Here is a 288,358-nt window from a genome sequence, read left to right as displayed (position 1 = left end):
CGGTCCTCAAGGCACACTAACAGTTCTGGTTTTAGTGATATCCAGGCTTGAACACAGGTGACTTAATTAGTACCTCAATTATTTTGATTTAACCATCTGTGCTGCAGCCTGGATATCACTAAAACCTGCACTGTTGGTGTGCCTTGAGGACCGCGGTTGGGAATGCCTGCACTTGGGGACACATAAGGCTAATGACAGTTGGGTATAGACAGTTGGACAAGTGGAGTCAGCACTTTAAAGTTATAAGTGTGACTTGCTCCTCCCCCGTTTTGCCCCCCCCCCCTTTTCAGACCAGTTTTAGAAATGTGCCCTAGGTAGCCAGTCACTCTCTGGGGTGTCTCCAGTAATTGTTTTATTTAATACATTTTACTTGCCAAGAAGGGCTTTGAGGGCAGGCAGACACCACTGCCCCTGTCAGCCTATGATGTTGGAGCTGCTGGGGAAACTAGTCACTGCCTCTTGAGGCTGATGCCTGAGTCACTGAGTACAGAGACATCAGTCTCTGAGGTATGCCTACTGCAGCTGCTTACAGAATTTCTGGTCCCCATCAGCCCACTGCCACTGATCAGCACAGCAGCCTGTGAGTATTACTCAGCTCCCTGACTTGCAGGGAGTCCGGGAGAAGATATGTGTTATGATTCCAATACTCCGGTCTGGGGAGATCTTATAGCAAGGACCCGAGTACTGGAACGTAATGCTGGGAAATGGGAGTGGGAACGGGAATAGCCCCTGGCGCCTTATCTCCGTTGTCTCGCCCGTGTTGTCAGAAATCTCTTGCGAGACTATGGTTGCTTGAGCCCATGGCAGCCGCATTTGAAGGGCGGATTACGTCTGCCCAACTCCGATGCCCCCTCAGGTCTTAATGGGAGACAAAGAGAAATCCGAGACAGGGTGATAACAAGGGGCCCTCTAGCTAACAACAAAGCCAGGAGCTATACACTAACTTTAAACTAGAGTATGTGCGGAAAAACCGCCAGGGAAAAGGACAACCAAAATACCCACTTGTCCACTCTCCTACTCGGCACCGCCGAGTTCCGGAGAGGACTGTGGGAGCGGAAGCCTCCGCAAATGCTCCAAAACAGAATACGAGATGAAGCGACCTAGGCCGCAGCACGCGGCAGAGCCGCCACTCACGAAAACCACTTGAGATCCTCTAGCGACTGTTGCGGGTAATTGAGGACCGGAAGGCTCCTTGGGATGGGATGACAACTCCAAGATTCAGGAACTTTGAGGACAGGAATGACCGGACACAGCATAACTGGAACAGATGTTCAGCAAACCAAAGCAGCATGTAGGAAGCTATAACCGGCGTCTGTGTGAAGCACTGAGAAGGCTTTAAGCACTGCATCCTCAAATCAGGGTTCAGAGGCCGATTAACATGAATGTCGTGCAGCTGCCTTGCTGCAGGACCAGAAGACCAGTGTGTTTAATTACTTGATTGACCCTGCAACGGGGAACGCGGTCCGCCCGTGGCGTCCCCGTTGCTAGGGTCCTGGCGGCTGAGCGCGCCTGGCGTCCTAGCATTGCTAGTGACCCGGCGGCTCAGCGCGCACGGTGTCCCAGCGTTGCTAGGGACCCGGCGGCTCAGCCCGCTCGGCGTCCCTAGTTGCTAGGCGCCGGGCCGCAACGAGATCTCGGACCGCAGTGCCTAACAGTACCCCCCCCTGAGGAGGGGTCAAAGAACCCCTAAAGCAAGGTTTCTGAGGAAATTCCCGAAAAAATTATTTCTTGAGTTTAGGGGCATGAAGATCCTTATCCAGGACCCAAGACCTTTCCTCCGGACCATAGCCTTTCCAATGAACAAAAAAATAAAGCCGACCCCGGGACATATTAGAATCAAGAATCTTCTCTACCAAGAACTCCTGTTGTCCCTGCACATCCACTGGAGATCTACCCTGAGAGGTCCTCCGAGTAAATCTACTGGAAGAAACATATTGTTTCAACAGGGAACAGTGAAAAGTATTTCCAATTCTGAGAGATCTTGGTAAACGTAGCTGAAAGGCAACTGGGTTGACCTTCTTAATGATAAGAAATGGTCCAATAAATTTGGGTCCAAGTCTAGCCGAGGATTGTCGAAGCTTGATGTTGCGAGTTGACAACCACACCTTATCTCCCACCTTAAAAGTGCAAGGACGTCGGAGCCTATCGGAAAATGTCTTTTCTCGAAAGGCCGCCTTTCTGAGAGCAAGGTGCACTTTTTTCCAAATTGCTCTGAGATGGGAGGTTAAGGTCAGCGAGGAGACTGGAGAATGATGAAAAAAAGAATTGGCTCTGGGGTGAAAACCAAAAACTGAAAAGAATGGAGACTCTTTGGTGGAGGAATGACAAGAGTTATTATAAGCAAATTCAGCCAAAGGGAGAAACTCGGACCAATCATTCTGGAGTTTGGCTGAATACAAACGTAAATACTGTTTTAATGACTGGTTGACTCGTTCGGTTTGCCCGTTAGATTGTGGGTGGTAACCAGACGTTAAAGACAGTTTCATCTTCAATGAGGCACAAAAACGTTTCCAGAATTGTGCGATGAATTGTGGACCCCGATCAGAAACAATATCAGTGGGCAAACCATGAAGCCTGAACACATGGCGGAGAAACGAAACTGCCAACCCTTGAGCAGAAGGCAAACGAGGAAGAGCAATAAAATGAGCCATTTTACTAAAACGGTCCACTACCACCCAAATGACTCGGAATCCGGCTGAAAGGGGAAGGTCAACCACGAAATCCATGGAAATATGAGACCATGGCCTAAGAGGAACAGTTAAAGGCATGAGTTGCCCGATAGGCAAGGAACGAGGAACCTTATGCTGTGCACAAACCTGATAGGAATGGACGAATTCCTTAACGTCTTTAGAAAGACTAGATCACCACACTGAGCGAGAGACTAACTCCAAGGTCTTAGTGATACCCGGATGCCCTGAGACTTTGTTGTCATGAAACTCAGTTAAAACAGTGCCTCTTAAAAATTCAGGAACAAAAAGACGACCAGCAGGAGTAAGTCTAGGAGCTTGGTGTTGAAGCTGGTTTAACTGGGTAAATAAATCCTGTGTGAGGCCTGCCCGGATGACCGAAGATGGAACTATGGGGGTAACAACAGGATTGTTATTGTGAACCGGAAGAAAGCTACGAGACAGGGCATCAGCTTTAGTATTCTTGGAACCAGGCCTGAAGGTGATTATAAACCTGAAACGAGTAAAAAATAATGCCCAACGTGCCTGCCGAGCATTAAGCCGTTTAGCAGATTCAATATATTGCAGGTTCTTATGGTCAGTAAAAACCGAAATAGTATGTCTAGCTCCCTCCAGCCAATGCCTCCATTCCTCGAAAGCCCATTTTACTGCCAGTAACTCCCGATTACCAACGTCATAGTTGGATTCAGCGGAGGAGAATTTCCTGGACATGAAGGCACAAGGATGTAACTCCAGAGACTCCGGATCTTCCTGAGAAAGGATAGCCCCCACTCCAACCTCTGAGGCATCAACTTCCACAATAAAGGGCAGTTCCGGATTAGGATGTCTGAGGACAGGAGCTGAGACAAAGGCTTGTTTCAAGGCCCGGAAGGACAACTCAGCTTCATGCGACCAATTGGAGGGATCCGCTCCTTTTTTAGTCAGAGCTACTATGGGAGCGACCAGGTCAGAAAAAGAATGAATGAACCGCCTATAATAATTTGCAAACCCTAAAAAGCGCTGAATTGCTTTTAAATTAGTGGGTTGCGCCCAATTAAGGATGGCCTGGAGCTTCTTCGGTTCCATGGAAAACCCCTGGGGAGAAATTATGTACCCTACAAAAGATACCTCTGTGATATGAAAATCACACTTCTCCAGTTTGGCATATAAATGATTCTCACGTAACTTTTGAAGAACCAGACGCACCTGTTGTTCCATCGACTCAGAATAAATCAAGATGTCGTCTAAATAAACGACCACGAATTTCCCTAGGAAGTCACGGAGGACATCGTTAACGAGGTCTTGAAAAACCGCCGGAGCATTTGACAGGCCGAACGGCATCACCAGGTATTCATAGTGACCCGACTGAGTGCTGAAAGCCGTCTTCCACTCATCCCCAGATTTAATTCGGATGAGGTTGTAAGCTCCCCTAAGGTCAATTTTAGAGAAAATCACGGCGGAACGTAACTGATCAAAAAGCACAGAAATTAACGGCAAAGGATAGGTGTTTTTAACAGAGATCTTATTCAGAGCCCTAAAATCAATGCATGGTCTAAGCGAACCATCTTTTATCTCCACAAAGAAAAAAACAGCACTCAAGGGAGATTTTGATGGTCTAATAAATCCCTTGTTTAGGCTTTCCCGAATATAATTATTCATGGCCGTGGTTTCTGGCCCGGACAAGGCATATAATCTCCCCTTAGGCAAAGTGGCACCTGGAACTAGTTCAATTGTACAATCATAGGACCGATGGGGAGGCAGAATGTCCGCATTGCCTTTAGAGAACACATCGGCAAAATCCTGGTATTCCACAGGAATGAGCTCTGGGACAACTGCTGCAACCCTGACTGGATAAGAAATACATTCTATAGCACAAAAAGAACCCCATTGGGAAATCTCCCCGGACCGCCAATCAATGGTGGGATTATGAAAGGCAAGCCAAGGGTGACCCAAAACTACAGGAACTGCCGGGCAATGTGTAAGGTAGAACTCAATATCTTCAGAATGTAAGGCTCCTACTGTAAGTACTACTGGAGGTGTACAGTGAGTAATTACCCCATTGGAAAGCGGACCCCCATCTAAGCCGTGCATGGTGATACATCTATCTAACGGTAAATGTGGAATGCCTAAGGCCTTAGCCCAAGTTAAGTCCATAAAGTTTCCTGCAGCTCCACTATCGACAAAGGCAGACACTAATGAACTGAGGCTGCCAAAGGAAACCTTAACAGGGACTAATAGAGAATTGTTTGAGGAGATAAGCTGCAGACCTAAGTGAACCCCCTCGCAATTCACCTGGTCAGAGCGTTTCCCAACTTGTTCGGGCAGTTACGAGCAAAGGGTCCCTTACCACCACAGTACAGACAAAGACCGGAATTTTGTCTTCTGGTTCCTTCCTCAGGAGACAGCCGTGAGAGACCCATCTGCATGGGCTCCTCGACGTCCTCTGGGAAGGTATAAACACAAGGACTAGGCCTTACAGTTGTTCCTCTTTCAGCCCTCCGCTCTCGGAGACGACGATCAATCTTTATAGCAAGCTCCATGAGTTTATCGAGAGTCTCAGGAGCGGGGTACTGGAGGAGACTGTCTTTAATAAATTCAGATAAACCGATGCGAAACTGACTACGCAGGGCCGGGTCATTCCAGCCACAGTCGTTCGACCAACGGCGAAACTCGGTACAATAAACTTCCGCTGGATTTCTACCTTGTTTGAGAGCGCGCAGATGACTCTCAGCTGATGCCTCTCTATCAGGGTCATCATATAGGAGCCCTAATGACTTAAAAAAGGCATCTACAGATAACAACGCAGGATCCTCAGCTTTTAAACCAAACGCCCAGGTCTGAGGATCCCCCTGAAGTAATGAAATAATAATCCCAACCCGCTGAGATTCAGTAACAGAGGATGTAGGTCTTATTCGAAAATATAGCTTACAAGCTTCTTTAAAATTAAAAAAATATTTTCTGTCACCGGAAAAACGGTCGGGTAAATGCATCTTTGGTTCAGGAACAACCCTCGGGGAGGCTCGCAAAAGATCTTCCTGCGATCTCACCCGAAGAGAAAGATCCTGGACCATCTGAGTAAATTCCTGAATCTGGTTGACTAAAAGCTGACCGGGATTTGGTCCTAAACCTGTCGGATTAATGAGGACGATAAACTCTCACAAAAACAGAATGAGAAAAAATTAAACCCCCTTTAATTTTAAGTTTTGGTGTGGCCGGTTATAATGTTATGATTCCAATACTCCGGTCTGGGGAGATCTTATAGCAAGGACCCGAGTACTGGAACGTAATGCTGGGAAATGGGAGTGGGAACGGGAATAGCCCCTGGCGCCCTATCTCCGTTGTCTCGCCCGTGTTGTCAGAAATCTCTTGCGAGACTATGGTTGCTTGAGCCCATGGCAGCCGCGTTTGAAGGGCGGATTACGTCTGCCCAACTCCGATGCCCCCTCAGGTCTTAATGGGAGACAAAGAGAAATCCGAGACAGGGTGATAACAAGGGGCCCTCTAACTAACAACAAAGCCAGGGGCTATACACTAACTTTAAACTAGAGTATGTGCGGAAAAACCGCCAGGGAAAAGGACAACCAAAATACCCACTTGTCCACTCTCCTACTCGGCACCGCCGAGTTCCGGAGAGGACTGTGGGAGCGGAAACCTCCGCAAATGCTCCAAAACAGAATACGAGATGAAGCGACCTAGGCCGCAGCACGCGGCAGAGCCGCCACTCACGAAAACCACTTGAGATCCTCTAGCGACTGTTGTGGGTAATTGAGGACCGGAAGGCTCCTTGGGATGAGATGACAACTCCAAGATTCAGGAACTCTGAGGACAGGAATGACCGGACACAGCAGAACTGGAACAGACATTCAGCAAACCAAAGCAGCATGTAGGAAGCTATAACCGGCGTCTGTGTGAAGCACTGAAAAGGCTTTAAGCACTGCATCCTCCAATCAGGGTTCAGAGGCCGATTAACATAAATGTTGTGCAGCTGCCTTGCTGCACGACCAGAAGACCAGTGTGTTTAATTACTTGAATGACCCTGCAACGGGGAACGCGGTCCGCCCGTGGCATCCCCGTTGCTAGGGTCCAGGCGGCTGAGCGCGCCCGGCGTCCCAGCGTTGCTAGGGACCCGGCGGCTCAGCCCGCTCGGCGTCCCTAGTTGCTAGGCGCCGGGCCGCAATGAGATCTTGGACCGCGGCGCCTAACAGTATGACAGTGATTAGGGTCTGCATGCAGCTCACTGTGAGCACTTAATTAGCTTTGGGGGATAATGCATTGAAACTCCCCTACATGCAGGCTAATTGCAGTGCTAGCTTAATGCAGCACTAAAAGGTTTTTAAGAATAAGGCACCACAAATAGACAAAGGAGGGGGCAGAACTTAGTTCCATGTGGGCTTCAGTCCATGACTGCCAAGCCCTTCCTCCTCAGCCTCCTGCACATGTTTCAGCCATTTTGGAAGTACACATCACTGTTCCCTGCTGCTGCTGTCCATGTTGTACTCTGCACACATCACTGAAGCTCCCTGCATCCAGCACTCCCAGTGGTTGTGAGTCTTATAGGCCCTACACACTGGCCGATAATCATCAAAGATATGAACAATCTAATTCATTAATGAATGAGATACCGTTCATATATTTGAGTGTGGAGGCACCAACGATGAACGATGCGCGGCCCCGCGCTCGTTCATCGCTGGTGCCCCGTCGGCTGTGAATGCAGGCCAATATGGACGATCTCGTCCATATTTGCCTGCACTTCTATGGAGCCGTGTGACGGGGGAGTGAAGAAACTTCACTCCCCCCGTCACTGCTGGGTCACCCATCGGCCGTATCTGCCGTCGGGAAGTTTGGCGGCGGATCTTTAAATGTGTAGGGCCCTTTACTGTGGGGGCTATTATTGGTGGGGGAGCCTATGCACATAGATATTTCTCTATGGCTGATATATATACATATATATAAGTGCCCTGATCTATAGATATAGACACATATCACATATAGGGTGGATGTGGCTGCTCATCCCTTCTCTATCACTGTCTCTACTATGCTTATTATCAGTTGGCTGTATACTTCTCTGTGTGGCAGTATTATGATAATGGCAGGCAAGGGGGGCTGCATCAAAAGCTTTATTGAAGTTATTTGCATGCAGAAAAAGGTAATACAACCTTTACACAAAATCAGAGTCCATGTCTAGACTATATACCTTCATGTATATAGCAAAAATAGGGTATGTGTGACTACTCCTCCTTTCCCTATTGTTGTCTCTCTTACATCAGCATACTTACTACAAAAACCATACTCTGGACCCTTGTTTCATTCCTTTTGTGTACCCACCAAGTGTAGAGGTAAAGCCAGAGGTTTCTCTTCCAACTCTAGAGGTACCAGAGGCAGGTTTATAGCCACAGAATATTTGGTTGATCAGGAGCCTAGAACTGTCAAATAACCTACTGCATGATGGGCTACCCTCCCACCTTGGGGACCCTACATTAAAAGCCCGCCTGTTGAAATTCAAGGACATTTGGGGGCCAACCTCATTATTTCTTTACCTCAGGTGTGCCAGTTATAGAGGAAGAGAGTGGTATTATAGGAAGCAATTACAAAGCCCTGACTTGAGAGGTGTTGCTACCAGTCCCCCCTCAACAACAGAAACAGGGAATTTACTCAAATTGGTTTGTTCTACCAAAGATAGATGACTCCATCTGATCAATTCTGAATTTGAAATCCGTCAATCCATTCCTAAAGATTTTCAAATTCAAAATGGAATCCCCCCACTCAGTGGTTGTGGGCCTGGAAGAACAGGAGTTTCTAGTATCACTGGATATCAAGGATGCCTGTCTCCACATTCCAATCTGGGAACCTCACCAGGTGTACCTCAGCTTTGCACTAAGGGTCTGTCACTACCAGTTCCAGGCACTACCATTCAGCTTATCATCCACAACATGAGTTTCCACGATAGTGATGGTGGTGATGATGCCACTTCTCCGTGCGAAAGTTGTGACTATAATACCTTACCCGGATGATCTCCTCATAAAGGCTTAGTCAAAGGGAAGGTTATTACAGGATATTGCCTTAACCCCTCAGGTTCTCATAGATGGATCATCAATTTCCTTAAGTCACACCTGGAACAAACTCAGAGACTACAGTACCTAGGGATAGATCTTCAATATGGTGCTTCAGTACGTTTTCCTTCTGCTGGGCAAGGCTCTGGCAATAGAGGAACTGGATCGGTTAGTCCTCCAGCCTCAGTGAGAGTCTCTGTTCACTACTGCAGCTGCCTATTTGGCAAGATGGTGGCTGCATTCGAAGCTATCCAGTACGGTCATTTTCACTCATGACCCTTTTAATTAGGTCTTATCTTCCAGTGGTTGGGATCACACTTACATCTGAATCATCTAGTTTGCTTAACACCCAGGATGAAGTTCTCACTCTTCTGGTGGTTGCAGACCTCTCATCTTCTAGAGGGACATTGGTTTGGCCTATGGAACTGGGTTCTCCTCATGACAGATGCCAGTCTCTGGGGTTGGTGTGCTGTGACAATGGACAGTCACTTCCAAGGGCATTGGTCTCCTCAGGAGTCATCCTTGCCAGTCAACATTCTGGAGCTCCAGGAGGTGTACACTGCCCTTTGTTAGTCTTTTACTCTACTCAGAGATTGGGCAATTCGAGTCCAGTCAGACAATGCCATGGCAGTGGCATTCATAAACAGACAAGGCGGAACTTGAAGCACGGGAGCCATGCGGGATATAAGTCGCGTTCTCCTCTGGCCCAAACAAAGTATGACACAGCGATTTCAGCAATCTTCCTCCCTAGGATAGACAATTGGGAAACATACTACCTAAATTGTCAGGATTTTCAACCAGGAGAATAGGCATTATATCCACAGGTCTTCTCACAGTTGAAACCGCACTGCTGCAAAAGAGAGGTATTCCCAGGTCTGTGTTTCAGACTATGCTCCAGACTCTGACACAGATGACTTTAGTAAACTACTACCATATTTGGAAGTATTATGTGGCTAGTGCGAAAGGAAACTGTTTCCAATCACATTGTTCAGATTGTTCTGATTTCTGCTGTTCCTTCAAGCAAGATTCTCGGCTGGGGTCTTTGAAGGTACGTTTCTCAGCTCTCTCCAATTTCATTTTTTCCAGAGATGCCAGTCGCACAGGTTTGTATGTATCAATCAGAAATCCTCATTAATTTATTTAAGAAATATTCCTTTTGGGACTCGGGGGTGCTACCATAGGCAAAGATATATACAGCAAATTAAGAAAGAAAGAGAAAGATGAACTTGCCCTTAAGTGGAGCATGGTTGTTGACACTATTAAAACATAATTTTTTAATTCTTTATTTGTATAAACACTAGTGAAATATAAAAACAATGAAAGATAGTGAGAAAGTTAGAAATTGTGATTAAAATATAAGTTCTGCACACTGGATGTCTCTGGGCTGTATCATCAATAAATTGATTTTAATTGACCAGGAATGTGTCCATGTGTTTCATTTATGCCTATTTCTGTAGGCTGTTGCAATACATCCTTGACTATGATTTATCTCTGTTCAACGAGCACAGTTTTATGAGCAGATATTTTGTATGTAAAACATTCATGTGACTCAATTTGTATCTGCTGTATTCACAGGATATTTTCCTGTGTTTGTATTTAGTTGTATCAAACCAGAAGTTACTAGATTGTATCAATTATAGGTGTACAGTCATTCCGACCCTTTCAGGGTTATAAATATTATTGCTGTGATTATAACTGGTGTTATTGGTGCTATTGTCATTAAACCCTCACGTAGTTAATGATACTGTAGATATTTATATTCCAATCCGTTTCATAGTATCACCAATGACATATACACATTATGGAATCACTATAATATTATATAGAAAATCAATTCAGAAGGTGTGATCAGTGAAAATGGATAATACTGATATTGAAACTAATGTATCATATACTGAATGGTCCTCTCATTCACTTGTTTCAAAATATAGTCAGTATTAAATTCAGTGAGTATGACCGGTCATTTAATGCAGTTACACATATACATACAGCATGATTATATTATGAATATAATTCTCATTTATACTCAGTGTAGCTATCACACAATATCACCCTGTTAAACACACTATTAGTAGGCTATTGCTGATATTTATGTATGTTTCATATACTGTATTTCATTCGCTCCAATCAGCTGGCAGTCGCAGTTCACAAATAGTGTGAGCGTTCAAATGATACAAAGTTCTATCAGTATAGTTTATGTGATACCCTTGGTGGGATTAATGACTAGTGCATGCCACACAGTCGATATGATCCATGTGCAGATATTGGTGGTCATTACGATTTTTTCGCTAGCTGCAATCGTTCGCTGTGCAGCGATGAGGCAAAAAAATGTCACAATGCACACACGTGATGTACTAATACCACGACAGATGTAGTTTCACACAGAGTCTAGCAAAACTTTTCAGTCGCACTGGTGGCCATGAAGTGGACGTTTCTGGGTGTGAACTGACCGTTTTCAGGGAGTGTTCAGAAAAATGCAGGCGTGCCAGGAAAAACGCAGGCGTGGCTGGGAGAACGCAGGGCGTGTTTGTGACGTCAAAACAGGAACTAAACAGTCTGACGTGATCGCAAGCGCTGAGTAGGTTTAGAGCTACTCAGAAACTGCACAAAAAACTTTGTAGCCGCTCTGCATTCCTTTTGTTCGCACTTCTGCTAAGCTAAAATACACTCCCAGTGGGAGGCGGCATAGCGTTTGCACGGCTGCTAAAACTGCTAGCGAGCGATCAACTCGGAATGACCACTTTTGTTACATAACAGGTCAAATAGATATATGCAACATTATTTAGCCCCTTCGGTATTAAGACACATATCTATTCTTTTTACAAACAGTGTTTCTTTCTATTAAGCATTCATTGTACAGTGATCATCTTCAGTGCGCAGGAAGTGCAGACTTTTCTCCAGGGCGTGCATAGAATTCAGCACCCCTTTGTTCCTCCCATTGCACCTTGGGTCTGAGACCTGGTACCCTCTTTCCTCCAGTCAACCTTTTTTGAGCCATTGGCAACGGCTGACTTAAAGTTTTTATCCTGGATAACGTGGACCTTCTGACTTTGGCTTCGGCCTTAAGGGTTTCTGAACTGAGAACATTGTCATGTCCTTCGTCTTATTTAGTCTTCCATGAAGACAGAGCGGAACTCTGTAGGATTTTCTGCCTAAAGTGGTTTCTTCATTCCGCATCAACCAGTCTACTGTGGTACTGTTAATTTCAGAGGACTCTTCAGCCTCTCAATCTTTGGATGTGGTTAGGGTTCTGTGCATCTATTTGAGTAGAATGTCTCAGCTGTGGAAAATGGATTACCTCTTTGTCCTCTATGATCCAGCTACACCAGAGTGGCCTGGATTTGACTGACTAGTAAGCAAGTCAATCTGGCTTCCTCTTGAACTCCACCAGCATCCATTTCTGCACACTCCACACGTTTGATTGGACCATTATGCAATAAGTAGCATCTATCCTTGTGTATCAATGCCTATTTCCCTATAGATAGTAAACCTGGCAACTGTATCACACATAATATAACAGCAAATATGCCTACTTGGTTTAATGTGCACCTGCCACATACCTTATGGCTTTTAAAGGTACACTAGTCACCTGACACTGACTGATAAATTACTAAGGAACAGCTGACACAGGTTTAGGACAATTGAGTTTACATAGGGGTGCATGAAAAAGCTAGTGGCCACAGTTAATAGTTGCCAGGTTTTAATTTAAGACTCTGTGATAGTGTAGGAACTGCATGAAGGTGGGGTACCTTGATGATCGGTTTGCAGGCTTCTGTGCATTGGCCAATTCACTAACTAAACCCCCATCATTTATTTATTGATGTTGTGAGGATAAGTGAGCTAGCTATGGTGTGTGTATATGTTTAAGTAGGTGGCCATGGGCTATATGCACCCCACCCTATGAGTGGTGAGTGCAGACATTGCACCCCGCTTCTGGGATAGCGAGTGCTGTGGTTTAATATACAGTATCAGCCAATCAGCTCCTAACTGTCAATTTTCAAACAGTCTGTGGCATGGCAGTTAGAAGCCTATTGGCTGGTACTTATCTCTGTCAACTTTATCTCCATTCAAGGATTAGTAAATAGACCCCTAATTCTCCTACTTCCCGATATGTTAGGAAGCTCAACTTTAACATATTGTAGGTATTCTGCAGGTGGGAAATAGGAAAACTACGTAATTAGAATTTTAATAAACCTCCCCTAATGGGATAAAAAGGTGGTTGACATAATGACATCATTACTGATGCGTGCCTTGCGTTATGTGAATGATAACGCCCAAACGAACAATCAGATCAAAATTTGGATTGCCCATCCAGTGTGTAGAATTTAATAAACTACAAAAAAGTGCTCCTGTCAATTTTTACCATATCTGCTACGGTGCTCCTTGGGTAAGGCCAAAAAGCATGGATTAATATTTACTTACATTAAGACATTTCAAATTTACATCTCCATAGATTTACCAAATTTTTTACACTTTTTCAATCATAAAAATCAGAAACTCCCGGGGAGTTATATATTAGCTGTAGCACTAGTTAATCACAGGATAATACTATCTCACTAAACAAAGTAATACAAGTCATTACCAGGCACAGTGCACTGTTTTTTAAAAGCAGGTTTGTCTCCTACTAAAACCATAGTTTCCCAGGCAGTATGAGTCAGATAATCAGCCTTTTAACACACATCTACAGCTGAAAGCGCTAATTAGACTTCTGTGGCGCTAATAGCCCAAAGACCCGTCTGGGCCTAAAGGGATGGAGAACCCCCCCCCCTTTTCTTGCATCTAACCCCAGCACCCTGATTCAGTTGTTACCAAAAGCTTCCTGCGTTTTTTTTTTAAACACAGAGGTAAGAAAAAAATATATACACTGATTAAACTATATGTATATATATATATATATATATATATATATATATACACACACACACACACACACACACACACACACACACACACACACACACACACACACACACACACACACACCACGGGTCTGGCATTTCAGATAAATAGCAATGTTTGTGCCTGGTGTCTTCACAAATAAATTTTTAAAATCTTCTTTTTTATGGTATTACATTTAATTATGTAATATTACATTTTATACTGAGTATTATAAGTATCTAACTGCAGGTAGTACTATGGGCCTTATTCAGATGTGGAAAAAGGTCCTGCACATAGTGCAAAGTACCATTGTTTGGTAATTTGCACATGCACCAGACTGATCTGTGACGTAGGACAGAGTACGGCATCAGGCTGTAAGTCTGAGGCATACTTTCCTACCTGACCCTCTCTATGAGGGAGAAAATGTATGATTGCCATCACCTGTGGTGAAACACCTTTCTTATCAATTGACTAGCTCACCACAGGTGATGGCAATCATACATTACCAGGAAAGTCCAGGAACAGAGCATTTTCTCCCTCATGGAGAGGGTCACGTAGGCAAGTATGGTCTGATACCATTTGGGGGTGATGCAGCTATGGCCTCCATTTTCCAAAACAGTTGTCAACATTGTGGGTAAGGGACAAGGCCAGGATCTCCGTTGGAATATAAAGATTGCCTGGCATCTTTGTAGTATCTACAACGGCTATCTTTTGTGACAACTTGGTGTTTCAGAGTATCAAATGCTGCATTTAAGGATGCAGCTCTCCTCTGCTCTCCTCACTCATATCTCCAACTGTCTCTCTGTTCTTTTTAGATGTCCCAGTGCTTTCTTGAACTTAACATGTCTAATAGGCCCTGCACACTGGGCGATATCACTCAAAGATATGAACGATCTCGTTCATTAATGAACGAGATACCGTTCATATCTTTGAGTGTGGAGGCACCAGCGATGAAAGATGGGCGGCCCCGCGTTCGTTCATCGCTGGTGCCCCGTCGGCTGTGCATGCAGGCCAATATGGACGATCTCATCCATATTTGCCTGCACTTCTATGGAGCCGTGTGACGGGGGAGTGAAGTAACTTCACTCCCCCCGTCACTGCCCCCGCTGCCGGGTCGCCCGTCGGCCGTATCCGCCGTTGGGCAGCTCGGCGGTGGATCTTTAAATGTGTAGGGCCCTTTATACCTATCTGATCATCTTCCCACCCTCCTGCACAACCTCACCTCCCACAATTTCATTATCTATTGATGGCACTACTATCTCCTCTAGCCCCAAGTGTGCTATCTTGGAGTAATCCATTACTATTTTCTCTCCTTCAAACCACATGTCCATCATTTCTCACAAACCTGCCATTTTCATCTCAAAAATAGTTCCAGGATCAGACCCTTTCTCATCCAGGATGCTACTAAGACCCTTATCCACTCACTAGTCATCTACAGAATGGACTACTGTAATCTCCTCCTATGTGGCATCCCTGACAAATGCCTCTCTCCACTCCAATGTATCCTCAATGCTGCAGCCTGGCTTAACTTTCTCACCAAATGTACTACATCCACCTGCCCTTCACTGGCTTCCCTTCCCATTAAGAATCCAATTCAAGCTTCTCACAATCACTTACAAAGCCCTCATCCACTCCTCTCCCATTTACATCTATGACCTTATCTCCCTTTACACTCCCACCTGTCCTCTTTGCTCTGCTAATGCACGCTGCCTCTCCTGCCCACTGATTACATCCTCACACCCCTAGCTCCAAGATTTTGCACATGCTGCACCATATCTTTGGAATTCTTTACCTCTCCTTACCAGATTCTCCACCTCTACAAAACTTTAAATGGGCTCTCAAGACACACTTTTTCACCAAACCCAGCCAACTCCCATCTTAACCCTCTGTTCTACACTCACTGCCTATACCATCTGTGTCACCTGTCCGTCTGCGCCTGCCCTTTATAATGTAAGCTCTTATGAGCAGGGTCCTCTTCCCTCATGTGCCTTTCTTTCTCTTACTAATAACATCTTCTACTCCATAGATTCTCAAACTCGGTCCTCAGGACCCCACACAGTGCATGTTTTGCAGGTCTCCTCACAGGATCGCAAGTGAAATAATTAGGTCCACCTGTGGACCTTTTAAAATGTGTCAGTGAGTAATTAATACACCTGTGCACCTGCTGGGTTACCTGCAAAACATGCACTGTGTGGGGTAATGAGGACCGAGTTTGAGAACCTGTGTTCTACTCCATGCTCCTTTTGATGGCAGCAAATCCCTGCTACCCTAATACTTATTTCAGTGTCATCCGCTGATGCACTATGTTAATATACCCTGCACTTGTCATATATTGTCTTGAACTGTAAGTCACTTTTGTTTTGCTTTTATGTTTATGTACTCTGTAACTGGGCACTGCAGATTCCTTGTGGTGCCATATAAATAAAGGATAATAATAATAATGATCATTTATAATAATAATAATGCAAGAGAAGGTGTGATGCCTTCTGCTGCATTACTATATTAGAGCTGTCATTGCTGCTTCCATGTAAGCAGCAGCGATAGCTACTCTGTCCACATCTGAATAATGCCCTATGTGTCATGTTATTTGTTTGCACCCTGACAAAAATGTTAAATTAACATTGAAACACTGGTTTAAGCAATAGCCTTTTTTTTTTGCACTCATGGGCTGAGTGCCTACACCAGCTTTTGCATGTATAGTCATCTTTCTATATATTTCCATAGTATCTCAATGATTTCCACAGGTTCTCTGGCTGATTAAACCAGGTGAAATACTGGCTTGAAATTAGCCAGCCACAGAACCTGTTTAAATAATGATATAGTATAGTGGTAAAGGAAGCTCTTCTCTCTCTCTGAGTTTCTAGTGTTAATTGGCAGACTGTCAACTGTGAATTAGAAGAGCACAGGCATAGACACAGGTGAGGGGAAACAGCTGTGTTTTAAGTAATTGATTGGGTGGAGATATTTAAGTGTGCTGCAGTTTGCGGTTGGTGTGATTCATGCCAGTTGCTGGATGGTGTCTAGCTAGCTGGTTTTATGTCTAGTAAGGGTCACAGGAATTTTGGATGTTAGTTGTTAGTAACTGACCAAGCACGCTGTCTGTTTTGCCATCCTAATAAATAGAAAACTTGATTCACCACATCAGTACAAGGTGTCATCTTAGATAATCTTTATCACTATATATAGCTAGGTCATACTTGCCATCCCCTGTGGTGTATGATTGCCATCCCCTGTGGTGAAACACCTTTCTTATCAATTAACTAGCTCACCACAGGGGATGGCAATCATACATTACCAGGAAAGTCCAGGAACAGAGTATTTTCTCCCTCATGGAGAGGGTCACGTAGACAAGTATGAGCTAGGTGTAATGCCTGGCACTCCCGGTCCTTGTTGTTTAGATGCCTAGGTGCCCTCCACAGCAATGTAGATAATAGGAAGAAATAAGACTTCCTAATATATATATATATATATATATATATATATATATACTTTTCCTAGACATTCAGATGCATATAGGGAAGGGGCCCTAGACTGCACACCCCATTTGCTAGTAATGAGAGGTGCTACCTTGCTGAGACCTGTAGTGCCCCACACAAAGAGAACAAGTGCAGGTGCACTATTGAAGCATTTCTATTTCGAATAATAATACATTTTGCAATAAATTTAGCAATATGAGGCTTTTCACATAATCTTGGCCAAACTTATGGGCTTGCCCACCACTTGACGGTAACCTCATTGTCTGGCAAGTCCCTACCATCCTAAGGGTTCAAGTCTAGGGTGTGGGACAAGCCAGAACTACCCCAAGGCACCACACTAGTGAGGAAAGTGAACTGTGTGAGAAAGTTGGATAGATAAGAGCAGATACTGCATGTGTAATACAGTTTTTACATAGCCAAAATAATTATTCCCAGGTTGTCCCGGGTCGAGGTGCAGAGTGAAAGCGTAAAAGTGAATAACGCAGGTCGTGCAACCCTGCATTTCAACCCGGGTTAACTTAAAAGAAGGGTTGAACATGGGTCAAACCCAGGTCATTGTGCAGTGTGAAAGCCTCTGACCCAGGATATTCAACCCGGGTCTCAGAAAAAGGTGCTGATTGGCTGTTTATGCATCTGCTCAGAACAGTCCCCAGTCCCTCCTTTTATTTCCTTTGAAACCTCATCAATGCGAGCCAGAAAAGTCAATTTTAAATCACGTCACAGTGTTTAACATGGGTGACCCGTGTTCAGTGTGAAAGGTACCAACCCAGGAATAATCTGGGTTGAAACTGCATTGGGAAAGGGTCTGCTTCTCGGACCTGGGTCGGACCTAGGTTCAAAAGCCAGGTCCAACCTGGGTTTGCAATGTGAAAGTGGTATTAGTTAAAAATGAATGTGTGAAAAAATGTTACATATATATAGAAAAAAAACAATAAAAGTGCTAGAGAGTGCTAAAGTAAGTATTATATTGTGATGCCCTGGCGCAGCCCAGCCAAAGCAATTCACAATTTCACGCCTCAAAACTCACCCCACAACTGACATATTATATAAACTTTTAGGTCTTACCTTCATTGTGCCTTATTTTAAATGTGCAGTCAGATAATGCTAGATTCCCTATTTACGATCAATCAGTGATGGGTGTGGTATGTTAGATAGAATAGCCTTAGGTCGACAGTGTCTAGGTCGACCACTATTAGTCGTCAGTAAGTAGGTCAACATGGTTTCTTGGTCGACTGGAACTCCAGGTCGACATGAAAAAAGGTTGACATGAGTTTTTTACTATTTTTTGGTGTTGTTTTTTTGACCAGGAACCCCAATTAGTGCACCGTGTCCCCCTGCATGGCTTGCTTCGCTCGCCATGCTTTGGGCAAGATGCCTCTCTTCGCTACCGCTGTGCTTGGCAAAGGTTACTGTTTCCAATTGTAGTCCACGTGGATAGTAAAGTATGAAAAAGTAAAAAAAATGAAAAAAAATGTGAAAAACTCATGTTGACCTTTTGTCATGTCGACCAAGAGTCCCTGTTGACCTACAAACCATGTTGACCTACTTACTGTCGACCAATAGTGGTCAACCTAGACACTGTCGACCTAAGTCGTGTTGCCCTAGAGACCGGATCCCATCAGTGACAGGTGGGGGAAGGGTGCTAACCTAGGGTCTCAAACCTTCAAGTGTACATATAAATACACAATATAAGTATGTAGGGAAGGAGCCCTAGACTGCACACTCTGATTGCTAGTAATTATAACTGTAATGCCACACATAAAGAGAACTAGTGCAGATGCACTATTCAAACATTACTCATTTGAATAATAATACATTTTGCAATAAATTTTGCAATATGAGGTTTTTCGTATTAACTTGCCCAAAATTACGGATACAGGTGTAGCCAGGCTCATCCTGGCTATGGATAATTGCACAAGCGACTTGTTTCTCTTTGATAGCTTGTGCAGGCATATATTTGCACCCACAATCCAAGGACATTACATTGTGTAATCCAAACAGTCACAGCCTGGGGCACTAAGTTGTACCCATGATGTGTAAGTACGCATTGCGGGTTGAATGAGCCTGGCTACTGTACATCTGTACATTAGGTAAGTAGAAGCAAGAGACTGTTGGAAATATGTGGGTACAGGCTTGAGGATGTAGCAGAGTGTCTGTACACAACAATAGATGCCTTACAGCAGGCATGTCCAAACTGCGGCCCTGCAGCTGTTGTGAAACCACATATCCCAGTATGCCCTGACACAGTTTTGCTGTCAGAGAATGCTAAAGCTGTGTCAGGGCATGCTGGGATGTGTAGTTTCTCAACAGCTAGAGGGTCGCAGTTTGGACATGCCTGCTTAACTAGCAAAGTGGTTTTATTAATGATAGCTGTATTCACTCTTTTGCATACTGGTAGATGGAGCAAAGCTGAGTATCATGCAGCTCACCAGCCGGTGTGTGTATGTAGGTAGCAGGTACAGTAGCGGTGCAGGAACACTAGTAATCACAGGTCTCTCTGGAGCTAAGTAGATATGACAGGGGTTAGATGCATAAGAAAACATCAACATATGATGTGATTTGATCCATTCTTCTTGATAGATACATCAGCAGAGTCCCCTTACTGACATTATGGACCACTACAACAGTCTCTTGACTTACAAAAACATGACTGCTTTCACTCTCACGATTCTGGATGTTTCTACACCTGTGACCTTTAAATCTTGCAAAGTCCCTTTGCCTATCTTGGACTTCCACTTACACCAATCAGATTTTGACTTTGGCTTCTGCATGTCTTGCGGCTCACTGAATGCAGTATTTGTGATTCCGCCTTATAACTCTTAATGTAGGTGGCTTACCAATGTTTTATCTTGAAGAAGACCTTTTCTGTGGCTCACGTCCACAATAGTAGCCTTTGGTTCAGATTCATCTCCAGCTTCTGGCATGTAAAGTTACACATATTTGTTCTGCATATGAAATTCCAGCTTCTTTTTGACTTGTTCTGTTTCTTTGACTATAACATCTTTAGACTTGACAAGATTTTTGGTACTTGGATTCCATAAACTATAATCTTTGCATTTGCTGCAGTAGCCAAGCATGATGCATTTCATTGATTATGAATCCAGCTGGCACATGTTTTCTTATGGAATGTCATACTTGCCTACCCGACCCTCTCCATGAGGGAGAAAAATGCTCTGTTCCTGGACTTTCCTGGTAATGTATGATTTCCATCACCTGTGGTGAAACACCTTTCTTATCAATTAACTAGCTCACCACAGGTGATGGCAATCATACATTACCAGGAAAGTCCAGGAACAGAGAATTTTCTCCCTCATGGAGAGGGTCAGGTAGGCAAGTATGTTGAATGTGCATGAAGGTAATACTTCCAAAAGGTTCTGAGATGATTTTTAACTGGTTTTCTCTTCATGCTTCAATAGGTGTTATGTCCTTTAGGTAGGAGAACCGTTTTTTTTTTAGATTAACTGCTGTGGACACGGCTTCTGTCTAGGCCTAGTGTATGGTTCACTCATTTACTTACACCATTTTACTCAGGAGTATAGGCAATGGCCAACTGATGCGCTAGTCCATATTTCTCAAGAATTGTTCCACCTTGCTGTATAAGCATTCTCCATCATTATCAGATCTCAGGGTCTTACGTCTGCAACATTTTTGATAATCTACAAGTCTGTTGTAGTCTGCAATCTTCTTTCCAGTCATGACTGGGGGTTGTGCAGCATCAGTCATGGCTGGGGGTTGTGCAGCCATAATCCCTAAAATGTTACTAAAATATTAATATTTGTGTCAGAGCAGTGAACAGTAAACATAATGTAGACCCATCATAGTCACTGAGATTTGGAACTTATACAGGAAAAATGAAGAAACATTTACTGTTTACAGTCTCAAACTCAGTCCTCAAGACACACTAACAGGGAAGGTTTTTTGTGATATCCAGGCTTCAGCACAATATTTAAATCAAAATAATGGAGGTACTAATTAAATCTCCTGTGCTCAAGAATGGATATCACTAAAACCTGGACTGTTAGTGTAACCTGAGGACTGAGGTTGAGAATGCCTGAACTAGACAATCAGATGTCATTTACATCTTGCAAGTAACAAATTACTTTTTGTTAAAATTGTGGAAGAAGAGACTGAAAAACTTCTATCAGGTATACTTGTAAATGATTGTAATAGGCTCTTTGGGTCAGATTCTGAGACACATGTAAATTGGTGGGAATTCTGTATACTCATTCCACTTTCTGAGATTGGATGTCCCAAGCGAACATCTGCTGGAATTCTATGTTGAATGCACTGGCGTAATTATAATTGGGGCAGTGTGTGCAGTGCTTACAGGCCCCTGAGGTCCAGGGGGGCCCAAACTGCAAACCCTGCACCCATTATTTTTAATTAGAGATGTGCGGTGGGCACTTTTCGGGTTTTGTGTTTTAGTTTTGGATCTGGATCCCTGCTCGTGTTTTGGATCTGGATTGGTTTTGCCAAAACCACCCATTTCATGTTTCGGTTTTTAATCTGGATGATTTTTGAAAAAACATAAAAACAGCTAAAATCACAGAATTTGGGGGTAATTCTGATCCTATTAACCTCAATAACATTCATTTTCACTCATTTCCAGTCTATTCTGAACACCTCACAATATTGTTTTTAGGCCAAAAGGTTGCACCGAGATGACTAAGCTAAGCGACACAAGTGGGCTGCACAAACACCTAGCCCATCTAGGAGTGGCACTGCAATGTCAGACAGTATGGTAGTTTTAAAAACTAGGCCCCAAAGAGCACATAATGCAAAGAAGAAAAACAGGTGCAATGAGTTAGCTGGATGACTAAGCTAAGTGACCCAAGTGGGCGGCACAAACACCTGGCCCATCTAGGAGTGGCACTGCAGTGTCAGACAGGATGGCACTTTTAAAACTAGGCCCCAAAGAGCACATATTGCAAAGAAAAAAAGAGGTGCAATGAGGTAGCTTGATGACTAAGCTAAGCAACACAAGTGGGCGGCACAAACACCTGGCCCATCTAGGAGTGGCACTACAGTGTCGGACAGGATGGCACTTTTAAAACTAGGCCCCAAAGAGCACATAATGCAAAGAAGAAAAAGAGGTGCAAGATGGAATTGTCCTTGGGCCCTCCCACCCACCCTTATGTTGTATAAACAGGACATGCACACTTTAACCAACCCATCATTTCAGTGACAGGGTCTGCCACACGACTGTGACTGAAATGACGGGTTGGTTTGGACCCCCACCGAAAAAGAAGCAATTAATCTCTCCTTGCACAAACTGGCTCTACAGAGGCAAGATGTCCACCTCATCATCATCCTCCGTATATCACCGTGTACATCCCGCTCCTCACAGATTATCAATTCGTCCCCACTGGAATCCACCATCTCAGCTCCCTGTGTACTTTGTGGAGGCAATTGCTGCTGGTCAATGTCTCCACGGAGGAATTGATTATAATTCATTTTAATGAACATCATCTTCTCCACATTTTCTGGAAGTAACCTCGTACGCAGATTGCTGACAAGGTGAGCGGCGGCACTAAACACTCTTTCGGAGTACACACTTGTGGGAGGGCAACTTAGGCAGAATAAAGCCAGTTTGTGCAAGGGCCTCCAAATTGCCTCTTTTTCCTGCCAGTATAAGTACGGACTGTCTGACGTGCCTACTTGGATGCGGTCACTCATATAATCCTCCACCATTCTTTCAATGGTGAGAGAATCATATGCAGTGACAGTAGACGACATGTCCGTAATCGTTGTCAGGTCCTTCAGTCCGGACCAGATGTCAGCATCAGCAGTCGCTCCAGACTGCCCTGCATCACCGCCAGCGGGTGGGCTCGGAATTCTGAGCCTTTTCCTCGCACTCCCAGTTGCGGGAGAATGTGAAGGAGGAGATGTTGACAGGTCGCGTTCCGCTTGACTTGACAATTTTCTCACCAGCAGGTCTTTGAACCCCAGCAGACTTGTGTCTGCCGGAAAGAGAGATCCAAGGTAGGTTTTAAATCTAGGATCGAGCACGGTGGCCAAAATGTAGTGCTCTGATTTCAACAGATTGACCACCCGTGAATCCTTGTTAAGCGAATTAAGGGCTCCATCCACAAGTCCCACATGCCTAGCGGAATCGCTCCCTTTTAGCTCCTCCTTCAATGCCTCCAGCTTCTTCTGCAAAAGCCTGATGAGGGGAATGACCTGACTCAGGCTGGCAGTGTCTGAACTGACTTCACGTGTGGCAAGTTCAAAAGGTTGCAGAACCTTGCACAACGTTGAAATCATTCTCCACTGCGCTTGAGACAGGTACATTCCACCTCCTATATCGTGCTCAATTGTATAGGCTTGAATGGCCTTTTGCTGCTCCTCCAACCTCTGAAGCATATAGAGGGTTGAATTCCACCTCGTTACCACTTCTTGCTTCAGATGATGGCAGGGCAGGTTCAGGCGTTTTTGGTGGTGCTCCAGTCTTCTGTACGTGGTGCCTGTACGCCGAAAGTGTCCCGCAATTCTTCTGGCCACCGACAGCATCTCTTGCACGCCCCTGTCGTTTTTTTAAAAATTCTGCACCACCAAATTCAAGGTATGTGCAAAACATGGGACGTGCTGGAATTTGCCCATATTTAATGCACACACAATATTGCTGGCGTTGTCCGATGCCACAAATCCACAGGAGAGTCCAATTGGGGTAAGCCATTCCGCGATGATCTTCCTCAGTTGCCGTAAGAGGTTTTCAGCTGTGTGCGTATTCTGGAAACCGGTGATACAAAGCGTAGCCTGCCTAAGAAAGAGTTGGCGTTTGCGAGATGCTGCTACTGGTGCCGCCGCTGCTGTTCTTGCGGCGGGAGTCCATACATCTACCCAGTGGGCTGTCACAGTCATATAGTCCTGACCCTGCCCTGCTCCACTTGTCCACATGTCCGTGGTTAAGTGGACATTGGGTACAACTGCATTTTTTAGGACACTGGTGAGTCTTTTTCTGACGTCCGTGTACATTCTCGGTATCACCTGCCTAGAGAAGTGGAACCTAGATGGTATTTGGTAACGGGGGCACACTGCCTCAATAAATTGTCTAGTTCCCTGTGAACTAACGGCGGATACCGGACGCACGTCTAACACCAACATAGTTGTCAAGGCCTCAGTTATCCGCTTTGCAACAGGATGACTGCTGTGATATTTCATCTTCCTCGCAAAGGACTATTGGACAGTCAATTGCTTGGTGGAAGTAGTAAAAGTGGGCTTACGACTTCCCCTCTGGGATGACCATCGACTCCCAGCAGCAGCAACAGCAGCGCCAGCAGCAGTAGGCGTTACACGCAAGGATGCATCGGAGGAATCCCAGGCAGGAGAGGACTCGTCAGAATTGCCAGTGACATGGCATGCAGGACTATTGGCATTCCTGTGGAAGGAGGCAATTGACACTGAGGGAGTTGGTGGGGTGGTTTGCGTGAGCTTGGTTACAAGAGGAAGGGATTTACTGGTCAGTGGACTGCTTCCGCTGTCGCCCAAAGTTTTTGAACTTGTCACTGACTTATTATGAATGCGCTGCAGGTGACGTATAAGGGAGGATGTTCCGAGGTGGTTAACGTCCTTACCCCTACTTATTACAGCTTGACAAAGGCAACACACGGCTTGACAAATGTTGTCCGCATTTCTGGTGAAATACTTCCACACCGAAGAGCTGATTTTTTTGGTATTTTCACCAGGCATGTCAACGGCCCTATTCCTCCCACGGACAACAGGTGTCTCCCCGGGTGCCTGACTTAAACAAACCACCTCACCATCAGAATCCTCCTTGTCAATTTCCTCCCCAGCGCCAGCAACACCCATATCCTCCTCATCCTGGTGTACTTCAACACTGACATCTTCAATCTGACTATCAGGAACTGGACTGCGGGTGCTCCTTCCAGCACTTGCAGGGGGCGTGCAAATGGTGGAAGGCGCATGCTCTTCACGTCCAGTGTTGGGAAGGTCAGGCATCGCAACCGACACAATTGGACTCTCCTTGTGGATTTGGGATTTCGAAGAACGCACAGTTCTTTGCGGTGCTTTTGCCAGCTTGAGTCTTTTCAGTTTTCTAGCGAGAGGCTGAGTGCTTCCATCCTCATGTGAAGCTGAACCACTAGCCATGAACATAGGCCAGGGCCTCAGCCGTTCCTTGCCACTCCGTGTGGTAAATGGCATATTGGCAAGTTTACGCTTCTCCTCCGACAATTTTATTTTAGATTTTGGAGTCCTTTTTTTACTGATATTTGGTGTTTTGGATTTTACATGCTCTGTACTATGACATTGGGCATCGGCCTTGGCAGACGACGTTGCTGGCATTTCATCGTCTCGGCCATGACTAGTGGCAGCAGCTTCAGCACGAGGTGGAAGTGGATCTTGATCTTTCCCTAATTTTGGAACCTCAACATTTTTGTTCTCCATATTTTAATAGGCACAACTAAAAGGCACCTCAGGTAAACAATGGAGATGGATGGATACTAGTATACTTATGGATGGACGAGCGACTGTCGACACAGAGGTAGCTACAGCCGTGGATTACCGTACTGTGTCTGCTGCTAATATAGACTGGATGATAATGAGATGAAATCAATATATATATATATATAATATCACTAGTACCGCAGCCCAGCCGGACAGGTATATATATTTATTATGTAATGACTGATGACGGACCTGCTGGACACTGTCAGCTCAGCAGCACCGCAGACTGCTACAGTAAGCTACTATAGTAGTATGTATAAAGAAGAAAGAAAAAAAAAAAAAAACATGGGTAGGTGGTATACAATTATGGATGGACGAGCGACTGCCGACACAGAGGTAGCTACAGTCGTGGACTACCGTACTGTGTCTGCTGCTAATATAGACTGGATGATAATGAGATGAAATCAATATATATATATATATTATATCACACTAGTACTGCAGCCGGACAGGTAGAAATATTTATTATGTATTGACTGATGACGGACCTGCTGGACACTGTCAGCTCAGCAGCACCGCAGACTGCTACAGTAAGCTACTATAGTAGTATGTATAAAGAAGAAAGAAAAAAAAAAACCACGGGTAGGTGGTATACAATTATGGATGGACGAGCGACTGCCGACACAGAGGTAGCTACAGCCGTGGACTACCGTACTGTGTCTGCTGCTAATATAGACTGGATGATAATGAGATGAAATCAATATATATATATATATATATATATATAATATCACTAGTACTGCAGCCGGACAGGTATATATATTTATTATGTAATGACTGATGATGGACCTGCTGGACACTGTCAGCTCAGCAGCACCGCAGACTGCTACAGTAAGCTACTATAGTAGTATGTATAAAGAAGAAAGAAAAAAAAAACCACGGGTAGGTGGTATACAATTATGGATGGACGAGCGACTGCCGACACAGAGGTAGCTACAGCCGTGGACTACCGTACTGTGTCTGCTGCTAATATAGACTGGATGATAATGAGATGAAATCAATATATATATATATATATATATATAATATCACTAGTACTGCAGCCGGACAGGTATATATATTTATTATGTAATGACTGATGACGGACCTGCTGGACACTGTCAGCTCAGCAGCACCGCAGACTGCTACAGTAAGCTACTATAGTAGTATGTATAAAGAAGAAAGAAAAAAAAAAACCACGGGTAGGTGGTATACAATTATGGATGGACGAGCGACTGCCGACACAGAGGTAGCTACAGCCGTGGACTACCGTACTGTGTCTGCTGCTAATATAGACTGGATGATAATGAGATGAAATCAATATATATATATATATATATAATATCACTAGTACTGCAGCCGGACAGGTATATATATTTATTATGTAATGACTGATGACGGACCTGCTGGACACTGTCAGCTCAGCAGCACCGCAGACTGCTACAGTAAGCTACTATAGTAGTATGTATAAAGAAGAAAGAAAAAAAAAAAAAACCATGGGTAGGTGGTATACAATTATGGATGGACGAGCGACTGCCGACACAGAGGTAGCTACAGTCGTGGACTACCATACTGTGTCTGCTGCTAATATAGACTGGATGATAATGAGATGAAATCAATATATATATATATATTATATCACACTAGTACTGCAGCCGGACAGGTAGAAATATTTATTATGTAATGACTGATGACGGACCTGCTGGACACTGTCAGCTCAGCAGCACCGCAGACTGCTACAGTAAGCTACTATAGTAGTATGTATAAAGAAGAAAGAAAAAAAAAAACCACGGGTAGGTGGTATACAATTATGGATGGACGAGCGACTGCCGACACAGAGGTAGCTACAGCCGTGGACTACCGTACTGTGTCTGCTGCTAATATAGACTGGATGATAATGAGATGAAATCAATATATATATATATATATAATATCACTAGTACTGCAGCCGGACAGGTATATATATTTATTATGTAATGACTGATGATGGACCTGCTGGACACTGTCAGCTCAGCAGCACCGCAGACTGCTACAGTAAGTTACTATAGTAGTATGTATAAAGAAGAAAGAAAAAAAAAACCACGGGTAGGTGGTATACAATTATGGATGGACGAGCGACTGCCGACACAGAGGTAGCTACAGCCGTGGACTACCGTACTGTGTCTGCTGCTAATATAGACTGGATGATAATGAGATGAAATCAATATATATATATATATATAATATCACTAGTACTGCAGCCGGACAGGTATATATATTTATTATGTAATGACTGATGACGGACCTGCTGGACACAGTCAGCTCAGCAGCACCGCAGACTGCTACAGTAAGCTACTATAGTAGTATGTATAAAGAAGAAAGAAAAAAAAAAACACGGGTAGGTGGTATACAATATTATATATATATTATATACAATTATATATATATATATATATATATATATATTAAACTGGTGGTGACTGGTGGTCAGGTCACTGGTCACACTATCAGCAACTTGCAAGTAGTACTCCTAAGCAGACAATCACAATATATATTATACTGGTGGTCAGTGTGGTCACAATGGCAGTGTGGCACTCTGGCAGCAAAAGTGTGCACTGTACGTTATATGTACTCCTGAGTCCTGCTCTCAGACTCTAACTGCTCCCCACTGTCAGTGTCTCCCCCACAAGTCAGATAATATACAGTCACATTATCTATCACTTCAGCAAGTAACTACTAACTAGTACTCCTCCTAATGCTCCCCAAAATTACTACTGTGTCTCTCTCTACTGTCTCACTCTCTTCTCTATAAACGGAGAGGACGCCAGCCACGTCCTCTCCCTATGAATCTCAATGCACGTGTGAAAATGGCGGCGACGCGCGGCTCCTTATATAGAATCCGAGTCTCGCGATAGAATCCGAGCCTCGCGAGAATCCGACAGCGGGATGATGACGTTCGGGCGCGCTCGGGTTAACCGAGCAAGGCGGGAAGATCCGAGTCGCTCGGCCCCGTGTAAAAAAACATGAAGTTCGGGCCGGTTCGGATTCCGAGGAACCGAACCCGCTCATCCCTAGTGTCAACTGACCATTTCTAGGGAGTGTCTGGAAAATTGCAGGTGTGGCCAGCCGTTTGGAGGGAGGATTCCTGACGTCAGCTCCTGGACAGATCATCGCAGCGGCTGAGTAAGTCCTGAGCTGTGCAGAGACTGCACAAACTTTTGTTTGTGCAGCTCTCTGCACACGCATTCGTACCACTGCACAGCGATTACCCCCTCCCCTGTAGGCGGCGACTACCTGATTGCAGCACTTCAAAAAAAGCATGCGTGCGATCATGTCTGAATCACCCCTTATGTTAGTAATAAATGCAAAAGTCACATTTCCATTTAAAATACTAATAAATTCAGACACAAATACAAAATAAAAATGCAACTTCAATTGCAATGCAATTTGCTGCGCTTTATAATAAACTGTTAATTAAGTAATAAAAAAATAATAGATAAATAGAAAATATCCACTGTCTTCCTGTTTACAAGTCAACTGAGATTATTGTTAAATGCTGCAGTGCATATGCAAATATTAATTAAGTTATGTGAATAGATGTCTGCAACTTCAAATAATATCCAGTCACACTACTAATTTCTATACTATCAATGGCAAAGTTCCTGTCATTCCAATTGTCAACATCAACCATAAGTATTTTGCATTAGGGGTTGAGCACACTGACAGGTTCATATTTGCCTATGTCCAGGTCTTCCTCGGGTGCCTCTGCCTGAACAAAGCATTACTATAATCTGCATCCTTTCCCCATACTTCCCAGAGTCATTTACACCCCTTGTACACCACCAGCTAGTAACACGGGTTATTGCAAATGAGCGTGCATAGGGGGTCATTCTGAGTTGATTGCTAGCTGCCATTGTTCGCAGCGCAGTGATCAGGCTAAAAGCGGCATTTCTGCACATGCATATGGGCCGCAATGCGCATGCGCATTGTACGGGTACAAAGCCCGTTGTGGTTGTGCACAGGTTCTAGCAAAGTTTTCAGTCGCACTGACAGCCGCAAGAAGATTGATAGGAAGGGGGCATTACTGGGTGTCAACTGGCCGTTTTCAGAGAGTGTTTGCAAAAATGTAGGCAAACGCAGGTGTGAAAAAACGCAGGTGTGGCTGGGCGTTCGCTGGGCGGGTGTATGACGTCAAATCTGGACACGAATAGGCTGAAGTGATCGCAAGCGCTGAGTAGGTTCAGAGCTACTCAGAAACTGCACAAACTGTTTTTGCAGAGCTCGGCTGCACAAGCGTTCGCACTTCTGCTAAGCTAAAATACACTCCCCAGTGGGCGGCGGCATAGCGTTTACATGGCTACTAAAACTAGCTAGCGAGCGATCAACTCGGAATGACCCCCATAACCTGTGTTGCTGGCTGGTGTAAAAGGGTCGAGTTGGAATAGTCCGGATCGAGTGACCCGGTATTCCAACTCGGGAAGTTTGCGGGGCTGAACACATGTTCAACCCGGCAAACTGAGCAGTGTAAACTGTAGCCGGGTCGATGCGACCCGGCTTCCCGTTGACACTCTGTGTGCGGGCAGTGCTTGGAGATCATGTGTCACCGGCAACGTCATCAACCCGGCAATATGCCGGGATGGTGACACCGGTGTAAAAGGGGGCTAACGCGGTCTTTCTTTGGTCTAAAAGCGGTATTATTGACTCTAAGGGGAAGATTCAAATGTTTGAAAAGTCAGTTGGGAGTCTGTTTTTTCCTATCTAATAGGAAAAAACAGACACCCAAACCGACTTTTCAAACTTTTGAATTCCATCCTAAGAGTTTGAAGATTTTTAAGTATAAACTGTGGTGAAATCTGCATGTGGAGTATAATGTTACCCATACACTAGCAATCTACAGCCCCAATTTATCTGTGAAATTAAACATGTTGGAAAACATGATTTAATAATCCCAATCGATTTGTGGCCAAAATCTGCGATCTGTGAAACCCATACATTGCAGATTTATTGACACAATCATCTGCAAAACATCAAATTGTCCCAATTTATCACAAGTGTATGGGCCCCTAAAGTCACTCTTGTGCTGATGCAAAAACATGTGCACATATATGTAACTGTTATTGCTGTTTGCAGGTTATTGTTTTCTTTATGTATTTCAATGTGTTAAAACCAGTGAGCCAGGGTGGCACTATAACCAGTGAGCCAGGCAGGATGGAACTAAAACCAGTGAGCCAAGTAGGGTGGCACCAACCTGGCTTTTCATAACAGGCATACTGCAACTTAGAAGTCACTACGCAGAGGCAAAGTACATCGACTTTTACTATGCTAATTACCTAAAAGGCATGTGTTTAGAGGGTATACTGTAGTTTTCAGTCTCCAAACTCCAAACTCCATCACAGTAAATCTAATGGTTTAGCTATGATAAACTGAAAGCTATTTGGAGTAATTAGATAACTGCAAATCTCCCCTTTACAGTTTTACTTTTCATATGACATTACAGAGTATGTTGTGTTGATCAGTGGTAACAAAACACGAATAAACCAATTTGATTCTATGCTGTAACAAATTTAAATGTAAAAAATACCACAGTGGTGAACACTTTTATAACCACTTCATATATTTCAGTTTACCACCTATAATCACTGGACAGATAATAAATGCAAAAAGGTCATAACTGTGTCTATTTTAAAATGAAATGTTTCCATTCACAAAACCACAACCTGATTGAGTAAGCGTGTTAGGCAGTTCGCCACCATTGCTAACAATCAAACATAATAGCAGGATGATGCTGTCATCTGTTACAATAACAGCAAATTTCCACCTTCCATCTAATATAATAATAAACTGTCTGTTAGTAAATGTAACACAAATAAATGTTATACCAGGTTTCAAATTAACAACTAATGAGCGTCATTCTGCAAGGTTTTTTTTCTTTCTACTACAGTAATTGTTAAGGCAGATATGGAATATCTAATCACAATGTTTTATTGTTGTTTAGAAATATATGAGGCACCTGCATTTTGATTTGTTGTTGCCCACAAGAGTCCTATGTCAGCCTAGACCAGTCTGTCTCCATGACCTTTTAAATTCCTGTCATGGACTAAAGTGAACATCCAAAGGACAGTCATGATTTATTATAGTAGTCTCAAGTATTTTTATCTGGTGTCACACTATTTCAAGTGATGCATTGCTTACCTGCTTATCCTTGTGACATAAAAATTCCCATTTGTCCATCTATGATCAAATATTCTCAGACGCTTTCCTTAGACTTGCTGAAAAGCGGGTGATATATGGGAGCTATATAATGAATTGGAATGCAACATAATGTTTTTTCCTTGCACACTGTCTATACTTTTCCCACGCTTCTACTATGAGCAAAATTTGTAGGTAAAGCACTAGGTAATGTGAGTCAAGGTTAAATCATACTGTAAGAAAGAGCCCTAGGCTCTATAGACTTTTCTTAGGATTCAATGAAAGTCATTGTTGATTAGCTTCTATTTGAGTTAATATATCAGTAGAGGATAGAAAATCCCCAATGAATTAAGTAAGGAATCTGTAACAATCAATTCAGGAAGTAGACGAAGAGTGTACTTTAGATCACAAAACTGTGTTTGCACAATGTTCTCTGTGCTATACTCTTTAAAACACAGTATAGCATAAGAAATAAGATATTGTAACAGTCATTTGTATACAGCTTACAGTATGCTGATTTCATTTAAAATACAATGAAATCCAAATGTTTATTTACATATATATTTGTAATAAAAAGAAGGTTGTAGCAATGGTCAAATACACTTAAATACTTAATTTATGGTTAGCTACAATAGTGCCCCCACCTAAGGTCTAAAATTAAGAGCATAGTGTCATCATACGCGAGAGAGTGAGACCTTTCAAAGTAGGTGGTAAATATTAACAAATAGAATCATGTTGGTGAATAGTCTCTCTCCATGGCTACAAGTATATATGCTATCTGCAGTAGTATACTGTAGCTTGACAAATGGTAGCATATTTTTCCTTTACAATAAGCCCAGCAATATATATATATATATATATATATATATATATATATATTCGCGAGTATTTTTGTAAAGAATCAGCCATTTACTGATTTGTCACTCATTAGAGCTGGGCTGCTGACTGTCAAATTTGTTTTAAAAACTACTCACACTCATTAGTGTGTGGTGCAATTTGTCAGAAGTACTTGTGGACTTTTGGAACCAGAAAATGTTTACCACTCTTTGGTGGTGAGAATAAGACGTAGAGATTACCCCTTAGGAGAGACTACATAAGGCAGGGTGGCCAGTGTGAGAAGAATAAGGGGTTTAAAAAAAAAAAATACAAAGGAGGCACAATAAATAGTTAACTTGTCATCTAGGACCCTGACAAACCGTGTGATCAGGGAACGTAGCAAAGGACTATCCTTCATTCGAACAACATCTTTTGATCCATTCCAACACAAAGTAGAAACATACAAAGTAAACAGATGTTTGAAATTTAAAGAATACTTTGGTCATAACCTCCACACTGAAATGATACAGGATGACATTCCTGCAAAATTTAAAAATCTACAGTATCGGCTCAACTGTACACTACCAACAATTAATCAATTAAAACCTTCACCCGGCTATTGGATCAATAGATTCCTATAGCTACATAGTCAAATAATCTTAGTTACCCCAATTTAAACAAGGAAGAGAGCATAATGGTCCTACGCAGTCTGAGTGGATACAATGATTCAATCATACATCCAGTTGTTAAAGGCGAAGAAATCGTGATACACGACTTACAAGCAGATGTGTCTGAGATCAACAGAATAGTAACACTATAACATATTACCTTATTGGATGAGTATCCAATAGTAAGTTTAAAAAAACAAATAGATACTCTAATCAGACAAGTGGTTGAAACTAACATAATCAAACCCCAATTATGCAAAGCTCTGGTTAAAGATTTTTCAATTAAACCTTTACTGTGCACGGTGCCTAAAATTAATAAAAGCCTAAAGTATCTGCCAGGTTGACCTGTCATCTCAGCTAGAGGGACCATATGTCAAACTACAATATTTCCGTAATACTTGATTCTGTACTACAACAATGTGTGCATGAAAAATACTCCTATTTGCAAGACACTACAATTTTATTATTGCGGCAGATACCTGGGCATTGACACCTTAGTTTCCTCATCCTTCTTTTGGCTCAGGTGATGTTCGAGTAACAGGCCACACCCCTACATGTTTCATCATAGTACTTTATAGATAGATTGATTGATACAGATAGGGTCATATATGTTTGTATACTGACACATTTTCATCATTTAGACTCTGTTATACCACCACAATGGATTTCAAATTTAACAATGGAAATGCAATTGAAATGCAGACTTTCAGCTTTAGAGGGTAATTCTGAGTTGATTGCAGCAGGAACTTTGTTAGCAGTTGGGCAAAACCATGTGCACTGTAGGGGAGGCAGATATAATGTTTCAAATAACACATAAATAACAATAAAATAACCTAATAAAAAAACACATACGGTTTATTTGATAAAAAACATGAAAGACAATGTTAGATGCGGCTGCAATATATCACCTGAAATAAATAATAAGAGTCTTTATGGACTGAAATAAATAATGAAGTAACACTTCATATAAAACGGTATTTGGGCCGTGCGTCCACGGACTAAAATGTATTATAGGTGGGAGACTAATGAGAGGTACCTCTTACTGTAATCGTTGCTGTTATAATGAATCCAGTCTCTCCTCTCCTTATGCGCATATGAGCCCCGCTGTGATGTTAGAGACGGCTCAACTTAGCCGAGCGGGCAGCGTCTCAATGCTGGAATCGTGGATGTTGACACTGAGCTGATCATATAGTGCTGGTTGAAAAGGGGGCCGATCTCTCCTGTAATGCGGTGTCCGATGGAAAGAAATATTTCAATTGTAAATGCTGTACTGAGCCGGGTATGCAGCGGCTCGATGCAGTAGGTGTACGGACGGTTACACCGCTGGTAAATTATCCGTGAGTAGTGGTAAGAATCCAATCGGTGCACCCGGATAGGAGGATATCGGGTGAATATGCAGTCAAACCAAGTCCTTCAGTGGAGTGCCTTAACATGTTTCTCGGCCTATAACACTGGCCGTTTCATCAGAAGGAAGTGGATGAACAAGTGGTGGCTAAACGTAGTATATATACCATATTAATAAAAAAAATCAAATTCAGCTGTGATACTTAATTAATTCCAAACACAAGTCTCTGCTAAACTCAGCTAAACAGGTAAAGTATATAAGTAAAATACATACAAATAAAATACATATAAAAAGAAAGAAGATTCTAATCAGAATATAGATGTGAAAGCTAGCACCACATATATCATATTATTTATTTAATTAAGTTGTAATTTCAAATATATTTTACTAAAAGCATATGGATAGTTAATTATCTATTGGTTCAAAAAAGGTGAACATTTTCAGTGGCCTCAAAAGAAACACAAGAATATTAACATCTAAAGAGGACATTCTGAATATAGGTTCATTATATAAATTCGATATAATAATCAAAGGATATTTAGTTTTTTATGTATACATATCAATAAAAATATGATTAAAATTTAAAGAAAAAAAGAAATATAAAAATATAAAAAGTATCTGTATCTGAAGAGAGAGAGATAGATTGAATTTGCATCTGATGTAATTTTAATACTATCAATAAGAATTATCAATATAATTAATCTGAACATAAAACTATGCTATATGAGTAAGTTATAATAATACATAAATAATAATAAAAAACAAACAAATAAACACTATATATAACCAATACACTCAATAAATAAATAAAAATTGTAATAAATAAAATATTACAAAATGGGAAGTTAGATAAAATGAGACACCGAAACATATGCCTAATAATAGTTTATTATTCTCAGTGTTGAAAGACAATGAATATGTTCAGAGGTAGATGTGTGTCGTATGCCAGTGTGTCATCCAACACCTCCAGGGTGTTTTGCCCAACTGCTAACAAAATTCCTGCTGCGATCAACTCAGAATTACCCCCTTAATTCAAGGGATTAAACAATAATATTGTATAATAAATGTAGGAATTGCAACCATTTTTATACACAGTCCTCTATTTTAAGGGGCTCTTTGTTGAGAATCCTTTGTAGGCAATGACTGCCCGATGTCTGGAACCCGTGTATATCACAAATGCTGGGTTTCCTTCTTTGTTATTCTTTGCCAGGCCGTTACTGCAGTTGTCTTCAATTGTTGTTTGTTCTTGGCTATTTCTGCCTTTACATTTGTCTTCAGCAAGTGAAATTCATGCTTGATCAGGTTAAGATCAGTTGATTCACTTGCCCATTGCAGATTATTCAACTTCTTTGTCTTTGGGGGTTGCTTTTCTAGTATGTTTTGTCCATCTGTATTGTGAAGCACCATCTAATCAATTTTGCTGAATGACCCAGTTGGATTTTCCGTTGGTGTACCAGGAAGCCTATTCTGGGCCTTCTACTATCAATTTGGTAGACAAATTTGCAGCTCAACTCACACTGCAGGGATTCAAAGGGCTTTTATATGTACATGAATAAACACACTGGGGTAAAAGTGCACACAGATTGTGTAAACTCAACCCCAGAATAAGAAAAATTCTGTTCATTTTTTTAAAACTTTTTATTAACTTTTTAAAAAGCTTTTCCTGCAACTGATACTATGTGGAGTCGTACCACTTATATGGATCCTTATATAGAATTTAAGTCTTGCGAGAATCAGATGCTGGGATAAAGATGTTTTACCTCGATTTGTAATCCAAATTTGGTGGGAAAACCCAAGCCAGGCCTTGGATTTACTCGGTTACTGGAAGTTTGGTGGGCTCAGAATTCCTAAAATCTGAACTGATCATCTCTAATTATAATTACTGTAAATGTACAGTATGATGTCATACTGTGTCTTAGGAGCAACACACTGCAACTTGAAATACAGTTGTCTGTAATGTGTAGGTAGTAGAATGCAATTCAGCACTCTTTGAGCCTGTACCCAATAAAGTATACAGTATCAGTGCTGCTGAAGGGGACTTGAATAGACAAGAAGAGGAGGTCAAGGGATATGGGAACAGTGGAGTTTTTTGAAGGAGTTAGAATAAAAAGCTTTTGTTTGCAGATTTAAGATTGCTAAAAAGTATGACTTTGCAATGATGTGAAGCTCCAGAGCAGGACGGTGGAGCAGGAGATATGTTTATGCAGTTGTAAGAGGTGTAAATGAGGTGGCGATCAATGAAAGGGCGAACAGGGAACAAAATAAACAAAAAACTAAAGTAGTGTAAAATAGACAGCAAAGAATGAGGGTAAATATGCATTATATTACCTGTAGATTAATATTTAATGGCTCTTTCAGATAACTCTCTAGTTGTAAGTTGTCTTTACTACGTTGTGTACAGCGACTGTATTCAATTGTACATATATTTTTTTAACCCACTGTGTGACTCAAATGTTCTACGTCATGTATGGAGGGGTATTCATTCAATTGTATAAACAATTTTATTTGCAGCAAAAAGAATTTAGGGTCCTGTAAATGTAAAATGCTAGGTTACTTCTACATATATTGATTTTTAACCATTATAAAGGGAACATATGGTACAAATTAGCCCTTAAGTCACATCAGATTTCTGTCTGTGTTTAAGTGACTTTTAAAAAGGGCTGCCATCAAAAGCATTCATAAGCTCATTATCTGGTGTGGTGGCCATTACGCCTAGAGACTACAGCATTACTATATCTACTTAATGCCAAAAACATTTAACGTTATGATAATCACATGAAAGTCAGACAAAATTATACATATGTAGTAATGCAACAAACTTGCAAAATAACTTTAATTTGCTAGCAAAAAAAAAAGAAGAAAAGAATATGTAAACTTATCTAGAAAGCATTTTGTTTCACAAAAAGTGAACCTTTTACAGAAAAAATACTCTCCTGTAAGGGCTGGAAACTTACTGATTTACCAAACTGTCAATGTGGCTAGCTATCAATTATTTTAACTAAAACACTATTGTGCAGGCAGTTTATCAGAACACTAACTGTGTTTAAGGAGAAAATTAGAATAATTCTTATCTTATAAAAGTGTTGGAGTTTTTCTGGAGCTTTAAATAGAAAACATTTTCATTTACTGTAAAGATATTTTGCTCTCTCATTTGTCCTGTCCATCATCTTGTATTACTTAAAATTCTAGCTCAATATATGAAGCAAAGCTAAACAATACACAACTCAGGAGCATAAACACAGAAAAGATTGGAATGCGGTCGCTTCCAGATGCCTGCCCTGAAGGGGGCACCCTACTTCCTCCATTGCTCTAGGTTCTGCTTTATGCATCCTCCCTCTCAGAGGGCCCCCACCCTAGAGTCCAGGCCCAGACAAGAGACGTACAGTATTCGCAGGACCGGTTCTAGACCTTGTGGCGCCCAGGGCAAAAGTTTCCTATGGTGCCCCCCAAGGGAAAATGCAGTTGGTGCGCGCCGAGGGCACGTGCCCAAAAACAGGGGCGTGGCTTCTTCATAGGGAAGGGACATGGCTTCTTCATGGGGGAGGGGCATGCCCACAGTTATCCCCCTGTATTTTTGCCTCCCTGTAGCTGTGCCCCCAGTAGATGTGCCCCCAGTAGCTGTACCCCTAGCAGCTGTGCCCCCAGTTAATTTTCTCCCAGTAGCTGTTCTCCCTGTAGCAGTGCCCCCTTTAGTAGTGCCCCTGTAGTTGTGCTCCTTGTAGCTATGCCCCTTGTAGCTGTGCCCCCAGTTGATTTGCACCCTGTAGCATTGCCCCCTGTAGTAGTGCCCCCAGTATGTGCCCCCTGTAGATTTGCCCCCCCCGTAGCTGTGCCCCCAGTAGTTGTGACCCTAGTAGATGTGCCCCCAGCAGCTGTGCCCCCAGTTAATTTTCCCCAGTAGCTGTTCCCCCTGTACAGTGCCCCCTTTAGTAGTGCCTCCTGTAGTTGTGCCCCCTGTAGCTGTGCCCCTTGTAGTAGTGCCCTCTGTAGCAGTGCCCCTTGCAGCTGTGCCCCCAGTTGATTTGCCCCAGTAGCTGTTCCCCCTGTAGCAGTGCCCCCTGTATCTGTGCCCCCAGTTAATTTCCCCCAGTAGCTGTTCCCCGTGTAGCAGTGCCCCTGTAGTTGTGCCCCTAGTAGTTGTGCCCCATGTAGCAGTGCCCCCAGTAGATGTGCCCCTTGTAGCTGTGTCCCCTGTTGATTTGCCCCCCAGTAGCTGTTCCCCCTGTAGCAGTGCCCCCTGTAGTAGTGCCCTCAGTATGTGCCCCCTGTAGATTTGCCCCAGTAGCTGTGCCACTTGTAGCTGTGCCCCCTGTAGCTGTGCCCCCTGTAGTAGTGCCCCTAGTATGTGCCCCCTGTAGTAGCGCCGCTTTGAAACCCTAAAAAAAAAATACTTACCAGCCGCGCTCCTGCTTCCGGACCACTGCTGCTGCTGTCTCCAGGTGCCGGCTCCTCTCTATGGAAGAGACATCATGACGTCTCTCACATAGCAGCGTCACACTGACACTAGGGGTAAATTTTGACCTCTAGTGTCAGTCAGCAACAGCAGATGCAGGTGGCGCCCGCTGCAGCCGGGGGCCAGGGAGCGGGGAGGGAGAGAGTGTGGATTAGTAGCAGCTCTAGCCATGGCGGCGGCGGCGCCCTCAGGGTAGCGGCGCCCCGGGCAAAAAGCCTGCTTGCCCGTGTCAAGAGCTGCTACTGAGTAGTCCTAGAAAGCAAACTGCACCAATGTACATAAAAGGGTCAAGGCACAGGCTGTATGGCCGTTACCTCCTTTGCATGGCCCCAATCTCCTTTGTTGTATTTACACATGTGAGACCTGCTGCATTTGTGTCAGGAATTGGCGTTCAGTGGCATCTCACATACCAGCGTGCTGATGTGCAGGCCTCCGGAGGTCACGGCCCCAGTCTGCAGCTGCATGAATGCTCTGTCTGCAGGCATGGTGCCCATTGTCATTGTGTACCCCTGAAGTCCATCTAGTGTGTACCCACCATCTGTGCAGCATGGGCGCCAACATGACACTTGCGGTCAGCTGACCTGCAAACACCCAATCCTATGCTGTGTCTGCACACATGATTCAAGCATCCAATGCCTGCTGACCAGGGGGTATAAATCCAGTACATCGGCTCAGTCTCATCGCCTTGAACAACGCGTCACATCCAGTGTACATCGTCTCCTGGCTCCAGTCTCCTGTCTCCAGTGATTTCCTTGCTCCAGTATCTCCGTGGAACTACAGGCTCCAGCCATCCTGCTCTGCTACAACTCCTTCCATAGTCAGCTTCCACCTCTGCATGCATTAAGAGACTCTCTCTAGGTGCTACTTACCATTCTCACCTGTGTGTTGTTTATCTGTGTTCAGCACTGTGCTATTCCATCTGGCACTTAAAGCAACCAGCTTGCAATTTACAAACTGTCTCCTGCTTTGGCCTTGCCTGGCTTTGTGGACTTGTGAATATATACAGACTGTGTGAATCTATTGCTGTTGGTTTCCAGACCAATCTCTGGAGTTACTATTGCCTGTGTTCACTGTTATCAGTTGCATTACTATCGTCTGCATATTGGATCCTGTTACCATCGACCTCCAAGTCGACCATCGATGTTTGCCATTAGCTTCCAGGCTGGTCATCACTGTTATTAATTTCAGTGGTTTACAGATCATCACCTGTGACTGTTGTTATACCTCTGTCAGCTTCTTTACTGAAACCATCAGTATTGTTATTGTGCTTCAGTGACTTCATACCTCTGTGTGCTAAATAAATATCATTCTGCACATGCGCAGGAATCTTCTACAGCCTCCTCGTTTCCTCCACCGCACCACCACTGACCCACTAGTGACCCCTCCGGGTACAGACACAGTTACAGACCTGACATTTTGCTTTTGCTGTGGGAGCAGCAAATAGCACAAACAGAAGACCCCAATAAGCAACAAATAGTGTTTGTGTGCTGAGGTGTTGTTAATTAATAGGAGGAGAAGTAGTGGTGCAAGTATGTGGGTATACTTGGGTGCGGCATACCCTTAAGAATTTGGCAGTGGGTATGTAGTACCACCCGCCACACAATTTGCACCTGTGAATGCCATTACCACAATTATAGTGTGCAACCGAGCAACAAGACCATGGTGCTTGGCAGCATGACGGCGCCTCCAGACTTTGTCAGGGTTACTGGGAGCGCAACAGTGATGTCATAACATCACATAACACTTTTACCTCTGGCGGTCGTGGCTGGCGCGACGAAAGGAGCTTTGGTGCACTTTCCCATGGTGTCTATTGCTGGATGCAACAGTGCAGCTGTTTCCCTTCACCCAGCTCATGTGATGCATCAGAACTGAGCAGCTTTTGTTCTTCACAGGCTGGGCTGCTGGGCATATCTCTGGCATCACTGTGTAGTGTGATTAATTTCTAATATAATGTGGACACTAATATATATTTCTATTATTATGGGGGTATTGCTATATATTTCTATTGTAATGTGGACACTACATTATATTTTTTATTATTATGGGGGTATTGCTATTTATTTCTATTGTAATGTGGACACTACTTTATATTTCTATTATTATGGGGGTATTACTATATATTTCTATTGTAATGTGGACACTACATTATATTTCTATTATTATGAGGGCATTACTATATATTTTTATTATACCAGGGGCACTACTACAGTATATATTTCTGTTATAATGGAGACATTCCATATATTGTTATTAAATTGGGAGCATTACTATATATATTTATTATACTGGGGGTATTACGATATATTTCTATTATACTGGAAGCATTACTATATATTTCTAGCCATGCCTCCAGAGTGCAAAGAAAAGAGGCTGTGTCATGTAGCCACTCCCCCTAGTGTCATGTGGCCATGCCCCCTCACAACACTCAGTACCACTAATAAAGTATTTCTACTTGCACCACTGAGGAGTCTGTGTCTGGGTGCTGCTAGAGTGTTGGAAGTCCCTTGGCTGGGGCCGGACTCCAGGGTGAAGGTCATGTAAGAGGGAGGACCGTGGAGTGTTGGAAGTGAATGCAAGGGGAGAAGGGTGTGTTTCTGGATGATGCTGGGGTGTGACAGTGAAAGCAGAGTGGGAAAGGGATGTATGCCTAGGTGCTGTTGGGGTGTTAGTAATAAATGTGGGTATGGGTGTATTTGGGTGTTGCTGAGATGTTGGTAGTGAATGTGGGTTAAGGGGGAATATCTGCTTGCCCATGACTGTGTGCAGGTTGATCAAAAGAGAAGATACCTTGCAACACAACCTGTGGGTAATTTAATCTGATCCTAAATATTTCTGCCATTGACTGATCCATCTTCTCAAGTCACCCTACAACTGTTCATCCTCCGTCCTTAATTTGTAAACTCATACAGGCAGTGCTCCCTTTTCTCTTGTCCTCTCCTTATCCTCTACTCTTTTTTTTTTAATCTCAACTCCATTCTAGGACTCTGACACTGAATGTTTTCTCTTATTTGTGTATAGGCTCACTAAGTGTCAAACTACCTACACTCCCTGCAACTTAATATCTCTTGTCCTACAAGATAGTGAGTTGCACTACTCTTCCCCATGCCCTCTTCCTATTCAGACTGTCATTTAATTGGTAATCAATTCATGGTATTTTGGCTAACTATATATATATATATATATATATATACCCACACACAAAAATGTAGTCAAATTTAACTTCTAAAAACAGTTGAAAAGATGGTAAATATATTAGCTCGTGATACACCTTGAAGTGAATGCTTCTGTGACAGCTCCGATTGACGTGAATATTCTATTCCAGGAATAAGTCTATAATTTCCTTAGGAAGCAGCATGGGATCGGTGGTCTTCAGTATTTTCACAATGCTGACCCTCGTGCTGAGAAAGTGATTAATGTGATTTATAGCATCATTTTACTGTTTTTTCCCCCCACAGAATTCATTGCATTATTTACGTTGTTTAAGAAAATGTTTTTAATTTAAATTCCAAGACAATGTTTGCACAGTTTTCCATTTTAATGGGTATTTGTATCGTTATTTGAAATATTGCTCTGTATGTCTATACTGTTTTCACAGTAGATGTGGACTTGGACATCAATTTTTCACCACTGTTTGACTAAATATTCTGATATTTAATGTTTCTTTTTTTCTTTACATATGGTTAAGGCATTAGTAGTAGGATTTGCCTTTCAATTAATTGCTACTGTAAATCTAAAGACTACCTTGTTGGGACCGCAAAAGTTCCCGTAATTTGGGGGCTATGTAATTTGGGTTAAACTGTGATTAGTAGGCAAACAACAGTACACAATATTATAATGCCTTATAAAAACAAGCTATACCTTAGACTACTAAAAGGTACTTTCTTGTCCAGGCCATCCTGCCCATGCTACTGTACCATGTAGGATAATGATTATCTCTCAATTTCCTAACTACTATACCTTCCACCGCTGATATTTCTGTCATTCAAAGCCACCACTGTAGCTTCACTACTGACTTTGACCTTTGATACCAGAGGTACCAATATCTTATCAAAAGACACCTCTGATCCCTGGATGACCCCCTCACAAGTAGGTTTCCTTATCATTCACATAAACACGAGGGTGTCACACAAACATGAGGTCCATTTAGAACCCCTTGGTGGAGTTTTACATGGTTAGAGACCAATCAGAACCCAACCTTTTCCTATTTGAATATTTAACAAAGTACCTCACTTTCATGATCCCACTGAGAGGTGGTATTTCCCATATTTTCATCACATGTTGTAAGCCCTTTTATTCTTCTGGGATCATAGGTTGTATATTGCCCCTATGTGGAAATCATGTAAAGACACTACACTCTATAAAGATCATTCCCTACACAGAGCTGATGTTACTTCTGCATCTGCTAAAGGATTGCCTTTACAATCAATAATGCGAGTTACTCATTAGTCTTCCACATGTACTTTTGTAAAGCACTATTAGAGACCTTCTAAACCCCTTAGGATTGAAGGGTAATTCAGACCTGATCACTGCTGTGCGTTTTGCCACAGCTAGCGATCAGGTCCAAACTGCGCATGCACAGGTACAAAGAGGATCGCCACTCAGTGATGGGTTTGTGCAACGGATCCATTCGCACGGGTGTTCGCGAGGAGATTGACATGAAGAATCCATTTGTGGGTGTCAACTGACCGCTTTCTGGGAGTGGTTGAAAAAATGCAAGCGTGTCCATGCATTTGTAGGGGGGGTTCCTGATGTCAATTCCGGCCCCGGACAGGCTGATGAGATCGAAGAGGCTGAGTAAGTCGTGGGTTGTGCAGAGACTGCACAAAATCTGTACAACTCTGCTACACATGCGTTCACACACTTGCACAGATAATATACACTCCCCCAGTAGGCGGTGATTATCTGATCGCAGCAGTGCAAAAAGAGATTGCTAACGAGGTCTGAATTAGGCCATGAGTTCTGAAGAGAAAGCAGAAGGTATATGAGAGTTTGCCCATCAGCTGTTGCAGGTAGTAAGACTCCTGATGAACACACATTAGTTGGCAGAAATCTATAACCTGCAAACTCTCTTTGTTCTAGGGACTAGAATGCCACCTAGCTATAGCACTTTCCCTATACCTTCAGTCAGGAGACCCCCGTTCAGCATATCTCCATTGGGATCCCAGCAGCGTAATGCCGTTTGGGGGGCGAGTGCAACAATCCCCTTGCATGCCCAATGATGACCGCAGGTCCCCACAGGTTCTATTCCCACTCTATGGGTGTCTTGGGCACCCACTAGTGGGAATAGTTCCTGCTAGTAGCATGCCAACTGTTGGGTTTGTCATGGGGTGGGGTGTAGGGGGAGGTATTGTGACTGGCGGTCTCCTGACTGCCGGTTACATAACTACATCCTCTTGCTAAGTATGTTGGTCTTACTTTCTTGGCTTCAGTTATTACTAATTGCTGATCTCTCGTTTGGTCCCAGCTGCTCCTAAAATTCAAAAGAAACAGCAGGTGCAACCACCTGAACAGAAATTACTCCAGTCCTTTCTTCTTCCTGTAACTGTAAGTTTGCCTGAGTTAAGCTTCCAGTTCCTGGTTTAGGTATAATCCTTTATCTGGTTATGCTAGGGGAATCTTAATTATTACACCCTTTTACTTTTGTTCTACTTACTATTGTCATCTGCAGGCTTCTGTAAAGAAATTAGGAGGGGGCAGGCTTCCACATATCTGACTGCTTGTACAAGTGACTAGCATGAGTAAGTGACTCTGTCCGAGATGCACATGCACATTTGTAATGTACATGCATGAGCCATGGCTGCAGCACTGACTGGTGTTCCTGGCTGTAAGAGATGGTAAGTTAATGTTTATTTCACTTTACTTTCTCCTGCATAGTTGAGAGGCTTGCACACTTGCCCACCAACTGTTGCTAGTTATGTTATGATTTAAATATAAGAAAATAACAATACACCAAAATGTGAATGTTCCTGTACCTTGTATAAATAGAGCTTTGTGTTCCACTGCTGAATCTTAGGATGAAGCATCAAATCCCTCTGTATGAACATCAGACATCTGAGGGTTTACATAAATCTCTAAATTAGACCCAGAGTACAGGGAATACTATTGAGGTATTGTTGAATAAATACAATAAACCTTTGTACAGGGCTGGTTCTAGGCCAAATAGAGCCAAGTGCAAAAAATCCCTTTGGCACCTCCATTAAAAAAAGACTATACTTTTTTGTGTGTACTAAATAAAAGTACACCTTTCCAATCTTGTGGTTTCTCTGCAATGGAAAACCTCTGAGAAATTGATCCTCCCTGGGTAGACAATGTCTGCAGTATATATTTACTATTCATGTAGGAGATCACATGGTCCACGAGATGACTGTTGGTGAAGGAATATAACCAATGCCATCAGACAAAAGAGGTTCAGCCATACTCCTGCCCCATATCCCTTACAGCATACTGCCCCCTGTGCCCCTCAAGCCTCCATCCCCATCATTCCAGCCTGCTGACTTTACAGCCTCTTGCCACATCACTCCAGCCTCCTGTCTTTCCAACTGCCTGCACTGTGTCACTTCAGCCTTCTGACTTTACAGCTTCCTGCCCCCTGTCACTCCAGCCTCCTGGCCTATCACTCCAGTCCTATGCCACTCCAGCCTCATCTCTCCAGCATCCTTCCATCCTCTCTTCATTACTCTGTCTTTTCAGACTCCTGACCCTGTCATTCCAGCCCTCTGTCTCCTGTCTCTATGGCCTCATGACCCATTTTTCAGCTTCCTGACCCCTGTCATTCCAGCCTCTTTTCTTTTGAGCCTACTCCAGCCTCCTGTCCATTATTTCTCCAGCTTCTTGCCCATTTACTCTAGATTCCTGTCACTCCATCCTCTTGTGTCACTGCAACAGCCACCTCCTTAATATAATGTATTTTGTTTAATGTGATTGTGACTCTATTATACTTTCAAATACAGTTGACTAATTGCCATACAGTAGCTAGTAAAATATCTGTTTGATTTGGACCTTTCTTAGTATATGAAAAATGTCCCATTTATATAATTTGGTCTTGGTTATAATTGTAATTGAACACTTTTTAATATCATTACTTTTTTGGTTAATCAGCCTCTCCAATTATCACGTGGAAATTAGTACTTTGTCTAACCCACCCTAATGCTTGCATGAAAGCTTTAAACCTAACACACCTGCAGTTCTCTCAAGGAAGCCGGCCTTGGAGAAAAGTATTACATCGACTACCCAACAAAAAGATAACTTTAAACTTCAAAGGTTTTAAATGCTGAATATGTATAGATACCATTGGAGCACATACAACTGGGGACAACAGAAAATAAAGATACTGTAAGACTTAATGTACAGTATTCACCACAGTCTGGTGAGTAGAACTCACACTTCACGTGTTTTTTTTTTTTTTATTAACAGTTTCTTATGTAGTGCAGCATTTTTCAAACAACAGTAATAGAATGAACCTGGGTAAAAACAAACAGACATAGAGGTAGCTAGACACTACTTGTAAGCTTAGAATATATAGGGAAATAGGCATTGATACACAAGAATAGATGCTACCTTTTGCATAATGGTCCACCATATTGCAAAGGTTCTCAATGGCCTGTATGATCTGGTCACCCAGCAATATTGACCAAGGATCAGAAAGTGAAGAAAGATAAAATATGTGAGGTTATGTTTGGACTGTACAGAGAGTATGTAATTAGATAGGGAGGCATTGAAGGTTATGTGGGTGTGTCCAGAATTTGATAAGCTTGTCTGAAGAGGTGAGTTTTCATGGAACGTTTGAAGGTTTGGAGACTAGAGGTGAGTCTTATTGTGCATGGAAAGGCATTCAATAGAGTAGGTGCAGCCCAGATTAAGTCCTGTAATTTTGAGTGGTACCAAGTAATGTGTGTGGATGAGAAATGCAGATCTTGTGCAGAATGGAGAGGTCAGGTAGGGAAATATTTTGAGATGAAGGGAAAGATGTATGTTGGTGCAGTTTGGTTAATAGCCTCGTATGGAAGTAAAAGTTTTTACGTTGAAAACGGTAGAATACAGGTAACTAATGGAGGGACTGACAGAGTGGATCTGCAGATGATAAACTTCTAAAAAGACAAATCAGCCTTGCATCTGCATTCAAAATGGATTGTAATGGCGAGAGCCTATTTTTGGGATGAACCTTCAGAAAACTATTGCAATAATGAATGAGGGAGATAATGACTGCACGGATGAGAGTTTTTGCTGTGCCTTGTGTAAGATACTGTATGGTTATAATTTGGATATGTTTCTTAGATGTATGCAACTTGATTTTGAGACAAATTGAATGTGGGGAACAAATGACAGTTCAGTGTCAAGGATGTTACCTAGGCAGCGAGCTTGTGGCATAGGGTTGATTGTTGAGTTATGAACAGTGATAGAGCTATCAGGTTGGTAAATACTATCAGAAAGTGTAAATATAATTCATTTGGTTTTGGAAATATTAAGTTTGAGGTGGCAAGATTTCATCCAAGATAAAATGGCAGAAAAGCATTCAGTGACACGGCCCAATACAGATGGTGACAAATCTGGAGACAATAGTTAGATTTGCGTATTATCCACATACTGATGATACTGAAATCCGAAAGAGGTGATTAGTTTGCCCAGAGATGTGGTATAGATTTAGAAAAGAAGAGGACCTAAGACTGAGCCTTGCGGTACTCCAACTGATAGAGGTAGCAAAGAGGAGAGGGATTCCGAGAAATTAACACTAAAAGAGCAATTAGATAGGAAGGTGAAATCCAAGAAAGGGCTGTGCCCTGGAGAACTAGGGAATGTATAATTTGTTTGAGAAGAGAGTGATCAACAGTGTCAAAAGCAGCAGAGAGATCAAGGAGTGTAAGAAGTGAGTAATTGTCTTTAGATTTAGCAGTGACCAGATCATTCACTACCTTAGTCAGTGCTGTCTCTGTGGAGTGCTGGGCACAAAAGCCTGCCTGAACTGGGTCCAATAAGTTGTGTGAGTTAAGAAAGTTTGTGAGGTGAGTGTAGGCAAGTATCTCAAGTAGCTTGGAGCAGCATGGGAGCTGAGAAATGGGAAAGTAATTTGAGAATTTTGAGATACTAGGGTCAGAATTTTGTATTTTCAGAATGGGAGTAATTACTGCATGTTTAAAAAGGAATGGAAAGATAGCAGAAGACAGAGAGAGACTGCAGATTTTAGTAAAAGTTGGGATCTAATCAGGACACAGAGCTTTACCTATTTGTGAGGGTATAGGATTAAGGGGAGAGGCAGTACAGTAGCCAGGTGAGAAGAGTGCAGATATTTCATCTTCATTTGTGGGAACAAATGAAAAGAAGGTTCAGGAAGAGAATTAAGCAACTCCCTGACTGTGGAAGAGCATACCATTTCATTTTGGATTTAATCAATCTTGTCCTTGAAATAGCAAGCAAGATCTTGTGCACTGAAAGTAGCTGGTGGGATTGGTAAGGAAGGGATAAGAAGTGATTTAAATGTATTAAAAAGTTACTTGGGGTTAGAGGCTGGAGCAGATATGAGAGATTGGAAATATACGTTATGGTAAGAACTTACCTTTGATAACGTAATTTCTCTTATGTCAACAGGTATCCACAGGATAACATTGGGATATGGTTGAGCGACAGCGGAAATGGCACCAACACGGTCACAAGCTTTCTGGCCTCCCAGGATGCATTGGGGGCCTTCACCATATAGTCCCGCCCACTGACTCAGTCAAATCAGTTCTTTCCACAGCGATTTTAGGCAGGAATATCAGGTAGAGACCTGTTTAGGCGATAAGAACACACATGCACACCCTTCCATACAAGAAGGAAGAGGTTTTAGTGATTGTCTAGATCCTCAAATCAGATGCATCAGGGTGGGATCCCTGTGGATACCTGTGGACATAACAGAAATCATGTTATCAACGGTAAGTTCTTACCATAACGTATATTTCTCTGGCTGGGTCCACAGGATTATCCACAGGATAACATTGAGATTTCCAAAGACATTTTAGAGGTGGGGATGCTCCTGATTGCTCAGGAGGACCTTTCACCCAAAGTCTGCGTCATGAGAGGCAAAAGTATCCAAGGCATAATGTCTAATGAATGTGTTTATGGAAGACCATGTGGCTGCCTTACATATCTGTTCTGCTGAAGCACCTTGTTGTGCTGCCCAAGAAGGACCTACCTTACGTGTAGAGTGTGCAGAGACATTAGCCGGAGTAGGGAGATCTGCATGAGAATAAGCTTCTGATATTACCATTTGGAGCCATCTCGCCAGCGTCTGTTTACTAGCAGGCCATCCTTTTCTTAGGAATCCGTAGAGGATGAAGAGAGAATCTGTTTTCCTGATGGCACTAGTATGATCTATGTAGATTTTTAAAGCTCGGACCATGTCCAGCGACGCTTCTCCCGCAGATAGTCCCGATACCTGAAAAGCAGGGACTACAATCTCTTCATTCAGGTGAAACTTTGATACCACCTTTGGAACATAACTAGATCTCGTTCTGAGAACTGCTCTGTCTGGAAAAAAACTTAGGAAAGGAGACTTTCACGATAATGCTCCTAAATCTGACACTCTTCTGGCTGACGCCATTGCCAGTAAAAAAAAGCACTTTAGCCGTTAACCATTTAAGATCTGCTCTCTTAAGTGGTTCAAACAGAGGACCCTGGAGAAATTTAAGAACTAAATTCAAATCCCAGGGAGCTGCAGGAGGAACAAATGGAGGTTGAATATGTACTACTCCCTGAAAAATAGTACGTACATCCTGTAAATCAGCAATCTTTCGCTGAAACCATACAGTTAACGCTGATACTTGAACTCTCAAGGAAGCAACTTTCAAACCTTTATCCAATCCTGCCTGAAGGAAATCCAAAATCCTGGACACTTTAAAGGATCTTGGATTCAAATTTTTTCCAGTACACCAATGAATATAGGCTTGCCATATTCTATGATAGACACGGGCCGAAGAAGGCTTTCTTGCTCTAAGCATAGTTTGGATTACTTGATTCGAAAACCCTTTAGCCTCTAAGATAGAGGTTTCAACAGCCACGCCGTCAAAGACAGGCGATCCAGATGACTGTGACAACAAGGACCCTGCATTAGCAGGTCTGGACGTTGAGGAAGCAGTATAGGTGCTTCCACGGACATTCTCAACAGATCTGTGTACCAATGCCTTCTTGGCCAAGCTGGAGCTATTAGAATTATTGCTCCTTTTGTTTGCTTTATTTTTCTAACTACTCTGGGTAACAGAGATATTGGGGGGGAACAGATATGCCAGATCAAATCTCCATTCTACTGACAGTGCGTCTACAAAGACCGCTCCGGGATCCTTCGTTCTCGAACCGTACCTCGGAACTTTGTTGTTTAGATGAGACGTCATGAGGTCTATCTCTGGTAGACCCCATCTGTTCCCTAGTGTCTGAAACACTTCTGGGTGTAATGCCCATTCGGTCTCCTGAATGGTGTGTCGGCTGAGAAAATCCGCTTCCCAGTTCAGTACACCTGGGACAAACACTGCTGACAATGCTGGAAGATGGAATTCTGCCCATCTTAGAATGGGAGTTACTTCCTCCATCAGTCTCTTGCTGTGAGTTCCTCCTTGATGATTGAGGTACATTGTCGCATTGTCTGAGCGAATCTGGACTGGTCTTCCTTGCAGACTGTCCTTTGCCTGAACTAGAGCCAAGTAAATGACCCTTATTTCCAACAGATTTATTGGCAGGCGACTTTCCCTTGCGGTCCATTTTCCCTGGAACCACAGGCTTCCGAGTACCGCACCCCAGCCTTGCATGCTGGCATCTGTTGTCAGGACTTGCCACTCTTTTATCCAAAAGGGTCTCCCCTTGTTTAAATGGTCTGTCTGTAGCCACCATGCTAAAGATCTTTTTACGTTTACTGGAAACTTTATCATCTGCTTTTTTTATCGTCTGATGATTTCCATTCCATTTGGTCAGAATAAGGTGCTTCAATGGTCAGGAGTGGAATTGCGCATATTCCACCATGTCGAAGGTTGATACCATCAGACCAAACAGTCGCATTGCTGCATGGACTGACATTGTCTGGGCGTGCAATGCTTCCTGAGCCATGACCTGCACCTTGACTATCTTTTTCTCTGGTAAGAGAACTTTCTGTAGGTCTGAATCCAATATGGCCCCCAAATGAACCATCTGCTGTGACGGATTCAGAGACGACTTTTCCCAATTTATGAGCCACCCGTGTCTCTGTAAACAAACTATTGGCTGTTGAAGATGGCTTAAAAGTACATCCTGCGAATGTGCTAGGATTAACAGGTCGTCGAGGTATGGGAATATTCTTATCCCCTGTTTGCGCAGGCAAGCTGCCATAACCACCATGATCTTGGTAAACACCCTGGGTGCTGTAGCTAGCCCGAAGGGCAGAGCTTGGAACTGAAAATGTTCCTGGAGGATGGCAAACCTGAGGTAACACTGATGTGACAGTGCTATAGGCACATGTAGGTAAGCATCCCGTACATCCAGAGATACCCTGTAATCTCCCGGTTCCATAGCCAATATTATGGAGCGTAACGTCTCCATGTGGAACTTCGGGATCCATATGTATTTGTTCAACATTTTTAGATTGAGAATTGGTCAATATGACCCATTTGGCTTCTGGATTAGAAATAGATTGGAGTAAAACTCCTGTCCCCTTTGTGATGGAGGTACTGGGACAATCACACCTGACTGCAGTAATTTTTGGACTGCTTCTTGCAGGGCATTGGCCTTCGACTCTATACGAGACGGGCTGGTGCAAAAAAAATCTTTGAGGAGGCTGCCTCCTGAATGGGAACCCATACCCCTGAGATACTACCTTCTGCACCCAAGCATCTGCTGTTGACTGTTGCCATATGTGTGCAAAAAGAAGGAGTCGGCCACCAACCCTGGAATCCTCCAGGCGGAGGCCCGTCTCTTCAGGCTGACAGTTTCTGTTCAGGTTTGGAAGCTGGCTTTTTGCTAGCCCACTGCTTCCTACCCCTGGTTTTAAACTGGGGTTGCTTAGGCTCCTCTTTAGCTTTCACTTTGCTTTGCCAATGAAATGAGCGAAATTTTAAACCCTTGGACTTAGGGTTTTAAGCAGCCGGAAATCTGACCTTTTTCGATTCAGCCTCTGATTCTAGGATATCCGATAAAGGTTTTCCAAATAATATATTACCGACAAAAGGCAATGCTTCCAATTCTTTCTTGGATTCCGCATCTGCCTTCCAGGTACGTAGCCAAACTGCTCTGCGAGCGACTACTGTCAAGGCTGAAGCTTTAGAAGCAACTGTACCTACATCAATTGCTGCTTCTTCCAAATACTGGGCAGATTGTCTTAAACCGCTTAAATGATACTCTTGCTCCCTAGTAGGAGAAGAGATGTCACTCTCTAGTTCCTCTATCCATTTGCCCATTGCCTTTGCTACCCAGGCCGAAGCCATAGCAGGTCTTACCACTGCTCCTACTAGAGAAAATATATTTTTCAAAAGGCTATCTACCCTTCTGTCTGTGACAACATTTAGTGAGGTAGATGACAGTGGTAAAGCAGATTTATGCACGAGTCGCAGAACATGTGCATCTACTTTTGGAGGAACTTCTCTTTTCGAACAATCCACAGCTGGAAATGGATAATAAGAATCCCATCTTTTAGGAATCTTATACTTTTTACTGGGCTCCGCCCGAGACTCATCCATCATTTCCGTCAGCTCATCTGACGCTGGGAATTCAGCTTTCACTGATTTTGTTCATTTAAATACAGGTGCTTTAGCTTTCAACACTGTCTTGGCTGGCTCTTCCAACGAGAGAACAGCCTTCACAGCATTAATAAGTTCAGCTACATTTTCTGAACTAAAACTATGCGACAGATCATCATACGGAGTATTCGTCATCCATTGTATCATCTTGTGTAGTCTGCCACATAGACATATCTGTCTTAGTCTTACCTGTCCCTTGGTTGCTTGTAGAGGCTACTGGAACCAAGCCATAGGAAGGGAGCTGCATGTATGGGTTCATAGTGTAACCTAACCCTTGAGGTGGTGCTACCGGAGTTAACCTGTCCGCTATTGAAGATAGAGTCTTTGCGAACATATTCCATGGTTGCTCTGTTGGTAGTTGAACCAACTCCTGTTTTTTTCTTCTTTGAAAAGCGAAACAGTTTGCACACAAACCCTCATAAGTGACCAATTGATTTATATCAATTATCCCTGACTTACAAGATAAGCATGTTAGGGCTGTAGGAGTGCTTGATAAATTCTCCTTGTCACTTTTGCCGCTCACAGACATGGTAATAATCTGTTATTGACTACACAATTTGTGACTGAAAATCACCTATATGTAAGTATATAGAGGTGAGATCAATCTGACCACAGTGCACCTAATTTGAGGGTCATAACAGGACTGACATTACACAAAAAAGTCAGCACACATACTAGCAGTCAGTCACATGTTAAAGCATTAGACATTGTCATATGAGAATACAACCGCCATAACAACTTATACATAAGAAGGAAAATTGTACTTCTGTTTTTAACTGGTTATACAGGTCTCATATGCAATAGGTACTAAAAATTAACAATTCATACTAAGAAGTAAAGAGAATTTTTAGTACTGTATACCCTGCCTCTGGAGAGCGGGATACAGGGAGACTCACTACACTTCCATATCCAAGCAAATATGCTCGTAAGACGCTGAGTGAATTCAGATGCTACTGATGTACACTACCGCTCCTTGATAACTGATAACGGACACGGTCGCTCACTGATGGTCATGGACGCTGAGCAACTTCCGCGTGTATGCAGACGCTAAGGCCTGCGACTCGGTCTGGGCGGGATCTCTATTGTACACAACCGCAGCGTCTAAGCTGCGACCGAGTACCCTTGTGGTAGCGTCTGAGCCGGAAGTGAGGTCATTCAGTTCATGAAACGAGAGACGCGCGGAAACTGGCCATGAACTCGGAGGAGGGGCGGCCAGGAGAGCGTCTGAATCCCCCTGTTGACTTAAACTCTAAAGATCGCGGCCTCTACCTAGTCCTGGCGCCTATGATCCCCGAAGCATAGCCCTGTCGCACTCGAGATGTTTGGTGCATCAACACACTGTTTGTAGTCTCCACCAAATCAGTGTAGCTGTGTCCTGACCCCTCTAGTAAGAGGAAGTCCATAGACTCACCGTCTCCCCATGCTCCGGCCACAGCCTGGTTACGTCTGCTGGACCTGCTAGAACATCCAACACAGACGCCCGTCGAGACAGCACTAATACCCGAAGGTAAGCGTTGTTGCAACCTGGTGAGGAGTTGTTGGAGCGACTCTTTCTAGTATGCGTTTAAGACGCTGTTAAGAGAAGTCACTCAAAAAAAACAATATAGTAAATCTATAAAAATAAAATAATAAAAGCTTGAGGCTGCTACTTTCAGCAGCCCTGCGACCATACGGCTTCCTGCCGCACCAAGCAAAAAACTGATTTGGCTGAGTCAGTGGGTGGGACTATATGGTGAAGGCCCCCGATGCATCCTGGGAGGCCAGAAAGCTTGTGACCGTGTTGGTGCCATTTCCGCTGTCGCTCAACCATATCCCAATGTTATCCTGTCTATAATCCTGTGGACCCAGCCAGAGAAATATGTTTGTTTGGCAGTGTCCAGAGCATTACAATAAGAGTGGTAAATGGTCTTATACTGTATTTTAGAAATTCACTTGAATTATGAGATTTACGCCACTGATGTTCTACTTTCTGTGAATGTTTTTGTAGGTGTCTTGTAAATGTGAATGAAGTCTATGTGGAGTGAGATGGGTAGCTGGAGCCACTTCATTGAGTTTCTAGAGTCTGGTTCAGGTGAGATACAGCAGTCTCAGGAGAGGTGAATATAGAAATTGGTGAGAAAACGTTTTGCAGAGAGATGGATAGTTATTGAAAATTGATAGCTTTAATATTTCTGCAGGTTTGAGGAGGATTGGTAGACTTCAGTGAAATTGAGATTGAAGTAATGGAGTAAAGCATGCAGGTGATAAGGTTGTGATCTAAGGAAGGGAAAGGAGTGTTAGTGAATTCAGAAACAGAGCATAGTCTGGTGAATACAACAAGATCAAGACAGTGGCCCTTCTTATGAGTAAATGAGTCAGTCCATTAGGAGGTGCCTAGAGAGAGTAATTTGGAGGCATGAGGAGATTGTGGACGGTCAATAGTGATATTGAAATTGCCCTTCAAGATGGAGAGTAGTTTGCAGCTAGCCAAGTGCACCTGGAGACAATGGGGGTAATTCCAAGTTGATCGCAGCAGGACATTTTTTAGCAACTGGGCAAAACCATGTGCACTGCAGTTGGAGGAAGATATAACATTTGCAGAGAGAGTTATATTTGGGTGTGGTGTGTTCAATCTGCAATCTAATTTGCAGTGTAAAAATAAAGCAGCCAGTATTTACCCTGAACAGAAACAAAATAACCCACCCAAATCTAACTCTTTCTGCACATGTTATATCTGCCTCCCCTGCAGTGCACATGGTTTTGCCCAACTGCTAAAAAATTTCCTGCTGCGATCAACTTGGAATTACCCCCAATAAATGTATTGTTTCCAAGTATTGTTCACAACAGATTGGCATATAGAATATGAATGATTGCACTAGAGAGAATAGTATGTATATGGGCAGATAACCATGTTAAAGTTAGAAAGCTGAGAAATGGTCTAAATACTGTAGGACACATTTTTTTTAAATGGATCACAAGTGTTAGTTTGTAGGACACATTTTTTTAAATGGATCGGTGTTAATTGTAAAATATACAACAAACATCAGACTCAGTAAAGTCATTAACACATGTTGTAAGTGGCTGGTATTTTGCAAAAAAATGTAAAGATATCTGAAATGGCAAACATTAGTTTAATGTATTCATTTAAGAGTAAGCATCAAGGTTTTTATAAAACTTGTAGCAAAAAGCTGTAGTCTTTCTTTCACTCTATTGATATCTGTTCATACGGTTTATATATACAGTGCTTACCCCTAATCAGAATTTTTTTTATTATGACCCAAATGTTCTTTCAATTTACCTTTCTCTCTGCTCCATTGCCTCTCCAAGTTTATTGAGAGTCTTCCTTACCATTGTATTACTGTAAATGTTTTCCTTCCTAATTCAAGAAGACCTTTATTCTTTATTTTGAATCTCTCAGCTAAATTTGACACTTTTGACCACTCTATTCTCATGAAAATGTTACATTCCTTGAATCTTCAGGACAGGTCTTGGCCTAAAACCTACTTACTGTATAAAATGTGTTTTCAATGTTTGAGTCTCTTGATTCAGCTCATCTCAGCTTACTTTACAAGTTTGGGCCCCACACAGCTTAGTCTTGGCTCCACTTCTCTTTTTTTACTGTACTACTTCTCATGGAAAACTAATAAGTTCCTTTAGATTTTATTATCATCTCTGTGTGGATAATACCCAAACTGAATTAACCTATTTTCTTCAGAGCTCTTACAATCTGTAATAGACCATTTTTTTAATGCCTTTCTTCCATTTTGTCTCCTCTCACCACCACAAACTCCATCTTTCAAATATGGAGCACAATAATATTCCCAATAGCCAACAGAAGTTACCTATAAGACACCTCTGTCTATGTTGACAAAACAACTATCCTACTGACTAGGTGTTATAGTTGACTTGGAATTTTTTTCCAATCTCCAATCCCATTACATACATCTAAGAAATATTTACAAAATACAAACTTATCTCATAGAAGAATATGCAAAAACTTTAATTCATGTACTCATCTCCCACAATTACGGGTACAATAGCCTTCTTACTGATCTTCTACTAAACAAACTTTCACCACAGCATTTTTTTCAATGCAGTGGCTAGGCAGGTTTTATTTGCAAAACATTCTTCTCCAATCTGTAAATCTCTACATTGCTTTCCTGTATTTCACTGAATCCAATTTAAAATGCTTCTACTCACATACAAGGTCGTATACAAAACTAAACTAACATAAATATCTTCACTTATCTCAAAATATCTCTTCTGTAAAAGATTTATTTTTCTCATCCACACTCATTACCTGTTCCATTACTGGTTACAAATCTTTTTTGGGCTGCACTCTCTCTCTCTCACACAACATTATCCTCTATGGTCCAAGTGTTTCCTGAAAACGTACATCTACAGACAAGCTTATTAATTTTCAGAATCATCCACTTTATCTCTCAACACTATTCTACCAGTTTAATACCTGTCTGCACAGTACACGCAAAATATACAAGCCTTCTTTTCAAAGATCAAAGCAGCCATTTCTGTATGGCTGCATCATATAGGGCCTGATTCAGAAATGGATGCAGTTTCTTTTGCAACTGAATTTTTGCATGTTATGGCATCTCAGACCTGATGCCTGCATATAAAGCTGCACTATCTGACCTCTGAACAACCATATGGTTGCTTAAAATGTCCATCCCAAGTAAACTGCTAAAGCCTTTAAAACTGCATACATATGTGCATTCGCAGGCTCTGGCACGCTCCTGAGAAGGTTGCCAGCATATTCATTTTTTTCTAGTAAATCCTCACTGTGTTCACCATCACTAATCAATCATTGCAAATGTGCAGTGTGACTTGATACATCTGCAGTTCAAAAAAAATGCTCAACTGATAAACATTGCCATTACTTCTACCTCTGAACCAGGCCAATATTCCATAAAGGACTAATTAACCATGCAATTTGTCTGTCCCAATATGCAATATGTAGCAATTAACTTCATGCATCAAACTCCTATTTTCTAGATTGTATGCAGGTCCATTTTTAGGGGCACCTGACAGCCCCTTACCCGTGTTGACTGCTGTGCTATCACCCTACTGGTGTCTGCTTACGTCACGCTGCCCACCGCCACTGGAGACTTGTTGGCCCACCCACCCTCCTGTGGCACTGGGAGCAATATTGGCAAGAAACAGCCCTAATTGCATGCTTGTGAGAAAGGTCCTCTTACCTTTCTGTCTGTTAAAACTTATTTTATTACCGTACTGTCAGTATATAAAGAAAGAGCCCTATTTCATAAAAATATTTATTACTTTAAATTTAATTCAATATTTTTAATTCCGATTAGCAGTATAAATTGTTAGAGTGTATACCATCAGTCTATTTTTGATGAATACATTCTTAATAAAATGATAGCTATAATAATAATAAACCAAAACAGAAATAGGCCGGAAGCGTCAAATAGATTTAAACATTTATTTAATTTTCATGTTACACTCCGCTTGTCAGCAAAGGAAGTTGATGTCACTGAAATCAATGATTTGTTAATTAAATTACAGGAAATTGCACCTCACACTTAATTGGGCCATGTCATAATCACGTACATTCAATATGATGTGTGGTTTTGTTTATTAACCAGATGTTGACAGTATTTAGCAAAGTAGAAGTGACCTCCCCAGTCCAATCATAACAAACAATCATTAAAAGATTAGATTCTCACTGAATAAAGTTACATCCTGGTTTGAAACACAGGTGCTGTCGACCAGTTGCCAATATGAACACTATTCACCAAACCACAGAATTGAGCATTGATTGTTTAATTTAATTTTATAGAAGTTCTGTAATGTTCTCAACTAAACCCCAGAATTCCTATTAATATATTTTCTCTTTCATTTCACTACATTAAAATCTCATGGTTTGTCCCAATTTGGAAGAAGCAAACAGAATTGAAAAGACATGAGCCAAGATAATACTTATTTACATTCTTCATTTATATTTATTTATGTTGCTACTCTGTTCTTTTTCAGATAACACAATATCACTTGTATATGTTTATTACAGCCCAGATGTTTCCTATCCCATTCTTATGGAATGACATATATTAGCTTGAATTACATGAATGTGCAATATTGTCGAAATATAGTAGAATTTCTTGATGTTCTTTTTGAGATGTATGCAGATCTAAAGTAATATAGGGTAATCTATGTTTTGTACTTGACAAAAATGTAAAACAATGCTGTAAAATTAGAGCAATTATACATAGTAAACAAGTACTTTCTGCATTAATAGTATGTCTTGTATATAATAAATAAAGTTATTTCATTTCGTACATGTATAGCAAAATGTATATAACATTACACAAAAATACAGTAATGCAACAAAGGTTAATTTAATATTTATAGTTTGTGCTGTTGTTTACAAATAGCATTTACTCATTATAATCTTATACCCCCCATACACACTCACTCACATGTAAACCACGACAGCATTTGATTAAATAACAAAATATATAACCATACTGGGTACCATAGTAGGATGGGGCTGCATACATGCACCAAAGTAATATGTTCTATATATTTTTTCCCAAACTCAGTCATCAAGGCACCCTAATATCCATGTTGTAGAGATATCTATGCTTGAGCACTTAATTAGTATGTCAGTTATATTTATTTAACCAGCTGTTGTCAAACATTGCTATTCTTAAAATCTGGAAAGCAAGGGTGAATTGAAGACTGAGTTTGGCAAACACTGCAGAAGTACGTACAGTATTGTCATTTAAAGTTATCACTGCCTTAACCCCTGATTTTTTCCTAATAATGTATGTACCATTTAGAACTTTTTAAAACATTATATTGCCTCTTTAAGTGTGTGTCATATGAGTGTGAGCATATTGATAGTGATTTAATCTGACTGATTTACTAAATATGCCTAATGAACTCTATTATGTTTCAACTCTGTGTGCCATTCATTATGTTTTAGCTTTCTTCTATATTTTTGTATGTGATTTTGAGAAAATTATTACAGTTTCTAAAACATCCAAAGCACTATATCCACATGAATGTACCAGGAAATATTTATTTGTCATAGTTGAAAAGTCAGTGACAACTTTAGTAACAACTTTAACAACTTTAAAAAAACCATTATAAGATATTGGGACACCGAGATCCATTCATCAGACAAGTGGATTTAATTTGTAGACTTTTCTGTCCCACGGTTCACAGTGTCCTGATAGCTTGCAATTATATCATTTTCTCTTTAGCCATTAAAGAAGTCTCTTTTATATAACAATTTATGTTTTATCTTACAAAGCTAGCCAGTTAGGCAATATCTGTCTGACTAATTTAGATACACATGAAAAGTTTTAAAAAAAAGTAAATACATAAACAATATGATTCATAAACAATTATAAGTCAAGTAAAATACATTTAATTCAACATGAAAACAAACAGCTAACATTTGCCTTCTATTTCTTCATGATTTCAGTTTCATTACTCACAATATGTCAACACTGGTGAGTCACAAAAAGGTATTATGAGGTAAGTTTATCAATGGGTGTTTTGCAATGTGAACATAAATAGAAGCCACTGAAAAAAAAATATTGCTGGTCATAATTATTAAAGTCATAGGAGTGGCAAAGTTCTGCCTATGGAAATACTTCCATCTGTAATTGCCAACAGCAATTGGCTTATTAACTAGAGATAAAAAATGATCTTCCAGGTAGGCTAAGTCTACTCATTTACTGTAATTCCATTGACAGTCTCTTTAAGTATATTTGTCAAAGCAATTGACCACCTTCGCAATCTCTCTCTATATAAATTTAAGTACTATAATTTACTGTAACTACATTCAGAGAAGTTTCAAAACTATGAAATAAAAACTGTTAAATTACTTTTAAAAGCATTTCATTATTTAAGTGTATGCATTTTATTGAAAGCTTTATGCCAATTGCACATTTAAAAATTGTTTTGAATAGAGTACACAGATTGCTAGCTCAGGATAGCCTTAATACTAATGTATGTGGACTTTATTATGATCTGTGCCTTTCTTTTCTGTATTTTTATTATAACTCAACATTTGAACATCTTCTAAACAAAAAGGTTACTATTGGTTTTATAAAGACACATATTAACCAATTGTAAATTGTTTGCCTTTGTTATTACTGTTTTTATTATTTACATATAATTATATAAATCTAATTATTTAAATATAAGTAATTGTGTTATTTAAAGGGCATCCTCATTGTTTGAGTCTATTAATAACTCACAGAGGACATATGTATTTTTTAATTTAATTTTATCTAAATTGTAACTTAAAGGGAGTGATTTTTTTAAGGAGATAGATAACACGTTGTAACAAACTGCTCCCCACAATCAGGTTAACCAAGTTCAAAGAGTGTTCAGTTACATGTTTCAAACATGTTATCTACCTCATAAGGTACCAGATCAAAATTGCTTAATGGAGAACTCGGTAAATATAGAATAAAATGCTCACAAAATGAACTTTCCTGAAGAGATAGTAAAGCATTTCATATTTGCTGTACCAGCTATTAAAAATTATTATGCATAATTGGCAATATTTTAAGGGAATAGGGAGCCAGTATAGGACTTGTAGGAGAGGTTGAGGAAAATGTAGATTAGCAACATTCAGGACTGATTGGAGTGAATAGAGGTGGGAGACAGGAAGTCCATATAAGAAAAGGTTATAGTAGTGCAGTCTGGAAATGACCAGTGAGTCCATGAAGGTGTTACTTGTCTCCAAGGTGAGAAATGATTGGATCCTGGGGATATTTTATAGATGGAAATGGCAGTGGTTTGAAGTAGAGGGAAAAGTCAATAATAACTCCAAGACCACACACTTGCATGCTAAAGGAGATAGTGAGGGCATCAATAGATGGAGGTGAGGTTATTTGGAAGGGTTGGAAATATAACAGCTTAGTCATGAACATGTTATGTTTAAGGTAGCACTAGGGCATCAAGGAGTAAATAGTTGAGGTATCAATGGAGATATGAATGAGGAGAGAGGGAGAAAGGTTAGTGGAGAAGTAGATCCATGTGTCATCAGCATAAGGAGGTCAAAGAGCTGAGGATCTCAACTAAAGAGCATATATAAAGGAAGAATAGGAGAGGTTCAAAAACAAAACATTGAGGGACACCTACTGTAGGATAAATGGGGGAGAAATGAAGTCATGATAGGAGATCCAAAAGAATGGTCAGAGAGATTGGAGAAGATCTAGAAGTGGGCAGTATCATGCAAACCAAGGGGGTGAAGGATTTTCAGGAAGAAAAGGTGGCAGCAGACAATTCAAGGAGAATGAGCAGAGAATGGGCAAAAAATATACTGCACATCACAGTGAAAAACACCATCCACACAGTGTGTTTGTGACAGCATCATGTTATGGATATTCTTCTATGTGGCAGGGAATTGAAAGCTCATAAAAATAAAGGAGAAACTGAACTGAGCAAATTACAGGAGGAAAGCCTGCTGCAGTTTAGAAATGCACTTGGAGTTGAAGAACATACTATATATCTTCCAACATGTCACTTAAATAAAGCCTACATGAAAAGCTACAGTGGAGTGGCCCAATAGAAAACTGGCTAATGTTTTTAAATGTCCTAGGCAAAGCCCAGATCTCAATTCAGTTGAGCATATGTGATAACAATTACAAAAATGATCACCAATGATCACCATTCAACTTTATGGGAGTTCAGCAATTGTGCTAAGTAGAATGTGCTCAAATTTGTGTCTAGAGGTACTGTGCACAACTGATAGACACTTTAACAAACTCAGAGCTATGTATATTTGGTTGTTCTATCATGTTTAACCTATTGGAAGGATGGGGGTAAATTATGATGCAATCAATATTTTCTAGTGTTATTTTATTTTATTTTGAGAAATTGTCAGACTCATGTTTTTCTTTTTTTTGTACTTTTTCATCACTGTGGGAATACATTTCAATCAAATCCATCATGGTCTTATGTTGTAACACAGGAAAATGAGAAAAATCCTTAGTACTGTAGGTAAATAAATTCATGTCCACTGTAGATAAAAGTTGTGAGGTAAAGTGAATACTTAATTCTTTTTGGCATGACACAACACACCCTTCAGATGTTTCTAATATAAAACATATACCATATTGAATAATCAAAAGTAACTGAAATTGTGCCTGAATAACTTTCAAAAGAATAGACAGGCTAGAGGGCCTAGAGTTAGTTGCTAATACAGCAATCTCACTATGCTCCACCTGTGTAATTGTTGTTACATTTTTTTTAGGTCAATTGGCACAAGTGTTGCTTTCCCAGGGGTAATGGGGTCCATAAAAATAATATGCAGGTCCAACTATCCGTATTGCCAAAAGCACTAGGGCTCTTCTCCATAACCCTGGGGCTGTGAGAATGGAGGTAATTGTTAATAGATATAATATTGTTTTTTATATAGCTGTACTAGGGTCCCCAGCAATGCTGCCAGGGAATGATGGCACTTTGAGAACCAGCATGGAGAACCAGCCTACCTGGGTTTCAGTGGCCCACTGGCACCTGCATTTCACCTGTACACATTTTTTTAAACATACAGGACACACACACATTGTAGAAAAATATGTTGATAAATAAACACACTCATCCCTTATTAACCCATTTTTACTCACTTAATCCAAAGGGATAGGTCCTCTTTATTCCATGTAGACATTTATGCCATGTAGAAATTTGGAAAAAGATAAGCCCCTCAAAGTCAATGAAACTAGTCCCTATAGGGATCTCGCCTCTACTAAAAGGTAATTTGCAGACACTCTCCAAAAGAATAAATATGGGTACACTGATTATTCAGAGTGCAGCAGTTCCCACTTTCTGACCATTCACATATGTTCCTAATATGTCAATCTAACATATTCATGTTTTCTATGCAAAAGTGAAGAGAATCATAACTTGAGTGGCACATGTAATATTATATCTCCATTATGTTTCTTAAGACAATAGTATTATCTATAGAATTGCATTATACAATAGAATTGTATTTTAACAAAAGACCATGAAACCAGTACTAACAAAGATTATCATATCCACACACTTTTGTTCTGTGACCTCACAGAAGGCTTATTCTGTAGTTCCTGGCAGCCATTGACACCAGAGTTACTACCTTATTTAATGCGAGCATCCATGAATGCATATGTGCAAGTGGAAACCTGTATTTGAACCTGCGCCAGCACCATGCTAGATGCAAGAGGTACTGTACATCAGTAATAAACTTCCTTTCCCAGAAAACATTGGCAACATGCCCCAATATCTGAAATGCTAGCCAGAACCACCCCTTCCCTGCCCCGAAATGGCACTTTTGGGCACTGAAGCATGATTGCAGGACTCATTCTACACATGCACAGATCACCCACAATCGGATTAGTACATAAACCATTAGGTTTACATACTAATCTGAATCAGGCTCATATGCAGATAGCCATAGTATTTATAAGTGATCAATAAAAAATTGCAGGGACTGTTTGGTCTATCAAATTCACACATCCCATGCTTACTGCATATACCAGCTACAAAAAATAATCACTATGCTAACAAATGTGTAAAATCTCAGAGTTGTTTTAGTTCAAAACAAAATGTAATATTTAGTATGTCATTTTTATTTCTAATATACAATTAAACAATAAACATATACAGTAATGCACAGATAAATAAAATTAATTCATTAAGAGCAAGTCTGTGCCCATGGTTTAAAAGCAATATTGCACCATAAATATAATCATCTAAAATAAAAAAAAATATTTTTGCTTTGATCTCATATCCTGCTGCTTTTATAACTGCATTTATAAATTGCACAATATTTAAATGTAGAGGGTTTTTTTTGTAAAGAAGGACTTGGTCTAGTTATAGATTACCCAGATTTGGTTAATTTCTGGGAATTTGTATTTGGAAGCAATCTCTATAAAGGGTGGTTGTGATCACCCCTCCTTTGCTCCCATACTTACTACAGAGGACAACTCTTCTCTACCAGGTATGTCTTGTCTCCCTCACTCACAGTGTGAGCCATTGGCCCATACACTCAAGCTTCGACTGTATGTGCACTGTGGACACAGGACAGCCTTACACAATTATTTGCATAGATTTTATTTCCCTATGCAAATATAAATCCATTTTTCATTCTTTATTATTTTATTGCTCCAGTAGATATTAAAGTACATCAAATTAAAAGCTAACATTCAGTCTACTTCAATAGTTAAATAATTTTTATGCTGCATTTTGACCAGTCAGTATGAACTAATTTGGTATCAAGTGTTTAGATTGTGATAAGATGACTCATGAATATTGACCACTCAGTGGTTTCCCATTAAAATTGTATTTGTATTTATTACCTTAATAATGCATTTATGTGATATTTAAGATATCGCCTATCTCTTACGAACCCACACCAGGGATAAAGCACAATTTTACTTTCTTATTCTTTTAGGTTGTGGTGATGCTCACAACGTACTGTAATGTATAGAGTGCTACCACTATAGGGAGAGCGATATGTCAGGACCTTGATGTTTCTGTCTTTTAGTAGACTGTGGCCTTATCCTAAAATAAGATATCTTTGTTTTTGCATCATCATCTACAAAAAGGGGAGTAATGCAATGTATACTATGGTTGAGGAATGCCAGACAGCAATGCATTGCTTCTTTTATTAGGAATCATTATCTGGAAAAGGTGTCAAATGTGACAGAGGGGCTAAGTCAAGAGGTCAGACTACATTAGGCCAATGATGGTGTAGTGATGACAAATAGAGAGATACAACTCACAACTAACAGTTTCTCATGGAGATGGAAATAATGAAACAAAAAAGACCCAGATTTTTTTGATGGTTGCATTATAATATAGAAACTGTGATCTCACTTTTTAATTAACAAATAGATACATTATATATTAATTAAATGTAACATGTTCAGTTAGACCACAAATGTCACAAAAAATGTGCCTATAAAATATATCTGCCTAAATGAAGCCAAATTGTTATCTGCTCCACTGTGATTACTCAGGGCTAATTCAAAAACTTGTATCTACTGTAAAATACATGCAGTTAGCCAACATAAAATGTTACTTTAAACTCGCTACTGCTTCTGTCATTATACAATGCAATAGCTTCTTGATTCCCAGTGAAAGATTTCATGATTTACAATTATCAGTTATTTTATTTGCACATATTTAAAAAATATATATTTTTTTGCAATATAAAAATGATCATCTATCAATGTTTTGAGCAGTAAGTCATTTGCTTTTTACATTTAAACATGTTTTTATTGTTTTGTTGTTACTGAAACTTAATCACTGCATGAGTAAAATATTGAAGTATTGGGAAGACACATGCAGGGTGCAGCTGTGTTTACTATAAAACAAATTGTCCCCATGTACCAAAGATTCGCAGCAAAATTATCACATGCTGCCAACTTGTACTCTTAAAATTGAATGTTCTGAATGAGCACATCAGACTTCTTAATTTCTGAACAATTTGTTTTATTTGATATCGCACAACTGCTAGTTTAATTCTTGTTCTAGTAAATATTTAATTTTTCTCCCATAAAGTGCATTTATGGTAAAGTTATGGTTTTATTGCATATGCCTATTTTTAAATGTTGTACCGTGCTTACACTATTTACATTGCTAATTGTGGGCCTGCTTTTGAGACTGACACAAGTGAAAAAACAGATGTGTCAGGGTCCATCCTGTTTGGATCTGTTGACTTTTGTCTATGAACACAGGAACTGGGACCGCTTAGGCAATGGATGAAACTGAAGTGAGGTTAGTTAGGTGCTCTAGTGATGCTGCTTGCTGAAGTAGCCTCTGTGGTAATGACTACATGAATAACCAGGCTGGGAGTGGTGAAGCTGTAATCAGACTTTGGCTAACCGGGACTTGAACCAGATTTTGACTGAACCAGACTGGTACTGGACTTGAACAGGACTTGGACCAAACCGGCCTGGATTCAGACTTGGACTAAACTGGGCTGGAGACATGCTTGAACTAATACCAATGGTTCTGTACACTAGCTGAGACCAGCAGTTTTGTGATTGGACACCGGGCTGGTGCTGGTGGTTCTGGACAATGGCTGAGACCAGTGGTATCATGGCTTGCTGGGACCTGCAGTTATGTTACTGGACACTGGGCTGGTACTGGACACTGTGCTGGATACAGTGGTACTGTGGCTGGATATTGCAGAGCTTGGATATAAAACTAAGTAGTCTCAGGACACTGGAAGATTAAGTCTGTGGTGCTGGGTGCTGGTACTATGGCTGGACGCAAAAGATATCTACACACAAAATCATATAATTCAGGGGTTAAAAGCATACCAGAACTCAGGATATCTGCAGCAGAATGAGAAGTGCACTGAACCAGCAACTGACTAATATGTCTGAGATTAACACTGTGCAATTAGGAAACAGCATCAGACTTCTCAATTTCTGAACAATTTGTTATTATTTGATACCATACAGAAGTGATAGTTAAGTTCTTGTTCTATTAAATATTTAATTTTGCTCTCATGTAGTGCATTTATGGTAATGTTATGGTTTAAATGAATATGCATATTTTACAATGTTGTACAGTATTTGCAGTGGGATCAGTACTAAATGCCGCTGGCCGGAATCCCAGCGGTCGAAATACCGACGCCGGAATCCCGACAGGGGTGGCGAGCGGAACGCAGCCCCTTGCGGGCACACTATTATATTCTCCCTCTATGGGTGTCGTCGACACCCACGGAGGGAGAATATGTAGGGATTGTGGCGGTCGGGATTCCGGCGTCGGGATTTCGACCGCCGGGATTCCGGCCGGCGGCATCTTGACCGCATCCCTTTGCAGTATTTATATTGCTAATTGTGGGCATGATTTTGAGACAGACACAAATGAAAAATCTGATCCGTCCTGTTTAGATCTGTTGAATTTTTTCTGTGGACACAGGAAATGCAGCTGCTTGGGCAATAGATGAAACTGAAGTGAGGTTAGTTAGGTGCACTAATGGTGCTGCTTGCTGAAATAGTCTCTGTGGTAATGGCTAGATAAATAACCAGGCTGTAAGTGGTAAAGCTGGAACTGAACCAGACTGGTACCAGACTTGAACTAAACCAATCTGGAACTCGATTTGAAATGAACCAGGCTGGAACTGGAGTTGAACTGAACTGGCCTGGATCCAGACATGGACAGATCGGGCCAGGAACCAGACTTACAGATGGAGCTGCACTCATCTACGTGCACTCCCAGCATGACTAGGCGATCCGTCCGCCTAGCCCCACCGGGAGTGCAGAGATGTTCCCATTCTAGTGAATGGGGTATGTGCATGTCACGGATGTGTGAGCGCCCCAGACGCAGAGATAGGTGAGCACAGGTGGGTGTGCCCAGGCACAGACGGAGCCACGATTAATGTGGCTCCATCTGTATACTGAATCTGAAGCAGAGCTTGGACTTATACCAATGGTTTTGGACACTACCTGGGACCAGCATTTCTGTGACAGAATGCAGAAGCATGGATGTTCAGCATACATGTGCTGACATGAACATTTGGTGATAAGCAGGCTGTCACGGTTGTACGGGCAGTCATGTATGCTTCTAATTGTGAATCAGCCCTGATGTGCTGATGTCACTGAAAAATGAATACTGATGTCACTGAAAAATGAATAATAATAAAACACATAACAAAATAGAGTATAAAGATATCTTTAACTGGAAATTAATGTAACTTTGGAGTAAGTGCATTAAACCTTATGATGTCTTTTAAACATATTTCTTCATTAAATACAGTATGAAGCTTCACATTATCCATTATAATTCCAGAATGCCATATGGAAATTGAAAAAAACATTCTAAAACTATGGGGCTTATTTGACAACTTAGTGCAATAAGCACAAAAGTGTTGCTATAACAGTAAGTAATTAAAGTCAATGGGGTGATTTATGATTCAGTGGTTTTGTATATTGTTTGCAAACTGCTATACTGTACATTGTATGTAGTTTTCAGAGCCACACTGACAAATTTAGTGTACAGTACAGACAGTACGTTGATCAAGAGGCTGAACTGAAACTGCATCCAACGTGGAAGGCGGTATGCAAAATATCATGTGGTTTACAGAAAATTGCAAGATTTTCAAAACACGTTTGTGTTAGAAACTTGCATTTACAATGTGCATATATGAATTGGATCTCAAACACCACACAATTGTGACTTCAGAACTGCTATAAAACCTTGTCACTTCCTAATTACCTTTCATAGGGAAAAGGTCATAGGACAGAAGAGAATAGCTGAGTAGGATTTTCTGAGGTTGTTTCATGATTCCTGAGTGATGTTTTGTGATTTGCCTTTTTACTGCCCTGTCTTTCTTAGTTGTGTGTGAGTCAAGTTTGACTGTTACCCAGGAACGTGCAGTGAGCTAAACGGCTCAGGAGGCACTGGCTAGCACCGTGGCCAGATTTAAACCCAATATATGAGCCATAGGGTACATCTGGGCATTATACACAGGTGCAGCAGTATAAACTTCTGGAAATTTGGTAAGTTTTGATATGAGAAGTGCGGAAAAGGTCAGCAGGTGAGGCACTGCCTCACCTGCCATATACTTTTTACTCCAGAGTTTTGGGTATAAAAATGATTAGAATAATAGAAAAAAGATATTTGAAACATTCTTTGTATTTTTCATATACTTTATACAATCAAAACTCTGGTACAAATGTTAGTATGACAGGAAAGGCTTGCCTCACCTGCCTCACCCCGTTAACATAGTTAGGATTGTGGAGTGTTGTTCCTGTGTGTTTTGTGATGTGTGGTGTCTATGGAAAGATCAAGGAGCACTGCTTCTACAAGGAGATAGTGGAGGAAGAAGAAACATAAATAGTCCAGTAATTGACAGAGTAAGATCCAGTGGGTAGAGCGAAGGCATACAGTGAGGACAGTGGCCAGGAGCCAGTATTAAGACTTACCACAATATCAGACTCTCACTTAAGAATTGTGTTCTCATTGGTAAAATTGTATGATGTTATGATCATATTTTGGAAAGTTGAGCAGCACAGACACCACTGAACTATAAACTCCATTTATGGAATGGAATTTTTGATGTAGTAGGTCTACTAAAATATGCTGACCATATTATCCCTTTAATCTGGGACACTCATGAATTACACAGGTTCTGTGACTGGCTGACTACAAGCCTGCATTTCACCTGGTTTTAAGCAGCCACAGAACATGTGCAATTCATGAGTGTCCAAGGTTAAAGGGATAATATGGTCAACCTAACTAAAACACATATTAGCACGCTGTAAAAAGAGATTTTCTGACAAAAACAGGTGTCTGAAGAAGTTAATTGTGGATTCAGCAGCAAAGCTATAGTGTGGAACTATGGTGCCTGGAGCAAGCACATGTGACAGCACCCCTAGCCCTTCCTCACCTTCACCCCCCAACAGTACTGAAATTTGTCTGAGGAAGACATATGGCCAATATGAAGGGTCAAGCTGAAATGAAAAAAATAAAATAAAACACTATTTATTTATTATTTAATTATTAACAGTTTCTTATATAGCGCAGCATATTCCATTGTTCTTGGAGTCTACTGCACTGTTGTCTAGAAATGAGGGAACCCCAATGGAGACTACACATGGGCCCCTCCTCTCTAAATGCTGTATGTACCCAGCAGGCACAATGGTTCACTGGAGCATGATGCTAAAATACTGTTTCCTGTGGTGGTGTAGCACTGAATTGGCATAACCAGCCATGCAAAGATGTGTGTCAGGCCCAAGTAGCCCATGGTAGTGTGCATAAAGGGAAATACGCTGAAGAGACAATAGCGTACTTGCGTGGGTTTCCTCTGGGTACTCCGGTTTCCTCCGGGTACTCCGGTTTCCTCCCACAATCCCAAAAATATACTGGCAGGTTAGTTGGCACCCAACAAAATTAACCCTAGCGTGAATATGTCTGTGTGTACGTGTGATAGGGAATATAGATTGTAAGCTCCACTGGGGCAGTGACTGATGTGAATGGGCAAATATTCTCTGTAAAGCGCTGCAGAATATGTATGCGCTATATAAATAACTTGTAATAATAATAATAATAATAATAATAGTTAATTATTATCTCAAATGCAAAGTCACATCTGGATTGGTAGTTGAAATTTGTAAATCAGTCACTTCTATTTTTGTATATGAATACAGTATTCTTTACCTTACGTAAAAGAAATTTAGAGATGTGCAGTTGACACTTTTTGGGTTTTGTGTTTTGGTTTTGGATCTGGATCTCCGCTTGTGTTTTGGATCTGGATTGGCTTTGAAAATTTGTAAATCAGTCACTTCTATTTTTGTATATGAATACAGTATTCTTTACCTTACGTAAAAGAAATTTAGAGATGTGCAGTTGACACTTTTTGGGTTTTGTGTTTTGGTTTTGGATCTGGATCTCCGCTTGTGTTTTGGTTCTGGATTGGCTTTGTCAAAACCAACCTTTCGAGTTTTGGTTTTGGATCTGGATGATTTTTGGAAAAAAAATAAAAGCTAAAATCACAGAATTTGGGGGTAATTTTGAACCTACAGTATTATTAACCTCAATAACATTAATTTCCAGTCTATTCTGAACACCTCACAATATTGTTTTCAGGCCTAAAGGTTGCACCAAGGTCACTGGATGACTAAGCTAAGCGACCCAAGTGGGCGGCACAATCACCTGGCCCATCTAGGAGTGGCACTGCAGTGGCAGACAGGATGGCAGTTTTAAAAACAAGGCCCCAAAGAGCACATAATGCAAAGAAAAAAAAGAGGTTCAAGATGGAATTGTTCTTGGGCCCGACCACCCACCCTTATGTTATATAAACAGGACATGCACACTTTAACAAACCAATCATTTCAGTGACAAGGTCTGCCACACGACGGTGGCTTAACTGATTGGTTTGTTTGGGCCTCCACAAAAAAGAAACAATTAATCCCCCCACCAAAAAATAAGCAATTAATCTCTCCTTGCACAAACTGGCTCTACAGAGTTAAGATGTCGTCCTCATCCTCATCCCCCGATTCCTCACCCCTTTCACTGTGTACATCCTCATCCTCACAGAGTATTAATACGTCCCCACTGGAATCCACCATCACAGGTTTCTGTGTATTTTCTGGAGACAATTGCTGGTAAAGGTCTTCCTGGAGAAATGTATAATTCATTTTGATGAACATCATATTCTGCACATTTTGTGGACGTAACCTCCTACGCCGATCGCTGACAAGGTTACCGGCTGAACTAAACACTCTTTTGGAGTACACACTGGAGGGGGGGGGGGGAGTAACTTAGGTAAAATAAAGCCAGTTTGTGCAAGGGTCTCCAAATTGCCTCTTTATCCTGCCAGTATACATATGGACTGTCTGACATGCCTACATGGATGATGTCACCGATAAAGTCCTCCACCATTCTTGCAATGGTGACAGCATCATATGCAGTGACAGTAGACATGTCAGTAATTGTTGACAGGTCCTTCAGTCCGGACCAAATGTCAGCACTTGCTCCTGACTGCCCTGCATCACCGCCAGCGTGTGGGCTAGGAGATTTTATCCTTTTCCTTGCAGCCCCAGTTGCAGGAGATAATGAAGGAGGAGCTAATGACAGGTCACGTTCTGCTTGAGTTGACAATTTTCTTACCAGCAGGTCTTTGAACCTTTGCAGACTTGTGTCTTCCGGAAAGAGAGAGGCTTTAAACCTAAGATCGAGCACAGTGGCCAAAATGTAGTGCTCTCATTTCAACAGATTGACCACCAGTGAATCTTGGCAAAGCGAATGAAGGCCTCCATCCACAAGTCCCACATACTTAGTGGAATTGCTCCATCTTAGCTCCTCCTTTCTCCAGCTGCTTCTGCAAAAGCCTGATGAAGGGAATGACCTGACTCAAGCTGGCAGTGTCTCAACTGACTTCACGTGTGGCAAGTTCGAAGGGTTGGAACTTGGAGAACCCTACACAACATGGAAATCACTCTCCACTGTGCTTGAGTCAAGTGCATTCCCCCTCCTTTGCCAGTATCGTAGGTGGATGTATAGGTTTGAATGGCCTTTTGCTGATCCTCCATCCTCTGAAGAATATAGAGTTTTGAATTCCACCTCGTTACCACCTCCTGCTTCAGGTGATGGCAGGGCAGGTTCAAGAGTGTTTGCTGGTGCTCCAGTTTTCGGCACGCAGTTGCTGAATGTCTAAAGTGGACCACAATTTTTCGGGCCACCAACAGCATCTACTGCACGCCCCTGTAATTTAAAAAAAAAAAATCTGCACCACCAAATTAATTGTATGTGCAAAACATGGGACTTTCTAGAATTTGCCCAGATGTAATGCACGCACAATATTGGTTGCATTTAGATATCACAAATCGCCAGGAGAGTCTAAGTGGGGTAAGTCATTGTGCGATGATGTCCCTCAGTTTCCATAAGAGGTTGTCAGCCGTGTGCCTCTTACGGAAACCGGTGATACACAGAGTAGCCTGCCTAGGAATGAGTTGGCGTTTGTGAGATGCTGCTACTGGTGCCGCTGCTGTTGTTGCTGCGGGAGGCAATACATCTACTCAGTGGGCTGTCACACTCATGTAGTCCTTAGTTTGCTCTGCTCCACTTGTCCACATGTTCATGGTTAAGTGGACAATGGGAACAACTGCATTTTTCAGGACACTGAGGAGACTTTTATTAATGTCCCTGTACAGTCCGGGAACTGCTTGCTTAGTGAAGTGGAATCTACACGGGATTTGGAACCGGGGAAACAGTACATCCATCGACTGTCTAAATCCCACTGCACTAATGACGGATACCGGACGCACGTCTAACACCAGCATAGTTGTTATGGCCTCAGTAATCCGCTTTGCAACAGGGTGACTTCTGATGAATGCACTGCAGGTGACGTATAAGGGAAGATGTTCCTAGGTGGTTAATGTCCTTACCCCTACTTATTATGGATTGACAAAGGCAACACACGGCTTGACACCTGTTGTTCGTATTTGTGGAGAAATAAATCCACACAAAAGAGGTGGCTTTTTTGGTATTTTGCCCAGGCATGACAAAGGGCTTTCTCATCCCATGGACAACAACTGTTTCCACTCGTGCCTTATTAAAACAAACCACATCACCATCAGAATCCTCATCATCAACTTCCTCCTCAGCACCAGCTACACCAATATCCTCTTCATCCTTGTGTATGTCTACAGTGACATCCTCAATCTCAATATCAGCAACTGGACTGGCATTGCACCTCCCAGCACTTGCAGGGGGCATGCAAATGGCAGTAGGAGCCTCCTCTTTCCATACATTCTTGGGAAGGTCAGGCCTAGATATTGCAACCGTGGACACACTTGGACTCTCCTTTGTGATTTGTGATATCTCTGAATGCACAGTTGTTTTTTCCTGTGCTTTAACAAGCTTTTTTCTTTAAATTTTTAGAGAGGGAGGAGGGCTTTTATCCTCATGAGAAGCTGAGACACCAGTCATGAACTTTCCTTGCTACTTTGTGTTGTGAATGGCATATTGCCAATTTTACATTTCTCATCAGATCATTTCTTTTTTCCCCTGAATATTAATCTTTGCTTCTTGGATTTTACACGCCCTCTATGACATAGGGAATCGGCCTTAGCAGACGTTAATGGAATTGCATCATCAATGCCATGACTGGTGGCTTCAGCAGCTTCAGTTCTAGGAACTGGAAGTGGTTCCTGATCTTTCACTATTTTTTCCTCCAAATTGTTGTTCACAGGACAGCACCCCTTTATTTTTACAGCACACAGAATAGTGCCCCTTTATTTTTACAGCACCCTTGTATTTTTACAGCATACAGGACCAGTGTGCTTTTATTTTAACAACAGCACCCCTGAACTTTTATAGCATACAGGACCAGTGTGCTTTTATTTTAACAACAGCACCCCTGTATTTTTACAACATGCAGGACCAGTGTGCTTTTATTTTAACAACAGCCCCCTAAATGTTTACAGCATACAGGACCAGTGTGCTTATATTTTAACAGCAGCACCCCTGAATGTTTACAGCATACAGGATCAGTGTGCTTTTATTTAAACAGCACTCCTGAAGTTTTACAGCATACAGGGCCAGTGTAATATTATTTTAACAGCAGCACCCCTGTATTTCTACAACATACAGGGTCAGTGTGCTTTTATTTTAACAACAGCACCCCTGAATTTTTACAGCATAAAGGATCAGTTTGCTTTTATTTTAACAACAGCACCCCTGAATTTTTATAGCATACAGGGCCAGTGTAATATTATTTTAACAGCATCACCCCTGAATTTTTACAGCATGCAGGGCTAGTGTAATATTATTGTAACAGCAAAACCCCCTGTATTTTTACAGCATACAGGATCAGTGTTCTTTTATTTTAACAACTGCACCCCTGAATTTTTACAGCATACAAGACAGGGCCAGCACCACTGTATTTTCACAGCATACAGGAGGACAGTACCCCTGCCCCCTGTACAACACAGTAACAGCCAGGACAGCACCCCCAGCAGCACAGGTACACCACAGTGACAGGAACAGCACCCCTACAGAGCACACACTGACCCCAACCGACGCCACCACGCACATAGAGACAGAGGTCTGTCTCCCTCTCTATCCAAGTCTGGAGTGAAAATGGCAGTGATGAGCAGCTGTTTATATGGAATCCAAAACCCATGAGAATCCAACATCAGGATGATGATGTTTTGCCTCGTTCTGGTTTCCAAGTCTGGTGGGAAGTCCTGAGCCGGACTCAGATTTTGGCTCAGAACGAGATGTCAGAGAACTGAACCTGCTCATCTCTAAAAATAATGAAAAAGAAAATATTTAAGGGATAAAGTATTGTACATGATTTCAGTCTACAGTATTAACAGAATACAGTATGTATTGCAGTATTACAAGTACAGCCATAATACTAGTGCAGTTCACATGGGAATCTTACTACCATCAGAGTTCCCATTTGCTGTAAGATTTGCAGACTCTATAGAGCAAGTATCTATCAGAAGACTGCAATACCTGCCATCCCCATGTCTATTGATTGCCATCTGGCAGGACTCCGTCTACTGTATCAGCAAAGGAAGGTAAGGTAACTTTCCTGCACACCTTCCAAGCTCCTCCAATCTGTCAATGAATCACTAACACATCTCTGCAAAGTCAGCCTTCCTAAAGTCTAACACCTATGGTTTTGTATGGCATGGGTTGGGCCTTGTCTTTATACTGAACCATATTACTTAATGATCACTGGATCTTAAATTCTCACCCACATTTACGTCTGATATTCTGTCACAATTTGTGAGTATCAAGTCTAAAATAGCATATTTGTGAGATGGCACTCTCAACAATTTTTTCAGTGATGCTCCCTGCAAAGAATTTAGAAAGTCACCACTTCTAATGGAACTTGCGACAGACACCTCACAGTTTGCTGTACATCAGATAAATTAAGGTCTCCCATTAGTATGGTCTATCCTTTCAAAGCCATTCTAGTGAAGTCCTGCAGTAGGTACCTACGCAGTTCCTGACTCTGTCCTGGTGGTCTACAAATCACCCCAGTGCAAAGTTGGTCCTTGTCCATCATTTCTATGGTCACCCAAAGGACCTATGTTTTTTTTCTTCAATATTTTGTATTAAAGTAGTATTTATGCTGTTTTTCACATACATTGATATCCCTCCTCTGATTGTTCTCATTCTGTATTTTCTAAATAGAATAAAGCCTAATACAGCTCTGCACAGTGACTCTGTAATTGCTACAATATCTGGATCATCCTTATCACTATTGCAATTAGTACAGGAATTTCATTTCCTAAGCTCCTGGCATTAGCACTAGAGATGTGTGCAGCATCAATTTTTGCAGGTTTTTGTTCTAATTCATTATTTTGGTTTTGAAAAAATGCTAATACTGGTTTTGGTGTTTGTATTTTTTTAAACATTGACAAAAAAAGCTAAAATCAAAAAATTTGGTTATAACTGTTATTCTTTGTGACATACCTGTTTGCATGCTGTCATTAAAATAACCCTCCACCATTCTTTGTATGTAACCATATTAGATGAAGTACAGTGTACCAGAACAGTACAAACAATAGAACAATATATTTGTTTTTCACTACACAGCTAATCTCACACTTCGGCAATTCAAAATGCTTTTAAATGTACATGATTAACAAAGGCACAGGGGTACAGTGAGCCAGAACAGTACAAACAATAGAAAAATATATTTATTTTTCACTTCACAGCTCAACTTACAATGTGGCTATTCAAAGGGCTTTTATACTGTATGTTTGTGAATAATAAATGCACAGGGGTACAGTGCACCAATACAGGACAAACAATACAACAAAATATTTGGAATCTGAGTCTGGTGGAGAAAAACCAGAGTCACGGATCAGATTGGCTTGGATAAATGAAGTTCACCCATGTTCAGATTTAAGTTAATCCAAACCACTCATCTCTAATTAGCAAATGTAGCTCTAAGGGCCTAATTCAGACTGAATTGCTGCAGCAACAGCGATCACAGTCTGAATCCCTATGTGGAGTGCGCCCGTCACCCCGGGAGCCCAGTGAGATGCTAACAGCATCTCTGGGCTGTGATCGACAGAGGTGGTTGCGGGGCGGGAGGGGTGTGCCAACAGTGTTAGAACGCCTAAAAGTTTTACTTGTGTATCTCTTATTCCTATACATGGTCAGGCAGCACATATAGATTGGTCCCCACTCATCCTACATATAATTGCTTGCCACGGTGCATATACATTCAGCAGTGATTATATGCACCTTGTTGTGACTACTCACTGCATCTGCATGCTCCATTAATTTCAGTGGGAGTGGGTGCATATGCATGTTACCACACACACTCGTGTGCACACTATTTACAGCAATCCAGTCATGTTTGTCACAAATAGACTTTAAGGTAAGCAGGGACACATCTGTAAGAAAATATCAATGTTTAAGTTGAAATTACCTGGTCTCAGATGTTGTTCAGTGTTTGTTCAATTGTTTGAATAACTGTTATTTAAAAATTTTCACACTTTGTAATTTCAACACTTAGGGGTCTATTTACTAAGCCTTGGGTGGAGGTAATGTGAACGGAGATAAAGTACCAGCTAATCAGCTGATAACTGACATTTTTTAACCCCAGGCTGTGAAATGGCAGTTGGGAGCTGATTGGCTGGTACTTTATCTCTATCTACTTTATCTCCAGCCAAGGTTTAGTAAATAAACCCATTAGTATATTTTGTTGTTGTTGGGAGCCAATTAACCTACCTGTATATTTTTGGATTGTAGAAGGAAACCAGAGTAACTTTTTGCAACATTACGATCAGATAGTCGCCGACTATGGGGGAGTGTATTTTCGCTTTGCAGGTGTGCGAACGCTGTTGCAGCTGACAGCACGAAAACGTTTTTTGCAGTTTCTGAGTAGCTCTGGACTTACTCAGCTGCTGTGATCACTTTAGTCTTTTTGGTCCTGGAATTGACATCAGACACCCGCCCTGCAAACGCTTGGATATGCCTGCGTTTTTGCAAACACTCCCAGAAAATTGTCAGTTGACACCCACAAACACCCTCTTTCTGTCAATCACCTTGTGATTGGCTGTGCGAATGGATTCTTCATTAAATCCATCACCCAGCACCGATCCTCTTTGTACCCATACGACGCGCCTGCGCATTGCGGATATTTAACCTGTTTGCAACCTGTTTGCAGCTCTGCAAAAAGTTGCTAGTGAGCGATCAACTCGGAATGACCCCCACAAGTGCTAACAAACCCTATGAACAAAGCCTGCTGGCACCTGGAGGGCACCTCACCCTAAAAACAATATTGCACAAATGACATGAAACATGCACCATAGACAAAATATTTTATTTTAAAATAAAAATTCTCCACACATACATCATATACCACTTTATCACTCGTTAAGAGCCTTTGCCATGTCGGCATCTTGGTACTTAAAAATAAAAAAACATGGGGTGACACATGACTGCCTTTTACATGGCCCAACTCTACTGGCAGGCCATTCTTGAACACTGCCATACTGTAGAAATGAATGAGCACTTTTATTGGTCAGTACACGGCAGACCCCATGCTTTTGTCATTGGGTTTGTAGCAGGTTCAAAACCCATCACTTATATCTCTTTCACATCGTCCTTCCCAGGTGCGACCCCTTTCAGACTGTCATCCCCAACACGGCATATTGCCATGTCAATGACATCACCACCTTGTGCAGAGGCAGTGCTTGGAGATCAGAGGTTCCCATACAGTGAGCAGCTAGCGGGTCGCATTAATCTGGCAACCAGTTTTTACACTGCACAGCAACCCGGATCCAACTATACTTTTAATGGAAGAATATTAAGGTGGCAAATTCTGTTCTAAAGTATGGTATCTCTGTGGGATTGTGGCAGCTTTGAGCTTAGTAAATCAGTAATATGCAAATGTGTATTATGGCTCAGGTGACTGACTATCTGCCTGTCTGTCTGTCTATCATCTACTGTGCTTTAATTCTTTCAAATAAAATTGTAACCAATAAAAAATTTAATTACTGCATATCAAATGTTTCTGAGAAGACCACAAAGAACATGTTTCAACCAGTATACCACAATCATACTAATTTATGAGATTTTTATATTCAGATATTTTCAATTCACTATTTCTTTTAACAAATAAAACCTAGCAAAGGCAGAATAGAATAACAATGCAACTGCTCATTTTACTTTGTCATGGGAATAGCATAACTCTGGTTAAATCTATAGCTATCTTAACTATATGGGGAAGAAAAGGCTCAAATGAAGTCTGAGGTTTTATAGCAGACAGGAAAGGAAGCAGACAAGTGAGTAGGACAAGTGGTTCCTATTTATCATAAATTTGTGTTTATTTATTCTTCAAAGACTCTTATCCAAAAAAACATCTAGTTGGCAGTGACCATATACACAGACAAGTGCAAACTTAAGACAAAGTTAAAGCAAACGGGCAAGTTCTTTTAAATATGTTAATTAGTATTTATGACCTGAACTATACAATACCTAGCCTATATTAAATTCTCTGGAAATGCATTGTGTCCTCTTAGCATTCGGAATGAATTTACATATAACTTACAATGCTCATTTTACAATTAAATATATAAAATGCATAACTTGCATTTAGAATACATCCTGACGAAGTCGATAACATTTTAAATAGAATACACTACAGTATTTAGAATTTATAAAGCATATAATCACATTACATCTGCTGCAGATGCTGAGCTTGTTACATGTTCACCAAACATGCATGAAATGACATCAACACAGTTTTAATTGGCTTTTGTTTTGTCAATCCAGTTGTGTAACTGCTTAGATCTTAAATTGAAAACAAAACCAAAACAAAACATAGAACAACACTAAACAAAACATTTTTTTTTCCTTTCAGGATGGAGGCTATTTATATTGTTAAAAGTCAATCTATGAGAATAATCTCAGATAGTTCTCAGGCAGCACTTATTCCTGACAGCAACTATGGGGCAGATTTATTAAGCTCATGAAGTGATAAAGTGGAAGGTGATAAAGGACCAGCCAGTCAGCTCCTGTCATTTTTCAAACCAAGCCTGTGACATAGTAGTTAGGATCTGATTGGCTGGTCCTTTATTACCTTCCACTTTATCACTTCACCAAGCTTAATAAATCTGCCCCTATGTTCTTTTCCTGATCAGGATGCTGCTCTATTTGTGTAGAGTTTGTATGTTACCACATTTCGAAGACAAACTGATAAAATAATTGGCCTATAGTTAAATTATTGTGTATTAAGTGTGTATGCATGTGTGTTCAGTGACGCGAGAGAGTGGGGAGCGATAACTATTTCCCATGGACCCATGGCCGCTACTCCCCCCCCACACACACAGGCAGCCTAATGCTGTATCAACCTCTCTCCCCAGCTCAGCACACACTGCAGTGTGCTGGGCTGTGGAGAGAGAATGCTACAGAAGTCAGTCCTCCCTATTCCTTTTCTCCAGGCAGTGATGTTCTTTCTTGTGCTAGTGTTCCTCCCACCACAGTGGTGAGCATATGTGCCAAAACATTTGAGAGGTGCCAGTCTTTGATCGGAGGATTGGCAGCCAGAGGTGTCAGTCTTAAGTTGGAGGAGCAGTAATAAGTTGGAGGAGCAGTAGCCGCGGACGGTCAGGAGCTGTGCAATCTGCAAGCCTTTTAACTTAATAGACTGCACATTACACCACTTTCTCCATGCAATGCAGGGGCCATGCAGCCTATCCCTGTAATGCACACAACAGCCCATGCCTCCTACTCAATTGTGGTGCTACTTGGTGGACTTGCTCACCTCTTCTTTAGTGGTTGCATCTTTCTCCTTCCCCATGGTATTGCCTCTACCTTCCCAGTGGTCCCATCCTCATACTTATCCATGGAGCTGCCCCCCCTTTCCCCCATGGTATCACCTCTGTGAAAGAGAAGACCCAGGGCCAGGAGCGTTACCTAGACAAAAGGCCAGTTGGAAAGAGGGGAGCACAACAATCAAATGCTATCTTGCTCCCCCAACATAAAATCGCTCTGACACCACTGGTGATGAGAAAAAAAGGCATTTTGTTTTCCCCAGCACCCTGAATGATAACAGTAACCAGATGTAAATCCCACACAATATTAGAATTCAGAGATCTCGGTTACATATATTTGTGCAAATGTATGAATAAGCCCCAAAGCCACATCAAGGCATCTCTGTATATTTGGGGTTCCTAGCACTATATCTAGCTGCAGGGTATGGCACCCCAAAACCCCAGCATAAGCCAGAAAGCCCAGGGCAGCATACTAGTGGAACAACTATAGTGTTAATAAATTAGTGTTAGGAAGCTGAAGCTATAAAGAAGGTGATATAAAAATGAGATGTCATTAAAATGGAGAAATAGTGTTAAAGAAATTAGTGTGTGAAAAGTGTTAATAGAATGTAAAGGTATGCCACACTTAAGCCATCTAGCTCAGCCAGTCCAGAGGCACCACACCTCACACCTCCATTACCCCAATCTGTGTCTATTATTAACCAGCAAGGAGCCACATGATAATGGCTCCTTACTTAAATATATCTAAGCTAAGAGCTACCTACCTTGGTGCAACCCCATAATGCTCCATATGGCATGTCAGGGCCTGCACCTACTCCTAATGCAGGAACCTCTCTGCCTCTCACAACAGACATATATAGTGTGGCAGATGCTCAATTAGCTTAGTGATATCATTCAGGTGCTTGAAAGAAGGGGTATTTCTAAGCAAGAAAAAAAGGCATTTTGTTTCTCCCAGCACCCTGAATGATAACAGTAACCAGATGTAAATCCCACACAATATTAGAATTCAAAGATCTCGGTTACATATATTTGCGCAAATGTATGAATAAGCCCCAAAGCCACATCAGGGCGTCTCTGTATATTTGGGGTCTCTAGCGCTATACCTAGGTGCAGGGTGTGGCACCCCAAAACACCAACATAAGCCAGAAAGCCCAGGGCAGCATACCAGTGGAAAAACTATAGTATTAATAAATTAGTGATAGGAAGCTGAAGCTATAAAAAAGGTGATACAAAAATTAGATGTGATTAAAATGGAGAAATAGTGTTAAAGAAATTAGTGTGTGAAAAGTGTTAATAGAATGTAAAGGTATGCCATACTTAGGCCATCCAGCTCAGCCAGTCCAGAGGCACCACACCTCACACCTCCATTACCCCAATCTGGGTCTATGAATAACCAGCAAGGAGCCATATGATAATGGCTCCTTACTTAAATATATCTAAGCTAAGAGCTACCTACCTTGGTGCAACCCCATAATGCTCCATATGGCATGTCAGGGCCTGCACCTACTCCTAATGCAGGAACCTCTCTGCCTCTCACAACAGACATATATAGTGTGGCAGATGCTCAATTAGCTTAGTGATATCATTCAGGTGCTTGAAAGAAGGGGTATTTCTAAGCAAGAAAAAAAGGCATTTTGTTTCTCCCAGCACCCTGAATGATAACAGTAACCAGATGTAAATCCCACACAATATTAGAATTCAAAGATCTCGGTTACATATATTTGCGCAAATGTATGAATAAGCCCCAAAGCCACATCAGGGCGTCTCTGTATATTTGGGGTCTCTAGCGCTATACCTAGGTGCAGGGTGTGGCACCCCAAAACACCAACATAAGCCAGAAAGCCCAGGGCAGCATACCAGTGGAAAAACTATAGTATTAATAAATTAGTGATAGGAAGCTGAAGCTATAAAAAAGGTGATACAAAAATTAGATGTGATTAAAATGGAGAAATAGTGTTAAAGAAATTAGTGTGTGAAAAGTGTTAATAGAATGTAAAGGTATGCCATACTTAGGCCATCCAGCTCAGCCAGTCCAGAGGCACCACACCTCACACCTCCATTACCCCAATCTGGGTCTATGAATAACCAGCAAGGAGCCATATGATAATGGCTCCTTACTTAAATATATCTAAGCTAAGAGCTACCTACCTTGGAGCAACCCCATAATGCTCCATATGGCATGTATTGGCCTGCACCTCCTCCTAATGCAGGAACCTATCTGCCTCTCACAACAGACATATATAGTGTGGCAGATGCTCAATTAGCTTAGTGATATCATTCAGGTGCTAAAGGGAGGGGTATTTCTAGTGATGAGGCCAGCACAGGAGCAAAATCACTCTACTTTGACACTGAAGAAGAGCTCAGTTATTTAAAAGTATAACTTGTACTTTATTAGAAGAGTATTCACTAATCAATCTACAGTAGGTGCAACCTGAAGAGTCACCATAATATTGATAAAATGTAATACGGTATAGCATAAGTAAAGGGTAGTCAAAAATTTGGGATCTTAGGGCTGCATGCTTACAAAAAATAAATAAATGTTGGATCTCTACCACCATCATCCATCTGGTCCACCTCAGATGGCACTTACAGCTAGTGGACACAGAAAATTGATCACAGACTTCAACATATTCCTCGAGATCTGAAGTGGCTGGACCCCCCTTCCACACACTGTGGCAGGATTCATAATTGGACATCACATCATTATCAAGGGAGGCACTGCAAGTGCACCATGGCTCACCTCCCTGCATCTGCTATGAATCTATTTGTGTGTGGACTGTGGCTCCACTATGGGGCAGCAAATCTGTGGCTAATGTGATTGCAGCATACAGCCACACTTAGGACTTGATTCACTAAGGATTGAAAATTTTGCTAAGCAGCAGAATTTGCAATCCTTTGGATCGTATGCTGGGGATCACCCATCGTAGGGCAAGGCCACCCTGCATGCTATCAGCCCCCCTCCCGAGATGACACTGATGAAGTAGCATCCTGTCGGCGCAGCATCCTCTTAGCAATTTTTGCAGTTGGATCGTGTATTGTGATCCAACCTGAATTAGTCCCCTAGCGGTCTATTTACTAAGCCTCAGATGGAGATAAAGTGGGTGGAGATAAAGTACCAGCCAATCAGTTCCTAACTGCCATGTCACTGGCTGGGTTTGAAAAATGACAGTTCAGAGCTGATTGGCTGGTTCTTTATCTCCGTACACTGTAACTCCATCCAAATCTTAGTAAATAGACCCTTAAGTCTAAGTGTTGATAGAATTGTGAATAATTGTGTTGTGTTTATTTGTGTTGCTGTTCCAATTAGCAATATTGTGATTACTCATGTGTTTATGGTGCTCTCTTTTTATTGTAGAAAGTGAGTAAAGTGTTGGTAAACATGATAAAATTATTGATACATTTTGGGGAAAAAAAGACATGTTATGTGATTGAGGGTTCTGGTGATCACTAGGTGATCATTAAACAGCTGGTTGCTTATTCATTGTTTACTACTACAGTAGCTGTCATTCACTATCCACATCACAAGGAAAGTTGCTGCTCTTGGTTAGAAGAGTTCTGATACATTTCAGGCCTCTGCTAGCTTACATCTCCATCCTGTCATTAATAATATCCATAATATTCATATAACACAGTTGGTGACATGGTGAATAAATAAAAGGCAACAGCATTTATTTGAAATAAGTATCTACTATATAATCAATGTCTCATTCTGGGTGTTCTTACTGGGGCTGTAATGCGTGCATTCTTTACACATGAACTGTGATGAAAAATTTATATCACTGCTTCCCACGGTATTGCTTCTAATAATACCCACCACTCTCCAGCATTAGACTAAACTATGGTTCAAGGATGTCTGCATAATTAATATGTACATTTTACATAGTACAGTAGTGCCTGCTGTAATATCCATAATTACACTTATATGATATAATGCATATCCTCTTAGAAATAAATAAAATACTGTACATGCTGATATTTTTTACCTTGCATGGAGGAGGAGCAGATGGTTTAGAACCGAAACTGTAAATTAACTTTTGCAGAATAAAAATAAAGTCAGACTCTCCTTTAACATCTACAGTACAATATGCCAAATTAATGATCTCTACTGAAAAACGGGGTGAATATTAATGGGTCTATACCTGAACAGAAAAAGACTTTGAACAATCCCAAAAACCATGTAAAAATCTAAACTTATTATATTACTCGTCACAACAAAGTTTGACAGTAGTTGTAATGATATACAATGTATCTGAGAAAATAAAGCGATAACATGTTTTTGGTAAAGTTTGAAAGATTTGTAGAAACACCTTATAAACATAAGTGAAATACATGTCAAAAATAACTAAATATTACTAAAGCTCTTTTGGATCTAAGGTAAAATACACAACAAAGTAAATTAGCAAGCTGTCAAAACTGTGGACATTTTTATCTTTGTGATGTCATTCATCACATTTATTTGATTTTATATGGCTTTTTTCAATGGCATATTGTGAACTGTTTGATGTCTGAGTTAAAGTATAGTGCTTGATCTTCCCCTTATACATACCCTCCAACATTTTACAGCTACTGTGAAAAAAGGTATGGACCCTTGTCTTTGACAACCAGGGGAGTGTCAACTAGAGGAGGTGTGTCTTGTAACTTTTCCCACTGTCATTTAGTCCATAGTTTCCTGGCCATGTACTGCACACCATTTTAATAAGTACAGTCCATCCTACATTCCAGGATTTGAAATCTGTGGCATTCACAGTGTAAATAATTGTGATTTGATTTGTGAATGCTGGCAGCAGCACTTTTTTTTTATCTTACCTGCTGCTTCGCTGCCGGCCTCTACCTAGTACAGTACAGTATTCTACTCTCATCAGTCCCCCGTCCGCTTCACTGGCACTGACATCACCGGTGAGAGAACAACTGAGGAGGAGTGACAGAGCCATCTGTCAATTCACCAGTGCTGTGGGAGATTGTCCCTGTAGCACTGCTATATAACCACACAGAGGATGGATCCACCTGCCAGTTCAGCAACACTGCGGGAGTCTGTCCCTGCAGCGCTGCTATGGAGAACACATGGGAGAAAATTTTGCCAGCATCCGGTACAAATTGGTGCAGCCCTGTTTGCTGGTACAGACTGTTAAAAACTTTACTGTACGAGCCAAACTGGTAGAGTTGGAGGGTATGCTTATACTTGACGTTTGAATATTACTGGAAGAACTTAGTTAACAAGGGCAGAATGGGGAAGGCATTTGTAAAATACCATAGGCCTTGCTCATTCTCTCCAATATCCAATTACTCAGCGATAAATGAAAACTCCACAAAAGCATGTAGTTTGGATTGTAATAGATGAGGCACTTAAATGTCTCACCTGCTCTCTACTAACCTCTGATCTTACAGTGTCTTAATGGCCTGAGAAGAGTCAGATTGCAGACATGGCCCCTGGGGAACAAGCCCTGGAGTCTGCACACAACAATGGCCTTCTCAAATTATCTGACCCTCCCATCACAGATGACATCATAAGCAAGTAGCAAAATTGGAGAAGTTGGTTGAATCAATAATTATAGGAAGCTGCAAGCAGAGTATATCTCCCTCCCTATTAGGAATTATTGTACTGAAGTGCAACAAAATGCCAAGGAAAGATTGCCCCTAAAGTATTAAAGTCACGAATTAAGCATAGTGATGCATGGTAGGGGCCACTCATATCAGACCTGTCTTTTGCCTATTTAACCTGGATTACATACCTGTTCCTCAGATGTGCTACTCTTTCCTGCATTGTGCTTGTTTTCTTGTGTTTTAGATCACAAATATTGTACTAGTACTCAGAATGAATGTCTTGATATGGCTAAGTAGCAATGCCTGTGGTGTGATAAATGGAGCGGTTTGGAATGATTACAGGACAGGTGTATGTGGACACATCTGTATATTCCCCAGTTGTATGAAAAAATTAATTCATATTTTTTTTTTCCAATATATATTTTATTGAGGTTCACAAAATACAATAGGTATTAGCAGGAGAAAACATAATTCCCCACCATTATACAAAACAGATTGAGTCATATAGCAACTAATCATAAGGGTGGTGGGGCCTAAAGGAGGACCTCACATTTTCCATTTTCTAACATAAAACATCATAATTATTATAAACAATGGATTTGCATAAAGCAAGCAAAAACTCTTCTTACGATAATATCAAACGTAAATCCGGTATACAAAGAGAACAAAAACCTAAACAGTGTAACGTACTAATGTGTTTGTCCCGTCGGGGAACACAGAAACCAAAAACAATAAACTAATATATAAAAAGAAAGAAAAATCTAATAGTACCTGCCTAGACTAGGGGACCACCGACCCATCCATGGAGACATCATCAGAGCTGAAGGAATTACATAGTAGACGGAGAGCCATAGAAAAGAGATAGAAGAGATAGAAGAGGGAGGCACGGAAAGCTAAGGCGAGCTTCAGAGATTAGTGCAATAAGGAGGAGAGGGAGGGAGAAGAAACAGAAGAAATGAGGGGAGAAGGATCAGGCGGTAGTAGGAGAGAGAGGAATTGGAGGATTGTCAGCTAGGAGCTGTTGGACATACCATGTGGTGCAATAAAAACTCTGTTGGATGGCAAGTTTTGTTATTTTGGGCAATCTGTGGATAAATCGTCCCCAGCATTGAAACAACGCAGGGGTAAGTATTTCCTTATTGAGAGATGTTTCCAGCCAGTCCATTGTGAATAGAAAGAGTAATCTGGAGGTCACCAGTGGCAATGTGGGAGGGGGGTATCAGAGATTCACTGCTGGAGTATGGCTTTCCAGCCTACCGCTGATAGAATCATCACTATTTTCGTGTCTTGTGAGGGAATATCGGGTTGATCAAGGATATGGCCGAAGAGAGCCCAAGAGGCAGTGCATTGAAAGTGCAACCCCAACTCGGAGATACCATAGTCCCTCACCTCGGCCCAGAAAGCTTGAATGGAGGGGCAATGCCATAAGCAATGCATAAGATCAGCTAAAGGTGCAGAGCATTTTTAACAATCAGCCGAGTCAGATAAGTCCATCAAGGAGCTCCTCTTTGGAGAGATATAGGCTCTATGTATCATTTTATAAGACATTTCCTGATATAGGCTAGCCAGAATAAGTTTCAATGAAGCATGGAAACTGTCCGTTATGGCCTCAGGGGACATTGAGGGAATTTGAGAGGACCATGTCTGAACTTGAGCGAGATCAGTAGTGGGTATATGTTCTGTGCATATGCGGGCATAAATGGTCGAAATGGAATACGTCCCAGAATGCAGGAGCGTATCTAGAGAGTTAATAAAATCTGATGGATGAAGATGAGAGAGGACCGATTGCATATAGTGTGAGGCTTGAAAGAATTGAAATGTGTGGTGGGGATTAATGTTATATTTGGTTAGCACTTCAGCAAAGGAGAGTATTTTTTTCCTAGAATCAATGAGATCACCAACTTGTCTAATCCCTGCCGTATGCCAATCAGTGAAAGGAAAGAAGGCCTGACCTCTCTCGAATTGCAGGTTACCGACCAGAGGGAGAAATAAAGAGTATGTGTGTTGTAGCTTTTGAGACTTTCTAGATAGTCGCCATGCCACAATGGTAGAGGTTAAGAGTAAATTGTCAAGATGAGGGGGCAACAATTCGGATCTATTTGCATGGAGGAGAAAGCTGAGGGATAGGGGGAACAAAGTTGGGAATCAATCAACGAGTTGTTAAAGACTGATGTGCCTCTAAGCCAGTCCATGGCAAAGCGGAGAAGACATGCTCTATTGTATTGCTCTATGTCTGGCAGATTCATTCCCCCATTCTGTATCGTCTGGGATAACTTGAAGAAGCTTATTCTGGGTCGTTTATCAGCCCAGATAAATTTAGAAATAGATGGGTTAAGGGAGGATAAATCAGATTTTGAGAGCAGGACTGGAACCATCTGAAGGACATAGAGCAATTTGGGGAAACTAGCCATTTTAACAAGGTTGCAAAGTCCCATTAAATTAAGGGGCAATTTTTGCCAGAGTGCTAATTCAGTCTGAATTTTAGCGAGGATAGGGCGTATATTACCTGAATAAATACGAGTAGGGTCGGAGGGGAGAAGGATTCCAAGATAAGTGATATGAGTGGGGCCCAGCGAAACGGGAAAGGAGTATCCCAACCCGTGGTGACCTGAGCAGATAAGGCCAAAGCCTCCGATTTGTCATAATTACTGGAAAAAACGGCAAAAGAGGAGAAATTTTCAATAATGTTTTGTAGTGCAGGAATAGATTGTCTCGGATTAGAGGTAAAAAGGAGAACATCGTCAGCAAATGCCATCAGTTTCACCTCCCTATTGCCTATCCCAATACCCCGGAAGGTGGAGATATTAAGGTTATATCGTAAGAAGGGTTCCAGAGCCAAATTGAAAAGAATGGGGGAGAGAGGGCAGCCCTGCCTAGTGCCTCTTTCAAGAATAAAAGGGGACGAGGGAATATTATTGACTACTACCTGTGCAGAGGGATTGTTATAAAGGGAATTGACAAGGCCGCGGAAGTTCTCACCAAATTGCTGATGAATCAAAACCCTTGTTAAGTGAGGCCAAGTGATCTTGTCAAAGGCCTTTTCCGCATCAAGGTTTATCAGGACGTTATCCGTGACGTTGTGAGAGCGTGAGTAGATGATGGCCGCTAAGGCGGTTATAATACCCTGTACAGATTGACGGTTTTTAATAAAGCCCATCTGTGCAGGTGATATAATGCGGGAAAGGCAGGGTTGTAATCTGTTGGCCATCAATTTCGTGAGAATTTTGAAATCCTGATTAAGCAAGGAAATCGGTCTGTAAGAGCTGGGTAGAGAAGGGTCTTTGCCAGGTTTCGCCAGAACTATTATAGTTGCTTCGTTGAATCTAAGTGATGTGGTCTTAGAGGTGAGAATGTGGTTATAAAGAGATGTAAGAGCGGGAGCTAGTTTGTCGCGGAGCATCTTATAAAATTCCGCGCCAAAGCCATCAGGACCCGGGCTTTTATTATTAAGTAAAGTCTTGATGATTTCAACAACCTCCTCAACTGTGACCGGACACTCCAGAGAGTCTCTCTCCTCCTGGGTCAGAGCTGGGAGGGCAACCGCTTCCAGAAAGGAGCGATTAGCTTCCGGGTCATCAGGGCCCCTGGCGCATAGAGATTGATAAAAGCTCCTGAATTCGGTACATATAGTTTTGGGGTCAGTAGTCAATGTCCCCGAGCTATTAATGGCATTAACCCATGTGCGGGATTTAGGGCCCTTGATGAGATTAGCTAGCAGTTTGCCTGACTTATTACCCCACCTGTGAAATCTGTTACACTGATAGTCATAGGACAATTGGGCTTGTTCCGTGAGGAATGTGTCATATATAAGTTTAGCGGAAAGATAAGCTTCTTTATGTGCGGGGGTGTCATGTTGGGTGTATCATCTGTATGCGGAGGTGAGAGTAGTGCTTAAAATGTGTAATTGGGAAGAAAACTTCCGTTTAGAATGAGTGTAGGACATAATGTGGCCTCCAAGAATGTTCTTTGCCGCGCCCCAAAAAATTGGCGAATCTAGGGTCTGATCGCCATTATCCAGAACGTAATTGAGCCAGGACTGTTTAAGGTGGAGAAGAAAGTCCGCAGATTGGCGTAGATATGCAGGGAAACGCCACCTGGGCACACTACGGGGGGTAGAGTCAGACAGATGTGGAGAGAAACCGGGGCATGATCGGATATAATAATATTCTCAATGGAGGTGTGAGAAACCTTGGGGAGGAGGTCAGTGACCGTAAAAATATAGTCTATTCGAGAGTGAGAGGAGTGAGGGTGGGAAAAGAAAGAGACATCTTTCTGGGTAGGGTGAAGGATACGCCAGGGATCCAAAAGGTCCAATTGAGTGCAGAAGGAGGAAAGCAGCTGAGCAGAGGATGTATGAGTAGTGGAACTTACCCCGGATCTGTCCATGGATGGGTCGATTACCAAATTGAAATCCCCACCAACAACCAGGTTTTGGCTATCCCAATTAAGAAGAGTCGTTAAAAGATCTGCAAAAAAGGAGTCAGGTGAAACATTAGGTGCATAAACATTGAGAAGGGTATAGACACTGTTGTTAATATTTACATCCAGTAGCAGAAATCTACCCTCGGGGTCACAAAGTTTCCTGATTACAGAATATTGGAGATTGGCGTGAAATAGTACCGCTACCCCCCTAGATTTAGAGTGATATGTGGATGAGATACATTCTCCAATCCAAGGGGCACGCAAGGTGTGTTTGGGGTCATCTAGCCAATGCGTCTCTTGAAGAAAGACAATATGTGGAGACATACGTTTCAGGTGGGATATCACCTTTTTCCTTTTGACCGGGTGATTAAGACCCTCCACATTCCAAGAGATAATGTGGAGTGACGTAATATTTGGGTTACCGTCTACATGAGATGGAGGGTGGGCGTCAGAAGATATATCAACCCACCCCTACTGGGAAAAATATAAACGACAAAATGTAGAGAATAAGATAGGGTCCCATCCCGTCCCAGCGAGAGGGGGGGGGACTCCCCCAATGGAGGGAAGGGGTCTCAGCCCAAGCAGACACAACAAACAAAATACAAAGACTGTAACAAGAACATCAAGAAAACACAAAAAAAAAGAAAAAAAAGAAAAGGGAGAAACAAATCGAGAGTGTGCGATAGCCACACTCAGGGCAATTTGTGTGTGAGACCCAAGCCTAGGCTTGGATGGCAAAGAGTCACCAGCTGGTAAAGTCAAATCTCGCTCAAGTGTTGGCTAGAGTGAAATGCCGTCGGGCCTCCTCGGGATCATCAAAAAACCGCGTCCTGCCATCTTCAAAGACTCTGAGACGAGCTGGGTAGAGTAAGGAGAATCTGATCTTTGCCTCAAAGAGATGTTTGCAGACGGGGGCAAACTCCCTGCGCCTCGCGGCTACCAGAGCAGAGAAGTCCTGGAAAATTAGGAGATGGTCACCATTGACTGACAGACTAGCAGACTTGCGGTAATGATCAAGGAGTCTTGACTTATCAGCATAGTTCAGGATTCTCATTATGACTGGGTGAGGGCGCCCAGAGGAAGTTTTGCGTTCAGGCCTTGCCTATGGGCTCTTTCAATTACAAGAGGGACTCCTTTCAGATCCATGGATAGTTGTTCCGGAATGCCTGTCGAAAGGAGATCTAGGACTCTGGTATGCCTATGACCCTCAGATTATTACGCTTACTGCGATTTTCGAAGTCATCTAGCTACTCCGAGAGGTCAGAGACCTCTAGTTGCTTGGCTTGTAAGGAACGTTGTGCTTCCTCTAAGTTGTCTTCCAGAGTCGATATCCTTTGCTCCGCTTCATCAAGGCGGGTGGAGTGTTGGTTGAGCAGGGTCAAGGAGGACACTATGGCTTCTTTGATGCCCGCCAACTTCTCATCGAGGAGTGGTCCCAAGACCGCTAGCAAGTCCTTATGTTTCATTTTTGGTTGCTTCACAAGTGGTCGTGATTTGCGGGAATGCTGAGATAGTGAGCGTGTAGTTGAGCGATCAGAATCAGAGGAGTCACCACAGGGAGTGTACTCTCGAGATTGCTGAGTAGTGCCTGCGGGCATTATGGGCAGGGGTATCAGGAACTTTTCCATGCAGGGGTATCTTACAGAAAGGGGCGCCCCCAAAGCGCAGAGAGCCCGAGTAGTAAAGGGTGTAGCGGGTCTCACATTCTAGATACGGAGATTAAGAACAGCCACATTTTGGTCACAGCACTCAGAGAGTGGAGGAAGTGCAGAAGTCCCTCAGCCAGGGCCAGAGACGATATCTGAAGCAGGGACGTGGTCCAGGGTAGGGATGCGTGCCAAGCCTCCGTATTATCCCTCCAGGATCACCAAGGCAGACAGCCGTTTAGAGGAAGGCAGTAATTAAAACGTGTAGCGGGGGGCCAGCGGGAGCCGGGGCCCACCCCCAGGCCAAACTGGTGTGGAGTAGATGGAGCACAATCTGGGGGGCCAGTAATACAGATGTATTGGTATCCCACTGTATAACAGTTGTATAAAACAGCGGTTTCTCTTCTTTCCCCTGTACTACAGTGCAGATCAGTAATAAAATGGCTGCCAGGCTGGGCAGCATATGAGGTGAAAGGACTGTGAGAGGCAGCAGCAGCAGGGCTCCAACTCCAAACAGGGCTTAAAATAGGCTGGATGGAGCAGTCTCTCGAAGAGGGTGAAAGGAGCACTGATCCCTGTGCCCCAATCCGCCCAGCGGCTTAGCATCCCGGCACCCGCGATCCGGCTCCGGCGGCAGTGCACGTGATCCGGCCGTCTCCGCGCCGCTCCCCGGCCAGACCGCCGCATGGTTCCAAGCAGTGAGAGGGAGCTAGGTAAGAGGAGGCGGTGTGAAGTCACTCACGGGGGTGTCCAGAGATGGAGAGACAGCCCGCTATGTGTATTCGTGGCACATCCGGAAGTCCGGCGGGGCCACGTCCAAATCGAGGTCCCGGCTTCAGTAGGAGGACCAGGCCGCAATCCGCGGGAGCCTCCACGGTGCTCCCCGATTTTGTGGACCCGGTCAGGCTGCAGCGGGGGGATGCAGAGGGGACTTGGGGGGAGTATATGTGGTGGAGGAGCGGGCCCAAGCAGGCCAGGAGGGCAGGAATGGCGATGTTAAAGCAGGAGCTCAGGATAGCTGCATCTGCTCTCCTCCCGTGCCAGGCCACGCCCCCCATGAATTCATATTCTAACGTCATCATCTCCTACAGTCAGGGTCAGACTTGCAATTTGGTAAATTACAAATGGACCGTCCCCACCAGCAATCAGCTTACCACAGACAGCATCTATCTATAGTTTACCCATAATAACTTTCATTTAAATTCCCTTGTATTTAAAAAACAACATAATTAGCAAGTCTAGCTTTGCAGTTGAATTCATAACCTCATGTACTGTAGTCATCAGCTTAGCACATGAACTATTTGTAAACCTATTAATTCTACAGTGACTATATGTAAAATGGTTGTAATTATTTTGTATAGACCACTGCTAAGCGGGTGTGGTTCGTTTTATCGACAGTGTCTAGGTCGACAATGTTTAGGTCGACCACTATAGGTCGACAGTCACTAGGTCGACATGGATGGAAGGTCGACAGGGTTTCTAGGTCGACATGTGCTAGGTCAACAGGTCTAAAGGTCGACATGAGTTTTTCACATTTTTTTTTCTTCCTTACTTAACGATCCACGTGGACTACGATTGGAACGGTAAAGTGTGCCGAGCGAAGCGATAGCGGAGCGAAGGCACCATACCCAAAGCATGGTGAGCGAAGCGAGCCATGCGAGGGGACGCGGTGCACTAATTTGGGATCCCGGTCACTCTACGAAGAAAACGACAAAAATTTTTTTTCTCATGTCGACCTTTAGACCTGTCGACCTAGCACATGTCGACCTAGAAACCATGTCGACCTTCATCCATGTCGTCCCCACCAGCAATCAGCTTACCACAGACAGCATCTATCTATAGTTTACCCATAATAACTTTCATTTAAATTCCCTTGTATTTAAAAAACAACATAATTAGCAAGTCTAGCTTTGCAGTTGAATTCATAACCTCATGTACTGTAGTCATCAGCTTAGCACATGAACTATTTGTAAACCTATTAATTCTACAGTGACTATATGTAAAATGGTTGTAATTATTTTGTATAGACCACTGCTAAGCGGGTGTGGTTCGTTTTATCGACAGTGTCTAGGTCGACAATGTTTAGGTCGACCACTATAGGTCGACAGTCACTAGGTCGACATGGATGAAGGTCGACATGGTTTCTAGGTCGACATGTGCTAGGTCGACAGGTCTAAAGGTCGACATGAGGAAAAAAAATTTTTTTTCGTTTTCTTCGTAGAGTGACCGGGATCCCAAATTAGTGCACCGCGTCCCCTCGCATGGCTCGCTTCGCTCGCCATGCTTTGGGTATGGTGCCTTCGCTCCGCTATCGCTTCGCTCGGCACACTTTACCGTTCCAATCGTAGTCCACGTGGATCGTTAAGTAAGGAAGAAAAAAAAATGTGAAAAACTCATGTCGACCTTTAGACCTGTCGACCTAGCACATGTCGACCTAGAAACCCTGTCGACCTTCCATCCATGTCGACCTAGTGACTGTCGACCTATAGTGGTCGACCTAAACATTGTCGACCTAGACACTGTCGATCTTCAGACCGGATCCCCTGCTAAGCTAATCTTTATAGTGTGCAGCTGCAGGCTGACACAGTACTTCCTATTAGCCTGCAGCTGCACACTACATACAGATGTGTACTCTTGTAGCCTTGCTGCTGGTGATTCCTTCCAGGCATAGCAGGGTTTATGCCATCTTTTGAATGGAAACCGGCAATTGCATGTGTATGCACACTCTGGCCACTCATTGATTCTGATGGAAGTTGGGGCTAGTAATGCGTACACAGTAGAATGCTGTGATCCATATGCATAGCAATCCCACCACAAAATGCTGCTCTACACATCAAAGATCTAGTGGGACACATCTGTATATTTGCATAGCTGCAGTGGTCTGAGTTAACATATAGCTAACAATTACAAATAGCTTAAATATATTTAGAATTAGTGATCTTTATACACAGGAGCATGTACAGTAGCTCGAGTATTAAGTGTTTGACTGCAGAACATGAAGTTTTAAGTTTAAGTGAAGCTGGAACAGGTTTGCTGGATTAAACTGGATTGGCTGTAAAGCAATTGAGAAGCAGGTTTGTTTGAACACACTGAGGTAGAATGCTGTGAAGAAATTCTGCAACAGGTTTGTGGGAACATGCTAAGGCAGAATGCTGTAAAGCAAAACTGGAGCAGGTACTGAAGCAGGAGCCAGGGTACTGATCCTCTGAGAGAGCTGTTGTACTGGCAATGTTCTGTCCGCAGTTCCTACTTTATATAGGGCACTCCAGATGCTGATAGACTGGGTGAATCATGTGACTGAATTTAATTTAATTTTTTCATCATCATCATCATCATCATCATCATCGTAATAATTATTTCAAGTGATTCTCTGAATACTGATAGCCAATGTTACAAAGTGTAATAGAAGAAGTAATCTTTTAGCCTGCATTGTAGTGAACTTCAATTCTTGAATTGGGATATTTGAGCTAGCTATCTCTCTAACTTTGTTACAGTCTATGAATAGTATTTGTCTACTAATCACCATTCAAAATGCTAAGTTATTCAAATTGGTCTTAAGTTTTTAATGTATCCAAGAGCAATGTGAAGGCCCTTAATAGGCAAGTACAGCAGAAAACTTATTCGTCTTAATAAATTCAGCTATTTCTGTTCATCATCCTGACAGGTTTTCTTCTGAGTTCCGGCCATTCCCACAAGTGTGGGCTAGTGCTGTTGTTTGATCCCATTGACTCATTGTCCTTGTGTCTTGTATTGCAATACTAAATGCATAACATCTACAAAGGCTATTGTGAGCCACTGGAGCAAAATGAAAAAAGAAGGAAAAATAAATCACCAGATTATAAACCTACACCAATTAAGAAAATAAGCTTAGCCCTTTCTTATTCTTTTGATTGTCATTATTTCTGTTCATTACCAATTTTCTTCCTTAACTTAGTCTCAAGTCTCTAGTCCATCTCCTGATGAATAAAAATGTTAATTTCATGGATGTGGCACATTTTCAAAGCAGAAAAATGCAGATTTCTTACACATTGGAGAAAGTGTCCTATGTTCTGTTTCATGATTTTTTCCATGTCCAGTTAGAACTAAGTATGCTTTTTGTTATGCAGTATCAGGTTGTATATCAGGTGTTACTTGAATTATATTGTGTTATTTTCAAGCACTGTTCAGACACGGTTCTTATTGCTAGAACATTAGGGTTCTACATATCTTGCTCTCCATTTCTGTGATTTAGTTTGACCATGTAGCTTTTATCTACCATGATGCTAACATTAACCTAAAGCATCAATGGATTCATGTCCATTGTTCTTGAAACATTGTGCACAGAATAAACATCATTAGAACACATTTTGTGACACCCTGCTGTTTTGATAGATAGCAAGACTGGCAGCACCAAAGAAAGGAGGTAAATATCATGGTGATTGTTGACTATGTCCTTAGGACTATGATGAATATGCAAAGGCTTAAACTCATTCACATATTAACAGATTCAAGAAAAGGCAAGGCTCATAACATCATGAGGTTAGATTTTCCTGAAAGACCATTTTTATTGAGGGGTTAAAAGCACTAATGGAACATTTTATTTTTATATTTACTCAATATGTTTGAAAGCTTGTTAACTAATGTTACTAGTGTATACACACTTTTAAACATAGTGGTAAGTGTAAAAAAAACATTTTTTAAATGCAGAACTACTGTATTATATTTATTTTTTCAATGTTAAAAGCTACACGTCGGTAGCCTTTGCACTAAATAGGGTATGCATAAGGGTTTCCCCTTATCCTCTGCGCTATTTGTGCTTGCTATAGAACCCTTGGCATGTCTTATTAGGGCAGATCCTGGCATTTCTGGCCATCCTATGGGTAGGTTAGTTGATACGTTTGCGCTCTATGCAGATGATATTCTGCTGTTTTTGGCCAATGCTGGTGACTCCATAATCTTGCTCTTGAGGTGAATACTTTTGCATCCTATTACAATAGGATCTCATATACAGTATTACAATTCACATATATTATCGCATAGAGGACACTCCTCACTGTTGGTTGCTCTGGCTTACTTTCTGAATTGGACTGATTGCTTTACGTATCTGGGGTATGAGAGGTGTCTTTTAAAACTAATAAAGCATAACGAAGAATATCAATCGACAATCACTCGTAAGAAATCACAGTTCCTGTCAAATGAGATCACAGCAGCAAACAATAGGCCAGCTCAACTTTTCCGCACAGTGGAGATGCTTTGCAAGCCAGCATGCCTGCAGACTGATGAGACCCTTTCCCAGGCAAGATGCAACGAGTTTGCAAACTTCTTTGCAGATAAAATATCCACCATCCGGGCTGGAATCTCCACAGTGCCATCAAAGGAGTGCCAAACTACAAAGCCTGCCAATATAAGCTACCTGCCTTCATGGACCAGCTTTGACCCAGTGGATGTAAAGGACACTGCTGAAATTGCTCGGATTTTGCGTCCCACCACCTGTGGTCTGGACCCAGCCTCAACAAAGCTTCTAATAGGTTGTATGGATATAATTGGTCCTGTCTTTGCAAAAATTGTTCAATGCTCTTTGCAGACAGGCATTTTTCCTGGACCCCTAAAGGAAGCAATTGTTAGACCGCTTCTTAAAAAACCTAATTTAGATCCCGACTGCATGACCAACTACAGACCGGTATCAAACCTTCCTTTCCTAGGAAAGGTTATTGAGAAAGTGGTGGCAAATCAACTGGAAACCCGCCTGACAACCCATGATATTTATGATCCATTTCAATCAGGATTCAGGAGAAGACATAGCACTGAAACAGCCCTGGTGTGTGTGTTAAATGATCTTCTGATGGCAAAAGACAGAGGTGACTGTTCAATATTAATCCTTCTGGATCTCTCGGCAGCATTTGATACCGTGGACCATGGGCTTCTGATTGAGCGACTGATACATTTCTGTGGTCTGGATGGCACAGTCCTAAGCTGGTTCAAATCATTTCTCACAGGCAGGTCACAGAGAGTATCATCTGGATTATACTCATCACCACCAGTGCCATTGCCATGTGGTGTCCCACAAGGTTCTATACTATCCCCCATGCTTTTTGAGTGTATACATGCTCCCACTGGGCGAAATAATCAGGCGCCATGGCCTGGTCTACCACTGCTATGCAGATGATACACAATTGTACTTGTCCTTTGCTCCGGGCACTGATAACCCAATAGCAACCCTAAATGGCTGTCTAGCTGAACTACAGGAGTGGATGAGCGCCAGCTGGCTACGACTGAACCCGGATAAAACAGAGGTCCTTATAATACGACCACAACATCAAAGGACAGGACTGCAGCATAGCCAACCAACTGGACTTACACTCGGGGATTCAGAATTACAGACCAGTGATCGTGTGCGGAATCTTGGCGTTGTCCTGGATGGTGGCTTGACACTTAAACATCAGATATCAGCCACAATCAAATCCTCATTCTTTCACCTGAGGAACATAGCCAGAATCAAGCACTTAATTCCCTCAGATGATCTGCCAAAAGTCATTCATGCATTTGTATCATCTCGATTAGACTACTGTAATGCCCTCTACCTTGGTCTACCAGCAAAAGAATTGCAACGCTTACAGCTGGTGCAAAACACAGCTGCCAGGCTGTTAACCAACCAGCCCCGTTCTAGCCACATAACACCCATCCTCTACTCCCTTCACTGGCTGCCTGTAAGATGGCGAATCATCTTCAAGATTGGCTTACTGAGTTTCAAAGCATTACATGACCAAGGCCCAAGGTACCTGAAACAGCTTCTGACCCCATACTGCCCCACTCGATTACTGCGATCTGTAGATGAAGGACTTTTAGCTGTACCTAGAATCTACCGTAATTCATCTGGGGGTCGAGCTTTTAGTCATGCGGCTCCGACTCTATGGAACTCACTTCCCCGCACAGTGCGAGAGGCCCCAACTATAGAATCCTTCAAAAGTAGACTCAAGACTTTCCTGTTTACTCAAGCATTTCCATAATGTCCCTTTTAGCATCTTCATGCTTCTGTATTTTATGAAAATGTACTTCATTATTTTCTGTATTATATTATGCTATATATCTGTTAAGCGCCTTGAGTCCTATTGGAGAAAGAGCGCTATAAAAATAAAATTATTATTATTATTATTATTACTCCTAAAGACTACATACGGCTAAATATTGACCCCATTACAGAGGTTTTTAAATTGGAATCCCATGTACAGATGTGTTTGTCTACCATGTTGCTGCAGTAGGCAGCGTATCCCAGCGCTGTTGCGATATGTATGCATTGCAGCATAGTGCAGCCTCCAGCTGCCATTTACTGCTATGAGTAGTGGGAGCATACATACACATGTTCCCCACTACCGCCGCTGACTACAACACACAAAGTTATGGGTAGTGGGAGCATAGCTCCCGCTACCTTCAGTAATGGACCTCCGCCAGCTCCCCTCTGTACTTCTGGGAAGTAGGAGCTTCGATCCATGATACCCCTGCCAGGTCCGCTTGGATATACTGTATGCGCTACCATACACAATTCCGTGGCATTCAACCTGCAATGTGAATTCATCTCGGACAAAGATGTAAGGGAACACATCTGTAGGGAAAAAACTACGTATTTCCTGGACTAGCAGGATAAACTTGTTTAAAATTATTATGCGGCCCAAATATATGTGCATGTTTATATTCCCTGCCGGATGTTTCAGTTTATTACTAACCTTGTCTACTCCTCTGTGTGGGGCAACAAAAAGGCCAGAATTAAATTTCTCACTTTGTGTAGACCTGGTCCTTTCCAATCTCTGGGTGTTTTATTTGGATGCACAGTAATCCAATTTAGCTGCTTGTATTACTTGTCCAAAGTGCACTATGGGACTTTCTGGGTGAGCAAATTGGTTTCTTATTGTTTCCATATACATTTCTCCTGGTTGTTAGCTTGGCTCTGACCTTTGCACTTACTGTATTGTTAAACAGGCCATGGAGTTTGGCAGATGGTTAATGGTATTTTGGGTACTATGAGTTTTGATCCTGATACCCCTCTTTGGGATAATGCTAGATTTCCTGAACTGGGCAGTTTTGAGAGTAGTGTCCCTTGGGCCTCACGAAGGGATAAGTGCATTGGGCAATGGATACCAAGTTTTGACTTGATTTCCAGGTTCCAAACTCATTATTTTTTTATTAATTTCAAATGCGTCACGCTATCGGTGCCCAGGTTGGGGACTCTGCTCTCTATATTTCTATTTATCCTGTTAAAAAAACTGTTACCCGACTTAGGGGGGTGTCAGGCTATCTATGTCCTTGTACCTGTGGAAGAAAAACGGGGAGTAGGCAGACGCACTGGTATAGTCACCCAGTTAGTAGGTGAGAGGTTAATAGAAACTGGAATACAACAGAATAAATTGATTATTTTGAAATTATATCCAGATGTAAATATCAGGAAAGTCTCAAAATAAGAAAAGAGTCCTCATATAGATGCAGGTGGTGCTCCCTAAGAGTTAGAACAATGGGGGTAATTCCAAGTTGATCGCAGCAGGACATTTTTTAGCAGTTGGGCAAAACCATGTGCACTGCAAGGGAGGCAGATTTAACATTTACAGAGAGAGTTAGATTTGGGTGTGGTGTGTTCAATCTGCAATCTAAATTGCAGTGTAAAAATAAAGCAGCCAGTATTTACCCTGCACAGAAACAAAATAACCCACCCAAATCTAACTCTCTCTACACATGTTATAACTGCCTCCCCTGCAGTGCACATGGTTTTGCCCATCTGCTAAAAAATTTTCCTGCTGCGATCAACTTGGAATTACCCCCAATCTGTACAAAAAATAAGAACAAAATAAAACTCTCTTTTATGGAGCACTCTTCAATAATATTGCTAAAACTTAACTTTTATGTATGGACTCACTTGCAGACAAACACACATTTAACATATAAACTATGACTGGTTAGGTCATATTTGTGGACAAATTGGGTATTATTATCCATAGAACCCAAAATTAATCTAATCATATAATTTTAGTAATGCGGGTTGTTATATATTGTGTGAAGCACATTTGTTCTACTAGGTGTTACCTGTATTGGCAAAGTATGATTTTTGTGTTGCCCATGAGTTGAATTGTATAGCCGTATGTAGGATCAAAATCCTCTGTAGTATAACATATTACAATTCAGACATTATTCCTGCAACATCAAAATGGTACAAATTATATATAGAAGACTTTTTTTGTGCAGGAATCAATTATCTAAGCATTGTGCATTAAGACAGTACTGTCACTGGAAATGTGTCTGCTATACAGTGCAACAATGTAGAATCTTTATCCATATACATGGAAAAATGGCAACAAAATAATCCAATTCAAATCTCCTTCAAATGTTGCCACTATACTGATACTTTATCACATTTGTGTCCAAATCAATAATCATGGTCGCATTACAACCTGTTACCCTTGGTAAAAACATTTTTGTACAACATTTTTTCATGCTGTGTGTTGACATTAAATTGCCTCATGTTTATTCTATATGAAAGATGTATATAGAATAGGGAAGGACACTGAAAGCCAGTAGGAATTGGTAAGTAATCAAGCCTCATAAAGAAATATCATACACCACTGCTTATCACTATCGGATTACCAACAATTGCAATATCGAATGGCCAGTGAGCGAGTGCAATATAATTGATGCACTAAAAATGGTAAAGTGACTACTCCCACTTTGGCGCTAATCCAATGCTGCAAGGTATTTCCCGGGAACAATACCCTGCTGTAACAGCCTTGAAAAAGGGACTTTGATGTACCGAAACGCGTCGGAACCTGCTTTCCAGTACTTTCCTGTGCTTCTGGACATCCTTGACTGTGAAAGGGACCACTGGGGAACACGCCTGACGGAGCCACATGCAGGGTATTGTTCCCGGGAAATACCTTGCATTCATAACACCTGCGGCTCCGATTATCATCTTGGTAGGACTCTGTTTCCCATGTTGGGTTCTGTTTTTGTCTCACTTTTAATCATTGTGTAGTATTAAATTTATATTTTATTAACATCAAGCCGGTACATCACATTTTATTGAGGAAATAGAAGTTCCTGCAAAAAGTGTAGCATTGGATTAGCGCCAAAGTGGGAGTAGTCACTTTACCATTTTTAGTGCATTTTTACTGTTTGGAGTTTGCAGGGAACTCCCAGACTACCCCTAGGCTTGCACAAATCCTTACAGCGCAACCATCCACCTCTATTATTTCTTTTTTGTTCTGCAATATAATTGATATCCTTCCACGAGTTGTTATGCACTGCTGCTACTCACCATCATATAATAAATCATTGGAACATCGGGTGGTAAGTGAACAAGTGTAATTGATATTTGGAAGTAAGTAAGTGAAGTGCATCTACTGTCGGTTGCTAGCAGTAACCGTCTGCATGCAATTTATGCAACCGATGAGAGTGCACTATAAGAACAAAAATACAGAGGAGAGCTGTGGAGAGCTACAATTTTTGCTGTTACCTTTTCTTAAAGAACTGATTCATGAGACATTGCAAATGTGTTTTTTTCTTTTTATACATTTCTTGTGTCTATAAGTTTAGCCTTTTCTTACTGTGTTATTAGAATTGTTGCCTTCAGATCAGGCAAACAAGCCAGCATTAATTTTTATTTATTTGAGTGCTAGAGTACAAATAATTAATTGGCCTTCTTTGAGACCATAAGTATCCAACATCTTAAACAAAATGTTATCTGTTTAGACAACAGACAATACTCTTCTTCCACGCTAGCAGAACTTCAATATGTAATAAGTATCAGACTGCTATTTACACTAAGTTCCCTGTTATCAAGAACTAAAGACAAATGCACAATAGTGAATAAGCGCCTTGGTATAAATGAGAAACGAAACCAAAATAAATTGGTCCTCTAGTACCTGCAAGTTATCATTAACTAAAGCTTAATTATACAAAAAGTTGACATTTCCTTCAATATATTTATTTAAAAAGTCCTTTTCACATAAAATTGTATAAACAATGGACATTGTATATTGTTTATGCAATTATATGCGATAAGGACTTTTTAAATAAATATATTGAAGGAAATGTAAACTGTTTTTCTAATTGGGCTTTAGTGAATGATAACTTGCAGGTACTAGAGGACCAATTTATTTTGGTCTCATGTCTCATTCATACCAAGGCACTTATTCACTATTGTTGTGCAAAATGCTATCTGTGCCTGTTTTGCTCACACGGACACAATACTACTGACAAGGCTATATTGACTGTATTATCTTAGCATTATGGACAAAATATGATGATGCATCCTTATTCTTTTCCATAAAACCTCTTACATACTGTATGAACAAATGTATTCCACTGGGAATCAGAAATTGCTAGCTATCTGTTAAGTACTGAAAGGGCAGTACCTACACAGGGAGCCCAAGGGTTATTTTCAGTCTTCACAGGTCACCGCAGTCTGGTGTATTTAGAAAATGTTCAATGAAAATCTACAGGCAATCCTCATGGGCATTATTCATTATGCGATTGGATTTTGTGGTCACCTACTGACCAAGTTCCTAGAATGTCAAAGTAGATGCTTTATCCAGTCAATTTGAAAATTGAGAATGCCATCCCTCAAAACCAGAACTGATTTTACCGACAGGCTGATTGATTGTAGCCATTACTTCTCCTCTGATCCAGAATAGTTATTGCTATCTCCAATACAGGGCAAATTGTGTAGAGTTTTCATTTGCATAGCTGTGCTAAAGACTGAAAAAATCTCTGGCAGAAATTCTTCTTTCACCTGAAGGTAGTTGAAGCTTAATAAGCTTAAACTCCACTTTTTAAAGTCACCCAGAACCTGAGTGAGTTAACCAATTTCTTAAACCACATAAAGATCAGTAACAACCAGTGGCAGATTTTCCCTTGGGCTGCAGCTGCCCCAGTGAAATTCACTACTGCAGTGAGCCAGTTGCAGTTCGTCACTGCACTGGCTATACCGCAACTGGCAGTGGCTTCCCATTGGAAGTGCTACCTGTGAATCACACACATGACAGTCCAGGGGAAGGTGTTTTCTCCCTTTGGATCTGCCAGTATGGGCTGTGATTAACAGAGACTGTTCTTCTACTGCCTTTTGGGCAGCCTTACCCAGCTTCTATAGACTGCAGCTGATGCAGTCCATAGAAGCCAGTGTTTTACACATGCACTTCCCAATGCTGCTTGTGTTCATGTGCCAGTTACAGCACCCTCCAGATCCATTGCTCAGGTGCAGGGACCCAGCTGTCTCATTTACTCCTCCTCTCTAGTGCAGCATGGGCAGCAGCAGTCCTATCATCCAAGCAGGTAGGAGCCACTGCTGCCAAGAACTTTATGCAAGATGATCACCAACTGCAAGTTAATGAGTATGTTTATAAGAATGCCAGCAACCACTCAACTCAGCAAAGCCTGTTCTTCATATGTGTGACTGGATGGTCCCGTATGAAAGCCCTCACCACTTTGCGTCCCATCCCCAGTCACAGAATGGAATTTTAGGTCACACAGGAACTGGCTACATAGTGGATTCCCACTTACCATCAGTAACTGACTGTTACTGACTCCACCCACTGTGCAGTGGGTGGGTACTATGCTGACACCACCAGACTCCTTGTAGCCGTGGCATCTGGAACCACGCTTCTGCTCTGTATGCATCGACATGCTGTCTTACCACCCCATGTGGTGCTGACGAATCCCCAAATGTTGCTTGCCTAAGCACAGAATGGTAGAAGGTGGAAGGCGGAGCTTGGAGATGCTGGGTGCACCCTGGACAGCCAGAAAATGGAGCTAGGTTTCGCCTAACTCTGAAGGTCACAAGATGAAGCGGTCATCCTGAGGCAGAAGATGTTTTATTTGCCCAAAAATAGTTCTGAAAAGAACTTCAGCAATTCAGCAGATGTTTACAGCAGAAAGTAGTTGGTATAATACACTTGGAGGCTCACAGGCCTCCTCTTTTTATCTCAATTCTACACACAGTACCAAAGGGGGGTAAGCCCTCCCTGTCTTCTCCAACCAATCAGGTTATCGCACAAAATATAAATAAATACAAGTTACGTTCCAAAAATGTTAAGAATCAGATAAAGCAACGTTCTGCTCCTTTTCATACATGAACCAAACCAGTGGCTTTCCCAAACACAGGCTGATTATCATGTTCCTGTCTCTTTCACAAATGTAAATATAACTTGAATTTCAATAGAATTCATCATATCACCGATAGACAATGTTCCTATCATTTTAAACATAAGTTTGCATCCTACATAATGCAGCCTAGGAAATCTTAATTATTGTTACACGAAACCCACTAGTTTGTATTCGTAAAACACAATCTGATTTAGTAGCCACTTTTGTCTCACATCTCCATGTAAAACCAGTTTTGGCTTATCACATAGCAGGAGATGCTGAAAGCACAAACAGTCTTCTTTACAAACCTTTGTTTGTATCCGAATGAAAATGTTTGCCACCAAAAGGACTGCTAATCGACACCTATCCCCTGCTGGAGCATGGAAGGATAAGCCCTTAAGTGTCATGGCTGCCATTGTCCATGTGGCTGCGAGGTCTCCGGCAATAATATGCTATGTTTGTATCCCTCATTTTTGGTCTTTCACCATATTGGTGTATCTGCTTCATGCTGTCTACAATTTCCATTAAACCCTTCAAACTAAAACAGCCCATAACCTTCAGTAGAGACAAGATGCTTATAAACACTAGGCTGATATAAAAAAAAACTGCAATCCCAGTTATGCAATTAATCTGGCTATATAATGAAAATCTGTTTTTGGAATGACAATCACATAAATTAGCTGAACAATGTATTTGGCCAGTTGAAATCCCAGCACAGACTTCATCACTCATAATCCATACCAAATTATCACATTTAAAATTCTGGGTCCATCACAATTTTCAGGTTTCCTTGTTTAAATCTGCCTAGGTCACCTAAAATACTTTGTGGAAAAGATCCTTAACTCCATTATACATAAAGGCAATCTGCAATACCTGTTTAAATGGATATCTCTGACTCTTCCTGCCACCTTGTTTGGAACCTAAATCTGAAATCTGATGTTATCCTTGATCTCCAACCATTGGAATATCTTTGTTCATAATGTTTCATCCATAAGACAGTAATCCTTGACAGAGGGCCACTTTACCTTCTCAAGAAGTAGCTAAAATTGACAGAAAAAAGAAATGCTTTTAGTTAGAAAAATGTTAAAATATTTTTTATAGGAGGTTGATTTTCGAACACAGAGCAGACCATTTCCCTCCTAGTATATTTTGCTTGGATAAATAATATAAATAGTTCAGCTTTCAGATATAAGTTATATTTTATCTTTCTGCAAAGCTTTACCATGGTCTGCGAATACTAACCAGTGCTGTTAGTATTTTTATAAACTAGAAATTCCTATATGAATAAAAGGTAACACATTGAACATATTTACATTACAATCAATCACATCCATACAACATACTTTTTTAAACAATAAAAAATCTTAGATTCACTTTTCTTAAAATAAAACAAATACATAATTTTTTTAACGTAGTTATATATACAGTGCATATGTTTGTTATTTTTCCTTATTTTATTATTATCCCTGCTAGTGTACTGTATTTGAGTTTATAGTTATGGAAATGGACATTTGGGGAGAATTAGGGACACCAACCAATGCAATTACATCAAATGTGATCTTTCATAGTAGTTAATGAATAATCCTACACTGTATATTAATTTAACATGAAAAAAATGATATTTGAAATGGTGAAATATATTTTTAATCTGTGGCTCTATATAAAATACAAAAAGATGAATTCACATTTTCGAGTAAGAATGATGTTGTTTTGAATGAGTGAGATGAAAAGTAGCTTAGGTTCCATTCCCACCCACACTATAGTACTTACATTATCAAACATTTCTTTGCTCATTTAGAGACAAACAATATGCTTTTTGGAATGGATGCAATAAGAACTCACTGCAATTCCGTGCTTAATGGCTTCTGCAACAGCCCCACAGTGTGAAACTTATTCACACCCTGCAGGGGGAGGACACACTTTAACCATCTGAGTTGACATTGCACAGCATTTACAGTCTGTTCACATTACCCTATTCTACCTTAGAACAAAAAAGTACTCTAGAGACATTAGGTTCTGCTTATTTCCTGACAGGCACGATGAGCTCATTCTGCCAGTAAAAGAGCTCAAAGTTTGTGTTTGAATTAAACTCGATGACACTAATACAACATTTTCCTTAAATTTTGTTTAACATAGCACAAATGTTAAGCAATTTTATTTGAACAGACTTAAATTTGGAGAAAGAATAGCGAAAGATACAAATGCAAATATTTTTATTGAATCTTTTCACAATAGTGTTTGTCACAAAGCTTTAATTATATACACATCCTTAAAATATTTTAATAAACATCTTCATTTTATTTATTGCTGTACTGCAGTGCAAATCTAGACATCGACAACAATTACTATACTGAGGTAAACATTGTTGCTGTATGTATGTATATATACAATGTTGCTGTATGTATATATACATACATACAGCAACAATGTATGTATATAAGGTTTATGAGGATTTTAGTCTGGTATGAAATTGAGACATGTAGACTATGTTCATAGTTCCAATAATGTTGGTTTAGAAATGAATACTGTGTTTTCACATTTCCCAGCCTACTGAACAATGGAGGGGTGCTATGTAGTGAGTCCACGAAGAATTAGAACTAGAGCAAGTTTCATACTTTTCGTTTGTCTGTGGTTTGAGTTGGCAGCCACGAATGTACCAGGGATGCTCTATTGCCTGATCATAACACTAACTACACATCCAGTTATGCAGCTCTCTGGCATGCCTGCTAGAAGATAATAACAACTGGGATTAAGTGCTGTGTGCCCTGTCACATTTAATCATACACTTGGAATATAGTAATATGGAAAGATGTATACAAGATATTAAGGTCTGGTACGGATTCAGTATTTTTAGATCTCTTGAAAGGGTATGAAAATATGTTTTATAACCATGGGGTAATGGAAAATGCACCATAGAAATACTGAATTATGCCAAGTCCCTACATATAGTATATAGTACTGATGGATGTATTGTTTTATGTACAATAAAAGTGCTGCACAAAGTGGGGATGGGAGGATATCCCTAGATATCTCATTATGGTATGTGTTGCCTTATAGGTAATTGTCTGCACTTAGTATAATATTAGGGCAATGGATATTGTCTGAATTAAAATAATTCATTATAAATAAGTGATGTAACCATAGTGTATAGTGGATATATATAGTAAGGAATAGATATGAAATAAGTTTGAATGTATGAGGTAATGTTTAGCTGATTTAAGAGATTAGGTTTGTGTATGTGTTTATATAGATATACTGTATATTTGTGTTTTACTGCAAGATGGTAAAACAGTGTAGGGAACAGGTTTATTCTGCTCTAGTCATAAATAAGGCTAGAGAGGTCACAGTAAGATCAAGAGTCATTGTAGAGAAAAGGTATTAGGCCATAAATGATAATAGAATCAAGAGTGCAATACCTATCGCAATTATAAAACTGGTTTGTCTATTGTCCAGTAAAGTTTAAAGCTAGGGAGCATAAATTAACTACTATGAAAAGAGATCACATCCATTGATAAAACATGGTGTAACCCACCCCAGGAAAACTTGTCAATACAACAGAACTTTGGATGAAAAGACATTCCAGATTTTACAATACTATACTTGCTTAAGGCAGTGTGGACACCACACTTTTATGACACCATGCCTCTGTGAACAGGACACGACAGCCCAGTTCAATGTTTGTTTTATTACACCTTGGAATCTGACAAACCTATAATTACCTATTCCATTGGAAACTATGAGAATATGATAGTTTGAATTGGTAAAATATGGGATAAAAAGCAGCAGACTTTTTAGTTAGGAGAGAGGAAGAAGGAAGGAGGAGAAGGCGAAGGAAGGAAGTCAGTATGGAGGAGAAGTCATGGAGAACATGCAGAAGGAATGATTCTTGGGATGGCAATCTTTAACTTGCAAGTATAAATATGATAGTAATTGAAACTGTTTGTGAAACTTATGTCATGTTGTTTTATGTTATGTAACGAAGGAAGCATAGCATAGCTTAATATAATAATTAGTATATATATCACTACTGTGTATATCTTATTCTGTACGATTTGATCTGCCTGTAAATAAAGAATCATATAAAAAGAGCGGTAATATTCAAGCTTGAACTCTCTTTAAGGAATCTTAACTTCATAATTTCATAAGTCATATATATATATATAAGGACTGCATATATTTATCAGCCACTTAGTAAGCCTGACATAATATACTTGCAGATATATATGATAAATGCATATTAATTGAAATATATCAATATATTAAATACCATATATGATATATTAAATATTAATATTCATAAATATGATTCCATAAATCAATATTGGCGACCACGAATTGGACTTGTTATTACTGAATCTGATTATCTGATTTATAATATTTATGAGGAGTAGCAAATGCTATAAGCTGGCTACCAAATCTGCAGAATCACGGTGGGGATGTATCTATGAAAATTTATTACCATTGTGTAATGTCAATTTTGTATTCTGTATAACCTAGGATAAATGTGTTAGTGCAATATACGTTATTTTAACTAACATAATATCTATTAGGAAGCAGCACCAATGGCTGTAAGCCTGCTGGCAAAGTACAAGATCACAGTGGAATAGGTTACAAATGAGAATAAAGAATTTAAAGGCCTAGAATAGAAAATGTGCACAGTGGAAATGAGTATTTCCAAATAAATGAATATATGTACCAGGTATTAGAGTTTAACCTTAAGACACCGGTCAATCTTAAGGAGAGGATACCTTCAGTACTAAAAACAAAGAATATATAAATTTAGCATTGTAATGTTAAATATGCAAAAAGTTGCAGCAGCATTAGGAAAAATGCGCAGAACTGCGGCTTTAGAAGCCAAACAGAAATGTAAAGAAGGATCAGGTTCACGTCTTCGTAAGGCGTGCCTGACCATTAATGCAAAAATGCATTCATTATTTAAGTCCCTTAAACAGAAAAATAAACAGAAAACGTTTGGGGCAGAAGCAAAAAGCCTGGCAGATTGTAAGCAAACTGTCATGACCTCTCAGGAGGAGATAAAAGGAAGTACAAGGGAGAATATTGTAGATGTAGGTGAGACTCAGGACAGCATTGTCCATGTGCAGCACACAGAGTCTGCTATGGTCACACAGACCACCAGCAGAACAGCCTCTTTGGTAAATGAAGAAAGTAGCAATGTGCAGGATGTGTCTATCATCAGACAGCACATTAATGTAAAGGAGGTAGCAGCAATAGGAGATGTCCCCTATACTGTTTCTACTAAAGGGGAAGATTATTGTAACTCAGATTATGAGTATTCTGCCGAATACACTCTCAGAGTTCCCAATGTAAATGAAGAATTTGTTATGCCCTTAGGCAAAGGTGAATTGTCAGCAGATTTAAACACTGATAGCTGCAGTACAGTGCACACAGGGGTGGAGAAGTTCCCCATGGTGAAAACTCCCATGGCAACCAGAGTTGCAAACCTGGAAATGTATTCACCTGGAAACATGTTTAAAGGGAAAATCCATGAAATTAATTCAGGAATGCATGTTTACAAACAAAGTTCCCAAACTTTTGTAACCCCCACACAACACTCAGAGAAATCTAGTGATGGTGCAAATGTTTGCAAGCTCTCAGAGAGACCACATGCAGAGTGTCATTCTGCAAACCACACACCAATTAACAATGACACAAAGTATCACCAGGATGAGAATCTTTTTATGCCCTGGTGCCATAACCACTTTATTACAGGTGTGGAAAGACAGAAAGCCCTGGGACCTGCAATACATATTTGGCAAAGTCTAACAAGTTTCTCTCCCCACAAGAATATTTTTCAGGAAATACAAGATGCTTCAAGACCAAGAAGCCATGCCAAGCAGCAAACGCTATGGTTGGAGACAGTCTGGGCCCAGGCTGCGTCACAAGGGAGTATGGTCACAAGTGAATACGGTAGTATCATTCCTTTACTTGTTAGATCCAATGTAGCCATTGTTTGCTTTGATGTTCAAACAGCCACAGTTTCCAAATTAAACCTGCATCATATCTGCAGCGACAATTGTGCTGTCATTGACACACAATGTGACAGGAAAGATTGGCACAGGCCAGAAACAATTGTTTGTTTGTTATTCAATCTTTAAAGACACATTTGTAAATTCTGTACCTGATAACATGCAGCAGATAGGACAGAATGCATAGCACGGTATGTTAAATCACTGTATAAATATCTGTGATATTCATTGTATATCTTTTTGTTTGATTCATAGTAATCCTGGCAACCTGTATACAGAATGGTGCAAGACTCCAAAAGACTCCAATTTACAAGGGAAAAGGTCTTCATTAACCCTTTCATCGCTGCTATCCAGCAAAATCTACATAGCATCCCTAAAGACTGATATATGGATAAATCCTCAAGGAGTTTTCCAGTTTCACAAGAAAGGGGAAGGTTTTCATTAACCCTTTCATCACAAGTAATTATTACTTGTCTTTCAAACTACATGTACACCCCCACAACAGTGTACAGCACATTTCATCACTGTGATTATACAGAACTGTCTCATCCCTTCATATACCTTAATCAAATATATATGTAAACATTTGTCTGATATATATATATATATATTTTATATCATTGTATTATATACCTTGTAAATATTTTATGTTTTTTTTTTATATTACACAGTAGATACTACCTATGCTTCCTTCGTAAAAGCTTCAAAAGTAATTAAATATCTAATACTGGATGGAATTAGATTTAGTCAAAGCCATTCCTAAATGATATTTAATATCTGTTTGAAGCAAAATTGTATTCATTTATTGTATTGATAGGATGTTACTATATACACATCAAAAGCATTTTAAATAATTATTAGTCAAAATATAGGTAGGATAGAAAACGCCTTTATATGGGTTAAACTGGTATAGGGTTATTTAAGATTGAGATGTATAAATAGGTTCAAGGTAGAATAAGGAGACTTAAGACTGCATGGTAATTTATTCAGTGAGGAAATACAGAACAGAGTAGGTGTACTACTCACAGCCATTTGTGGTACTATTGCCCGAAGACAATTAAGACCTACTATTAACAAGCAAGGAAAGAAAGAAAGAAAGAAAGAAAGAAAGAAAGAAAGAAAGAAAGAAAGAAAGAAAGAAAGAAAGAAAGAAAGAAAGAAAGAAAGAAAGAAAGAAAGAGAAAAAAAAAAAAGACTGTTTCATATATGCCTGTTCTATTCAAAATCACAACCTGTTTGTGCAAAAGCAATATGGACACTTGTCTCAACTGCGGCATTGGAAAAACATTTAAAGGACGCACAAGGCTAAAGACCATTACTGAGGGTCGTTACAAGTACTGAATGTTCAAGACACAGCACTCGACGTACACAGCCCTCTGCCTCAAACAGCGAAATGGCAAGCAAAGGAGCAGCTGCTATGAAGAATTCTACTTCAACTGCCTCCATGATGCAAACGTAATACGTCTCCAATGGCAAGCAAACCACGCAGATGACATTACTCTCCCAGTAAATTGCTACAGCCAAGAACAGCAAAAATGTCCAAACGTACTGATCCAGATACAGAAAAAAGGTCTACAATTGGGCTATGGTATTCCAAATGTCTGTAGAAATTAGTTTTCCTCATGAATACTGAATAAAAACCTCAGTCTTGTCTGCTTTAGTTAAAAAGTAAAATAAGGTTAGGTAAGCTAAATTTTTTTAGAGATTTTTAAAATCACAATGGTTATTATTATTACACTTATGGTATATATTATGGTTACAACGAAAGTTATGTTTGAAGTAATATTTTGAAATGTATTTGGAAGCAATTACGCTAGTTTAATGTGTGGCCAATCAAAATAATTTCTCATGGCCACAAGGGGGCGACTGTTGCCTTATAGGTAATTGTCTGCACTTAGTATAATATTAGGGCAATGGATATTGTCTGAATTAAAATAATTCATTATAAATAAGTGATGTAACCATAGTGTATAGTGGATATATATAGTAAGGAATAGATATGAAATAAGTTTGAATGTATGAGGTAATGTTTAGCTGATTTAAGAGATTAGGTTTGTGTATGTGTTTATATAGATATACTGTATATTTGTGTTTTACTGCAAGATGGTAAAACAGTGTAGGGAACAGGTTTATTCTGCTCTAGTCATAAATAAGGCTAGAGAGGTCACAGTAAGATCAAGAGTCATTGTAGAGAAAAGGTATTAGGCCATAAATGATAATAGGTGTGTGACAGAGCTCTGTTGGTCATTGGAATTCACAGGTGTGCTTACAGTAGATCAGAATCAAGAGTGCAATACCTATCGCAATTATAAAACTGGTTTGTCTATTGTCCAGTAAAGTTTAAAGCTAGGGAGCATAAATTAACTACTATGAAAAGAGATCACATCCATTGATAAAACATGGTGTAACCCACCCCAGGAAAACTTGTCAATACAACAGAACTTTGGATGAAAAGACATTCCAGATTTTGCAATACTATACTTGCTTAAGGCAGTGTGGACACCACACTTTTATGACACCATGCCTCTGTGAACAGGACACGACAGCCCAGTTCAATGTTTGTTTTATTACACCTTGGAATCTGACAAACCTATAATTACCTATTCCATTGGAAACTATGAGAATATGATAGTTTGAATTGGTAAAATATGGGATAAAAAGCAGCAGACTTTTTAGTTAGGAGAGAGGAAGAAGGAAGGAGGAGAAGGCGAAGGAAGGAAGTCAGTATGGAGGAGAAGTCATGGAGAACATGCAGAAGGAATGATTCTTGGGATGGCAATCTTTAACTTGCAAGTATAAATATGATAGTAATTGAAACTGTTTGTGAAACTTATGTCATGTTGTTTTATGTTATGTAACGAAGGAAGCATAGCATAGCTTAATATAATAATTAGTATATATATCACTACTGTGTATATCTTATTCTGTACGATTTGATCTGCCTGTAAATAAAGAATCATATAAAAAGAGCGGTAATATTCAAGCTTGAACTCTCTTTAAGGAATCTTAACTTCATAATTTCATAAGTCATATATATATATATATATATATATATATATAAGGACTGCATATATTTATCAGCCACTTAGTAAGCCTGACATAATATATTTGCAGATATATATGATAAACGCATATTAATTAAAATATATCCATATATTAAATACCATATATGATATAATAAATATTAATATTCATAAATATGATTCCATAAATCAAAGTATGCTAATATTCCAAAATATGGAAAAATACGAAATCCAAACTACTTCTGGTCACATGCATTTGGGAAATTGGAGACTCAACCTGTATATATACAGTATAATATGCAACCAATAAAGTATTTAGGAGCACCTAATAGTGCATAATATTTTAATATTTTAAGTAACATCCAGTGTATAGTGTAACAAATGATGAATAGATCTACAACTTATGTTATTTTTGTGGCTTCGGTCATATGAACACCATTTGAGTCCAAATATATGAAATAAAAAAAAAGTAGAACATATTGTGTATTGTTAACCACTGCAAGCAGGACATAAAGCAACAAATACTGTAAACCAAATTTAAGAACAGATCAGACCAAGAAAAGTATTCCTCCACTTTGGTTAGTTATGGTATAAAAACATAGTTTTATTCAGCAGTAAAAGACTAGTAGTAAGCAGACACATGTACAAGTTAAAGAAAGACAAGAGCTTATCTGTCCATGGGAGAAGTCCAGGTTCAGTATCAGTCCGACAGTGTTTCATCTTATCAGGAAGTCTTTGTCATGGATATATACATATATATATATATATATATATATATATATATAAATATAGTGTGTGTATATATATATATATATATATATATATATATATATATATACACAATACAAACAATTACCGGCACTCCACCTTAGAAAATGATGCCTCCGGTGCCCTCCAGCTAATGTAGCAGTATATGTAAAGGGTGAAATGGCGGCACTCGGCGAGGACTTCGTCAGCAAAAGAATGAGACAGTAAGACTGTCTGAGCTTGTTAACGTTTCAGTATTTAAACTTTCGTCAGAACAATACATCTACAAATAAATCATACCTTTATATCCCCACCGCATCACCCGGTGTTCCTATGGCGCGGACGCCCGGCGGGTCCGGATAACGTCACTACGCATCACGCGGCGGGTCCCGATGACGTCACCACGTATCACGTGTGTTACGCTCCTCTCCCCGTCCGAGCGCCGGTTACCTAGGAGACAAATACACAAATAGAAAAAAGCATTACAAAAACATGGAGAATAAAACAAAATAAAGAAAAACGTGTTAAACGACATAATATCGTACAGTGCCCCGTGGTTCAGGCATAAATAGTAGCACAACACTGTAAAATATGCATCATATAGTACCTGGCTTACCCTATACAAAACAATGGAGCCCCAATTGTTCATTTAAGCCTGATGGTACTAAGGTATTGAGGCGATGTATCCACCTAGCCTCCCTGCACAGGAGCGCCCGGTTACGGTCACCTCCCCTAATGCTTGCTGGTTGCTGGTCTATTATCTTGTATCTTAATGACGCCAAATTATGCTTATAATTCTTAAAATGTCTGGCAACCGGTTGTGCTTGCTGGTCACCCTCCAAGGCAGCCCTGATGGATGACCTGTGCATTGCCATCCTTTCTCGGAACTGCCTTGAGGTCTTGCCAATATAATACAGCCCGCAAGGGCATCGAATAAAATAGATTACATGTGTACTAGTGCAAGTGAGTACTTTATCAATTTTAATAAATTTACCAGTCAAAGGATGGGCAAAGCCTGGGCCAGTTTCCATGTAGCTACAGGTTGTGCAACCCACACACTTGTAGCACCCTGGTTTTCTTGTTAAAAACGTCATCACCGGAGTCGGTTTAAGCCCCGAGATGTCGTTTTGGACTAATAGATCTTTTAGATTTTTATTACGTGTGTATGAGGGTAATAAGGAACTATTTTTAAACATTGGTAGGTCCTTGTCAGAGCTAATAATAGACCAACTTTGATGGGTAACTTTTTTTATTTCTTTGCTTAAATGGCAGTATTTCTGAACAAAGGGGATCCTATTCGTCAAAGGATCTGATGAAGACCTAAAATTGTGAAGGATATCATCCCTATTTTTGTTGAGCACCCTTTCCTTAGTTTTCATCAATGATGCCCAATCATAGCCTCTGGATTTAAAATCCAGGGCCATTTTGTCAATTTCCCTTTCTGTCTGTGTTGGATTATCTGAAATTCGATGTATTCGCAGAAATTGGGAATACGGTAAACTGTATTTAGTGTCTGGTGGATGAAAACTTGAGGCGTGAAGAATAGTATTTTTATCAGTGGGTTTCCTATACAGGTTAGTGTGTATCTTACCCTCCTCGATTGAAATCTGCACATCCAAGTAATTGACACTAGTACCACTCACCGTAGCAGTAAACTTGATGTTGGCATCTACTGTATTAATATGTTGTAAAAACAAATTAAAGGACTCCTCTGTGTCTCGCCAAACTAACAGTAAGTCATCTATATATCTGACGAAAAAAATAATCCTATCTGCAATCCTACTGTCTGAAAAAAACATGTCCTTTTCAACCTCAAACATAAAACAGTTGGCAAAAGCTGGAGAAACACAACTACCCATGGCACAACCTTGGCACTGTTCGAACCACCTCCCATCAAATAGGAAGTAGTTCCTGAACAGTGTCAGTTTTAACAATTCAATGAAAAAATCTAAATCTGGCCCCTTGTAGTGGGGAGAAATAGATAGAAGTCTCCTGGCAGCCTCCACACCCCTCCCATGAGGGATGTTGGTGTACAGGCTCACCACATCAAGTGTACATAACAAACTACCCTTCGGTACTGATGATAACTGATTTAATTTTTTAATCAGACTAGTTGTGTCCTTGAGGTATGTTCCCTGAGCTTGAATGACAGGCTGGAAGTAACAATCCAGAAATTGGGAAACCTTGTAGAAGACAGAGTCCCGTGCCGATATTATGGGCCTTCCTGGCGGATTGTGGGGATCCTTGTGGACCTTCGGAATCGTGTAAAACACGGGTGCCACCGGACAGTCCTGAATTAGGGCATCTCTCACCTCTTTAGTAATGATGTTGTCTAGGACAGCCTTTTCTAGGCATTTCCTGAGTTCTTGATTGTATTTATCTGTAGGGTCCCCAGTCAATCGCCTATAGACCTCCTCATCCAGTAGCTGCCTATAAGCCTCCTTCTTGTAGACATCGACATTCTGCACCACGATCCCTCCCCCCTTGTCTGCCTCACGGATGACAATATTGGGGTCCTTCCTTAGTGCTGTTAAAGCTTTTCTTTCCCCTTGTGTGAGGTTGCCATTAGGTTGTGGGATATGTTTAGCTAACCCCATCACTTCTGTATCCACCACCCTTGCAAAGCATTTTAGGGAGGTGTTGTTGGAATTTGGATCGAAATTAGATTTTTTCTTTAACTTTATCGGAAGGTCAGACTTGGGGATCGTGGAGGCTTGATTTGCAAAAAACTCTTTGAGGCGTAGACGTCTATTGACCTTATGTGTGTCAACCTTCCACTGGAATTCATCAAATCTTTGTGTTGGGATGAACGAAAGTCCTTTGTTGAGGAGGGATAACTCATCTCTGGTCAAGGTTTTATCAGACAGGTTAAACACTATGTTGCTTTCTTGGCCTTTGTGCCTTTTTTCGATTCTTTGGCACTGGCCCCCGCGTCTCGTGCGTTGTCTTTTTTTACGCCACGCATGGCTCGTGTATTGACCCCTAAAGGGGGTTTACCGCTGCTGGTACTGGCAGGTGCATCACTATCACTCCTGGAGGTATAGTCGCCACTGGATGACTCTTGGTCAGGTGCCCATCGAGACCTTTGTCGATTTTTCCGTCTGAATTGCTGTTTCCCATCTTGATTATTCGCCCAGGTGTATACTCTCCCTTCCAGGTAATCTTTCTGAACCGTGGTCAATTTTTGTCTCTTAAATTTGACCAGGTCTTGTCTGTAGGCTTCCACCTGCTCAGACAGTTTCTGTTTATGCCTAATCTACTATTTATGCCTGAACCACGGGGCACTGTACGATATTATGTCGTTTAACACGTTTTTCTTTATTTTGTTTTATTCTCCATGTTTTTGTAATGCTTTTTTCTATTTGTGTATTTGTCTCCTAGGTAACCGGCGCTCGGACGGGGAGAGGAGCGTAACACACGTGATACGTGGTGACGTCATCGGGACCCGCCGCGTGATGCGTAGTGACGTTATCCGGACCCGCCGGGCGTCCGCGCCATAGGAACACCGGGTGATGCGGTGGGGATATAAAGGTATGATTTATTTGTAGATGTATTGTTCTGACGAAAGTTTAAATACTGAAACGTTAACAAGCTCAGACGGTCTTACTGTCTCATTCTTTTGCTGACGAAGTCCTCGCCGAGTGCCGCCATTTCACCCTTTACATATATATATATATATATATATATATATATATATATAGATACATATTACCGGCACTCCTCTTGATGGCTATTTCATAACTGTGCTGGTTGCCCTCACGAGTGGTGATAGATAGCGTCAGATGGTGCGGCACTCCAGACGGAAAAGATTACTCATAACGGCAGTATAAATTGCAACGTTTCAATGCCTTTATTGCGGCATTTTCATCAGGCTTATAACACAGACATACAAAAAACTCTTACCTTATATCCCCACCCGTCAGTGATTAGTGCCGTTCGGGTAGCGGGACCACGCACCCGGCCCGGCGGCTCACAATGATGACGTCATCACGTCTCACGCTCTGCGGCGCAGCCGGTGACTCATCGCTCTGTTTCCTTAGTAACTATAACAACATATACAAACAGATACAGTGCTATAGTTGCGTGTTGAATAAAACAAACTCATGTATCTGGACATTAAAAACTGACCTATTTCGTTATTAAAGGTATATTACCAAATCTGAGCAATTAATACCAATGCAATATACATCATAGATAGACAGCACTCAAATACAATGGTTTTTTACCATATATATGTATACCTTCATAAAAATTGATCGATATAAATAATATGGATGAAGGTATACTAAGGACATCTGTATCTGTTGTAGAACTAGACACCTAGGTCCTTAGTTTTTACCGATGAGGTCCGCCCCTTATGAGTTTATATGAGCTGATTATATTACTTAACCCAGATCGCTAATGTTCCTGGCTGTGATTTAGATATGTGTAACTACATGTCACTCATTACAAGAAATTATTGAGGCCCAAATGCTCATTAAGGCCTCTGGGTGCTAGGGTTCCCATTCGATGGATCCATCGGGATTCCATCTGTAACAGTTTAAGACCTCTGTTACCTCCCCGTATGTTAAGGGGTACATGGTCAATCATCCTATATCGGATGGATGTTAAATTGTGCCTAGCTTCCGAGAAGTGCCTTGCCACGGGCTGATCACTACCTCCCGTAGCCAGTGCTTTCCTAATAGCGGATCTATGTGCTGTCATCCTCTCCTTAAAACTGCGTTCTGTTTTGCCGATGTAGGATTTCCCACATGGGCAAATGATCTGGTAGACAATGTATTTAGTATTACATGTAAGCTGGTGACGTATGTAGTATTTTTTGCCAGATAATGGGTGATTGAATGTGTCACCTGCCAACATAAACTGGCAGGTGGTGCACGTACAACGTATGCATCCAAGTTTTGATCGGGCCCCACTAGACACTCCAGTCCCCGTTGTGGATGATATGTCCGCTTTAACTAATATATCACGGAGGTTTCTACCCCTAGTGTGACAAGGCATAATTCTAGTATTAGTCAATGGTAAGTCAGGGTCTGACTGTATAATCGGCCATAATTTTTTCACTTTTTTAGTGATGATGGAACTGGCCTGATTATACCGATTTACCCAAGGGAGTATCTTGTCGGATTCACGATTTTTTACATTATTCTGTTCTGAATATTGTAACACTTTCTGTTTTGCTTCCAATAGTACATCAATGTGGTATCCCCTTGCTAGGAATTTGTCGATCAATGCATTGATCTGTTGTTCTGCTAATTTACTGTCTGTTGTAATACGTTTAATTCTCAACATCTGTGAGTAGGGTAAACCTCTCACCAATGCTCTGGGGTGGGCACTATTGAAATGCAATAAGTTGTTTCTATCGGTTTCCTTAGCATATAAACTGGTATAGATATTGCCCTCATCAATTCTAATGGCTACATCCAGGAAGTTTACACACTCTTCTGAGATGTTATACGTGAGTTTGACCGGACCATTAGCTAAATTATAGTTATCTAACAAGTTGATCAATTCCTGCTTTTTACCACTCCAAATTAACAACAAATCATCTATAAATCGCGTATAGAAAACAATCTGATTAGCAATCTGTGTACATGAAAAGAATATATCCTGCTCAATGCTGAACATGAACATATTAGCGTACGATGGGGCCACGTTCGACCCCATCGCACAGCCAATACGCTGCAGGTAAAATCTGTTATCATAAAGAAAAAAATTTGATGTGAGTATGAGTTGGAGTAAATCCATCACAAGTCCCAAGTCCGGTCCCGTGTAATTCACATTATCTTTCAAGAATCTATGTGTGAATTGCAGTCCCATATCGTGTGGTATTACAGTATATAAGCTCTTGACATCAATGCTGCACAGCCATATTTCTCCTTGCAGCACAGGTAGTTCTTTTAATTTAAGTAGAAGAGATGGGGTATCCAATAGATATCGCGGGTGGGCTCGTATTGCCGGTTGGAACAAGGCATCCAGATATATCGATGTATTCTGCAGTAATGATCCTCTTGCAGATATAATAGGGCGCCCAGGGGGCTTTGTCATGGATTTATGTATTTTCGGTATTGTATATAAGAGAGGCACCACAGGGAATTCAGGAACAAGTGCCTTAGCTATATCTTGTGTAATCAGTTCCTTATCCACAGCAGTTTTCAGAATCATTTGTAATTCTCTTTTAACTTTCATTGTAGGATCACCAGGTAATAGTTGATATGTGTGGTGGTCTTCAAGCTGTGCTTGGATGTCTGCCTTGTAGTTATGTAAATCCTGTATTACCAGGGCGCCGCCCTTATCCGCAGGGCGAAAGACCAATTGTTGATTTTGTGATAACTTTTTCAATGCTGTATGTTCTTGTTTACTCAAATTTTTTCTCATGGGTTGCAAGGTATTGACCGTTGTCTGTACTTCTGCTTCCATGAGTCGCATAAATGTCTTAATGCTGGCATTAAATGATTGCGGTTCAAACGTAGAACGTGGTAGCACCTTACGTAGCTGTGGCGGGATGTCAGTAGGGTTTTTTTCAGCCGTAGTGGTGTTTTTTGAAAAGAATTCTTTGAGCTTTAGTTGCCGATGAAGGGCTTGTTGTTCAATCAGCCATTGGAAATGGTCAAATGGGACCGATGGTACAAATGATAGGCCTCGTGCTAATACATCATTCTCAATTTTATTGAGAGTATAGGATGATAGATTAACTATTAGGTTCGTTTGGCCACTGGTGGTTTTCTTCCACGTCCCCTTCCTTTTTGTTTGGCCTCCCCTCCTCGTGCACTTCCTCTGCCTTTTACTTCCGCCCTTGTAGTCACCCCTAAAGGGTGTGTGGCTCCCACATTGCCATTGGTATTTTCATTCTCGCTCAGAGATGAGACCCTCTCAGTTGATGAGTCGGTGTCTTGTGTAAATCTAGATCTGTACCTCCGGAAGAATGGTCTCCTTTGTTCATTTCTTTCCTTGTTGCTAGTCCATTGGTACACTGAATTAAATTCATAGTCAGCATCCACTTTATCTCTCTTCTCCTTTTTAAACTTCACAAGGTCTCGTTTATAAGTTTGAAGTTGTCCATTTAGTTTCTCATACCAGTTTGTATTGGTATCCTTTTCAAGGCTCTCTTTGTGTATAGCCTCAAATGCTTTAATTTTATCTTTTAATAGATTGACTTCCTTTGTTGAGTGTTCGATAATTAGCAGCATGAGGTCAAATGAGCATTTGTTGAGCGTGGCCACCCATTTTTTACAAAATGCTCCATCATGTCGCCCTATGGTAGACCATTCTTCCGGAGGTACAGATCTAGATTTACACAAGACACCGACTCATCAACTGAGAGGGTCTCATCTCTGAGCGAGAATGAAAATACCAATGGCAATGTGGGAGCCACACACCCTTTAGGGGTGACTACAAGGGCGGAAGTAAAAGGCAGAGGACGTGCACGAGGAGGGGAGGCCAAACAAAAAGGAAGGGGACGTGGAAGAAAACCACCAGTGGCCAAATGAACCTAATAGTTAATCTATCATCCTATACTCTCAATAAAATTGAGAATGATGTATTAGCACGAGGCCTATCATTTGTACCATCGGTCCCATTTGACCATTTCCAATGGCTGATTGAACAACAAGCCCTTCATCGGCAACTAAAGCTCAAAGAATTCTTTTCAAAAAACACCACTACGGCTGAAAAAAACCCTACTGACATCCCGCCACAGCTACGTAAGGTGCTACCACGTTCTACGTTTGAACCGCAATCATTTAATGCCAGCATTAAGACATTTATGCGACTCATGGAAGCAGAAGTACAGACAACGGTCAATACCTTGCAACCCATGAGAAAAAATTTGAGTAAACAAGAACATACAGCATTGAAAAAGTTATCACAAAATCAACAATTGGTCTTTCGCCCTGCGGATAAGGGCGGCGCCCTGGTAATACAGGATTTACATAACTACAAGGCAGACATCCAAGCACAGCTTGAAGACCACCACACATATCAACTATTACCTGGTGATCCTACAATGAAAGTTAAAAGAGAATTACAAATGATTCTGAAAACTGCTGTGGATAAGGAACTGATTACACAAGATATAGCTAAGGCACTTGTTCCTGAATTCCCTGTGGTGCCTCTCTTATATACAATACCGAAAATACATAAATCCATGACAAAGCCCCCTGGGCGCCCTATTATATCTGCAAGAGGATCATTACTGCAGAATACATCGATATATCTGGATGCCTTGTTCCAACCGGCAATACGAGCCCACCCGCGATATCTATTGGATACCCCATCTCTTCTACTTAAATTAAAAGAACTACCTGTGCTGCAAGGAGAAATATGGCTGTGCAGCATTGATGTCAAGAGCTTATATACTGTAATACCACACGATATGGGACTGCAATTCACACATAGATTCTTGAAAGATAATGTGAATTACACGGGACCGGACTTGGGACTTGTGATGGATTTACTCCAACTCATACTCACATCAAATTTTTTTCTTTATGATAACAGATTTTACCTGCAGCGTATTGGCTGTGCGATGGGGTCGAACGTGGCCCCATCGTACGCTAATATGTTCATGTTCAGCATTGAGCAGGATATATTCTTTTCATGTACACAGATTGCTAATCAGATTGTTTTCTATACGCGATTTATAGATGATTTGTTATTAATTTGGAGTGGTAAAAAGCAGGAATTGATCAACTTGTTAGATAACTATAATTTAGCTAATGGTCCGGTCAAACTCACGTATAACATCTCAGAAGAGTGTGTAAACTTCCTGGATGTAGCCATTAGAATTGATGAGGGCAATATCTATACCAGTTTATATGCTAAGGAAACCGATAGAAACAACTTATTGCATTTCAATAGTGCCCACCCCAGAGCATTGGTGAGAGGTTTACCCTACTCACAGATGTTGAGAATTAAACGTATTACAACAGACAGTAAATTAGCAGAACAACAGATCAATGCATTGATCGACAAATTCCTAGCAAGGGGATACCACATTGATGTACTATTGGAAGCAAAACAGAAAGTGTTACAATATTCAGAACAGAATAATGTAAAAAATCGTGAATCCGACAAGATACTCCCTTGGGTAAATCGGTATAATCAGGCCAGTTCCATCATCACTAAAAAAGTGAAAAAATTATGGCCGATTATACAGTCAGACCCTGACTTACCATTGACTAATACTAGAATTATGCCTTGTCACACTAGGGGTAGAAACCTCCGTGATATATTAGTTAAAGCGGACATATCATCCACAACGGGGACTGGAGTGTCTAGTGGGGCCCGATCAAAACTTGGATGCATACGTTGTACGTGCACCACCTGCCAGTTTATGTTGGCAGGTGACACATTCAATCACCCATTATCTGGCAAAAAATACTACATACGTCACCAGCTTACATGTAATACTAAATACATTGTCTACCAGATCATTTGCCCATGTGGGAAATCCTACATCGGCAAAACAGAACGCAGTTTTAAGGAGAGGATGACAGCACATAGATCCGCTATTAGGAAAGCACTGGCTACGGGAGGTAGTGATCAGCCCGTGGCAAGGCACTTCTCGGAAGCTAGGCACAATTTAACATCCATCCGATATAGGATGATTGACCATGTACCCCTTAACATACGGGGAGGTAACAGAGGTCTTAAACTGTTACAGATGGAATCCCGATGGATCCATCGAATGGGAACCCTAGCACCCAGAGGCCTTAATGAGCATTTGGGCCTCAATAATTTCTTGTAATGAGTGACATGTATATCTAAATCACAGCCAGGAACATTAGCGATCTGGGTTATCTATCTAAATCACAGCCAGGAACATTAGCGATCTGGGTTAAGTAATATAATCAGCTCATATAAACTCATAAGGGGCGGACCTCATCGGTAAAAACTAAGGACCTAGGTGTCTAGTTCTACAACAGATACAGATGTCCTTAGTATACCTTCATCCATATTATTTATATCGATCAATTTTTATGAAGGTATACATATATATGGTAAAAAACCATTGTATTTGAGTGCTGTCTATCTATGATGTATATTGCATTGGTATTAATTGCTCAGATTTGGTAATATACCTTTAATAACGAAATAGGTCAGTTTTTAATGTCCAGATACATGAGTTTGTTTTATTCAACACGCAACTATAGCACTGTATCTGTTTGTATATGTTGTTATAGTTACTAAGGAAACAGAGCGATGAGTCACCGGCTGCGCCGCAGAGCGTGAGACGTGATGACGTCATCATTGTGAGCCGCCGGGCCGGGTGCGTGGTCCCGCTACCCGAACGGCACTAATCACTGACGGGTGGGGATATAAGGTAAGAGTTTTTTGTATGTCTGTGTTATAAGCCTGATGAAAATGCCGCAATAAAGGCATTGAAACGTTGCAATTTATACTGCCGTTATGAGTAATCTTTTCCGTCTGGAGTGCCGCACCATCTGACGCTATATATATATATATATATATATATATATATATATATATATATAGAGAGAGAGAGAGATGTGCACTTGAAATTTTTCGGGTTTTGTGTTTTGGTTTTGGGTTCGGTTCCGCGGCCGTGTTTTGGGTTCGACCGCGTTTTGGCAAAACCTCACCGAATTTTTTTTGTCGGATTCGGGTGTGTTTTGGATTCGGGTGTTTTTTTAAAAAAACACTAAAAAACTGCTTAAATCATAGAATTTGGGGGTCATTTTGATCCCAAAGTATTATTAACCTCAAAAACCATAATTTCCACTCATTTTCAGTCTATTCTGAACACCTCACACCTCACAATATTATTTTTAGTCCTAAAATTTGCACCGAGGTCGCTGGATGACTAAGCTAAGCGACCCTAGTGGCCGACACAAACACCTGGCCCATCTAGGAGTGGCACTGCAGTGTCACGCAGGATGGCCCTTCCAAAAAACACTCCCCAAACAGCACATGACGCAAAGAAAAAAAGAGGCGCAATGAGGTAGCTGTGTGAGTAAGCTAAGCGACCCTAGTGGCCGACACAAACACCTGGCCCATCTAGGAGTGGCACTGCAGTGTCACGCAGGATGGCCCTTCCAAAAAACACTCCCCAAACAGCACATGACGCAAAGAAAAAAAGAGGCGCAATGAGGTAGCTGTGTGAGTAAGATAAGCGACCCTAGTGGCCGACACAAACACCTGGCCCATCTAGGAGTGGCACTGCAGTGTCACGCAGGATGGCCCTTCCAAAAAACACTCCCCAAACAGCACATGACGCAAAGAAAAAAAGAGGCGCAATGAGGTAGCTGTGTGAGTAAGCTAAGCGACCCTAGTGGCCGACACAAACACCTGGCCCATCTAGGAGTGGCACTGCAGTGTCACGCAGGATGGCCCTTCCAAAAAACACTCCCCAAACAGCACATGACGCAAAGAAAAAAAGAGGCGCAATGAGGTAGCTGTGTGAGTAAGATAAGCGACCCTAGTGGCCGACACAAACACCTGGCCCATCTAGGAGTGGCACTGCAGTGTCACGCAGGATGGCCCTTCAAAAAAATACTCCCCAAACAGCACATGATGCAAAGAAAAATGAAAGAAAAAAGAGGTGCAAGATGGAATTGTCCTTGGGCCCTCCCACCCACCCTTATGTTGTATAAACAGGACATGCACACTTTAACCAACGCATCATTTCAGTGACAGGGTCTGCCACACGACTGTGACTGAAATGACGGGTTGGTTTGGACCCCCACCAAAAAAGAAGCAATTAATCTCTCCTTGCACAAACTGGCTCTACAGAGGCAAGATGTCCACCTCATCATCATCCTCCGATATATCACCGTGTACATCCCCCTCCTCACAGATTATCAATTCGTCCCCACTGGAATCCACCATCTCAGCTCCCTGTGTACTTTGTGGAGGCAATTGCTGCTGGTCAATGTCTCCACGGAGGAATTGATTATAATTCATTTGAATGAACATCATCTTCTCCACATTTTCTGGAAGTAACCTCGTACGCCGATTGCTGACAAGGTGAGCGGCGGCACTAAACACTCTTTCGGAGTACACACTTGTGGGAGGGCAACTTAGGTAGAATAAAGCCAGTTTGTGCAAGGGCCTCCAAATTGCCTCTTTTTCCTGCCAGTATAAGTACGGACTGTCTGACGTGCCTACTTGGATGCGGTCACTCATATAATCCTCCACCATTCTTTCAATGGGGAGAGAATCATATGCAGTGCCAGTAGACGACATGTCCGTATCCGTAATCGTTGGCAGGTCCTTCAGTCCGGACCAGATGTCAGCATCAGCAGTCGCTCCAGACTGCCCTGCATCACCGCCAGCGGGTGGGCTCGGAATTCTGAGCCTTTTCCTCGCACCCCCAGTTGCGGGAGAATGTGAAGGAGGAGATGTTGACAGGTCGCGTTCCGCTTGACTTGACTTGTGTCTGCTGGAAAGAGAGATCCAAGGTAGGTTTTAAATCTAGGATCGAGCACGGTGGCCAAAATGTAATGCTCTGATTTCAACAGATTGACCACCCGTGAATCCTTGTTAAGCGAATTAAGGGCTCCATCCACAAGTCCCACATGCCTAGCGGAATCGCTCTGTGTTAGCTCCTCCTTCAATGTCTCCAGCTTCTTCTGCAAAAGCCTGATGAGGGGAATGACCTGACTCAGGCTGGCAGTGTCTGAACTGACTTCACGTGTGGCAAGTTCAAAGGGCAGCAGAACCTTGCACAACGTTGAAATCATTCTCCACTGCGCTTGAGACAGGTGCATTCCACCTCCTATATCGTGCTCAATTGTATAGGCTTGAATGGCCTTTTGCTGCTCCTCCAACCTCTGTAGCATATAGAGGGTTGAATTCCACCTCGTTACCACTTCTTGCTTCAGATGATGGCAGGGCAGGTTCAGGCGTTTTTGGTGGTGCTCCAGTCTTCTGTACGTGGTGCCTGTACGCCGAAAGTGTCCCGCAATTCTTCTGGCCACCGACAGCATCTCTTGCACGCCCCTCTCGTTTTTTAAATAATTCTGCACCACCAAATTCAAGGTATGTGCAAAACATGGGACGTGCTGGAATTTGCCCATATTTAATGCACACACAATATTGCTGGCGTTGTCCGATGCCACAAATCCACAGGAGAGTCCAATTGGGGTAAGCCATTCCGCGATGATCTTCCTCAGTTGCCGTAAGAGGTTTTCAGCTGTGTGCGTATTCTGGAAACCGGTGATACAAAGCGTAGCCTGCCTAGGAAAGAGTTGGCGTTTGCGAGATGCTGCTACTGGTGCCGCCGCTGCTGTTCTTGCGGCGGGAGTCCATACATCTACCCAGTGGGCTGTCACAGTCATATAGTCCTGACCCTGCCCTGCTCCACTTGTCCACATGTCCGTGGTTAAGTGGACATTGGGTACAACTGCATTTTTTAGGACACTGGTGAGTCTTTTTCTGACGTCCGTGTACATTCTCGGTATCGCCTGCCTAGAGAAGTGGAACCTAGATGGTATTTGGTAACGGGGGCACACTACCTCAAGAAATTGTCTAGTTCCCTGTGAACTAACGGTGGATACCGGACGCACGTCTAACACCAACATAGTTGTCAAGGCCTCAGTTATCCGCTTTGCAACAGGATGACTGCTGTGATATTTCATCTTCCTCGCAAAGGACTGTTGGACAGTCAATTGCTTACTGGAAGTAGTACAAGTGGTCTTCCGACTTCCCCTCTGGGATGACCATCGACTCCCAGCAGCAACAACAGCAGCGCCAGCAGCAGTAGGTGTTACACGCAAGGATGCATCGGAGGAATCCCAGGCAGGAGAGGACTCGTCAGAATTGCCAGTGACATGGCCTGCAGGACTATTGGCATTCCTGGGGAAGGAGGAAATTGACACTGAGGGAGTTGGTGGGGTGGTTTGCGTGAGCTTGGTTACAAGAGGAAGGGATTTACTGGTCAGTGGACTGCTTCCGCTGTCGCCCAAAGTTTTTGAACTTGTCACTGACTTATTATGAATGCGCTGCAGGTGACGTATAAGGGAGGATGTTCCGAGGTGGTTAACGTCCTTACCCCTACTTATTACAGCTTGACAAAGGCAACACACGGCTTGACAAATGTTGTCTGCATTTCTGTTGAAATACTTCCACACCGAAGAGCTGATTTTTTTGGTATTTTCACCAGGCATGTCAATGGCCATATTCCTCCCACGGAGAACAGGTGTCTCCCCGGGTGCCTGACTTAAACAAACCACCTCACCATCAGATTCCTCCTTGTCAATTTCCTCCCCAGCGCCAGCAACACCCATATCCTCCTCATCCTGGTGTACTTCAACACTGACATCTTCAATCTGACTATCAGGAACTGGACTGCGGGTGCTCCTTCCAGCACTTGCAGGGGGCGTGCAAATGGTGGAAGGCGCATGCTCTTCACGTCCAGTGTTGGGAAGGTCAGGCATCGCAACCGACACAATTGGACTCTCCTTGTGGATTTGTGATTTCGAAGAACGCACAGTTCTTTGCTGTGCTTTTGCCAGCTTGAGTCTTTTCATTTTTCTAGCGAGAGGCTGAGTGCTTCCATCCTCATGTGAAGCTGAACCACTAGCCATGAACATAGGCCAGGGCCTCAGCCGTTCCTTGCCACTCCGTGTGGTAAATGGCATATTGGCAAGTTTACGCTTCTCCTCCGACAATTTTATTTTAGATTTTTGAGTCCTTTTTTTACTGATATTTGGTGTTTTGGATTTTACATGCTCTGTACTATGACATTGGGCATCGGCCTTGGAAGACGACGTTGCTGGCATTTCATCGTCTCGGCCATGACTAGTGGCAGCAGCTTCAGCACGAGGTGGAAGTCGATCTTGATCTTTCCCTATTTTTGGAACCTCAACATTTTTGTTCTCCATATTTTAATAGGCACAACTAAAAGGCACCTCAGGTAAACAATGGAGATGGATGGATACTAGTATACTTATGGATGACGAGCGACTGCCGACACAGAGGTAGCTACAGCCGTGGACTACCGTACTGTGTCTGCTGCTAATATAGACTGGATGATAATGAGATAAAATTAAAATATATATATATATCACACTAGTACTGCAGCCGGACAGGTATATATTATGTAATGACGGACCTGCTGGACACTGTCTGTCAGCACTGCAGACTCCTAAAGTAAGCTACTAGTATCAAGAAGATAGAAAAAAAAAAACCACGGGTAGGTGGAATACAATTATGGATGGACGAGCGACTGTCGACACAGAGGTAGCTACAGCCGTGGACTACCGTACTGTGTCTGCTGCTAATATAGACTGGATGATAATGAGATAAAATTAAAATATATATATATATCACACTAGTACTGCAGCCGGACAGGTATATATTATGTAATGACGGACCTGCTGGACACTGTCTGTCAGCACTGCAGACTCCTAAAGTAAGCTACTAGTATCAAGAAGATAGAAAAAAAAAAACCACGGGTAGGTGGTATACAATTATGGATGGACGAGCGACTGCCGACACAGAGGTAGCTACAGACGTGGACTACCGTACTGTGTCTGCTGCTAATATAGACTGGATGATAATGAGATAAAATTAAAATATATATATATATCACACTAGTACTGCAGCCGGACAGGTATATATTATGTAATGACGGACCTGCTGGACACTGTCTGTCAGCACTGCAGACTCCTAAAGTAAGCTACTAGTATCAAGAAGATAGAAAAAAAAAAAACCACGGGTAGGTGGTATACAATTATGGATGGACGAGCGACTGCCGACACAGAGGTAGCTACAGCCGTGGACTACCGTACTGTGTCTGCTGCTAATATAGACTGGATGATAATGAGATAAAATTAATATATATATATATATATATATATATATATCACACTAGTACTGCAGCCGGACAGGTATATATTATGTAATGACGGACCTGCTGGACACTGTCTGCAGAATGCGTTTATAAAAACACCACACGACGAGTGTTTAACTTTTTCAGGCAGACAATCACAATTATACTGGTGGTCAGCAGACAATCACAATACTGGTGGTCAGTGGTCACTGGTCAATCACACTGGCAGTGGCACTCTGGCAGCAAAAGTGTGCACTGTACTTAAAATATGTACTCCTGCTATAACTACTCCCCAGTCTCCCCCACAATTAAGCTGTGTGAGCAGTGAGCACTCAGCACAGTCAGATAATGATATACAGTATTACATATGATGCAGCACACTGGGCTGAGCACAGATATGGTATGTGACTGTGTCACACTGTGTATCGTTTTTATCAGGCAGAGAACGGATTAATTAAACTGGTGGTCACTGGTCACAATATCAGCAGCAAGTAGTACTCCTCCTAATAATATGCTCCCCAAAATTTGTGTCTCTCTCTAGTACTCTAGTCTAAACGGAGAGGACGCCAGCCACGTCCTCTCCCTATCAATCTCAATGCACGTGTGAAAATGGCGGCGACGCGCGGCTCCTTATATAGAATCCGAGTCTCGCGATATAATCCGAGCCTCGCGAGAATCCGACAGCGGGACGATGACGTTCGGGCGCGCTCGGGTTAACCGAGCAAGGCGGGAAGATCCGAGTCGCTCGGCCCCGTGTAAAAAAACCTGAAGTTCGGGCGGGTTCGGATTCCGAGGAACCGAACCCGCTCATCTCTATATATATATATATATATATATATATATATATATATATATTTATATTAGCCTTTGGGTTATAGACATTTGCAATAGTTTGTCAATTTAGCCACATTATTTAAAGTGGGAATTCTTTGAAAGGCAAACCAGGTTTTGCCTTTTACAATGCATGTTATCATTGATTTGGCATATTGGGGGTCATTCCGAGTTGATCGTAGCTGTGCAAAATTTTTCACAGCTACGATCAACTTTCCTGACATGCGGGGGGATGCCCAGCACGGGGCTAGTCTGCCCCGCATGTCAGTACGGCCCCCCTTGCAGAACTTCAAAGGCATCGCACAGCGGGATGCCTTTGCACTACTCCTCACTCCCTGGCCTGCAGCGGCTGCGTATGATGTCACGCAGCCGCTGCGGCCCGCCCCCCGTTTGGTCCGGCCATGCCTGCATTGGCCGGACCGCGCCTACGAAGCGGCGGCCAAACGCCACTGTTTTACCCCCTCCTGCCCATCGATCGCCTCTGCCTGTCAATCAGGCAGAGGCGATCGCTGTCCTGCCATGCCCGTCGGCCGTGCCGCATGCGCAGACGCACAAAGGCACCGGCGAATGTGCAGCAGGGACCCGTTCGCTCTGCTGCGTGAAATCACAGCGAGCGAATGGGTCGGAATGTCCACCATTGTTCCTGCTGCGCTTTATCTGCCACTAAAATTACTATTTTTGTTATTAATAAAGAAGATTTCATATTGTATTGTCTGTTTAGTTCTTTTTAGAGTTCAGAGTTAAGTTATTGAAGGTTACATGGTATTTGATGACAGAAGCCTGAAGCGATCATCAGCCATCAGTGTCGCTGTTATTTCCTATTAATACTATATGTGCTTATGTCTGTCAGAATGTGATGAAAAGGCAGACAATTGCTTTGATAACTACAGTAGTAGTAATAATAGCAGGAGCAAAATAAATGTTTCTTTAAAGTTTAATAGTGATACATGATTACTTTAAATGAGAAGAAAATATATTTTTTTAGTTATTTCTCTATTTTTTTCATCTTTTTATATCTATGTAAATATACCATATTTCCCAAGTATAAGCTTGTGCTGGGAACAGATCTGGTTACCATGACCACTTAAATCCACCATGAGATGAGTTCAGACAGTATGACAAGAATTTTTCTTACAGGTTATAAAAAAAAAGTGTATCTTATTTTCAACTGCTGTGATAAAAAGGAAATCTATCTATCTACAGTATCTATCTATCTATCTATCTATCTACCAAACAAATTAGTATTATAGCATGTCACTTGTACTGTATCTACTATTTTAATCAGCACAATGTAATTTGGGAGTTTATTTTGATTGGACCTATGCATGTTTTTTTTAAATATAATACACATTACCATATGTGCACCACCAGGCTCCTACCACATGGCACCTGGAACCACATTTCTACTCAGGCTCCTACCACCGGCACCTGTTACTGCTTGCTGCTGTGTATGCATGGATATGCTGCTAATCACCTCCAGCTGATCACCTCCTGACTGGCATCAGTTGACCTCCAGTAGTCACTAACCATTGACCAAGTTCTGCATCGGTAGCTGGCAGAGGGTGGAGCTTGGAGATGCTGGCTCACCCCAGTACAGGCAGAGAACAGGAGTACGTTTGTCACATTCCTGATTGTCACAAGATGAAGGCAGTTTTTCTGAAGGCAGGTATTAAAAATTACCCTTCCTGTTTGCAAGCATTGCTCAGAGGGTACAGCATATAAGATGTTTACAGCAGGTATATTCTTCAAGATGTACACACTCTGAGGCATGCAGGCATCCTTTTTATCTCAATCCAACACATAATACCACAGGGTGTAGTTTTGCCCTGTTGTGTTTACCTGATTAATGGCCTAATTAAGACCTGATCACTCCTCAGTGAATTTGCAGAAGTTTGCAATCAGATAGGCACCACCCAGACAGAGTGAATACCCGCCCCGTGCAAGCCTGCGATTCATTTAAAATATACTGACTGCACATATGTTGAGCACCTGGTATTTGCACAGTGCACACTTTTACATGTTAAAATATTCGTAGCACTGCAGCTCAATACTGCTCTCCTGGCTCAATGCTGCATATTAAATTAAAGCCACATTTGCATCTTTCACAGATGTATCTTCCTATATCCTTGCTGCAGTCACTAGCCACGCCATGCTGTTGCCTGACTAGGTAGTGCAGAGTGTCTTTTTTTCAACTTTTTCTGTTTAAATGTGTCTAAGTCACATTGCTATGTGTATAGGATGCACAAGCAGCTTATGCTGTTTAAAATTATATGCGAAATGCCTATATTCTGTGTGTCTGACTGCGGCTGTATCTGCATATGAAATGCTATGAAATGGTGTTTTTATGAAAATCACTTTAACGTAGCATTTCGTATGCAGATACAGCCTGCACACAGAATATAGTGTCAGTGGTCAGCCCTGGGTGTCATTGCAGTGCCGGGGAGCTGGGTGCTGTGTTCTCCAGTGGTCGACACATACACAGGGGCTGAAGCCCCATTACCTAGATTCAGCCTACAGAGGTGATCCTGGGCTGCAGCACATTATCAGCATTGCCACACTCAGCATGGAGGAGGGGGAAGCTAGATCTCCCAGTCCCACAGTGTGCGGTCACTCCTCCCTGCCTTGCAACCTTCCACGGTCCCTCGGTGGGTGGCTCTGCTCCTGCTTATAGCCAGTAGCTCGGGACTACATCCCAACTGCAGCGGCTCCCTTGCACCTTCCCTGCATGGGGGTGTTAATCAGCAGCATTTCCACGATCACCGTAGGGGTGAGGGACCGTGACACATCAAACACAGTTAAAAATACATATTTACACTCCCAGCAGCAGTAATACATTTAAAAATGGCACTAGCACTGACATGTCTCTTTAAAGATGGTGCCACATCATGAGGGTTCCCCTTTGCATTGCCACAGCCACCATTACCATGTGGGTCAGGGCTCTCCAGCCACAGTCATGTTGCAAAGTAAATTATTTGAAAAGAAAAGCAAATGTCCAGATTATCCCCAAGGCATATCCAATGAAGCAGCTAGGGCACAGTTTGCAATAAAAAAAGCTTTGATGTTAGTAAGCTGTCAGAACCATAAGCAACCCTTCGAGCAATCCTTAGTCAATGGTCTAATAAGTTGTTAGCAGCATTAGCAGCACACTGATTAAAGCTCTTAGATAAATTAGTAGAAGACAAAGTCACTTAATGTGTGCTAGTCTTGTAAACATTGGAGAGAGAAATGCAATATATATATATATATATATATATATATATATATCAAACACATATGCCCCGGCTCTCCAATGACCTGTCTAGGTTGTGCTGTGCTCCGGTGCCCTCCTTAAGGGGATTGCACCCCTAAATAAACAACAGTGTTTATTCTGTCAACGTTTCGTGGCTTCATGTCCTGAGGAAGGGGCAGGAGCCCCGAAATGTTGACAGAATAAACACTGTTGTTTGGTGAGATATGCCTGTTTACAGTCTCCAGAGTGCCGCCTCCCTCCAAACAATGAATGTATGTATGTATGTATGTATGTATGTATGTATATATATATACACACACATACATACATACATACATACATATATATACAGATAGATAGAGATTATATATATATACTCCCACTCTCACATCTTGACAAAGGGGTTAGACAAAGGGGTTAGACACCCCGAAACGTTGATGTCTCATGCTGTGAATTTATAATACACGCTATTCAGCTACAAGACCCTGAGTGCCGCAGTCTTTTCTTCAAGATATATATATATATATATATATATATATTTGTTTGTATTACTGCATACAGCCTTGAGAAAAGCGCCCTGCGTGGTGCTGAAACGTTGGCAGAGTTATGCCACCTTTTTGATTGATTTGCTTATTACACTTCGTTATTCACAAGTCCTCTGGAGTGCCGCCTGGTTTTTCATGGATTGAGAGTGGAGATGCATACCTCTCTCTAGAAGACCACCAGTTTGTATATGCTTTGCAAGGAAGGCACCGGAGCACAGCTGACTAATGTGAAGGGAGTGCCGACCATACCAGTTCTTTTTATATATATATATATATATATATATATATATATTAGAGATGAGCGGGTTCGGTTCTCTGAGAACCGAACCTTACCAAACATCACATCCCGAGCCCGGATCCGAGTCTGGCTCGGGTTTTCCTGTTTGACTCGGAAACCAGAATGAGGCAAAACGTCATCATCCCGCTGTTGTTTTCTCACAGATTTTGGATTCCATATAAGTAGCCGCATTCGCCGCCATTTTCTCTCCAGTCTTGGAGAGTGTAGTGAGAGAATGCATATCTCTCCTCAGTGTCTGTCTGTGCGGGAAAGTAGTGTGGCGACCTGCTCTGTCTTATGTGTGTCATTCCAGTGCTGTGTTGTGCAGCATCAGTCCAGTGGTGGTGTCTTGTGCTGTATCAATCCAGTCACAGTGGTGGTGTCCTTTGCTGGAATATGTCCAGTGCTGCTGTGTAAATCCAGTCCAGTGGTGCTGTGTTGTGCTGTATCAGTCCAGTGGTGGTGATATGTGCTGCATCAGTCCAGTCACAGTGGTGGTGTCCTCTTCTGCCATATGTCCAGTGCTGCTGTATAAGTCCAGTCCATTGCAGTGGTGCTGTGTTGTCCTGCATCAGCCCAGTGGTGGTGTCCCTGTGCTTCTGTATAAGTCCAGTGGTACTGCCGTATAAGTCCAGTGATACTGCTGTATATGTCCAGTGATACTGCTGTATAAATCCAGTCCAGTGGTACTGCCGTATATGTCCAGTGATACTGCCGTGTATGTCCAGTGGTACTGCCATATATGTCCAGTGGTACTGCCATATAAATCCAGTGATACTGCCGTATATTTCCAATGGTACTGCCGTATAAGTCCAGTGATACTGCCGTATATGTCCAGTGGTACTGCCATATATGTCCAGTGGTACTGCCATATAAGTCCAGTGATACTGCCGTATATGTCCAATGGTACTGCCGTATAAATCCAGTGGTACTGCTGTATAAATCCAGTCCAGCGGTACTGCTGTATAAGTCCAGTGGTACTGCCGTATAAATCCAGTGATACTGGCATATATGTCCAGTGATACTGCCGTATAAATCCAGTCCAGTGGTACTGCCGTATATGTCCAGTGATACTGCCATATATGTCCAGTGGTACTGCTGTATAAGTCCAGTGATACTGCCGAATAAATCCAGTACAGTGGTACTGCTGTATAAGTTCAGTGGTGCTGTCCTGTGCTGGATAAGGGCCCACTGTTTTTTTGCTTCCTACTCCCTTCATCAGATGACCCACAATTGCTTGTTTCTGCAAGGCATAGTGAATTGCTACAACCTACCCTCTAGACGGGATTTTATTATTATTTATTTCTTATTTATTTATTTATTTATTTATTTATTTAATGTTAGTTATATAGTGCAGCAAATTCTGTTGAGCACTACAATTGAAAACAGTGATAAAACAAAAATGTGTAGTAACAAACAGTCATAGAGGTAGGAAGACCCTGCAAAACAAGCTTACAATCTATGAAATACTGTAGGCACTGATATCCAAGGATAGGTGTTATCTATTGCATAATAGTTCACCAGATAGCAATATTACATGGAGGGCTGTATGATGTGGTCAAACAGCAATGTTGGGCTGGGGTCAGAAGGTTGTCAAAGTGAAGAGAGAGAAAATATGTGAAATTATGTGTGGACCATACAGCGGGGATGTAATTGGATAAGAAAGTTTATGAAAATTATGTGAGCAGTTCCACAATTTGGTAAGCTTGCCTGAAGAGGTGAGTTTTCAGAGAACGCTTGAAGGTTTGGAGGCTAGAGAAGAGTGTTATTGTGCATGGGAGGGCATTCTACAAAGTGGGTGCAGCTCGAAGAAAGTCCTGCAATCATAAACGGGAGCACATTATGAGTGTGGATGAGATATGTAGATCTTGTAAAAAGTGAAGAGGTTGTGTTGGGAGATATTTTGAGATAAGCAAAGAAATGTACAATGGTGTAGTTTGGTTAATGGTTTTGTGTGTGAATAAAAGTGTTTTACATTACATTGAATATGGTAGATTACTGGCAACCAATGGAGGGAATGACAGAGCGGTTCTTGCAGCTGCATTCAGAATGGATTGTAGTGGTGAGAGCCTATGTTTGGGAAGACCAGTCAGGAGACTATTATAATCAATTCGGGAGATAATGAGGGCATGGATTAGAGTTTTTGCTGTGTCTTGTGTAAGATATGGTCATATTTTGTATATGTCTCTTAGATGTATGTAACATGATTTTGAGACAGATTGAATGTGGGAAACAAAGGACAGTTCAGAGTCAAGAATGTACCTAGGCAGCGAGCTTGTGGGGTAGGGATGATTGCTGAGTTATCAACAGTGATAGAGATATCAGCTTGGTAAACCTATCTATATATATTGGCAACAATATATGTGTGGCAGCACCCCCAGTTGATACACAAGACAAGGAATTGTTATGAATTGTAAATTGGGGTTTCTTCATTGTTCAATTTAGAATACGGTATTAGTGCAGTAGTTGTCCCATCCCCCCATTTCCTTTGTAAAATTGGTAACTGCCATTGGCTGGTGGAAATATAATTCATTCTGTTTTGGAAATATTAAGTTTGAGGTGGCGAGATGTCATCCAAGATGAAATGGCAGAAAGGCATTCAGTGACACGGTCCAATACAGATGGGGACAAATCTGGGGAGGATAAGTAGATTTGAGTATCATCCACATACAGATGATACTGAAATCCGAAAGAGCTAATTAGTTTACCAAGAGATGAGGTATAGATTGAGAAAAGCAGATGACCTAAGACTGAGCCTTGTGGTACTCCAACTGAGAGAGGTAGCAAAGAGTAGGTGGAATCAGAGAAATGAACACTGAAGGAGCGATTAGATAGGTAGGATAGGATCCAAGAAAGGGCCGTGTCCCAAAGACCTAGGGCTTGTAGTGTTTGTATAAGAAGAGAGTAGTCAACAGTATCAAAAGCAGCAGAGAGATCAAGGAAAATAAGTTGTGAGAAATGGCCTTTAGATTTAGAAGTGACAAGATCATTCACTACCTTAGTCAGTGCTGCCTCTGTGGAGTGTTGGGCACAAAATCCTAACTTAAGTGGGTCCAGTAAGTCATGTGAGTTAAGAAAATGTGTGAGGCGAATGTAGGAAAGTCTCTCAAGTAGCTTGGAGGGGCATGGGAGCTGAGAAATGGGATGGTAATTTGAGAGAGAGTTAGTGTCAGAATGGGAGTAATCACTGCATGCTTGTACAGAGAAGGAAAGATACCAGTAGACCAGGGGTGGGGAAACTCAGGTCCGCGGGCCATATAAGGCCTGCAAAGCCACTTGATCTGGCCCTCCCAGTCTCACTCAACCAAGGTAGATGCCGGGCGCCCACTGAGATTTTGTTACTAGGGGTCACCCGGCTTCTTCCCATCAGCAGCAGCCGGAGGCAGGAGCTCACTCCTGAGCTCTGGCTTTCAACTCTGGCAGTGTGCGTGTGTGCCTGTGCGGTGCTATGGGAAAGATGTCATGACGTCTCTCCCATAGTTCTGAGGAGCGGGCAGCCAGGCAGAGGGCAAGGGTCTGGAAGCAGGAGTGTGGCTGGTGAGTATTCTGTTTTTTCTTTCTTTTAATGTGTGTGTGTGTAAGAGGCACTTCTAGGAGTCATATCTAATGGGGGCATATCTACTGGGGGCAGGCTAATTTTTAAGTTGATAATTTTTGTATGGCCCCCGGAGGATTTTATAAAATTCCAAATGGCCCTTGGTAGAATAAAGGTTCCCCACCCCTGCAGTAGACAGAGAGAGATTACAGATTTAAGTTAATGCTGGAATGAGCACAGGAGACAGAGCTTTACTAATTTGTGAGGGTATAGAATCAAGAGGAGAGGTAGTAGAATAGGCAGATGAGGAGAGTGCAGATATTAATCTTCATTTGTGGGATCAAATGAAGAGAAGGTGGCAGAGGGTTCAGGCAGGGAATTGAGCAGGTCACTGGCTGTGGAAGAGCATACCATTTCATTTAGGATCTTATCAATCTTGTCCTTGAAATAGGAAGCAAGATCTTGTGCACTGATAGTGGCTGGTGGGATTGGTGAGGAAGGGATAAGAAGTGATTTAAACGTATTAAAAAGTCGCTTGTGGTTAGAGGCTTGAGCAGAGATGTGAGATTGGAAATATGTTTGTTTGGCAGTGTCAACAAACAGTAGCTTGCATGGAGCACCAAAATGTCTAAGTTCCGTCTCAGTTGCTATGGGTGAGAGGTGATCGGGTGCTGCTGGCTGCTGCTGTGATCTGTTCTGCTGGGTGATGGGTGCTGTGCTGGGAGAGGGATGCTGGGTCAGAGGTGGAACTAGTGGCAGTGCTAGGGGGCACTAGCCAAAATCTTGCCTAAGGCGTCAACTGTAATATACTGTACACCTATTTGAAGTAATTACAACTTTTCCTTCAGAAGTGTCTGGATATCTAATGTAATCGAAAATGTAAATAGTGCCTAATAGCGGTACACATAAATCATACAAATAAAACAAACATAAAACAATGACATACTGTAGATATTGTCCTTTTTTCACTCAATTAAAAACAAGTGCTTGGGTTGCATATCGGATTCTACCAAAATGCAACCCAAGCATTTGTTTTTAATTGAGTAATAAAGAGAGACTTTTTGTGTGTCTGCCCATATTTTTAAAATGACAATTATTTGACCACTTCAGCATGTGCTGTCCCTATATAAAATATTGGGGGGGGGGGGGGGGAGGTGCCTAAGCTCTTGCAAGAAGCACCAAAATGTCTTAGTTCTAGCTCAAGTGCTATGGGTGAGGGGTGATCAGGTGCTGCTGTGATCTGTTCTGCTTGGTGATGGGTGTTGTGCTGGGAGAGGGATGCTGGGTCAGAGGTGGAACTAGTAATGGTGCTAGGGGGCACAAGCCAAAATCTTGCTCAGGGTATCAAATTGGTTAGGGCCATCTCTGCCAGCCAGCATATGTGCATGCCACGGGAGGCAACAAGAGAGGGATCTATTGTATCCCTCTTCTGGAAGTCTGCAGTAGGAATCCCATGGGCTTCTCTTAGGCAATGCTTATTGGAAATAAGCTCCAGAAAGTTTTGCAATCCAGGGCTTGATGAATATGGGAAATGCTGTCAAACTTCTGAGTTTCTGAGGATAGTGCATCCCTCCCTGTTTTCTGAAAAAAATAATTATGAGATATTGCTCTATTAGACATTTGGCTTTTATCACTTTCACAAATCATTTTCACCTGATACACTGTCTGGTTAATTAATGGAGAATAACCACCTAAATGAAACAAGAAGTGTGTTTTTTATATTTTATTTTAATAAGTGTTTCTGATCACTTTTTCTTATTATTACCTATGTACTTTATATTTTGAGACTTGTAAATGTTTTTTATAAAATAGAAATCAGGGGATAAATGTCCCAGTGGGCTGCTGTTACGTAGTATGCTACAGTGATGTTTCACTCTTTAGAGTAGTCCTCGCTTGGGCATCCATCATTTTGGGCATGGTGCCCCAAACAATCAGGTTCCCAGGTTCTGCAATGGTTTTTAGTGCTCATGGCGAATGGGAGAGAGCGCATAGTGGGAACTGTAGTCCTAAGTCTCAAATCAATGCAGAAGATCACAACCTACAGCTGTGGCTGAAAGCAAGCGATAGAACACCAGGCTTATCATGGGTCATGGTTAGAAAAACGCACCTTTTTGACGGTATGCTTCTAAATTCTATTCTCATTATAAAGAAAAGCTAGTTGGATGTTTTTAATGCTATTAGTTTCTTCCTTGCAGAATTGCAAGCTGCAGATTGGCACAGACAGGAAGATGTACATTGTTTCTAATTGTGCATTTATTACTGACCATAGGTAACATAACCAATTAATCTTTTCTGTATTAGGAGACAGTCAAGTCTTCCTGTGTGACTAACAATTAATTATAAGCATGCTTGTGTTGCAAATACAAAATCCATCATCAAACCCCCAATGTTCTTCACTCAGCTAATTCTGAGATACTGGGTTCCCCACACCATTGTCCACCATCAAATATCCAAGACACAATGTACTTCCCTTCCACTGTGTTCCTCTGCCATTGCCCAATTTCACCATTCATCCTGAAATGTATCTTCCCCCATCAAGGCACATACAAAGTCAACCCACACATACAGCAAGTCTCCATAGAATAAATAAACAATTGAGTTTAACAATATTGAATCTAAAATTTTGACTCATCAAAGTAGCCACCGTTTGCAGACAGACTTGTGGCATTTTTTCTATGATGGAAATTAAGTATTGTTCAGGGAGTACTACTCAACACTGTTGCAGAAGCTCCCACAAATGTGTTGCACTTTTACCCTTCTGTGCAGATAATTCCAAACCAGCTCGATGGAGTTTAAGTCTGGAAACTGTGATGGTCATTTCATGATTTGAAATCTAACATCTTGTTCTTCTCCTCATAGTTCTAATGTCACCTGGAGCTTTGGCTCATTATCGTATTGTAGGGTGTACCCTTGACCAACTAGACATAGAACAAAGTGAATTTCATAGAAATGCAAAATTATGTCGTAGCCCTTTTGGTTCAGGGTGTCAGTCAGTCTGTGCAAGTTGCCAAATGGGTATCAAATGCAAAGAGCCCCAGAACATCAGTTTACTCTTTAATGTTCGACAGTGTCACATAGGCATATGTAATAAGCAATGGCTTGTAAAAGAAGTAATTATCTGTGTGTTTAACCCTGAAATATAATTAAACAATGTTTTTAATAGCAAGACATGCATGGGTTTGCTACTAAAATAATAGTATTATACTATATTATATTATTTTTATATTTTTAGTGAAAGCAAACCAGGGAACAATGGCTTTTACAATGCACTGCTTACCAAATAAACCCCATACACTGAGGAATTATACTCTTGCCAACTCGGAGGTGTAGAAAAACTTTACATAATGAACCAAAGATTTCAAGGGTTGGAGCACTACTTGTGCAAAAAATGCATCTGAATAAATCTGCTGTGATCTACAGTATTCTCATTATTACATTGATATTTACAGTCTGTCCACAGTTATAAAGTAGATTCCAATTTGATATTTTATTGGGGAAAACAGTGGATGTGTGTAATGATTTAAACTTAATAAGTGCTTTTTTTGTATTTGTATCTTGTTCTTATTTCCATATAAATGCATTTGCAACTTAATTTATTTACTGTATAATACTCTCCAGACAGTATCCGGATGATAGGTCGACAGTCAAAAGGTCGAAAGTCAATAGGGGAAGTGGTGGACATGCACATGGTCAACATGGTGAAAAGGTTGACAGGTTCAAATTGTCAACATGACAATGGTCGACATAAGTTTTTGGATTTTTTTTCATTCTTTCAACTCTGTCCCCTCCAGTCACCGCACACAGAGCCAGCCAGACATAGAGTGAGCAGACAGGGCTGCACACAGACTGCCTGGGTCCGTGCAAAGTTGGGGATGTGGCCTAATCATGGATCCCCATGGCCTTGCCTCTTAAAATAACCCTACCATGCAGCAGGCACCTTGAGCCAGTCTGGGAGAGGAGCCACGGGACCTACCCAGCAGCAGATCAGTCAGGTGCCCCGCAAAAATTCTGCTGCCCCAGTAAAGCTGAGCCGGCCCTAGGCTTGTCATGCTTGCCCCTAGGCAAGCCAATGACCTAGGCATTTGCCTATGGCTAGGGCCAGCTCTGCTACTGTAGCACTACTGCTGTGGCTGTGTCAGACTGTGAAGGGGTGTGGGGTGCTGCATTGTGAGGCACTGTGTTAAAAAAAATTCAGTCAAAAAATAAAGTTCATTAGGTGCCAAAGTGCAACCATTACTATAAGTGCAGTGTGTAAAAGACAGAAAAAGAAAAACAACTTGTATTTGTTGTTCAGGTTTGGGCATTGTGTTGCAAAATAATAATAATAATAATAATAATAATAATGTTCATTAGGTGCCAGTGTGTCACTATTGCTATAAGCGCAGTGAGTCACAGCAGTGTGTAAAATAATAATAATAAATACTTGTCTGTGTGGTCCAGGTTCAGGCACTGTGGGGTAAAATAATAACATTCATTATGTACCAGTGTGCCACTATTACTATAAGTGCAGTGAGTGGCAGCAGTATGCAAAAAAAGAAAAGTAAAATAATAACGTTCATTAGGTGTCACTATTACTAAGCGCTGTTATGATCAGTTGATCGAAGAGCAAAAGCAGCAATCCAGTACTAGTGATGCTGCCAGGAAAAAAAATAACAACCTTTTTCTACTGGTGATGAGGATGAGTCTATTTTTATTTATTTATTAACAGTTTCCATTGCGCTTTACAATTGTAAATAACAATGATATAACAAAACTCGGTAATAACAAATAGTGGTAGAGGTAGGAAGGACCTGCTCGCAAGCTTACAATCTAGAGGGAAATAGGCATGGATACACAAGAATAGGTGCTATCTGTTGCAGAGTCGTCCACCTGATTCCAAAGGTTCCTGGTGGGCTGTATGATATGGTCACACAGCAATGATTAACCGGGGTCGAGAGGATGGGAAAGTGAAGAATGAGAAGACATGTGAGGGTGTGTGTGGACTGTGCAGAGTGGATGCAATTTGATAGGAAGGTTTATGAAAGTTATGTGGGCGGTTCTGGAATTTGATACGCTTACCTGAAGAGGTGAGTTTTCAGGGAACGCTTGAAGGTTTGGAGACTAGAGGAGAGTCTTATTGTGTGCGGTAGGGCATTCCATAGAGTGGGTACAGCCCGAAGAAAGTCCTGCAATCGTGAGTGGGAGCGAGTAATGAGTGTGGATGAGAGGTGCAGATTTTGTGAAGAGCGAAGAGGTTGGGTTGGGAGATATTTTGGGATAAGTGAAGTGATGTACGTTGGTGTAGTTTGGTTAATGACCTTGTGTGTGAGTAAAATTGTTTTATATTGAATACGGTAGAATACAGGTAATCAATGGAGGGACTGACAGAGTGGATCTGCAGACGATGAACATCTAGCAAGGGAGATTAGCCTTGCAGCTGCATTCAGAATGGATTGTAGTTGTGGGAGTCTCGTTTTGGGAAGACCAGTTACGAGACTATTGCAGTAATCAATGCGGAGGATAATGAGAGCATGGATTAGAGTTTGAGCAGTGTCTTGTGTGAGGTATGCTCATATTTTGGATATGTTTTTTAGATGCATGTAACATGATTTTGGGACAGATTGAATGTGGGGAACAAAGGACAGTTCAGAGTCAAGGATGACACCAAGGCAGCGAGCTTGTGGGGTAGGGTTGATTGTCAAGTTTTCAACAGTGATAGAGATATCAGGTTGGTACCAACTATTGGCTGGTGGAAATATAATTAACTCTGTTTTTGAAATATTAAGTTTGAGGTGGCAAGATGTCATCCAAGATGAAATGGCAGAAAGGCATTCAGTGACACGGTCCAGTACAGATAGGGACAAGTCAGGGGAGGATAGGTAGATTTGAGTATCATCTGCATACAGATGATACTGAAACCAAAAGAGCTGATTAGTTTACCAAGAGATAAGGTATAGATTGAGAAAAGCAGAGGAGCCAAGACTGAGCCTTGCAGTACTCAAACTGAAAGAGGTAACGAAGTGGAGGTAAATTCAGAGAAGCGAAAACTGAAGGAGAAATTAGATCGGTAGGATAGGAACCAAGAAAGGGCTGTGTCTTTAAGACCTAGTGATTGTATTGTTTGTATGAGAAGAGAGTGGTCAACAGTGTCAAAGGCAGCAGATATAGCTAAAAGAAGTAGTGAGTAATTGCCTTTAGACTTCGTAGTGACCAAATCTTTAACCACTTTAGTCAGTGCTGTCTCTGTGAAGTGTTGGGAATGAAAGCATGACTGAAGTGGGTCCAATAAGTTATGTGAGTTAAGAAAGTGTGTGAGTCAAGTGTAGGCAAGTCTCTCAAGTAGCTTAGAGAGACAAGGGAGCTGGGAGATAGGTCAGTAGTTTGAGAGTTAGAGTCAGAATTTAGTTTTTTCAAAATGGGAGTAATTACTGCATGCTTGAACAGTGAAGGAAAAATACCATTAGAGAGAAAGAGATTACAGATGTTAGTTTAGGTTGGGATGAGCACCGGAGACAAAGCTTTACTTATTTGTGAGGGTAAAGGATCAAGAGGAGAGGTAGTAGAGAAGCAGGATGAGAAGAGTGATGATACTTCATCTTCATTTGTGGGATCAAATGAAGAGAGAGTGCCAGAGGATTCAGGTAAAGAACTGAGCAGGTAACTGCCTGACAAAGAGCATACCATTTCATATCGGATCTTATCAATGTTCTCCTTGAAGTAGAAAGCAAGAGCTTGTGCCTTGTTAGTGGCTGGTGGGGTAGGTGAGGGAAGATTCAGAAATGATTTAAATGTATTAAAGAGTCGTTTGGGTTTAGAGGCTTGTGCAGAAATGAGAGTTTGGAAATATGTTTGTTTGGCAGTGTACAGGGCATTTCTATAAGAGTGGTAGACAGTCTTATATGTGATGAAGTCACTTGAAATGCGAGATTTACGCCACTGATGTTCAAGTTTTCATATGAGTTTTTGTAGATGTCTTGATAATTTAGAGTGCCATGGTTGACATCTAGGCCTATGTGGAGTGTGTTGGGTAGGTGGAGCCACTTCATCAAGGGCTAGTTCTAGAGTCTGGTTTAGGTGTGATACAGCCATCTCAGGAGAGATGAATGCAGAAATAGGTGAAAGCAGTTGTTGGAGTGAAGTGGAAAGTTCTTGAAGATTAATTGTGTTAATATTTCTGCAGGTATGAGGAGGATTGGAGAACTTCAGCAACACAGGGTTTGAATTAATGGAGGAGAGCATGCAGGTGATAAGGTTGTGATCTGAGAGGGGGAAAGGAGTGTTAGTGAGTTCAGAAACAAAGCATAGTCTGATGAATACTAGATCAGGGCAATGGCCCTCCTGATGAGTAAAGGAGTCAGTCCATTGGGAGAGGCCGAGAGAGGAGGTTAGATAGAGTAGTTTGGAGGTGTGAGCAGCAGATTTTGGACAATCAATAGCAATATTGAAGTCACCCATGATGATTGTGGAGATGTTAGAGGATAAGAAGAGAGGGAGCCAGGCAGAAAAATCTTCCAAAAATTGTTTGGGGTGCCCAGGTGGGCGATAGATAGCTGCAACACACATAGAGAAAGGAGAGTAAACCCTGATGGAATGTACTTCAAATTATGTAAATGTGAGTGATGGAACCTGTGGTAGAACAGTGTATGCAAAAAATTGGGATAGTAATAGTCCAACTTCACCTCCTTTATGGTTACCAGGCCTGGAGGTGTGTGTGAAGTTGAGACTACTATGTGCCAGTGCTGCATGGGAGGCTGTGTCTGATTGTGTGAGCCAGTTTTCTGTTATAGCCAGAAGATTGAATTTTGTAGATATAAAGAGGTCATGGATGGATGTTAATTTGTTACAAACAGAGCGTGCATTCCATAAGGCACATTTTAGTGATCTGAAGGGTGATGGAATACATGTGATGTTTATGAGGTTAGCTGGATTTCTATGTTGCTGTGAATCAGGTGAATGTGAGCGATGCAAGCGGTTGGGTCCTGTATTTGGTGAAATGTCACCAGCTATCAGAAGCAGAAGAGAGAGATAAATGTGGGTGTCAGAGGTTTGTGAAAGTTTTTTTATGGTGAGAGGTTGTAGATGTTATTGTCAATGAATATAGGGAAGTAAAAAGCTCATGAGTGTTAATAAGAATGGAGTGAATAATTGAGGGGGCAATATGTATAGAGGGGTGAGTTCCTGGGAGACTGAATGATGTAATGGCCTTTATGAATACTCCATGAAGAGCAATGCAGAAAATCAATTTGTGGTACATAGTTTGAGATTAAACCAAAGTTATAAAGGCTTAGAGTGTAAGGTTTCACTTGTTAAAGTTAAAAGTTCAGGTTCCTGTTTACTGGTGTTGTTCCGCTGTATGTTAACTGAGCATGACAGAGCAAAATGACAAACAGGTATGTACAGTCACATGCAACTCACAATATAACTGGTTTTATACAAAATTGGTTGCATTTTCTTCAAAGAGGTCATGAGGATTATAGTTTGAAAGATATGTACATATGCTTAAATGCACAGACGATTTTGATTGAGGATGATAGGAATGGTGGTTGTTTTGTTGCAGTATTGGTTGGATGTTTCCCTCTGTTTTCATCCTGTTTAAGTCCTGGGTAAGTCTATATCGTAATATTTTCTTAACCCTTTTAAAACAACCCTTCTAAGACAACCCTGTTCAGCCAGGCTGTTCTGCCTAGCATCTTTCCTTAAGAATGGTAAGTCTCCATGAGTGTCTGATAATTGCAATCAAGGCCTAACATCCCTCCTCCAATTACAGAGCATGCAATAAAACTCAATTAAAACAAACACTAAGATAGGAGTTTACCAACTATTTTAAAGTTGAAATAAAGTATCATCCTGGAGTACATATAATATAATAAAAATATCACTGCAGCATGTATACTCTAAGCAGACCCAAACTCCAAATGATGAGTGTAGATTACCTAGTATAATAAAAATATCACTGCAGCATGTATATTCTAAGCAGACCCAAACTCCAAATGATGAGTGTAGATTACCTGCAAAGAAAGGAGAGTGAAACAGTATTATGACATCTGGTCAGGCCTAAAATAATTATCTAAAAGCTTTGACCACTCTACCATGACTAAATCTGATACAGTAACCATCAACAGAATGGTGGAGGATTATTTTAATGACAATGTAATAATTAGCATGTCAGAAAGTCCCTTTGACTACTGGGAGGAAAATAAAACAATCTGGAGCCCTTGCACAAAGTAGCTTTGAGTTTAATTAAGCTGATCATCAAATGTGTACTCAGAAAGAGTGTTTAGCTCAACTATGAGCTTTGTGAGCAATTGCATACTACTTCCTAGTAAAGTGAAAATGCTGATGTTCATGAAAATTAACTACAAATTCCAAAAATTAGACCTTTCTGACAAATTACATCACAGTACTGGGACTTAAATGGTGGATTCCAGTGGGAATGATCTGCTATTGTGTGATGATGACATTAACACTGATGAGGGTGAGTAATTGAGGAGGATTGACATGTTCCAACTGTAGAGATGATTAACAACAATGTTAGCTGCCTTAAGGCCATTGGTAGTTTGTATTCTGGAGGCCTAAACAAACCAAGTACTTCAGACACAATCGTGGCAGTCCCTGTTGCTTGGTTTGTTAAACTGTGCATGTCCTTTTTAATATACAACATATGGATGGCCGGGAATGGCCCAAGGACAATTCCATCTTGCACCACTTTTATGTTTTTATGGGCTGTATTTTTGGGAAACCTTGGGGAAGGTCTTTTTTGCATAGACAAACACTAATTTGAACCACATTGTTAACCAGATATACATGATTGTTAAACAGATATACATGCCGTGTGTTTGTGCCACTGCTCTTTTGCTTAGTTTAGCCAGCCAGCTTTTGGCTAATATTGGTGAACAAAATTGTGAGCTGTGAGGTGGTCAAAATTGTCTGGAAATGAATGTTATTGAGGTTAGTAATACTGTATAAATAAAAACAGACTCAAATTACATGGTTTAGAAGTTTTTAGCAATCTTTATAAAAAAAATAAATCCAGATCTAAAACCAAAACACGTGAGGGTGATTGTGGCAAAAAAACAAAAAAAAAACATTGAGAATGATTTTTGGCAAAACCAAAACAAGGGGTCCGTGCACATCTCTATACCTTAGATTACTTGATGGTCGTTATACTATACTAACTAATCCTTTAAAACACACATATTATGATATATGCCTTACAAATATTCCCAGTGGGAAGAATTAAAATGACACACAATCAAGTTAACAGTGACATAAATGTCATTTGTTTTTATATATCCGTCAGCAATTCAATATTGTGAATAAAAAGCTTCCTATGTTTTCCTGTGCTTACATAGTAAACTATTTAACGTAATTTCCTTCTCATAAACACTAATAAACGTGACACAGATAGATGATAGTCACTTCCTCTGTTCCTAGGTTGGCTAAACAAACTGCTATGTTATGTCTGTCACAGACCACATTAATCAGCCTGGAAGTTTTGTCTATTTAAACCACTTGTTTACAGTACTGATGATGCTGTATGAAGAACACCTACATGTCTAGATGTGCCTAATTGTGAGAAAAGCATCTCGGAAACACTGCTTCCAAATTAGTTACACAACATTGCTGACTAAGAAGCATTAATAACAAATGCCCTCTCTATATCCTATCTCCTTGTTTAACACAAAACCATGTCTGCATTTCCCCATAGTACAACAATGGAGAAAAAAATATCTCCAGAGAGGTCATAACAGTTATTTTGAAGGTTTGATTCTTCCATGCTGGGAAGTGACGTGATGTTTAACTGGAATATTTGTTAAACTTTCTTGAGAGTTTAGCGAAAAATATTTTCATTTATTTTCACATTTATGTCTTAATTTATTAGATTATTTTCTTGTTCTTGAGCAAATCCAGCATTTACTGTCCAATTATATTGTGCTCTAAACCCCAAAGACAGATGTGCTGTTTAGTCATGCCTCAAGGTTCATTAAATGCACTTCAGCACATGGTGGAGTCTAATTCTTAATTTGTATGGTTTTAGACCAAAGAAAATGCTATAATCCATGGATTGATTGTATTTTATATGTGTGCACAAGCTGTACAGCAGGGCTTCTTCAACAACATAGAGGTAATAGCAAATATGTACAGTATCATCTCCCATAGCTGAAAATCATATACTACTTTTGTAACTGCTAAAGAATTTTTATGATCAAATAACTAGTAAGCGGTAATTTGATAATGTAGTTTTGTGATATGCAAGCTTTTCAATCAGTGCAAACAGCATTACCTAGCGCATTTGTGCTATTTGTTATCACCTTAGAAACCGTTAAACACACACATAGCAACAAGAGAATTGTAAGCAGTCCAGCCAGCGCCCAGGAATAAACCTCATTATCTTCTATTTGTATGTTTGTGGATGACTCCTACGCTTTTTGAATTTCAAGTTGAGTCTATTTTATATATTATACAAATACATTTTATTTGTCTTTTCATTTAAGAAAATCAAACATATAGTACATTGAAATAAATATACAGTATGTAAAAAGAAAAAACAACAAAAAAGCAGCACGTTTGTAATTTTTATATGTTATTTCCTAGTGCAATACATTATGTCCCTGTTCAAGGAATAATTGAGACTGTGAAAGTCCCAAGAACATACAATCTTCCGTGGAATCAGAAGAAGGCTGATGGAGATTAATCAACAGACACTGACGTTTGGTATGTGGAATTTAGAAGAAAAGGACTAGTATGGTATTATGACCGGTATTAAAACATGTTTTAAGGGGTCACTTAATATTCCTTTTAACACAAGGTTCAGTTATGGCATTAGATATGGTTGGGATATACTAATATGTAATTTTAGTATAGACGTCTGCCAGACATTTTTTTCCACAATAACATATGGTATAACATATGTGATTGCAGCACCTAAAACTTTGTTAGTGCTCAAGTGTTTAATTTTGCACTGCGTAATTATGCTTACAATATATGGTAAACAAGTCAAAGTTTTGCATTTAGGGTCAGATTTAATTACCCATGTTAATTACAGCATGAAGAAAAGTGCTCTTAACTTAGGACTTTTAAGCATGGAGCTATTCTATGAGTCCTTTACCTAACTGTAAATCTGTGGCTAACATGCGTTAATCCATAGATACGTGCTCACAGCTATGGGGTAACGCTTTTGTGTCATCCGTGATGAGAGCAGAAAGTCCTACTTACCGCAAATTTGTGTTCTATCCCCCCTGAGGCTGGAACAGAAATCCCCGTTAAGTGCATCCTGCGGGCAGCCATAGAATGCAACTGAACAGCCACGGCCATTGCTATAAGCCTGTGGTAATTAGTGCAGCTACTTAATTGAATATGGCCCTTGGCTGGCTATCTCAATTGGATTCCCTAGTAAAATCCACAAGTTAATTTTTTTCTAGGAAATTAAAGCTAATATCTGTACTCACATCATCTCTGAATATTAATAAGTCTAAAGAAATGCCTGTTTCATGAAACTTACTAACATGTCACTTTTAATCATTGGAGAAATCGTAAACCTTGTGTGAAAATTTGCCAGAAATGCATGTGTTTTCTTTCATGCTATTTGATCTTGTTTATTTGCAAACATTTTTCTTAGCTGTAAGTTCTAAAGACAGTTCAGGTCTTTTTTGATGATCTCTTAATGCAGCGGTGTAAAATAATCAGCCCTCAGGCCAAGGATCTAAGGAATAAGAAGACATGTACCAGTCTGATGGTGAGCCTGATTGCATCAGCGTATGGGTTATGCAAATAACCAGGTACCATAATGTGTACATGATCATGGGACCTTTACTAACAGAGTATGGATGTCATTGCCAGGAGCATTTAGTGGTGAAGCAAGCAAAGAAAAGGTATGGTTCCCAAAGACTGGCGTATAGTGGAAGTAGTGCCTATATTCAAAAAGGGAAGTAAGCTGAAACAGGTAATTATAGACCAGTTAATCTTACATCTATAGTGGGGAAAGTGTTGGAAGGTATTCTAAGAGATAGTATTCAGAAGTTCCTTGAAGTCAATAAGGTCATTAAAAGGAATCAACATGGGTTTATGAAGAACAGATCCTGTCAAACCAACTTACCTGGCTTTTATGAAACAGTAAGCGCAAACCTAGATCAGGGTAAAGAGGTGGATGTAATCTTTTTAGATTTTGCCAAAGCATTCAACACTGTACCACACATGAGACTTATCTACAAGCTACAAGAATCAGGGCTAGGAAGCACAATATGCACTTGGGTCAAAAACTGGTTAGATAATAGGGAGCAGCGCATTGTGGTTAATGGATCTTTTTCAACTTGGACTGAAGTACTAAGTGGTGTGCCGCAATAGTTTCATTAACGACCTAACAGAAGGTCTAGAGAGGATGGTGTCAATTTTTGCAGATGATACCAAATTGTGTAAAGTTATAAATGCGGAGGGGGATGCTGAGTCGCTTCAGAATGACTTAGTTAAATTAGAAGCTTGGGCAGCAAAATGGAGAATGTGCTTCAATACAGACAAGTGTAAGGTAATGCACTGTGGTAACAAGAACAAAAATAACACCTACCTACTAAATGGGGTAAAATTAGGGGATTCTGTACTGGAAAAGGACTTAGGTGTCCTCATAGATAGCAAACTAAGCAGTAGTACCCAAAGTAGGACTACAGCAAAGAAGGTTAATAAGATATTAGCATGCATAAAACAGGGAATTGATGCTAGGGACGAGAGTATTATACTCCCGTTATATAAATCACTTGTGAGGCCACACCTTGAATACTGTGTACAATTCTGGGCACCTTACTACAAAAATGATATCCTGAAGCTAGAAAAGGTTCAAAGGCGGGCGACCAAACTAATTAAGGGTATGGAGACGCTGTAATACGAGGAAAGGCTTGCAAAACTAGGCATGTTTACACTGGAAAAGAGGAGATTAAGAGGGGACATGATCAACATTTACAAATATATAAGGAGACAATATACAGATCTTGCGCAGGACCTGTTTTTGGTTAGATCAACACAGAGAACTCGTGGACACTCGCTCAGGTTAGAGGAGAGGAGATTCCGCACATAACGGCGTAAAGGCTTTTTTATGGTAAGGACGATACGTGTTTGGAATTCCCTGCCTGAGGGAGTTGTAATGGCCGACTCAGTCAACACCTTTAAGAATGGGTTAGATAAATTCCTAATGGATAAGGATATCCAGGGTTACGGGGCATAGTCACGCACTATGGTTATTATAAAAAAGAGGGGTAAAACGTAACGGCAGTCATCAACTTCAGTCAAAATTTTATACAAAATAATCGTGCATAGGAGACCACAAATAGGTTGAACAATTTTCTTTTTTCAACCTTAGATACTATGTTACTATGATCATTTTGGTGCTTGTAATAAACTTGAGCGTTTCCATAAGGGTAAATGATGGTGAAATAAGGGAGCACCCAAAGCATCATAACTCTAAAGAAGCATGGCACCCTTATATGTCTCTCTAGACCATTTTTTGCCCTCAATATTGTATCTGTATATAGAGGAGGTATTCTGCCAGTAATTAATGATATTCCAATTTTTTTTATAGTGACATACTGTCCATAAGACATAAAAATTAGGTAAACAATGAATGAAAAACAGCATGCAGATATGGGCATCTTCCTATATTTTATTTCCACATATCTGTCATTACATTGGACAATAAATAATCACTTTCTAAAGAGTATGGAATGTATACATTACACATCACAGGCAACTGTCACAATGAAGGTCAGTTAAAAATAGCAAAATATATTGCATATTGGGCCTTATTCATGTTTGTTTGCAAACAAAAAAAATATCAATTGGGCAAATCCATATTACACTGCAGGTGGGACAGATGTAACATGTGCAGAGAGATTTAGATTTGGGTGGAGTGTGTTCACACTGAAATCTAAATTCCACTGTAAAAAATTGAGCAGCCAGTATTTACCCTTCACAGAAACAATATAACCCACCCAAATCTAAATCTCTCTGTACATGTTACATCTGCCCCACCTGCAGTGCAACATGGTTTTGCCCAATTGCTAACTTTTTTGGTTTGCTAACAAACCTGAATAACCCCCATAAGTTGTTATCCTATTGCTGAAATGCTCCACTTCACACATACCGGAGTGCCGAGTGAGAATCACCGCGTACCACAGAATCACTGTGTACCACAGAATCACTTCTCCACAGCAGGGCCTCTAATGCTTTTTTTTTGTTTTGGGCCATCTAATGCCTTTTTGACACCGGCACACCTAACAAAGCACGATTGTCTATATTCTGGATTTTGGAACTACCCCGCAAAACATTCTACTCATTTACTATGGTTGTGAAATATGTTTATCTGCCCCTCCACTTTAGAATGTAAGCTCTCATGAGTAGCGCCCTCTTCCCTCATGTGCTTATCCTTTTCTTACTTTAATAGTCCTCAACTGCCCAAATCCTGCAGTTTTTTGGCCACCTTGAAACTTATCTCTATGTCGTCTACTGGTGTAGTTATGCTTAGTTACCCTGTTCTTGTCCTATATTGTCTTCAACTGTAAGTTACTGTTTTCCTGTTTTGATTATGTGCATATGTACTCTGTAATTGGGCTCTAAAGAACCCTTGTGGCACCATATAAATAAAGGATAATAATAATTATAATTATAATAATAATAATAATAATAATAATAAAAGCAGTCTAATTTTCAGCAAAATAACAAGTTCATTTGCATTGAGAAAATGCTCTGCAGTACTCCATTAAACAAAGAAAGATTTCTTTATTATTATTCTTTGCAGAAATGTATCCTTCCTGAGCAGATAGCATCTTCAGTTGGTATTCATGATTCATGTAGGATATCACATGGTTCGGAAGAAACCAGTTTGTGTAGGAATATAACAAATGTCATCATCATGCAACAGAGATTCAACCAGACTTGTGCCACCCCCTGCCCTCTGCATCTCTCAGCCACAACATCATCTCCCACCTGCATCTCTCAGCCACACCATCATCTCCTCACTGGATCTCTCAGTCACACCATCATCTCCTGCCTACGTCTCTCAGCTGCACCATCATTTCTTCCCCGCATCTATCAGCAAAACCCTCATCTCTTCCCTGCATCTCTCAGCCACACCATCACCTCCCTGAGTCACCTTTAAGCACACCATCATCTCCTCTGAGTCGTCTCTAGAGCCACACCCTTATCTCCTCCCAATGTTGTATCAGCCACACCATATCCCCCTGCATCTCTCAGTCACACCATCATCTCCTCCCTATGTTGTCTCTCAGCCACACCATCATCTCTCACCTGCATCGTCTCTAATCTCCACCATCATCTTCCACCTGCATCTCTCTGCCATGCCATCATCTGCCGTCTGCATTTCTCCCCATTCCCCTCACTTTGTGGATCTCAGCCTTCCCCCTTCACTGTGTGTCTCTCAGCCTTCACAATGTCTCCCAGCCTCCCACCCTTCACTCTCTGACTCTCAGCCCCCCACCCTTCACTCTGAATCTCTCAGCCTGCCCCTTCACTCTGTGCCTCTCAACCTGCCCTCCCCTTCACCCTGTGCCTCTCAGTCTCCTAAACTTCACTCAGTGTTTCTCAGCCTGCCCTCCTTTACTCTTTTCCTCTGGGCCTACCACCCTTCACTTTGTGCCTCTCAGCTACCCCATTCACTCTGTGCCTCTCAGACTTCCCTTCAGTCTGTGCCTCTCAGCCTCCCCCTTGTCTCTCAACCTGCCTACCATTCTCTCTCTGTCTTTCAGCCTTCATCTCTATTGTCTCCCTGCATCTCCCTTTAACTCTGAGTCTTTCAGCCTGCATCTCCCATCATTCTATGTCTACCAGTATCATCCCCAACCTCTCTCTCCCCTCTCCTACTTCCGTTCACTGGTAGCCGCACTCTCCTTTATGACAGTGAGTCAATGGACACTATTAACATCAGGCAGACACCACTCTTTTGCAGCAGGAGTCAGACAGGGCAGGGAGCATGGGTGTGATGTAATGCCAGCATCATGCTCCCACCTCCTGCCAGCCTTGGCAAGGAGATAGGTGGTGGTAAGCAGTTCACAGGGTGCAAAGTGTGTGGTGGGCATTACCTGCATACTTGCACCACTGGTGGTAATGGATATCTACATTAGGGTGTGCCTGTGCACACCAGGCACACTCCATGTGCACACCTATGCTTGCAGACAGTGTCATATTGCCAGAAAATGCATGCATTTCAGTGTAATTATAAGACTACCTTCTTATTTATTGCTCTAAATCCTACCTAACCTCACTTTTCTATGTCTTGCTTTTTTTCCTTCATGTTCAATACCCCTATACACAATTGTTGGCTACCACTTCTGACACACATCTCTTTGTTGCTTCCGCTTTAATGAACCTCCATGTTGGAATACAATTGTCATGGTGTGTGGTTCGTGATCCAAGGGAGGTTCTTTAGGCTGGACTGATGAGTAGAAATGAAAACTGGGGGGCCTGATAGGATTTTTACATATAGACCAGCATGGATCATCAAGTGGGGACAAATCTGGACAACAATGGTTATTGAAACAGTGATCTGAAACCCACCAGCCAGCCCCTGGAATCATTGATGAAAACTCAGGTTCTGGCCTGAACCCCAGAAACCTGAAGCAGGAAACCTCAGCCAGGAACTCATGGAATGAACTAAAGAAAACTTAGCAAACTGTAACTAGACTGGAATGCCATAATTTGCACATTTCCCAGAAGTTTACGCTGGGCAGCTGAGTTATATTCCCTATGTTCCCACAAACCAGGACCCATACCTCAGTACCCAGGGCTGGGCCAGCCACAAGAAACCCATCAAAGGCCTCAGTAACCAATCAGGGCCGTAAGTAGTGGTGTGCTAGCAGTGACTTTTCCAGAGTGCAAATGCACTGTGGGCGCAGTACCACCAGCAGCATCCACACGACAACGCTCCTGCCGCACTGTCACTGCTGCCATATTTTCCCAGCTACTGCTGCTCACACTGGCAGCCAGTAGGCTCTTGTTCCTCCTATGCTCCACCCCTCCCGAGTCCCAATGTCCTTTGTTGTGAAAGGCCGGCAGGTGGAAGTAGCAGCTCCAGATAGCAGCAGCTCCAGATGCTTACGTAAGTATAACAGACACACACACACACACACACACACACACACACACACACACACACACACACACACACACCCTGTTGTAAAAGGTGGCTATACCTTTGGCATGCACTGTCCCTGTTTTAATTATGGGGGTGGCACCAATTTTATTTCTGGCACAGGGCACCAAAATGTCTAGTTACAGCTCTGCAACCAACCAATGAAACCAGGAGTAAAAAAACAACACCATCAATGATACCGCTGATCGGCCAATAATTAGCATCTGTCTCAGAAGCTGGTAATGTTTTGATAAATTCTTGCTGAGAGACAAGCAAATGTTAAGTACTGGTAGTGTAGATAGTGAGTCAACTTGTGGGAACCTGCAATGATCAGGTGACAAAACACTAGAAGTGCTGTAAAACAGACTGGAACAGTGAATACTGGAAGTAACAGGAGCACTGCATACTGCTAATAGCAGAGGTGCTGAATTCTAGCCACAGGAGAGAACTGGATACAGGTTCATAATAGGATTAGTGGCACCAGCAGGTGACAGAGGTACTGGAAGCAGGTTGTTAACAGAAGCAATGTTATGAGCCACGGCTGTGGCTCATTCCTGTTTTGCCTTTTTGGTTATGTATTTTATGTTATACTTCTGTTTCTGTTCCCCGTGGGTGTCATGGGGTGTTCGGAGCCCACCCTTAAAGAGAGGGTACTGTTATGAACCACAGGTAGTGGTTCATTCCAATTTTATGTTTATAAGTAGTCTTGCAGGCCAGGATTTCCCGTTGCTCTGGTTTAAGAAGATTCTTGTTTGCTGCCAGTGGTGATTCTGTGTGATTGCAGCTTGTTCCCATGTGTTCAGCCTCACCTGTCTGTTGATTGCACCTCTCAGTTGTGCAGCAGGGCAGCTGCACGACATAATTAATTAAGACTCTCTGTTATATGCTGGCTCAGTGCAATTCACAGACGCTGGTGATATTTCCAGATTTCCAGGTTTCCTGGGTTCCAGAGTTCTTGAGTTCTGAGGTAGTCCCTGCCAGTTCCTGAGCTCCTGTCTAGCAGTGTCTGTCTAGCTGCTTTGAGTGTCGGTTCCTGTGTCGATTCCAGTGTCGATTCCAGTGTCTGATCCTGTGTCCTGCTGTGAAGCCTGTGGCTTTGTCTGTGCCTGGTCGAATATCTGGCTTCTGTTAGGCGCCGAGGGTCCGCCCGTCAGTGCGGCCCGGCGCCTAGCAACTAGGGACGCCGCAGGCAGACAGCCGCCGGCTCCCTAGCAACGCTAGACGCCGGGCGCACGGAGCCGCTCAGACCCTAGCAACGGGGACGCCACGGTCAGACCGCGTTCCCCGTTGCTGGGTCTTAATTAATCAGTGCTTGTGTATTCTGGCCGTGCAGCATGCAGCTGCACGGCATCATTATGTGATTACCCTGTCTGGATCATGATTGGAGGGCTCCCAAATTTAAGCACTCTCAGGACTTCTCACAGACGCCGGTGATAGCTTCCTGTTTGCTGTGTCAGTTACAGAGAGTTTCCAGTCCTGCTCAACCCGGTTGTTCCTGTCCTCAGTTATCCAGTACTCGGAATTTGTCATCTATTCCTGGAGTCCGACCGAGCACCTTTAACATCCTGTGGTGTTCGTGAGTCGCGGCGTAGCCGTGTGTTGCGGCTTGACCGCTACTATTTATTATTTAGTTTATTGTGTTCCGGAGCTTTTGCGGAGGATTCCGCTCCCACAAATCCACTCTGGTATCCAGCGGTGCTGGATAGGAGTAACGGATCAGTGGATCTTTGGTTGTCCTTTTCCCTGGCGGTTTGTCCGCACATACTTTTGGTTTAAGTTAGATAGCTTGTAACCCCTGGCCTGGTTGCTTAGTCAGAGGGCCCCTTGTTATCACCCTGTCTCGGATTTCCCTTTGTCTCCCATTAAGACCTGAGGGGGCATCGGGGTTGGGCAGACATAATCCGCCCTTCGAACGCGGCTGCCATGGGCTCAAGCAACCATAGTCTCGCAGGGGATTTCTGATAACACGGGCGAGACAACGGAGTTAGGGCGCCAGGGGTTACTAGGCTTTCCTGCTCCCGTACCAGCATATCCTTCCAGTACTCAGACCTCTGCCATAAAGATCTCCTCTGGTCTGGAGTACGGGAATCATAACATTATCACCGGCCTAACTAAAATTTAAAATTAAACAGGAGTTAATTTTTTCCCTTATTCTGTTGGGAGATTTGTCAGCCTCATGAATCCCTCCGGTGTTGGGCCAAATCCTGGCCAGCTTTTAGTTAGCCAGATTCAAGAGCTTACTCAGATGGTTCAAGATCTGTCCCTTCGGGTGAGGTCACAGGAAGATCTGTTACGGACTTCCCCGAGGGTCATTCCTGAACCAAAAATGCATCTGCCTGACCGTTTTTCTGGGGATAGAAAGCAGTTTTTTAATTTTAAAGAGTCTTGTAAACTGTATTTTCATTTAAGACCAGTCTCCTCAGGTACGGAATCTCAGCGGGTAGGAATTATTATTTCTTTGCTACAGGGGGATCCTCAGACCTGGGCTTTTGGCTTAAAGACAGACGATCCGGCTTTATTGTCTGTAGACGCCTTTCTGGGGTCTTTAGGGCTATTGTATGACGACCCTGATAGAGAGGCATCCGCCGAGAGTCAGTTGCGTGCTCTCAGACAGGGTAGGAATCCCGCAGAGATTTATTGTACGGAGTTTCGCCGTTGGTCGAACGACTGTGGATGGAATGACCCAGCCCTGCGCAGTCAGTTTCGCCTCGGCTTATCCGAGTCTATAAAAGACAGTCTCCTTCAGTATCCCGCTCCTGAGACGCTCGATAAACTCATGGAGCTCTCTATTAAGATTGATCGTCGTCTCAGAGAGCGGAGGGCTGAAAAAGGAGCATCTGTCGGGTCTTCTCCTTGTGTTTTTTCCATTCCTGTGGACATAGAGGAGCCCATGCAGATAGGCCTCTCCAAACTGTCTCCTGAAGAAAGAACCAGAAGGCAAAATTCTGGTCTTTGTTTATACTGTGGGGGTAAGGGACATTTTGCCCGTAGTTGTCCGAACAAGTCGGGAAACGCCTCGACCAAGTGAGTTGTGAGGGGGTTCACTTTGGTCTGCAGCTTATCTCCTCAAATAATTCACTGTTGGTTCCAGCTAAAGTTTCCTTTGGCAGCCTCTGTTCCTCGGTCTCGGCTTTTGTGGACAGTGGAGCTGCAGGGAACTTTATGGATTTAACATGGGCTAAGGCCTTAGGTATTCCTCAGTTAGCCTTGGGTAGGTGTATCACCATGCATGGTTTAGATGGGAGTCCCTTGTCCAATGGGGTTATTTCTCTCTGTACACCTCCTGTTCTACTTTCGGTAGGAGCTCTGCATTCTGAAAAGATTGAGTTTTTCCTTACCCATTGCCCAGCAGTTCCTGTGGTTCTGGGTCACCCTTGGCTGGCCTTTCATAATCCCATCATTGATTGGCAGTCGGGGGAGATCTTACAATGGGGTACCATCTGTAATAAGGAATGTATTACGCTTCCCATCAGAATAGCTGCTGTCATTCCCGCACCCATTCCTGTGGAATACCAGGATTTTGTTGATGTATTTTCCAAGGGCAATGCGGATATTCTGCCTCCCCATAGGCCTTATGATTGTGCTATCGAGTTAATTCCTGGTGCCACTTTGCCTAAGGGAAGGTTATATGCATTGTCCGGACCTGAAACTGTGGCCATGAATGAGTATGTTAAAGAAAGCCTAGGGAAAGGATTTATCAGGCCATCTAAATCCCCTTTAAGTGCAGGCTTCTTCTTCGTGGAGAAGAAGGATGGATCACTCAGACCTTGCATTGACTTTAGAGCCTTGAATAAAATCTCAGTAAAGAATACTTACCCTTTGCCGCTGATTTCTGTCCTCTTTGATCAGCTACGTTCGGCTGTGATTTTTTCTAAGATTGACCTGAGAGGAGCATATAACCTCATCAGAATCAAGTCAGGGGATGAGTGGAAAACGGCATTCAGTACTCAATCAGGCCACTATGAGTATCTGGTTCTGCCATTCGGCCTGTCCAACGCTCCGGCAGTTTTCCAGGATCTCATAAACGATGTGCTCCGTGAATTTCTTGGAAGATTCGTTGTAGTCTACTTAGACGATATTTTGATATATTCTGACTCTATTGAACAACATGTTACCCAGGTGCGTCAGGTTCTAAAAAAATTACGTGAAAATCACCTATATGCCAAGCTGGAGAAGTGTGAATTTCATGTCACGGAGGTATCCTTTTTAGGGTACATTATTTCCCCTCGGGGATTCTGTATGGAACCAAAGAAGCTCCAAGCCATCCTTAGTTGGGCGCAACCCACCAATTTAAAAGCAATTCAGCGCTTTTTAGGGTTTGCGAATTACTATAGAAGATTTATTCACTCTTTCTCTGACCTAGTTGCTCCCATTGTGGCACTGACTAAAAAGGGAGCAGATCCTACCAACTGGTCACGTGAAGCGGAGTTATCTTTTCAGGCCTTGAAACAAGCCTTTGTCTCAGCCCCGGTCCTCAGACATCCCAACCCAGAATTGCCTTTCATTGTTGAGGTTGATGCCTCGGAGGTTGGAGTAGGGGCTATCCTATCTCAGAAGGATCCGGATTCCCTGGAATTACATCCTTGTGCCTTTATGTCCAAGAAATTCTCATCTGCTGAATCCAACTACGATGTTGGTAACCGGGAATTACTGGCTATTAAATGGGCTTTTGAGGAGTGGAGGCATTGGCTTGAAGGAGCCACTCATACCATTTCAGTTTTGACTGATCACAAAAATCTTCAATACATTGAATCAGCTAAACGGCTGAATGCCCGGCAAGCTCGTTGGGCTTTATTTTTTACTCGTTTCAAGTTCATTATCACCTTCAGGCCAGGTTCCAAGAATACCAAGGCAGATGCCCTGTCACGCAGTTTTCTTCCAGTTCAAGACAACAGTCCTGTTACTCCCATACTTCCGTCTTCAGTCATTCGGGCAGGTCTCACACAAGATTTATTTACCCAGTTAAAGCAGCTTCAACATCAAGCTCCTGGAAATACTCCTGCTGGTCGTCTTTTTGTCCCCGAGTTTTTGAGAGCAATGGTTTTGACGGAGTTTCATGATAGCAAGGTTGCCGGGCATCCGGGGATCGCTAAAACTTTTGAATTAGTTTCCCGCTCGGTATGGTGGCCTGGTCTTTCCAAAGACATTAAGGGGTTTGTTTTTTCTTGTCAGGTCTGTGCACAGCATAAGGTTCCCCGTTCCTTGCCTATCGGTCAACTTATGCCCTTGAATGTTCCTCTTAGGCCATGGTCTCATATTTCCATGGATTTTGTGGTGGACCTCCCTCTGTCAGCCGGATGCCGAGTCATATGGGTGGTAGTGGACCGTTTTAGCAAAATGGCCCATTTCATTGCTCTTCCCCGATTGCCATCTGCCCAGGGATTGGCAGTCTTGTTCCTCCGCCATGTTTTCAGACTCCATGGGTTACCCACTGATATTGTTTCTGATCGGGGTCCACAATTCATTGCACAATTTTGGAAGTCTTTTTGTGCCTCATTAAAGATGAAATTATCTTTAACGTCTGGCTACCATCCCCAATCCAACGGGCAGACTGAACGTGTTAATCAATCATTAAAACAATATTTGCGTTTGTACTCGGCCAAACTCCAAAATGACTGGTCTGAGTTTCTTCCGTTGGCAGAGTTTGCTTACAACAATGCCTGTCATTCCTCCACCAATGTATCTCCATTTTTTACAGTTTTTGGTTTTCACCCCAGAGCTAATTCCTTTTTTCAACATTCCTCTGTCTCCTCACTGACCTTGACCTCTCATCTCAAACTCATTTGGAGAAAAGTGCACCTGGCTCTCAGAAAAGCGGCATTTCGGGAGAAAAATTTTTCTGACAGGCTCCGGCGGCCGTGCACTTTTAAAGTTGGAGATAGGGTATGGTTGTCGACTCGCAACATTAAACTTCGACAAACCTCAGCCAGATTGGGTCCTAAATTTATTGGACCATTTCATATTATCAAAAAAGTCAATCCAGTGGCTTTCCGGTTACGTTTACCAAAAACTTTACGGATCGGAAATACCTTCCATTGCTCCTTGTTAAAACCATATGTTTCGTCCAGTAGATTTCCTCGCAAGATCTCTCAGGGGAAATCACCAATAGATGTACAGGGTCAGCAGGAGTTCTTAGTGGAGAAGGTTCTCGATTCCAAGTTGTCCCGGGGTCGGCTTTATTTATTGGTACATTGGAGAGGTTATGGTCCAGAAGAAAGGTCTTGGGTCCTGGATGAGGATCTCCATGCCCCGAGGCTCAAAAGGGCATTTTTTCGAGAATTTCCTCAGAAACCTGGCCTTAGGGGTTCCTTGACCCCTCCTCAAGGGGGGGGTACTGTTAGGCGCCGAGGGTCCGCCCGTCAGTGCGGCCCGGCGCCTAGCAACTAGGGACGCCGCAGGCAGACAGCCGCCGGCTCCCTAGCAACGCTAGACGCCGGGCGCACGGAGCCGCTCAGACCCTAGCAACGGGGACGCCACGGTCAGACCGCGTTCCCCGTTGCTGGGTCTTAATTAATCAGTGCTTGTGTATTCTGGCCGTGCAGCATGCAGCTGCACGGCATCATTATGTGATTACCCTGTCTGGATCATGATTGGAGGGCTCCCAAATTTAAGCACTCTCAGGACTTCTCACAGACGCCGGTGATAGCTTCCTGTTTGCTGTGTCAGTTACAGAGAGTTTCCAGTCCTGCTCAACCCGGTTGTTCCTGTCCTCAGTTATCCAGTACTCGGAATTTGTCATCTATTCCTGGAGTCCGACCGAGCACCTTTAACATCCTGTGGTGTTCGTGAGTCGCGGCGTAGCCGTGTGTTGCGGCTTGACCGCTACTATTTATTATTTAGTTTATTGTGTTCCAGAGCTTTTGCGGAGGATTCCGCTCCCACAAATCCACTCTGGTATCCAGCGGTGCTGGATAGGAGTAACGGATCAGTGGATCTTTGGTTGTCCTTTTCCCTGGCGGTTTGTCCGCACATACTTTTGGTTTAAGTTAGATAGCTTGTAACCCCTGGCCTGGTTGCTTAGTCAGAGGGCCCCTTGTTATCACCCTGTCTCGGATTTCCCTTTGTCTCCCATTAAGACCTGAGGGGGCATCGGGGTTGGGCAGACATAATCCGCCCTTCGAACGCGGCTGCCATGGGCTCAAGCAACCATAGTCTCGCAGGGGATTTCTGATAACACGGGCGAGACAACGGAGTTAGGGCGCCAGGGGTTACTAGGCTTTCCTGCTCCCGTACCAGCATATCCTTCCAGTACTCAGACCTCTGCCATAAAGATCTCCTCTGGTCTGGAGTACGGGAATCATAACAGCTTCTTGGTGTCCACCGGTCTGTCATTTGGGATTCTGCCTGTCCTCCAGTTCTGAGAGTCTGTGTCGGCTACATTGGGGGTTCCTGTCCGTTTGCCAGTATTTGTACCGGTTCCGTGACTAGCGGCTTTGCCACGTCCGTCGGCTCAGGCCGCAGTATTCTTTTGTTATAATTTGTTTCTGGTGTTTTGCAGAGGGTTCTGCTTGTGCTGTCACCGCCGGTACACAACGGTATTGTGTCGGCGAGTGGACAGCATTTCCTTTGTTGTTCTTTTCCTTTGGCAGGGTGCCGCACATATATTTAGGTTTAGGGTTGTTAGTAGCCCCTAGCCTTCTGTTTGTTTTAGCTAGAGGTCCCCTTGTTATTATCCTGTCTCGGTTCACGTCTTGTCTCAATCTAAGACCTGGGGGCATCGGAGTTGGGCAGACCTAATCCGCCCTTCAAACGCGGCTGCCGTGGGCCCAAGAAACCATAGTCACTCAGGCGTGAACGGACCACACGGGTGAAACAACGGAGGTAGGGTGCTAGGGGCTATTTCCACACCACACCTCGTTTCAGCGTCACGTTCTGGTGCTCAGGACTCACTACGCAACATCTCCCTTGTTCTGAGCACCAGGAACCTAACATTATCACCAGCCATACAACAAAAAAGAAATAAAACTTTTTCTTTTTTGGCCCAGTCCAGTGTCTTGTCTAGAATCCAGTCTTGTCTAGAATTCAGTGTGCAGAATCCAGTCTGGTGTTTAGAATCCAGTCCTGTCTAGAACTCAGTGTGCAGAATCCAGTCCGGTGTTTAGAATCCAGTCCTGTCTAGAATTCAGTGTGCAGAATCCAGTCCGGTGTTTAAAAATCCAGTCCAGTCTTATCTTGTCTAGAATCTTGTCTAAGAATCTTGTCTAGAATCTTGTCTTAGAATCGTGTCTAGAATCGTGTCTAGAATCTTGTCTAAGAATCTTGTCTTAGAATCGTGTCTAGAATCGTGTCTAGTCTTGTCTAGTTTGAAATCCTCCTATGCCTACTATGCAAGCCCTGCAGGCGTCTCTCTCAGCCCTGAACTCTGCTTTTAGTGCTTTGAAACCTGAGCGGCTGGAAGTTTTGCAGCAATCCTTAAAGCAACTGCAAAATCTTCTGACCAAAATTTTGCTTACTTTGCCAGAAGTTGTTGAGAGTTCCTCCTATAAAGAGACTCTTGCTCACAATATGGTGACAAGTGAATCCTCAGGTTTAATTAGAGAGAAAAAGTTTGAAAGTTTTCTGCGGCCCAGGCTCTCAGAAGAGGAGCGTCTGCGTCGCAGAAACTTAGATTTATGCCTATATTGTGGGGGTTTAGGCCACTATCTGCAGACCTGTGAGTTGCGCAAGCCAAAGTGTGGCGACAAGTCCTGCCCTCTGGCCAAGTTGAGTCAGGATACAAGACCTACTCCTGTCTCTATTGTGGCAGAGGTACTTGTCACACAACCCACACTAAAAAGCACTCTGTCCTATAATTGGGGTCCTTGGGCTAGGGAGCCCCATTATATATTCAGGAACCAAAGGAGAATGTTTCTCTCCTCTCTTGATTTTCCTGTTGAAGCAGAGTTTCAAACCCCTGGAGCGGTACCCGATGCCCAGAGTCCTGGAGCGGTACCCGATGCCCAGAGTCCTGGAGCGGTACCCGATGCCCAGAGTCCTGGAGCAGTACCCGATGCCCAGAGTCCTGGAGCGGTACCCGATGCCCAGAGTCCTGGAGCTGTACCCGATGCCCATAGTCCTGGAGCGGTACCCGATGCCCAGAGTCCTGGAGCGGTACCCGATGCCCAGAGTCCTGGAGCGGTACCCGATGCCCAGAGTCTTTGAGTGGTACCCGATGCTCTAGGTTATAGAGGGACATCGAATATTATAGCTCAGATGTCAATACCAGAATGGGTCTCAGAAGCTGTTACCCCAGGTAGAGACTTGAAAAGCGCAACTCCAGAGAAGGTGTCTAAAACCATAGTTCTAGAAGCAAACCCGAGAAGCAAAACCCCAGAAGGGATCTTTGAAGTAATATCCCCAAGTGGGGTCTCGAGAGACAAAGCCCCAAAGAAGGGTCTAGAGGTCGCTTCCCCAGGAAAGAACTTAAGAGGCATAGCGTTAGTGGAGGTTCTGAAGGTTAAAGCTTCAGCATAAGTCCCGGAAGTCATAGTCCCGGGAGAAGTTTCGATAATTATCGACTCAGAGAGGGAGGCCGACGGCCCGGCCCCAGAAAGGGAGGCCGACGGCCCGGTACCAGTAAAAGAATCCGAGGTGCTGACCCAAGCGCGGGGTTCCCGAAGGCCACTGCCCCAGCGGGGTTCCCGAAGGTCACTGCCCCAGCGGGGTTCCTGAAGGCCACTGCCCCAGCGGGGTTCCCGAAGGCCACTGCCCCGGGTGGGGTTCAGAAAGTCACTGCCCCGGGTGGGGTTCAGAAAGTCATTGCCCCAGGTGGGGTTCAGAAAGTCACTGCCCCGGGTGGGGTTCAGAAAGTCACTGCCCCAGGTGGGGTTCAGAAAGTCTCAGCCTCGAGTAAGGTCAATAGTGACCAGGTCCTAGCAAAGCACTCTAGTCAGTCAGATGGGAAGGAAGCAGATCCTGACTCTGTTGATATCTCAACATCTATAATCTTTGATGGGGACTTAGTCCAATTTCTGGCGCTTTACAAACACTATTACACCATTTTGTTGTTTAGACCATTTCTGGGCATCACTTCAGAGAACCTTGTGCTCTATCTGATATATTCCTTTAGAGGAGAGCCTTTTGAGTGGGCAACCAGCCTAATGAAAGCTGAAGATCCCATTCTTCAGGATCCCCCGGCATTCAGTGATGCAGTTATTAAGAGATATGGTTCCAAAGAAATTGGTTCAGGTTCCTCTAGGTCACCCGTCTTATCTGCTGAGAGTTCACCGTATTCTGTAGATTCGGCACAAGAGTCTCAGCCCGTTGTTTTGACTGCAGGATGTGCTTTTCTCTCTTCTTCTAATAGTAGTACTTTGCCTGAAAGTTCAGCTCCCAAGGCTAAGAAACCAATCTCTGATTTGAACCCAGCCTTGCTGGGATGTACCATCAGTTCAGACAATGTTTGGGGAATTACCTTGGTCAGACCTCAAGAACTTTGTAAAAATAAGAAGAAGAAGAAAAAGAAATGATTATTGACTCTTGCCTTGTTAAAAAAAAAAAGATTTTTTTTTTCTTTCCTTGTCTTGTGTCCAGTGGCCACCGTCTAGGGGGGGGGGGGGGGGGGGGGGGGCACCGTTACAAGCTGTTGTCACAGCTTGTTTCTGTTAGACCAGTGTGTCAGTTTTTTTTTGTATCCCTTGTTTTGGAAAGTCTGAATTTTGGGGTCCTTTGACCCCTCCTCAAGTGGGGGTAATGTTATGAGCCAAGGCTGTGGCTCATTCCTGTTTTGCATTTTTGGTTCTGTTTTTTATGTTATACTTCTGTTTCTGTTCCCCATGGGTGTCATGGGGTGTTTGGAGCCCACCCTTAAAGAGAGGGTACTGTTATGAACCACAGGTAGTGGTTCATTCCTATTTTATGTTTTATAAGTAGTCTTGCAGGCCAGGATTTCACGTTGCTCTGGTTTAAGAAGATTCTTGTTTGCTGCCAGTGGTGAGTCTGTGTGATTGCAGCTTGTTCCCATGTGTTCAGCCTCACTTGTCTGTTGATTGCACCTCTCAGTTGTGCAGCAGGGCAGCTGCACGACATAATTAATTAAGACTCTCTGTTATATGCTGGCTCAGTGCAATTCACAGACGCTGGTGATATTTCCAGATTTCCAGGTTTCCTGGGTTCCAGAGTTCTTGAGTTCTGAGGTAGTCCCTGCCAGTTCCTGAGCTCCTATCTAGCAGTGTCTGTCTAGCTGCTTTGAGTGTCGGTTCCTGTGTCGATTCCAGTGTCGATTCCAGTGTCTGATCCTGTGTCCTGCCGTGAAGCGTTCCTGTCCAGGAATCCTGTGGCTTTGTCTGTGCCTGGTCGAATATCTGGCTTCTTGGTGTCCACCGGTCTGTCGTTTGGGATTCTGCCTGTCCTCCAGTTCTGAGAGTCTGTGTCGGCTACATTGGGGGTTCCTGTCCGTTTGCCAGTATTTGTACCGGTTCCGTGAGTAGCGGCTTTGCCGCGTCCGTCGGCTCAGGCCGCAGTATTCTTTGGTTATAATTTGTTTCTGGTGTTTTGCAGAGGGTTCTGCTTGTGCTGTCACCGCCGGTACACAACGGTATTGTGTCGGCGAGTGGACAGCATTTCCTTTGTTGTTCTTTTCCTTTGGCGGCGTGCCGCACATATATTTAGGTTTAGGCACCAGGAACCTAACAAGCAACAGTTCAAATGAAAACTAAATGAATGTTATTGAGGTTATTAATACTGTAGTAACAAAACAGGCTCAAATTACATGATTTTAACTGTTTTTAGGATTTTTTTTTTATCCCAAGCCAAAACCAAAACCAAACACATGAGGGTGGTTTTGCCAAAACCAGAAAACAAAACTAAAACACCAAGGGAGATTTTGGCAATACCAAAATACGTGGGATTGCACGCATCTACTTTACAGATTTATTGAGGTGTGGCTTTACAAACCACCACCAAAACTGATAAAATAAATAACCAAAATAAAGTAGGGTATCTAGCCTGCATGCAATCTGTCCGGTCAGAATCTAATATACAGTATTAAAGTGGCAATAATTAATATTTAATCAAAGGACCAAAACAAATACATCAATTTGGCATAATTATTTAATGAATTTCTTATGAGGGCAATTTAACATTAAATAGTTAAAAAAAACAATATTTTTTAATCAATGGACAAAATAACATATTAAAAATATTTAAATACCCCAATTATTAGTAAATTAATTAACAGGGGCATTACAATTCTTTACTTAGAACAGATTTAATGATGTAGGAACCAATTATATTAACCTACTGTACAAGTGCCAACATAAAATTACAATATAAACATAATTTTCTATGTCAAAGTTTCTTAAAACGAGGTTCTCAAGGCACCCCAATGGTCCAGGTTTTAGTTATATCCATGGCTCAGCATACATGGTTAAATTGTTAAATTGACTGAGGTACTGTGCTAATTAAGTCACCTGTGGCCAAGCATCAATATACTTAAAACCTGGACCGTTGGGATGCTTTGAGAACCACAGTTGAGAACCTCTTTTTCATCTAAGTAATATTAACTGTCCTTATCAGAGATGTTATCTAATAAAGGAAACTGTAAATCTTAAGAAAAGTAATTCTCACACATATCTAGCTATCTGTGTATATATAAATACTTTGTATTTTGTGATGCCAATACACAATTTTGTTTGACTAAACCCTGGAGTGCCGCCTATCTTTTCCACGATTACCTATACCACGGAGGGCACCCAGGTTCTTTGTATGCTGCATCTAACGAGTGCCGGGCTACCCCACAAACGCTATATATATATATATATATATATATATATATATATACAGGATACATACATATATATATGGCAAATACAACTGACTCATCCTGAACCATAAAGACTAGGAACTTGGCATATGGACAGTAGCTTGCTTTTGTGTTGTAGGCACCCACTATGAAGGGATTTTTCACAATTCCACCCAAAAAGGGGCTAAAATGAGTGAGATGATTATTGGGAATTCCCTCCTCACAGAGGAAAGTTAAGACAGCCCACCCAGCAGGGGCTATAAAGAATGAATGGTGCTGGTGATAACAAGTTGCAGAGTGGGGAGGACACAATGCTCTATTTCTAGACTTCCTTGCCAGTGGCAGTTGCAGAACAGTCCATTATTCAAATAGGGGAGCCACATTAACTGCCACCCCTAAACACTGTCAAACATTGCTGGGTGTGGCTCCCCTAATTAAATAATGGACTGCTCTAAAATTGGCAAGGAAGTCCAGCCTTATGTTTCAGGAGATTTTGTGATGAGTCAGTGGTATTTGTTTTTTTATATATAGATTTCAGATATAATACTTAACAAACCTATTTCCAGTCATAAGAGGATAGTGTCTCAATTATAGGAGGTTAACCTGTCACTTGAACTAAACATTGCCGAACCTCTCAGAGAGCAATAGAAGGAAAGGAGAGATAGATATTTTGACTCTTAAATGCATTAAAGGAAACCTTGATAGTCAGCAACTGCTTATCTGCTGTGTAAAGGCTACCGACAGCTCTACCAGTGACCTTAAGTGTTGTGCAAAAATATTTACCTTTTTACATCAAAGGAGGAGCTCTAAGGAGAGCGAGAAGCTAAGCAAGGAGACCCAGGACCCTTTGTAATAGAGTCAGCCTATCCCTTCAAACCTTACATATTAAACAAACAGTGAGTGGAGCTCGGTCTGTCATCCCTGCATTTACAGCACTGAGCAAGGCAGCATCAGAGGCAGAACGAGGCAGAGAAGGAGGCGGATTATTCTCCTCAGTGGCAGGCTTTTGACAGCATCAATCTGGGGAAGGCCCAACTGTAGGTGCAGCCTGACAAAGATTGCTAGCGACGGGCAGAGCATGTCCTGTTGTAAGTCTATTTGCTGACCTACTGTGCTAAACTAACCAGTTAACTTTAGGTATATCCGGTTGTCCAGACAATAAGACACAGGGACTACAAATTCCCGTACAATAAAATCTGTTTATTGTTTTGGGCGTTTTCATAGAGGGGCACTTTGATGCTACCAGTTCTCAACAACATCATACCACAAGTGAGCCTATTTTAAAAGCAGTATTAAATTTGATTAAACACCATAGCTTGTCATGTCTTTGTGATTATACTTGAAATTCCATAGCAAATCATGGGTATTCAGCTAGTACACTATAATATTTTGTTCCACCCATTGTACTCCATTTTACTCTAAGTAATTGTTATTGGCTAGCCTCCAATGAAAATGTTACTGGATGACAGTCATGGCAACACCATATTGCTAAGACACATCAAAATATAATTCAGTAGGTTTTACTAAGCTAAGAGTGTATTTACAGTATGTTCTAACCAATGCACCTAACTCTGAATGAACAATTAGCTTCAACTTTCTAGAGCAGTGGTTCTCAGCCTCAACCCTCATGCTTTCCAAACAGGTCATGTTTTGAGGACTTCTCTGTGGAATTAGGTGGGATAATAACTGACTCAGCAAAGTAGATTAGCTCAACTGAGCATGATTGAAGAAATCCATAAAACATGACCTGCTGATGGTACTTGAAGGCTGCAGTTGAAAACCACTGGTCTACTACAAAGGTAAAGATTAAAGGCAATTATCTGATTGGTTGTTATGGTTTAGATCCTATGTTAGTGATTGAGCCCTAGAAGTGATAACAATAGAGTGTCAACAAGCTGTCAATTTTCCATTTCCATTTTAGAAAGCTTGAAGAAAGGCTCTTGGAAGTACATGGAAACATGAAAGTACATGAAAGATATTCCCACATCTAAAAAATGTTTTGTTGTACAGTATGTGTTTTCTTGCTGAAAAATAGACAGAACACTTAGCAGGGTAGGCTAAGCATCTTATACCGTACATTGGTGTGCGCCCCTGTAATCAGGCTGTTGACAGAATCCCTCCTGCCATTTAAGTTCAACAACAAATACGTTTAATATACTGTAGACCAAGAATTACATGATTTAAGTTAAAATTGGAATTTCTATAATACTAAATCCCTATTTTGCATACAGTAGTTGCAGATGTTAAAACAGCTGATTATGTAAATGAGACAGAGAAAAACTATTTATTTTAAAATGAGCACATATTCAGCTAGCTTTTTAATTAGAGATTGAGTATAGGCAGTGTGCTTTCTCATAGCCCTTCAACCTTTATTTTAACACGCACTGCTGAGAGAACTAAATTAAGCCTAGCGGGAATCAGGCATTTAAAAGCACAGTACACTTTAAACAAACGTATTATTACCATTTTAAACTATGAAGCCTAATTGTGAATCACTTGAGTTGCACTGCTTCAGTAGTTCTTTAATCATCTCATTAGAGCCCACATGCTAGGATCTCAATGTGAAGGGACTAATGATCTTCATTAGAATGGAAGGGAAAAAAGTGGATGTGTTGTTTCCTAAACTATTTCTGCCACCTATCATAAGTCACATTACTTAGATGGCATGTTTCTGTTAGAAAGAAAGAAATGTGATAAATTGCTAATATGTAATATGCTATAAATACTCATAATAAAGTGAAAATTCTAATGATAATTACCATTTGTAAATTCACTGTGGATTTTCATGTAAAATACTGTAAATTAGGAAATTGCCATTACACTCTAGTATAGTGTTAGGCTATTATTCTTTTCTGCATCTCTGAAATGCATTACACACACACATATATATATATATATATATATGTGTGTGCGCGTGTGTGTATTGTGTGTGTGTGTGTATATATATATATATTTAATTCACAATTAGTAACATTCAATATGTATGGAATGCTGTAACTCCTGAAGACTCAAAACCAAAAACCACTCACAATCTTACAAATAAACTTCTCTTTGACCAAACTGTAGATTAACATGGGTATATCTACAATGTGTGCAGGGTATGCGGTGCCCACACCACATGCCCTGCGCCTATTCAAATTACTTAGCTCTACATCTGTGCCACAGGTATCACTGGGAACATAGTGCCTGTGCCATGTTTCCAGAGATTATTATGATTGTTATTATTATTATTATTACATTTTATTTATAAGGCGCCACAAGTGTTTTGCAACGCCGTACAAAGGACAGTGCAGGGAGACAAAACTTAGCATTACAGTAAATAAATAACAAAATTAGAGTACAGGTAACAAAGAGCACCACAAATCTCAAAACATAATACAGCTAAGATGTAAGTAGCGAGGGAGTAGCCATCGTACTACTTGGGGCTGGTGGCCATAGATGGAGATGAGCCTTGACCAGCAGGAGAAAAAGTGGGTAAAGATGGTCACTGAGTAGTAGAGAGCTGTGAGTGAAATGTGTTGAGAAGAGGTCTTTGACAACAAGAGGAAATAGGGCCCTGCTCTGAAGAGCTAACAATCTAGTGGGAAGGGGCAACAGACAGATGATATGAGGTGCAATCAAGCGGGAGGTAGCCTGATGGCAGTATGTAAGCAAATCCGAGATGTTCAAGGCATGAGGCAGGGGGACTAGGTTATGCATTGGGAGGGTATGCTTTGATGAATAGGTGGGTTTTTAGTGCCCATTTGAAGCTTTGCAAGGTCGTGGAGAGTCTAATGGAGCAGGGTAGAGAATTCCACTGAAGGGGTGCAGCACGGCCATAGTCTTGAACTCGAGCATGGGAAGCAGTGACCAGGGCAGTGGAGAGGCGACAGTCATTGCCTGACTGTAGGGGGCGGGAGAGAGAATGAAGGGAGAGGAGGTTGGAGATGTAGGGAGCAGTGGAATTAGAGATGGCCTTATATGTGAGGGTGAGGAATTTGAAGAGGATTCTGTAGGGGAATGGGAGCCAGTGTAGATTTTGTCGAAGGGGAGTGGCAGATGTGGAGTGGTGGGAGCGGAAGATAAGCCTAGCTGCAGAGTTCAGGACAGACTGGAGTGGAGCAAGATGGGAGCAAGCAAGGCCAGTCAGGAGAAAATTGCAGTAGTCGAGTCGTGAGATGACCAGTGAGTGGATGATAAGTTTAGTTGCACTCTGGGAGAGAAATGGCCTGATGTGAGCAATGTTGAGAGATCTGCTTATGCACACTATAGGAAACACAGGGAAATTGCACATTCACTGAAGACTGCAGAAAGAAAATTTAGTGTGTGTGTGGGGGGGAGGGGGGTGCGCAAATGAAGTCTGCACATGGGCATTTCAACTTCTTGATGCACCCCTGTACAGTGACTTATGTATCTGAAAAATAGTAAAGTTTAAGAATATAAAGTATTATACATTATATAATTACATTTGTCAGACTTGGATTTATTTGTTGGTCCGGGCAAGGTATTACCATGGGAGTGGGGTGTGGAAGGCTTGGGTGGAAATTAGAAGGTTTAATGTAAGACTTCTTCATACAGTTCAGGATGATTTGCTTTGACTCCTTATTGACTTCTGACTGATCAACTGGTTCAGCACTATTCCTAACCGATACAATGTCCTGTTATGCTCCATTGGTGCTCCACAGTCACATGACAGGGAGGAAGATGGTGGCGCCTGGCACCGGCTCCAATTGGAACGCTGATCACCATGGCCACTGGTTTAGAGGTTAAAATAAAATACCTGCTGCAAAAAAAAAAGCTCATGTGCGTGTTTATTTAGAGTTGCACATATCCTACTGTACTGTGCAGTCCAACATAAATAAATAATCCCTCTTTCACAAAAGTATTTAATAGCTGAACCTATACTTTTTCTTGAAGATTTAAATCCATAAAGATTGAAAGAAACAAAAAAAAAAGATGGATGATACAGATGGGTTTGGTATGTGTGACTGGAGGAGATGATACTAGGGGTCACAATACCGATGCCAGCATCCCAATGTTTAAAATCCCAATAGTTGCGAGGTAAGTATGCTATCATGTATCCCCTAACTCTAATCCCCACTCTCCAAAGACTAACCCTAACCCTCCCACTCTTAGGGCCTAAACCTAACCTCCCCCAGAGATGCCTAACCCTAGCCCCCCCTCCCCACAGCATAACCCTAACTTCCCGCTAGTGCAAGCCTAAACCTACCCCCAGGGTGCCACTTACCAAATCCCTGTCAACCCCAGTCCTAACCTGCCAGCTATATCTATGGTCAGGTTTCAGGCTGTCAGGATTCCAGCTGTCAGGATTACGACATCAGTCTCCTGACCCTGACATGGATTCCAGCTTCGGCATTCTGATTTGTGTTGGTATTCCAGCAGCCAGTATCTTAACCGCATCCCATACAGATATGCTTCTTGAAGAGCCACACTGTAAGTGGCAGACCATGTGGCCTATCATAAGCTAGGTAATGCAGAGCAGCTAGTGTTAGGGTTGATAAAATTATATTTATTAAAAAAAAGTATCAATGAACATACTTTTATCAATGAAATTCATTGCAGATAGACCCCACATGACATATAGCCACAGCTATCCAATGAGAATGATTTTCCCATACTCCAGAGTGTGGGAGAGTATGTGGTGGAGCTATTTCAAGGAAAAATAGGAAGTAAGCTGTAAAGTTGGAATATGAAAGGGAGGGTCATGTATACAATCTAAAACACACAAGAGCCAACATTTCTGGAATTATGAGTTTTGCCTCATTATGAGAACCAAATTTGTCAGGGGAAACCAAGTCATGCCTCAGTTTGACTTGTATGCTCACATTTATTTTCTGTCGGATTTCTCAGAATCCAAACAGCTCATCTCTAATTTTCACTTCTGTATTCTAGGGCACTCTGGTGCTTTCAATTTTTGATCCTTTCTGGATAGCATTTAATAGAATGCTCACTTATATATACTGGAGTCCTTCTCCGGAGCATAAGAAGGGCTAATAGCGCCCCATTTCAACTGTTGAAAAGAACAAAAACACTTGCCCCAATAGAGAAAAAGAAACACAAAACACATTGGTTCCAACAGGTTTAAACACTTTGGCCCCCACAGATAAAATAAAACATATTGGGGGTAATACAGAGTTGATCGCAGCAGCAAATTTGTTAGCAGTTGGGCAAAACCATGTGCACTGAAGGTGTGGCAGATATAACCTTTACATTGAGAGTTAGATTTGGGTGGGTTATTTTGTTTCTGTGCAGGGTAAATACTGGCTGCTTTATTTTTACACTGCAATTTAGATTTCAGTTTGAACACACCCCATCCAAATCTAACTCTCTCTGCACATGTTATATCTGCTCCCTTCTGCAGTGCAACATGGTTTTGCCCAACTGCTAACAAATTTGCTGCTGCGATCAACTCTGAATTACCCACATTGTCCTCCACAGGAACAATAAAACACATTTGCCCCCACATATTAAAATATAAGGCATGCTGGCGCCTACAGAAGTAAACTAAAACACACATTCATTTTTGGATTGGGTATGAAATTCCCACTGTTGGGATGCCGGAGGTCAGGCAACCATTAGTGGCATACTGACAGTCGGAATCCCAACAGGGCTTGGTAAATGCTCCAACCCCCCCTGTACCCTACCTTAACACTCCCTTTTAGGTGCCTAAACTTAACCCCCACCCTGCAGCCTAACCTTTACCCTCCCATTGGTGCCTAACCCTAATCCCCCCCCTGCATTCTAAACCTAACCCTCCCTTACCAGCACACTATATCCCCTGGAGGTTGCCTACACTTAATCCTCCATCCCGACATAGTACTTAACTGGTCCACTGTAGGTTCGATAAGGATCCCGCTGGTCTGAATTCTGGCTTCAGTGGTTTGTGCCCTTCTTCTGGCATCGGGCTTGCATTGTGTGTTGGGTTTCCAGTCATCATGATATTAACCATATTACTCCCCAGCACCCCACATAAAACTGACTTGCAGGTATCAGAAGAGAAAAGATAGAGGAGCTCCCAGTCCCTCCTTTGCCCTCAGCAGTAAGTGGCACCAGCAGGGCAGCTTCAATGTCTATGCAGAAAGATCTGGTATTTGGTAGGGTAAGAGTCTGCAGAGACAGATCTAGAGGGTGATATGTTTTGAGACAGTCTCTGGTGTGTGACAGGGTGACAGAAACTACTGGGACAGGTCTAATGGGTTAGAGCAGGGGTGGGGAACCTCCGGCCCGCGGGCCGTATAAGGCCCGCGAAGCCGTTTGGTCCGGCCCACCTGCTCCTCTCAGTGAGACACGCCGCCGCACAGTCCGGCGGCAGCGTGTCTCAGCTGTCACCACACAGAGGAGAGCGCGGCTATTGTCGGGCGGCGGCATGTAGGACTTGAAACCAGCCGCCGGTTCGTGAGCCAATCAGAGCTCGCGGACCAGCAGCCAATCAGGAGCCGCGGCTGCCAGTCCGCGAGCTCTGATTGGCTCTCGCCGCCGCCAACATAGCCGCGCTCTCCTCTGTGTCCCCGCCGAAAGGAGCGGTAAGCGGGATGGGGGGGGCAGGGGGGGGCATCTGTATACCTGGCACTGTGGGGGTTATCTGTATACCTGGCACTGTGGGGGGGCATCTGTATACCTGGCACTGTGAGGGGCATTGTATACCTGGCACTGTGGGGGCATTTGTATACCTGGCACTGTGGGGGCATCTGTATACCTGGCACCGTGAGGGGCATTTGTATACCTGGCACTGTGGGGGCATCTGTATACCTGGCACTGTGAGGGGCATTTGCATACCTGGCACTGTGGGGGCAATTGTGGATCTGGCACTGCACTATTGGGGGCATATGTGTATCACGTCCCATTTTAACTGGCCACACCCATTTTTTAGCGCGCGCGGGGGCAGACTTGTATGGCCCCAGAAGGATTTTATAAATATCCAAATGGCCCTCGGTAGAAAAAAGGTTTCCCACCCCTGGGTTAGAGGGTGAGAGAATTTACAGGGACAAGTGAGGTGGGTTACAGGTGTGAGAGAGTCTGCGGGGACAGGTGTGGTTGAGAGACTGCAAGGACATATGACAGGGTGAGAGAATTTTCATCAACAGGTGTTGTGACAGAGTGAGGACCTGAGCGGACTGGTGTGGATGGTGGCAGGGTGAGTCTGCGAGCAAAGATGTGTTGGATGACAGGGTGAGAGTCTGTAAGGACAGGTCTAAGAGACAGGGTGAGAGTCTGACGTGAAAGGTGTGGTGGGTGGCTGGTGAGAGAGACTGCAGGGACAGGTGTGACTGGCAGGCTGGCAGTCTGTTGGGATAGGTTTAGTGAGTGACAGGGAGAGAGTCCTTGGGGACAGGTGTGGTGTGTGGCAGGATGAGAGAGTCTGCACAGACAGATGTGGTGGATAACAGGTAGAGAGTCTGTGGGGACTAGTGTGGGTGGCAGGATGAGAGAGTCTGCAGGGATAGATTTGGTGGATGAGTCTGTGAGAACAAGATTTGGTGGATGAGTCTGTGAGGACAGGTGTGGGTGACAGGGTGATAGTCTGAGGACACAGGTTTATTTATATTTGTTATTGTGCACCACCTATTCCCATGTATTGTTTTGACTCCATTGTCAGGATCGTCTCTGTTTTTGTTCTGGATTCTTGTCAGTACCCATTGTTTAATTACAGCTGGTAGGTTTATGAAAAAAACTTGGAGGTCTTAACCAGCTCCATCTCATTAAAAAAATAATAGATACTGTAGAGCAATTGTACAGAACAACAGTCACTTATTACCAGCAAGCTGGCGAATACAATTCTTGGTGATTGTGGTGCAATAGTAACACAATAGAGCTACTCCTAGGACTAAGTAGCAGTCTGTGTGTAGCTGTGAGTCTGGATGCAGTCTAGCAGACAGATGGTAACAGAAGCAGCACCACAGTAACAGGTTGACTACATGACTACATCCTCAGGAGGAATACTGATACATGCACTTGATCAAGGGTGTGAGATGAATGTGGGAGCAGGATATCTGTGGAATTTGCATAGAGCTATGTCAGAGGCAGGAGGTACTGGACAATGGTGGTCATTCCGAGTTCTTCGCTAGCTAGCAGTTTTTTGCAGCCGTGCAAACGCTATGCCACCTCCCACTGGGAGTGTATTTCAGCTTAGCAGAAGTGCGAACGAAAGGATCACAGAGCGGCTACAAAATAATTTTGTGCAGTTTCAGAGTAGCTTCAAACCTACTCAGCGCTTGCAATCACTTCAGATTATTAAGTTCCTGTTTTGACGTCACGAACATGCCCTGCGTTCGGCCAGCCACGTCTCCTCACAGGATTGCAAGTGAAATAATTTGCTCCACCTGTGGGTCTTTTAAAATGTGTCTGTGAGTAATGAATACACCTGTGCACCAGCTAGGTGACCTGGAAAACATGAACTGTTGGGGGTACTTGAGGACCGAGGTTGAGAACCACTGGTCTACTTGAAGTTCTATTTGTGTGTTAAGTCAAATTTCTGGTGATTTTAAGGGGATTTTGAGTCGGTTTTGCCTTTAGTACAGTAAATACCTGATTGTCAAATGCACCACCAAATCACCTCAAAATCACCTCAAAATGGACTGAAACTGCAAACTGACTTTTAGTAAATATACCCCACGGTGTCTAGCAGGAAACTGTGGAGCCAGTATTCTGAGCAAAAGCTTGAGCAAGCATACATGCAGGATACACCGATATCTATACAAATGAGGAATAGCTTTCAGCCACACAGGGAGCAACTGTAGCTTGAGGAGGTGAAGCATACCCCCCAACATGACCCTTTCCAGGAGGGACAGAATGCTATGCTCCTGGACTTCCTTCTTAATTTATGATTGCCATCACCTGCGCTGAAACTCCTTTCTTATCTATTAACCTGTTCAACACAGATGCAGACAATCATATATTAAGATAAAAGTCCAGAAGCAGAGCATTGTGTCCCTCCTGGAGAGGGTCATTTTGGGAGGTATGGTTAAAGGTTAGCAGAGTAGATGCACAGGAATCACAGATTCAACTGAGACCTAGGAAGCTAGAAATCAGGAATGTGACTAGTTAATCTAGTAGTGTGCTGGTGAAAAGGATGGGTTTAAAGTTAGCTGAGCATTCTGATTGAAGGAGTTGCAGTCAGCTGACATAAAACAAAATGGTGGCATCCATGCACCAGCTCACAATACAAGGTACAACTAGAAAACCTGATCTGCCGGAGAGTTGATTGATAAATCGCTTAGTGCATGGAACAGTTGTTGAAAGTCAGATTCAGAAAGATACTGAAAGTCCAGCCTGTACAGTAGAGATTATTCAATTTCTCTTATTAGTACTCACCCAAGAAAGGTCTTCTTCTTTCTGTACCTGTTCTTTCCTTAGTCCGATTCCCATGTGTGCGACAATGCAACACTGCATGTAGCTGGATGCACTAGCTACTCTCAGCTGATGCCGGAGAAGATCGACAGGTTCAATCAGTTATTTAGAAAGAAGTGCCACCAGTATTTGGTGATCCACCTGAGTCTGTACAGGAGGCAGTATGTGGGTCACATTGAGACTACCACTCCCACTGCACTTGCTTTCAGTACACATGCCCCATTTTACCCATCGATGGTCATCCCTGCATTACTGTACAAATGGGGGCGAACCAGGGGACGTGGCATAATGGGTGTCAGGGGGAGGAGCTATGCTCCGTGCCCTGACACTTTGAGAGAAAAAAAACAATAATTCAGTAGCACTAAACCATCGATGGCGGGAAACCATCTGGTTATCCCCCATCGTTAGTAAAAGTAGTCAACATTGGTCATAGACTATCAGCTACCCCTAGGCAAAGAGCATTCCCTGTGGCAACGAGCATGGATCCCAGAGCATAAAACCCCTGGCAGAAAGCATGACACAACGCGTGAAACCCCTGGCAACATGCATGAAACCCCTGGCAATGCGCAGGTAAAAAAAACTATAAAAACCTGCCCTGGAAGTTGTGACCAAATTCCAAAAAGTCACCACTGAAGGGGTTAAGATCATATTTATAGATGTACACTAATAATATGTAGAATCAGGAAAAAGTATAATTTGTATTCCTTAGTTTTAATATCCCAAAAAATAAAATACAATTTAATTAAACCTCTATTATGAAAAAGCAATATATAAGGCTGATACCATAGCAAATAGAAAAGTAACTGTTGTTTAACCAGCACATAATACATAAACATGCAAATTCTCTGGTCACATAACTAAAAAGTATCCCAATTATTAGGGCAGTAGATTAGAAAACAGTTTTTGTAATATATACAGTAGTAATTGTGCTTTCAAGTTGTTTGCCCTAAGGCTTATTTGATATTCTTCTCCTACACGGGATGTAGTTGTGTCTGTCACAACTGAAGGTTTAGGCTGACGGGAGGAAGCCTCAGTTGTAGGGGCTGGAATGAAGTTAAACTTAGATGGTTTAATCAGACCCCTGGACATGTAAGTGTGGAAGGAAACCTGAAGGTGTGACCATGACAAGCAGGTTAAAAGCCAAATGAAAGTTTATTAAACAGACTCCGTATAATCACAACAGCGTTCACAGTCAGAATTAGCAGTGGCAGATAATACAGTTCCTGGATCACTAAACCATAAAAGGTATAACAGGGCACTGGTAGGTTGCAGAACGGATGTTATAGTCCTTGGGTAGAATAACCTTACCAGGCCAGGCTGTAGTAGTGGAGACAACCGAGGAACACGCCAGTAGGTGTATGAGATGATGCTTGTAACTGGAATGCACTGTAGGAGTCACTGGACGGAACCAGCCAGATGGTGGGGACACGGAGTTAAAACTGAAAGATGCTAGGGTGCGTGGAAACAGATGAAATGAAGAGTGGTTACCGGTGGTAGTGGATACTGCTGGTAAGTAGAAATCCGCTGGGAGAACACCGGCTCTTTAAGGAGGTTGAATTCTGTTGGAAGCAGGTTGCTGGAAACAGATGGGTTAATAGCTGAAAGCTTGGAAGCTGGAAGCAAACGAAGTAATAGCTGAAAGCTGGATCAGTCACAGAGGATTGCAGAGTCAGGCTGCACCGCAGGATGGAAAGCAGGTGCGGGTCTCTTTGTGGAGGCTGGAGACAGGAGCTGGAACCTGGAGAAACAAGCCACAGGAGAGAGAGACTGGAACAAGGTATGACATTCAAAGCACTGACATCTATCTGGCCTAGACACAGGATACTTATACCTGCTGCTATGCAGGCATTGGCTAGGCAATTATGCAGATTCCAGAGATGGTGGATTGGAGGAATTGGAGCATGTGATCAAATCCAACATGGCTGCGCCCATGCTGGAACCTGGAGGGAAAACCTGGTTTGGAATGAAATGTGCAAACATAATGATAATGGCGGCGCCGGCCGCGGAGGATAGGAGACGCCAGATGATAGTTATATGCTGAGACACTTGGAGGGCAGCAGAGGCCGCGGCAGGCATGATACATGATTCTGAGAACCTGCAGCAATAACACAGTAACGGCGGCGGAGGCCGCGGAGGACGGGAGACGCCATGCTGGATTCAAACATGGCGCCGCTGTGGTAGTGTCTCAGAATGACAGGAGGGATGTGCAGAGTGTTGACACAGATGAGATCCGGATTTGGAACGCTGGGCCAGTCTCAGAAGACACCTAAACGGCAGGTAATGGCGTCCAGATACCCGGATCGTGACAGCACCCCCCCCTTTAGGAGTGGCCCCAGGACACTTCTTAGGCTTTAACGGAAACTTTGAGTGGAAATTTCGGACCAAGGCAGGAGCATGGACGTCTGAGGCATTGGTCCAAGAGCGTTCTTCAGGACCATAGCCCTTCCAGTCAATGAGATACTGTAGCTGACCGTAACGGAAACGTGAGTCCAAAATCTTGGCCCCCTCGTACTCGACTCCCCGTTGAGTCTGAACTTTGGGAGCTGGAGGAAGTGCGGAATGAAACCGATTTAGGATCAGCGGTTTCAACAAGGAAACATGAAATGTCCTGGGTATTTTCAAGAAGGGTGGTAACTGTAATCTGTAGGCAACAGGATTGATGACTTGTTCAATCTTGAAGGGACCGATGTAGCGAGGTGCAAATTTCATGCTGGGAACTCTCAACCTCAAATTCTTCGTGGACAACCACACACGATCACCCACCTTGAGAGCAGGAACCGCTCTACGCTTCCTATCGGCAAACTTCTTATACCTGGATGAGGCTTTAAGCAGGGCTGCGCGGACGTTCTTCCAGTTATTTGAAAACTGACGCAAGGTGACATCCACTGCTGGAACAGAAGTTGCGGGAAGCGGTTGAAATTCTGGGACTTTAGGGTGGAATCCATAATTAATGAAGAAGGGTGTAGAATGACAGGAGGGATGTGCAGAGTGTTGACACAGATGATATCCGGATTTGGAACGCTGGGCCAGTCTCAGAAGACACCTAAACGGCAGGTAATGGCGTCCAGATACCCGGATCGTGACAGTGTCCCTCCTACACACATACTGTATCTGGTCTCCTAATGTCAACCGTGGCACTCTAAAGTAACAAGACACCTACAAAAACTGTCACGTAAAGTGGCGTAAATCTCGTATTCCAAGTGACTTCCTCACATATAAGACTGTCTACCATTCTTATCATAATGCTCTGGACACTGCCAAACAAACATATTTCAAGAACTCTCATCTCTGCTCAAGCATCTAACTGCAAACGACTTTTTAATACATTTAAATCACTTCTCAACCCTCCTTCAACCCAACTCACCAGCCACTATCAAGGCACAAGATCTTGCTTCCTACTTCAAGGACAAGATTGACAAGATCCAAGATGAAATGGTATACTCTTCCTCAACCAGTGATCTACTCAATTCCTTACCTGAACCCTCTGGCACTTTATATTCATTTCGTTCCACTAATGAAGATGAAGTATCAACACTCTTCTCATCCTGCTACTCTACTATCTCTCATCTTAATCCCATAACCTCACAAATAAGTAAATGTCTGTCTCCTGTGCTCATCCCAACCTTAACTAACATCTGTAATCTCACTTTATTTACTGGTATCTTTCCTTCACTGTTTCAAGCATACAGCGATTACTCCCATTCTGAAAAAACAAAATTATGACCCTAACTCTCTCTCAAACTACCATCCCATCTCTCAGCTCCCATGTCTCTCCAAACTATTTGAGAAACTTGCCTACACTCACCTCACACACTTTCTTTACTCATACAACTTATTTGACCCACATCAGTCAGGCTCCCAACACTCCACAGGGACAGCACAGACTAAAGTAGTGAATGATCTAGTCACTGCGAAGTCTAAAGGCCATTACTCACTACTCATTCTTGTAGATCTCTCTGCTGCTTTTGACACTGTTGGCCACTCTCTTCTCATACAAACACTGCAGTCCCTGGGTCTTCAGGACACGGCCCTCTCTTGGTTCCTATCCTACCATATAAATGAGGAATAGCTTTCAGCCACACTAAGACACAGGCAGGCTAATGAATACTGTAAGTCTGTAAAATTGGAGAACAGCTAATAGCTAAACTGAGTACTTTGAAGCACAGGAGAGTCTGTAATCAGTGAAGTGAAGTTGACAGCAGCTCTGTGCTTGAATCAAAGGAAAATCTGTAAGTAAGAGGAGAATGGAATCCAAGCAATGCTGTGATACAGCAATCACAGGGAGCAACTGTAGCTTTAGGAGGTGAAGCATACCCCCCAACATGACCCTTTCCAGGAGGGACAGAATGCTCTGCTCCTGGACTTCCTTCTTAATTTATGATTGCCATCACCTGCGCTGAAACGCCTTTCTTATCTATTAACCTGTTCAACACAGATGCAGACAATCATATATTAAGAGAAAAGTCCAGAAGCAGAGCATTGTGTCCCTCCTGGAGAGGGTCATTTTGGGAGGTATGGTTAAAGGTTAGCAGAGTAGATGCACAGGAATCACAGATTCAATTGAGACCCAGGAAGCTAGAAATCAGGAATGTGACTAGTTAATCTAGTAGTGTGCTGGTGAAAAGGATGGGTTTAAAGTTAGCTGAGCATTCTGATTGAAGAAGTTGCAGTCAGCTGACAAAAAACAAAATGGTGGCATCCATGCACCAGCTCACAATACAAGGTACAACTAGAAAACCTGATCTGCTGGAGAGTTGATTGATAAATCGCTTAGTGCATGGAACAGTTGTTGAAAGTCAGATTCATGACACCCAGCCTGTACAGTAGAGAATATTCAATTTCTCTTATTAGTACTCACCCAAGAAAGGCCTGTTCTTTCACCGCTTCAACCTGTTCTTTCCTTAGGCCATAATTCTGAGTTGTTCGCTCTGTAATTTTCTTCGCATCGCAGCGATTTTCCGCTATTTGCGCATGCGCAATGTTCGCACTGCGCCAAGCAAATTTGCTAAGAAGTTTGGTATTTTACTCACGGCATTACGAGGTTTTTTCTTCGTTCTGGTGAACGTTGTGTGAATGACAGGAAGTGGGTGTTTCTGGGCGGAAACTGGCCGTTTTATGGGAGTGTGTGAAAAAACGCTGCCGTTTCTGGGAAAAACGCGGGAGTGGCTGGAGAAACGGGGGAGTGTCTGGGCGAACGCTGGGTGTGTTTGTGACGTCAAACCAGGAACGAAACTGACTGAACCTATCGCAGTGGCAGAGTAAGTCTCGAGCTACTCAGAAACTGCTTAGAAATTTCTATTCGCAATTTTGAGAATCTTTCGTTCGCAATTTTGCTAAGCTAAGATTCACTCCCAGTAGGCGGCGGCTTAGCGTGTGCAATGCTGCTAAAAGCAGCTTGCGAGCGAAATACTCGGAATGAGGGCCTTAGTCCGATTCCCATGTGTGTGACAATGCAACACTGCATGTAGCTGGATGCACTAGCTACTCTCAGCTGATGCCGGAGAAGATCGACAGGTTCAATCAGTTATTTAGAAAGAAGTGCCACCAGTATTTGGTGATCCACCTGAGTCTGTACAGGAGGCAGTATGTGGGTCACATTGAGACTACCACTCCCACTGCACTTGCTTTCAGTACACATGCCCCATTTTACCCATCGATGGTCATCCCTGCATTACTGTACAAATGGGGGCGAACCAGGGGACGTGGCATAATGGGTGTCAGGGGGAGGAGCTATGCTCCGTGCCCTGACACTTTGAGAGAAAAAAACAATAATTCAGTAGCACTAAACCATCGATGGTGGGAAACCATCTGGTTATCCCCCATCGTTGGTAAAAGTATTCAACATTGGTCATAGACTATCAGCTACCCCTAGGCAAAGAGCATTCCCTGTGGCAACGAGCATGGATCCCAGAGCATAAAACCCCTGGCAGAAAGCATGACACAACGTGTGAAACCCCTGGCAACATGCATGAAACCCCTGGCAATGCGCAGGTAAAAAAAAACTATAAAAACCTGCCCTGGAAGTTGTGACCAAATTCCAAAAAGTCACCACTGAAGGGGTTAAGATCATATTTATAGATGTACACTAATAATATGTAGAATCAGGAAAAAGTATAATTTGTATTCCTTAGTTTTAATTAGAGATGAGCGGGTTCGGTTCTCTGAGATCCGAACCCCCCCTGAACTTCACCCATTTTACACGGTTCCGAGGCAGCCTCGGATCTTCCCGCCTTGCTCGGTTAACCCGAACGCGCCCGAACGTCATCATCCCGCTGTCGGATTCTCGCGAGATTCGTATTCTATATAAAGAGCCGCGCGTTGCCACCATTTTCACTCGTGCATTGGAGATTGAATGGAGAGGACGTGGCTGCGTTCTTTCCCTGAAAAGCTCCGTAATCTGTGCTCAGTGTGCTGCAAATATCTGTGCTCAGTGTGTAGCAAATATCTGTGCTCAGTGTGCTGAAAATATCTACGTTCTCTGCCTGAAAACACTCCATATCTGTGCTCAGTGTGCTGCAAATATCTGTGCTCAGTGTGCTTTATTGTGGGGACTGGGGACCACCAGTATATAATTATACTTATAGTAGTACAGTACAGTAGGCCATTGCTGTATCTCGCAGCTCTGTGTCACTGCAAGTATCCATTCCATATCTGTGCTGCATTTTTGTGAGCAGTATATATTGTATTACAGTGCAGCATTTTGGTGACCCAACAGTTTATAGTTGTGTACAGTAGGCCAATGCTGTATCTTACAGCTCTGTGTCACTGCAAGTATCCATTCCATATCTGTGCTGCATTTTTGTGAGCAGTATATATAGTATTACAGTGCAGCATTTTGGTGACCCAACAGTATATAGGCCCTCATTCCGAGTTGTTCGCTCGCAAGCTGCTTTTAGCAGATTTACTCACGCTAAGCCGCCGCCTACTGGGAGTGAATCTTAGCTTCTTAAAATTGCGAATGACGTATTCGCAATATTGCGATTACACCTCTCTTAGCAGTTTCTGAGTAGCTCCAGACTTACTCGGCATCTGCAATCAGTTCAGTGCTTGTCGTTCCTGGTTTGACGTCACAAACACACCCAGCGTTCGCCCAGAAACTCCTCCGTTTCTTCAGCCACTCCCGCGTTTTTCCCAGAAACGGTAGCGTTTTTCCGCACACACCCATAAAACGGCCAGTTTCCGCCCAGTAACACCCACTTCCTGTCAATCACACTACGATCACCAGAACGATGAAAAAGCCGTGAGTAAAATTCCTAACTGCATAGCAAATTTACTTGGCGCAGTCGCACTGCGGACATTGCGCATGCGCACTAAGCGGAAAATCGCTGCGATGCGAAAAAAAATACCAAGCGAACAACTCGAAATGACCCCCATAGTTGTGTACAGTAGGCCATTGCTGTATATTGCAGCTCTGTGTCACTGCACGTATCCATTCCATATCTGTGCTGCATTATTGTGAGCAGTATATAGTAGGACAGTGCAGCATTTTGGTGGCCAGCAGTATACATATATAGTACAGTACAGTAGGCCATTGCTCTATCTTGCAGCTCTGTGTCACTTCTAGTATCCTGATCAGTGCTCAATATCTGCTGCATTGTTGTGACCAATATGTATACTGTACTGTGGGACTTGTGTTATTCACCTGGTGATTGTACATCCTGTAATCTGTACTGAGCGATGTGTGAGATACACATGGGGATTATTCACCCTATATACTGTACTGTGTGATGTGTTAGATACACCTGGGGATTATACGCCCTATATTATTATTATTATCCTTTATTTATATGGTGTAACAAGTAGAGATGAGCGGGTTCGGTTTCTTTGAATCCGAACCCGCACGAACTTCACTTTTTTTTTCACGGGTCCGAGCGACTCGGATCTTCCCGCCTTGCTCGGTTAACCCGAGCGCGCCCGAACGTCATCATGACGCTGACGGATTCTCGCGAGGCTCGGATTCTATCGCGAGACTCGGATTCTATATAAGGAGCCGCGCGTCGCCGCCATTTTCACACGTGCATTGAGATTGATAGGGAGAGGACGTGGCTGGCGTCCTCTCCATTTAGATTAGATTTAGAAGAGAGAGAGAGAGAGAGATTGCTGTGATACTGTAGATTAGAAGAGAGTGCAGAGTGCAGACAGAGTTTAGTGACTGACGACCACAGTGGCCAGTGACCACCAGAGACAGTGCAGTTGTTTGTTTTATTTAATATATCCGTTCTCTGCCTGAAAAAAACGATACACAGTCACACAGTGACTCAGTCTGTGTGCACTGCTCAGCCCAGTGTGCTGCACATCAATGTATTGTATATAAAGCTTATAATTGTGGGGGAGACTGGGGAGCACTGCAGGTTGTTATAGCAGGAGCCAGGAGTACATGATAAATAATATTATATTAAAATTAAACAGTGCACACTTTTGCTGCAGGAGTGCCACTGCCAGTGTGACTAGTGGTGACCAGTGCCTGACCACCAGTATATTAGTAGTATTGTATACTATCTCTTTATCAACCAGTCTATATTAGCAGCAGACACAGTACAGTGCGGTAGTTCACGGCTGTGGCTACCTCTGTGTCGGCACTCGGCAGGCAGTCCGTCCATCCATAATTGTATTATATACCACCTAACCGTGGTTTTTTTTTTCTTTCTTTATACCGTCGTCATAGTCATACTAGTTGTTACGAGTATACTACTATCTCTTTATCAACCAGTGTACAGTGCGGTAGTTCACGGCTGTGGCTACCTCTGTGTCGGAACTCGGCAGGCAGTCCGTCCATCCATAATTGTATTATAATATATACCACCTAACCGTGGTTTTTTTTCCGTTCTTTATACCGTCGTCATACTAGTTGTTACGAGTATACTACTATCTCTTTATCAACCAGTGTACAGTGCGGTAGTTCACGGCTGTGGCTACCTCTGTGTCGGAACTCGGCAGGCAGTCCGTCCATCCATAATTGTATTATAATATATACCACCTAACCGTGGTTTTTTTTTCGTTCTTTATACCGTCGTCATACTAGTTGTTACGAGTATACTACTATCTCTTTATCAACCAGTGTACAGTGCGGTAGTTCATGGCTGTGGCTACCTCTGTGTCGGCACTCGGCAGGCAGTCCGTCCAACCATAATTGTATTATATACCACCTAACCGTGGTTTTTTTTTCATTCTTTATACCGTCGTCATACTAGTTGTTACGAGTATACTACTATCTCTTTATCAACCAGTGTACAGTGCGGTAGTTCACGGCTGTGGCTACCTCTGTGTCGGCACTCGGCAGCCCGTCCATAATTGTATATACCAGTGACCTAACCGTGGTTTTTTTTTCTTTCTTTATACATACATACTAGTTACGAGTATACTATCTCTTTATCAACCAGTCTATATATTAGCAGCAGACACAGTACAGTGCGGTAGTTCACGGCTGTGGCTACCTCTGTGTCGGCACTCGGCAGCCCGTCCATAATTGTATATACCACCTAACCGTGGTTTTTTTTTCTTTCTTTATACATACATACTAGTTACGAGTATACTATCTCTTTATCAACCAGTCTATATATTAGCAGCAGACACAGTACAGTGCGGTAGTTCACGGCTGTGGCTACCTCTGTGTCGGCACTCGGCAGCCCGTCCATAATTGTATATACCAGTGACCTAACCGTGGTTTTTTTTTCTTTCTTTATACATACATACTAGTTACGAGTATACTATCTCTTTATCAACCAGTCTATATATTAGCAGCAGACACAGTACAGTGCGGTAGTTCACGGCTGTGGCTACCTCTGTGTCGGCACTCGGCAGCCCGTCCATAATTGTATATACCAGTGACCTAACCGTGGTTTTTTTTTCTTTCTTTATACAAACATACTAGTTACGAGTATACTATCTCTTTATCAACCAGTCTATATATTAGCAGCAGACACAGTACAGTGCGGTAGTTCACGGCTGTGGCTACCTCTGTGTCGGCACTCGGCAGCCCGTCCATAATTGTATATACCAGTGACCTAACCGTGGTTTTTTTTTCTTTCTTTATACATACATACTAGTTACGAGTATACTATCTCTTTATCAACCAGTCTATATATTAGCAGCAGACACAGTACAGTGCGGTAGTTCACGGCTGTGGCTACCTCTGTGTTGGCACTCGGCAGCCCGTCCATAATTGTATATACCAGTGACCTAACCGTGGTTTTTTTTTCTTTCTTTATACATACATACTAGTTACGAGTATACTATCTCTTTATCAACCAGTCTATATATTAGCAGCAGACACAGTACAGTGCGGTAGTTCACGGCTGTGGCTACCTCTGTGTCGGCACTCGGCAGCCCGTCCATAATTGTATATACCAGTGACCTAACCGTGGTTTTTTTTTCTTTCTTTATACATACATACTAGTTACGAGTATACTTTCTCTTTATCAACCAGTCTATATATTAGCAGCAGACACAGTACAGTGCGGTAGTTCACGGCTGTGGCTACCTCTGTGTCGGCACTCGGCAGCCCGTCCATAATTGTATACTAGTATCCAATCCATCCATCTGCATTGTTTACCTGAGGTGCCTTTTAGTTGTGCCTATTAAAATATGGAGAACAAAAATGTTGAGGTTCCAAAATTAGGGAAAGATCAAGATCCACTTCCACCTCGTGCTGAAGCTGCTGCCACTAGTCATGGCCGAGACGATGAAATGCCAGCAACGTCGTCTGCCAAGGCCGATGCCCAATGGCATAGTACAGAGCATGTCAAAACCAAAACACCAAATATCAGTAAAAAAAGGACTCCAAAACCTAAAATAAAATTGTCGGAGGAGAAGCGTAAACTTGCCAATATGCCATTTACCACACGGAGTGGCAAGGAACGGCTGAGGCCCTGGCCTATGTTCATGGCTAGTGGTTCAGCTTCACATGAGGATGGAAGCACTCAGCCTCTCGCTAGAAAACTGAAAAGACTCAAGCTGGCAAAAGCACCGCAAAGAACTGTGCGTTCTTTGAAATCCCAAATCCACAAGGAGAGTCCAATTGTGTCGGTTGCGATGCCTGACCTTCCCAACACTGGACGTGAAGAGCATGCGCCTTCCACCATTTGCACGCCCCCTGCAAGTGCTGGAAGGAGCACCCGCAGTCCAGTTCCTGATAGTCAGATTGAAGATGTCAGTGTTGAAGTACACCAGGATGAGGAGGATATGGGTGTTGCTGGCGCTGGGGAGGAAATTGACCAGGAGGATTCTGATGGTGAGGTGGTTTGTTTAAGTCAGGCACCCGGGGAGACACCTGTTGTCCGTGGGAGGAATATGGCCGTTGACATGCCAGGTGAAAATACCAAAAAAATCAGCTCTTCGGTGTGGAGGTATTTCACCAGAAATGCGGACAACAGGTGTCAAGCCGTGTGTTCCCTTTGTCAAGCTGTAATAAGTAGGGGTAAGGACGTTAACCACCTCGGAACATCCTCCCTTATACGTCACCTGCAGCGCATTCATAATAAGTCAGTGACAAGTTCAAAAACTTTGGGTGACAGCGGAAGCAGTCCACTGACCAGTAAATCCCTTCCTCTTGTAACCAAGCTCACGCAAACCACCCCACCAACTCCCTCAGTGTCAATTTCCTCCTTCCCCAGGAATGCCAATAGTCCTGAAGGCCATGTCACTGGCAAGTCTGACGAGTCCTCTCCTGCCTGGGATTCCTCCGATGCATCCTTGCGTGTAACGCCTACTGCTGCTGGCGCTGCTGTTGTTGCCGCTGGGAGTCGATGGTCATCCCAGAGGGGAAGTCGTAAGCCCACTTGTACTACTTCCAGTAAGCAATTGACTGTTCAACAGTCCTTTGCGAGGAAGATGAAATATCACAGCAGTCATCCTACTGCAAAGCGGATAACTGAGTCCTTGACAACTATGTTGGTGTTAGACGTGCGTCCGGTATCCGCCGTTAGTTCACAGGGAACTAGACAATTTATTGAGGCAGTGTGCCCCCGTTACCAAATACCATCTAGGTTCCACTTCTCTAGGCAGGCGATACCGAGAATGTACACGGACGTCAGAAAAAGACTCACCAGTCTCCTAAAAAATGCAGTTGTACCCAATGTCCACTTAACCACGGACATGTGGACAAGTGGAGCAGGGCAGGGTCAGGACTATATGACTGTGACAGCCCACTGGGTAGATGTATGGACTCCCGCCGCAAGAACAGCAGCGGCGGCACCAGTAGCAGCATCTCGCAAACGCCAACTCTTTCCTAGGCAGGCTACGCTTTGTATCACCGCTTTCCAGAATACGCACACAGCTGAAAACCTCTTACGGCAACTGAGGAAGATCATCGCGGAATGGCTTACCCCAATTGGACTCTCCTGTGGATTTGTGGCATCGGACAACGCCAGCAATATTGTGTGTGCATTAAATATGGGCAAATTCCAGCACGTCCCATGTTTTGCACATACCTTGAATTTGGTGGTGCAGAATTTTTTAAAAAACGACAGGGGCGTGCAAGAGATGCTGTCGGTGGCCAGAAAAATTGCGGGACACTTTCGGCGTACAGGCACCACGTACAGAAGACTGGAGCACCACCAAAAACTACTGAACCTGCCCTGCCATCATCTGAAGCAAGAAGTGGTAACGAGGTGGAATTCAACCCTCTATATGCTTCAGAGGTTGGAGGAGCAGCAAAAGGCCATTCAAGCCTATACAATTGAGCACGATATAGGAGATGGAATGCACCTGTCTCAAGTGCAGTGGAGAATGATTTCAACGTTGTGCAAGGTTCTGATGCCCTTTGAACTTGCCACACGTGAAGTCAGTTCAGACACTGCCAGCCTGAGTCAGGTCATTCCCCTCATCAGGCTTTTGCAGAAGAAGCTGGAGGCATTGAAGAAGGAGCTAAAAGGGAGCGATTCCGCTAGGCATGTGGGACTTGTGGATGCAGCCCTTAATTCGCTTAACAAGGATTCACGGGTGGTCAATCTGTTGAAATCAGAGCACTACATTTTGGCCACCGTGCTCGATCCTAGATTTAAAGCCTACCTTGGATCTCTCTTTCCGGCAGACACAGGTCTGCTGGGGTTGAAAGACCTGCTGGTGACAAAATTGTCAAGTCAAGCGGAACGCGACCTGTCAACATCTCCTCCTTCACATTCTCCCGCAACTGGGGGTGCGAGGAAAAGGCTCAGAATTCCGAGCCCACCCGCTGGCGGTGATGCAGGGCAGTCTGGAGCGACTGCTGATGCTGACATCTGGTCCGGACTGAAGGACCTGACAACGATTACGGACATGTCGTCTACTGTCACTGCATATGATTCTCTCAACATTGATAGAATGGTGGAGGATTATATGAGTGACCGCATCCAAGTAGGCACGTCACACAGTCCGTACTTATACTGGCAGGAAAAAGAGGCAATTTGGAGGCCCTTGCACAAACTGGCTTTATTCTACCTAAGTTGCCCTCCCACAAGTGTGTACTCCGAAAGAGTGTTTAGTGCCGCCGCTCACCTTGTCAGCAATCGGCGTACGAGGTTACATCCAGAAAATGTGGAGAAGATGATGTTCATTAAAATGAATTATAATCAATTCCTCCGCGGAGACATTGACCAGCAGCAATTGCCTCCACAAAGTACACAGGGAGCTGAGATGGTGGATTCCAGTGGGGACGAATTGATAATCTGTGAGGAGGGGGATGTACACGGTGATATATCGGAGGGTGAAGATGAGGTGGACATCTTGCCTCTGTAGAGCCAGTTTGTGCAAGGAGAGATTAATTGCTTCTTTTTTGGGGGGGTCCAAACCAACCCGTCATATCAGTCACAGTCGTGTGGCAGACCCTGTCACTGAAATGATGGGTTGGTTAAAGTGTGCATGTCCTGTTTTGTTTATACAACATAAGGGTGGGTGGGAGGGCCCAAGGATAATTCCATCTTGCACCTCTTTTTTCTTTTCTTTTTCTTTGCATCATGTGCTGATTGGGGAGGGTTTTTTGGAAGGGACATCCTGCGTGACACTGCAGTGCCACTCCTAGATGGGCCCGGTGTTTGTGTCGGCCACTAGGGTCGCTAATCTTACTCACACAGTCAGCTACCTCATTGCGCCTCTTTTTTTCTTTGCGTCATGTGCTGTTTGGGGAGGGTTTTTTGGAAGGGACATCCTGCGTGACACTGCAGTGCCACTCCTAGATGGTCCTGGTGTTTGTGTCGGCCACTAGGGTCGCTAATCTTACTCACACAGCTACCTCATTGCGCCTCTTTTTTTCTTTGCGTCATGTGCTGTTTGGGGAGGGTTTTTTGGAAGGGACATCCTGCGTGACACTGCAGTGCCACTCCTAGATGGGCCCGGTGTTTGTGTCGGCCACTAGGGTCGCTAATTTTACTCACACAGTCAGCTACCTCATTGCGCCTCTTTTTTTCTTTGCGTCATGTGCTGTTTGGGGAGGGTTTTTTGGAAGGGCCATCCTGCGTGACACTGCAGTGCCACTCCTAGATGGGCCCGGTGTTTGTGTCGGCCACTAGGGTCGCTAATCTTACTCACACAGCTACCTCATTGCGCCTCTTTTTTTCTTTGCGTCATGTGCTGTTTGGGGAGGGTTTTTTGGAAGGGACATCCTGCGTGACACTGCAGTGCCACTCCTAGATGGGCCCGGTGTTTGTGTCGGCCACTAGGGTCGCTTATCTTACTCACACAGCGACCTCGGTGCAAATTTTAGGACTAAAAATAATATTGTGAGGTGTGAGGTATTCAGAATAGACTGAAAATGAGTGTAAATTATGGTTTTTGAGGTTAATAATACTTTGGGATCAAAATGACCCCCAAATTCTATGATTTAAGCTGTTTTTTAGTGTTTTTGGAAAAAAACACCCGAATCCAAAACACACCCGAATCCGACAAAAAAATTCGGTGAGGTTTTGCCAAAACGCGTTCGAACCCAAAACACGGCCGCGGAACCGAACCCAAAACCAAAACACAAAACCCGAAAAATGTCAGGCGCTCATCTCTAGTAACAAGGGCTCTGCAGCGCCCAATTACAGAGTACATAAATAATCAAACCGGAAAACAGCAATTTACAGTTGATAACAGTATAGGACAAGTACAGGGTAAATAAACATAGTTACATCAGCAGATGACACTGGAATAAGTATCAGGTGGCAGAAGACTGCTGGATGTGGTACAGTTAAAGATTATTAAAGTAAGACAAAGGATAAGCACATGGGGAAGAGGGCCCTGCTCGTGAGAGTTTACAATCTAAAGGGAGGGGTAGACAGACATGGGTGACACAGATGGGGTACATAGAGAACGTGGAACAGAGGGTTAGGATGAGATTTGGCTGGGTTTGGTGAAGAAGTGGACCCCCAGTAGGCACAAGTCAAAACTTAACATTGCAACATTTTACTGGGCTATGCAGGAGAAAATTAAAAATAGGGGAAAAAAAGAATCGATAACTTCTACCGCTTTCAAAAAGGTCAATGGAAGCTGAAATAATGGACAACTACCTCATGGAAGCCAGATACAGTATACCAAACAGTACTTAGCATAGTTAGGAATGAGTGCTTATGAAATACAGTAACATTTTGTCACAATATTTCAAAAACTGCATGGCTGGTCTCTTGCACTCTTTTGCTCTAATACACCACCTGCTTTAGGATTTATATTCAAAAACATTATGTCTCCATAATCCCCAAAATGTTAGTCTTCTTGGAAAGTGGTTTGTTCCTTTGTAAGGGAAAGAGAACAAACGTTCTCAAACAACGGTTTCTCAATTTATTTTCCCTCTGGGAAGGGATTGTGGATTCGCAGGAATATCTGAGCATTTCTGTAATCAGAAAGCAGCGACTTTCTACAAATGTTTACGAATAATTCCAGTGATTGTGTCATTTTCTTCCAGTAATTTGGACCAATAATACCATTGATTAGAACGAATAATTCCAGTAATTTTGTCATTTTCTTCCAGTGATTTGGACCAATAATTCCATTGATTAGAACAAATAATTCCAGTGATTTTGTCATTTTCTTCCAGTGATTTGAACCAATAATACCATTGATTAGAACAAATAATTCCTGTGATATTGAGGTGTTTGTGTCGCTTAGCTTAGCCATCCAGCGACCACAGTGCACCTCTTTTTCTCTTTTCTTTGCATCATGTGCTGTTTGGGGCCAATTTTTTTAGAAGTGCCATCCTGTCTGACACTGCAGTGCCACTCCTAGATGGGCCAGGTGTTTGTGCCGCCCTCTTGTGTCGCTTTGCTTAGTCATCCAGCGACCTTGGTGCAAATTTTAGAACTAAAAATAGTATTGTGAGGTGTGAGGTGTTCAGAAAAGACTGGAAATGAGTGGAAATTATGGTTATTGAGGTTAATAATACTATAGAATCAAAATTACTCCCAAATTCTATGATTTAAGCTGTTTTTGAGGGGGTTTTGAAAAAAAACACCCGAATCCAAAACACACCCGAATCCGACAAAAAATTTTCAGGAAGGTTTTGCCAAAACGTGTCCGAATCCAAAACACGGCTGTGGAACCGAATCCAAAACCAAAACACAAAACACAAAAAATTTCCAGTGCACATCTCTAGTTTTAATATCCTATAAAATAAAATACAATTTAATTAAACCTCTATCTATTATGAAAAAGCAATATATAAGGTGATACCATAGCAAATAGAAAAGTAACTGTTGTTTAACCAGCACATAATACATAAACATGCAAATTCTCTGGTCACATAACTAAAAAGTATCCCAATTATTAAAACAGTTTTTGTAAGATATACAGTAGTAATTGTGCTTTCAAGTTGTTTGCCCTAAGGCTTATTTGATATTCTCCTCCTACACAGGATGACGTTGTGTCCCTCCTACACACATACTGTATCTGGTCTCCTAATGTCAACCGTGGCACTCTAAAGTAACAAGACACCTACAAAAACTGTCACGTAAAGTGGCGTAAATCTCGTATTCCAAGTGACTTCCTCACATATAAGACTGTCTACATTTCTTATTGTAATGCTCTGGACACTGCTAAACAAACATATTTCCAAACTCTCATCTCTGCTCAAGCATCTAACTGCAAACGACTTTTTTAATAAATTTAAATCACTTCTCAACCCTCCTTCAACCCAATTCACCAGCCACTATCAAGGCACAAGATCTTGCTTCCTACTTCAAGGACAAGATTGACAAGATCCAAGATGAAATGGAATGCTCTTCCTCAACCAGTGATCTACTCAATTCCTTACCTGAACCCTCTGGCACTTTATATTCATTTCGTCCCACTAATGAAGATGAAGTATCAACACTCTTCTCATCCTGCTACTCTACTATCTCTCATCTTGATCCCATAACCTACAAATAAGTAAATGTCTGTCTCCTGTGCTCATCCCAACCTTAACTAACATCTGTAATCTCACTTTATTTACTGGTATCTTTCCTTCACTGTTCAAGCATGCAGTGATTACTCCCATTCTGAAATACCAATATTATGACCCTAACTCTCTACCATCCCGTCTCTGAGCTCCCATGTCTCTCCAAGCTATTTGAGAAACGTGTCTACACTCACCTCACACACTTTCTTAACTCATACAACTTATTGGACCCACATCAATCAGGCTCCCAACACTCCACAGGGACAGCACAGACTAAAGTAGTGAATGATCTAGTCACTGTGAAGTCTAAAGGCCATTACTCACTACTCATTCTTGTAGATCTCTCTGCTGCTTTTGACACTGTTGGCCACTCTCATCTCATACAAACACTGCAGTCCCTGGGTCTTCAGGACACAGCCCTCTCTTGGTTCCTGTCCTACCTACCTAATCGCTATTTTAGTGTCCATTTCTCTGAATCCACCTCCTCTTCGTTACCTCTTTCAGTTGGAGTATCACAAGGCTCGGTCTTAGGTCCTTTGCTTTTCTCAATCTATACCTCATCTCTTGGGAAACAAATTAGTTCTTTTGGATTTCAGAATCATCTGTACGCAGATGATACTCAAATCTACCTATCCTCCCCTGATTTGTCTCTATATATATATATTTTGGGTCGGGTCACTGAATGCCTCTCTGCCATTTCATCTTGGATGTCATCTCGCCTCCTCAAACTTAATATTTCCAAAACAGAGTTTTAATTATATTTCCACCAGTTATTATGATTTACCAACCTGATATTTCTATCACTGTTTAGAACTTTACAATCAACCCTACACCACAAGCTCGCTGCCTAGGTGTCATACTTGACTCAGAACTGTCCTCTGCTCCCCACATTCAATCTGTTTCAAAATCATGTTACATGCATCTAAGCAACATATCCAAAATACGATTATATCTTACACAAGCCACTGCTAAGACCCTAACCCATGCTCTCATTATCTCCACCATTGATTATTGCAATAGTCTTCTTACTGGTCTTACTAAGAAGAGACTCTCATCATTACAATAAATTCTGAATGCAGCTGTGAGGCTAATATTTCTCACTAGACATTCATTGTCTGCAGATTCACTTTGTCAGTTCCACCATTGGCTACTGGTATTCTACTGTATTCAATATAAAATACTGTTACTTACATACAAGGCTATTAACCATACTACACCTTGTCATAAAAAGTGAAAAGTAGATGACCGTGGCAATATGTAGATATAATTGTAGGTTCATGGGTGTAGGGTCACAATGGTCATCTCTGCAACCAAATTGTGGCTACAACCCTACTTGCACAACCTAATGACTCTGGTGAATAGTTTAAAAAAAATAATCCTGTGGAATTACTACTGACAAATTCAGGTAAAAAGAGAGTATGGATTGCAAAATCTACTAAAAAGATAAGCTGTCAGTGTCCACAAAAAAGGAAAGTCCCAGCTTTTGGAGTATACACTCAGAAAAACTATAAGGCAAACAGAACCTGAGATATATGGCTGGAAAGAGTCATTAACAGGCTTGGATGGGGACCACTGCTTTAAAGCTGGATATTTCCAGTTCCCAAGGCTGATTGTCAAAAATCTGGAACCCCTGGATAAAGGGGACCCACAGCTATCAGGCTAGGACCATTATGCTCCTGGGGCCATTGGGCAATTGCCCATTGAGCCCTCACGAAAATACGGCCCTGCAAGGGAGCAAGTTGGGAAATTAAAGATCAACGTTGCACATGCAGCTGGTTGGTGATCCAGGAAGTCCTTTTATAGGGATTGCTATCCTCTGATTGGAGGCTGTAGTCAACTGAGTAGAGGTGGCACTCTAGCTGAAAGTGAACAGGTGATGATCCAATGTGACGGTGCCCATATGCCGGTTTTGGAGGGAACTCCAACATGAAGACAAACTGAGCGAAACAGTGCTGGGAGTAGAGATGTGCGGCGGACACTTTTCGGGTTTTGTGTTTTTGGTTTTGGATCTGGATCCCCACTCGTGTTTTGGATCTGAATTGGTTTTGCCAAAATCACCCTTTCGGGTTTTGGTTTTGGATCTGGATCATTTTTGGAAAAAAAAAACATAAAAGCAGCTAAAAGCACAGAATTTGGGGGTAATTTTGACCTCAATAACATTCATTTGCACTCATTTGCAGTCTATTCTGAACACCTCACGTCACACAATATTATTTTTCGGCCAAAAGGTTGCACAGAGGTAGCTGGATGACTAAGCTAAGCGACACGAGTGGGCGGCACACATCTGGCCCATCTGGGATTAGCAGTGTCAGACAGTATGGCACCTTTAAAAACTAGGCCCCAAAGAGCCCATAATGCAAAGAAAAAAAACAGGTGCAACAAGGTCGCTGGATGATGAAGCTAAGCGACCCAAGTGGGCAGCACAAACACCTGGCCCATCTAGGAGTGGCACTGCAGTGTCAGACAGGATGGAAGTTTTAAAAACTAGGCCCCAAAGGGCACATAATGCAAAGGAAATAAAAGAGGTGCAACGAGGTCACTGGATGACTAAGCTAAGTGACACAAGTGTGCAGCACAAACACCTGGCCCATCTAGGAGTGGCACTGCAGTGGACGACAGGATGGCACTTTTAAAAACTAGGCCTCAAAGAGCACATAATGCAAAGACAAAAAACAGGTGCATGATGGAAATGTCCTTGGGCCCTCCCACCCACCCTTATGTTGCATAAACAGGACATGCACACTTTAAGAAACCAATCATTTCAGCGACACGACTGTGGGTAAAATGATTGTTTTGTCTGGACCCCCACCAAAAAAGAAGCAATTAATCTCTCCTTGCACAAACTGGCTCTACAGGGGCAAGATGTTGTCCTCATCCTCAGAACACCCCCCCCCCCCCCCCCCCTTCAGTGTTTACATCCTCATCCTGACAGTGGAATAATATTCAAACAAAACCACATAATTTACGTGTCAGTGGACTGCTTATACTATTACCCAAAGTTTCTGAACTTTACAATGATTTATGATGAATGCCCTGCAGGTAACGTATAAGGGAGGATGTTCCTAGGTGGTTAACATCCTTACCCCTATTTATTATGGATTGACAAAGGCAACAGATGGCTTGACACCTGCTGTCCAGATTTGTGGAGAAATAATTCCACACTGAAGAGATGGCTTTTTTGGTATTTTCCCAGGCATGACAATGGGCTTTTTCATCCCATGGCCAACAACTGTCTCCACTGGTGCCTTATTCAAACAAATCACATCACCATCAGAATCCTTATCATCAACTTCCTCTGCAGCACCAGCTACACCCATAGCCTCCTCATCCTGGTGTACTTCTACAGTGACATCCTCAATATCAATATCAGCAACTGGACTAGCGGTGCTCCTACCAGCACTTGCAGGGGGTGTGAAATTGGTGGTCGGAGCCTCTTCTTCCCATACAGTGTTGTGAAGGTCAGGCCTAGACAATGCAACTGCAGACAGTGCCAGGACCCTTGTATTTTCACAACACCACTGTAATTTTACAGCACATAAGACAGGGCCAGTGTTCATTGATTTTCACTGCACCCTAGAATAATTACAGCATACAAGACAGGGCCAGTGTACATTGATTTTCACTGTACCCTAGATTAATTACAGCATACAAGACAGGACCAGTGTACATTGATTTCACTGCATACAAGACAGGATCCAGTGTACATTGACTTTCACTGCACCCTAGAATTATTAAAGCATACCATACAGGGCCAGTGTACATTCATTTTCACTGCACCCCTGAATTTTTACAATATACATGGCCAGTGTAATGTTATTTGAACAGCAACACCCCTATATTTTACATCATACAAGAGCAGTGTGCTTTTAATTTTTAACAACTGCACCTCTGAATTTTTACAACATACAGGGCCAGTGTAATGTTATGTGAACAGCAACAACCCTAAATTGTACAGCATACAGCAGTGTGATTTTTATTTTTAACAACTGCACCTCTGCCTTTTTACAACATACAGGGCCGGCAGCACCCCTATATTTTACAGCATACAGCAGTGTGCTTTTAATTTTTAACTGCACCCCTGATTTTTTACAACATACTGTACAGGGACAGTGTAATGTTATTTGAACAGCAATAGCCCTATATTTTACATATTTGACAGCATACAAGAGTAGTGTGCTTTTAATTTTTAACAACTGCACCTCTGAATTTTTACAACATACAGGGCCAGCAGCACCCCTATATTTTAAAGCATACAGGAGCAGTGTGCTTTTAATTTTTAACAACTGCACCCCTGTAATTTTACAACAAACAGGGCCAGTGTAATTTATTTGAACAGCAAGACCCCTATATTTGACAGCATACAGGAACTGTGTAATTGTAATTTTTAACAACTGCACCTCTGAATTTTTACAACATACAGGGCCAGCAACACCCCTATATTTTCCAGCATATAGGAGGACAGTGTCCCTGAACCCTGTCCAACACAGTGACAGCCAGGATAGCAACACCCATGTACAGCTGCAGCACATGAAACACCAGTGACAGCCAGGACAGCACACCTATCATAGCACAGGTACACCACAGTGACTGAAGCAGCATCCCTACAGAGCACACACTAACCCCACCCGACGCCATCACCCACAGAGAGAGACAGAGGTCTGTCTCCTTCACTCTCCAAGTCCAGAGTAAAAATGTCGGCAAAGCGTAACTGTTTATATGGAGTCCAAAACCCACAAGATTCCTACAGTGGGATGATGATGACGTTTTGCCTCATTCTGGTTTCCGAGTCTGGCGGGAAGTCCCGGGTTAGACTCAGATCCAGGCTTGGAGCATGAAGTTCGGTGGGGTTCAGTTCTCTGGGAACCAAACCCGCTCATCTCTAGCTGGGAGGCCTGACACTGGCAGAGCCTGCAGACCTCTGGGACAATTAGGAGAGACAGCAGAGAGGCATCTAACAGAACATTAGAAAATGTGAAAACCTCACTCTAGAAATCCTGTTTTTGCTATAGGTATTCATAGTTATAAGGCAGGTAACATCAAGTTGTAATATGTTCAGTTCAATTATAAATGTCATCAGCAGTTAGTAGAAATAGTTATGAAGTAAACAATGTACAATACTCCGAGACATAACAGGGTCTTTGAGCACCCTCTTCTGGCCCTGCTCCTTTGAGCATGACATCATGCAATGGGGGAGGGGGGGGCTCCAGCACCTGGAACTGTAGCAGTGATGGGAGAATTTTGATGATGCTTTAGACAGCTTTAAATACAGCAAGGAGCCTGCCTGTTGCATCCCAAGAATGCTATGGGTGGCACAATCGCAGCTTTACTAGGTAATTCTACTAGCCAGAATCAAGGGCCATGGAGCATCGATGTTGCCACAAACAGAGCACTCTGCTCTGTTCTGCACCACCGGCTGCACTCCCCTTGTTATGGCCCTGACTATACTGATGACATGCTTGACCATGGGGGAACTGAAGAAGTAATCAGCTCAGATTGTGATATCATTCAGTGTGTATGTACTATACTGCTGAACAATATAGCATTCCGCAATATAGTGCTAGTCCCTCATTAGGGAAATGCTGCCCAATGTGTATGGGGCTTAAGATGCCAGTCAGGATAACTGGTGACAATGTGTTGTAATTTAACACTTTAATACAATGAATAGTATATGAAAATGCAATTTTTCGTTTTTGTGTTATTTGTAATAATAACTGACACACATCCTGCTAGCACCTCATACAGTAAATTTGGTATTCGCAGTTCTTAGCATCTGTGTACTGATGTCATTTGGTATTTAGCAAACCTTACATTGTCATTATAATTATATTACATTACAAATGAAATGGTCACATACCTACAAAGCACAGTATATCAATTTCCAGTCAGCTACATGTTTTCAGTTATAGCTGAGTCACATGAGAAACTTAATTCAGTTTAGTGTCATTTTGATTCTGGCATGGTATTCCTGAAAGAGTACCAAATTATACTAGGCTGGAAGTGTCATCAGTAAATAACTTATTGGTCTAAAGTAAAACGATCAGATTCAATATCTGATTGCATGTTCATTAAAAGAGTACGTTTTTCAATCAAATCATCTATTAACACAAGCATTTATTGATTTCATGGAGGAATCCTGTTATGACATTTAATATAAATATTTTAGTATATCAAATGCTAGAAGTTCATCCACTACATTGCTTCTGTATGTTTTGACATGATCCCATCTCTAATTAAAAGTTATTGAAACAAAGCATCTATTTTTAAGAAGTGATTTTATCACATAAATATGTCATTGAGTATAGTAGAGAATGCAGTTAAAAGCAAATATGCAACATCTAGTACAAATGAGCCTTTAATTTGTTATCAGAAATATATGCCATGTTCAGTTTTAACACAAAAAGAAATTGTAAAATATTTTTTTGTCTTCTGATCAAAGTGTTAAACTGAAAAAATGCCAATTTGTAAACACAAATGAAAGTACTGTCTTCTCATTCCAATTTGTATTCAGTCTCTTGTGGTTTTCTCCAATTAAAAAAAAAAATATCAATTAAATGAAGAGAAAAATGAAGGGAGTTTAAAGAACAGTTTTCATTCTAGTTGAAAGGCATAAATTAGATTAGTGTGGCATTTGACTTTTTGTAACTGAATAAAGTCAAACACATTGCATCAGGGTAATAGATTTACAGTGCTAACCCAGCCAAGCATTACACATTTGTAATGGGTGTATACAGTGTGGCCTATAACAGCTTGAATATAGAACACAGATAAGACACATTATGCTGGACCTAGCACTGAACACAATCAAATTTTTATGCAATTAGCAAAGACCTGCTCAATTAAGAGCTTCTCTTAAAAAAATGTAAAAAGCTTCCAGCAAAGCCTCAAAAAGCTGGGAATTTATAGAGTGCTGACTTACTATTTATTATTTTTTATTTATTTATTAACAGTTTCTTATATAAATCAGTGAATTCTGTTGAGCTTTACAATTGGAAACAGTGATAACATAAAACCAAACAATTTTAACAACAGTAAAAAAAACAAGACTGGGTAATAACAGATAGTCATAGAGGTAGGAAGGCCCTGCTCACAAGCTTACAATCTATAGGGAGGTAGGCATTGATACACAAGGATAGGTGTTATCTATTGATTAAAGTCAACCAGATTGCAAAGGTTCATGGTGGGCTGTATGTTATGGTCACACAGCAATGTTGGCCTGTGGTCAGGATGGGAAAGTGAAGAACGGGGAAATATGTGAAGATATGAGTGGACTATACATTAAGGAAGTAATTGGATGGTAAAGTTTAAGTAGGTTATGTGGGCCATTCCGGAATTTGATAAGCAGGCCAAAGCGGTGAATTTTCTGGGAATGCTTGAATGTTTGGAGACTAGAGGAGAGTCTTATTGTGAATGGGAGGGCATTTCACAGAGGGTGCAGCCCTAAGAAAGTCCTACAATCATGAATGGGAGTAAATAATGAGTGTAAATGAGAGACGTAGATCTTGTGAAGAGTGAAGAGGTCAGGTTGGGAGATATTTTGAGATAAGCAAAAAGATGTACATTGGTGTAGTTTGGTTAATGGCCTTGTGTGCGAGTAACATTATTTTACATTGAATACTATAGAGTACAAGTAACCAATGGAGAGATTGACAGAGCATCTCTGCAGACAATGAACATATAGCGAGGAAGATTATCCTTGCAGCAACATTCAGAATGGATTGTAGTGGTGAGAGTCTCTTTTGGGTAAGACCAGTAAGATCAATGCGGGAAATAATGAAAGCATGGATTAGAGTTTGTGCACTGTCTTGTGCATACCTCCCAACTGTCCCAATTTTTGTGGGACAGTCCTGTTTTTTTTGGGACTGTCCCATTGTCCCACCCTCGGGCAGCAGTATGGGTGGCTCTCGGTGGGGGGGCAGCTGGGAGGCTCCTGATAATCACCGCTTTGCTATAGAGCAGTGGTGAACAGATACTGTGCTCATGCATATAGCGCCTTTTCACAGGAGAAAGGGGGGCATGCCAGCTGCTCACACAGCACTGGACATGCCCCACAATGATGACAGTGGGTAGCATTACAGGTGGTTGTGGCACCCACGAGGCCAATCCCACCCCCCCCTTTTTGTAAGCGTGCAACTTCTCCGTGTAGAGAAGTCCCGCTTGTGTCATTCTGAAAGTTTGGAGGTATGTCTTGTGCAAGGTATGATCATATTTTTTATATGTTTTTTAGATGTATGTAGCACGATTTAGAGACAGATTGAATGTGGGGAACAAAGGACAGTTCAGAGTCAAGGATGACACCTAGCAGTGAGCTTGTGTGGTAGGATTGATTGTCGAATTCTAAACAGTGATAGAGATATCAGGTTGGTAAATACTATTGGTCAGTGAAAATATAATGAATCCTGTTTTGGAAATATTAAGTTTAAGGTGGCGAGATGACATCCAAGAGGAAATGTCAGAATGGCATTCAATGACATGGAATAATCAAATGGTGGCAAATTTGGAGAGGATAGGTAGATTTGAGTATCATCCATGTACAGATGATACTGAATTCGAAAAGAGCTGATTAGTTTTTTAAGAGATGTGGTGTAGATTGAGAAAAGCAGAGAACCTTAGACTGAGCCTTGTGGTACTCCAACTGATAGAGAAAGCAAAGAGGAGGTGGATTCAGAGAAGCAGACACTGAAAGAGCGATTAGATAGGTAGGATGGGATCCAAGAAGCTGCTGTGTCCTGAAGACCTTGGACTTGTATTGTTTGTATGAGAAGAGAGTTGTCAACTGTGTCAAAAGCAGCAGAGAGATCTAGAATAAGAAGAAGTAAGTAGTGGGCCTCGAACTTAGCAGTAGCCAGATCATTCCCCACTTTAGTCAGTGCTGTCTCTGAGGAATGTTGGGAATGAAAGCCTGACTGAAGTTGGTCCATTAAGTTGTGTGAGTTAAGAAAGTGTGTGAGGTGAGTGTAGGCAAGTATCTCTAGTAGCTTGGGGCAAGAGAGCTGAGAGATGGGATGGTACTTTGAGAGAGGCTTGCGGTCAGAATTTTGTTTTTTTCAGAATGGCAGTAATCACTGCATGCTTGACCAGTGAAGGAAATATACCAGTAGAGAGGGAGAAAGAGAGAGATTACAGATTTTAGTTAGAGTTGGGATGAGCACAGGAAACAGAGCTTTACTTATTTGTAAGGTTATAGGATCAAGAGGAGATTTAGTAGAGAAGTAGGATGAGAAGACTGTTGATACTTTATCTTCATTTGTAGGATCAAATGAAGAGAAAGTGCAAGAGAGGGAGTTGTCCAAGTCGCTGACTGAGGAAGAGCATACCAATTCCTTTTGGATTTTATCCATATTGTCCTTGAAGTAGGAAGCAAGATTATGCACACTGATAGTGGCTGGTGGGTTGGGTGAGGGAGGATTGAGAAGTGATTTACATGTATTGAAAAATTGCTTTGGGTTAGAGTCTTAAGCAGAGATGAGAGTTTGGAAATATGTTTGTTTGGCATTATGATAGGAGTGTCAAGAAAGAAAGAAGACACAGACTTAAAGCTCTCCAATAAAAAGCAATACAGAGGGAAACTTAAAATTGCAGTCTATAAGTTCTGGATATCAGAGCTGGAATTTGGCAGGATTCACGGGAGTTTTTTTAGAGTCTGGATACAGAATTACAGGTAAAACACCACCTGCTGGGGAGATCCTGCATAAACCGGAGAGTATCGTCATGTAAATATTAAATGCACATTATCTTTCTAAGTGTGTATTGTGCGGGACTTGTTCAGTATGTCAAAGCCGGATACTTATGGAGAACTTTAACAGCGGACAACTGGAATGCAAACAAATCCATCGTTGGAGGACTTCGGCTGGATGGAATGCACGGCCATACTGCTTCCGGTCTCGTGTTCCTTCAGCGCATGTGCATTTGGGAGGACATGCCGATTAGTGGCAACATAGAGCAGCTGTTTTCTGTATTAGTTAGGGTATAAATAGGATTGTATGGGAGATCAAGACACGCTTCTGAGGAAGGACTATGTAAGTCTGAAACGCGTTAAGCGTCTAATCTCCTCATTTTTATTTTCCCGTTGTGGCTGCCATCTACACCTGGTGCTGGGCATCTGTGCTGGATCCCAGTTTCCGGACCTATTATTCTAGGGTGCTGCTGTCCATCTGGGTGCTTCCAGGACTCTGCTGCCAGTTGCTGTATATGCCTATGAGGATATATCCAAGCGCTATTGTTTCAATTGTTTGCTGTAAGTGCAATGTAAAAATAAACCTGTGTGTTTTAAAAAGGATTATTTCACTATTGCACTTTTTCTGTTTTATACTCCTTTATGAGGTTAATATACATATGAAGGGGTTATAACTTGATATAGATCTCAGAAAAACCAACGTTGGTCTCTGAATGTTTTGCAAATTGTCTACATATGTGATATACCCAAATTAAGGAGTTATCCTTTCATTATTTACCCACTTGGTGTTTGTGTGTAAACTTGGGCTTTTATTGGAGCACTTTAAGTCTGTGTCTTCTTTCTTTCTTGACAAACTGAATATTGTGAGAGAGGGTTGTGCACCTAGAGACACGGATTTTAGCTGCCCCATTGAACTAATTTGCGCATAATCTCAATTATTTTATAATCTTTCTATTATGATAGGAATGGTAAATAGTCTTTTACGCGAGGAAGTCGCTCAGTGTATGCTTAGTGTATGCTTAGTTTAAGCCACTAATATTCAACTTTACATGAGAAGTGGATGTAGAAATACTGTAGGTGAGAGCCGTTGTTGCAGAGAGCTGGAAATGTCTTGAAAATTAATTGTGTTAACATTTTTGCAGATTTGACTTCAGTGACATTGACTTTAATGTAATGAAGGAGAGCATGCAGGTGATACGTTTGTGATCTGAGAGAGGGAAAGGAGTGTTAGTTAATTCAGAAACTGAGGATACAGTAGTCTAGGGAATACAAGAACAAGGCAGTGGCCATACTGATCAGTAGAGGAGTCAATTCATTGGGAGAGGCCGAGAGAGGAGGTTAGAGAGAGTAGTTTGGAGGCATGAGCAGCAGAATTCAGACTATCAGTAGCGATATTGAAACCACCAATAATGATGGTGGAAATGCCAGAGGATAGGATATGAGGGAGCAAGGCAGAAAAATCTTCCAGAAACTGTTTTGGTTGCCCAGGTCGGTGATAGCAGCAGCACACAGAGAGAAAGTAGTGCAAATCATGATAGAATATCCTTCAAATTATGTGGCTGTTAGTGATAGAACCTGTGGTAGAACTATGTATGTGATAGATTGGGATAGTAATATTCCAACCCCATCTCCTTTACCCTTACCAGGCCTGATGGTGTGTGTGAAGTGGGGACCATGTGCTGCAATGAAGGCCGTATATCATTGTGTGAGCCAAGTTTCTGTTATAGCCAACAGGTTAGAGTTGATAGATATGAAGATCTATGGATGGATGTTAAATTGTTAAAAACAGAGTGTGCATTCCATAAGGCACATTTTAGTAATTTGTAGTGATGTGCACCGGAAATTTTTCGGGTTTTGTGTTCGGTTCCGCGGCCGTGTTTTGGGTTCGAACGCGTTTTGGCAAAACCTCACCGAATTTTTTTGTCGGATTCGGGTGTGTTTTGGATTCGGGTGTTTTTTTCAAAAAACCCTAAAAAACAGCTTAAATCATTGAATTTGGGGGTCATTTTGATCCCATAGTATTATTGACCTCAATAACCATAATTTACACTCATTTCCAGTCTATTCTGAACACCTCACACCTGACAATATTATTTTTAGTCCTAAAATTTGCACCGAGGTCGCTGGATGGCTAAGCTAAGCGACACAAGTGGCCGACACAAACACCTGGCCCATCTAGGAGTGGCACTGCAGTGTCAGGCAGGATGGCCCTTCCAAAAAATACTCCCCAAGCACATGATGCAAAGAAAAAAAGAGGCGCAATGAGGTAGCTGTGTGAGTAAGCTAAGTGACCCTAGTGGCCGACACAAACACCTGGCCCATCTAGGAGTGGCACTGCAGTGTCACACAGGATGGCCCTTCCAAAAAATACTCCCCAAACAGCACATGGCGCAAAGAAAAAAAGAGGCGCAATGAGATAGCTGTGTGAGTAAGCTAAGCGACCCTAGTGGCCGGCACAAACACCTGGCCCATCTCACGCAGGATGGTCCTTCCAAAAAATACTCCCCAAACAGCACATGACGCAAAGAAAAAAAGAGGCGCAAGCTCTTCCCGTCCAGTGTTGGGAAGGTCAGGCATCGCAACCGACACAATTGGACTCTCCTTTGGGATTTGTGATTTCGAAGAACGCTTTTGTGCTTTTGCCGCAAGTCTTTTCTTTTTTCTAGCGAGAGGATGAGTGCTTCCATCCTCATGTGAAGCTGAACCACTAGCCATGAACATAGGCCAGGGCCACAGCCGTTCCTTGCCACTCCGTGTCGTAAATGGCATATTGGCAAGTTTATGCTTCTCCTCAGACGCTTTTAATTTTGATTTTTGGGTCATTTTTTTACTGATCTTTTGTGTTTTGGATTTTACATGCTCTGTACTATGACATTGGGCATCGGCCTTGGCAGACGACGTTGATGGCATTTCATTGTCTCGGCCATGACTAGTGGCAGCAGCTTCAGCACGAGGTGGAAGTGGATCTTGATCTTTCCCTATTTTTTTAACCTCCATATTTTTGTTCTCCATATTTTGCGCACAACTAAAAGCCACCACAGGTATACAATGTAGATGGGTGGATAGTATAGTATTATATTACTTATGGACGACGAGTGACGACACAGAGGTAGGTACAGCCGTGGCCTACCGTACTGCTGCTTATATATATAATATACTGTATAACGGACCTGGTGGACACTGTCAGCAGACTGCTAAACTAGTATGAAGAAAAAAAAAACACCACAGGTATACAATGTAGATGGATGGATAGTATAGTATTATATTACTTATGGACGACGAGTGCACTGACGACACAGAGGTAGGTACAGCCGTGGCCTACCGTACTGCTGCTTATATATATAATATACTGTATAACGGACCTGGTGGACACTGTCAGCAGACTGCTAAACTAGGATGAAGAAAAAAAAAAACACCACAGGTATACAATGTAGATGGATGGATAGTATAGTATTATATTACTTATGGACGACGAGTGACGACACAGAGGTAGGTACAGCCGTGGCCTACCGTACTGCTGCTTATATATATAATATACTGTATAACGGACCTGGTGGACACTGTCAGCAGACTGCTAAACTAGTATGAAGAAGAAAAAAACAACACAGGTATACAATGTAGATGGATGGATAGTATAGTATTATATTACTTATGGACGACGAGTGCACTGATGACACAGAGGTAGGTACAGCTGTGGCCTACCGTACTGCTGCTTATATATATAATATACTGTATAACGGACCTGGTGGACACTGTCAGCAGACTGCTAAACTAGGATGAAGAAAAAAAACACACCACAGGTATACAATGTAGATGGATGGATAGTATAGTATTATATTACTTATGGACGACGAGTGACGACACAGAGGTAGGTACAGCCGTGGCCTACCGTGCTGCTGCTTATATATATAATATACTGTATAACGGACCTGGTGGACACTGTCAGCAGACTGCTAAACTAGGATGAAGAGAAAAAAAAAAAAACACCACAGGTATACAATGTAGATGGGTGGATAGTATAGTATTATATTACTTATGGACGACGATTGACGACACAGAGGTATGTACAGCCGTGGCCTACCGTACTGCTGCTTATATATATAATATACTGTATAACGGACCTGGTGGACACTGTCAGTAGACGGCTAAACTAGTATGAAGGAAAAAAAAACACCACAGGTATACAATGTAGATGGATGGATAGTATAGTATTATATTACTTATGGACGACGAGTGCACTGACGACACAGAGGTAGGTACAGCCGTGGCCTACCGTACTGCTGCTTATATATATAATATACTGTATAACGGACCTGGTGGACACTGTCAGCAGACTGCTAAACTAGGATGAAGAAAAAAACAACAACACAGGTATACAATGTAGATGGATGGATAGTATAGTATTATATTACTTATGGACGACGAGTGACGACACAGAGGTAGGTACAGCCGTGGCCTACCGTGCTGCTGCTTATATATATAATATACTGTATAACGGACCTGGTGGACACTGTCAGCAGACTGCTAAACTAGGATGAAGAAAAAAAAAACAACACAGGTATACAATGTAGATGGATGGATAGTATAGTATTATATTACTTATGGACGACGAGTGACGACACAGAGGTAGGTACAGCCGTGGCCTACCGTACTGCTGCTTATATATATAATATACTGTATAACGGACCCGGTGGACACTGTCAGCAGACTGCTAAACTAGTATGAAGAAGAAAAAAACAACACAGGTATACAATGTAGATGGATGGATAGTATAGTATTATATTACTTATGGACGACGAGTGCACTGACGACACAGAGGTAGGTACAGCCATGGCCTACCGTACTGCTGCTTATATATATAATATACTGTATAACGGACCTGGTGGACACTGTCAGCAGACTGCTAAACTAGTATGAAGAAGAAAAAAACAAAACAGGTATACAATGTAGATGGATGGATAGTATAGTATTATATTACTTATGGACGACGAGTGCACTGACGACACAGAGGTAGGTACAGCCATGGCCTACCGTACTGCTGCTTATATAGATAATATTCTGTATAACAGACCTGGTGGACACTGTCAGCAGACTGCTAAACTAGTATGAAGAGAAAAAAAACACCACAGGTATACAATGTAGATGGATGGATAGTATAGTATTATATTACTTATGGACGACGAGTGCACTGACAACACAGAGGTAGGTACAGCCGTGGCCTACCGTACTGCTGCTTATATATATAATATACTGTATAACGGACCTGGTGGACACTGTCAGCAGACTGCTAAACTAGTATGAAGAAAAAAAAAAAACACAGGTATACAATGTAGATGGATGGATAGTATAGTATTATATTACTTATGGACGACGAGTGCACTGACGACACAGAGGTAGGTACAGCCGTGGCCTACCGTACTGCTGCTTATATAGATAATATTCTGTATAACGGACCTGGTGGACACTGTCAGCAGACTGCTAAACTAGTATGAAGAGAAAAAAAACACCACAGGTATACAATGTAGATGGATGGATAGTATAGTATTATATTACTTATGGACGACGAGTGCACTGACAACACAGAGGTAGGTACAGCCATGGCCTACCGTACTGCTGCTTATATATATAATATACTGTATAACGGACCTGGTGGACACTGTCAGCAGACTGCTAAACTAGTATGAAGAAAAAAAAAAACACAGGAGTGTTTTTCAGGCAGACAAACGTATACTGGACTGGTGGTCACTGTCAGCAAAACTGTGCACTGTACTCCTGCTATAACTGCTCCCCAGTCCCCACAATTAGGCAGTGTGAGCAGAGCAGTGCACTCAGCACAGATATATCATGCAGCAGTGCAGCACACTGAGTGAGCACAGATATGGTGGTCGGAGCGTTTTTTTCAGGCAGAGAAACAAAGGATTAAACTCACTGGTGGTATAATCAAAACCCTGCACTGTACTCCCTAACAGCTGCTCCCCGTCCCCAATCCTCCCCACAATTATAACTAACTAAGTCACTCTGTGTTCTACTATAACAGAGAGGACGCCAGCCACGTCCTCTCCCTATCAATCTCAATGCACGTGTGAAAATGGCGGCGACGCGCGGCTACTTATATAGAATCCGAGTCTCGCGAGAATCCGACAGCGGGATGATGACGTTCGGGCGCGCTCGGGTTAACCGAGCAAGGCGGGAGGATCCGAGTCGCTCGGACCCGTGTAAAAAAAAGGTGAAGTTCGGGTGGGTCGGATTCCGAGGATCCGAACCCGCTCATCACTAGTAAATATATCATTATAAAGCTTTACATGCCAAGTACCTAAATTAAATAATTTACAATTTAATTCAATACCTTATTATCTCTTATAAGACATAACAATACATAAACAGAAAGCAAGAAGCACTTAGTTGTATATTTCTCTTAAAGGGACCAAATGGAATAACATAAAAGAGCTATAGGTCCCAAGCTAAGTTGAGAAAACAAAGCAAATACACCATATGACTGGAGAGTTTAAGACAGTTCTATAGCCAGTAACCTGAATTCATTGCAAATGATCGGAGAACTGAACAAGTATGTATATAACTACCAACAAGTGAGCATATAGGTAAATAGAGATGAAGACATTTATCATAAAATCATAATTAGAATTAAAACTGTAAAAGAAAAATTGAAAAGGGGAAGATAGGAGGAAAAGAATATGGATGCATCTCATCGAATGATAATTTCTACCTAAAGCATCTCTTCTGACTTAAGGCCCATATTCATGGGCAGATGTGGCCAGAGATGTGTGGTGAGTGAACCGCTCAGCACATATCTCTTCTCCCGCTCAGAACAGTGGGGGGGACGTGGGGATGCTCATTTCACCCAACGGGTGAAATGAGCGACCTGCTAGATTGAGTATGCATGCAGGCCAATCTAGCATCGCTCCGTGAGTACCCCCCTTTAGTGTACTTGGAGAGGAGAGGGTGAAACTAGATGCTTCTAGAAGTCTTTTAAATTCAAGAGAACCTGACTTGAAAGGAGTGGGTAAGATACTCAAAAGTATTTCAGCATTATAATTGAATCACTTAGAAACACTTTTGGTTTCATATAAACAGTGTATATCCTATTTGATTCTATGTTCGGGCCACATTTATTATAAAAGCATGTAACTCCTCTTTCTACATCTGGAAGTGTAGCATAAAGTTTCAATTATCATCATGAAGTTATTAAGATATCCGGATGTAATTTGGTCACCAAAATCATTGATCCTTATGTGGATGATGTTGTAAATTATAGCTACTTACAGTATGTCAAATTGTTAAAGCTGGTAGATATGAGTAACCTGTATGATGGACAAAATTGAAGCCTGCAGTGTTATTAAGTTCCTTCATTTGAAAGATAACGGCGCCTACCAAATCCATGATGAAATGGTGACTGTTTATGGTGATGAAAGTCCATCATATGACACCGCCGTAAGGTGGAATAGGAACTTTCAAACTGGACACATGTCCCTCTCAGGTGAGCCTCGATCCAGGAGACTCTCAATCACGGATATTCTTGACATAATGAAGAAAGTGGAGGCTGTTGTCCTCGAAGAGAGATGACTAACCATTGAAGTGATCATGAAAGAAGTTAATATTAGTTATGGAAGTGTGTGGAAGATTATGCATGAGCAACTGCACATGTCTAAAGTGTCATCACAATGGATTCCCTGCTTGCTGACCCCATTTCACAAGAAAACTCGATGTAAACTGTCACAGCAGATGTTGACTCTGATGGAGCTGGATGAAGAGAATTTCTTTGCACGACTCATGGCTATGGGTAAAAGCTAGGTCTACCTGTGTGATCTGGAGACCAAAGAAATAAGAAAAAAAGCAATTGTTTCCCCAGCACAGTGTGCTGGGGAAACAATTGCTTTTTTTCTTGCTCAGAAATACCCCTTCCTTTCGAGCACCTGAATGATATCACTAAGCTAATTGAGCATTTACCAATCTATATGACCAAAGAAATAAGCAAGGAGTTCAAACTATCCTCCTTTCTCCCTCCCAAATGGCTTATGTGCAGATATTTGGGACTGTTGTGGCATAATCCTACCCAATTATCTTCTTAAGGCTCAGATCATCACCAGCACTTACTACTGTACCCTTCTGCAGAAACTGTAAGAAGCTGTGAAAGAAAAATGCTGTGGTATGATCAGCAAAGGCATTCATCTCCAAGCCAACAATGCACAAAACACATTCCCCCCAAACATCTGCTGTGGAAGAATACAGGAGTGGCTATGCAATTTTACCCCATTCCCTTTATTCACCCGATCTCGCACCCAGCAACTTCTTTCTTCTCCCTGAGATGAAGATGAAACTTCGGGTTAGGCTATTTGACAACACAAATTATGTAATTCTGGAAGTGGATCAGTGGTTGCTGAAGCAATCACAGGACTTCTATAAGGTTGAGTTGCAGAGAGTCAAGAAACACTGTCAGAAAGTTGGGGCTCTGCAAGATGACTACGTGGAGAAGACTTAAGTTCAACAAACTTCATTTAACTTTCTATATCATTCTGTTCATTTTGTTCATTGAAATTTTTATGATAACCCCATATATTATGTTCAAGACTTACATTTTTAACCTTGCTAAGGGTAGGACAGATACTTAATATTTATCCAAAACAGCTTTTATTTTGCTATGGTAGCAATGACTGTTAGACAGGGTTTAATATTTGCTTCAGGATGACTCAATTTCCATGTGTCAAAGTTAGCAAAAACTAAGGCTCATGGTCAACAGAGACTGTTAATGATGTTAAATATATAAAGTAGATGCAGATAAAGTATCAACCAAATATCTCCTGTCATTTTTCAAACACAGCCTGTAACATGGCCGTTAGGAGCTGATTTACTGGTACTTTATCTCCTCCAATTTATCTCTATCCAAGGCTTAGTACATAGACCCCAAAGTACCAGTCAATCAGCACCTGTCTGACATTAAGGAGCTGGTTGGTTGGTACTTTATCTCCACTTTATCTCTCTCCAAGGCTTACACAGAGCCCATGGGCTTTTATTTGTACTTCCTGCAATCTGTTTAAGCTTAGCACTTTAACAGATTGCAAATTCGGGAATAACTTTTGACAATATAACTAGCATTGACTATAAAAGCTCACTGTTAGCCTTGATCAAATCAATATACATTTAGCAAATGCTAAATGTATTAGTGTGAATGAAATACAGCAATGTTTCCAGCTACTCTGCGGTCAAAACCAAGATACATTGCCCATATTGATGTTTACTGACTATTTAGTGACCTACTGTATATTAATATATATAAATGTATATTAATGTAAATTTGGGAGTATTAATTTCTGAAAACTGTAAAGGAAACCCTCTGAGTTAACTGTAGAGTGAACCCCCAGATCAAACATAGCCTTTATTGTTGAGATAAAATTGTCTCACCAAATTTTGTCATTAGGATTCATTATAAGCAAAAAAAAAGAGTTAACTTTCAGTTGTCAACATGTTACAAATCAATATTATGAACATGTCAACATTTTAACCATGTTGGCATATTTGTTGTCGACCAAACATCCACATCAACAGTCTGATTGTTGACATTTCGATGTCTACATGATGATCTTTTTGACAATATAACTTTCTGACATTTTGGTGTCAACGTTCTGAATGTCAACTAGTCATACCACACCTCTGCATAGAAACAGAGAAACATAGAATTTGACCGCTACCTGCTATACTAACAATTCCTTTGGAATGTGTTTTATATCACACCAATTCTTTGCGTGAGTGTCTTGCAGAGATATATTTTGCAGTCATAGTGGGGAATTTTTGCTGGTGACTGGTGCATAAGGTGAAGTATGTTTAATCTCTTATTAATGAAATATTCTATCTGCAGGAGTCAGATGTACCAAATAAGTCATATTAAACTTAGTTGCTCCATCAGGATGTTGCCATTTTAATTTTATTTGCATGGCTATGTAATATATTCATAAATTGTGAGGTCTACAACCTTAACATATTAGAATACAACAGTGCAGATTGTTGTTTATCACTCAGATCTCCATAGCCAACTTAGGGCCTAATTCAGAGTTGATAGCAGCAGCAAATTTGTTAGCAGTTGGGCAAAACCGAGGGGGTAATTCCAAGTTGATCGCAGCAGGAATTTTGTTAGCAGTTGGGCAAAACCATGTGCACTGCAGGGAAGTCAGATATAACATGTGTAGAGAGATTAAGATTTGGGTGGGTTATTTTGTTTCTGTGCAGGGTAAATACTGGCTGCTTTATTTTTACACTGCAATTTAGATTGCAGATTGAACACACCACACCCAAATCTAACTCTCGCTGCACATGTTATATCTGCCCCCCCTGCAGTGCACATGGGCCCTCATTCCGAGTTGTTCGCTCGTTCTTTTTCATCGCATCGCAGTGAAAATCCGCTTAGTACGCATGCGCAAAGTTCGCACTGCGACTGCGCCAAGTAACTTTACTATGAAGAAAGTATTTTTACTCACGGCTTTTTCTTCGCTCCGGCGATCGTAATGTGATTGACAGGAAATGGGTGTTACTGGGCGGAAACACGGCGTTTCAGGGGCGTGTGGCTGAAAACGCTACCGTTTCCGGAAAAAACGCAGGAGTGGCCGGAGAAACGGTGGGAGTGCCTGGGCGAACGCTGGGTGTGTTTGTGACGTCAAACAGGAACGACAAGCACTGAACTGATCGCAGATGCCGAGTAAGTCTGAAGCTACTCTGAAACTGCTAAGTAGTTAGTAATCGCAATATTGCGAATACATCGGTCGCAATTTTAAGAAGCTAAGATTCACTCCCAGTAGGCGGCGGCTTAGCGTGTGTAACTCTGCTAAATTCGCCTTGCGACCGATCAACTCGGAATGAGGGCCATGGTTTTGCCCTACTGCTAACAAAATTCCTGCTGCGATCAACTTGGAATTACCCCCTATGTGCACTGCAGGGGGAGCAGATATAACATGTGCAGAGAGAGTTAGATTTGGGTGGGGTGTGTATAAACTGAAATCTAAATTGCAGTGTAAAAATAAAGCAGCCATTATTTACCCTGCACAGAAACAAAATAACCCACCCAAATCTAACTCTCTCTGCAAATGTTATATCTGCCACACCTGCAGCGCACATGGTTTTGCCCTACAGCTAACAAATTTGCTGCTGTGATCAACTCAGAATTACCCCCATAGTAAACAAAGATGAGTAAATGACAACCTCCAACTGAATAGGAACATAGCATCTGTTATTGTTTAAACGTCAAATACAAGTATATTTTTATTATTTGCTGAGAGAAAGAGATACATTATTTCAGCATTAATGATGAGTAGTAATATCAAGGATTTCCATGAAAATTAAAAATAGTAATATGGTATTGCAGTGGGGAATTGAAAAGATGAAACATTTAATAAAACTGTGGCATATAAAAGTGGTCACTGATATTATTATTATTATTATTACAATAGATCTAAATATCAACAACAACAATAAATAAAAACTTAATCAAGGAAAAAATATTTTTTCACCCACGGATTTAAAATTACATGATCCATTTACCAGCTTTTTATTTCATCTATATTTTCTTCAGCTATTTGCTCTTTGCAGGGGCAGAACTCTGGGAGGCAATGGAGTCATCTGCCACCGGGCTCCTGCTCTGAAGGGGGGCACCTCTCATCCCATCCTGTGGCACCACTGAATTAAGTTAATTGATAGCTGCCACTGTCTTTTCAGTGGCCGACTTCCTCACTGGTCCCTGCACATTACAAATCACACCCTCTTTATTATACACATTATACAAGTGTCACGCCCAGGATTAGAAACCACACCCTATTACACTGGAAGCAGATACCTTACTGATGAAGCTGTTTGCTCCTGTATAGGAAAAATCAGAATTTTAACTATATGAAGATACTTCTCTGACAATTACACGTAACTTCATATAGTTAGCATTCTCATGCTTCCTCTACAGGAGCAAATTGCTCCATCAGTAAAGTGTCTGCTGTTAGTGTAACAGTGTTCTAATCCTGGGTATGACTGCTAAGAAATGTGTGATTCAAAATAAAAGACAATTAAATGTATAAATACAGTATATACATTTTTTTTCAGAACACTACACACACACACACACACACACACACACACACACACACACATTTATCTTGATATAGGAAATAGGGGGGCACCAATATTTATCTTGCCTCCGGGCAACTGGGCCAAACTTATGCCACTGGCTCTTTGCTTACTAACAACAACAAATACCACCATAATTATTTACTGAGGCATTATTATATAATATCAAAATGTCACTGCAATTCTGTCTGTATGGAGCGATGACTGTGTTTCTGACTATGTTTCTGTCTGTGCTCTATGGCAGTCACTTGAATTACAGGTACAGTATGTCTAAGCTGTATTGCGGTTACTGGGACGATATCAGTGCTGTATGGCAGTCACTGGGGTTTTCTCTGTTCTTTACTGTTATTACTGGGATGCTGTATGTGTTGTATGGTGATGAATGGGATGTTTGCGCAATATGGCAATCACTATGATACTCTCTATGCAATATGGTGGTCACTCAAATTCTCTATGTGCTCTGCTGCACTGTGCATACCAGTATGTCAAGCAAGTTATTTTGTTTTATCTGTTTTGCTTAATATCTTTTTTTGGGTGGGAGCCATTTTATAAAAAATAAACATTAGTCACATGCCACAGCACAGTCCAATCATGTATTCTGTTTTGGTTCACCTCAATAGTCACCTAACAATGCAATGGGTCACCCAAGGATCATACACCCACCCACCAGTTTTACACCACTGCTTATGGTGATGTGACAATTGCAGACCTCATACATTTTTGTATTGAATCAATCTCTATGCTTGACACAGAGCCATGACACTTGTTTTCCACAGTCGCAGCTGCTTCCAGCAAGTAGACCACAGGGATCACCAAAGGAGGAACAGGATAACAATAGCAATAAAAGCTGAACTATTTGAGGCTAGCAGCTGAACTAAGATGGTGTTCTAGTAGAGATTTGAACAAAATCTGTATTTGCTTAATATGTGATACTACAGATTATGTTTGTATTACTATTACCAAATATTTCTATGTATAATGCACAGAGCTCTTTAATTTCTAACATAGCTGGATATTATTTAGTGCTATAATGCTAATGCTGCTGGTACTGTATGTTCAAAAGATTCTATAAAACTTGCCTAATACAGGTTGAGTATCCCATTTTCAAAATATTCCAAAACACAAAATATTCTGAAATGCGGAATTTTTCAAGTGAGACTGAGATAGTGAAACCTTTGTTTTTAAAATTGCTTAATTTTTTACAAAAATTTTTGTTTAATACACAAAGGTATTAAAAATATTGTATTAAATTATCTTCAGGATGTGTGTATAAGGTGTAGATGAAACATAAATGCATTCTGTGCTTAGACTTGGGTCCCATCCCCATGATATCTCATTATGGTACACAATTATTCCAAAATATGGAAATATCCAATATCCAAAATACTTCTGGTCCCAAGTATTTTGGATATGAGATACTCAACCTGTATACAGTACACATAGGTATATCACCACACTCTTATTTTGTGCCCTTTCCTATATAATGGGTATAAAAGTTATTTTGTAAGTTGGCGTATCCATGTTAAATGATTATTATGGAAAGAATATAAATATCTCAACAAAGTCCTTGTTACTAAAATTAGGAAGAGAAAAAAAATCACCAAAGTGCCTGATCAAAAAATCAATAATATGACTTCAAATAACACACATTTACCTTAAACAAAAATATAAATAACCTTATGAACTTAGGTCTGAATAGAAATGTTTCCTTACTTTAGATTCATACAATCTTACAAAATGTAACCCAAATGCCTCCATTACTTCTGCTAGATTTTATCACTAATATCTTCCATATGGAGAACCAGTAAAACTTTCTTGTAACTATTTTTTGCTGACAGTCCACATATGTAGCTCATGAAATGGAATTATTTTCAAAGGGATTACACAGGTGTGGGACCTTCAATAGAATAACTAGCGAACACTCACAGGTCATATTCACAATTATCTAACAGAGGTTATTACTGCAACTCATTACAGATCTGTGTGTCAGAAACCTCTCTGTGAGATATGCAGTTATATTTCTTTTTCACTGCGGGCTTCCATTCTTACTTTTTTTCACAATTATGTGTCATCTTGTTAAACAGCTTAGAGAAGTGATTTTCATTTGGATTGTATTTTTGAGAAATGTATAGTTCAGTAACCTTCTGTAAAATATCGAAGCATAATGTAAGTGATTTTTATTACACTTATTTAAAGGAACAATACAAATCTAAATAAGGAAACTATTATTTGACTTTGTTGTGCTGGACAGTATATCATCAATGTTTTCCTTCACAATGGAGTTAATAAAGGCATTTTAAACGAATGTAATATATTAAACCCCTTAAATTCTTTCTGCACCTTGATAATTCAAAATGCAATGGCATCGCAAGCTTTTGACATGAGGGGCAGAAAACATGGCAAAAAAGTCTAGTCCTTCCTAGGTGTTTCTCATATGTTCCTTGTAAGGACCATTAAACCCCCTCATACCTCTTACAGTATATGCCATCAGACTCCTCCACATGCCCATTTCAGCCATTAGATTTCACAACTTTCCCATTTTGTGGCATCACTCCTCAACATACCTATTTTGTGCCATCAGACTCATTTACTTACTTATTTGTGCCATCATACTCCTCCACATAACTGTTTTGTGCCAACAGACTACTGCATGTGCAACATTTATGCCACCAGACTTCTCTACATGCTAGTTTTATACTAAAAGATCCAACCATATGTCCTTTTTATGCCACCAGAGGCCCCTTTTGTACCAACAAACCCCTCTACATTCCCTTTTTGTGCCATCAGGCATCTACGTGCCCATTTGTACCATAAAATTCTTCTATATGCCTCTTTTTTTTAGCAGCCAATTCTGGGAATTTGGTATATAGCTACTGCATATGTCTGCATATGACCTGTGGCCCAGAGACTTAGGGGTAAGCCTCTGGGACATATTGTAATGGCACCCCTTGCTCCACAAAATATACACCATGACTGGGTCCAGCAGATGCTGTGATCTATTCGGGACCCATGTACCATTCATCCTGAATCCGTGCAGAATGAAATCTCATGGTTTTAATGAGATCTTTTGCATTGGAGCAGCCAGGAGACATAACATAGTGCATCAGCACTAGACTGATGAGCTATGGGAATTGAATAGATCATCGGCAACCGAATAGATCACCTGCATTAATGTTTCCTGTTTCGACTTGGTAAGAAGTGAAGCAGAGCAGTTTTAGTGGTATGATATGTGACCTAATAATACATATTCCCAACAGTCCCATTAACACCTAGATATCACATATTCATCTGCTGCTCAGCCTGGTCCCCTCGCCTGTCTTTCCCTTCCTAGGTTATTTGTAGCCACAGCCCTGTGCAAGACAACTAGACTGTCATCTTTTCAGCAGTTTGGCTTGTACTTTGGCCGACTTCCTCTCCAAGTTCATCTGTACTGGCAGATGTCACTACAAGCATACTACTGGTCACACCATGCTGCTGCAGGCTTCAGAGAGCATAGTCAGGGCCTAGGGTGGGACCCATCATGGATATACTGGGTACCCAAATGGGGCAGTCTGACAGAGAGTTCCACAAGATAATTTTGTATAGTTATGGAAATGTCAAAACTTTAGGTTGAAGTGGATGGAGTGAATATATAAGTTATTGTTTTCATTTATACTTATTTTTTAAGACACACATGATGAATAGAGATATTTACATACAGCCAGGGGAAACAGGTGTAGGAATGAAGAGTGGGTTTGAGTATCATCAGCAACCACTAATGGAACCATTATTGTGGGAATATACTTGTTGCAGTATCTGCCATCTCATTGGCAAATATAATCGCTTAGTTTATTGAAATGATTTAGCAGGACAAAAGAGGCTCCTTTTTATGTTGTGCAGTAAATGCTTGTATCAGCTCTTGCATTTTCATTTAAGAGCAAATGGAAAATATTACGGCACATAAGAACAATGTACATCAAAGTTTTAATCCATCCTTATAAGCATTACACTTGTGAATGAATCTAGAATCCGGAGGACGACCAAGGATATACAATCCTCATACACTCCTGGGCAATATAAAGCAGATAGAAATACAGAGTTAAGTATGTGTTAATCAAAGTAAATAAGGGAGACATTGGATCAAATCTGGAAGTCTGGTTTTTTATTGCTGTCCTGGCTCCTGTGGAAAGCAGTTTCTGGTATAATGCAGACAATTCCTTAAACTTATTTAGAGTCTGACAACTGTTTTGATCATTACATAGAAATTAAATGTATATCAGCAGAAAGAAAGAGCACATCTGCTTTAACCGGCATGTTTACAATCATTTTAATGATGCAATTAAATGCGGTTTCCAGCTCTTACTTTTTTCTGAGCATTAAAACACAAGTAAAATAAGCTTCCCACCTGTACACTATTTAGTGAGAGAGAACGAATGTGTGCTATATGTCTGTGAACTTTTAATGAGGATTGGTCTTCTGAAAATTCATTATGCCTCATCCATTAGGTATATTTTCCTTTCATAGAACCACAATGTGTTTCCCTGTGTGACATAAAGCAGAAGGTAAAGATGTCCCTGTATAAGCTATTATGTAGTGAACACATAACATACAGCATTTCTTAAGAATATGTATTTTTTTTTCATCATTACATTTTTATTAAGCAGAAATTAAAGGGAAGGATACAGAAAAAACAGAGAGAACAATAAATGGGGCAAGGAGTCACAATACATTCAGATTGTCACAAAGATAAACAAAACAAATGTGTACAGTAGTATAAGCCACAATCAAATCCTCATTCTTTCATCTCAGGAACACAGCCAGAATCAAGCACTCAATTCCCTCAGAAGATATACCTAAAGTCATACATGCAGGGCTGGCAACATAAATGTTGGGGCTCGGTACAGTGATATCTCTGTGGGCCCCTAACCCCCTGCCCAACAATATTAATAAAAAACAATAATGTCACCAGTGTCAGACTGGGGCATGAAGGTCACACCAGGGAAATTAAATCACAGGGGCCCACTAAGGGGTGTTTCCATATGCTAGAAGGGGTGTGGTCAAGTGACCAGAGAAGAGTGGCCAGCCATTAAAGCTGCCACCTAGCATAGTATATAAAGATAAAGAGCTCTAACTCACTTCCCACTTCAAGCTGTTGTGTATGTGTCTGGGTTACACCAGGAGAGAACAGTAATATATGTGCCTGAGTTGCACCAGGAGAGAACAGTAGTATATTCGCCTGAGTTACACCAGGAGAGAACAGTAGTATACGTGCCTGGGTTACACCAGGAGAGAGCAGTAGTATTATGCACCTGGGTTATACCAGGAGAGAGCAGTAGTATATGTGCCTGGGTTACACTGAGAGAGAGCAGTAGATACACATAAAGACCCCAGTATAGTGCCAGATACAAATAATGGCACCAGTAGTGCAGTGCCAGATATGCAGATACCCACAGCAGTGCCAGATACACATACACCCCCGGTACTACAGTGCCAAATACACATATGCCCCCAGTAGTGCAGTGCCAGATAAACAGATGCTCATAGTAGTGCAGTGCCAGATACACATATGCCTCCAGTAGTGCAGTGCCAGATACACAGATGCCCCCAGTAGTGCAGTGTCAGATACACAGATGCCCACAGCAGTGCCAGATACACATACACCCCCAGTAGTGCAGTGCCAAATACACATACACTACCAGTAGTGCAGTGCCAGATACACATACGCCCGCAGTAGCACACTGCCAGATACACTTACATCCCTAGTAGTGCACTTCCAGATACACAGATGCCCCAGCAGTGCAGTGCCAGATACACAGATGCCCCCAGCAGTGCCAGCTGCACATGCACCCTAAGTAGTGCAGTGCCAGATACACAGATGTCCACAGCAGTGCCAGATACACAGATGCCCCCAATAGTGCCAGATACACAGATGCCCCCAGTAGTGCAGTGGCAAATACACAGGCACTGCCAACACAGAGTGCTGCTCACCTCTACCACCGCCTGGGCTCTGCTTTTGCTCCTGCTGCTGGTCCTGCGGCTGGGGGCCGAGAAGATCACAGCGCGTGCTTCTCCTTCCCTCAGTTCAGGTCTGCATTCACCTCCACCCCCGAGATCACCTGCTGGATGCTGTGGCTGGGGGCCAGGGAGGAGAGCGCAGCATGCACCTTTCCTCTTCTCAGCCAGACTCTGCATTCACCGCAGCCCCCAGGATCACCTGCCGGCTGCTCGGGTTGGGGGACGGGGAGGAGAGCGCAGCATGTGCCTCTCCACACCTGGACTATGTATTCACCGCCACCCCCTGGATCACCTGCTGGCTACTGCTCCTGTGGCTGGGACAGAAGGCGGGGAGGAGAGCACAGCCCTGCCCTCACACAAAAGAGGGCATGGCTAATACTCGGCAGGGCCTACTGGTGAGTTCCCCAGTTCCCCGGTGGCCCAGTCCAAGCCTGAATGTCACAGGTAGAAGACTTCTGTTCAAAGTGCAAATAGTGATTTAGGTCCCTTACCCACTGTCCTCAGTAGTAGTCAGTGGTGCAAGTAGAAAAAATGTCTTATAGGAACTGTGTGCGTGCCGAACCTGCGCGTGTCAAAAATGGGTGTGGCCAAATGCCACATGGGGAATGGCCAATGAAAATGAGGGTGTGATACACATATGGGGGGCCAGATACACATATGACCACAATAATTGCCCCACAGTGTCAGATATACGTTGCCCCACAGTGCCAGATATACATTGCCCCACAGTGCCAGATAAACAAATGCCCCCACAGTACCAGATACACATTGCCCCACAGTGCCAGATACACATTGCCCCAGTGTCAGATATACATTGCCCCACAGTGCCAGATACACAAATGCCCCATAGTGCCATATACACAAATGCCCCCACAGTGCCAGATATACATTGCCCAACAGTGTCAGATACACAAATGCCCCCACAGTGCCAGATACACATTGCCCCACAGTGCCAGATACACATTGACCCACAGTGCCAGATATACATTGCCCCACAGTGCCAGATACATAAATGCCCCAGTGTCAGATACACATTGCCCCAGTGTCAGATATACATTGCCCCACAGTGCCAGATACACAAATGCCCCCACAGTGCCAGATACACAAATGCCCGACAGTGCCAGATACACAAATGCCCCGACAGTGCCAGATATACATTGCCCCACAGTGCCAGATACACAAATGCCCCAACAGTGCCATATACACATTGCCCCACAGTGACAGATACACATTACACCCATAGTGCCAGATACACATTGCCCCAGTGTCAGATACACAAATGCCCCCACAGTGCCAGATACACAAATGCCCCCACAGTGCCAGATACACAAATGCCCCCCACAGTGCCAGATACACAAATGCCCCCACAGTGCCAGATATACATTGCTCCATAGTGCCAGATACACAAATGCCCCCACAGTGCAAGATACACAAATGCCCCCACAGTGCCAGATATACATTACCCCACAATGCCAGATACACAAATGCCCCCTCAGTGCCAGATACACAAATGCCCCCACAGTGTCAGATACACAAATGCCTCCGCAGTGCCAGATATACATTGCCCCACAGTGCCAGATACACATTGCGATGGGAGACACACGGGAACGCACATTGCATTGCAATCGCATGAAAAGGACATGCAATGTGACACTTTTCATGCAATCCATCTCAGCAATTCATCTCAATTGCATGAAAACAGGCAATATCACACTAGTGTATGGGGCCCTTCAGACTATTCATAGTCATCATAATGATAATGAAAGAGATTCTGCTCTGTTCCACACGCTTACCAACACCCACATTATCCAGGCTCCAGGTTTACAGGCTGTTTTCTTGGCCAGGCAGTTGCAGACAGTCCTGCATTGCTCCTCTTAGGTGGAAACCCGGCAGGACCGTTGCCACTGCAGAGACAAGGCAGGGAGGGGTGCAGCATTGTGCATAGCATCATGTGTGATGTAATTCCAGCACACAGAGAATCGGGATATCCAGACAGGTGACCTGGGGACAGTGGGGGTTTACTGGAGGAGGGCCAGCACCAGACGCGATCCAAAACTTTTTATACATCCATGCAACTGCCGCACTGCTGCTACATCCATGCAGCTGCTGTACTGCCTGTACATCCATGCAGATGCCACACTGCCACAGCCCAAATACATGCTTACCCCAAAACCTTGGGGCCCCTCACAATATAGGGTCCCAAGATGGGTGCCCCCCTTTGACCACCCCCCTATCACTGAGCCTGCATACATGCATTTGTATCCCCACACCGAGACTACTGCAATGCTCCCTTCCTTGGTTTACCTACATAAGAGCTGCACTACTTACAGAGAATAGAAAATGTAGCTGCCAGGCTATTAACTAACCAGCCCCATTCCAGCCACTTAACACCCATTCTCTACTCCCTCCACTGGCTGCCTGTAAGATGGGGAATCATTTTCAAGATTGGCTTACTGACTTTCAAAGCCCTACATAACCAGGGCCCAGGGTACTTAAAGTAGCTCTGATTCCTTACTGTCCCACTCAATTACTGTGATCTGTTGATGAAGGACTACTAACAGTACCTAGAATCTCCCTGAATTCATCTGGAAGCTCGAGCTTACAGCTTTGTGGGTTCTACTCTATGGAACTTGCTTCCCCGCAGAGTTCTAGAAGCCTCCACTATAGAATCCTTCAAAATTAGACTCAAGACTTACCTGTTCACCCAAGCATTTCACTGTTGTCCCTTGTTAAGCTTGGTTTGTATTTTTTGTGCTGTAAAGGCAAATATAAAGCATTTTGGGGTAAATTTACTAAGGTGGGAGTTTTTTGTATAATTGTTGATGTTGCTCATAGCAAGCAATCAGATTCTACTTAACATTTATCTACCTGCTTCTAGAAGATAATAGATAAAATCTGATTGGTTGCTATGGGCAAACATCACCAGTTCTAAAAAAAAACTTCAACCTTAGTAAATTTACCCCCTTGAGTCAGCAGTCCCTTAATGTCCACACACACTGGCACTTGTGGTTCTACAAGTGCCATCATGTTGGGAAAGGCTTGCTGGGACTTTTAGTCTGCCTGTACAGAAACAATATTAACTATTTAAATATCATTAACCCTGTACCCACTGCCACCTGTGGTGTGGGGAATAGCTTTTAGCACAAGGTTGGCTGTCTCTTGGTAGTGGAATACCCATTTTTGTGGGGTCCTGAATTTCCAAGGGATTCCAGCCCTGGGCTGACCAGTTTGGAGCTGGCTGCCATTATGACAGGAGGGACCCTACTCTGTGTATATCTCTCTGCTATAGCATCCACACCCCAGCATGGTTCTAATGCATGCAGTTATTATCTCCCGTATTGATTATTGTAATAGTCTTCTGACTGGTCTTCCCAAACATAGGCTCTCACCACTACAATCCATTTTGAATTCAGCTGCAAGACTGATTTTCCCCACTAGACATTCATCGTCTGCAGATCCACTTTATCAGTCCCTCTATTGATTACCGGTATTCTACCATATTCAATATAAAACACTTTTACTTATATACAAGGCTATTAACAAAGCTGCAGCAACATACATCTCTTCAATCATCTCCAAATATTTCCCTACCCGACTTCCCCACTCTTCGCAAGATCTGCGTCTCTCATCCACACACGTTACTTGCTTCCACTCACAATTACAGGATTTTATCCGGGTTGTGCCCACTCTTTGGAATCCCCTCCCATGCACAATAAGACTTACCTCTAGTCTCCAAACCTTCAAACATTCCCTGAATACTCACCTCTTCAGGCACGTTTAGCAAATTGCAGAGCCACCCACATAACCTCTAATGTCTCCCTATCTAATTCATCCCCTCTGTACAGTCCACACATATCCTTACATATTTTATCTTTCTTCACTTTCACACCCTCCTGACCCTTGGCCAACATTGCTGGGTGACCATATCCATTAAGAACCTTTGCAATTTGGTGGACCGTTATGCAATAGGTAGCATCTATCCGTGTGTGTCAATGCATATTTCCATATAGATTGTAAACTTGCGAGCAGGGACTTCCTACCTCTATGTCTGTCTGATTTTTCCCAGATTTGTTCTACTACTGTTGTTACAATTGTAAAGCACAATTATATGCTGCAATATATAAGAAACTGTTATTTATAAATAATAACACCAATTTTCCCCTATTTTCCAGTGCCTTCCAAGGCTAATAGGTCTGGGGCTGGTGACCTAGCAGTGTCTATACTGGTGTCTCTCAAAGGTGTCTAAAGTTACGGCATTTAGCCGCTGGTCTTTGCAGAGGCTTTGTTTTTATTATTATTACGCTCAACATTATGAGCGGTTTTCAATTGTTTGAAAAGTCATTTGGGTGTCTGTTTTTTTCCAATCTAATAGACAGGAAAAAATAGACACCCAGACGACTTTTCAAACAATTGAATTCAACCCTATGACTCTCGACATTATGACCGTTAACATTTTAATTGTGTCTACATTTTTGGTTGTTGATCTTATGATTTTTCTATATTTTAAATGTTATCATTTTATAATTTTGAATGTGTCTACATTTGTACTGTCGACATTTCAACCTGTATATAATATAAAATATTATTGTCTATATTATGCCCATGTCTACATTATATCCCTATTGACATTTTAACTGTAGATATATAGTCCATGTCGACATTTTGGTTATCTAAATAATGTATATTTCGACATTATGGTGTCTTTATTTTGTTTGTCTACATATTGACTAAGCACTGTAATATACCGCACCCTTGCAAGCAAAACAAACAACTGTCTGATTTACTGTATGTTTCTTTTAAACTACAGTAGATCTATGAATGTTCTGTAGCTTTCAAGTATATTTAATTTTAAGGCACTATATTTAACATGAAAATGGTCCATGTTGAAAGAGATCATCCAGGATTTAATTTATAAATCCTTGATGATGAATATCCTTTTAGCAGTACATATTAAAAAAGATTCCAAAAGTGATGAAAGGGCTTCTAGGGCATATCTGCCAACTATGTGTATAGATCAAGGAGGAGGCTACTGCAGGTCAATTTTATTATGAGAACAGTATCAATAGGCGTTAGTATGGTTACAACTGATTAACCATGACATTCCTTTTGCATTCACTCTTTAATGATTCGTCAAAGGATATAATTCACAGTTCTGAATATGGGAACTTATTGAACCATGGAAAAAGAAAAAAAAAATACATGGTCACAGCATGGAAACAAAGAGGTGATCCACCTGAGAGATCACATTCTTACACTTGAAAGCAATTAATTAGTTATGGCTCTTGTCAATTGTATCAATCCCCTGTAGGGCAAGAAAAAGTTTCACCATACAAGTCACTATAATTTAATAGAGATTACAATGCAACGTATCTAATATTATACTTATGCTTTAAATTTGTGTGCATGTGTTAAATTGCTACAGCAGGTATTAACTCTCTAAAGAAAAAAAAGAAAAAAACAAAAACAGCAAGCTAATAACAAAATAGTTTTATGTAACAGTATTGCTCCTTTTTTATGTATGCTTTTTTATTTGTATTCATGTCTGTTGAGCTATTTAGAGTTTTATTCAAAATTTAATATCCATTTAGCCACAACTGTTACACAGATGTGGGCTCTAACAATAAATGGAAAAATAGCAGCGCACCTGACCACTGCAGCTGCATCGAAAATCCATAGGTGACACTTAACACCTGGTGAATAATTATGTAGTTGTCTAGAAGTGGGTTGTGTTCTCACAATAATGAGTATCACTATCAATCATTCATAGTGAATATGTATTGGTAAAATGAAAAACAAAAGAATAATAATAAATATCATATATAAGACCCCCAATGGGCCCTTACCAGAATGCATTAGGAATGGAGCCTGCAACGAGTCTTACTTCCTGTTCATAAAGGTATGATCTTAACAAATGTCCAGACCTGATTGGAGGGCTGTTACAGGAGACAGAAGAAAAGCAATCATAACAAGAATCCAGCTTGAACATCTATTTAGAACATGCTTGTTACAAGCTCCATTCCTATTGCGTTCTGGTACTGACTTTTTCAGGGCACCTCATGCTTTTATTATATGCTGTTTTGCTTAATAATTTTTATGTGAGTAGATAGTGGGGGTCATTCCGAGTTGATCGCTCACTGCCGTTTTTCACAGCATAGCGATCAGGCTAAAAATTGGCTGTTCTGCGCATGCGTAAGGGCCGCAGGGCACACGCGCCAAGTAATTTCACACAAAACTATGCAATTTTACACAGGGGAGAGCAACGCTTTTCAGTCGCTCTGCTGATCGGTGAGTGATCGACCGGAAGTGGGTGTTTCTGGGCGGAAACTGACCGTTTTCCGGGAGTGTGCTAAAAAACGCAGGCATGTCAGGCTAAAATGCAGGAGTGGCTGTAGAAATGGGGGAGTGGCTGGCCAAACGCAGGGCGTGTTTGTGACGTCAAACCAGGAACTAAACAGTCTGCAGTGATCGCAATCTAGAAGTAGGTCTGGTGCTACTCAGAAACTGCAGGAAAAGATTTTCGAGCATTTCTGCTAATCTTTTGTTTGCACTTCTGCTAAGCTAAGATACACTCCCAGAGGGTGGCGGGCTGGCGTGTGCACTGCTGCTAAAAGCAGCTAACGAGCGATCAACTCGGAATGAGGGCCATTGTACACAGTTACATTTTGGAAATTCACTGGCAGTGTTGCACTAGATTTTTTTTAATTCCTTTTTTTATTATTGATTGGAGGACCTCATGTGATATGCTTCATTTTCAATTGATTCATGAAAGGGTAGAAATTCTTACTAGTATTTGGATATCCTATTACTTTATCTTCATGGGATATGTTTACCATTATACATTTTCATTTCATTGTGTGGATTGTCACAATGGATGGACTTATATTTGATTTTCTTTCTGTAGGATATAGATGCCTCCTGCATGCATTTGCGAGGTCTGTGTGCTGCATCGGAGAACACAGCCTTGGATCACCATTGCAAAGCTTACTCAGGCTGACCGTCAGATCTGGACACCTGGGTCCTGTAAGTCTGGATCCGACAACGAAGACCCTGGAACCATCATGCCCTCCTTTTGAAGAATGGTGATGGGTGCTGCCCCCCAAACACCGCAGAATGTTAGTCCTGCTGCAGTTGACAGGGGCTGTGAGTGATATCGCAACACCCGTTCTGCACATGTACAGAACGGGTCTATACTTGCGCAGCTCCACAACCATCAGATTTATTTATTTACAGTACTTCTTGTTACTACAAGCCATAAGTATACCCATATATAGTTCGCAAATACTTTATATAAGGCCCTGAACTATGCTTGACCTAACCTTATATTTATTACTCTGTGTATCAAAGTGCATTCCTGCTGTGTACTGTACAGTACGCTGCTTTTGTGAGCATATTACTCCAACAATACTAATTCTTTATAGGAGTACTTGTCTGTCTGTGCTGTTTTTGTAGCTAACATACCTGTCACCTCTGAATCTTCCTCTGACCAGCATAATGCCCCATGTAATAGACCCCCAGCCACTGGTGTTTTTATTGACAGAAGGTGAAGGTACAAGTACTGTAGTCTGTCTTTAATATGACAATAGCAGGGGGACTCAGTGATTGAGATTTCCTTATTATAAAGGAAGCTAGGCCAGTGCTTTACTTTATATGTAGCATTACAGTGCTGCAACAAGTCTGTCTGTGTCAATGTATCTCGTTATATGACTGTGATTATGGTATGTGTTTCTAAATATGTCCACAAGATCCCGGCCACTGTTATCAAATGCATAGAAAATCTGAACATCTACTGTATTGCCTAATTATGATTGGTGTAGTGGAAGTTAAATACAGACCTATGTCTGGACACTCAAACCTTATTTAGAGTTGAACACAAATGGAATCACAAAATGTATCTAAAATAAAATAGATGCACACTTTATTCTTACTGTGCTGTAGTTTTGTGACCATATCCATGCCCACATCTGTATGCCCATTTCAGTCGTAGCCCCATGATGTATGCGGTGACAGCTCCAGGGATGACTTTAAAAAATGCTGGGTGCGGAAAAAAACACACATGCAGAGTATCCAAAATGCAATTTACGTCTGACTATTCTGTGATGAAACTGACTGTAAGTCAGAGAAGCATGTCAAGGAGAATGATTTTTCTGAATTGAGACACATTGCATGCCATGTCGGGCAGCCCATATCAAACTGCTGATCAGTTAAACTGGGCAAACTGCCACTGGCTGAGGACCAGGCTGCAAGTTCAGTGCTGTACTTTGAACACGGCCAGCGAGCCTGTACACAGTTTCAGTACTGCTGGCAATGCAACATGTATCTTTATTTGCACTGTGCATTGGTTAATCTTACATGCAGTACAAAAATCTCCACAGCTTCAACAACACAATTGGTGGAACTTTCTAAACAATAACTTTTCCTTATATCTCATGATATGATTCGGCAATCATACTGTAGTTTAAAATAATATTTTATTTAGAATATATATATGTATGTATTTAATATAATATTTAAGAAGGCTTCCCCAAAGGAGCATGTGCTGCATCCTGTTACAAGCATGGAGTCAAACACATAGGGTAGTATTCAATTATTTTCACTCCCTTCCACACCCATTCTGTTTCTGCTGACGGGTGTGGTATAATCATTTCAGCTCGCTACCTTCGAGATAGCGAGGGCTCCCAAACCTTTACGCAGCTAAACCTGATAACTATGGGCATGATATGCGCGATAACGGGGATATATCATTTGAATACTGCCCATAGAGTAAATTGGTGCAGGGGCATGGGGTCACACATGTGCAGTGAGATTGTGGCAGCCATCTTGTAAATGGGTTGCTGGAAAGCTTCACTGTACAGAGCAGGAGACAGCACTGGAGCACACTTCTCTAACAGAAGCAACCATTAGCTTAGAACATGTGAACCTGCTGACTTGCATATTTGTAAATGACAGTAGTCACTTATCTAAGATAAGTCCATTATGAGGGTTACTGATGCAGGGGGCCGGCCCTCTATCAGCCTCTCTGTGTCTCCTGCAAGTTGTGCAGTATCGTCCCTACATACACTCTGTCATCCTTTTTTTCCTCTACATAATGGCATATTCTGTATAAAGGGCTCTACTGTTGCACAATGTGTATAAGGGGCTCTGCTCTCTGGCATAACATGTATAAGGGTCTCTACTGTGACGTAATGTGTAACAGGTTCTAGTGTGTGGCATAACAGGTATAAGGGGCTTTACTGTTGTTCACTGTGTATAAGGGACTTTTCTGTCTGGCATAACAAGTATAAGGGCATTTACTGTGCAGCATAACATGTATAATGACTCCACTGTGTGGATAACACAACATGTAAATAGAGGCTGATTGAAGGGAGGCAGGGAAAGGTGAGGGATTCAATGAATGGTGGTGAAGCAGGCAGGCAGGCTGGGGTGACAGTGGGTGTGCAGGGAAAACAGTGAGGATGATAGGGAGGCATAGGACAGAGATGATGATGGAGGAGAGGCAGAGGACACAGGCAGGATGATAAAGGAGAGCAAGGTAAGATTAGTGAATCATTGAATGGTGGTGAGGCAAGCAGGCATGCTGGGCGACAGCGGGTATGCAAAGGATACAATGAAGATAATGGAGGGGAGGCAGCGGACACAGAGGCTGATGAAATGGAGGCAGGGAATGGTTAGTGACTCACTGAATGGTGAGGAGGCAAGAAGGCAGGCTGGGGTGACAGTATGTATGCAGGATATACTGTGAGGGTGATGGAGGGGAGGCAGAAGACACAGAGAGGCTCATAAAGGGGTGGCAGAGAAAGGTTAGGAAGTCATTGAAAGGTGGTGAGTATGCAGGCTGAGGTTACAGTGTACAGTATATGCAGGAAATATAAAGAGGAAACGGGACAGTGGGAGAGAAGTTTAGAGGAGAGGCAGGGCAAGGTAAGGGAGTCATGGACTGGTGCGACAGACAGGCTATGGGCTGCTTCTGTAACATGAGGGGTATAAAGTCTCAGGGACCATGATTGCCTCTCATACAGCCACACTGAGCTGTGCAACAGTACCGATCTCGATCTCTCCATCCATCCCCCTTCACACACCCCATACCACTTAGTGATGGCATTGGCCACAATGATCCCTGCGGTCACCAAGCACAGCCCAAAATATCAAATGTACTGTATCAATCATTTTTTAAAGATTGTGTATGTACAAATTTAGAATTAATAAGAACAAAAACTCAGGTGTTTCATCGTTAAATCTGGCCAATGATTGTAATATGATAATTTTTAACATTTCAAAACCGATAACATAACATGTAAATAGCAAAATGTTGACGTATATTAAAGTTTTAAAAGGTTAGTGCTTGGATTTTTCAAGACAGCCACTTCTAAAAGGACAAGCAGTAACATAATATAGTTTTACGATGGATTCCAAAGGCTGCATCTCATTTTAATTGAAAGCACATTCATGCAAAGTATTTTTAAGACAATTTCCTTTACTTATGGAATCATTAGATACGGTCCTATCAATAAAGGGGGCAGGAAGTATCTAACCAGTACCTTTGTTCAACTGTTAAACAACTGGAATTCCTTTTAAGACTTTCAAACAAATCACTACAACTATTAATGGATACATAATGTCCTTACCATGTGTTGTTATTAGTAAGCAATCATATAAAAACACTTTAGACACTCATGAAATAATGTGTAAATTATCTGTATGAGAGTCTGTTAAATAATGGGAAGGTTTCCAAAAATGGTCATAAAATGTTGCTGAACAAGCATATATTGTAGCATAAACTGTAGCTACAGTATCTACTCATTTCACAAAACATCTGTCTCCAAAACCTTACATCATGATCATGAAGACTTTAAATAATAGTTTTATATGCAGACAATAATACAAACAGAATTAAATGGTTTATATCAAGTTTCTTTCTTTGTAATGTAAAGAAAACTTAATTAAAACAAAATAATAATAAAGAAAGAAAACATATCTTCCGCTCAAATAAATTGTGATTGTTTTTCATATTTCATTTGCTTCCTGATTTAAAATGTTTTAATATTGTATATTGTAGTGTATTCTCTATTTTTTCTGTCTTAAAGTTTTTACTTCAGCTAACTGGTAAGAGCAATGTTTATCCCAGTAACTACACTCAGCTTGTTATCAGCAATGAGCAAAGTTTTCAAAACTATTCTGCTGTACTGTATATGCTCCTCATTATCCATGTAGCTTAATGAGGCGCATATAAATTCAATGTGAAATTCAATCTTATTTGTTTAGCATGGAATTTCTCTCATCATTCTTGTTCTGCCTGAAATTCTCCTTATTATACCCCAACCACACCACAGAGCAGATTGAATTGTCATCACAAAATTTCTAAACTTCTGCATACAATTCCACAGAATGGTAAAGCAAAAATGCATTGTTTCTCCTTATTACCCTTTAGATTCAGTTTACCTCAATGTTTGTTTTATATTTCTATATACTATAGAGAACATGATGTATACTGTATCTACATTTTCACAAGTGGTACACTCGCCACTCTTTGTCTCATGTCTGCACATTCCTCTTTAAATTATTATGTAATTCTTCAAATTATTATTTAATTGTTCAATTTCTAAGTGCATTATTTTTTTAATACGTTTATTATCCTGTAAAGGAGTAGGTTAACCTAAGGTGCTCAGGCGCTATGGGTATGGGATGCTGTGCCAAGCAGCGATCTCAAAGATATATGAGAAGTCACTCCCACAAAGATAAACAAAAAAGCAGAGTAGAGGCTGCGCTAGATTTGTTCAATTTGACAACTGTAGTAATGTATCCAATATCACAATGAAATAATAAAAATTAAAATAAATATAAAATGGATACACTAAATTTTAGGGTAATTACACCATAAAAATGCATGCACCACTAATATAGAATTAAAAAGCACAAATAGTACTATAAATATATCAAGGGTTACCCAAAGAGCCAGGAGTGGAATTTAGGAAGTCCGTTCCAAAGTTTTTCCCCCACGAAATATAAGTCCAGCATAGGCAAATAGTTAGGAGGTATGCAGTTGTCCGGTATAGAATAGAGTTACCGCTAGAGGATACGGTGCTCCAAGGTTTTTACTGGTGAGCTCCTCATGCAGTGAGGTTCAGCTTAGATGCAAAGTCCTCCAAGTGCAAATGATAGTCTGGAATGCAGTAGGTGATGGTCCGGTCTTCCAGCAATAAATTCCTGGCGTGGGTCCCTGTACACCTGATGCGTTTCACTGCAGTCAACTAGCAGCTTTTTCAAAGGTATGTAGGTATTTCTACATTTATTATCCTGTCTGGCCAGCACTACAGAGTTCTTTTTTGTGTGTCAACATTGATGATGATGATATGATATCAGTAATATGGAGGGGTTTGGAGATGTACATTATATCAATTAATAGTATCATTGTTTTACTACAGTATAATACAGAAATACAAAAGTTAGAGGGTCCAAACAGGCATGAGAGATGCAAGGATCTGAGCAGTAGAAAATATAAACTCCTTGCAATCCTGTTTGTTAAATAGAGAATACTGAAATTGTATTTGATATCAGAAAATCCATATACATATTCTCTAAAGTGCTTATTACATCCAAAATAGAGAAAGTTATATAGGTGGAAGTTAGTCTCTAAAATAAAATTCAGTTTATTTTTTAAAAACTTGCCAGCAATCCCGAGTCAGCATTTATCTTGGTGTATGTCCTTTGTCTAGGTTGATTAAGGAATTAAGGGTAGAATATTCCATTAGTTTTAAAGGGAATTTCACAACAAATTTGTTAAAAAAATAAATAAATAAACATAAATCCAAAGATTGATTTATCACCCTTTTTAAAGGGTTGTTCACTTTGGATGTCTCTACTTTGACTTCTAACTCTAATACCTTTGGTGCATATGGGTGTGATGTGTGTGACCGGTGGTCAGGAGACCGTCGGTCAGCATACCGACCCCAGGGTCCCAGCAGCGGAATTCCGGGTGGCGAGTGCAGAAAGCCCCTTGTGGGTTCTGCAGCGACCAATGGTCGCCACGGGTTTAATTCCTACTCTATGGGTGTCATGGACACCCATGAGTGGTAATAGTCCCTGTTGGTCGGCATTACGACTGTCGGGATTGTGAGGGGGTGGGATGTATGGGGAGGTTATGTGACCGTCGGTCTTCTGACCGCCGGTCACACAACTATATTCTGGTGCAGACACAGACCCTCGTATTGCCCAATTCATTTGTACATTGTGGTTGCATTCTCTACAGAGCATATGCATGTAGTTTTGAGGATTGGTTGAATGCTCTGGAATCTTAAACCACTTTATAACTGAGCATTAGATTGATGCATCTATGATACCCCACAGTAATGAGATATCACTCAAAGATAGGCTTGCCATAATATCTTTTAATCCAGAACAACTATGATTTGCACAGGTTCTGTGGCAGCCTAAAATTAATCTTGCATTTGCCCTGATTTTAATCAGCCATAGAACCTGTGTAAATCATAAGTGTCCCAGATTAAAGGGATATTATGGCACACCTATTCAAATAGCTCCATTTATATTGAAAGCTGAAGCCACAGAGAAGTCGCAGATGACTCAGAGACTACTATGGTTACCTCTGAGATCGCAGACCCAACCACGGGAACAGCAGCACAGCAAAGAGAGGGTGATGCCCTGATGTCTCCATAACTAAACACTAAACAGCTGCAGCCACAGCTGCAGTATCAGTTGGTGTTGCTTAGCAACCAGGACTCAGCCAGCAGGAGACAGGGATGAGATTATGTGCTTTTGGCAAGGAAGTGAGAGGGCTCCTGACAGAAAGCATTAAAGGGAGGAAAGCCATTAGGTAAGTAGACTGGCTGAGGTACCTGACAGAGAAATAGAGCCCACAAGAGCTTTTGGGAATTCGGACAGTATGATTCAGTCTATAACCCATGTGAGTTTGCAATGGCAGCTGTAGAATTTGAGACAGTCAGTAATAGCAGCTTCTAATACAGATGACAGGTATTGAAGGAGACTGCATGAAGAAGACTATATATTGCAGACTTTAGTTGAATGCACAGGTATAGCTACAGGTTGTAGACAGCACACTGGTGTAAGAGGAGAGCTCATTACAACAAGAAGAGCAGATGGTAATTTCTTGTTGCAGAATGGTGAGCACTGAAGACTGGCTGAATTAAGTAGCAGAATAGGAAAACTCTGGCTAGCAACAGAGAGTAACTGGAAAAAATGCTGGAGCACAGGAATTGGAACCACTTCTGTCACAGAAGACCAGGAAACCTGGTGGCAGATAGTAGTTTCAATAGGGAGCTCTGGAAGAGGATTGGATGGGAAAGTCTTGTGCAGCACAGGGATGCTGTAAATGGCTTAATCTGTGTCAGCTGACCAGGCAAGATGGCGGCACTAGTGCCACACTGGGAGGCATGGACAGGGGAATCCTCAGATGACTAACCAGCAGACATTCACTAGTCAGTAAATTGGGGTATGATACAGTGAATCCGGAAAGTATTCACAGTGCTTCACTATTTCCACATTTTGTTATGTTACAGCCTTATTCCAAAATGGAATAAATTCATTTTTTCCTCAAAATTCTACTCACAATACCCCATAATGACAATGTGAAAAAAGTTTTTCTGTGATTTCTGCAAATTTATTCAAAATAAAAAATGAAGAAATCACATGTACATAAGGATTCACAGCCTTTACCATGAAGCTCAAATTTGAGCTCAGGTGCATCCTGTTTCCACTGATCATCCTTGAGATGTTCCTACAGCTTAATTGGAGTCCACCTGTGGTAAATTCAGTTGATCAGACATGATTTGGAAAGGCACACATCTGTCTATATAAGGTCCCACACTTGACAGTGCATGTCTGAGCATATACCAAGCATGAAGTCAAAGGAATTGTCTGTAGACCTCCGAGACAGGATTGTCTCGAGGCACAAATCTGGGGAAGGGTACAGGAAAATATCTGCTGCTTTGAAGGTCCCAATAAGCACAGTTGCCTACATCATCTGTAAATCGAAGAAGTTCTGAACCACCAGGACTCCTCCTAGAGCTGGCCGGCCGTATAAACTGAGTGATCGGTGGAGAAGGGCCCTAGTCAGGGAGGTGACCAAGAACCCAATGGTCACTCTGTCAGAGCTACAGCATTCCTCTGTGGATAGATGAGAGCCTTCCAGAAGGACAACCATATCTGCAGCAATCCACCAATCAGGCCTGTATGGTAAAGTGACCAGACAGAAGCCACTCCTTAGTAAAAAGCACATGGAAGCCTGCCTGGAGTTTGCAAAATGCACCTGAAGGACTCTCAGACCATGAGAAACAAAATTATCTGGTCTGATGAGACAAATATTGAACTCTTTGGCATGAATGCATGTTAGGAGGAAGCCAGGCACAGCTCATCACCAGGCCAATACCATCCCTACAGTGAAGCATGGTAGTGGCAGCATCATGCTGTGTGAATGTTTTTCAGTGTCAGGAACTGGGAGACTAGCCAAGATAGAGGGAAAGATGAATGCAGCAATGTACAGAGACATCCGGGATGAAAACCTGTTCCAGAGTGCTCTTGACCTCAGACTGGGGCAACGACCCTGAGCACACAACCAAGATTTCAAAAGAGTGGCTTCAGGACAACTTGAGTGACCCAGTCAGAGCCCAAACTTGAATCCAATTGAACATCTCTGGAGAGATCTGAAAATGGTTGTGCACCGACGCTTCCCATCCAACCTGAGGGCGCTTGAGAGATGCTGTAAAGAGGAATTGGAAAAAATGCACAAACATAGGAGTGCCAAGCTTGTGGCATCATATTAAAAAAAGACTTTAGGCTGTAATTGTTGCCAAAGGTGCATCAACAAAGTATTTAGCAAAAGCTGTGAAAACTTATGTACATGTGATTTCTTAGTTTTTTATTTTTAATAAATTTGCAGAAATCTCAAAAAAAAAATCATCTTGTCATTATGGGGTATTGTGCGTAGAATTTTGAGGGGGAAAAAAATAATTTAGTCCAGTTTGGAATAAGGCTGTAACATAACAAAATGTGGGATACACTGTAAGAAGGGTCTTCTAAGTACCTGATTTGTGACATGATGTTTTTCAAAGCTCCACTGGTATATTGCATCTCAGGTTTCCTTCAAAGTGATATTCTACAAGCAAAGGTTGGATTGGGGGGGTGACCTCCTTTCACTTCAGCAGCACTTCATTCCTCAGTCAATTTTTTTTGAGACATTCCTTGATATTTACATATTGCAGTGGGTGATAATATGTTTTATAGAGCCTACTGCATTGACATTGACAACATGGCTAATCCCATTTCAAAACTGTTGTTCAGTGGAATATTAGCAATCTGACTCAGCAAAATCAGATGTTAACATCGTACAACATTTGTAATTGGAACGCAGTTCTCATCATGTGAGCATATTACTGCCATAAATAGTTGTGGCCACCAGGCCACTGTCATCGTCCTCTGGCACCTCTTCAAAAAACACATACACAGCCATGGATTCCTAAGTGGGACAGCTACAGAGTATCTGTCAGGTGCAAGGACATTGCTTGGGACAACCAAAATCATGACTTCCTCACACTTGGCGAGGATACCTTAGTTCTGATGCCCAAAATGTATTTTGTAAGTATTATACACATACACACACACGCACGCACGCACGCACACACACACACACACACACACACACACACACACACCCTCCATAAAGCTAACCACAGCACCAGTCACACCCAGCTCAAATAACACAGGCAGGACTTAAGTAAAAAAATCTAGCAAAGTAAAGTAAATAATATAGCAATCAGTAATAATGGTAAGCAAATAAGCAACAAAAGAACACATTAAAAACAAAAAAAATGAAAAAAGAAAATGTTAAACAACAAGTGCCTGGAAAACTCTTATGCAACTATCCTCTTCCATTCCCTCTCTCATCTGCCCTCTCTCAAAAATTATAAGTAAGTGGAAAGGATTTCTGAGAAAACAATCCCGCTTCAATTAAGAGCCAAATGCAGCTCACACAGTAAAAAGGCACATCTGAAACAAACATGTTTTGCGCTGAGAAGCGGTGGTCTGCTCTAAACTACATGCGGTTTGTGGTAAGCCATACAAAGTTTGCGGCTTTGCATTTTTCAGCCTTCAAACCACTGGATATTAAATCTGGCTCTGAAAACATATGTCCCACCTTCCTTTATGTTGTAGATTAAATAGAATATGTATAGTATGGCAAACCAGGCTGTTCTTCCACAGGAATGTCACATTGGAGGAGCAAGTACTTGGCTTATTTAAAGTACACAAAACCAGCAGCAGCAATATGTACCTGATTAATAACTATATAAGATATGTAACAGTGTGAGTACAGACACTAACTGCCTGAGCCAAGTCATATGACTTTTTAAACTAGTACAAAAGCAGCTTGAAAATTCTGAGCTTGCATATCATATTCTTTATTTACATTTCCAGAATGTAAGGGTTGGAGGCTTATTGAAATCTAATCACTACCTTTTGGCAATCATGCTTGATCAATCATAGACTTAAAGCATATGTAATGTCTTTGTTTCTAACAGACACATATGTAAATACTAGAGATGTGCCCAGGAAATTTTTCGGGTTTTGTGTTTTGGTTTTGGATTCGGTTCCACGGCCGTGTTTTGGATTTGGCCGCGTTTTGGCAAAACCTCCCTGGAAATTTTTTGTCGGATTCGGTTGTGTTTGGGATTCAGGTGTGTTTTTTTTTCAAAAAACCCTCAAAAACAGCTTCAATCATAGAATGTGGGGGTAATTTTGATCCCATAGTATTATTAACCTCAATAACCATAATTTACACTCATTTCCAGTCTATTCTGAACACCTCACACCTCACAATATTATTTTTAGTCCTAAAATTTGCACCGAGGTCGCTGGATGACTAAGCTAAGCGACCCAAGTGGGCGGCACAATCACCTGGCCCATCTAGGAGTGGCACTGCAGTGTCAGACAGGATGGCACTTCAAAAAATTGGCCCCAAACATCACATGATGCAAAGATTAATAAAAAAAAGAGGTGCAAGATGGAATTGTCCTTTGGCCCTCCCACTCTTATGTTGTATAAACAGGAAATGCACACTTTAACGAACCCATCATTTCAGCCACAGGGTCTGCCACACGACTGTGGCTGTAATGACTGGTTGGTTTGGGCCCCCACCAAAAAAAGAAGCACTCAATCTCTCCTTGCTCAAACTGGCTCTACAGAGGCAAGATGTCGAACTCATCATCATCCTCCGATTCCTCACCCCTTTCACTGTGTACATACCCCTCCTCACAGAGTATTAATTTGTCCCCACTGGAATCCACCATCTCAGGTCCCTGTGTACTTTCTGGAGGCAATTGCTAGGGAATGTCTCCACAGAGGAATTGATTATAATTTATTTTGATGAACATCATCTTCTCCATATTTTGTGGAAGTAACCTCATACGCCTATCGCTGACAAGGTTACCGGCTGCACTAAACACTCTTTCAGAGTACACACTGGAGGGGGGGGGGCAACTTAGGTAAAATAAAGCCAGTTTTTGCAAGGGCCTTCAAATTTCCTCTTTTTCCTGCCAGTATACGTACGGACTGTCTGACGTGCCTACTTGGATGCGGTCACTCATATAATCCTCCACCATTCTTTCAATGGTGACAGAATCATATGCAGTGACAGTAGACGACATGTCAGTAATCGTTGGCAGATCCTTCAGTCTGGACCAGATATCAGCACTCGCTCCAGACTGCCCTGCATCACCGCCAGCGGGTGGGCTCGTAATTTTTAGGGGTATATGCAATTGCGGTCGAATTCCCGAAAATGTCCAAAAACGGGACATTTTTTCGCCCAAAAAAAAATTCGACAATGCAATTCAGTACTTTTCGTCAAAAAAACGGACTTTCCAAATTCGACTTTTTGAAATTCGACATTTGTCAAATTCGATATTTCTGCAATGGTACAAATGCGGCAATTCGACAAAAGTATATTCAATTGAAGTTTGGAAATTCGACAACAGTGCTTTTAGACAGTAAATTCGTCATTTTCAATCCGCCACACTTTGGTGGCGGAATCTAATAAAAAATTTAAAAAATATGTTTTTTTTGGTGTTTTTTTTTATTGGTAATAGCATATCTATTTATATTAGAAGGGATTAGGTACTTGGTTTGTCTGTTTTGGAGGCACAAGTATTATTTATATATTTTTTAAAATATCTATATTTTTTTTTTTAAATGGAATGGTAAAAATCAGAAAAAAAATTGCGTGGGGTCCCCCCTCCTAAGCATAACCAGCCTCGGGCTCTTCGAGCCGGTCCTGGTTCTAAAAATCCGGGGGAAAAACTGACAGGGGATCCCTCGTATTTTTAAAACCAGCACCAGGCTCTGCGCCTGGTGCTGGTGCAAAAAATACGGGGGACAAAAAGCGTAGGGGTCCCCCGTATTTTTTACACCAGCATCGGGCTCCACTAGCTGGACAGATAATGCCACATCTGGGGGTCACTTTTATACAGCGCCCTGTGGCTGTGGCATTAAATATCCAACTAGTCACCCCTGGCCGGGGTACCCTGGGGGAGTGGGGACCCCTTCAATCAAGGGGTCCCCCCCCAGCCACCCAAGGGCCAGGGGTGAAGCCTGAGGCTGTCCCCCCCATCCAAGGGCTGCAGATGGGGGGCTGATAGCATGGAGAAAATTGAAAGAATATTGTTTTTTCCAGTAGTACTACAAGTCCCAGCAAGCCTCCCCCGCAAGCTGGTACTTGGAGAACCACAAGTACCAGCATGTGGGAGAAAAACGGGCCCGCTGGTACCTGTAATTCTACTGGAAAAAAAACCCAAATAAAAACAGGACACGCACACCGTGAGAGTAAAACTTTATTTCACACATGTCGACACACACACATACTTACCTATGTTCACACGCCGACCTCTGTCCACTTGTCCAAGTAGAATCCATGTGTACCTGTGAATAAAATTATACTCACCTTATCCATTGTCCAGATTATAATCCACGTACTTGGCACACAAAAAAACGAATACCCGGACCACACGGACTGAAAGGGGTCCCATGTTTACACATGGGACCCCTTTCCCCGAATACAGAGACCCCCCCCGTGACTCCTGTCACAGAAAGGTCCCTTCAGCCAATCAGGAATCGCCACTTCGTGGCACTCACCTGATTGGCTCTGTGAGTATAAGCTCAGACGCGCATTGCACAGCTCCCTCCATTACTTTCAATGGTGGGAACTTTGCAGTCAGCGGTGAGGTCACCTGCGGTCAGCCGCTGACCGCGGGTAACCCCACCGCTGACCGCAAAGTTCCCACCATAGAAACTAATGGAGGGAGCTTTGCGATGCGCTGTCTGAGCTCAGACGCGCATACAGCCAATCAGGAGAGTCTGAGGAGAGGTCTGATGCTGTGACGGTCACAATTGTGATCCAGTGCTGCATCTTCCATCACAGGCAGCAGATCAGAGAAGCTGGCAGTGGATGTCTTTTTACACAAGACACCTCCTATGGCATTTGCTTAATTTCACAGAGCAGCTGCATATGAAAATCCAGCGAGCTGGGGCCATATTTTTACCCATCTCTGAATCAGGACCTATTCCACACAGAACCCCAAGATTATGTATCCCACAGTGCCTACATCTTGCTATGTAAGGGGGGGGGGGGGGGTGGGCGTGTTACCAGCCTTGTTGCCATGTTGTTAATCCAGCGCTACCAATCAGTCCTAGGTCAGTGAGTACAGGGCTGCATTTCCTAGGGTGGTCTACCAGCAATAAACCCCACAGTGCACTTAGCCTAATAGAACTGATCCCTGTGCTACAGCACTGTAGTTCTTCCCACACTTGGATAATGGTAGGCATGGGTATGTTAAAATTATAATTTTATTTTTTTACTGGCACATTAAAAGTCCCAGCATGCTCTGTCAGGTCCAGTATGAATGATTTCTAGAACATGCTGCCACTTGGAGAACCAGAAATGCTAGCATACCCTGGCATCCAAAAATATATATTTTTAAAAGACACAGAGAAACACAGATACACTGTAGAAACTGTCCTTTATTGAAGATACACTCCTTGTCATATTTACTCTTTAAGCCATTTGTTACTCAGTCAAATACAGTGGAGGTTTTTCTTCTTTCCAGGTAGCATCCGTGCTCTGGCTTGACAAAAACAAAAAAAAACATATAGAATGATGCTGAATTTGTCTCGGGATAGACCCAGCCATGAATGACAGGAATAGCATCTGTCATTATCATCCGTATGAATGTCTGCATTCTGTTTGGTCGGTGCACAAGAACTGCCATTCTGGTTAGTTAGTTTTAACCCACCCATACATCAATCAGAATGTCTGTTCTCACTCTCACACTGTGAGCAATCAAGGATTGGTCTCAGCGACATGTTTTGCACAATAAAAGTGCCGCTTTTGTGGGGCTAATTAAGACCTGATCGTAGCAGCAACTTTGTTAGCAGATGGGCAAAACCATGGGGGTAATTCAGAGCTGATCGTAGCAGCAAATTTGTTAGCAGTTGGGCAAAACCATGTGCACTGCAGGGGGGGGGCAGATATAACATTTGCAGAGAGAGTTAGATTTGGGTGGGTTATTTTGTTTCTGTGCATGGTAAATACTGACTGCTTTATTTTTACACTGCAATTTAGATTTCAGGTTGAACACACCCCACCCATATCTAACTCTCTCTGCATGTTATATCCGCCCCCCCGCAGTGTACATAGTTTTGCCCAATTGCTAACAAATTTGCTGCTGCGATCAACTCTGAATTACCCCCAAGTATCAGTTTTGCAGACGGAAGGCTTCTGACTGACACTGATTGACCTTGGGTGCAGTATTTGATAAATGTGGTGGTTTGCAGGTGAATCTCGCTATTGATATGCAGTTGAACCATTAGGCTTCATTGCGCCAGGAAGAGCAGCAAAAATAGTGTCATACAGTATTCATCTTAATAACAAATTGATGAATATTGCAATCATGCTCAGATAAATGAAATGGGAGCAACTATAGGGCTTTCATTTAAATAAAAATAATTAATATTCACTAACCATTAAATAAGGAAAACTACTATTATTCTTTTTCTTTAAATGTACTTTCTTTCCACTGCACTATTCAGTTGCACTACTATCTGCAGCAGATTCAGAATGACCTCGGGGCACCTCTGCCACCTATTTTATAATAACAGAATATGCAGGTGCTATATTAATGTCTACAAATAAATAAAATAATATAGAAAGATTGACATGTACATTACAGAGTCCAAAGCTCACAAGATTCCTATTTCATGACACAGTGACATTTTATATCACTCTCAGGTGTTAATCCAAGTTATGGAAACATGAAACTCGCACGCTGCTGCTTTGGATTTAAACATAGAGGGCAGTACTGAGGGTAGTGCAGCAGCTCATGACGGGAGGCTATTCACCCATGCCATAAGTCTACACTACCTTTTCATGTACACAAAGTCCTGCTGACCACTCCCTAAATGCTGGGAAGTATGTAAAAGAAGTACTTATGATATAATATTTAAATATGGGCATAGTTTATAGTATATGCTATATGCAAAGTAAGAGTGAAACTATCCAATAGCAAAAGAAGACATACCTCCCAATCATTGTTAATAATAAATAATCTGTTTTGCAACTGGCAGTGTTTAAGCAATCATTGTCCTGAATACATTGTGAATTAGCACTGAAAATTGACAAATGGATATTATTGTAGCTTAATATGTTCCAATTTATCTTGTATCTGTAAACAAAACCAATATTTTATAATGCTACTTTTTATTTAAGATTTTAATCCTAAATATGGATTTCAGATTTTAGTTAATTCCATTAATTTGCATTTAATCCATCTTTTTTTGCTTTGTTGTGCTAATGTTTTAAATAAGCAGCTTACATGTAACAGAAATTTTGTCTTACAAGGATTTTATCTTGTGCATACATGGTAACACTACAATAATGAATTGGAAACATATTGTAGAGAAATATTTACAGTATACAATGCCATCTAAAATATCAATCAATCAATCAATCAATCAATCATCCAACCTTTATTGTCCTCATACAAAACATAAAACAAATGGATTGAGAATGAAAAACATGAGTTCACCAATATTCCAAGAATAAAGCAGAACGCTGTACAGAAAATAAAAACATAAACACTAATAATGAACTCAGCCTATGACAGAATGGAGAAAAATGATATTAGCCTAGTGCACATCCTAATATTCCTAAAGTATCTATTTGATGGCAGTATTTTTTAAAAAAAAGCATATGCCTCTGGTGACTACAATCCTTAATGATTCTATTTACTTTCTCCAGGCTCCTTTAATACCAATTTCCTATCTGAGGTAGGCTCTGACTGATTATACATTTGTCTAATGTAATCCAGTATGTCTTTGAACTGACTTGCTATCTACCAGAGAGCTGTTCCCATCCCATGATATAGGGCCTGATTGTAATGTGTACACAATGCCAATGTTCACACAACCGAGCGATTAGTGCCTGACTGTGCATGTGCTGCAATCGCGCCAAGATACTTTTGCGATATCACTCGCAGGGAGGATTTAATCACAATGTAATTGACAGGAAGGGGCCGTTAGGGGCAGGTCACAGGGCATGGTGGCAAAAGGCAGGTTTGTCACAGTTGTTTTCAGAGCATGTTTCTGCCTTTACTTGTGATGGTGCACACAGAAAGCATGATGCCAGCATTGCTGTTCTCATGGCCAGTCTGCATGACCATAGACTCACTTAGGGAGTTGATGTTCCTAATTTCTGCATTGATGCCTGGTATGTGTATGCAGTTGCTGAGGACTTTGTGATTGCTCCAGTGGGAGTCTCTATTCATTTCTGGGTGGCTGCTCCACCTGGATTGTTTCCCATGTCTGTAGGCTGAAACATCCCATCTGCGTAGGCTTTTCCATACAAATCGGAATCAGGCCCACAGTTAGTTAATATGTACTCCACAAAACAACAGTAGAAATTCACATGAATACTTTTTTGGCAAATCTACCTATCCCGTGGCTTTGTCAGATCACAGTTTATCTAAAGTTAGATAAGAATTTCAAACTCAAAGATTTTATAGAGTTTAACAATGAGGAAGATATTGTACTTCCCCAGTGATGAACTCTAAGATCCTAAAGGTTATCATAAGAGAAGTGAAGACAATGAACTCAAATAATGTAATTAGAGTAACAACTAGAAGGTGTGCCTGAGAAATATCAAAGGTTCATCAAAAATAGTATACGGTATAGCAAATTCCTTGTTTTTCTGATACATTTACATTTTCAAATGTAATGTATACTGTAATATCATTTTTATTATGTATTTATGCTGTTGGCTCTACCCAGAAGAATGATTGTACTGCTGCATCCGAGGTTAATGGTGTTAATTAACCTATTTCATCACTGGTAAGCCAATTGATAAATAGTATTACCTTGACCAATACAATATTTCTGTATGTTTGTAAATGGATTGGTCAATGAATAGTTTAAATGTTTTGCTTAAAATGTAGTCACATCCCAATGGTTACAGCAATGTTTTCTCACGTACATGTGGTTAATTTGTCTTTCATCATGGATGGTTATCTGATTGACTTGTGAAAACTAAACAATGGGTAAAAACCAAGAGTTAGTCATGCATCAAGAGGATTTGAGTTAATGGGAAGTCCTGTTATGTTATGGCATGGTCAGATGTAACAAAGCATGACTATTTCAACATTACCTGTGTGAGTACAAATTTGTATTCCTTTGTCAAAGAGAGACTTGTTGCATAAAATGGATGATACTTTTAGAATTCTGTATTTCAGGTTCAGAGCACATGTATACAATGAGCAGCTTTGTTGCTGATATAAAAAAGGGCTTACATCATAGATTTACGCAGATCACACAGATTGTATAAATACTGTAGATGCCTCCAGCCAGCTTCTGTGATTTGCTGCTACATCCGATGATGTATCATCGGCTCATCTGCACAGATATCGGTCATCTGAGTAATCCTCAGTAAACACAGACACTGGCCTTGGTATGCCTCAAAAACTGCCTATCGCTGCCATATCCATGCCCCCAATCAGCGGCAGCATTTCAATCGTGCTGAGGCTTAGTGGGACTGCAAGCGATCACGCAGAACAAGATCTGTCCATGCGCATATCTCACACCATCTGAGGTGTAAGTAAGCCATCAGGTTTCAGTTCATCTCTGAATCAGCCCAATCTTAGAGTTTTGGGTTTTCTGTTTTTTTTTTCTTGGATTCGGTTTTAATTATTTTTGTCAGTGATTTATCCTTTGGTCCCAACCAACAGCTGTGCTTATGTGAAGATATTTCTGTTTTTCTATTTATGTGACATGCAAGTATTTCACTCCCTAGCACTACAGATTACTGTAATACACAGAAAACTGGCTACAAAGAATAATTACAATGTTTTTCAATCACCTAAAACAGCACATGCCATTTCTTACTCTCTTACCAAACCTTTCCCTTAAGAATGGGATGGCTTTTGAGTATGACAAGCTACAGTTCAATGTTTGTCAAAGAGCCCTTTCCATAGAATTCAACAAAACCTTATGCACTAAATAGTATTATAGCTTTATGTAAAATTGCACACTGGGGATCAAGAATGGGGATAAAGCAAAAGTGAATGTACGCCTGCTTGTGGAGTATGTTTTCCATCTATTTGCACTGTGAATGCTCTGAATATGGGTGCATGTAAGTACAGGCGATGCACGTATTGACCCCTTCTGTGCTTACATCCTAAGAGGCAGAATAGGGTTTTGACAGGGCATTCTCGCATAGTTTATTTTCACACAAATGTGGGCTATGCAGACCTGGACATATGGGAAAATATTTATGATCGGCAGCATTTCATTTGCACCTAGTATATGGCAGGTACCAGTCCTCACTGATCAGTGGCATATTTACCCACACAGCGCCCATTTTTTCCAATGTTTAACCTCCAGAGACCCTGTTGGCAGTAACAGTGCTGCATGAATCACCAGGATTCTCCTGTTGTTTTGCGCATGTACAGTAAGAAAATCTATGGGGAAAATGCCCACTGTGCCATTCTCCAGGAGGCTGCGCATACTCATTAGACTCTGGGACAGTGCTAGGGTCCTTTAGTGACCCTAGTGCCCAGAGTCTATAACACTGCTGGCAAGAAAGGAAGAGTCCAGATGGAGTCTGCACATGGGCCTCCTCCTCTCTTGATATGCTCCTGTCACTGATGATGATGACCATAAACTAACCAGGCATATATGCTGCACAGCAGCATAACTAGAGTCTTGGAGGCCCCTGGTAAACTCTCATGGTGGGCCTCCTATTTATTCACAGGTCAACAGAGCCAAACAGGAAACTAGCAGATGAGGAGGGAGCTGTACAGAATGCTGACCAGAGTTCCTCCCTGAGGACATACAACAACAGGCAACCATGGGGGTACCGTGTGGACACCAACCTCCACAGGTGGATCTAAATGACAGAGGTACTCCTCAGATAAGTGGTTGAGGAGGGGGCAGTAGGCAGAAGCATCGGTGTGGTGGTCATGGCAGACGATGATCCTTTTGTCCAGAAATCCAGGCTGCAGCTTTGGGCCTAACCAGACAACGGAGCTCTTACGTCAGAGCTCAGTGGGACCCATTCACCTTGTGGGCCCCTGTAAATTTGCCAGTCTAGCCACTCTGTAGTTACACCAGTGATGCTACAGCCAAAACTGCATCAGATGCAATATGTCAAATTTCTCAAATAAGCAGAGAGCCAGAAAAAAATCTTAAATTTCTGCACAAAACCATGTTGCCAGCTGGACATTCTTGATGTATGACAAAACCCCTTTTCTCCCTACAAAAGTCAGGACATGTTGGTGTATATGAGGGAACATGATCCCATGCTGTGGTTGATGTACAATTACAAAGCACAAAAAGTGAACTGAATAAAATACATAATTGAAGATTACATCACAGTAATGTCACCTACACACAGACACGTCTCTTAGGTGTAGTTCTATAAACGAATGATACATTTCTAAACTTAAAACAACATAATGATAACACCATACTTAAAGTAATTTTACAATCAAGTGCAATCCATGCTGTGAACTAATACTATATGTACTGCACAGACATTAATCAAAATGTCGCTAACTTGGCTAATGATGTTTGCTTCAGACTGTATACTGTTTGAGTAACGTTTCATTTTCACTGTGCTGTCACTTATAATGTAAAACACAGCTTTCAAGTGAAAGAGTAAGCTGAACAGGTATGACCCCCAGGTCATAAAGCAGAAATACATATTTACCAAATGACCTTATTAACTGCAGATCCAATTTCAGGATCAGTGCTATACTGTATATATTAAGTTCTGTTGTATGACTTGCCTGCTTTTTTTTTTTGTAAAAGACTGCCAATTTCTGCCACCATGTTGTACTACCTTTGAAAATTCATTATGTGAGCGAGTAATGGGTTCAAAGTTCAACAACCAATAGCCAGAGGATCCATTTTTCTTCTGCTTTGTAGTTGTCTTTAAAGTATCTTTTTGCTCCATGGCCAGTTGAGAAAAGCTAATAAGAGTAAGAGAGTAAATCTCCTCTGACTGTCACGTTTCCTATTACCCTGTTAGCGTTTGCTTTAGAAGATGTTTGCACACTACATCATGTGTTAGGAACATGCCCAAGCAGTAGGTGCTTCGTGACAGCTTATTTTACAGCGTGATATATTTGTTTAGCCTTCTATTCCTTATGTTCCAATTGCACATATTTTCTTCATTCAACTTTTTTCTTTTATTTTTTTATTGTACTTTGCTACCCAAGAAATTTAAGAGGATCAACCATACAAGACTGGAAGCTTTGTTATTTTGAATTCATCTTAAAAAATGTCACATTTTCAGGCTTAACAGATATATGTTGATACAATTATAAAATTGCACCTATTATATCTATAAATATGTGAATATATCTAAAAATTGTTCTAATTTTTAATACTTTATTTAACAAATGTATTTCTGTATATATTTTCAACTTACAGAGTGTTCAAACAGCTATACAGCCATATGGGGAAACCCATGTCATTGTTTTCTTCATTCCAGGTGGTAAAGAACATTAAAAACTGGAACTGGGACCCATGGGGTACACGTTGCCCAGCGTATGTTCATTGTCACACAGTACATCTACTCCAGCATTTATGCCCAGATGCTAGAGACCTTCCCCAAAAATTATGGATCAGTTGCTCCAAACAAATCATCCATCAAGTGGCTATATGATATGTTTCAGGAGACAGTGACTATTGCAGACGCATGAGAAGTTGTTGACTGAAAGTGCTACAGAGGAAAAATGTACTGAAGTGCAAGGTGCATGTAATGTGATTCCCTGGAAGTCCATGCAATGCCTTTCAAGTCAGTCAGGGCTCTCCATCAGCAACTCACACACAGCAATGTGGAGATGCTTGAAAATGTACCCCTAAAAAATCTGTGCCATCCAGCAGCTGCAGCCTGACCTGGAATCTAGTCAAGTTTGCTGTTAATGATTCATGGAATATGCCACACCTGAGGGGGAGAAACTGGATGATTGGTACTGACAAGGTGCGGTTCCATCTCTGTGGATATGTCAATGCACAAAATTTTTGAGTATGGGCCAGAGAAATCCTATATGAGCTGCATGTACTCACAGAAAGTTGGTGTCTGGTGTGCCATGTCGCATAGTTACATCTTCCTAACATTCTACAAAGACAAAGTGAACAGTGACCAATACATAATGATTTTGCAAAGATTTGTCAACATGTTTCCAGTAGAGAGATAGCAGAATGTGGTTTCAACAGGACAATGCCACAGCCCATACAACCAGAATCACTGTGGTTTACTTTAAAGAGTGTTTTCCAGGATGTGTGATCTCACAGGGGTTGTGGCCAGCGCAATCTCCAGATTTAACACCCCTCATATTTTTCTTGTGCGGGTCCCTTAAGGATGCTGCCTACGTAACTCACCTGCACAGTATTCCAGAATACTAATTTTGCTATTTTTCGCAAAACTACAACTCTTGCTGAATTAGGCGCTTATACTGTTACTTTATATCATATAGTTTGTAAAAAAATATACTATTCCTAAATACTTAGCACACTATTATTAGTAAGACGCAAAATTCAGGAAAAAGTACTCAAGCACGGGAATCGCTACTTATGGCAAAGGGTCACACCAAGAATTTCATGCCATATGACACAAAAAACATATGTTTGGGCTCATTCCCTCAGTATAATTTTTTTTTGCGATTCAATACTAGATTTTACTTACGCCTCTATAGTAATGGTTTATTCCTCTATAATAAATGTGCTCATTTGTTTACGATCAAAGCAAATGGCGTAATTTTATTTATTTTATGATTTTTTTCGGGAAAGGGGGGGGTGGACATATAGGGCTTTCTGTTTGTAATATATTGAAATTGAGAAATCGTTTATTATTACATTATTATTATTATTATTATTATTATTATTATTATTATTACTACTGTACAGACATTACACAGGTAAAACAATTATAAACATGTAACTTTTCCACACTTATTCCCAGAAGGCCTGATTCTGATCTGGAAGTAACTTTGTATCTGGAACAAACCATGTTGCATGCAAGGGGAGCAAATACATGTATACAGTATTGTGTCTGTGCAGGGTAAATACTGGCTGCTTTTGCATACAGCCCACAAATGATGGACAGTATTATGTTCATACTGTAACTTAGTTTTCAGTTTGGACTCAGCCTTCTCAAATCTATATCTCTCTGCACATGTTTCATTGTTACATCTGCCCCACCCAGTGTTAATTTTTTTAAGGATTTTCAGTTTAGTTAGTCACTTACTTAAAATTGTAGTTGGTTTAAAGTAGAGATGTGCGGCGGGCACTTTTCATGTTTTGTGTTTTGGTTCTGGTTCCATCCTCGTGTTTTGGATCTGGACTGGTTTTGCCAAAACCACCCTTTCGTGTTTTGGTTTTGGTTTTGGATCTGGAAGATTTTTGGAAAAAAACAACATAAAAACAGCTAAAATCACATCATTTGGGGGTAATTTTGATCCTACGGTATTATTAACCTCACTAACATTCATTTCCACTCATTTCCAGTCTATTCTGAACACCCCCCACCTCACAATATTGTTTTTAGGACGAAAGGTTGCACCGAGGTGGCTGTATGACTAAGCTAAGCGACACAAGTGTGCGGCACAAACATCTTGCCCATCTAGGAGTGGCACTGCAGTTGCAGACAGGATGGCACTTAAAAAAACTAGGCCCCAAACAGCACATCATGCAAAGAAGAAAAAGAGGTTTTTAATTACCTACCGGTAAATCCTTTTCTCATAGTCCGTAGAGAATACTGGGGTCTACATTAGTACCATGGGGTATAGATGGGTCCACTAGGAGCCTTGGGCACTTTAAGAAATCAATAGTGTGCACTGGCTACTCCCTCTATGCCCCTCCTACCAGACTCAGTCTAGAAACTGTGCCCGAGGAGACGGACATATCTTGAGAGAAGAATTAAGAAGGGATAGTGGTGAGATTCGAACCAGCACACACAAACAAGAAGAAAACCATGTTAACACAACATGAACAGGAACAGCAACGGCTGATCCCACAACAATATTTAACCAAGTAACCCTGCAGGAAACACGAAGCACTAGGAGGGGGCCCAGTATCCTCTACGGACTATGAGAAAAGGATTTACCGGTAGGTAATTAAAATCCTATTTTCTCTTTCATCCTAGAGGATACTGGGGTCCACATTAGTACCATGGGGATGTACCAAAGCTCCCAAACCAGGTGGGAGAGTGCTGAGGTTCTTGCAGAACTGACTGACCAACCTTAAGGTCCTCAGAGGCCAAGGTATCGAACTTGTAGAACTTAACAAACTTGTTTGAACCAGACCAAGTAGCTGCTCGGCAGAGTTGTAAAGCCGAGTCACCCGGGCAGCCACCCAGGAAGGTTCCCCCACCGACCGAGTAGAGTGGACATAAACAGATTTAGGAACCGGCAAGCCTGCCATAGAAGCAGGACACCCAATTTTCTTGGGATCATAAAGCACAAACAGCGAGTCCGATTTTGTGTGATGAGCCGTCCATTTGACATAGATTCTAAAAGCCCTCACAACATCCAGGGACTTTGAAGTAGAAGAGGTGTCAGCAAGCACTGGAACCACAATTGGCTGGTTGATATGAAATTCAGACACCACCTTTGGAAGAAATTGCTGATGAGTTCTGACTTCAGCTCTATCTTCGTGAAAAATCAAATAGGGGCTTCTGTGAGACAAGGCTCCCAATTCCAAAACACGCCGTGCCAAAGCCAAGGCCAATAGTGTGACGGTCTTCCATGTACAAAACTTTACATCCACCTCCTGTAAATGTTCAAACGAATCTGACTGCAGAAATTTCAACATCACGTTAAGATCCCAAGGTGCCGTGGGAGGTACAAAGGGTGGCTGGATGTGCAGAACACCTTTCAAGAAGGTTTGAACCTCAGGAAGCAAAGCCAACTGTTTCTGGAAGAAAATGGACAAGGCTGAAATCTGGACTTTTATGGATCCTAAACGTAGGCCCAAATCTGTACCCAGTTGAAACTCCACTGCAGGAAATGTCCTGTTTTCACACCAAGAGATGTATTTTCTCCAAATTCGGTGGTAATGTTTTGACGTTACCCCTTTCCTGGCTTGGATCAAGGTAGAATTAACCCTGTCTGGAATACCTTTCTGGGCTAGAATCTGATGCTCAACTTCTATGCCATCAAACGTAGCCGCGGTAAGTCTTGATAGACGAATGGTCCCTGTCGTAGAAGATCCTCCTGAAGAGGTAGAGGCCACGGGTCCTCCAGAAGCATTTCCAGTAGTTCTGCGTACCAAGACCTTCTTGGCAAACCAGGAGCAATGAGAATTGCTTGAACCCTTTCCCTTTTTATTCTTTTGAGAATTCTTGGGATCAATGGAAGTGGTGGAAAGACATACACCATCTGATAGACCCATGGAGTCACCAGAGTATCCACCGCCACCACCTGTGGGTCTCTTGACCTGGAGCAATACCGCTGGAGCTTCTTGTCGAGACAAGAAGCCATCATGTCAATCTGCGGAGTCCCCCACAGATGAGTCAAGCACCCGAACACCTCCTGGTGAAGCCCCCACTTTCCTTGGTGGAGGTCGTATCTGCTGAGGAAGTCTGCTTCCCAGTTGTCCACTTCAGGAATGAAGATCACGGACAGTGCCATAGCGTGTCTCTCTGCCCATAGGAGAATTCTTATCACCTCTGACATTGCTGTTCAACTCTTCGTTCCGCCTTGTCGTCACATTGTCCGTCTGAACTTGGATGGCTCGATCTTGAAGAAGATGTGCTGCCTGCAGAAATGCATTGTATATGGCCCTTAGTTCCAGAACAATGATTGGAAGAAAGGTTTCCTGACTTGACCATTTTCCTTGGAAGTGTTCTCCTTGGGTGACTGCTCTCCAACCTCTGAGGCTTGCATCCATGGTCAGCAGAATCCAATTTTGAATCCCGAACTTTCGGCCCTTGGTCAGGTGAGAAGTCTGTAGCCACCACAGAAGAGAAATCCTGGTTCTTGGTGACAGACGTATCCTCTGGTGCATGTGGAGATGCGATCAGGACCATTTGTCCAGCAGATCCAGCTGGAAGGGCCTTGCGTGAAACCTTCCATACTGCAATGCCTTGTAAGAGGCTACCATCTTCCCCAGGAGGTGAATGCATAGATGCACTGATATCCGGGTCGGCCTGAGGATGTCCCGCACCATTGACTGAATTACAAATGCCTTTTCCACAGGAAGGAATACTTTCTATACCTCCATGTCCAGTATCATCCCCAGGAACAGAAGCCTCCATGTTGGTTCAGGTGAGATTTTGGCAGGTTCAGAATCCACCCGTGATCCTGGAGAAGTCGTGTGGAGAGGGCAATGCTGTGCAACAACATCTCCCTGGATGGTGCTTTTATCAGCAGATCGTCCAGGTACGGTATTATGTTCACTCCTTGTTTGCAGAGGAGAAACATCATCTCCGCCATCACTTTGGTAAATAGCCTCGGGTTTGTGGAGAGCCCAAAGGGCAGGACCTGGAACTGGTAATGACAGTCCTGCAATGGAAACCTTAGATAAGCCTGATGAGGCAGCCAAATCGGAATATGAAGGTACGCATCCTTGATATCCAGAGACACCAGGAATTTTCCCTCCTCCAGACCCGAGATCACCGCTTTCAGTGACTCCATATTGAATTTGAACACCCGTAAATATTGTTTAGTGACTTGAGGTTTAAATGGGCCTCACCGAACAGTCCGGTTTTGGTACCACAAACAGGTTGGAATAGAAATCCTTGTTTTGTTATTAAAGAGGAACTGGAACAATGACCTGAGTCTGTACCAGTTTTTGCTGCTTGCAAGGTCATACTTGCTTCCGGTGAAGCTGGTAAGCCGTATTTGAAGAATCTGTGAGGTGTGAGTTCTTGAAATGCCAGTCTGTAGCCCCGGACGATAAGATCTTTTACCCATGGATCCAGGCATTAGGTAGTCCATATGTGACTGAAATATTGCAACCGGGCTCCCACCTGCCTGACGACCAGACAGTGCAGTCCACCGGCATGCTGAAGGCTTTGCGGAAGCAGAACCGGAGGTCTGTTCCTGTGAGACTGTATTTTCAGATTTTCTGGGTTTACTTCTATTGCCTTTGATGGCAGTAGAAGAACCCTTGGCCTTACCTTTAAACTTCGCCGTCCGAAAGGACTGCAACGTTGGTGCAGAATAGGATTTCCTAGCTGGGGGTGCTGCGGAATGAAGGTATGTAGACCTACCCGCCGTAGCCTTGGATATCCACGTATCCAGATCATCTCCAAAAAGGGCTTCACCTATGAAAGGTAGGCTTTCCACGCCTTTCCTGGAATCTGCATCTGCAGTCCACTGGCGTAGCCACAAGCCCCTGCATGCTGACACTGCCATAGCAGTAGTGCGTATGTTGAGCAATAGAAATCTCATTTATGGCCTCTGCCATAAAGGTAGCAGAATCCTATATATGCTGTTGTAAAATAATCTCCCCACTGTATAAGGAATCTAGCTCATCAATTAAATTACCTGACCATTTTGCAATGGCCTGAGTGATCCATGCACAAGCTATAGTGGGTCTTTGCCCCCTCCACCTGCCACTGTGTACAGAGATTTGAGAGTGGTCTCAATCTTGCAGCATTCTTCAATGAAGCATCCCCAGGAGGTAAAACTATCTTATGAGACAGCCTGGAAATCGTAGCGTCAACTATCGGTGGGCTTTCCCATTTTTTCCTATCATCCTGAGGAAATGGGAAGGATGTGAGAAACCGTTTTGGAATCTGAAACTTCCTGTCAGGATTAACTCAAGTTGCTTCAAAAAGAGAATTTCATTCCTTAGAAGCAGGAAAAGTAGCAGAGGATTTCTTTTTCACATTAAAAAAGGATTCCTCCTCGTCCTCTGATACCTTGTCAGGAATGTGTAATACATCTCTTATAGCTTCAATTAGGGCCTGTATTCCCTGTGCTAAAGCTGCATCACCCCCTACCAAGTCCACCTACCTCTCCCCTGGGTCTAATACATCATCGTTGGTATCAGCCTGCATAATTTGGGCTAGAGTACGTTTCTGTGGACAAATAGCAGGGGTTTGAGATGCCGGGATGACCCCTGAATCCCTATTCATGAGGTCATCTACAGACTGCCTTAAATATTGCATCTTCTTTTCATTTTGGGACAATTTATTTAAAATATTTGAAATCATCCCTTTTAATGAATCTAACCATACAGGTTCAGATCCACTAGCTTGAGAACGTGTACTATCTTGAGTTAGTGATCCCCCTGATTGAGAAAAACACTCTGTTGTGCATGATACACACTCCTTTGACATGATAAATGTGAAAGAAACACACACACAACACAAACAGGAAATAGGTTAAAAGCACAGTTAACCCACACAGAGCCCTTCTAGGGAGACACAGAGTACAGTGGAGCCAGCCACACAGCACCCCTATAGCTAAAGATTAAACTTAGCTGGGTAGCAAACTAAGTACCCTTAATAGGGCTTAGTACACCAAATTATTGCACCCCATCCTTTGCTATGACCCCCTGGTACCACTGAGGTGCTTTGGAGTCTGTATGGAGGAGCTGCACTTCCCTGACAGGCTGCCTGTGTAAGGCTGCAGAGGGAAAATGGAGCTGGTGGATCCGCTCATAGTGAAGGCCCCACCCCCATAATGACGCGCGGTCTTCCCGGTCTATATACTGACTGAGGTGTGGAAGCATGTCTGTAGGAGATCAGAACCCCTATAATAGTGCCAGTTTTGTGGGTAATAGATGTGGCACCAGTTGCCCCTCACAGCGGACACTACAGTATACCTGAAGCCTGGAGCGCAGCATGCATGCAGCGCTGCACTCCTACCCTCATGCCGCCATCACAGCTAGCGACCTGCTAACCGGGACGCCGGCCACCTACTCACCACTCTTCACTCTTCTGGATCTGTTAGGTGTGGTGGTGTACTGCGGGTCTGTACGCTCGCCATGGTGGGGCTTGCGAATAGGACCCTCAGGATCTCAGTGTCCTGTCAGCGAGGAACGGGACCATTAACCCTTGGGAGGTTCACCCATTTCCCCCCTAAGTCCCACGAAGCAGGCAGTCTGTTGCCAACCAGACCTGCCTGAAAATAATAAAACAGTAAATAAATGCAGAAAACTCTTCAGGAGCTTCCCAAGCGTGGCCGGCTCCTCCGAGGCACATTTTTTGAAACTGACTCTGGTAGAAGGGGCATAGAGGGTGGAGCCAGTGCACGCTATTGATTTTTTAAAGTGCCTAAGGCTCCTAGTGGACCCGTCTATACCCCATGATACTAATGTGGACCCCAGTATCCTCTAGGTCATAAGAGAAAAGAGGTCCAATGAGGTAGCTGTATGACTAAGCTAAGCAACACAAGTGTGCGGCACAAACACCTGGCCCATCTAGGAGTGGCACTGCAGTTGCAGACAGGATGGCACTTAAAAAACCTAGGCCTCAAAAAGCACATCCTGCAAAGAAGTAAAAGAGATGCAATGAGGTAGCTGTATGACTAAGCTAAGCGACACAAGTGTGCAGAACAAACAACATGGGACATTCTGGAATTTGCCCAGATGTAATACACACACAATATTGGTGGCACAGGAGAGCAGCATACCCCTAAACCACACACACATGGCAACGCCTGTAAAATTGATTTGGATAATTATAACCCTTTTATTTGAAGCTGTTATAATAATATGCAGCACAGGTGAGCGTACCCCTACACAACACAGGTTAAACCCTGTAAAAATAATTTGGATAATAATATAAGTAATGTATATAAGCCTTTTATTTGGAGTAAATAATGGGGGTCATTCCGAGTTGTTCGCTCGCAAGCTGCTTTTAGCAGCTTTACACACGCTAAGCCGCCGCCTACTGGGAGTGAATCTTAGCTTCTTAAAATTGCGAACGAAAGATTCGCAATATAGCGAAAAGACATCTCTGTGCAGTTTCTGAGTAGCTCGAGACTTACTCGGCATCTGCGATCAGTTCAGTGCTTGTCGTTCCTGGTTTGATGTCATAAACACACCCAGCGTTCGCCCAGACACTCCTCCGTTTCTCCAGCCACTCCCGCGTTTTTCCCAGAAACGGTAGCATTTTTTCGCACACACCCATAAAACGGTCAGTTTCCGCCCAGAAACACCCACTTCCCGTCAATCACATTACGATCACCAGAATGAAGAAAAAACCGTGAGTAAAATTCCTGACTGCATAGCAAATTTACTTGGCGCAGTCGCAGTGCGGACATTGCGCATGCGCACTAAGCGGAAAATCGCTGCGATGCGAAAAAATTTACCGAGCGAACAACTCGGAATGACCCCCAATATACAGCACAGGACACCACCACTGGACTTATGGCAGCACAAGACACCACCACTGGACTGATGCAGCACAAGACAGCACCACTGGACTGGACTTATACAGCAGTACCACTGGACATATACGGCAGTATCACTGGACTGGATTTATATGCCAGTACCACTGGAATTACACGGCAGGATCACTGGACTTATACGCCAGTACCACTGGAATTATACGGCAGGATCACTGGAATTATACAGCAGTACCACTGGAATTATACGGCAGTACCACTGGAATTATACGGCAGTACCGCTGGACATATATGGCAATATCAATAGACATATATGTCAGTATCACTAGACATATACGACAGTACCACTGGACATATACAGCAGCACAGGGACACCACCACTGGACTGATGCAGGATAACACAGCACCACTGCAATGGAGTGGACTTATACAGCAGCACTGGACATATGGCAGCAGAGGACACAACCACTGTGACTGGCCTGATGCAGCACAAGACACTACCACTGAACTTATGTAGGACACTGAGGACAGAGACACATCCTCTCTCTACACTCTCCAATGCCTGAGTGAAGATGGCGGCGACTCGCGGCGCCTTATATGGAATCCATACCCGCAAGAATCCGACAGCGGGATGGTGACTTTTTACCTCTTTCTGGTTTCCGAGTCAGGTGGGAAAACCCGATCCGGGCTTGGGTGGTGAAGTTCGGGTGGGTTCGGATCTCAGGGAACCAAACCCACTCATCTCTAGTTTAAAGTCACATTTTAGTCTTTTTCTTTTGATGCGTTTCAGTCAATGTTTTAGTCATAATTTTTGCAAACAGGTTAATGATACTGTAATGGATTTTGCTGAGGAACATTTCTCTATATTTCCCTTGAGAGGTTTGCATACATTTAGTTTTGTGTTTAGTAATCTAGGCCCAGTAGGCTGAGAATGCATTACATTACCATAGTACTCCCATACATCATGTACAAATGAATGCCTTAAGTTTGTTAAAACAAACATGTGCAATCCTATTTATTTCACAGTAGGTAATATTCATTTTCTGCAAATATCTAAAACACATAATTGTTGTTTAAAAATTGAAAACCCTACTTCCAGTATTAATTTTGACAAGGATTTTAAATTTAGTTTTAGTCATAGTCCTTTTGTTTTTGTTTTGTTTTGTTTTAGCTAAGACATAGTCAATGGATCTCGGTTTTCATTTTAGTCTAATTTTAGTCTAATTTTAGTGTGAAAAAAATGTAGTTGACAAATACTTTCAGTCAAAATTATAATCTACAAAATTAACACTGGCCCCACCTGCAGTGCAACATGGTTTTGTTTTACTTCTAAAATCAGAATGAGGCCCATAGTTACTTTTATCAAATTGCACGCGTGTTCTGATATGTACAGTAGGAATAATACAGTATACTTTCTTTATTCAAGATTTGAGGGAAGTATGTGGGTAAAGCATGGGTATTAGTTGCTGCTTTTATACCTTCTTTAGTAACCAGGTAAGGCATTTAGGAGCAGCTAATTACTCAATTATGTTTCACTTATTGTTATATAAAATAGCACATAAACTGGATCTAATAATGACAGAAGGAACAGATTATTTTTTGAAACTACTATATATTAACTCATCTGCAATATGTCTGCTGAACAATCCATAGCAATATGAGAGGTAGCGCTTCCTAAGTTCCTAACATTCAGTTAATTCATGAATACCTATATTTTGAAGACTTTACTATAATTTTCTGTTATAGAATCTAGAGATGAGCGCCGGAAATTTTTCGGGTTTTGTGTTTTGGTTTTGGGTTCGGTTCCGCGGCCGTGTTTTGGGTTCGACCGCGTTTTGGCAAAACCTCACCGAATTTTTTTTGTCGGATTCGGGTGTGTTTTGGATTCGGGTGTTTTTTTCAAAAAACCCTAAAAAACAGCTTAAATCATAGAATTTGGGGGTCATTTTGATCCCAAAGTATTATTAACCTCAAAAACCATAATTTCCACTCATTTTCAGTCTATTCTGAATACCTCACACCTCACAATATTATTTTTAGTCCTAAAATTTGCACCGAGGTCGCTGTGTGAGTAAGATAAGCGACCCTAGTGGCCGACACAAACACCGGGCCCATCTAGGAGTGGCACTGCAGTGTCACGCAGGATGGCCCTTCCAAAAAACCCTCCCCAAACAGCACATGACGCAAAGAAAAAAAGAGGCGCAATGAGGTAGCTGACTGTGTGAGTAAGATAAGCGACCCTAGTGGCCGACACAAACACCGGGCCCATCTAGGAGTGTCACTGCAGTGTCACGCAGGATGGCCCTTCCAAAAAACCCTCCCCAAACAGCACATGACGCAAAGAAAAAAAGAGGCGCAATGAGGTTGCTGACTGTGTGAGTAAGATAAGCGACCCTAGTGGCCGACACAAACACCGGACCCATCTAGGAGTGGCACTGCAGTGTCACGCAGGATGGCCCTTCCAAAAAACCCTCCCCAAACAGCACATGACGCAAAGAAAAAAAGAGGCGCAATGAGGTAGCTGACTGTGTGAGTAAGATAAGCGACCCTAGTGGCCGACACAAACACCGGGCCCATCTAGGAGTGGCACTGCAGTGTCACGCAGGATGGCCCTTCCAAAAAACCCTCCCCAAACAGCACATGACGCAAAGAAAAAAAGAGGCGCAATGAGGTAGCTGACTGTGTGAGTAAGATAAGCGACCCTAGTGGCCGACACAAACACCGGGCCCATCTAGGAGTGGTACTGCAGTGTCACGCAGGATGGCCCTTCCAAAAAACCCTCCCCAAACAGCACATGACGCAAAGAAAAAAAGAGGCGCAATGAGGTAGCTGACTGTGTGAGTAAGATAAGCGACCCTAGTGGCCGACACAAACACCGGGCCCATCTAGGAGTGGCACTGCAGTGTCACGCAGGATGGCCCTTCCAAAAAACCCTCCCCAAACAGCACATGACGCAAAGAAAAAAAGAGGCGCAATGAGGTAGCTGACTGTGTGAGTAAGATAAGCGACCCTAGTGGCCGACACAAACACCGGGCCCATCTAGGAGTGGCACTGCAGTGTCACGCAGGATGGCCCTTCCAAAAAACCCTCCCCAAACAGCACATGACGCAAAGAAAAATTAAAGAAAAAAGAGGTGCAAGATGGAATTGTCCTTGGGCCCTCCCACCCACCCTTATGTTGTATAAACAGGACATGCACACTTTAACCAACCCATCATTTCAGTGACAGGGTCTGCCACACGACTGTGACTGAAATGACGGGTTGGTTTGGACCCCCACCAAAAAAGAAGCAATTAATCTCTCCTTGCACAAACTGGCTCTACAGAGGCAAGATGTCCACCTCATCATCATCCTCCGATATATCACCGTGTACATCCCCCTCCTCACAGATTATCAATTCGTCCCCACTGGAATCCACCATCTCAGCTCCCTGTGTACTTTGTGGAGGCAATTGCTGCTGGTCAATGTCTCCACGGAGGAATTGATTATAATTCATTTTAATGAACATCATCTTCTCCACATTTTCTGGATGTAACCTCGTACGCCGATTGCTGACAAGGTGAGCGGCGGCACTAAACACTCTTTCGGAGTACACACTTGTGGGAGGGCAACTTAGGTAGAATAAAGCCAGTTTGTGCAAGGGCCTCCAAATTGCCTTTTTCCTGCCAGTATAAGTACGGACTGTGTGACGTGCCTACTTGGATGCGGTCACTCATATAATCCTCCACCATTCTTTCAATGGTGAGAGAATCATATGCAGTGACAGTAGACGACATGTCCGTAATCGTTGTCAGGTCCTTCAGTCCGGACCAGATGTCAGCATCAGCAGTCGCTCCAGACTGCCCTGCATCACCGCCAGCGGGTGGGCTCGGAATTCTGAGCCTTTTCCTCGCACCCCCAGTTGCGGGAGAATGTGAAGGAGGAGATGTTGACAGGTCGCGTTCCGCTTGACTTGACAATTTTCTCACCAGCAGGTCTTTCAACCCCAGCAGACTTGTTTCTGCCGGAAAGAGAGATCCAAGGTAGGCTTTAAATCTAGGATCGAGCACGGTGGCCAAAATGTAGTGCTCTGATTTCAACAGATTGACCACCCGTGAATCCTTGTTAAGCGAATTAAGGGCTCCATCCACAAGTCCCACATGCCTAGCGGAATCGCTCCGTGTTAGCTCCTCCTTCAATGTCTCCAGCTTCTTCTGCAAAAGCCTGATGAGGGGAATGACCTGACTCAGGCTGGCAGTGTCTGAACTGACTTCACGTGTGGCAAGTTCAAAGGGCATCAGAACCTTGCACAACGTTGAAATCATTCTCCACTGCGCTTGAGACAGGTGCATTCCACCTCCTATATCGTGCTCAATTGTATAGGCTTGAATGGCCTTTTGCTGCTCCTCCAACCTCTGAAGCATATAGAGGGTTGAATTCCACCTCGTTACCACTTCTTGCTTCAGATGATGGCAGGGCAGGTTCAGTAGTTTTTGGTGGTGCTCCAGTCTTCTGTACGTGGTGCCTGTACGCCGAAAGTGTCCCGCAATTCTTCTGGCCACCGACAGCATCTCTTGCACGCCCCTGTCGTTTTTTAAAAAATTCTGCACCACCAAATTCAAGGTATGTGCAAAACATGGGACGTGCTGGAATTTGCCCATATTTAGTGCACACACAATATTGCTGGCGTTGTCCGATGCCACAAATCCACAGGAGAGTCCAATTGGGGTAAGCCATTCCGCGATGATCTTCCTCAGTTGCCGTAAGAGGTTTTCAGCTGTGTGCGTATTCTGGAAAGCGGTGATACAAAGCGTAGCCTGCCTAGGAAAGAGTTGGCGTTTGCGAGATGCTGCTACTGGTGCCGCCGCTGCTGTTCTTGCGGCAGGAGTCCATACATCTACACAGTGGGCTGTCACAGTCATATAGTCCTGTCCCTGCCCTGCTCCACTTGTCCACATGTCCGTGGTTAAGTGGACATTGGGTACAACTGCATTTTTTAGGACACTGGTGAGTCTTTTTCTGACGTCCGTGTACATTCTCGGTATCGCCTGCCTAGAGAAGTGGAACCTAGATGGTATTTGGTAACGGGGGCACACTGCCTCAATAAATTGTCTAGTTCCCTGTGAACTAACGGCGGATACCGGACGCACGTCTAACACCAACATAGTTGTCAAGGCCTCAGTTATCCGCTTTGCAGCAGGATGACTGCTGTGATATTTCATCTTCCTCGCAAAGGACTGTTGGACAGTCAATTGCTTGGTGGAAGTAGTAAAAGTGGTCTTACGACTTCCCCTCTGGGATGACCATCGACTCCCAGCAGCAACAACAGCAGCGCCAGCAGCAGTAGGCGTTACACGCAAGGATGCATCGGAGGAATCCCAGGCAGGAGAGGAATCATCAGAATTGCCAGTGACATGGCCTGCAGGACTATTGGCATTCCTGGGGAAGGAGGAAATTGACACTGAGGGAGTTGGTGGGGTGGTTTGCGTGAGCTTGGTTACAAGAGGAAGGGATTTACTGGTCAGTGGACTGCTTCCGCTGTCGCCCAAAGTTTTTGAACTTGTCACTGACTTATTATGAATGCGCTGCAGGTGACGTATAAGGGAGGATGTTCCGAGGTGGTTAACGTCCTTACCCCTACTTATTACAGCTTGACAAAGGCAACACACGGCTTGACACCTGTTGTCCGCTTTTCTGTTGAAATACCTCCACACTGAAGAGCTGATTTTTTTGGTATTTTCACCAGGCATGTCAACGGCCATATTCCTCCCACGGACAACAGGTGTCTCCCCGGGTGCCTGACTTAAACAAACCACCTCACCATCAGAATCCTCCTGGTCAATTTCCTCCCCAGCGCCAGCAACACCCATATCCTCCTCATCCTGGTGTACTTCAACATCTTCATCTTCAATCTGACTATCAGGAACTGGATTGCGGGTGCTCCTTCCAGCACTTGCAGGGGGCGTGCAAATGGTGGAAGGCGCATGCTCTTCACGTCCAGTGTTGGGAAGGTCAGGCATCGCAACCGACACAATTGGACTCTCCTTGTGGATTTGGGATTTCGAAGAACGCACAGTTCTTTGCGGTGCTTTTGCCAGCTTGAGTCTTTTCAGTTTTCTAGCGAGAGGCTGAGAGCTTCCATCCTCATGTGAAGCTGAACCACTAGCCATGAACATAGGCCAGGGCCTCAGCCGTTCCTTGCCACTCCGTGTGGTAAATGGCATATTGGCAAGTTTACGCTTCTCCTCCGACAATTTTATTTTAGGTTTTGGAGTCCTTTTTTTACTGATATTTGGTGTTTTGGATTTGACATGCTCTGTACTATGACATTGGGCATCGGCCTTGGCAGACGACGTTGCTGGCATTTCATCGTCTCGGCCATGACTAGTGGCAGCAGCTTCAGCACGAGGTGGAAGTGGATCTTGATCTTTCCCTAATTTTGGAACCTCAACATTTTTGTTCTCCATATTTTAATAGGCACAACTAAAAGGCACCTCAGGTAAACAATGGAGATGGATGGATACTAGTATACAATTATGGATGGACTGCCGAGTGCCGACACAGAGGTAGCTACAGCCGTGGACTATTGTACTGTACTGTGTCTGCTGCTAATATAGACTGGATGATAATGAGATGTAGTATGTATAAAGAAGAAAGAAAAAAAAACCACGGGTAGGTGGTATACAATTATGGATGGACTGCCGAGTGCCGACACAGAGGTAGCTACAGCCGTGGACTACCGTACTGTACTGTGTCTGCTGCTAATATAGACTGGATGATAATGAGATGTAGTATGTATAAAGAAGAAAGAAAAAAAAAACCACGGGTAGGTGGTATACAATTATGGACGGACTGCCGAGTGCCGACACAGAGGTAGCTACAGCCGTGGACTACCGTACTGTACTGTGTCTGCTGCTAATATAGACTGGATGATAATGAGATGTAGTATGTATAAAGAAGAAAGAAAAAAAAAACCACGGGTAGGTGGTATACAATTATGGACGGACTGCCGAGTGCCGACACAGAGGTAGCTACAGCCGTGAACTACCGTACTGTGTCTGCTGCTAATATAGACTGGTTGATAATGAGATGTAGTATGTATAAAGAAAAAAGAAAAAAAAACCACGGGTAGGTGGTATACAATTATGGACGGACTGCCGAGTGCCGACACAGAGGTAGCTACAGCCGTGGACTACCGTACTGTACTGTGTCTGCTGCTAATATAGACTGGATGATAATGAGATGTAGTATGTATAAAGAAGAAAGAAAAAAAAAACCACGGGTAGGTGGTATACAATTATGGATGGACTGCCGAGTGCCGACACAGAGGTAGCTACAGCCGTGAACTACCGTACTGTGTCTGCTGCGACTGGATGATAAATAATGATATAAAAAATATATATATATCACTACTGCAGCCGGACAGGTATATATTATATAATGACGGACCTGCTGGACACTGTCTGTCAGCAGAATGAGTTTTTTATTTTATAGAATAAAAAAACACCACACAAGTCACACGACGTGTGTTTAACTTTTACAGGCAGACATTCACAATACAATATAGTATACTATATACTGGTGGTCAGGTCACTGGTCAGTCACACTGGCAGTGGCACTCCTGCAGAAAAAAAGTGTGCACTGTTTAATTTTTTAATATGTACTCCTGGCTCCTGCTGTAACCTAACTGCTCCCCAGTCTCCCCCACAATTAAGCTGTGTGAGCACAGTCAGATATTATACATAGATGATGCAGCAGCACACTGGGCTGAGCACAGATATGGTATGTGACTGAGTCACTGTGTATCGTTTTTTCAGGCAGAGAACGGATTATATTAAATAATATAAAACTGCACTGGTGGTCATACTGGTGGTCAGGTCACTGGTCAGTCACACTGGCAGTGGCACTCCTGCAGAAAAAAAGTGTGCACTGTTTAATTTTTTAATATGTACTCCTGGCTCCTGCTATAACCTAACTGCTCCCCAGTCTCCCCCACAATTAAGCTGTGTGAGCACAGTCAGATATTATACATAGATGATGCAGCAGCACACTGGGCTGAGCACAGATATGGTATGTGACTGAGTCACTGTGTATAGTTTTTTCAGGCAGAGAACGGATTATATTAAATAATATAAAACTGCACTGGTGGTCACTGGTCAGTCACTAGTATAACTAACTAATACTATCAGCAAAATTCTGCACTCTCTGTCTGAGTACTCCTCCTAAGCTCCAGTAAATGAAGTGTCACTGTCTCACTCTGTCACTAGTATAACTAACTAATACTATCAGCAAAATTCTGCACTCTCTGTCTGAGTACTCCTCCTAAGCTCCAGTAAATGAAGTGTCACTGTCTCACTCTCACTCTCCTATCTATTTCTTCTCTAAACGGAGAGGACGCCAGCCACGTCCTCTCACTATCAATCTCAATGCACGTGTAAAATGGCGGCGACGCGCGGCTCCTTATATAGAATCCGAGTCTCGCGATAGAATCCGAGCCTCGCGAGAATCCGACAGCGTCATGATGACGTTCGGGCGCGCTCGGGTTAACCGAGCAAGGCGGGAAGATCCGAGTCGCTCGGATCCGTGTAAAAAAAGCTGAAGTTCGGGCGGGTTCGGATTCCGAGGAACCGAACCCGCTCATCTCTAATAGAATCTACCACAGTATTGTGGTTCCTATGTTTTATGCCTGAAAGCTACAGAAATATTTCTCTTTCATCCGCAATAAAAGTCCCAATATTCAGTATAGTGTTACATTTTCGAACAACCCATGAAATGGCATGGGGTTCTCCAGAGAGTGACAGAGACTAAATATGACACCACTGGATGTACACTAAACACTTGCAGTGACTAAATTCAATGTATATCTTCATACCGTTTGTGGGCAGTTCTAGTGGAAGCCTCCCTGGCCAGCTGGAACATATTATATGTCAAATTAAGTGTCAGTACTTTAGTTTGGTGCCTCTAGATTGATTGTAGGTGTACTTCTGCTATACAAGTCATTGTTGTTTAATATGTTACTGAAAGCTTTCAGGGTGCACTTTCCATTGTCCAAATGTCACATGTGAGAATAGGGATGCGGTTATGTGGCCGGCGGTTGGGAGACCTCCGGTCACTATACCGACGCCGAGATCCCAAACAATGAATAGCCCGATGGTCGGCATGCAACAGAGACTATTTCCACTTGTGGGTTTCCAAGACACCCATAGAGTAGGAGTAGAACCTGTGGTGAGAGCAGCGAACCACCGAGCCCGCTGCATGTCGAGGGCAGTGAGCCTGCAAGGGACTTTGTTGCCCTCGCCCCAACCAACGGCCATCTAAAAGCCAGGATCCCGCCATCGGTATGGGGACTGACGGTCTCCGTGAGAATGTGTGCCAAGTAGTCCTACATTAAGGTATAAAACGAAATGCAATTTAGATTTTGGTCCCACTACAAACCTTTAAGTCTCATTTTTTATAAAATGGTGGAGTACAATATGTTTTTGCTTAAACATCTTTCCCAATATCACTACTTTTCTCAGATATTTTCAGTTATATTTTTTAACAGATTTGTTGTCATGTATTTCTGTAACTAGTACAAGCCAGCTTTAATATAGTTAAGTCTGTACCCCATTTACCGAATAATATCTCATTCAATTCCAATATTTACCTGGAAGAGCTTAAACCCATTGTCCATTATTCCACTCTGCATGTTAGTAGAACAGTGAGATATGACTATACATGTGCTTGCACTGTATCGCTTTGGTTGGTGTATATACATGTGCTCTATGCAACCTGATCTGTATTGTCTTAGTCTTGGATATACACATTTGCTTTATCTGCACACTGAACTGCTGTTCTGAAATCATTGTATAAAAAGCCAGGCTACATGTAGGGCTGCTACTCAAACATATTTGTAAAAATGTAATTAGTGAATTACCAGATACTATTCTGACAGTTGTCTTACTTATATAGTATAATTTGCCATTGTAATAATACTAAGAGTAGGTTCCCTATTTTACATACTTAAATCTCACACAGATACAGTGTTGTATTAAATATTAAATAAGTTTTATTCAAAATCTTTATTTTATTATCAGGACAACCAGTAACATATTATACGAATGTTATTGTTCATGTTATCCAAAAATAAGTAGACTGAACCACGTAATACACATTACTGTGTCTGACATTATTCCTATGCAGCCTCCAGCATCACAGCCATTATTGTACAATTATAACAATTTCATTTGTCTTATAAACGATTCTACCTTCAAAAAGAAGAGTGTTGCTTTAAATTAAAATGTATTTTGATGGTTTAATGTTGTAATTGAGAGTAATCGTCACATTTTTCTCTGTCATCTAATCAGTACCTTTCACTCAACGTCTTTCTACCTTATATACTAAAACACATAACCTCTACACCACATAAACATATCATCCCATCAGCAAGCCTTTCAGTGATTCGTTTTGATATCATCGACCAAGCTTAAGTCAAAGCTACCTTGTGTCTCCAGTACATCAATGCGTGTTGAAATCTACGTGTTTAGACCTGAATAGTTCTTTTGTACTTGCCCGCTGAATGAAACCAATGAGTGTCATAGCACTACAAAACTATGTCCATGGAGGTACAATAGCATTTTTCAACAGTCTTTTCTAGCTGCAGTATGTTTCTCTTTCTCAGCAACATTAGCTTCCTGCTATCCCTTTCACTGACAAAGGCACAGACTTAAAACTCTCTGCAAACTTTCTTTTTTGTTCCTTTTTTCCTTTGGATATTTGGATAATCAATGCACAGCAGCAACTTGGGCAGCTAAGAGAATAATGTGGAATAATAAATATTATTATAATATATTATTAAGATATGCTATAGTATTTATGCATATAGTTTACAGAAAAGGGCACAGGGTTTTTGATAACAGAAAAATAAATAAAATGCATCAACATATTGAAGTTAGAATTATTTGTTAATAATTTTGCTAGCAATAAAACTAAGTACAACCTGTGGCAGGCAGACTAGGGGGAGATTTATCAAAGCTTTAAGAGAGATAAAGTGTAGAGAGATAATGTACCAACCAACCAGCTCCTGTCGTTTTTCAAACACGGTGGCCACTCAAACTTTGTATCATCAGTGGTGATGAATCCTCGATCTACAGTTTAGACTCAGAGACAAAACAACAGTCAGCCCAGTGGACCTCAGTTGGAGGTGCACTGTCACAGATATTCCGATGTCAGTGCAGAGTGGCAGAGCTGATAGTGGCTGTTTTTGTGGCCATGACTGGTCATGTAGCTATCATACCACTTGTGCAGAATGTGCTGGAAGCCATTTCCAGGTGCCATCCAAGAACTCCTTCTCCATGACAACATTGCACCTACCCACATGTCCAGGAAAGTGGTACATTTTTGGACCATGAATGCATCCAGGAGCATGGTCATCTGCCGTACATTCCAGGCCTTGCCCTCTGCAACTTTTTCGTATTCACAAAAATCAAGCCAAAGATGCATGGATTCATTTTGAGTCACCGGAAGCTGCAGTGGAGACCTTCATCCAGCATGTAGAAGACATACCTACTTCGGACTGGTCTAGCTGCTTCACCAAGTGGTTTGAGCACATGCAACTTTGCATATACTCCACTGGCAAATACTTGAAAAAAAATATAGTGTTCATTTTGTTTGTAAATATACATATTACTATGTATCTGGAACTTATTGCACTTATATATAGAAATCACAGGGGGCTTTGCTCTAACAATAATAAATAGTAGCGTTTTAGTTATATACATATACAGCAACAGTTCCCAGCACTACCCCTATTATACAGCTAAATAATACTTGCTTTGGTGCCCTCTTTGGTATATTGGTACTGTAGATAGTGCAGATTGTGAGGCGGCAGTCAGGAGACGTTTTAATCAAAGTGAATCATTCTTTATTTGCATTATACAACGCAAGTAAAGAATGATTCACTTTTATTAAAATGTCTCCTGAGTGCCGCCTCACAATCTGCACTATACATATATATATATATATATATATATATATATATATATCAATGAATACAAGTGTTGCTTGGGTAGACTAAATGTAAAAAATTTGGCCAAAAACAAATACAAAAATTGACCTGTCAAAATCCAGTGTTTTTTTTTTTACTTATTTGAATGCAATAAGTGTTTTTTGTTTAATTACTGTAAAATATTGTCTGCAAAATTATTTTTGGAGACCACACGCAGAGTACAATAAAATTACATTTTTGACTTGTGATATTTCGAAGATTTACACTATGCACAACTACTTTATATGGCCTTCTAAGCATTGGCTTTACAATTCCTACATATTTTTATACAGTTTAGTTTGAAGAACAACTTTTACATTTAATTTTATTATAACTCATAAAATAATGTGGAAATATATAGTTAATCTTTTTTAACCATTCTGTATACTGTACAGTAGAAGAAACTATTCCTTGGTTTTCATTGCTTCAATTGCTTGTGAACCTCTTATAGAGAAAGCTCAAAATCAAGTGCCCTCACCTTCTAATGATTTTGTCCAGATAAAGTTTCCATTTATTACATTGAACTAGGCAATCCAAAAAAGGAAAACATATGATAAAAATAAAATTCTGCCATTAAACTGAGTTTGTAGCTTAAGGTCTAATGTAATGGCATTTTACGTACAGCTGCTTCTAGTTGATCACAGATCCTGAAATCCCTTTTTGAATCTGATTCAAATTATGAAAATACTGGCATATTTCCCCTGCCTACCGTTTTGCATAAGGGACAAAAGATTTCTCTGAATTATAATGAGATATTCAAGGAACATATTGAAAACATCACAACCGGATAATCTAAATGAGGAAATGCACATGAACAATAGGCTCTTACTTCAAGGAAAGTCATACTATTTGTTGGTACTTTTACTCAATAAGCTTGATATTACTTCAAATAGTAAATTACAGATGTGTCCTCATACAACTAGTGTCCATACGCTATATGGGGCAAGTCGCCCTGCGTGACTGAGGTGCACCATCAGGAGTAGCGTGCCATAGTTTTATTTACATTTTTTGTCTTGTACACATAGCAGACACAGCAAAATAACACTCAAAGTATATAATAGATGCTGAGCTGTGACTTTCACCACACAGGAGCACAGGGGCTAATTCAGTAAGGATAGCAGATTCTGCTAACCAGCAGAATATGCTATGCTTTTCCTAGCATGCTGGGGGCCGCCCATCGCTGGGCAAGGCCACCCAGCATGCTGACCGGAGCCTCCCCACCTTCATCAAGCAGAAATTGCGAGTGATCGCAATTTCTGCTTGTTAGCAGAAATACTGGAAGCCTCCTGCTGGCGCAGCTTAACTGCGCCCGCAGGAGTCCCGTTGCCTTCTCCCTGATCACGGCAGCTGCATGTGACATCACACAGCCGCCGTGATCACGCCCACAACACCCCCTGTTTGGCAGACTTCACCTCCCGTTTGCGCTGCACTGCCCCCGCACGCCCCCACAATGCTCCATCTCCTCCCTGGAAACATTTTTTAGCAGTTGGGCAAAACCATGTGCACTGCAGGGGAGGCAGATATAACATGTGCAGAGAGAGTTAGATTTGGGTGGGGTGTGTTCAATCTGCAATCTAAATTGCAGTGTAAAAATAAAGCAGCCAGTATTTACCCTGCACAGAAACAAAATAACCCACCCAAATCTAACTCTCTCTGCACATGTTATATCTGCCTCCCCTGCAGTGCACATGGTTTTGCCTAACTGCTAAAAAATGTCCTGCTGCAATCAACTTGGAATTACCCCCATAGTTTTGCCCAACTGCTAACAAATTTGCTGCTACGATCAGGTCTGAATTACCCCCATAGTCTCAGATTAAGCACAATGGAACTTGGAGTGAGAAAAAGCATTGCAGCACTTCTTACTTCTTCTTAGATTCAGACTCAGCTGCACACATGCCTGTATAAACAAACTTCACACATCAAATTGATCAATGTAATTGAACAAAGTAGTTTTATCACTCCCAACTGGTTTATTCAAATGAATAAGACACATATTTTTAGCAAAAAGGCTGCTCATTATGGACAAGTTGCATGGGACATGGTGCATCGAGAGGGGCTAATTACCACAATTAAAGCAACAATGTAGGGGGACACAGCTGTATCTATTGTATTTTTGATGATAAAATAATAAAGATAAAGCATCTGACTAATATACTGGGTAATCTACAACAAAACAATAACCAGCATCCTACAACATATGTAGGGATGAATAAAACTGCTGCAGAATTTTGAGCAAATTGAAATTTATGATGGAACATGTTGAAAGTGAGTGTTGAAAGACTCCATGTTTCTACTCCTCAAGGAAACGTTACATTCCCTGTACTAAGATGAATGCTACGGCTAATACTGAGCATGTGCAAAGCCATCTTGATATTGTGGGGTCTATTTACTAAGCCTTGGAGAGAGATACATTGGATGAAGATAAAGTACCAGTCAACTAACTTTCATGTTACAGGCTGCTGGTTGTCTGGGACTTTATCTTCATCCACATTATCTCCACCTAAGTGAGGACCTGCTTTATCTACAATAAAACCACTCCACTGTTTAAATAACTGGCTGATTGTAGTTTTAAGCATAAACTGGTGTGTAACAGAATGAGCTGTTTTGAAGTGGCGCAATGTTCAATAGAATCAAGTTTACAGTTACAATTTCCCAGCTGGATGGCCATTCCTTACTCTGTGTTACCTACTGCTGAATTTATAGCCTTTAGGTAGAGATGGGCTGATGATTGTGGCAAATCATTACGCACTGTGGTGTTGTTGGAGAGGCCAAAATTCACCAGAGAATCATGCAAACTTCCATGCCCAAATGTGCTATCAGATGAATATTGCAGTAACAGTTTTCTCTCTAATCTCATCATTGGTGTGGTCTTTTGTATTGGCTGGGAAAGTTCTATTTCAGTGGTGTACTGCACAGCTTTGTGAACATACAACAATGGGATAAAAAAAAAAACAATTAAATAATGGATAGATGTTCAAAAATATTGAAATCAATATTTTTTTGTTTCCTGTAGGGGTAAAAAAAAAAAAAAGTGAACAAAGTAAACAAACTTGTAATCAATGTGTCTATGTGAAATTTCAAAGAAATTAGAAGACATTTACTTTTTTTTTTCAAAATTCAATGGATACTTGTTACAAAGAAAGCAGCAAAAGCTATAAGGTAATTAAAGTAGAAAATATGTGTATTGCCAGACAAAAGAGCAAAAAAAATAAAATCATTTAGCTGCAAACCATAATATGTACTTTTACTAAGGTATTATGGTAATATCTCTACAAGAAGATTATAGGAGATGTGGTCAGCATCCCAGCAGTCATGTGACCAATGCCAGAATCCCAACTCCACATGTAATCCTGGCGATGGAATACAGACCGTTGACAACCCAAGGGTAAGTAATGGGGTGAGGATAAGGGTTAGGGCCCAGGAAGAGTTTGGGTTAGGCACTAGAGGGGGGTTAGCCATTGCCACCTCCCAAGTCTTAGCCCAACCCCACTATTTTAGGCCTAGCCACCACCCCAGGTGGATTAGGGTAGGGGGCAGAGGAGGGGTAAATTAATTACCCCATTCCCTGTTAACATTCTAACAGTGGAGGCCGGGGTCAGTCATGTGACTGCTAGCATTAGGTATTACATCCAATTATAAAAGCTACATATCTACACCTGCTTTGTGGTTTATGTCACTCTGTCAATTATATTAATATATCGTATATTAAAATGATAACTAAAGTATATATCACAAAAACTACAAGACCAATGAGAAATTGTTTAAGTACACCAACAGTAAAATGGTGTTTGCAACAATTGGACTTTTGATGATGCCTGAATTGTTCTTTCTTCTCTCAGTTTATACAAGGAAAAGGTGAGGTAGAAATAAATATTATTAATTAAACATTAAATTAAACATGCATACAACATTGGTTGTTGGTGGCATAAAATATAGCAAACTATTTTTTTTTAATTTAGAAGGTAGTCATGTGATATATCAGTTTAGTATAGTCGACTCTGAGCCTCTGAATACATTGGGCCTGATTCAGACCTGATCTCTGCTGTGCGTTTTCGCACAGGGAGCGATCAGGTCATAACTGCGCATGTGTATGCATCGTAATGCACACACGTGTTGGACAACAACAAAGGGTATTGCTGGTTAGCGACAGGATGGGGCAAAAAATCTGATCGCATGGGCGATCGCAAAGTGATTGACTGGAAGAGGCCGTTTGTGGGTGGTAACGGACCGTTAACTGGGAGTGTCCAGAAAAATGCAGGCGTACCCAAGTGTTTTCAGGGAGGGTGTCTGAGGTCAGCTCCGGCCCCTATCAGCCTGTTTTGATCGCACTGAAGGAGTAAGTCCTCGGTTGTGCGGAGACTGCACACAGTGGATTTTTGCCGCTCAGCATACACATGGGATAACACACTTGTACAGCGATTTTACACTCCCCCTTGGGGCGGCGACTATCTTAGCAGCACAGCGATCAGGTCTGAATCACCCCAAATGTTCCTCTCTAGCGTACACTTAAATATCAGTAAAAAACAAACAAAAAATAATTTTGCTTTTTAGTCTTAAAACGTCCTGTGGCTAAACATTAAGATCAGTGGCTAAACATTAAATAACATTAAATAAATAATTTTCATTGTATTTGAATAAAATTATAATTAAATAAAAAATAGTTGAAGTCGAAGTACACTCCATCTGGTTCTCGATTCTCTGGGTCTTGATCTCCTGACTCTCTATACTGTGGTCCAGAGCCGTACTGATTGAACTCTAGCAGCTCTCTATAAGTAATTATTTCCATGGGTAACTTATGGCTCCACTTGGCAACTAAACTTTAATATATTCATAAATGTATCTGTGCTCCTAACAATAATAATAAAGATAATAATAAATAGTTATGTATGTTTATTGCTTATTAAGCTATACTGAAATGTATGTGTATTATCTGCTAAATATATGTAATCTTTTATTTACTTTTGTCAATCCAGTTTTTGGCAGTATTGTTGGGCTGACTAATGATGATCACAGGTGTCTGCCTTAAAGCAAGTTTTTGATTGGCCATGGCCATCTTAAATACCTACCTAACTGTGACATCAATATACACCTCCTGAGGAAACTGCTGGTTGCATATAGCAGAGAAATGCATTGAGAGTGGGCAGAAGTGTTCATGTCCATCACAGGAAATACATTCTAGCGCTGCTAAGCCTGGGTACATCCTACCGCAATCTGCGCCGGGCTCCAAACAAGAATTCATTGTCAGCATACAAGTGCTGCAACCAATTGAGCTCTAAATGCCTGAGATAGATCTGACTGATGGTGACCACACTCAACTACTGTGGGTGAGAAACAAACCTGGCTATTTAGGGGTACAGCACATCATACCTGGGCGGACGTAAAATGTAAGTCCGGGACTTTGTCTAAGTAACATTGCTGCAAAGTAGCCCACTAGTGAAATGGACAGAGACCAGCTATAAATTATTAGAATCGATATCCACACTAGGGAGGCCAATCCTGGGATCGGGATTGACGGGATCCCGGGATTTAGGCCCAAAAATGGCCAGGATTAAATCCTGGGATTAGAAGCTCCAATCCCGGGATTTCGGGATCAGGCGGCCCTTTGATTTTGTACTGCCGGGTAGCGTTGAGCGTCCTCAGGATGCTCAGACGCTGACTGGCTCCCTCTGCGCAGCGTGACGTGAAGTCACAGGTCACGCTGTGCAGCCAGCCATCACCCACAGGACCCTCCTTCCGGTGTTGGATGCTAAATTATGGGAGTGGGGTGGGGTGGTGCAGGGGGGGGCGACCATGCAGCAATTAATCCAATCCCGGGTATCCCGGTAATCCCGGGATTGACCATTTTTCAATCCCGATACCCGGGATTGAAAAAATGGCCCAGGATTGGCCACCCTAATCCTCGCTCAAATACTGCTATTACATTAGCCCAACCATTGCTACTACCTGTTTTATGAGATTGGTTGTTTTATATGTATACCTACATTTAATGTGACATTGTAACTTTTATATGTGATTAAAATTAATATATATTTTTTATTCTATAAGCACTCCTTATTTGTTGCTCTATACTAAAGTAACAAGTATTTTGGTTTACAAATCTGACATCGAGATTGTTCTGTAGGAGCAGCTAATGTATTATACAGTAATTAAGGTGATTATATTGATAGATTCGTAAAGGTGCACCCGATTCCTTCTAATTTTAAAAGAATATATAGGAGGAGTAAATTATGTGACATATCAAACATATACAGAATTTTAAAAGAAAAACAATAGAACTCTTCGTTTTAATGTATCTTTATTCTTTCTCAAGTTTTAACTGAGTTTTCTTTTGCAGGTTGTGACATTAATATTATCTTACTCATTTCATTTTTATCAGGGTGTTCCAACACCTATGGACCACCCTGTATACTTTTTCTCCCCTATTCTGTTCTGTACTTTAAGGAGGCACAGCTGTCATATACTGTAAGCAATGCATTTAGTTTGAGTGGTACTGTACACCTTTTATTGTGGGTGTGAGAAGTACAAATTAGCATAAGCAAATTTATATGTGCCTGACTTTAGCCGTGTTTGTTATTAGCGTTTCACAGGATTTATATGCTGAATAAAGATGATAATTAAAAAATTGGTCAACTCATTTTGCTGTTTGGTATGGTTGTGGTATTACTAAGAACAATTAAAATCAAATGTGTACAGTTTTGCATCTGAATGCATAGATAGCATGGTAAAGATTTTGCAGAACATTTGAAAACTACGGCTCAAGTTCAGAACATAATAATAATAATAATAATAATAATACAGTGGAAAATAAAATTATGCTCCCTAGTTTTAAATGTTTACCTTAAATCATGGTCTCCTCATTCCCTTATTCTTTTTGCATTTTTTACAGTATTTGAAAAGCAGGGGCACTGACAGCTCTGTCGAGCCCTGGTAATGAGAGGAGTGGTCAACATGAGAAGTGTGGCCCTACCACCCTCGTTTGGAAACAGTTAAAAGTGTATTATACAATATGTGCAGATTGACTGCCTCTGCAGCTGCCACTCTCCCCAGTCACCACACAGCAGCGTGTACTCTGCTGGGGAGAGAAGCTGCTGTTGTGGCAGCAGTCAGTCTTCTTTCACACTGCAATGAACGGGCAGATGGACGGGCGGCGGGGTGATTGGCAGCAGGACCTGGGCCCCCCGGGCACATTCAACATGCCTAGGCCCGGGTAAAGATTACTCACTTACCCCCTTCTTGGAGCCACTGTTGAACAGATGATAATTTTTTTATTGTTTTCTTCTAACTTATTTTTTATGGAAAATCCCATATATTTTTATATTTACACGCAGGATTATACTGTTTAATAAAATTATTGCTGTGGTTAACTGTAAATTGTTTTTTTTTACCCTCGTTTTATATTTTCAAATGTTTTACACCCATTTTCAGGATCCATTGAAAAAAATAAAAATGGGTTTTGTAGACAAATTGGTTAATGTTTTATTTACATTACCTTTTTGAATGACACTATGTCTTCACTATGTGTGGCTTACATAAATGCTGTTGCTGTGTGGGCTTGCATAAGAAAGACATAAATCCAAAACTAAATGTACTGTCTTTGCACAATTGCTTATGTTGATAAACAATTTGATTTTCCTTCATGGTCACGGACACTAAGTTGCCATATGTCCTTCATTTTCAGGATCATTACTGAGGTTTAAACTTTTATGCCTAGGAGAACAAATTATTCTTCTCTATGTTCTAGGGCTTATGAAGAGTCAGATCTGCACCAGCTTCCATACTGTAACTCATGTAGAATAAACTATGCTGTTGCCCAGAAAAGCGTCCATAAGCCTATTCAGATTCATGTAATTCTGGCACTTAGCCCTGCTTGTTACTGGAGAGGTGGGATGCGGAGGGATACTACAATAAAGGTCTATTACAGTCAAGGCATGTTTATACAATTACAAACAGATACCGCCCAGTCCAGAAATGCATAAATGTCTTGGGCCCAATACAAATACACAATGATGAGGTTAATTTTGGTCACTAGTACTAGGATGGTCACCAGCACTAGAAAACCACATCTGATTGGTTGATTGCAAATCCCCGATGTTGTTGATAGGTAGTTTCTTCATTACTCGTGCAGAATTTAAGTACACAATATGGTGAGCGTATTGACTGCAATATTAGACATGTTTTTTTGTTTTATTGGAGACTAGTTACAAATGTGTGTTTCACAAGAAGATCTTTAAAAACATGTTTTTTTATTGCAGGATTTGTCCTCCAACCTGATCTTTTTGGATCACACCTATTCACTTTTTATATGTGATCATCAGCACCTGCATACTCACCTATGGGGAAATACAATAAAAATAAACCTGAGATGGATTTGGAGAGTAGAAGAGACTGCTCTCCTCACTTGGATATTAGACAATTTCTAAAAATATTCAGTTTCATTATGGAAGATGATAGAATGTCACCAGATAGAATGTCTTTGGTAAGGGTTGAGCCACCAAGATATCTATTTAACATGAGATTAGTGAGATTATCCCTCAAATGAAAACATTTCATGATACCCAGACTTTAGAGAGCAAGCTTCAAGCTATAATATGTCAGGAAGTCTCATGAATCCACATAGACTTGTTGCAGCTCACAGAGCAAATCATTACTCTTGACCATAAAGAAACTTCTGAAGATTGCCAGTCATATAGAGTGGAAAATTTGGAAATCAGGGGCACCATAACAATATTCTTGTTTGAGAATTTTCCTCAAGATATTACTCAATCCAGATAAATTGGTGTCCTCACAAAGATTTTTGAAGAAATTCTTGTTTTGAATCCAAGTTGCAAACTACGTTTTAAGCACTCAAACTCAGACGTTTACTGACAGAGAGACCTCACAATTTCATCTTCAGCCTTCATTATTAGAATCAAAAGGAGGCCATTCTGGCAGAACCCCATCATCTCAATTACATTCATATTTTGTTTTTTTATAATCAGTTTTATTAAAGATTTTCAAAGACATAAACAAAGAGAAAAAAAAGAACACAAACATAATTACATGCCGAAACACTGATATAAATAAAACTAGCATTCACAAATCTGAATGTACAAATGCCTGATGAAGGGATAACAAACCAACAGAAAAGTGTGGAACCCTCACAGGCAATATATGCCGAGTGGGCAGGCGGGTAGAGCATAACACCCGAAGAGCAAAAAATAGTCTAATGCAATATCGCAGGGAGACCATGTTATGCCTGCGAAAGGTCTGCAATTTACATCAACAATAAAATGTGTTCTTTAACATAAAAAACATTCAAACTAAAAGGGAAGTAGATTAGGAAAGCTAGTAGGCAGCAGGGAAAGAAGCAAAGAGAAGTAAGAAGGAAGAAAAAGAGAGAGGGGGGCAAGAGAAGTAAGAGGTACCATTTAGCGAGATATGTGAACAGAGAAATAGGGATATTAACTACTATCCTATTGTATTCTAGCCAAGGGAACCATGTAGAATCGAATTCACGAGACTTGCCTATCGATGAGAGGAACAAGTCTTCCATTCTCATGAAGTAATCTAGTTTGGTGAACCATGCACGACGTGTAGGAGGGAGGTGGGATCTCCACATGTCCAGGATTACAGCACGTGCTGCTTTACTTAAATGTCACAGTAATGAGTGTTTGTATTGGGACACTGGTATATTAGAGTGATTAATAAGCCAGAATGCGGGTCAGATGGAATCTGGATCTTAAGAATGGCCTGAGAAATGTGCATAACCTCTTGCCAAAAAGGTTGGATCAGAGGACATGTCCACCAAATATGTAGGAGGGAGCCAGATGGGTAGGAGCAACGCCAGCAATAGGCTGATGAGTAGGGGTACATAGCATGAAGGAGAGAGGGGTGTCTATACCATCTTGTCACAACTTTGTATTGAGTCTCGTGGATCTGGATACAGACAGAGCTCGAGTGAGTTTTTAAGAATTTTTTTTACCAGTCTCTAGGCGATAAGGAAATGCCCAAGTCCCTCTCCCAAGCCACAGCAAAAGGTGGGGTAACGACAGGCTGGGAATGGCAAACAATTTTGTATAGTGTGGAAATAGTGTGGGTCGGGTCAAGAGTAGCAACGCAGAGCTTCTCAAATAGGGTCAATTCCCTAGCGGCACTGCGAAGTCTAGAGCCAGTCGCCAAGAAGTGCCTTATTTGTAGGAACTTCCAAAAGTCCTGTTGGGGGATGTCCCACTTTGCCCTCAAGTCTGCGAACTGTTAGACTCCAGTTGGTGATACCATCTGACCGACCCTGAACAGTCCTGTTACAGCCCATCGTGAGAAGTGGGTGGGGTTGACGCCCGATGTGAAGTCAGGGTTGGCCAGAAAGGATGTCAAGGGTCCGAAATTAGATGAGATGTAGGGAAGTCCCCGTAGCGTTTTCCAGGCGACTAGCGTGGGAGTTATAGTAGGACGGGGGAGGAGCAACTTAGGGAAGGAGGGGCTCCAAGGGAATATTTCCGGGAATTGCTGCACATACAGACCCTCTAGTTCCACCCATTGTTTAAGTTCGCGATTTCTCGTCCAGTCTAAAATCCTACTTAAAAGAATGGCATGGTAATAATGTTTTATATTAGGAAGTTTAAGGCCACCATTCTCAATCAATTTAGTCAAGTGGGAGCGCTTAAGTCTAGGTCTCCTCCTCTGCCAGATAAACTGCTGGATCAATAGTGAAATAGATCGGAACCAGGACTCTGGGATATGAATCGGTAGGGCCTGCATTACATACAATAATTTAGGAAGGGTATTCATCTTAACTATATTTATCCTCCCAAACCAGGAGAGAAATTTCATATTCCATCTAGAGTAGTCATTTCGAATCGTTTGCAAAAGAGGTAGGTAATTCAACAAGAACAACTGGGACTCGTTAGCAGACAGCTTAATACCGAGGTAAATTATGTGAGAAGATTGCCATGAGAAGGGGAAAGAACGTTTAAGGTCCGCAACGGACTCTGCAGGGGTGGAAATATTAAGAGCGCTAGATTTAGAATAATTAATTTTGAAATTGGAAAGCTGTCCGAAGAGGTCAAGTTCTTTCATTAGGTGCGGCAAGGTGTCAGTGGGGTGGGATACTATAGCCAAGAGGTCATGACATTCATATTAATGGTGACAATATACAAATATTTAAATATTCCACTTGTCGTGGTACAGTTTGCAACAGCAGAGGGCTTTAAAACCTCTCCGAGATGATCTTTGCAAACACATCCTATATTATAATTGGGACTGTCCATGTAACTTGCAAGTTACTCACAGTGGCAAACTTAGCACATTGCACACACCATCAGACCTGGATACAGTCTCTGCTATTTTGGCTATTTAATTTGTAGCCCTCCCAGTTTAGACTGTCCTTCACCACCAAGTTACACTCCCTTTCCTTTAGACACAGGGAGAACAAATGCACCATGGCTCATAATCTCAGGCAGAAATCAGTATGGATGTCTGGTTTGAGTGTTACTGATGATACTTAATGATACTTGAGTGCTACTGATGTCCCCTGGTCTTCTCTGACAATCATACTGTGTAAGGAGGCTTTGGTGAGTTCCACTAGATCAAAACCCAAACATTTCAAAAATCCATTTGGCAAGTCAAGAACACAAATTGGCACTCTTTGCATATGATTTGCTAGCCCTTATCACTGATCTGTTTACTTCTCTCCTACAGTCTCCACACCCCCTCCAATGTGGTCACTGAATTCATCAAATTTGTCAGACTGTTGACTTTTATCATTAATCATGCATAATCCATTGCTATGCTCCTGAATGCACCTCCACCAGTTATTGACAGCCTGAGGAAAGATTTTGCCTTTCATCCAACCTAAAGTCCCTTACTGATTTAGGAGTCAAAATACTGTAATTACTGTAGGTACCTCTATTTTCTCTGATACTTTTAGCACCATTCTAAAGACCATTTGAACTGATTACAGTAGCAGTCTAAGCAATAATCTTGGATAGGGAAGACAATGAATATGTTAACTAGAGTGTTATATTTACTGCAGACACTACCAATTCATGCCCAGTTAGACATTCATAATGTTGACATAAGAATTCTGTATGATTAGTTTATCACCATTGATAATCTGACTGCATACCACCAATTCATATCCCTCCAACATGGCTTCAAATTGTTCAATGTCTTATACGTAAGTATTGTAACTGTGGGGATGGTCACCAGCACTAGCTGGTCACAACTCAGATTAATACATACTTTAATATCCAGTTTCATCACAGTCATTTAGGTGATCCGCAATGTACACATATCACTAACTACTCAAATGTTATATTATTGAACTCTCCCACATTTCCTCATCAATTTCTTCTTTAACGTCTGTTCTACTAAACCCAGACTTTCCTCCAGGTCTGCATACCCCAATTTTCAGAATTTTGGCTGAAGCAGGTGTCTTTTGGGTAAGCCAGCTGCTATGCTCAGGGGTCTGTCTTTTATTCAGCCCTTCAATCATGGAATTTACCACATTCTGACTTTTGGAAGTATGTACAATTACGGTAATTATTGACCACTTTCATGAGTTTTAGGAAAGTCGGTAGAACTTTGACTTCTTTTGAGTGTCACGTGGCCTGATTCTAAGTCAAACATAATGCTGCTAATCACACGCAAGGATGCTAATCACACAAATGTTTTTCAACTTCACATGCATTTAAGTCAAGAGAAAGTGACACAGTGGCATGCATCCCATTATGTGTACACACAGAAGTGCAGTTGTGACTGAGATGCACACTCTCAGAAATTGGTTGAACATTACTGGGTGTTTACTGGGAGTGTTAGGGTTGGCTACTGAGACACATGGAGATGTGCTATCTCATGGGCATTCTATGGGAGTGTCACATGCATGTTGCAAAAGTGGTTGCAAACTCAGAAGCTTAAGCTCTTATATTGGAGTTCATACTCTGGTACAAGTTCCAATGATGCGTCCCATGGTAGCATTTACAAATACACAAATCTGGATTCTTGCATCCAGATGCACACAAAGTGGGCATCTCAGTCCTAACACATTCAGATGCACTTGTACACCAGGGAAAGTGCTGATACTAGCATTAGCATAGAGTCTCAGACCTGACTACAAAATAAGATGCTAAAGTGGTGGCAGCAGTACTATATGCCACTTAGAATCTGCCATAGGTGCAGCTCCCCAAGTTTATATCCACACTATTGCCACATTAAACACGTTGATCACTGAGAATCTTTTTAACACTACACCTCCATATAATGTACTTTGGCAATGGAAGGGGATCTGCAAGGTTTGTCTGCATCTCTGACTGCCAGAAGTTATTCCAAAACACTTATGCTGTTCTTCAGGTACAGCAATCCTTAAGACTTTGACAAGGTTTTAGGGCCACATTTAAGACCACTCTTAATACCAACAGCATATTTTATTTAGTATCACAGTGGTGTTCAACATTACTTACCTCAATGGTGAGGTCCAGGGACATCCCTTGGGATAGGCATTTGAATATCCTTATAAAGAATAAAGGTTCAAAAAGGGTTGAGATTACCTAAAGGATAAAAAAAGGGGGCAGGCTAGATGGGCCAAGTGGTTCTTATCTGCAGTCAAATTCTATGTTTCTATGTTTCTCTCTTCG

General features: G+C 41.9%; 1 long non-coding RNA gene across 1 annotated transcript; it reads left to right on the top strand.

Annotated features, from left to right (window-relative positions):
• The first annotated feature begins 60,135 nt into the window (after positions 1 to 60,135).
• On the top strand, positions 60,136 to 233,752 carry LOC134935330 (uncharacterized). The gene is made up of 3 exons (XR_010180060.1): positions 60,136 to 60,189; positions 151,170 to 151,289; positions 232,781 to 233,752. It is a non-coding gene; the product is annotated as an uncharacterized LOC134935330 (long non-coding RNA).
• The last annotated feature ends 54,606 nt before the right edge of the window (positions 233,753 to 288,358 follow it).

This window comes from Pseudophryne corroboree, chromosome 6 (assembly GCF_028390025.1).
Source record: "Pseudophryne corroboree isolate aPseCor3 chromosome 6, aPseCor3.hap2, whole genome shotgun sequence".
NCBI classification, from domain to species: domain Eukaryota; kingdom Metazoa; phylum Chordata; class Amphibia; order Anura; family Myobatrachidae; genus Pseudophryne; species Pseudophryne corroboree.
This window is presented reverse-complemented; position numbering and strand designations above follow the sequence as displayed.